General features: G+C 37.1%; 1 protein-coding gene and 1 non-coding gene across 5 annotated transcripts; both read left to right on the forward strand.

Moving 5' to 3' along the window:
- The first annotated feature begins 1027 nt into the window (after positions 1-1027).
- Positions 1028-178452, forward strand: STXBP5 (syntaxin binding protein 5). Of its 4 annotated transcripts, XM_011282577.4 has the most exons (28): positions 1028-1330; positions 2654-2751; positions 28037-28118; positions 31923-32023; positions 54893-55027; positions 57443-57506; positions 62187-62270; positions 65888-66011; positions 76811-76889; positions 93679-93833; positions 95013-95085; positions 98114-98261; positions 98466-98533; positions 98853-98893; positions 99775-99995; positions 100494-100672; positions 106190-106315; positions 107966-108117; positions 114668-114733; positions 119463-119522; positions 119622-119669; positions 131966-132016; positions 137414-137653; positions 139081-139450; positions 140430-140595; positions 149854-149965; positions 170742-170962; positions 172715-178452. In XM_011282577.4, the coding sequence occupies exons 1-28, from the start codon at positions 1178-1180 to the stop codon at positions 172754-172756; spliced, it is 3459 nt and encodes a 1152-aa protein (XP_011280879.1). In that variant the 5' UTR covers positions 1028-1177; the 3' UTR covers positions 172757-178452. The 4 variants fall into 4 exon arrangements, with proteins under 4 accessions (XP_011280879.1, XP_019686928.1, XP_011280880.1 ...); XM_019831369.3 differs by lacking the exon at positions 119622-119669; XM_011282578.4 differs by lacking the exons at positions 119463-119522; positions 119622-119669.
- LOC111560654 lies at positions 128157-128265 on the forward strand. Its single transcript, XR_002742655.1, has one exon. It is a non-coding gene; the product is annotated as a U6 spliceosomal RNA (small nuclear RNA).
- Positions 178453-249201: the final 70749 nt, after the last annotated feature.

The following is a 249201-nucleotide window of genomic DNA, read 5'->3' on the forward strand; positions in this document are numbered from 1 at the left end:
TAGAGCAATATTGCAGCCAGCAGCCAGGAGCGTGTACCTCATTAAAGGGTGAGAGCATAAACCCCCGAATTTAAAATAAAGGCTTCCTGCTGCTCCTTAGTCGTCCACGTTTTTACTATCTCAGCTGCAGGAGAAGCAGCTGCATACTCTGGCCGGGCGATTGGGGTGGGAAAAATTTAACCATGGTCTGGGATTTTCGCAGAAGGTAATTTAAGCCCCAGCTCCACTCCCGTGGAGGGGGCGTAGGGGGGGGGGGGTGGTGGTAGCGAGCGGGAGGGGGGAATGCGGTGCGCGTGCGCATGCTCAGCAGCCCCGCTCCGCGGAGGCCCAGCTGCCGCCACCACCGCGGCCGGCGCTGTAACCGCGGCTGCCGCTGCTGCTCTGGGCGGGCGTTGGTGTCGTGTGCCGAGGTGCCCTGTCAGGCGAGAGGGAGCGGCGGGGCGAGAGCCTGGGCGGCGGCGGCGACGGCGCCTGAGGAAGGCAGCGGGGGCTCTGAAGGAGCGAGGGCGGGCCGGTCCAGCGGCGGAGGAGCGGAGCGGAGAGCGCGGGGACCCACCCCGGGCGCCCTGCGTGCGATGCTGGGCGGGCAGCGGCGCTGAGAGGCGGGGAGGCCGAGCGGCGGCGGCCGCCGGAGGGCCGGCGACCCCCGGGAGGAGGAGGAGAGGAGGAAGCGCAGCAGCGGGAGGAAGCGCCGAGGGACTGCGGGGCCGGGGCGGGCGAGGAGCGGCGGGGCCGCGGGCCATGGACGCGGCGGCGGCGGCGGCGGGGGCGAGCCGGGGCGGCGGCGCGGCGCAGAGTCAGCCCGCGGCCAGGTGAGGCTGGGCAGCGCGGGCTCCGGGCGCCGCCGCCACTGCTGTGCCGCCGGGCCGCGGAGCGAGGCGGCGGCGGCGGCGGCTGAAGCGGCGCCACAGCAGCCGCGGTGAGCGGCGGCGGCGGCCTCGGAAGAAGAGGGGTCGCCGCCCGGGGTTCTGGTGGCCGCTGCTCTCTCGTCGTCGCCGTATTTCCTGTTTGGATTATCTTGCGCTTCTCCTCGGCCGCCTCCTTCCCCTCGCGCCCCCGCTCTGCCCCACTCCTCCGTGTCCTCGGTCGACGCTGCCCTCGGCCCGGGCTCGTTTCCCGCGCCGGGGGACGCCTCTTGCCTCCCCTTGCCGGGCTGCGGGGGAGCCCCGCCGAGACCATGAGGAAATTCAACATCAGGAAGGTGCTGGACGGCCTGACCGCCGGCTCGTCCTCGGCCTCGCAGCAGCAGCAGCAACAGCAGCACCCGGCTGGGAACCGGGAGCCCGAGATCCAGGAAACGCTCCAGTCCGAGCACTTTCAGCTCTGCAAGGTGAGCGGAGCGCGCAGCCCCGCGAAAATTGGGGGGTCGTTTTCCGGGGGGCACCTCGGGCTTTTCCCGGGAATGCCAGGGAATAGAACGCCAGTATTAATTATACCTCGGATGGAGGGCTCGCTCCTGCCCAAGGAAGCATTGGCTTAGTGGGTTATTTTGGAGATTGACATCATCTTACTCCTTTTGGTTTTTCGTTTTGGGGTTCCCCCCCCCCCTCCTTTTCACATGCAGCAGTCATTTCAAGGTTGCTTCTAACGTATTTCACCGACCTTTAATTTGTATTGTCAATAACCTTATAGCCTTTACATTCACGCATTTTAATGTAATTCACCAACTTCGAAGTTTCCTTTGGAAACAGTTTCGAATGAATATTGTTCATCAAAAAACCAGACCTGTTCAACTGGATATTTGCTTATCACCTTTCCCTTAAAATGTGGCCGGAAGCTTAAAATACGAAATCACAGGGTCCTTTCAGCATTCTGTTTGATTAAAAAGTTGGTACCGAGATTTTTGCCTGTTAATGGCACAATTGCCATAGCGGTCTGTAATTGGGAAAGAATGATGCAGCGAATTAGTTCACTGGCTGCTCAGTGAGATATACAAACTTGTCTCGATGTTAATACCTGCCTTATGAATACCGTGCTTTCATATGTCAGTTTCTTAAAAATGGCTGCATGCACATTTTTGCCCCAATGCCCTGAAATTCGGGGTTTAACAGCAAAATTCAAAAATAATATGTTGCACTTTATTTTCATTCTGTTACAATTGCAAAATTTGGGGATCGAGGTTTGATAATTGCTTTCCTGAATCCTTGACGAAAGTAATTGTGTGACAGCTTTTCTTTAGCAGTACTTGCATTTAGGATCCAAATAAAGTAACGATGAAGTTATCACACTTGAAATAAAACACGAACTGCATTTTTACATTAATTTACAGATCTCTTTTACTACCGCAAACTTTGGTATTTTGGTCTGAGACTTGATAGTATAGAGTGTTAAGAAATTTTCCTCCGTAGAATCCCAGTATTATGGAAGGGCAGAAATGAAAGTGTCACATTGGGAGGTATTTGTGTATGTGTGTGTGGTGTGATCTACACACACACGTACACACACTCACTTCTTTTGGTTTCAGGTTCTGTGTGCATAAGTTTTGTTGATGTACGTTTTGTACTTTTTTTTTTTTTTTTAAGGCAGTGAGTGCATGTGTATGTGTTCTGCATCAGTTATAATTGGTTCTAGATTCTAATGCCTCTACTGACTTTTCTGTTTTTAAATTCTGCTTGCTGCCTTGGTTGCTGTGATGTCATTTGCCCATCCCTAGACTGTTCGCCATGGATTTCCCTATCAACCTTCAGCTCTGGCCTTTGATCCTGTACAGAAGATCCTGGCCGTCGGAACTCAGACTGGTGCTTTAAGGCTGTATCCTTTCATTGAAAGTTTTTTTCCACATTTGCTGTATCTCCCCAGTCCTTCTGTGCTGCTGAGTAGTTGCTTTTTCTGTTTAAATTCCAAAAAATGGTATGATCAAGTATATAATATTTGTGAAATCATGTGGTGTTCGCTTTTCTCTTAATTCTACATCTATTCAGGCTATAGGTTGCTGGGGTGTTTCTCATCTCTCTGTTTATGGTAGCTAAATACGTATCCACATAGAGTTCTAAAGTTTTGCTATAGTAACTACTGTCTTTGCAAGGAGCTAGAAGTTTCTAAGGGGAAATCTCTTTGCTTATACTAGGTATATTGAATGCAATATGGTTTGGAATGAGATTTAAAGACAATAACATAGGATGCACCTTAACTGCTTTGGTAGATAGTGAATTTATGACCTATTGTTCTAATGAATTAGAGGTTGAATTTCATTTGGTTGTTTGACTTGCCCTTTGGAAAAAGAAATTAGAAAATAAATTGTGTAAATTAATTTTATATAAACAGTTAAGAAGGGTTGATATTTCTAGAAGTTTTAGATCATTTTGTTAGTATAATGCAAATGGATAAGTGTATTCTCTTGGTGTTTTCCCTTTCGTAGTCACATTTGTTATGTACACGTACTCTGAACTATTAATATAAGGAGAATTATTTTTCCTGACTATGCATGAACTATAATAGTCTTGTCATAGCATAGCATAGTTTTTCTGAATACCTACTCATTCTTCGGAATCATTTTTGTTTTTAATTCTGAACAGTGGAAAATACCTCTCACTTTTATACTATTTAACTTGAAATAAAATTGTTTTTATCATGAAATTTAACCATATTTAACTAAAATACACTTATTTTTAAATATTAAAATTTTTAAAAGCAAATGCTTTATTCATCTTTAGGATATCTCTTTATACATATTAAAGTAACGTGTTGGTAGTAAGAAAAAAAATCACAAGGCGATCACAAAAGAATTACTATTGTCAAAAAAGAAAAAAAAAAAAAGGAGGGAGCTTTACCTTTCAGATTGTATCTGGCTCCTGAGAAGAGCGGAGGAAACTTGCTAAGTTAGTTAAACATGTGCTTTGCATTTTCCTTATAATCTTTTAAAATCTTTATTTCAAAGCAGTCCTGTATATAGTATCAGGATATGCTTCAAGTTTCATTTGTGATTAGTGTGTTATCTTTCAAAAAACTTAAAAAGTTTTCAGATGGGCCATTAATATGTACTATTGAGTGAAATCTACTTTCATAGTAAATACCAGTCGTGCACACATTCCTGTTGAAATGGTAAAATCTGACCAGGCTAGGTCTGAATCTGAATTTCCAAGAGTATGTCTCAAGGGCTCTTGCCCAAATGTCTAGATAGTTGAGACTAGAATTATTTTTGGCTACAAATGTTTATATGTTTTTATTCCTAAACCCAGCGATCATTACCTTCTAGTTTAGGGTTCCTGTTTTAGTCTTTTGAAGATGGGACTAAAATTTAATTTTGTCAGTATGGGTTCAAACTATTCAGCAAAACTCCATGTAGTGACAAGAATAGTGCATTGTTGGATCTAGATGGACTGTTTGGAACTAAAAGCAGACATTTTTTGTTCCCAACAGAAGAATATCATCACTGGATTAAAAGAAAAAAAAATAAAGTTAAATCAGTTATTTTTAGATTTTGCTTTTCTTTTAAATGGATTCAGCTTTTACTGTTTCTCAATGTAGTCTCAACTTTTTTTTTCTTTTAACAGCCAGTCTGCCCCTTGTACTTTTAACGTTTATTTATTTTTGAGACAGAGACAGAGCATGAACAGGGGAAGGCAGAGAGAGAGAGAGACACAGAATCTGAAACAGGCTCCGAGCTCTGAGCTGTCAGCACAAAGCCTGACGCGGGGCTCGAACTCACGGACCGTGAGATCATGACCTGAGCCGAAGTCGGACGCTTAACCAATCAAGCCACCCAGGCGCCCCTGCCCCTTGTACTTTTAATGAGTACCACCAGCAAGTCCAATTTTATAAAACCAAGTATTTTTCTTTAGGCAACACTGTTACCTTTAATGCATTTGAGTAATGAACAAGTTGACACAAAGGAGTTAAAATATAGGCCTAATTCTAATTGCCAAATAAAAGCAAAGATTGGGTGTCCCAGATCCTCACTTGTATGTGACTTGCTAATACATTCTAATAGCTGAACACTATATGAAGGTGAACACATAATTATAAGTTTACAGCTATAATTTTTTTTTAATTTTAGAATCTTTCTTACTGTATTTAGAATGAAGTCAGGAAGACTCTTTACCAAACATGTTTTTACTTTTTAATGAGATGCATAATGAATATTCCAGAATAACAGATTGGTTTGCCTTCTTTCATTTCACTGTGGAGGAGAAAGTAGGAAATGTTTTCCGAAGTAGGATTGAGCTATTAGAATTTGTAATACATATCTAATTAAAAAAAATATATATATATATGTTTATTTTTGAGAGAGAGAGACAGTGTGTGAGTAGGAGAGGGGAAGAGAGAGAGGGAGACATAGAACCTGAAGCACACTCCAGGCTCTGAGCTGTCAGCACAGAGCCTGATGCAGGGCTTGAACCCATGAACCAAATGAACCATGAGATCATGACCTGAGCCGAAGTTGGAAGCTCAGCTGACTGAGTCACCCAGGCGCCCCAATGCACGTGTAATTTGACTAATAGAATGTCTTCTTAAATGTTGGACTATATGAAATTAATCTACTTTGAGGTTTTAAAAAAACTAGATGAGAAAGTTACATCTGATATCTAATGCTTACAAGAAATAGGGAAAATCTGAATTTTTAAATTTCTAACCAAAAATGAGGCAAGATGAATTTAATGTATTTCCTGCATTAGTCTATAGCAAGTGAATGATATTATAAACATGCTTTATGTTTGAACTTCTTGGCTTCTAGAAAGAATGTGAGGTTGGCATATACTTACTGATGGGAAGCAGGAAAGCGTAATTTTATATAATACATCATATATAGCAGTGACATGATTTAATTATTTTAATTCTCTTTTTGCCATGCAGAAGTAGGTATGATTTGGTTCTTAGGATTAATCTAGGGATGAAAACTATTGGGATAGAATAATCTAATTATTTTCGTATCAACATCTAGAAAGGGAAAAAAGGTTTGCGTTTCTAGTAATGCTGCTGTTGTCCTTATCTAGATTCCTGGTTTACTAGTATAATTTTGAATTACTATAACCATGGGCTACTCTGATCTTTGTAAGCTATTTTTTTCGAAATGAAGTCATTTTATGTGTGACTCTTTCAAGGACTAAGCAGAAAACTGACATCTCAAGTTTATTGAATTTTTTAATAAAAATGTGTGAGTTTTTGTTATAATTATCAAAATTATTTAAAAATCTCATTTATTGTTTTCTTGACTTGTGGAAGATACAGTAAAATAAGCAATCTCTGATAAAGCATGGATTGTCTTTTAAACTACAGTGTAATTTTGCTGAATGCCAACTTACAAGGTGATTTTTGTACCTTGGAGTTCATTTAACCAACACTTACTAAGCGTTAACATTAGATTATAAAAACTGTGGCCTGAATTCTGGTTCTTTTCTTTCTGTTAAAGAATTAGGTGTCTTTTAATTTTTTATTCTTTTAAAATGAACATGCTGTATTAGATGATTTCCTTGAGAAATAATTCTGTAATTCCAAGTGGCAATGTATTGTTTTACGGGAGTATTCAAAAGAAATGAAAAATGTGATTCTTCATATAGTTTCCAGTCCTAACTAAAAGACTAGAACTTGTTAAACAATTGAATTTAGAGAATTATTTAGAAGTCTACTGACATTCTGTAAAGTCAGATTATAGGCAAAGTCATTGCACTTGATGATGTTGCTACACATTAGTAGATAAGGATTCAGAGTAGCATGAAGGACTAGGAAAATTATTCTAGGCAAGCAATATGGGCAAAAGTAGAGAAAAGCAAATTATGATAGTTAAGAGGAGTACCAAAGAGAGGTTGGAACAGTGATCCTAATTGAGTTGGAGACAGAAATAGGAGCCAGTTGGTGGAAAGCCATGAATGTTCACCTGAGTTATCTGGTTGTTATTTGGTTAGGATTCATTATAGTTACGTATTCTTGATCAGTATCTCTCAATAGTGGTAGCATTTTGGGCTGGATAATTCTGTGGGTTTATCCAGCATGTAGCAGGCTACTGTATATCCCTGGCTTCCACCTAGTAAATGGTAGGGTGCCCCTGCTGTTAGTATATGGCAGCCTTAACTCGTACAGTTCTGTGTGCTCCACTGAACTATGCCCAAGTTGTTCAGTTAAATAGGATAATAATCCTACTTGGGTCATACAGTTAGCATCACAATTAAATGCAGTAATGTCTATGTATAGCTTTTAAGACCATGCAGAGACTGTTTTGGTGAATATTCAGTATACGATATTGTGAGAGTTTTTCTGTAGTTTCAATTTTCAGGTCCTTCATTAGTTTATTTCAGCAAATACTTGTTGAAAGGCAACTAGTGCCAGACACTCTTTAGGAAGGCCTTATTTTCATTTATTTTTGTTGCTAGTACAGTCCTAAAAAAATCTTGTAAGAGTACTGTTTTTGCTTTTTTTCTTTAAGAGTCATGGAACTGGCTCTTCTTAATCATAAGGCTGCAAAATTGCTATTGAGATGTGAAAGTTTCTTGCACATAGTAGGCATTAAATGATTATTTAGTGACTTTGCACTTGTAAGATAGTATTAGAATGCTTGACTTGCTGCTTATTTTGTAAAACATAATTACAGTCCTGAAAAATTTAGAAATGATTTTTGTTCAGAGTAGTTAAAAGGGAAACAGTGTAGCTAGAATTAAGCCCCATTTTTATCTCCTCTTCTCCCCTGCCATCCTTTTTGTCTATGGAAGAATTCTAGTCATTTGGAATTCTAGCTCCAGAGGAGAAACAAGGACTTTGAAATACTTTTACTTCTCAACTCTTAGTTCTTTATTAAAGAGGACTTTGTATAAAAGGAAGAACGAGTACTGTGTCAGCAGTAGGTTGTGATTCTCAGCATGAACTACTGCAGCAGGAGGAATAGGCACTTTTACTTTAGAAACAACTAGAAATGGTGCCTGCTTGGAAGCAGTTACTTTGCAATGAATTTCTTTTCGAGAGAAACAAGGTGTGATAGAATCTGAATGGAACTGAAAAGGGATAAGTTAATTAGTACGGAGTCAAGTCTGCTTAGGAAACCTTTCTGCCTTAAGTTAGATAGGTTTTTATTCCATATTCTTTGTTTTCCATTTGTTTTTTAGTATTTTTTACTTTTAAAATTATAACCTGACTTTGCCATCCTAGAGGAAAAGGGTAAAGGAATTTTGGAAGGGTGACTTTATCGTTAGAAGTGTTCTAGTCTTCAGACTAATTTTGGTTAAGCCAGCTGAAATGGGTTTCAGTCTCCTTTCCTGTAAAATGGGGAAATTGGGGGTGTGATATCTGGAGTCCCTCCATCTTTAGGATCTTAGAATTTCATTTTCTGTAGAGGATTGGGAATGTTCTGAACCATTTCTGTCTAATGGGCTGCTTCGAGGACGTGTAAAAGAGGATGAAGTATTGGACTCCATCCCATTGTGGGCCCCTTTACTTTGTGTCCATTGATTACATTCAAAATCCAAGTCAGTAGATGCACAGATGTAAACCTTTGTTTACAAAATGGAGTGGGAAGGAACCTATGGAAAACATGCACTTTTTTTGTTGTTGAAAACTCACGTTGAATACTTAAGATACTAGGTTGTTGCATTTTTATTCTATAACAGATAAGATCTCGTTATGACAAACTGGGGCGTTTAAAAAAAATTAAGTGTACTTTCCTTTCTTGGGTGTAAATAGTAAGGATAAAAAAATAAAATGAAATTACATAAAATTACTACTGGGTTTTGTTAACCTTAAAAGTAAAACTGTAAGTTTTTTAATAGGAACAGATGGGTTTATTAGAGAATAAAAGAGAATTGCAATCCAGGACAAACAAGCTGCTAAAAACGGTAGGCAAGGGGTGCCTGGGTGGCTCAGTCGGTTGAGTGTCTGACTCCAACGATGTCAAGAATTCATGGTTCGTGAGTTCGAGCCATGAGCCTGTCAGCACGAAACATGCTTCAGGTCTTCTGTCCCCTTCTCTCTCTGCCCCTCCCCCACTTACTCTCACTCTCTCTCTCTCTCTCAAAAAAAAAAAAAATATATATATATATATACACACACACACACACACACATAAAACGATAGGCAAGTGCAGGTAAACAAAGGACAGACACCCTTTTTTAAGCAGAAAAGGACGTTGGGAAGGCAGTTAGGATCTACCAGTCCATTGGAGTAAAACAGGAATTCAAATTGTGGGACTTCTCATTGGTGGAGCTGTTGCCTGGGGGGGGGATGAGAAAAGTTGTCACCTCCAGCTGGAGTAGTGGAATAGAGGGGACTGCAAGGTCAAGTCCATCTCTTCCTGTTAGGTCTGCAGTTGATGATGAGTGGTAGGATATGAGCTCCCCCTGCCAAAACCTCCCAAATCCATTTTAGTGAGGGTTCCCATTACTAATTTTCACAGTTCCTAATCACGTGATTTTATTAATTTTTATATAAGAGATTGAATATAGAGACTATTGAATTGTTGGTATGTAATTTGGGTGTTAAATATGGTAATCATATGGTTACTTGGGGTAGTAGTAACTAGTGATATACATGTAAATAATTGGACGATGGGGTAGTTTTGCTAAAAGGTAAGCTTTGGTTGTTTGTCTTTGGTTTTAACTTCATGCATTGAAAGTGACACATTATTTACAAGACGAAAATTAATAACGAGTGTCAGTATTGTTTTGTTTTATAATGTTTAAATGAGAATTTTTCTTCAGTGATTTGGCATATTATGATCATAAGAAGGTATACTCAGTATCTTAGGATTACAGATTAATGAAATGTTTTTGGTTTGAGCTACACAAATCTGTCTAGAATATAAGAGAATAATATAGAAAAAGGGTATTTTACTATATCGCCACCTTATTTGTGTTCAAATATTATGTATTTAAATATACTGCCATATTTGAATAGTATAGATTTTAAGATAGATTTTAAACATGATACAGTGCTACAGAATTCCTTAGGAAGTAAAACAAGGTGATTTTTGCCTTGATTTATGTGCAATAAACTAAGAGTTGATGAAAGACTACCAGAAGGTACTCGATAGACCTCTCTTCCTTTAGTCACGTATGACATAAATCATTCCAAGAAATAGCACCTTCTGATTTACTCAGAATTCTTCGTAGGTAGAAAGATGTTTATGTTTATAATTTAATTAACTTATGCTTTAATTTGAACCACAGTATATCTAATTTTTGTCTGCAACAGAAGAAAGATAAGTTGGTTATCTTCCCTATATTGTATAATTTTTAACATTTTTGGTGAATTTAAATGCCTAGTAGTTCCCCACTTTTCGATTTAGTAATCCCAGTCGTTTTAATCTTTCACTCTTGTGTTTCATTTTAAAGAAATTTTGGACATGAGTTTACTGCATAACTTTTTTTTTTTTTTTCCTTTTTTGGCTGTGGAGGTAAGTAGGGGAAAGAATTGTTGACACAGGTTACTTGTTACTACTCACTCTTTCACAAAGGGCCATGTGTTCAGCAATTCCTTAAGTCTAGAATATATTTTATCCTGTTAGAATAATGCTTATCTTTAAAGCTCAGTTCCTTTGTCTTTGTGATGTATATTTGATTTAGTTTCATCCCCAGTTCCACCCATCTAGCCATCTTCTTAATTTAATGTTTAAAATCTAAATTTCTACATTACCATTCTTTATATTTTAAATGGCTAAAATTAGACCTTGTGAAATTATAACATTGAGTGGTATTTTCTTTTAAAACAAACTGTCAGAAACAGTATAGCATATGAAAATATGCGGTGGAGTCTAAAGCAATGCAAATCAGAATTAACCAGTATCCTCTGTTTTATCAAGAGTCCAGAAACTGGAAAGCAGTTGGTACGCAATTCTAAAACAGAAGAAATACAGATTCTTTTTTTTTTTTTTTATGTTTGTTTATTTTTGAGAGAGAGAGAGAGAGACAGAGCATACGTTGGGGAGGAGCAGAGAGGGAGACACAGAATCCAAAGCAGGCTCCAGTCTCTGAGCTGCCGTCACAGAGCCCGATGCAGGGCTTGAACTCACAGAACTGCGAGATCATGATCTGAGCCGAAGTCGGACACCCAACCAACTGAGCCACCCAGACACCCCAGAAATACAGATTCTTAAATAATCAACCTCATAGGTTGTCTACGAAAGATTCTACTATGAGATGGGTGTGTTTGTATGCTCTCATGTCTTTAAAATAACGAGGATCTAAATCTAAATCTTTAGTTCAGGAGTCAGCAGACTTCCTGTAAAGGGCTAGATAGTAAGTATAATAGCTTTTTTACCAGTCTAGCACAAAAGCATCCACAGACATGGGGAGGAAGGAGTATAGATCTGTTTTAATAAAACTTTAGTTCTAAAAACGGGGGACTGGATTTCTCCCACAAGCTGAAGTTTGCCAATCCCTGTTTTAATTCATCAGGCTGCCTTGCTTTTAAATCATTAGTGGAGAGGAATGCTAAGGAAGGAACTACTACCGACATCTTTATAGTAAAGTTTCAAAAATTATACTTGCAGTATCAGTTTAAATTTAATCTTTTAGTCATAAATAGAAAATAGTTTAAGAAAAAGTAATTCTTAATGATACATAGTACTTCTGTATGCTAAGTTAAATTACTTTCACAAATATTTGATCCTGTGGAAGAGGCCTTTTGTGTGTGTGTGGTGTGTGTGTGTGTGTGTGTGTGTGTGTGTGTGTGTGTGTGTGTGAATTATAATTAATATGATAATGAGATGCTTAGTTGGGCATCTTTTGGGGGCAGTTCAGTCATCAATTCTATTGAAGTATTCAGCTCGTTTGAACCCTTACTACCTAATTTTAATTAAAAATGTTTGCATTTGTAGCTTTTTCTTATATTTTCATTAATATTATACACAGATGTGGAAATATTTATATTTAGATTTTAAAAGATAAAAGTGAAAGTAAGCATTTTATTAAAATATTGCAATTTTGTAGATGTCTGCAAATTTTGAATAAAAAAAATTAGTAGAAGAAAACAACCTAAAAAATAACATATAAAAAAAAAACTCATAAAACCCCTAGAAGCAAATTCGGGTGCATGGTTACCTTCTTTAGAGTTAAATACATTGCATGTCCCTTGGGAAGAATGTGTGATACTTTAATTGAAAACTGAAATTAGATCCCACTTTTCGAAAATGTCTTATAGTTGCTCACTGGATCATTGTCAAGTAGCACTAAGTGTAGATATCATTTTATTCAGTAAATAAAGCTAATACCTACTTGATTACATTTCTCCAACTGGTGTTAGTCCTTTTGGAGGTTGTTATATAAGACAAATAAATGAATTGATGACATGCTGAACATATTTCCTTTTATTTTTCTGAGAGAGCACGCAGGAGGGGGAGGGTGGAGTGAGGGGGGGAGAGAGGGAAAGAGAGAAAGAGAATCTTAAGCATGCCCAGCGTGCAGCCCAATGCGGGCTTGATCCCACAACCCTGCGATCTTGACCTGAGCCAAATAGTCACATGCTCAACCCACTGAGCCACCCTGGTGCCCCATGAGTGTTCTTCTTTATTGGTGCTATGATTTAAAAATGAATGTTGATCAAGAGTAACTTACATTCCCTTACAGTGGAAAATACAGGGTTTTTAACTAAAAACTCGCTGATATTTTTGGTTTTATAATTCTTCATTTGAAAATTAAGGTTTGCTTAGCACATGGAATTTATAAAATATATAGTCTTAGAAATTATATGGTAGTTACTCTTAAAATGATAAGATTTTTTATTTTAAATTAGGGTTTTTTTTTGTTTTTGTTTTTTTTTTTTTTAATATCCCTGGTTTGTTTTGTTTGTTTCCCTTTCAGTAAATGCCATCTAGAATTTTTGAAGTTTTCCTGGTGAGGTTGTCTGTTGGAGAGTGATTAATCCTACCCTTTCTTGAAAGTATGTAATCTTTTCTTGTAATAGCGGTACCTCTGCTTTTTCACGGCAGTGCTCTGCCAAAGGTGACTATAAATCCAGTGGCATCAGCTATTGCAGTACTTTCTGCTAAATTGCTTTCCTTTTGTGTACTTTTTCTCTTTGTCTTTTGAAAAGGAGAAAAAGTGTTGGAGCAGATTTTTCCATCTATTCAGTCTTTGTACTATATTTTTCATAATGGGCTGTATTTTTCTTTAAAATTCACTTTGCCGTACTTGAGAAAAGAACTTAGCCATTAAGCATCTGAGAATGGGTGCCGGGATGAAAGATGGTTTTTACTTGATATGTCAGAATACACATTCTTTTTTGTTTCTCTAACCCAGACCACTATTTATGACTGTATTTCTTGTAGACTGAACAAGTGGTTCGTTTAAGAGTGTATTTATATACCAAAAGCTATTCTACGTAATTTCCTGTGAAAATAAATATTCATTTTGACCCCTTTGTAGACCATCCTGATTCCAAAGCAGGACATAATAAGAATGAATATTTTTCAACAACCTTAATTTGCTTACAAATAATAAAAAATTCTTACCAAAATAATGGTGGAAGAGATAACTAGAGGTCTCTTTTAACCTGGTGAATACTCTAATTGTAAGTTAGTGTGGATGCTACAATTTGTTTTTTGTTTTGATCTTCCTTTGATTCACATGAAAAGAAAGCAATTAACTGACATAATTTTTCAAATATTGTTGGGCATTTATTGCAAAATATTACAATTGTGTTGAATAAAGGAAGTTTTAAATGTTGATCTATATATCTTTCACAGTTAATTGTAGCATTTTATTAAATTTTTACTGCAGAAATAGTGCACATTATAGTTTTGCTTAAATAGCAGATTAGCAGGATGTTAACATTGTGAGTGAGCAGTAAAATTAAGTATGTCCACCCTTATTATCATGAGAATGTGGCTAACTTCATTTATTAATATATTGATTTTTAATAGGCTATTTTTTTGAACAGTTTTGGGGTTTTGTTAATATATTAATTATTTAATAGACTTTTTTGAGCAGGTTTTGGGTTCAGCAGAAGGCAATAGAGATTTCCCACATATCCCTATCTGCACTCAGCATAGCCTCCTTTATTATTCACATCCCCCACCAGAGTGGTACATTTGTTACAATTGATGAGCCTACACAGACACATAATCATCCAAAGTCCACAGTTTACATTAGGGTTCACTCTTGCTGTTTGTTGTATATGCTATGGGTTTTGGCAAATGCATGACATGTATCCACGATTGAATATCGTACGGAGTAGTTTCATTGCCTAAAAATCTGTGCTCCACCTATTCGTCTCTCTCTCTCCCCTAACTCCTGGAAACCAGTGATCTTTTTATTGTCTCCATAATTTTGCCTTTTCCAGAATGTCCCTATAGTTGGAATCATATAGTATGTATAGCCTTTTCAGATTGGCTTCTTTCACTTTTAACATCTAAGTTTCCTCTGTGTCTGTTCATGGCTGATAGTTCATTTCTTTAGCGCTGAATAATACTCCATTGTTTGGATGTACTACAGTTCAGTTAGCTCTCCGCCTACTAAAGGGCGTATTGGCTCCTTCCAAGTTTGGTAGTTGTGAATAAAGCAGCTATAAATATCCTTATGCAGGTTTTGTGTGGCTATAAGCTTTCAGCTCCCTTGGGTAAATACCAACAAGCGTCATTACTAGATTGTACGTATGGTAAGAGTAGGTTTGGTATTCTAAGAAGCTACCAAACTGTCATCTAAAACAGCCATACCATTTTGTTCTCTGACCAGTAATGAACAGGAGTTCTGCTGATCTACATTGTTACCAGCATTTGATGTTGTCATTCTAGATTTGGGCTGTTTTGATAAGTTTGTAGCAGTATATCCTTGTTTTAGTTTGCAGTTATTTCTCTGGAGACATATGATGTGGAGCATCTTTTTATATACTTATTTGCTACCTGTATGTCTTTGTGTGAGGTATCTATTAAGGTCTTTGGCCCATTTTTCAATTGGGTTGGTTGTTCATTTTCTTATTGTTAAGTTTTAAGAGTTCTTTGTATATTTTGGATAACAGTCCTTTGTATATTTTGGATGTCTTTTGCAAATATTTTCTCCAAGTTTATGGCTTATGTTCTAATTGTCTTGACCTTGTATTTTACAGAGCACAAGTTTTGAAATTTAAAGACATCCAGATTATCAATTATGTTTTCATGGATGGTGCCTGTGGCTTGGTACCTAAAGTGTCATCGTCATACCCAGGACCACCTAAGTTTTCTCATATGTTATCTTGTGGGAGTTTTATAGTTTTGCATTTTGGTCTGTGATCCATTTTGAGTTAATTTTTGTGAAGAGTGTGGGGTCTATATCTAGATTCATTTTTGGTGGTAAGATGTGAAGGTCTTAGTCTTTTAGTGAGCCTCTGCTTCTGGATTGTGGACTTCACAAGTGAATCTCAGGTGACCCAGGTAAGTTAGGGTGGCTAGAGTGGGTTCGAGTTGGGTCTTTCCCTTCTACCTGGTCAGTTCAGTTCTTTTTCTTTTTCTTTTTAATTTAATTTTTTAAAATTTAAATTCAAGTTACTTAACACACAGTGTAGTATTGAGTTTCAGGAGTAGAATCCAGTGATTCATTACTTCCGTATAACAACCAGTGCTCACCCCAACAAGTGCCCTCCTTAATACCCATCACCCAGTTAGCCCATCCCCTGTGCACGTCCCCTCCAGCAACCCTCTGTTTGTTCTCTGTATTTATGAGTCTCTTATGGTTTGCTTCCCTCTCTGTTTTTATTTTATTTTTCCTTCCCTTCCCCTATGTTTATCTGTTGTGTTTCTTAAATTCCACATATGAGTGAAATCATATTTGTTTTTCTCTCACTGACTTATTTCACTTAGCGTTAATACCTTCTAGTTCCATCCCCATTGTTGCAAATGTCAAGATTTCATTCTTTTTGATCGCAAGTGATGTTCCTGTATACACACACACACACACACACACACACACTCACACTCACACTCACACACACTCACACACCACGTCTTCTTTATCCATTTGTCAGTCTATGGACATTTGGGCTCTTTCCATAATTTGGCTATTGTTCATAGCACTGTTCTGATAAACCCCTAGCAGTTTAGGCTTCTGGTTTGTATCTTCAGAGGGCAGATCTTGTGAAGAACAGAGTGCTCCAGTGTATTTAAAAAATGGTTGCTTTTCCCCCCACCCATTGCTGGAAGCAGGAGGGAATTTTTTTCTCAGATATTTGCTGTGGGAACTTGGTGGAGCTCTTTGAGGTAAAACTCACGAAAGTATAAGGATTCCCCCCCACTTCCTTCATGACTGGGTGCCCAGGGATTTGTGACTTTCAGACTTCTCTACTTTAAGATCCCAGCATTTCATCGACTATAGTTTGGATTTTCCTACCCTGGCACTGTTTCCTGTGGAGGTGTCTTACTGGCTGGTTCGTTTTGGTGAGTTGTGATTCATGGTGTTGGCCTGTCTTTGCAGTTTTGGGGGCAGCGTTTTGCCCTGTGACCTCACTTGTCCTAGGGATCTAAGAAGAGTTGTTGATTTTTAGTCTGTTCAGCTTTTCCCTTGTTGTTAGGATGGAGTGGCAGATTTCAAATTTCTTACGTGTTGGACTGGAAACTGAAAGTCTGTATTAATTTTTATAGGTGAAAAAATACATGATCTTCTAAAAGAGGGTTTAAATTTGATGTTTGTCAAGTAGGTGAAAGTAAAGAATAGGGGTACTTTACTATAACAGTGTGAATAATTGTTATTTGACAAAGGTTTTGTTTGTACTGCAAATACGTTAATAGTTCTAAAAAATACCAAATGAAATGTTCTTCACTGTGTTAAACTTTGGTAAAGATATACTAAGTTCTTGCATTGACCACATTCCTATCAAGTTGATTAGAAGCTAGTTCAGATAAAAGTAGCAAATTATTAGAAGTTTGGAAAATATACTTCTGATCAGATATTAAGGGGATTCATGACTATTCCATTTGAAGAAAGGAAGTCTGAGAAATTACTTACTGAATCATTCATATATAAATTTATTTTTATGGAAGACAATGCTTAATTCTATTTATGCTCATAGGGTTTTCCAGTTGTTGTTGTTGTTGTTTTTCAACCATGGCTATCTGTTAGAATATCTTGTGGAGCTGAAAAAGATAAAATATACAAACAATGCCCAGACATTTACTTGGATTTCTTCTGTAGATATTCTCATTGAGTGAATCTGGCGTGGGGCTTGACATCTATGCATGTTTATGTGAAATCTCTGTGGATGCTTATAATGTAGAGCCAGAATTGAGAAATACTGGCCAAATGTTCGACAGATAGGGTAGCGGTATTCTTAGTGAGGCAGATGGTAGATAAGAAACATGTTCTGGGCAGTGTGTGTAAGCTGACACTTTGCTATACCATTGCCTTTGGAGACAGAGCTGTGAAGCTGGTAGGACATATTTATGAAGGTGGGAACGAACTGGAGTCGCAGGATTGAATTACAGTGTTTCCCCATCCTAGCCTTATGTCACTGGACATGGGGACTAGCAATAAAAAAAGTCCATGTAATCTTAATAGAAAGTTGAAAAAGTTTAGTCTTGCAGGTGATTATCACGCTGATCAGGTGGAGGAGGCAGGTGAGGCGTTCACTGACGAGAAAACTAGCACACATAGGTTGCCTTTTATATCACAGCTCATCTGACGTATTTCCATTTTTTGAGGAGGATACACGTATGATGTACTGCTTTTATCTGTTGACTTTCATTCATTCCTCATAACAGTGTGGAACAAAGAAATGAAATCTCTCAGCTGCTAAGTGATTGTTGTTTATTTTTACACTACCTGGTAGAGTTGGTCTGATGTTAAAGCTCCTTCTCTTCATTTTTAGAATGCTTTCATCAATATTCTTTGACTACATTATGGTGGTGTTTAGATTTTAACTTTGTTATAATCACATTATGGTTAAGTTTCTTCAAGACTTAAGCCATTACAAATAAAAATCATCCACTGAGCTTTTATTCAGAATGTTAAGCCAGTTGAGAGTAGCAACACCTTGAAGGCTTACTAGAGGCGTGAATTACTCTGTTTGCTGAAAGTACACGAATGTGCTAAAAGAAATGGCAACAGAGGTTAGTGGAAATCGTCAGAGTTTGTGATGGATTAAAATATCCTCTTGGGTTTATTTTACTGTGGCAGGGATGAACAGTTTACACTTTAAAGACTGTTTTTGGTTTGTCAGCAGAATATGTGTTCAATGGAAGTTACTTTCACACAATAATATATAATTAAATGTATAATACTGCAGGATAATTTATTAGTCACTTAAGGGTTCATAGAAAGTTTAATTATCCGTATTCTCATCTTTAAACTTTGCAGAATATAAATGTATTTTCAGAAACTGCACAGCATATCAGAGTTCTCCAGTTGTTTTCCACCATTTTGTATGTTTTCCAGTCTTCCAGTTGTAGGTTGGAAAAGTGAATGTGTCACTCCTGTAGAGGTTGGAATAATGCCAGTACTTTCTTTCCTTTTTTTTTTTCCAAAGACAGGAATTGATGAACAGATTCTCTGAGAAGATATATAATCTTGAAAGATCTTAATAATTTACTAAGTATATACCAGTCTTGGTATTTTCACATTCTTCATAAAAAGTAGAGGTTGTCAAAATATGTGTATAATACACAGCAATAGTGAGAGCAGTGAAAACTTGCCTAGGAGCTGTCCTCTAAGAATTTAACCACCGGCTACGGTCCCATTGCCTGCTTCTTTGACTATTTTTTTATTCGGCTTTGCTGATAGCACAGTAGAAATCCCAGGAGGAAGACTAAAGTAAGAGAAATTTTTGTTGTGATGGTGATACCAGCCTCACAAATGATCGAAAGATAAAATGGATAAGCTGACCTTACAGATTCATGGAATTTTAAAAGCTTATAGAGGGTTTTCTTGTTGTTTCTCATCCATTAAATACTTTCTGTGTTTAAATCTTGAATGCAATAAAAATGTTTGAAAATTGAGTGCAGGACAGAAGGAAATGAGCTTAATTGCAAAAATGCTAAACTGTAGTGTGATTTTATTTTTCCTTTTTTTATGCTGCATTTCAGTTAGGTCGCTGAATAGTGAAATTCATTCATTGCTTCTAAAAGATATTTTTAAATCCTAGTTAAAGGGAAGACTGGATTCTTAAAACATTAAGAATATAATGTTCTGGGGCGCCTGGGTGGCTCAGTCAGTTAAGCGACCGACTTCGGCTCAGGTCACGATCTCACAGTTTGTGGGTTCGAGCCCCGCATTGGCCTCTGTGCTGACAGCTCGGAGCCTGGAGCCTGTGTTCTGTGTCTTGCTCTCTTCTCTCTCTGCCACTCCCCTGCTCACGCTCTGTCTCTCTCTGTCTCAAAAATAAATAAAACATTAAAAAAAAAAGAATATAATGTTTTAACTTGTTCCATTAATAATTGCAATCATTTCCTGCCTTAAATTCTGTCTTTTGTTTTTGCCTATTTGTATTATCATTTATCATTCATACAAGCTGATTGTTTCTTTTGTATAACAGCTTTATGGAGTTATTTTTACATACCATATAATTCACCCTTTTAAAGTATATCGTTCAGGACTTCTCATTATATCCACTGAGTATGCAATCATTGGCATTTCTTTTTTTTTTAAATTTTTTTTTCAACGTTTTTATTTATTTTTGGGACAGAGAGAGACAGAGCATGAACGGGGGAGGGGCAGAGAGAGAGGGAGACACAGAATCGGAAACAGGCTCCAGGCTCTGAGCCATCAGCCCAGAGCCTGACGCGGGGCTCGAACTCCCGGACCGCGAGATCGTGACCTGGCTGAAGTCGGACGCTTAACCGACTGCGCCACCCAGGCGCCCCAATCATTGGCATTTCTTAACTTCAGAACATTTTCTTTACGCCAGTAAGAAACCCCATACCTAGTATCAGTTGTCCTGCCTTACCCTCTTCACCCAGTCCTTCACAACCACTCACCTACTCTCTATTTCTATGGATTTATTCTGGACATATCATATAAATAGAATCATGTAATATGTAGTCTTTTATGATTGGCTTCTTTTACTTAGCATAATGTTTCTGAGGTTTATCCATATTGTGGCATGTGTTAGTGGTTCCTTTCTTTTTATGGCTGAATATCTCATAGTATAAATACACTGCTTATTATATAATAATCAGTTGATGGACATTTGGATTTTCCTCTTTTTTGACTCTTAGGAATAATGCTGTGAACATTTGTGTAGAAGTCTTGTGTGTATGTATATTTTCATCTCTCTTGTTTATATTCCTGAAGGAGAATTGCAGAGTCATATGGTAACTCTGTGTTTAATGTAGAGGAATTGCCAATTATTTTCCAAAGTTGGTTGCACCATCTAACCGTAGTCCTACCAATAGTAATCAAGGATTCTCATTTCTCCACGTCCTCACAAACTCTTGTAGTTGTCTTTTATAATCATATTAGAGGAGGTGGAGCCGTATTTTATTGTGGCTTTGATTCACACTTCTCAAATGACTAATGATGTTGAGCATCTATTTATATTTTGGCTCTTTGTGTATCTTCTTTTCAGAAATATCTATTCATATCCTTTCTCCATTTTTATTTTTTAAATGTTGGTTTATTTTGAGAGAGAGAGAGAGAGAGAGAGTTTGCAGGGGAGTGGCAGAAAGAGAGAGAGGGAAGATGAGAATCCCAAGCAGGGTATATGCACTGTCAGTGCAGAGCCTGACACAGGGCCTGACTCCACGAACTGTGAGATCATGACCTGAGCTGAAACCAAGAGTTGGACGTTCAGCTGACTGGGGCACTCAGGAGTCCCTCCTTTTTCCATTTTTAAATTTTATTTTTTTTTTGTTATTCAATTGTAAAAGCCCTTTATATTCTGCATATTAAATCCTTAATCAGGTACGTGATTTATAAATTCTCCTATTCTGTGGGGTTTTTTTTCATTGTCTTGATGGTGTCTTTTGAAACACACAATGTTTTTAATGTTGATGAAGTCCAGTTTATCTATTTTTTCTTTTGTGGCTTATGCTTTTGGTATTGTATCTAAGAAACCACAACCTTATCTGAGGTCACAAAGATGTATGTTTTCTTTTAGGTGTTTTATAATGTTAGCTCTTACATTTAGGTCTCCATTTTGAGCTAGTATTTTTTATATAGTGTGAGATAGGGGTCCAAATACATTTTTTTCATGTGAATATACAGTTGTCCTAAGGCCATTTATTGAAAAGAGTATTCTTTTTCTATTGAGTTGTCTTGACATCCTTGTCAAAGGCAATTGATCATAAATGTTTATTTCTCGGTTGTCTGTTTATTCTATTGATCTAGCCATACGGTAGCTAATTATACTAATACCACACTGTCTTGATTATTGTAATATTGTATTAAGTTTTGAAATTGGGGAAATGTGAGTATTCCAACTTTGTTCTTCTTTCTAAAGATTGTTTTGGCTGTTCTGGGTCCCTTTCCACATTAATTTTAATCTCATTTTAGGCTCAACTTGTCAATTTCTGCAAATAGCTAGGATTCTGACAGACTGTTAATTTTATAGATCAGTTTGATGAATATTATTCTGTTCCATGAATATGGGATGTTTTTTCACTTTGCTCTTGTTTCAACAATGTTTTGTTGCTTTCAATGTTTTGTAGCATACAAAGTTTTGTAGCATACAAAGTTTCAATGTTTTGTAGCGTACAAACAAAAAAACAACAATGTTTTGTAGCTTTCAATGTTTTGTAGCGTACAAGTCTTGCATTTTGTTGAATAAATTTGTTCCTAAGTATTTTATTCTTTGAGATACTGTAAATGGAATTGTTTTCTTCATTTCACTTCTCAGATTGTTTATTGCCAATGTATAGAAGTACAATTGATTTTTGTATATTGATCTTGTGTTGTGTAGTCTTGTATTGTGCAATCACAACCTTTATTTGTTCAGTTGGTTTTTTTGTTGTTGTTGTTTGTTTGTTTTAGGGAATTCCTTAGAATTTTCCATATACAAGATCATGTCTTCTATGAGTAGAATAGTTTTAGTTTACTTCTTCCTTTTCCAGTCTGGACACTTTGTATTTCTTTTCCTTGCCTGTTTTCCCCAGCCAGAACATCCTGCATATGTTGAATGGAAATGGTGAGCACTAGTGGACATTGTCTTTTTCCTGAGCTTAACAGGAAAGTATACATTTTAATCTTTCAGCATTAAGTATGATGTGAGCTGTGGGTTTTTCATACATGCCCTTTGTCAGGCTGAGGAAGTTCCATTTTCCTTGAGTGTTTTATCATGAAAGGGGGATGGATTTAGTTAAAGGCTTCTTCTGTGTCCACTGAGATGATCATGTGATTTTTGTCCTTTATTCTACTAATACAAGTCTGTGATTCTATGGGCTTTTGAAGGATAGGGTTGTTTACTCATTTTAATATCTCGCGTAATTTGGTAAGAACAGTTCCTCTCATGTAGCTTCAGTCTCTAAAATGTTTGTAGGCTGATCATTTTACACATGAAAACTTTTGTAAGGAGGCAGTCTCAAAATTTTGACTATAATTAGAATAGAGAACTCCGCTTTTTGCTAATTCTGCTTGGCTATAGTGTTCTACTATTAAAATTAGTAGGTATTTGTTACCGTGAACTAACATGAGGAATGAGTCTGAAAAAAAATTTTTTTAGTGTTTATTATTTTGAGAGAGGGAGAAAGTACATGAGCTGGGGATAGGCACAGAGACAGGGAGAGAGAGAATCCCAAGCAATCTCCATGCTGTCAGTGCGGAGCCCCACGCTAGGGTTCAATCCCAGGACAGTAAGATCATGACTTGAGTGGAAATCAAGAGTCAGGTGCTTAAAGGACTGAGCCACCCAGGTTGTCCCTGGAAAACATTTTTTGATTGGTGTGTTGCTTTTGCCCAGTTGCCTTTATAATGTTTACTTGCTACTAAAAGTTGCATTTGGTCTAAATTTATGGTTTTAGACCAGTCTGACTTTATTTTGTACTCAGGTAAAAAAATATTATAGATGTTTCTTCTGTTTTCATTCCCTGGTTTTAAAATGAGTGAAAGCAAGTCGGGAAGTGACATTTACATTCTAACCAAGGCCCATGGATACAAAAGCACCTGGCTGTTGGGAGTCCCAGACAGACCAGGTCCGACCACTCTCTTCTGACAAAATCAAAGCAGAGAGACGAGCGGTGGTGAAACAGGAAAGGAATTTATTTCCATGAGGCTACCACAGGGAATACAGCAGGCTGGAGTCTCAGACTGTCTTCAGTGTGCTTAAAATACTTCAGGAAAATGTGGGACAAACCTCAGTGGGTACACGCAGGTGGGCAGTAAAGGTCAGGTTGATCATTGTCTCAGGGTCAATTCTGTGAGCTCTTGCTGGTGTTGGGGCAGTCCCTGTTGCTTGAGGGGTAGTTTTGGTTCCATCATGGGATGCTTTGCCCAGTGGGTCCTTTGCTTGAGTTAGAAGATAAGCTGGAAGGAAGAACTTAACAGAAAGTACTGATTAAGGTCAAAATGGAGATAAAGTCCTCGTTTAATATGTGAAAATTGGCTCTTTTTTGGTGAATTAAGCCTTGGTGATTTATGTATAAATATTTGTATGCATATATGTGTGTGTGGGTACTGGATTTAGCTTGCCAGGGTTCAAACCCAGCTTCTTTATTAAGTAGCTGGATGGCCTTAAGTAACCTTGTTGTATCTCAGTTTCCTCTTTTGTAAACAACAGAGCCTATAGTAGAGGTACTCTTGTAAGCTAATACATATATAGTACTTGATACATATTAAGTGTTTAATAAATGTTAATTACTGTGATGATGTACTTAAAGGCTCCCCAATTCCTCCTTTCTTCCTCCTGTTCCAAAATACAAAACAAAAAAACCCATTTAGACAGTTGAATGAATGTTTATTTTGAATTTGAAATTTGATTATATAATGTTATAGAAGGTTTAACTGGTTTTGGTCTCTTTTTCTGTTTATCTTTCCAATTACCTCTTTTTGATTATTCTTCAGTAATTGCTAGTTTCATCATGTTTTGTTTTGTTTTGTTTTGTTTTTCATTAAGTATTTCTTTTCTCCCTGTTGCTTACTTAGAGGTTCATACCTAAATTCAAAGACTTTGATTTCAACCTGTTTTAGTCTTGTCTTCTGCAGCTCTTATTCAGGAGTTATGATGGTGCTTGTTTGGACAAAACCCATAAGTAGTTGCGCACGCAGTTTGTGGCCTGTGTCATGGGCCATGTAAATGAATTGGTTTACTCCCGAGGCAAAGATGACAGTAGGATTAAGTAGATACCCTAGCTCTTGATAGGCGAGCGGTAAAAAAAACAAAAAAACAAAACAACAAAAAAGAAGAGACTAAAGGTATCCATTATAGGAAGATAAGACCATTTTAAAAAGAGTACACTGGAGTTCAGAATTATAAGGTAAGCTATATTGACACCAAGAAATACTCAATGTAGCCTTACAGTTTGCCTTTGTCTTATAATTGATTGCTGCATATAGAAAGCAGACACCATTATAATTATAGGTATAACTATATTAGGAATCTAATGTAGTCAAAGTTGTTTTTTTCTTACATTATGATATGTCAGCTGTAGGGTATCTTTAATTCTTGTTAAAGTAGTGAATATACCAGTTAAATAATGATAATGGCTACCATTTGGGGAGTACACTCTCAGTGGTTTTAATTCTCATCATAGTTCTGCAAGTTAGGCTAGATAGGTATCTGCATCTTATAGATAAGAAAGTGGAGCGTTGGAATAATTCTCAGGTCACAGCGAGTACTGGTGGAGCCGGCATATGAACCGACTTGAAAGTAGGTGTCTTAATTAATTCTCACTGTGCCTCAGATGTTCCTGTGGCACATCAACAACAACAAAATGAAAAAGGATACCTAATTAGGCTACTTCTCAGGCAATTTGGGTTTAGTAAATTTGCAGTAGAGCTGTGATTCTGACACACTGCCAGGATTGAAAACTACTTGCTTTGGAACTTACAGTCTTTCAAACTAATATTTTTTGATTATATGTAAGTAATTTCCATTCCTTAAAATTTTATTTTAAGCTTTTTGTTACAATGAAGTAATGACTTAGGATTTTTTCCCCAACACATGGGACTTTTATAGTATCAGGAGCCTTCAGGGCTGGCTGCAGCATAGTACTACCTTATCCAAAGGAAAAAGGAAAGAAATCAGTAGTAACCTTGAGAAAAAGCACTTATCTGAGCCTCAGAATTATCATTTGTAAAATATGGATAATAACTACCTTTCAGAGTTACCGTGAAGATTAAGTACAGTTATGTATTTAAGATACAGAGCCTAAAACTTAGTAGATAGTAAGTGCTTCTTGTTTATTAAAGTATATTTATCATCTTAGGTGTGACTATGTTAATATTAATGTCATAAAAAAGTGCAGTTTTTCTGGCCATACATAGAGTAAGAACAGACCTTTCTTGACCTCCATGTAACCGACTTCCTGGACTTACAGATACTTTCCAGTCTCTATGAATAAAATATTGATTGATGCTCACAGCATGCTGAAGTTTTCAAACCATTGGGCCCTAATTAGCATAGCTGTTTGCTTATACTTTACTTAACCAAGAATTGGTTCTGTGTATTCCCACATCTGTTTGTGCCTGTTATATTTGATGTTATAATCAAGTAATTAGTTCACTTTAAGAATATATAAACTGATGAAATGTGAATACAAAATGGAGGTTTTTTTTTTTAAGTTTATTTATTTGAGAGAGAGAGAGAGAGAACATGAGCAGGGGAGGGGCAGAGAGAGAGAGAGAGAGAGAGAGAGAGAATCTGAAGCTGACTCCATGCTGTCAGTGCAGAGCCTGGCATGGGGCTTAATCCCACGGACCGTGACATCATGACCTGAGCCAAAGTCAAGAGTCCACTGTTTAACCAACTGAGTCACCCAGGCGCCCCAGAGGGTTGGACTTCATGAAGGTCAGTCACCTAAAATTTCTCTGATGCTGTGTGTATAAGATAACAGTAAATGATCAGAAAAAAAATAGATTCTATGTGAATGCTACACTTAGAATGCATTGCCAGTATCTTTAAAGTTCCATTTAAAATATTAAACTACAAATCCTATACCGGGGTAGTTATAGCTATGTTTTATTTAAGAAAAACAATTCTGAACTCTAGTATTCAGTTAAAGAATACTTTAGGGGTGCCTGGGTGGCTCAGTCAGTTGAGTGTCTGACTTCAGCTCAGGTCATGATCTCGCGGTTTGTGAGTTCGAGCCCCGCGTCGGGCTCTGTGCTGACAGCTCAGAGCCTGGAGCCTGCTTCGGATTCTGTGTCTCCCTCTCTCTCTGCCCCTCTCCTGCTCACGCCCTGTCTCTCAAAAACAAGGAAACATTAAACACTTAAAAAATATATATAGAAGTGTTTGGATAATATCACAAGATATGCAAAATTATATATGATTTCTGAAAAATATGATGAGTAAATAGAATTTGTATGATTTTTCATAATAGCTCACATTTTTCATTAACTTCTCAGCTGATAATAGGAGAAGTTTTACTCCATGTAAAATGAGAATTTTAGAATATGCTGATTGGTGCCAGCAAGACTAATTTAGCTGGATGGATTAGAATTAGACTCACTCTGCTAGCTAAAAAGGCAGAGTCTGTGCTGTCATCCTGACAAAAGAAATGGATGAACAGAGATGTAGGTTCTTCGGCCAAACAGGTGTGATTTGGTACCGTGCCAGGAGAGCCATTGAAATCTAGCTTCCTGTAGATGCTTTTGGGCAATTGCTGTAGTGAAAGTAGTACTATTAATACTGATGACGATGGTGGTGATGGTAAAAGTTTAAAGATGCTTAAAGAGTAGGGTAGTATAAGCTAAACATGCATGATTAGTCTATTCGTTTATGAAATATTAGAACAATTAATTGCTGGCAATAAAATGAACAAAATCCCTGGAAAATAAATATCTCCTAGAAAAACTTCTAGAACTCGGAAGGCAAAGGTGCATAGAAAATAAGAATTTAACTTTTAGTGTGATTATTTTTACTTAAGAACCCTAGGGGGCATGTATTAATAGAATATAGGAAATAGTCTGTATACCTGAATATGGCATTGTATAAAGAGAGCTACAGTTTTATTAAATCCCATCATATCTTGGTTTTAGATGTAAATTTTTATTTTCAGTTAATATTTACTAACAATTTTATTAAATCCCATCATATCTTAGTTTTAGATATAAATTTTTATTTTCAGTTAATATTTATTAACTAGTGAAAAGTAGATTAGCAGCATGTTAAAATGGCTAATTTCTTATTTCAAGTTTATGAAAATAAAAAGCCTGTAACAATGTCTGGCACATAGTAAGTTGTATAAGTGTTTGGATTTTTTGTTTTGTTGTTAGCATACCTTAGTATTCAGAGTATAGACTCGGGAGCCAGATTGCTTATTCAGATCGCTCCTCTGCTGCTTTCTAGTCGTGTGACTTACAAGTTACTTGATTCCTCTGTGCTTCAGTTTCTTATTGTTCATAGGGGAGAAACTATATATTCTTCATAGATTATGAGGATTAAATGAGTTAATATATATGACATGTTTAGTATAATGCCTGACACAGAAAATGTGTGTTTATTTTTATTATCATGGGGAAATTAATAGAAGTTTGCATATTTTGTATTCAAGCCTGTTGTAAAAGATTGATATGTTCATTGGTAATATAACATGCCACAATTGCAAACATAGTTACATGGTTATATTAACTTACGCTATTGAAAAATAACACTATAGGTGTGAACGATGCCACTAAAAAGATTGGCTCCAAAAGCATTATTCTAAAATGACATGTCTCTGCTTTTCAGATTTGTTTGCTGTCTTGGGCAAAATTGGATGTTCTGCAGATCAACTATCTTTTCTCTTTTTATTTTAAGGGAAAGAAAAAAAAAAATACCTGAGCCAGAGTAAAGTGTATTAGATATATTTTGTGTTCTGTATATTGTTGTTTTTGATAGTTCTTTTGTTTTCTAGAAAGAACAGCTACTTATTTCTTCTAGACCTATAATCTCTGAGACTTCTGATTATGAGCAGAAGCTAGCTGATTTGATTGATGTGTAATAAATGTAACTCTGACTCTCAATCTCAGTAAAAAGCCTGAATTGAATATCAGGTCATTGGAATGTTGGTCTATTATATAACTTAGCAATTGCTGTAAAAAGCCCACGCATACCATAGACTCCTTAATGAAATTAATCACAGCTTTGGTCGTCCAGGAGTAGAATGTTATTGTCAACATGACAGTGGAGCTGCAGTAATCCAGCTTCAGTTCCTGATTAATGAGGTTAGTGAATTGCTTTAATCTGTCCTACTTATATATGAAATAGGGGCACATCTGGTCTTTCAGATTTCTTGCATGCATTCATATTTAAATATTTGTACAAAAGTGAATTTCTTAAAGATCAGAGCTAATAGCAGTTCACTTTATGGCATCATGGGAAGTTACATAAATAATGTAAGATGTTTCTCAAGACAGTGTTGCAAATAGAATGCAATAAGGTGCTACATTTAAGTTTTATTTCATGGATATTGAAAGTTATGTAACGTTAAAATCTGTATTAAAAAACTGTTTTTAGAGATTGAGTTTATTATAAACGACAAAATGTACTTCTCTAATAAATTGTTTGAAATATAACCAGGAAACGAAAATCCATTAGAAACTGGTTATTGTCTAAAATTCTTGTTTTGTCACTTACTGGTTCAAGTAATTGATGATGCCTTTCTTTTTGATGGAGTATAAAGTTAGGAAGGAGCTCAGGAAACAAATACTATTTTATCAGCAGTGTAGACAGCATGCTTGCAGGTTTTAAAAAAAGTTTTTGCCATGACATGGAGCTGGAGAGTATAATGCTAAGTGAACTAAGTCAGAGAAAGAGAAATAACATATGATTTCACTCATATATGGAATTTAAGAAACAAATGAGCAAAAGGAATAGAAAGAGACAAATCAAGAAACAGACTCTTAATTATAGAGAACAAAGTGATGGTTATCAGAGGGGAGAAGGGTGTGTAGGGATGGGGGATAGGTGATGGGCATTAAGGAGCGCACTTGTCCTGATGAGCACCAGGTGAGGTATGGGAGTGTTGAATCACTATGTTGCACACCTAAAACTAATATAACACTGTATGTTAACTGGAATTTAAAAGAGAATAATAAAAAGTTAAAAAATTAAAAATATGAGCAACACTGATAATGATGTTTATTGTATGCAGTGATGGGCAGGAAAAGCTGGTCATAAGAAATTACTCCAGAAAAGTCTCTTCTATCTTCAGATGTGGTGATAGTTTGTGGACATTCTTTTTGCCCTCATGTCCTTAGGTTCCGTGGAATGAATTCTTAAATATATATGAGTGGAAAAAAACAATACTTGATACCTCTAACCTTATGTAAAATGTTTTTATTTATATCAGAATATTAATATGCAATTGTTTAGGCTTTTCAGGGTCAGAAGTGTAATTTAAAAACTTCAGTGTTCTGTGTAGAATTGTGTAATAGGTATTGTAAAATGTTAAAGTACAAAAGAAATCATAATATAGAAAGTTGTGGAACCTGTTAGGAGGACTCAAGATTAGTTTCCTGTTTTTAAAACACTTTTGTTATGAAATAATTCTATTAGCAGTTAGTTTCAAAATAAAGAGGTCCTGTGTGTACTCCACCCAGCTTCCCCCAATAGTAACATTATGCATAACAGTAGTAAGATCTCAAACCAGCAAAATAACGTCCATATACTACTATTAGCTAGACTATAGACCTTATTTAGATTTCACCACCAGGTTTCTACATGCACTCGTGTGTGTGTGTGTGTGTGTGTGTGTGTGTGTGTGTGTGGTTCTGTGCAGTTTTATGACACATAGAGATTTGTGTAATGACCACCTTGAACAAGATACAGATCAGTTTCATCATCATAAAGAAATTCCCTAAGGCTACCCTTTTATAATTGTGCCCCTTCCTGCTCTCAGTCCCTAATCCCTGGCAACCAGTAACCTGTTCTCCATCTTTATACTTGTGTTAAGATTATTTCTTAAGGCTGTACATGAACCAGGGCACCTGGGTGGCTCAGTTTAGTGTCTTAATTTCGGCTCAGGTCATGATCTCACTGTGAGTTTGAGACCTGTGTCAGGCTCTGTGCAGACAGCACGAAGCCTGCTTGAGATTCTCTCTCTCCCTCTCTCTCTCTGCCCCTCCCCTGTCACTTGCTTTCTCTCTCTCTCAAAAGAAATAAACATTAAAAAAAGAAGCTGTACATGAACCAATGTAAATAACATATTGCAGATTACCTATACACCTAAATTTTAGAAATCTTAAGTAGTTTATGTTGTCATTTGTATTACAGGGTTCTTTTTTAATAGGAGTCATCATTGAGTTCTTGGATGTGACTTTTTATTTTACATGCTCGAATGTTACTTTTTGAGTACTTGAAGGTGATGTTACTGTTTTAAAAATGCTTTTCAAAATATGAATATTTAAATGAGGTTAGATATGGAAATCTGATCATTGAGAGTAGGCATTTGCTTTTGTTTTTAGTAAACCATATGTGTAGGTAAAGGAGCCATCAGAGGAGGTAGTCAAGCTGTTATTGCCATTCTGGCTCTACATCTCTTCTTGAGATTTCAAAACGGTGTGTACATCATGAGAGACAAGTTGACATGCTGTGAAACGGTGGTGGAAATAAGAATGAAGAGTACAGATCTTTGATACTCTGAATCCTTTGAGTTTCACTGCTTCAAAATGATGTATTTTTTATATATTTTTGTTTATCTTTTTTTTTTTTTTTTTTTTTTTTTTTTTTTTAGGGAGAGAGAGAGAAAGCGTGAGTGGGAGAGAGGAACAGAGGGAAAGAGAGAGAGAATCCTGAGCAGTTCCGTGCCCAGTGTGGTATCTGACACAGGGCTTGATCCTACTACCCTGGGATCATGATCTGAGCTGAAATCAAGAGTCGGGTACTCACCCAGCTGAGCCACTAGGCATCCCTGCTTCAAAGTGATATTAGATAAGACGATGCTTTCTAGTGAAAGGGAGAGTATGTGGACTTTATTTCTGCTTACTGGTAGTCATGTAGCAGTAGGAATTACACAATAGAGTAGCCTCCATAGAATTGCGAAAGGGGAAAGGCCTTGGAGAAATGATTTAATGTAAATTTTGCCTTTAGAGCTATTTTAATCCTCTCTGATAAATGAGAAACTCTTAGGTTGAAAAAGGAGATTTTAAAATTTCTCATAATAACCTAAATGATTAGAACTGCAAATCCTTTTTGAAATTAACATAAATTCTTCATATTACATTTTTTAAAATTTATTCTGTCAGTAGAGATGAAAAGTATTGACTCTTTTGAGGAAAACATGCGCATGTCTTAATAAATCAGCCTCAGTCCAGAGATTCTTAATCCTGTTCACACATCCGAATCGCCTCTGAAGATTTTTATAAATACACAGAGGTCCTTGCTCTGAAAATTCTGGTTTGTCAGGTCATGGGTGAGACTGAGCTTCCTGTGTGATTCTCACCTAGGACCAGAGATTTTCTTCTCCATGCTTAACAGGATTTAATACTATCAGATATTTTAACTTTCTAAATTGGTTGATTGTTCAACCCTTTAAATATTGAAGTTAGAGTGTGCTAAATGCTATCTTTATTTTCTGTATCATTCTAGTAGTAGAATTAGGATCTAGGCATAGTACATTCAGAAGAATTTGTCTTAAGCCAAATAAAATGCGAAGGTTCCTTCATGTTGTATTTTTCTTTTACCCAAGGAAGATGTACGGTAGTGGTCAAGCCACCCAAATAGTCTGACCTCTAATTTTATATAGCTAGTTATCAACCTTAATATCCAACTAGATTCTAGTATGCTTGTAGTGTATAAGATACTAAATTATACTTTATTGAAGTTAAAATATTTCTTACACATACATATACATGTAACATACCGTTTTACACCTGCTGTTTAGAATTTGGGTGAGGCAAATATTTCTCTAAACTAAACCTATTGGCAGAAAGTTTTGAAGTCTGGGAAGATTTTTTTGGCAGCTCTTTAGTAGCTTTAGTGTTTGCAAAATATATTCTGTGTAAAATGTATTACATTTTATTTTTAAGGGAGCTCTCGTGAGTGCCTTGGCTGATGACACCTTACATTTATGGAATTTACGTCAAAAGAGACCTGCCATATTACATTCACTTAAATTTTGCAGAGAAAGGTAAGAATTCTTTGTTATCCTATATATAAGATATTTGTTATTCTATTTTGAAATGTTTTCTTTGAATTTTATTCTTTGATTTTATTTTTTTGTGATAGACTTTATGCACAATCTAAAAAATGATTCAAAAACTTCAAAGGATATACAAAAAAAGCAAGTTTCCTTCCTTTCCAGACCCATTTCCCTCTCCAGAGACACCACATAAATTTGTTTTGTGTCCTTCTAGAAATACTTAGTCTGTGCATGTAGACAAAAATCTCTGTATATAGCTCCTTTTTTTTTTTTTGCATAAAAGGGAAGGCATTATATATTCATTCTATAATTTGTGTTCACTCAATAATATATCTGATTGTTAACTATTGGACACAGGCCAGCCTTCCTTTGTTATTTTCACAACAGCATGATATTCCATTGTATGGAAGTACCCTAATTTAGTCAGTCTTCATCAATGGACATTTATATCCTTTTCGGTCTGCTGTTCGTTTCCTCTGCTGTGTTGTGATGTTATGTTACATATATGTCTTCATCCATTTATTCAAGTCTATCTGTAAGGTAAATTCATAGAAATATAACAGTTTGGTCACAGAAATCTCGTATATGACTTGTGAGCTTTGTGCTATGATTAGTAAGACCTTGTTTTTTACTTTCTTAATTCCAGTATAATGAACACACAGTGTTATGTTAGTTTTCAGGGTACAATATGGTGATTCAACACTTACGTACATTATTCAGCACTCATCATAAGGATACTCTTAATCCTCTTTCACTTACTTTACCCATTCCCTCACCCACCTCCCCTCTGGTAACCATCAGTTCTCTATAGTTAAGAGTCTGGTTTTTTGGTCTTTTGTTCATTTGTTTTGTTTCTTAAATTTCACATGTAAGTGAAATCATATGGTATTTGTCTTTCTCTGACTTATTTCACTTAGCATTATACCTTCTAGATCCATCCATGTCATTGCAAGTGGCAAGATTTCATTCCTTTTTATGGCCCAGTAATATTCTGTATATTAGACCTTTTCCACCCTAATTTGATTAAACATTCTCCCATATTTTATTTTTTTTTTAATTTGTAAAATTTATTTAGTTTGAGAGGAATAGAGAGAACACGTGTGAGTGGGGGAAAGGGAGAGACAGAATCCCAAGCAGGCTCCATGCTGTCAGTGCAGAGCCAACTTGGGGCTTAATTCCATGAACTGTGAGATCATGACATGAGCCAAAATCAAGAGTTAGACGCTTAACCGACTGAGCCACCCAGGAGCCCCTCCCATATTTTCTTATAATGCTCTTAAAGTTGCATTTTTGTGCTAAATCTTTATTTCGTCTAGAACTTACTTCGGCATGAAATAAGAGTAAAAAATATAGCCCCCCCCATTGCTTATGAGATATATTTTTCGATGTATATATAAAAATGTGTGTGTGTGTGCACGCACTCATAAGCAGGAGCAGATGTGAATATATATGTATATGTGCCAAAGTTAAGAAATCTGGGTCTATGTAGTATCTAAATGCAGTGAGGTTAGTGTCTTTAGGCCCTGTTTTCTGTGAAAGCCAGGCATCAGACTGCCCAATGCATATCCAAGGATCAGACCATTTGATAAATGTTGATCTGTTCAGGTTATATAAATAGGTCAATTTGTAAATCTGGGTTTTTGCCCACGGTGGCCCTCCAAAGTAGGCAAGCTAAAAAGGCTGGTGAGAATATAGCAGTTCAGCCTTCTTTAGCCAACACCAAGACCTGTTTACACCGCGTGGTGTTCAGAGACCAGAGTTGGCCGGGATCAGTAGCAAAATTTGCTGTTGGGCTACATCTTGCTTGGGAAAATAGATCATCTTAGTAACTTGGAGTCATGGTTCTGCTTCTTCCAGGAGAGGGACAGAAGTGAAGGAGGAGTTAATGGAAGGAGGGAGGGTGACATAGGGCAGGAAAAGCCAATAGTTAACGTTCAGTTCTTTTCTACCTGCTAGGAATAGGGCCAGCCTCAACTTGCCAGGCAGAATTCCTTAGTCTCCTTGCCACCTGGATCGCAGGGGGAGTCCTACATCAACTTCAGATGCCATCAAGCAGGTGGAGATACTGATAGACATCTTAGTGCTAGTGCACATCTTGTCAGTCTCATAGCACCTGCTGGAAATGGAAGTATAGGTCTAGCAGAGTTGCTGTTTTCCTGGTGTGATTTTACCCCCTCCCCCCCCCCCAGGGCATTCGACAATGTCTATAGACCTGTTTTGTCACAGTTAGAGGAGGGAGGGGTGAGCAGTGCTACTCGCTTCTAGTAGATAAAGGCCAGGGATGCTGCCAAATATCTTACAGTGACAAAACAGTCAGTCCCTCATAACAAAGAGTTTATCTGGTCCAAAATGTCAAGAGTGTCAAAGTTAGGAAACTGGACTCTAGCACATCACAGTGATTTCATTTGGTCCATGTAGTGTTGTGATCTGCTACCCACTGGAAGGATGCTGATGCTACCAGGATGTAGAATTCCAACAGAAGAATGCCTGTGATACCTCAGTGCCAGTGGCCTGTCCATATTTCTCACCGGGACACAGGAATGTAGCAGTATGTGGTCCAAAATCACAAACATATACTGTAGGTTATTATGGTATATCTTCATGCAGAAAGGTCTGAAGTTCAACGGGTTGCAGAATAGTCACAGTCCTATGATGGTCAGGGATGAAGTAAGTCTCTTCAGTAGTGCTTCCAGGGATGGTCTCCAAGAAATTCTGGTAAAAGTGGGTAAAGAATGGCGAGTTTGTCTATAAGGTGCCTGTAGGCACAATCTTGACAAACAGAAGGCACCTTTGTGTGAAGTACAAAAAAGGAACCTGTCTTCTTGGTGAATGCAGCCTCACAGAGTCCACCACTACCTTCCTGGTTCGGGTGCTATTATGCAGGGCATATTCTGCACAGTTGTATGCGATGGTCCTAAAAGTTACAAATGAAATAAACTGATAGAGTTCCCAGTTTTGAGTTTTGTAATAGTCGTTACCCACCTGACCAGCAGAAATTAGTTAGTCCTGTTCAAAGTTCAACTTCCCCTTGGACTTCATTAGGGCAATATTTGTTCTTTGAATATCCCCTTAGCATGAGATCCTCTAGGATAGCTAGACTTGTATGGCAGCCATTGGACCTAAAATGTTAAGGAATGGGCTTGATGTCTCATGGATGAAGCTACTTATATTCTCTCAAGGCTGAAGTTCAGATTTCTTCAAGGGGCGGGAAGGAGAGAGGTAGCAATTGGGAGGAGCCTCACTTTCTTCCGTACTTAGCTACAGATGGGGAGAGGAAGGCACAGTAGAGGTTTCCTCCAGCTCTAGGAACATACCCTTGGTGGCAAGACTTAGCTGCTGCCCATCAGCCTGAGCTCTCTTTCAGGACTGTAATCTGTACCTGGATGGAAACCTTCTGTTAGAGCACCTATCTCTAGGTAGGGGAAGGGACAAAATCTTGCCATGCCCTCCTAGTCCTTCCATCTCCCACATTTGTAGGAATCTATCCTTTTTTTTTTTAATTTTTTTTTTAATTACTTTGCATTCAGTTTTTATATCTGTGTCCATCAGGATAGTCTGTCTGGGTTATGCTATAATCTTAATGACTCAAGTCTTAATGACTTAATACAGCAACAATTTATTTTTGCTTATACTATACATCCTCTGTGGGTTTGCTGGAACTCTGTTCCTTTTCATTACCACTATTCCAGAACCTGGCTAAGGAACAGCCGGTCTTTACAACATTGCCAGTCACTATAGGAGGGAGAAAGAGACTGTGGTGACGCATGTGTTGGCTCTTAAAGTTTCTGCCTGGAAATGACACATCTCTTTCACTCTTATTTCATGGGCTGTGGGAATAAGTATCATGGCCATCTCTCATTTTACTCTCATCACCAACAATTTTAAAAAGCAGGAAATCTTGTGAATATTTTTAATGACTACCCGAGTGCTTATTTTTATTCTTGACCTCAAAGTACAGTAACGAGTTGCCTAGTTGGTTTTCTCCTTATTTCACAGTGGATTCGGCCAACTTAATAGTAAATTACTCCATTTCATTTTTATGCCATTTACGTTTTTACTTTTGAGACTAGGAAAGGTAGAAAACTATGAAAATTTTTATTTAATTTAAATAACTTTTCATTTCATTTCATTACATTTGTTAAATAATGTAAACTTTTTATCATAATATTTTATTTTTGTAAGTAAATATTCTTAATGTAGTAGAAATTTGTGAATATAATGGAAACTATATGTAGTGATTTAAATTATATTTTTTCATAATATGGATTTTTCCAGTTTTGACTTAGAAATTGTGCTAAAATACATGTAAAATTGATTATCGCAACCATTTTTGAGTGTACAGTTCAGTAGTGTTAAGTACACTCACATCTTGTACAACTATGTAATGTGGGTATTTGGATAGAATTTCACTTTTTGGTATTGAGGAAAATACCAAAAGAAATACCAAAAGAAAAAGAAATTGAGAGTCTCAAGACTTAGTTTTAACTATATGAAATTGGGCAGGTTACTTTATTGCTTTGTGTGTTGGTTTAATGATTTGCAGAAATTTTTCCTCTTTGATCCATGTAATTCTTTATCATTTCTTTTCTCTCATATGTTAAAACAACTTCCTCTTATCCCAATTTATTCTATAGGTAATTATAGAATATTCGCCTGTTATGTGCCAGCTTAATGCTAGCTGCTGAGTGTGCTTTGGTAAACAAGACAGACTTGGGCTTTGCCATTAGGATCTTGGTCAAAGTTAAGATGAGCTTAGCTTCCCAGATAGGCCTGTTAAAATGACATTTGTTCATAGTAAATAAATATGTATCTCAATTCCCGTAAATGATTTTGAGTTGGGGGATAACATAAACTTATAAATATCTCCTCCTTGGTTAGCAACCTACGTATGCTGATTGTTAGGTTTAGTTCTTACCGTACGTGGTTACTTAGCTTCAGATACGATTTTCTCTATCATTGAAAAGCATTGTACCATATTGGTTAAGAGTTTAGACTTTGGGCCAAACTGCCTATGTAGAATCTTAGTGCATAGCTCAGTCACCTATTAACTGTATGAGTTTTGTGATCTGTAAAATGGATAATTATTGTCTCACAAAAGCCCCAAGGTGCATATTATAAAGTTAATACATATAAAATAAGTAATATGTACAAAGCATTTGGAACAGTGCCTTAGAAATCACCTATATAGTTTTTTTTTAAGGTATTGTATTTACTTAAAGTAATAATTTTGTAACTTGAAGTATCTGCATCAGCTGTACCAGAGATTTGACTTATTAGACAGTCTTTATAGAAACAACTAATTTACATTGGAAAATCATTAGAGCCGATGATATTGGCTCTACATGGCTTTATACATGTAACAGAGAGATTCTTTGGCTTTGGTGGAAAATGAGAATTTGACAAGTAAAATTCTGTCTGGTAGGTTTTTTTGTTTTAATTAGAGTATGTTCCATTTAGCTTCTCTGTTTGTTTATTTATTTATTTTAAGGAAGTTTAATTGGGAGGAGTTCATGGATTTATAAGCAACTACAACTATCTGTTCTGCTAGTTTTTTATCGCCTTGAACATGACCAGTATTCTCAACCATGTTAGAGCAGTTAAAAATATATGAAACATTTTAAGACTGAAGACTAAATTATAGATCTGGGATTTCCTCTTTAAAACCTTCTATTGTCTAATTATTATATCTCTAATAATTATCTCTAATAATTCTGTGTTGTTCATAAAACACTTTCACATAAATGTTATTTAGTCTCTGGGGTCAAGAAAAATTTCCCCAAGTGAAATTTCAAAGAGTAGAATTTTTCTCCATAAATATGTTAGACACCTGAATAGCTGAGTCTTTAATACTGAAATTAATGTATTTCTTTTAAGATATATTTCTTTTATCCTGACACATTTATATCTATTCATTTGTTATTAGATACAAGTACTGGTTTAGAGACTAAAAAAAGCATGCATGCATTCTAATGGTTAGCAAAATGCAATATTCTGTGGAATACATTAGTAATAAAAAATCTCATCCTAACAGTTATCAATGGTGCATCAGTGCCCAAAGTCCTTAAGAAAAGAAAATATTTCAGAGATGGAGTAATTTATTCAGATACTAGGACCGCAGTGGAGGAGTTGATGCCTGTAAGGTACTTCAGGAAGTGACTGCTGCTGTAGCATTAGATTTTCTTAGTAGCAAAAAATAAATTATTGTAGAAACAAAAACTGATTTATCCCATTATACTCTTAATTAAAATATTACTTAAATTTGTGCTTTGCATATTCATGAGGCTTATAATTTGCTCAGTATAAACATGAACAGGGCATAGCTGTAAAAGAATCTTTGGCTAGCTACCAGCCCTTAAAATATCTGTACAGGTCTTCCAAAGATTTTGAATTAATTCACTGCACATACTGAATAAGAAAAAAAAAATAATCATAATATTGCAACAAATTAGAAATCTAGAATTATAGTTTTTGTAGTAATTGTGTCATATTGGCAAAATGTTTCTCTTTTAAGTAGCTTAATGAAAAGTGTACAAGCATTAGAAATAAGATTTTGTGTGATGAAATTGAGGACTAGAACACAGTAATGGAATGGAATGCAGGCTGTTAGGAAGCCTGACAGAGGGTCTGCTATTCTGGACCTAATTCTAATCCAGGAAAGAGAATTGCTTGGAGTTCTGTGGAAGTGATGAGTCATCTCCGGGATTATTAGAGAACCATGTCCTGAGACAAAATTTAAAAAGAAAAAAGGAAACTGTCAGTGTTTATTTAGAGGGAAGATGATTGTGATTTGATGACCTTGAGACTGTAAAAGGAAAGATGGTCAGGAAGTGTTGGATAGCTTCCTAGAAGAAAATTATCCATAACAAAGAAATTCTGACAAGGAAGTTCGGAGAGACATCCAAAGAGACTGGTCTAGTTACATAAGGGCCTTATGTATTCAGGTATAAAAAGATTGTATGGAAGGAGGGGGACACATAATCAAAGGTGAATATAAAAATAATTTATCTCCCTTAATGGGCAAAATGACCTAAGGCTTGTGAAAAATAACAAAGACAAAATAATGAATGAAAACAGTTTACTTTTTATGTTGAGGGCAAGAAAGCTAGGTAGATTAATGATTGGTACAGTCGGGGCATGCATTATTCCTCTAACTGTATTCATGCAATACTGGCTCAGACAAATTATGTCTTAGACTGCTAAAAAGGGTTGGCTCCTGTGCCATTATTGATGGGCCTAGGAGGAATATAGAGTGGGAACAGTGCTTTAAATTTGGAAATGAAAAAAAAATACACTTTAGAAGGTGAATGATGTTCAGTTCAGCAAACATTGGGTGCATTCTGTGTGCTAGGTATTGGGATAAGAAAGATGAATAAAAGGCTTGAATAGCTTACATCAGAGCCCAGACATATAATAAGTATGACATAATGTGGATAAATGTCATTTTAGAAGTTTATGTTAAAAACCTAGGATAGAATAACTAATTCAGTCTTTCAACTTAAAGATATACTGACTTCTTTTAAGACAGAAGTCAGTCATCAGGACAATGCAGACTAAAACCAACCAGATTATCACTACACATCCATCAGAAGGGCTAAAACGTTGGCTTGGATGAGACACTATCGGAACTTTGCATATTCTGCTGGGAGTGTTAAGTTTTAGTCACTTCAGAAAAATGTTTTGCAGTATTCACAAATTCCATAGCCCAACAGTTCCTGTCCTAAACATATATGTGGGGTAGACAGAATTTTAAAATGGGTTGCAAGATTTCTGTTCCCTCATGTCCACACACCAACTCCTAGTTATTTATACAAACACTACTTAACTCTAGCTGAAGGTTTTTTTGTAGATGTCATTGAGGTCCCAATTAATTGACCTTATGATAGGGCAGTTATTCTCAGCAAACCTGATTTAGTTAACTGAGCCTTTAAAAAGGACTAGATTCTTCCTGGCACAGGGTTCAGGGCATGACAGGGATTCAGTGCAAGGGATATTGAGTCCTACAACCACATGAGACTGATTTCTACTAGCAACCTGTTAGAGCTTCAGAGCGGATTCTTCCCAGAACCTCCAGAAGGGGACACAGGAATGTCTCCTGGCTGATGTTTGGATTTCAGCCTTCTGAGTCTGAATAGAGGCTATGAGTCATGCAGTGCCTGGACATCTGACCTATAGAAACAGAGAATAAATGAGTGTTTTCTTAGGTATTAATTTTGTGGTAATTTGTTACACAGCAATAAAAAAAAAAAAAAAACTAATACAGATTTTGGTACCTAGAAGTGAGGTGCTGCTGTAGCACATACCTAAAAATGTGGAAATTGCTTTGGAACTGGGCAGTGAATAGAGGTTGAAAAAAATTGAGGAATGTGATAGAAGTCTAAATTGCATTGAGTAGGCTGTAGGGCTCTAGACTTGGAGACTACTGCCAATGAGGACATAGAAGGGAGAGAGGAACATCTTTTTGGAAACTGGATGAAGTGGTTCCTTGTTATTTAGCGGTGGTGGGAAGCTTGACAGAAGTGTCTCCTGCGTAATGTGTAAGTGATTAACTTGGATATTTACCTAATGAGATTTCCAAGGAAAGGGTTGACGGTGTCACCTGATTTTTTTTTTTTTGCTGCTTTATAGTAAAATGCAAGAGGAGAAAAATAAATTGAAAAAAGAATTATTAAAGGAACCAGGATTTGATGATTTAGGAAATTCTTACCCTGATCCAGTTGGTAAAAAAAAATATTTCTCAGTATGGCATAGAGAAAAAACATTCAGGTGTGGCTGAACAACATTTTACTAAAAATCTAATGACTAAAGGTCCAAGTATTTAGTCACACAAAGAGCTCTTTTAAGAGATTGCAAATCTTTTTAATAAAACCAGAGAACCTCTAGAATGCTTTAAGATGCACAGTTTGAGAAAATTGTATAGCAGAATATTGCCAGCTTGGCCTGAAAGAGATAGTACAAAATGAAAGGAGGCTGCCAGCCAGAAGCAGTCTGATAAAACTACCTACTCCAGGCAAGTGCTGTCTTGGATGAAAAAGGAAGGATGGTTAAGAGGGTGGAGCTGAGAGCTACAGAGGATTATTCCCAGACCTTGAAACCTAATTAAGAAAATCCCAACGTTTGATTTCAAAACTGTTAAGGACCAGTGACTCCTTTTTAACTTCCTCTTTTCCCAATTTTGAACAGGAATTTCTGTAACGGTTATCCTATGCTTCTCCCACCATTGAATGCTGAGAGTACTGGGGACAGATAATTTGTGTCTTTAGTTTCATAGGTCCACAGATGGACTGTAATTGTGCCCAAGAGCTAGATCTAATGGATTCCAGTTGGGATTCTCATATGCAGCAAGTTTAGATGATGAGATTTGGGATTTTTTAGCTGATGATAATTTAAGGGGATTTTGGACTTGATAATGTAATTGGTTGAGACTTTGGAGATGTAGGGATCAAGTGAATGTTTTTTGTATTTGGGAGGAATGTGAATCTTCAGAGGTTAAAGGGCAGACTTAGAGCCAGGATTCTAACATGGTTCCCCAAGGTATACATACACCTTCTCCTAATTATTCAACCAATGCTAATCAAAGTGATGCTGTGAAGGGATTTTTACAAATGTAATTGAGATCCTAAAGAAGTTGACCAGTCACACATGGAGTATATCTAACTGGTTTTAACTTTGGATTACCTGACTTAAAATGGCAGCAAGTGAGCGGAATTACACTGGTTGGTTTGGCTCACCTCTGGAAGTCAGCCTCCAAAGGTATATGGGTATCTTGAGGAAGACATGGGTACTCTAATGAATATCTGAATAATGTTAGGAAGGAGTGGAGTGAGGAATGGATGTTAGGTAGATAAATAACCAATATCCATTATATTTAACTGCTTTCAAAATGAAGTTGATACACTTAAATACTTAGCATCCCCTAAAAGGTATTATAAGGTCTATGATTCTACTTATTACCATAATTCATTTTGCTATGCTTCTCCCTTTCATTATGCATTATAATATAGTCTCCTTGACCTCATTTTTAAAAAAAACTTTTTAATGTTCTATTTATTTTTGGGAGGGGGGGGTAGAGAGCGCACACGTGAGTAAGAGGGCGAGGGGCAGAGAGAGAGGGGGACAGAGGATCTAATGTGGGCTCTGCACTGACAGCAGTGAGCCTGATGCAGGGCTTGAACTCAAGAACCATGAAATCCTGACCTGAGCCGAAGTCAGACACTCAATTGGCTGAGCCACCCATGCACCTCATGACTTTTAATATTTTTTTTAATGAATGATCCTCTCTCCTACCTGTTTGTATGAGCTAATCTCCCTGCTTAGAACACACTTAAGTTCTCTTTCCGTGGTTAACTTGTCTTGGTCATTTCTTTTACAGATTTTTCTGTAAATTCTCTAGCGTGGGTTTTGTGCCGGTTTTGTATTATGGCATAGTATGATGCATTTTCCCTAAAATAGCACATACCGTGCTTACTGTAATTGCCTTGGTTCCTTGATTGTCTTATAGATTAGAATGTAAACTATATGTTTTTTTTAATTATTATTCTGTTTCCAGCAGTAATCTGGAATTGTAATGCCTGACATCTGGTAAATGCTCAAAAAATTGGGGATTGGTTGTTAACTCATTGTCTTTGCAGAAACAGGGGAATCTCTTCTTCTGTAAAAGGCATGGTGCTCCACAGACTGTGTTCCTTACCTGGGAGATAGGTTTAAGAAGTAAAGTCTTCAAACAGAAAAACATGAGAGTATTTGCTTTCTGTATAATCTTTATTCCTCCACTAATAGATCCCAAACTGGTTAGGTTGTTTGATTATCTTTGGAGTGCTATTTGGTCCTTGGCCCACAGCAAGGCTTTTAAATTTTTTTCTTTTTTGGTAAAAAGAGTGAGATGGGAGAATAAAGAGCTTTGAGCAGTAGCTTTCTTTTTACTGAACCAGCATGCCTGGGAGGTATAGCAGACTTCCATCTGGAATAGTTTGACAGTGATTTTTAAGATGAAGGTTTTATTTTTCTTTTTTTCCCTTACTGTATTAACACAAATTCTTAGAACAGTGTTCAATGATATTTTTGATAGCAAGTATATTTTTCTTGGTGATAATTTTAATAATACTGCCTTTAGGGCTTTACTACTAAGCATAACATAGGATGTTGGTTTAAGATTGAACCTTTTTTTCCTTTAAGAGTTGGCTGTCAATAATGGAAATTAAATTTTAATTGGATGCCTTTTTAGCCCCTTTTTAGATTGTCGTGTGATTTCTCACCTTCCTTTTTTTCTGGATGGCATTAATAGATTTCCCAATACTAAGCATTCTTGTATGCTTGTGAAAATTTTGGAATAGTACTGATAGTTCTTTTATTATATTGTTAAATATGGTTCTTAATATTTTCTTAGAACTTTTACTTTTGTTCAAAAGTGAGATTAGAATATAACTTTTTTTCTGTAACTATCAGTTTTGGGATCAGGGCAGATACTTCCTTCATACAATGAATTGAGTAACTTTTGTGTCTTTCTCCTTTTCTTCTTTCTTTTTCTTTCTTTCTTTCTTTCTTTCTTTCTTTCTTTCTTTCTTTCTTTCTTTCTTTCTTTCTTTCTTCCTGTTCTAGAACAGATAGAGAAATTAATAGAGGAATTACATGTTTGCAGAATGTTTTCAGAGTATACTTAAACTTTTTAGAACTGGATTTTTTTTGTATATAATTCTTAGATACATCAATTTCATCTGTGGTTATTGATCCTTTATGTTTTTCTTGAAATTTTTTTATGATTCAGAATATCATCAATTTCATTAAGATTAGAGGCTGTATCTTACTGTATTCTTGTGTGCTTATATTAATTTTTATACTCTTCATATCATCTTTCTCTATTTTATCATATAAGTATTAACTATAATTTGTCAGAGGCTTTTGTATTTAATTGTCTTTTAAATGTAGTCATTTGTGGATTTGTTTTATTTTTATCTTTTATTGATATCTAACTTATTTTTATCTTTATTCTCTCTCCTATTTTGTTTTTAATCTCTTGACTTAAAAGTAAAACTTATTTATTTTAACTTGCTTAAAAATTAAAACACTTTAGGGCATGACAGTTATAAGATAAAGTCAGAGGATGGAGATTTGGACCTAAGAATTGTAGGGATTTTGGTGATGAAGACAGGAGAAAGCAGAACAATGGAGAGAAAAGTAGTGATCAAAGGTATAAAGAAATTTGTGGAGCTAAAATATCTTGATTTATTTTTTATTTTTATTTATTTTGAGAGAGAGATAGACAGCAAGCCAGGGAGGGGCAGAGAGAGAGGGACACAGAATCCCAAGCAGGCTCCAAGCTGTCAGCGCAGAGCCCAACATGAGGCTTGAACTCACGAACTGTGAGATCATGACCTGAACCGAAGCTGGATGCTTAAGCGACTGAGCCACCCAGCTACTGCCCCTAGCTAAAATATCTTTAGATTGTTAGAGCCAATGAATGCTCCAAAAACTGCTGACATACTGGAATTAAAAATACCTTAAAAATTATATTCTGACATTGTCAACTGTGAAAGAACTCAAAAAATACAGTAATCATCTGAAATTCCTCCTCTTCCCCAAATAATCATTCTTTCAGACCTTGTTAGAAAGCAACGATGTTGAATGTGTCTTAGTGTAAGGATAACTACTAGAAGGATACAAAATACATACTATTAAACTTTTAGAGGAAGAAAAAAGGAAATGAAAATGGAGATCAGGAAAAGCGAAAATAATAGAAAAAATATGGCTAAAGATGGAAAAAATAGTTCAGCTATATCAGTAATCAAAATCATTGTAAGTATATTAAATTCACTTGTTAAAATTTTGAAATTTTTGATTCAGTTAAAAAAATGCAGTTACTAAACTTTTTATAAAAGATATACCTCAAGCTTAATTACATAAAATTTGAAAGTATGTGGAAGGAAAAAGGGGAAAAAGCACACATCTTATGACAAAATTTACAGTGTTCTTAGAAGTAACACTAGCAAAAATGTATAAGATCTATGTGGGGAAAATATTAAAACTAGTGAAGGAATCAAAGAAGACTTAGGCAAATGGAGAGCTTCAGAAAAAGGAATATTCAAGTTTTAAAATGTCACTTCTTTCCAAATTAACCTTATAAATTCAGTGCTATTCTAATTAAAATATTAACAGCGTTGTTCATATAAGTTAATAAGCTGATCCTAAAATTTATATGGGAAAAAAAAAGGCGCAGAATAACTGAGACATGTTTGAAAAAGAAATATAAGATGGTAGGTCTTATTTTATTGGATATCAAAAAATATTGGAAAGCTGTAGAAATTAAAATGGTCTGGTAATAACAACAAAGGGAAGACCAGGGCGCCTGGGTGGCTCAGTCGGTTGAGTGTCCCACTTCGGCTCAGGTCATGATCTCATGGTTCCTGGTTCCAGCCCCGCATAGGGCTTTGAGCTGACAGCTCGGAGCCTGGAACCTACTTCAGATTCTGTGTCTCCCTCTCTCTCTGCCACTCCCCTGCTCGTGCTCTGTGTGTGTGTCTCTCTCTCTTTCTCTCAAAAATAAATAAACATTAAAGAACAAAAAGAAACCCAAAAAACAAACAAACAAAAACAAAGGGAAGACAAATAGATCAAAACACAGTGAGCAAACTGACACACACACACACACACGCACACACACTTTTGATATATGACAGAGGCAGCTTTGCAAACAAAAAAATGATGCAGCAAATAAAAAAGGATGCAGTAAATTAAAAAAGGTGCAGTAAATAAAAAATACTGGGAGAACTCTTATCTAAATGGGAAAAGTGCTTCATAACAAAATAAATTGCAAACCAGTTAAAGACTTAAATGTAAAATGACCACAGAAAACTTAAAACAGGGAGGAGGATCTGTAAGATCCAGGCAGGTTGTGCTTAAACAACATACATGGAAAAGCACAAAGTGTATTGGAAAGGATTAAAGGTTCTGTATAACACATTTACCATAAAGTTAAAAGGCAAACCCCATCTACCAGGTACTGCTGGATAAGAACACAAAAATCAGAATAATTTGCACAATATTCTTTTTAAAAATAGCGACTCCCTCCCCTCCCCAAATTCCTCATGACTTATGCATTTTATGAACATTGAGAAAAAATAGGAAAGGATATGTTGACCAGTCTATTAATTTGATTTATAGAGAGTATATTTTGGAGGAGAGGCACACAATCATGATAAAACTAATTAAAAAATCATTTGAAGGGCCAACTGTCTGACTTATTAATGAGTGGAGTATGCGACTCTTGTTCTCGGGGTTGTAGGTTCAAGCTCCATGTTGGGTATACAGATTACTTAAAAAGAAAATCTTTAGAAAATTATTTGAGATAGTAAGTTTGTATAAATGTATAAATAAGGTCATATTTGTGTATATGTGTTATTCTGCCTATATACAATAGAGAGAGAGAGAGAGAGAGAGAGAGAGAGAGAGAGAGAGAGAGAGAGAGAAACTTCTTTAATAATTAAAAAGACATAGCCATAGACTGGAAGATATTTAGAGTACACCTATCCATACAACAAAGGACAGTCTAATATAAAAATGTAAAAGAGGTGTAGTTAACAGTTGCCGATGGCTATCAGCAGCTTTTGTTTATTATAACATTCGTTATGTAAAACACTCTGGCATTTTCATTCCTCAAGGTAAGATCATTAAAAACAGAACTTTAAGCAATCCCCCATGTAATAGGGACAGTTTTTTCAGATGTTGTTGTTGGTGCTGTAGTTTTACTTACTGATATTCAGTTGATACTCGGTTTTTTCCATAGTCGTTGATGATGTTAAGGTGTCATTTTACAGGAAAGGTTAATATTTATTTGGACATCTTTCCAAAAGTTTTATAAAAACTGAAATGTAAGAAATAAAACAGTAAATCAATACAAACATAAAATGACCTTCAAAAACCTCTGAAGCTTATTTTTTGGAAAACATTTGTTACATTGTACTGCTGGGATATAGATATGATGATTTTTCTAAAGTGGCCATGACAGTTTATCCAGAAAGATAAGAGACTGCAAATAGAAAGGAAATCCTTTGAACAGATTTATAAATTGCTTTCAGCTGACCCTGCTGTTATCTTTAATACATTTCTGTATCCATTAATGCAAACTTAAGTTTTCTTCTATTAACCGGTACAGTTAATTTAAGAAAAATATCAAATATGTTCTTTTTTGTTTTCTTGTGTATTAATTCATTTCATAAACATTGATTGAGATTCTGGTCCATGCAAATACTGTGATAAATTCTGTAGAGACATGGAAGTTATACCTGCCTAAGGGAGATGAAATGGCAAATCATAATGTAATAGGAAATGTGATATAATATGTAGTGAAATTTTCTTACGAAATTTTAAAGATTAACCAGCAAAACAGTGTATCACCATGTTTTGAGAATTTTAGGTAAAGCATTACCAAAGAGCCCATGTGAACAGATTGGTAGGATTGGTGGGAATTCCCTACATTGACAAAGGGCAAAGGGACTTTCCACTATTTCAGATGCACAGTCATGAAGAAATTTCATGTTAGGGCACAGCATCTGTTAAACATGGCTAGGTATGTGGTCCAGAGAGGTTAACTTTAGAAAGATAGAAAAGGTCTATTCATGAAAGTCCTTTTATGGAAACATAAGAAATTTATATTCTCAATCTTTATTCAACTTTAAATCATTAAATGAATAACATATGAACAAGATACATTATAAGTGGGTATTGCAGATTGGTACATATCTTGGTTAGTGAATAAGGGTTCAGTGGAGGAATAGAAACCATTGTAGGCATTAAGCATATAAAGGGATTCATTTCAGGGATGTAGCAGTTTATAAAACTTTGAGAAGGGTTCTAGAACTGTTGTGTTAAAAAATTACTGCCCTACACCTGCCTCTTAGCACGGACAATACTGTGGCTGGTCCCCACTGCTGCCATAAGTACCTCTTGCCATTCAGGTTTCCTTGAATATCCTTGTCGGCAGAAAGAGCAACAGAAATATGGTCTCTGCCTCACTTCTACCTGCAAATCTCAAGTTTGTAGAAACTTAGTCTCATCTATAACTCTAGCCATGGAAGAGTCTGGGAAATAGAAATTTTAGCTTTCTAGCATCTGTGGTACAGGAAGGCATATAGGAGAATGTGGAAGAGGCTGCCGAGTGCTAGTTGACCAAATCCCCACTGTAACTCTACACCGTTTTCCCAGATACATGTACCACCAAGTGCCACTAAATATTGTTTAGGAAGCATTATGGTAGAAGATAGGAAGCTGTTACAGTCTTCTAAGTAAGATAATGATAGGATTTCTCTTGTCTTTGAAAAGATAACTCTCGAGGCAGCTAGAAATTGATTCGACAGTCAGTAATAATGGTTTAATTAGGTCTAAGTCATGAGGATAGAAAGGGAGCAACTCAGGAATATTTGATTATTTTATTAACATAATAAATTCTCACATTTTATGTAGTTAATTTGTTTATTTAATGAATTAAGTACTTATTTAGTAAAAGATTTGCTGAGAATATAGAAGTGATGATGTATTTCCTGTCACGTTGGGCTGATTTTATGGTGATACAGGCATGTAGATGAGCTTATTGGTTCATATGTCTTTATGGCTTAAATACAAATTTGTGTTTATACACTTACTTATAGATGATTGATTTTAACATTACTTAGACTGTGTTCTTCTGTTAAGATTGGTAATAGTTAAATCTTCCAGATTGGGTGCTTGTTAACTATATAACACTTGACAGACTGCTGCCAAAGCTAAATAGTGAATAGGATGTATGTATTACTTCCTGCCACTTAATATGTTACACGTTGTTTAAGTCCCTTAAGTATATACAGAAATTACTGTGTTCCTAGTAACACTTTGTATAGAATAAGTGTATCTGTGTTTAAGTGCTGTGTAGGGAATTAGAATACAACTCTACTTAGTGACGTTCTGAGGGAGTTCAACTTGAACATCGGTATGTCTCGAATACATTTGTTTCAGTCATGCTTTTTTTTTTTTGGCTCCATATTATTTATTTTAAGGTACATTTTCAGGCTCAATTTAATATACCACTCTTCATAATATCTGACCTTACTGTTTACTGAGTTTTAATGTTTTTCACATGAGTCTCAACTATGTCATTTTAGTTATCTTCACTATAACATTATGCTTTAATATGTCAGCACATAAAGTTTACTTGCTCTCCTGGTATCAGTAAAAACTGAAGTCACTGTCATCTATTATGATCTATATCACCTTAAAATAAATATCTTTATAATAAGGGGTGCCTGGGTGGCTCAATCAGTTAAATGCCCAACTCTTGATTTCAGCTCAGGTCACGATCTCATCATGGGTTTGTGAAGTAGAGTGTTGCATCGGCCTCTGTGCCGACAGCACAGACACCGCTTGGGATTCTCTCTCTCCCTCTCTTTGCCTGTCTCCCATGTGCTCATGTGCATGTTCTCTCTGTCCTTCAAAATAAAGAAATAAACATTGAAAAAAAATCTTGGGACGCCTGGGTGGCTCAGTCTGTTAAGCGTCCAACTTCGGCTCAGGTCATGATCTCACCGTTTGTGAGTTCAAGTCCTGCACTGGGCTCTCTGCTGTCAGTACAGAGCCTGCTTCAGATCCTCTGTCTCCCAGTCTCTCTCTGCCCTTCCCCTGCTCATACTCTCCCTCTCTCTCTTTCAAAAGTAAAATAAACACTTGGGGCTCCTGGAAGGCTCAGTTGATTGAGCATCCAACTTTGGCTCGGGTCATAATCAACATCTTGCGGGTTCGAGCCCTGCATCTGGTTCTGTGCTGACAGCTCAGAGCCTGGAGCCTGCTTCAGATTCTGTGTCTCCCTTTCTCTCTGCCCCTCCCCCGTTCACATTCTGTCTCTCTCTGTCTCTCAAAACAGAATAAAAGTTAAACATTTAAAAAAAATTTTTTAAAAATCTTTATAATAAAAGTGTATGAACAACAATAGTTAGGAATTTAATTTCAGTCAAAGGTAATGTTTGAGCTTCATGATAAATGCACTGTTGGCATTCTTAAAATTTTCCTGGGGTCTTTTTAATTTAATTCTAGAAATAGGAGAATTTGTTTTCCTCTATGTTTTTATAGCTTTTCAAGTAAAAAGATTTTATTTGAGTGGATTGTACTAAATAACAGGTCACTTATCTATTGCTGCATATCAAAACATCCCAAAACTTGAGAAGCTAAAATAACAGCCATTTTGTTTGCTCATAATTTTGTGGGTCAGCACTTGGGTCGAGCTTAGCAGAAGCAGTCTTTCCCTGTAGTCACTTATACAACCACAGTTATCTGGCTGCTCTACTGGGTTGGGTGATCTAGCTTGCCTTACATGTCTGGTGGTTGGTGCTGGCAGTGGGCTGGGCCAGATTCTCCCAACAGGTTACACTGGGCTTCATCATACGGCACCTGGGTTCTAAAAGCACAAGAAACAGGTCAAGGCCGAATGTGCAAGTGCTTTTCAAATTCCTGCTTGTGGCACAGCTGCCCGTGTCTCAGTGGCCAATGGAAGTCACAAGATCCTAGAGTCAGTGTTGGGAGAGACCATACAAGGGGCGGGATACAGGGAGAGAGAGAAGATCTCTTGAGGGACATTACTATAGTAATGTAGTGATACTTAGTTCATTGAGGAAACTTTCCTGTTTTCAGTGTTTCTTTGTGTCTGTTGATCTGGACTCTTTAAATTTGAAATCTGTTTGTCTGAAAGCTATTCAGTGCCATTTGTTTCATGACTACTTTACTGAAAAATAGTAGATTTCTATCATGGACCACTTTCTTAGAAAGATTAACAACAAATCTCTCTCTTCTCTCTATATATGTATATACACACATACACACATGTACATATGTACACACACATAATATGTATATATAGTTTTAAGTGCTCCAGTTGGCCTTTCCCTAAATCAGTGGCATGGTATTTTATTTGGTTGCATGGAATTTTAGTTTTCTCACTGTTCCTATTCCCACATATTCAGAGCTGTTAAAATTTGCTAATTAAGAAACTGTCAGTTTAATTGTGATAAAAACGACTTGACTTTCTTCCTTCTCAAATGAGTCAAATAACGAGGGTAGTTATGGTACAGAGTAATTTTTAAATTTGGTACATTGTACAAATACACTCCCATTATTTCTATATAAGACTCATTCTAGGGTCCATATTAAAGCCTTGGTGCCAGATCATTAAGTGAACATTTTAATTAAGTCCCTTCTTAAAATGTTAAGTAGTAGTTTCCACTTCTGAAAACAAAGATGCTTAAAGTTTTTCAGCAGTGTCCGTTGGTTTTATAATTGAGAAAAAGCTTATGATGGTAGCTAATACTGAAAAGGTGAGTCTAGGGAAAAGTTCTAGATTTTTTGCTGAACATTGAAGAATTTATTCCTTTTTTAAAAAAATTTTTTAACAATTATTTTTGAGAGAGAGAGACAGAGCATAAGCAGGGGAGGGGCAGAGAGAGAGAGAGAGAGAGAGAGAGAGAGAGAGCGCGCGCGCGAGAGAGAATCCAAAGCAGGCTCCAGGCTCTGAGCTGTCAGCACAGAGCCCAATGTGGAGCTGGAACCCATGAACTGTGAGATCATGATCTGAGCCAAAGTCGTATGCTTAACCAACTGAGCCACCCAGGTGGCTTATTTATTCTTTTTTATTTATTCTTAATTATTTATTCTTATTCTTTAAATTTATACTTATTTCTTTAAATACTTAAGAAACAGTATGCTGTTGCACTGGGAACAGAAAATATTGTATGAATACATCACAAATCTCTGGCCTTAAGATAAGTTTAAATTTCTTAAGCATATTATTTAAACAATTTTGTTAGTATTAAAATCAAAGATGGGTCATGTCATTGTATTAGCAATGTCATTAGTTACTGCTTTTCTAGAGTGAAGAATAAAGGAGAATTGCATAATAGTGGAAAAGACGGGAAGTTAGATATTTCTGATTTTTTTTTTTTTTTTTGTGAGCCAATCATTATTTTGGCTTATTTATTTTGAAATTGTTGAATTTTCAAAACATTTAGCTCTATTCATGTTTTAGTTTATAACACATTTCAAATGAAGTGGTTGTTTTTATGATGTTTATTGCATCGTTCATTTTATATTTGGCTTGTTGTTGGTACTTTTATGTAGCTTAAGTAGTTAAAATTTGCCTATAACTTCTAGTTGGTAGACTATCACGTGATAATTAGCTAACATTTATTGAACACTTCTCTGCTTCAGGCCCCATTTTAAGCATATACCATGCTTTGTCTTATTGGAGACTCATGGGAACACTGTCAGGTAGATGTCCTTTACTGCTTAGAAACTGAGGTTCTGAGAGATTAAGTGGTTTACCAGAAGTCTCATACTTGATAAGTAACAGAGCTGGAAATTAAATACAGGCAGTCTAATTCCAGAGCTTGTGCCTATGTATTATCAGAATCACAATCTATATGCATAATCGCCAAATCCATAAATCTCTGAAAACACAAAATTTTAAAACCGTTTTATTTAGGGTATAATAAACATATAATACGCTCCACATAAAGTGTACAGTTTGATAAATTGACACAATCATACGCGGATGAAACTGTCACCATAATCAAGATAACTAACATACACGTCACCCCAAAATATTTCCTTGTCCTCATCCCTCCCCTCTTCTATTTCTAGCCTCCGCTCCTGCAATCTGCAGGTAACCACTAATCTGCTTTCCATTACAATAGTTTAGTTTGCCTTTCGTATTGCATATAAGTTGCATATAAATGGAATCGTACAATATGTCTTTTTATCTGGTTTCTTTCCCTCATGATAGGATTTTGATATTCATCAATGCTGTTGCATGTATGAGTAGTTTATTCCTTTTTACTACTGAATAGTATTCTGTTATGAGTATATACCACTTACCTGTTGATGGACATTTGGATTGTTTCCAGTTTTTGGCTGTTACAAAGCTGTTTTGTAACACGTGTACAAGTTTTGTATAGATTTTTTTTTTTCTTTCTCTTGGGTAAATACCTAAATACAGTAGGTATATGTTTAACTTTTTAAGAAACTGCCAGTGACTATAGTTAATAATACTTTTTATATATTTGAAGCTTGCTTGGAGAGTAGGAGATCTTAAAAGTTCTAAACTAAGAAAAAAATATTTCTAACTATATGTGTGGTGATGAATATTTCAGCTAGACTTGCTGTGATCATCTTACAATATACACACATATCGACTCATTGTATATATTTGAAACTAATATAATATTACATGTGAATTATATCTCAGTTAAAAAAACTGCCAAAAATCATACCTTAAAAATATTTAATGTGTTTGTGAGATACTGCCATTTTAGGTGATCTACAAAATTTGCATTGTATATTTTTTTGAAATCCAGAAAATTCAGAATTCTGAAACCTATATGGCCCTGGAGTTTTCAGAAAGGTACTGTGGACTGCTTAGTATTTTGTGAAGTCATATGGGACTATAAAACGTTTTTTTGATGCAACAGACATTTTTGTGCTTTGTTTAATATAGAAAATCCCTTAGAAATATGACGTGTTATTATATAAAACCCTCAACAAGAAATACAGACGATGAACCTTAAATAATTATTTAAATGAACATTCCCTCTGGGAGGTAGACCATGAGTCGCATGTACATTTATTTGATAAGTATTTTCATCTTGAAAATTTTCTGTAATGAAATCGTGTTCATGGGAATAACAATGTTGTGTATGCTATATCTTGCTTAAAACCTAGTACCAGTATTGATGGTCTAGTACTAATTATTACTGTATGTTATTTGAAGTGCTGTTCTATTGAAAATTTGAATATATTTTGAGAGGCACAATAAATAGTCTAAAAAAATGAGCATTATATGATTTCATAACATACTAATTTTGGGGGGCTAAAAATAAGTGCTAAAAAAGGACAAGATAGTTTCCATTCTTTATCTTGAAGTCAAATGATCTAAGAATAGAAAGTGTTTGAAATTACTGGAATGATAATAAACCTTAATACGTGCATGTAAATTATAATTTGTTAATGAAGTCCTGTCATATCATTATGACATAGGAGAAGAGCATTGTCTAAGTGTGAGTATAGAGGATCTCTGCACTCCCTGAGGCTTACAAGTTACTGAAGAAGGTAGACCTTAACTGTCTTAACAAGGCAAGCCTGATAGAGATAAAAATTATTGGGCTATCAATTTGAATAAAGGTGTGTTTGAACTGAATCTTGAATAGAAGAAAAATATGAACGGGAAGAGCCTTTTGCCTGGAAGGAATGGTAAGCACAGGTACTGAGATAGATGAGTGTGTTTAATAACTCCTGAGGAATGTAATAATACCTAGGGTCATGTGGGTATTAATGGTTTGTGGTTTAATGGTTAAATATGTGATGCGCCTGAAGTAACACAGTGGATGACATAGCCAGGTTTGAAACACATGGTAACTTTAAAACCCATCTTCTTTCTGTCAAGCCATCATGTCTATTTACTATAAGGCCTTCTGTTTGACATATAAGTTGAATTTGTATGTCGAATATTAATCACAGGGACACCTGAGTGGCTCAGTCAGTTAAGCATCTGACTCTTGATTTCAGCTCAGGTCATGATCTCAGATCGAGTCCTGTGTCAGGCTGTCCACTGACAACACAGAGCCTGCTTGGGATTCTGTCTTTTCCTCTCTCTGCCCCTCTCCCACTCATGTTCTCTAAATAAATAAATTTAAAAAAATAAATTAAAAAAAATGTTAACCACAATGAGTAGAGAAATCTGGTTTCATATCATTTTTGCCTTTCCTAAATTAGACATCGTGATTAACCCTCTAATACAATTAACAAAAGTTACAGACGTTTTTCTAATTTCCTTTTTGGTTATATTTTCTCTTGCAGGGTTACATTTTGCCATCTGCCTTTCCAGAGTAAGTGGCTCTATGTGGGCACTGAACGAGGTAATATACATATTGTCAATGTGGAGTCCTTCACACTCTCAGGCTACGTCATTATGTGGAATAAAGCCATTGAACTGTGAGTTTGAGCAAATATTCCATATCTGAAAGTATCAGGACCATGTATGATATCTTTATATAATAGCTAATGAGTAAATCCGTGTGGAATTAAATATGTCAGACATTCTTGATATTAAACACAGATTTATTAGCCTTTTCTAAACATTATACTATTAACAGTTTGTACATTTAAATGTTCTGTATATATATAGACAGATATGTGATCATATGTATATATAAACCTGTGTATGTATGTACCAATTGTAGCACAAGTTTAATGAAACAATTATTAGGTGAAAAACACTCCCAGTTTTTTTTTTCTGTACTTTTATCTTCTGTTTATTTTTCTTTCAGATGTTAGTCATACCCCACTAAGTTGATTTCATGACCCACTAATGGGTTGCCACCAGTGTTTAGAAAACATTGATCTAAACCAGTACTTGATATGTTTAAATAACTGACAAATATAATGTAAATGTTTACAATATTGCAGAATTTGACAATTTGTTAATTTTGATATAATGATGATTGTTTTCATTTAACAATAGCAATAAAAACAGGGTTCAGCTGTAAGGCCTTAAGGATCTTTAGCACTAACTTTGCACTACTTTGTTTTAGAATCTTATTTTTATATCTTTTTTAATTTTTTTTTAACATTTATTTATTTTTGAGACAGAGAGAGACAGAGCATGAACGGGGGAGGGCCAGAGAGAGAGGGAGGCACAGAATCTGATACAGGCTCCAGGCTCTGAGCTGTCAGCACAGAGCCTGACGCAGGGCTCGAACTCACAGACCGTGAGATCATGACCTGAGCCAAAGTCAGATGCTCAACTGACTGAGCCCCCCAGCCCCCCCAACTCTTATCTTTATATCTTATCTCAGGTTTTTTCTCATATTATTTAGACACAAAAATAAAAATGTATGGACATTGACAAAATTCATTTTCAATGTTTCGTTTGTTTTTAAAAAATTTTTTAACGTTTATTTTTGAGAGACAGAGAGACAGAGCATGAGTGGGGGAGGGACAGAGAGAGAGGAAAACACAGAATCCGAACTAGGCTCCAGGCTCTGAGCTGTCAGCACAGAGCCCAATGAGGGGCTCAAACTCACAAACCGTGAGATCATGATCCGAAGTCGGATGCTTAACCTGCTGAGTCACCCGGGTGCCCCATCTTTTGTTTGTTTTTAAGCAAATAGTTCTGTATTATTGCATTCCACAGAATTTGACATAAGGATAAATTTGTGGCATCACTCTTAAGCAACGTCTTGGTCAACTATTATAATGTACCAAGCCTGGTTTTTCTTCCTGTGGCAGTAATGTTATCATATCTCAGTGCCTTGGTCCAAGGTGTGGGTTTTTGTGGTTGTTCTCTGAGTTGATCACAACACCCACTAGGTTGGCCTGGTGCAGATAGATGTCTGTATGGTTTCACAAAGGTCTCATGAAGTGGGCTGGTGTCTCAACCCTTGGAATTTATGAATAGGGAGGTGCTCATTCCTACTTATGGGCATAAATTCAGCTCCATTCTTATCTATATGACTTCTTTTTCTCTGAGCGTGTACAGTGGCATTAGTTTTGTTGTTGTTGTGTTAAAAACCATAATAGAGGGGCGCCTGGGTGGCTTGGTCGGTTAAGCGTCCGACTTCGACTCAGGTCATGATCTCACGGTCCGTGGGTTCGAGCCCCGTGTCGGGCTCTGTGCTGACAGCTCAGAGCCTGGAGCCTGTTTCAGATTCTGTGTCTCCCTCTCTCTCTGCTCCTCCCCTGTTCATGCTCTGCCTCTCTCTGTCTCAAAAATAAATAAACGTTAAAAGAAAAAATTAAAAAAAAAAAAAACATAATAGAATTTTTCCTATTTTTTTGTGGGTGAACTATGGAACTATGGATGCCCCAGTTGGAGGCTAGAGTTGAGTAAAATAAGATAGCAATATTTTAGATGATGCTTACTTAAAAATATTAATTCTGAGAATTCTACCATGAGAATAGATTTTTTTGTGTGTGCTAAAATACTAAATTGAATATTCCTATACAGAAAGTGTACTTGTAAATTTTGTGGATTTGTATCAATGTCACTATTTTTCCTCTGATTGCTATGTTTTCTTTTAGTTCTTATTTAAATTCCAGTTACTTAACATACAGTGTAATATTAGTTTCAGCTACACAGTATAGTGATTGGGCACTTCCAGTGCTCATCACAAGTGGCCCTTCAGTCCCCATCACCTATTTAACTCATCCCCCACCCAAATTTTCCTCTGATTGCTATTTTGATCCATATTAAGAACTATACATTTCTTACCGATTACTTACTGAATTGTTCTCACCCTTTATAAATACATCGTTATCGTCCATTCATTGGTTTCATTATAATGAATATATATTTGTATTGAAATTTTTAATTGAGAAAAAAAAGTCTTGCTAACTTTTCTTTTTTAGGTCATCTAAATCTCACCCAGGACCGGTTGTCCATATAAGTGATAACCCAATGGATGAAGGAAAGGTAGAGTTTTTTCCTAAAAAATGACTTATTACTTAAATGCATGGATCTTGGTATATTTTAAAAAAATATGCAAACTGTTCTAGTGCCACATGTATTTACCTTGCAAAGTTGACATTTCTAACAAATGTTGTCCATCATAGACTGTTACTGGTTTATTTAAATATTATGTAGAACAAGAATTTGAATCACTTATAATTTTAAAGAACACAAAAAAACCCTAAGACAAATAAAATGTAATAAGTACAATTCAAAGTTATTTTTGGCATATTAAGATTTTGTGGAAATCTGGCAAAAACTGTTTTCTTTTGCTTTAGAATTATTTTTAACACTTTAATTATACAAATTTTGTAGCATTTATCACATAATGCCTTATGTTAGAGGTGTCTCTGTACTCCTCACTCTTCAATTTTTCTTCATAGATAGCTTAGATTAATAATGTAGAGATTTTTTAAAATATTACTTCACTTTTTATACTCAAAACCAGTTTCATATAGTCAGTATCTAGCTATTGTTTAGATTTGTTAATACATTTAAAAATAAAAATTCCTTTTCCATGAATCTCTTACTTAAATAATTTTATGATATTATCCTACATAAATGCCAGGAAGTTTATCACTATCAAAAGTCAGTGAAATGAAACTTCTAGATTTTGTGAAGGTTTTTCCTTTCCTCAACTAATGGGAGTGGTCTAGCCTGTGTGTTGTATAACACTATTCTTTTATTTGCTACTGGGAAAACAAAGGCATAGCTCTACTGTTTGGAGTTAGCTTGTAATCATACAAATGTATGCTTTGAGAGAAACTTCACAGGAAGCAAGTTACAGTAACCTATATCTACACTTTATTTTCTTTGATACACGGTACTTGTTTAGAAGCCTTTAGGTGGGAGGCATGGCAAGAGAATTGAAAACTTCCCTCCCTTCTTTCTGGATTCAGTCACTAAGTCATTTCAATCATTTCTTTGCAGTGTCTGTTTTTTATTCAGCCTCATTACGGCCACTGTAGTTCAAGCGTTCCAACCCATTCATGAGTCGTTTCCAGATCAGTCTTCCTAGAATGCTGTTTTAATGTTATTGCTCTCCTTGTTGAAAAGCTTTCAGTGGTTCTGCAGTATCTAACAAGATACAGTTTCCTTAAAACATAGCTCCTAGGTTCCACTGTCTTCCATAACACCTTCACCTGAATGCTCTGCTGAAGCAAATAGTTATTGTTCCCCAGATGTGAGCTGTTCTTTGCTGCCTACCTGCCTCCTGTATGGGAGTCCCTTTGTATGCAATGCTTTTCCACTGAATGCTGTCTGCTGAATTCGTACCCACATTTTGAGGCTTAGATTAAATATATATCTTTCATGATATCTTTGCTGTTAATCCTGACTAAAAATGCTTTCTCTCACTTTCAAATCCATTAGCACCTTAGTTGTGCAAGTTTTACAGTACTTGTCACATATTGCCATGTATTAGAAATATGTGCATATCTCACGTCCCCTGCACTCGAGAGACCCCTTGAGCATAGAGAGATTTACAAAGGTTTATGTTTCCCATAGCACCTGACATGGAAATAGTAATTCCTCAGTACATACTTAATTTATTGTATAAATAAATTACGTATAGCTGCTTGTATCATCCTCACTTTTTGAAACCTGGCATTATGTTATTCTCCTTAGTTTCCAGAGTTAATCTCATCTAAACGTTGTTGAAATATTAAGGTACTAGACTAGTTTATATTGTCTAACCTTTGATTTCTAATAGAAAAGCCCACTTTGTATCAGTGACTCTCTTCTGCTGTTTCCAAAGATCTTTGTAACATTGTGTCACTAAAGAAAGGCCACGGGGCAGATTCCTTCAAAGCTAACCTTATAGGAGATGCCACCACAGTAAGCAAAGGCCTTGGCTAGGGAAGGTTAGGCGTTAGTGTAAACTTACTTAGGATAGTAACAGTAATGACTGCCACTTACTGAATTGTGCTTTATTTGGGGCACCGTGCTTTCTACTTTATATGCACTATTTTATTCAATCCTCTTAACAATTTGTAAGTTCGTTGTCTTCCCGAATTTACAGATGCTGAGGCAGACACTTGGTGTGATTATGTGTTCCAGAGGTACAAAGCTAGATAGCGATAGAGCTGGAATTTTGAATACTGATCGTTCTGATTCCATCCCCAGAGTTATTGATGTTGCAGAGAGTCCCATTCATATTGAGTGTACCCACTAATTTTTTTAGGAGAGAAGAAAATAAAAGGAAACTGCTCAACAGTATGTAAATTAACATCTCTGAGAAAAGATTCTAGTGGGAATTAATATTGAAAGAATTTTCCATGTTTAAATACCATATCTTTTAAGTTAGCTCTTCTATTTTTATAATATTTAGGAGATTATGGGGATTAAGGTCTAACCTGTTGACACAGATTTCTAACATTCTTAGGATGTTAGAGCAGGCTAGAGATGTTAAAACTTACTATAACCCTCTTATGTTATTAACATCTGGATGGATAAAATTACTTCCTTAATGTTAAATGGCTACTAAGTAACAAATCTAAGACGAGAGCTTAAGTGACCTATGTCCTGAGCAATCCTGTGCTGTTTACACTGTATATCAACTCTTAAGTTTTATCCTTTTCCATCTCTTATTCCTGAAGTTTCTCTATTACTTCCCCCTCAGAAAATGCCATGTTACATGTCTTAAGGTATTTAGAGGGACTAGGAGAAGGTAAAGGAAACAAATACAGTTTTTCCAGAAGGAGTATGTATCTCACATTGTCTAGAAAAGAACAGTTTGTATTAGCAAAATTAACTATACTTCCTGACAAGGTGGGGGAAAGTTTGTTAGCTTCAGTGATTGTCCTTCCAGATACTCCTGAAGTCTGAAACCCACAAAATTGCTATTTCATTAAAATTATTGGGACTGCCCCAGACTTTGTTCATATCCCCAGATTACATTACAACTATTAGCTACCTACTAGTCATTTATGTGTTTATTAAACAAATATTTATTGTCTTCTGTGTACTAGGCAATATAATAGATATTAGAGACATATAGATGCAAATGCATGTGTTGGCATAGGAGAAGGAAAATCTTAGTCTATCTAGAGAAATGGGGGGTTGTCTTACCCAAGGGAGCATCACTAAATTGAGACTTAAAAATGAATAGAAGATCACTCAGAGAATAAAAGAGAAGGAGGTTTCAAGCAAAGGGAATACTGAGATTTGAAAAAGTCAAGTTCGGGGGTTGTGGGCAGAAGAGGTTTGATAGACAGTGGACAGTCTGTAAAGCAAGAACATGCATTCCATTCTGGAATTTATTTATTCCCTCCCAAAATATATTAAGTACCTACAACATATCAGTCAGGCTCAGTGTCTTACGGTGGTGGTGAACAAGATAAGACCAGTCCTTGCCTAAATAGACTAGTATTATAGTCAGAAAATTCAGCTAAGGAAAAGGCCACTATTGTGTAGCAATCCTTCAGATTAAAAAAATGTACAGAGTGCTGTTGGAGGACATAGGAATGGGATTGACTTACATTTGGTAGGTCAAGGAACGCTTCCCAGAGGAAGTAATAGCTAAAACAACATCTAGATGTTAGTAGGATTGGTCAGGCAAAGAGGGAGACATTGAAATGTGGCCCAGGTGGGAAGGCAGCAGAGGTAAGAGAGCATGAACGGAGAGATGTGCTGGAGTGTATTGGGTAAGAGGGATGTGACAAGGGACGAAGCTGGAGAGGTAAGCAGCAGTCACACCATAGTAAATCTTATAGGCCATATTACTCAGTTTGGACTTTATCCTAAAAGTAATGGTAAGACAATAAAAAAGTTTAAATAAAAGCATGCATTTCCATAATCAGGTTTGCGTTTTAGAACTGTTAAAACACTAGCTACAATAGGGAATGAGTTTAAAAAGGAGCAAAACTGGGGTCGGGAGACTGGGGAGACCAGAAAAAAGACGTTTGTGTCTTGAACCAGGAGAGAGGTATTGGAGGTGGGGGAAAGTGGAGAGATAATAGAACGTAATTTTAAAATCACCGGATGATTTTCCCTGATGAGGGAGACTAGAGTTAGGGATGATCCTCCAAGTGTTTGTTAGAGCAACTTAATGAACATTAAGACAGGAAATAGAGAGAGAGACACAGTGTAGGGGGAAAATAACAAATTCACTTTTGGACACGTTTACTTTGAGGCTCTTACGGAGTTAGAAAAGGGAGCCGTGACCACTGGAATTATGAGTCTGCATCTCATGAGAAGGATCTAGGCTGGATATAACTTGGAACTTATCAATAGATAGATGAGTGAGATTATCTAAAATGTGTTGAATTAGGAGAGTTTGTAAACTCTAAAGCACCTACAAATGTTAATTTTTAGTTAGTAATTTATTATGTTATATTAATTAATGAAAATGTACACACCGGACTTCAAAATGGTACTGTTTTCTTTCTCAATAACTAGTTATATATGTTGAGTCACTAATCATCAAACATATATGTATGTAATATATAATATTAATATATATATATAATATATAATATACTGCAGTGCAGTATCCTCATCATTCATATGATTAGCAAAGAAGATGTTTAATTATAATTTTATACTTAAAACGTGAATGATAATATTTATCTTTATTGCCACCAAATAAATGTTTCACATAATTAATACCATTCCTAGGTCATGTGGCATTTTCTTTTATTACAGCTTTTGATTGGCTTCGAATCTGGAACAGTGGTGTTATGGGACCTCAAATCAAAGAAAGCTGACTACAGATACACGTATGATGAGGTAATAACATTAGTTTTGCTACTCAAACGTTATTTTTGTCATTTTTCTAGTTCAGAACAGCTTCTCTAAGAACTTAATTGGTGATTTTAGTTGAGGCAACCTTTGTAACGCTTTTTAAATATATAAAACAGATAGTCACATAGCTTAAAAGATTTAAAAAACAAAAAAATCTCTTCTCCACCCCTGTCTTTTGGCCTTCTAATCCCTTTACGCCTGGGACTAGTGTCAGCCGTTTATCTCGTTGGTTCTCCTAGAAGTATTCTGTCATTTACCAGCAAATTAATAAATGTATCCTATTTTTTTTTATTATATACAAGTCATAGTAAACTGTAGACAAGTATAGTTTCACTTGTTTTAAGATCCAAAGAAAGGGGCTCCTGGGTGGCTCAGTCGGTTAAGTGGCCGACTTCGGCTCAGGTCACGATGTCGCTGTCCGTGAGTTCGAGCCCCGTGTCAGGCTCTGGGCTGATGGCTCAGAGCCTGGAGCCTGTTTCAGATTCTGTGTCTCCCTCTCTCTCTGACCCTCCCCCGTTCATGCTCTGTCTCTCTCTGTCTCAAAAATAAATAAACATTAAAAAAAAAAAATTAAAAAAAAAGATCCAAATAAAGATTGATTGTGGTTGACCAATGTCTTTTAAGTCTCACAAACTGTAGGCCTCTCCTCACCTTTTGCCTTCCCTCCTTACTGCATTCCTTCTTTTTTTTTTTTTTTTTAATTTTTTTTTAACATTTATTTATTTTTGAGACAGAGACAGGGCATGAACAAGGGAGGGGCAGAGAGAGAGGGAGACACAGAATCTGAAACAGGCTCCAGGCTCTGAGCTGTCAGCCCAGAGCCCGACGCAGGGTTCGAACTCACGGACCGCGAGATCATGACCTGAGCCGAAGTCGGACACCCAACCAACTGAGCCACCCAGGCGCCCCTGCATTCCTTCTTTATGGCCATTTATTTGTTAAAGGTAGAGTCTCCCAAAGACTAGATTTTTCTGGCTCCGTCCCTCTTGTGTTTAACTTTTTTTTTTTTTTTTTTTTTGCCCTTAGATTTCCTATAAAATGGATAGTATGCTGAGGCTTGATCGAATTCAGATTCATTTTTCGTTTTTAGCGAGACTTCTTCATAAATGATGCTGATGCTTTTCTGTTAGGTGGAGTGTTAGTATCTGTGAGGTGAGCAGGCAGTGTTGTTCAAGGCCTAGATTTATTAATGGATAGAGGTTGCAAAACGAAGGTGTAATTCTGTAATTCCTCCTCTACTTATTAACTCAGACACTTGAGTGTAAAGAGAAACTTCTTCTCATCTACTATTCGGTTAATAGTAGTACAGTTCTTTTTTTTTTATTTTTTATTTTTTTAATTTTTTTTTTCAACGTTTATTTATTTTTGGGACAGAGAGAGACAGAGCATGAACGGGGGAGGGGCAGAGAGAGAGGGAGACACAGAATCGGAAACAGGCTCCAGGCTCTGAGCCATCAGCCCAGAGCCTGACACGGGGCTCGAACTCACGGACCGCGAGATCGTGACCTGGCTGAAGTCGGACACTTAACCGACTGCGCCACCCAGGCGCCCCAATAGTAGTACAGTTCTTAAGAAAAGCATCAATGATTCTCTCATTTTACTTCGATATTTACTCTAAAGGGGTTGTTCTCTAATAATCTCAATGATGACCAATTTGTTCTTGCTTCTAGTTTCACTATGTACTTAAGGATTTAAACATGTTTGCTCTCCTTTGACGTGTTGAAGCTACTATTCTTACTGATTTTCAGATTGTTCCATTTTTGGTCAGTGAACCTCCTCCTTTTGGTTCCTGAATTCTTTGGTGATAATAGTCATGGATAGCTTCCCTGCCATTATTAACAAAGTGTAACTATTAATTTTGCATATTTTTGTTTCAAACTTAGGATTTTTTTCTTCTGAAATGTGGCTCAGTCAGTGTGGAATGGTATCCAGTAACTGTAATCTGGGGATTAGTAAGGGTCATGATTTCTAATTCAATGACTAGAGCTAGGAGGTGTATAAGTGGTTTTTCTTGTTTTTAAGATAAAATATGTCATGTCTTCGTATTGATGCTTTCAGTTACTTAAATAGCAGATGACATTGAGAAACTATAGTAATACTTGGAATACTTTATTAATATTTGCATGATATCTTTGTAAGCAGAACTAAAAGAATTTCCTTTGTTTTCATAGCAGCATACTTTGTGTCTATTTTTTCATAGTTTTTTAAGTTTTTATTTATAAGCAGCGTGTGGCCCAATAATCAAGATCTTGTTGAAAGTATAAAAAATATTTTTAATAGAAGGTTCCTATAATTTCATTGAAAGTTTTGACCTATAAATCTATTTTCTACATTAAAGTCAGAGCAGATTTTAAAAACTAAATTGAACGAGATGATAGTAAACGTTGATAGTTTAAAATAGTTCAAGATTAAATCGAATGAGATAATAGTAAACGTTGACCTGTATATGAGTGGAGCTCTTAAGTTTCAGTTATGTGGTTTTGTGCTGCACTCAGCAGTTCTGCCATATTCCAGTAGGGCAGCTTTTAAAGTCAATTGACCATTAAGAACTAGGAGTGTTATCAACTTGAGTTGAGTGTTATCAACTTGAGTTATCAACTTGAGAAGTTATTTAAAGAGGACCTAGGAGAGTGATTTTATTTTATTTTATTTTATTTTATTTTATTTTATTTTATTTTATTTTATTTTATTTTATTTTATTTTATTTTTTTTTGCAGGCAGAATAATATTAGAACAAAAGTTGAAAGGTTACATACTTTGGTCATATAAAAATATTTCTCAGATTGTTTTTAAGTGGCTCACAGGTATAAAATAACTTTCTAATCAAAAAAGGGTCTCTTCAGATTTTAAAAATCACCTCATTACTGTGAGAGATGGGTAACATGTTGGAGCTCAGTCTGAGGTTTTTTTTTTTTTTTTTAGTTGATCTTAGTTCCAAATCTGTGTTTCTGTCTTAGAGTTTTAGTTGATTTAAAAAATCTGTTCTAGGGGTGCCTGGGTGGCTCAGTCGGTTAAGCGGCCAACTTTGGCTCAGGTCACGATCTCGCGGTCCGTGAGTTCGAGCCCCGTGTCGGGCTCTGGGCTGACAGCTCAGAGCCTGGAGCCTGTTTCAGATTCTGTGTCTCCCTCTCTCTCTGACCCTCCCCCATTCATGCTCTGTCTCTCTCCGTCTCAAAAATAAATAAAAAACGTTAAAAATTTAAAAAAAAAAAGAATCTGCTTAAAAAAAAATCTGTTTTTATCAATGCAACTAGTTTTTTTCTGATGGGATATTGATTGTAACTACTTGATAATTTAAGTTTAGCTATAGTTTTTCTGAGAAACTGTAAGAATACATTGTTTTCATGAATGTGTTGCTAATACATATATCACTATTATATCATCTTCATGCTGGCTTAAGGAATAAAAAGACTTAAAACAGTGTCAATACTGTATTAAATTTCATTTGCATTATAAGAGGGCTAATGGGAATGTAAAGGTTGTAACATGTTGACTTTAACTTGGAAAATAGGAAAAGGTTAAAGTTGAAAATTATAATATTGATTGTGTATAGCTTGGTGTTGAGATTTTGTTTCTAAAAATGGAATTCTTCACTCCTATAGGCTATTCACTCTGTTGCTTGGCATCATGAGGGAAAACAGTTTATTTGCAGTCATTCAGACGGCACCTTGACTATATGGAATGTGAGGTCCCCAGCTAAACCTGTACAGACAATCACTCCACATGGTAAGAATGTATCCCTTTGAACGCTACAAAAATTGTGTACATTAAACTGTTTTGAATTTGGATTTTTTGTTTTGTTTTTGAGGATAAGGATGAGGGTTTTTTTAAGGAAATTAAAAATATATATGCATATGGAAATAACATGTAACAACCAGCTAATAAACTCTCTAAGTGTATTTACAGTTGATACTTCAAATTTGAACTTTGAGAAAATGAATGGCACCTTGTCTTCTGAATATTGTTTGTCCAGTAGTCCAAAAAGTGAATAATTTTGTGAAAGATATAGGACTTACTTTAAGCCTTTCTCATCTTAAAGTTATCACTTGCAAGTTGCATGCAGCTTGTGTGTGTGTGTGTGTGTGTGTGTGTGTGTGTGTGTGTGTGTACGTACTGAAACACTTTGAACTCTACATAAGGTAATTTTATGCATTGAAGAATTATGTCAAAGGTTCCCAAGGTCACCCCAAGTTTGATGATTTACTAGTGAGACTCCCAGGACTCAGCAAAGTCCTGGGATGAAGAGTAAAATCAACAAAGGGAAAAGGTACATGAGGTAAAGTCTGGTGGAAGCTTCCAATAGCCCTCTCCCAGTGAAGTGACACAGGGCATGTTTACTTGCTCTAGCAATGAGTTGTTACCAGATATGTGGAAATGTTGTCTAACATGGAACCTCATATGAGTCCAGGGGTTCAGAGTTTTTATTGGAGTCTCTCCACCAACACTTTCTGCTTTAGCGCATACCAAAATTTCAGATGCCCAGAAAGAAAGCATAGATCGTCATAAATTGTTTTGTTCATACAGACAGCTTAGGCACACTGTGTCACCCTTATCAGAATCGGAATTGTGGAAACCATCTCAAAAGCCAGTTACCAGATGCCAACCAAGAGCTAACCCTGCAAGCCAACCTTTCTAGGGATAGCAGTCTCAAGCTTGCTGTGTTAATTCTTTTCTGCGCAAGCTCTATTGACAGAACCTCTTAAGAAGGTTTTATTAGGGTGTTTATGAAGAGATTATGAAGGCCTTCTTTGAGTTTAGAATGAAGTTTAGGAATTTGTATTTCTTTATTAATCTGCATTCTCCAACCACCCTAAGAATTCTTAACCAGTGAATTTAGGGAGATTAAAGGAATTGTTCTTTTTTGGTAGTATATTGAAGAATATCCTGTAGTATTGCTAATAGTTTATTGTTTGCTTCAAAATGATCAGTTCCTACTTAAAAAAAATATTAATCTAAATTATTGCAACATAGAAATTAAAGAAACAGTAAAATTAATGGTTTATCTACCTGTGTCAGGATGGGTTTTTAGAGTTGTTTTCTAGAAAAAAATAGTAATTCTTAAAGCCACACATTGTGATATACTTTACCATTGCTTTGTGGTAGCAGTCTTCCAGGAAAACTATTTTAAATTTGCAACAGGTCTATTTATGTGTGCATCCAGAGGATAGCCCTTAATGATTAAGGTTCCAGTTTTTCTTAATATATTTTCGTTTTTTATTAGTGCCTAGTTCTCTAGTCTTGGTGATACTCCTAGGAATTCCCTTAAATTTTAGGATCTCCTAAGACCTCTACATCCTAAGAATCCTGAAAACCAAAAAGTAGATGATTAGTTTCAAACCTTTCATTTCAAATCCAGGAGAAAATGAAACTAGTATCAAAGATGATAGAAATATACGACATTGGTTTTGCAGTTTTAAGTTTATCTAAATTTTTATCTTTTTATGTAAGAATGGTACTTTTTTTCTTTTTAACTGTTTGAGAGTAAGTTGTTGACATACTGCTCAGTCACCCCCAAATATTCCAGTATCTATTTCTTACAAATAAGAACATTCTCCTGTATCACCACCTTTTGCCTTTTATCAAAAGGGTCTATATGCAGATTACATTCAGTTGTCATGTTTCTTCAGTGTCTTTCCCACTGGAACAGTTCTTGAGCCTTTTCTTGATTTTCATAACTGACAAATTTTGAATATTGTAGATTTAGCTATTTTATAGAATATGCCTGCATTTAGTTTTGTCTGATGTTTCTTCATGCTTAGATTCAGATTGCACTCTCTCAAAAGGTTTGCTTTCTTTTTGCTGCCTTCCAAGTGGAACTTGTGTTTGATTTGTCCACATTGATGGTATCTTATACCTTGGTCCCTTGATCAAACTTCTGTTAGAGCTCTCTATTACAGCATTCGTTTTCCCTTTGAAATTGATAACTATTTTAACTTGTATTTGTAATCAGTAAATATTTTGATTTGAAGGCAGTACTTTGAGACTGTATCAACATACTGTTCCTCCTCAAAATTATACCCTCTGTTTTTAGCACCCATTGTTGTTTCTTGGCTGGATTAACTTTACTGTGATAATTGCCAAATGTTGACTTTCTTGTTTAATCTTGATCCCTTCTTATGCCAAAATCTTAGCTCTTTGAGAGCCGATTTTCAGAAGTGGCATAAAGTTTCTATATCTTAGCAAAGTCACTAGCTAAAATTATTTTTAAATGAATAAGACAGAATGTTTGTAGTAATATGTTCTTTTCAAAATTAGAATCCAAATAAAGTGTAAATAAGTTTTTTCTGTGGCAGGTGTGAAAAAGTAGGATGGCATTTATTGCATATAATAGCAGTCTAAAAATGTATATGATCAGAAGTACTCTTAATAAAATATGAATTATTTTCAATAGTAATAATGTTTACTGCTTATTGCTAAGGGTAGGTAACCTGCCAGAGTTAAGTTTGTGTTAATAACTGATTTCAGTGACAAAACTAAGTACATTTTTATACATTAAACTAGAAAAATGTGTTTTTCATGCCATAACAAGGTGTCATATATTCCATATATAGCCATACTTGTGGTGTATAATTTGGGTGTACTAAATGTCTGCTTTGATGGATTGAAATTTAGGGTTATTTTCTCATTAGTGTCTTCTGTTGTGGTCTCTTGCTTTTACTTTCTAACAGTTATGGTAAATTACTTTAAATATACTAGACTTAAAATTTTGTCCATTTTGATTTTTTTTATATTTAAACCCATTTAATGGTTGGGTATCTTCTTCTTAAAAAGCATTTGTAAGCATTACCTTGATAGTCAGGAAATGATTGTACTTTAAGACTTCTGCCAGTACTTTTATTACATGATGTTCAAGGTAAGGAATAGCTTGAGATGTCCTTGAAGAATTTGTTCAGAAGACGTAATCAACCTAACATGGGGTTTTAAAGTCAGAAGATTTGTGGTCAAGCCCTGGTTCCCTAGTTTCTAGGTCTGTGGCCTTTGGGAAGTCAGTTAATATTTCTGAACCTCAACATCCTCAATTATAAATGGGGATAATAAATGAATTTAGCCTTCTGACATGGTTGTTGTGGGGATTATTTTTACTTAAATTCAGCAAATATTGGGGCTACCATGTGATAGGCACTGTTCTATATCCTGGATCAAATAAACAAAATGTAAGTGAAAGTACCTGAAAACTGTGATGTGCTATACATATGTGATTATAATAATTATAAATCTGGGTCTGGTATTATTTGATAGGATAGTACCAAAAGATTTTTAGATTAGAGTATTGTTCCCCAAAATATATTTCACGATACAAATTTTTCTTACGTTAATGAATTTTTTGGTGAAAAAGCATGTTATAGTTGAAGATTAGGAAATGCTGAATTAAAATTGAGCATTTTCTTCACTGTAATACTTCATAACCTTTAACGTGTGCTATGAATTTCTAAGAGTATATATGTATATACACGTACACACATATAGGTACATCCCTATATATATTATTTATACGGTTTACAAATGCATTTATTTTATGTGGCTTTTCACAAACTTATTTGACTTTAGTATCTTTTATTTGGAGGACATCTTGTGGTTCTCTAGTGTTCTATGAAATACACTTTGGGGAATGATGGGCTTGAACTATAACTGAATCGTAAGATAGTTCTCCAGATGTGTTAGCTATTATGTTCCAGTTACCCTTGGATGATATCTTTCATAGCTAAAGTTGTTTGCTGGACTCTTCTTCTGAGGGGCACAGCAGTTATCTAGATAGTAACGATCAGATGTCCAGTAAAGGAAAATAATTTGAATTCATTTAAGATAATTTTTTGATATAATGTTGGATAACTTTACAATGCATATAAAGATGGTTGATAGTTACATTTTTTCAGAAAGTTTTCATTCGTGTGTCTGAAATACTTAACAGGTGATTTTTGACTAAAACAGTGATAGCTCCCTTTAATCTAGTTTTTATGAATTGCAGAGAATGTTTCTTTGGCAATCAGACAACCTGGAATGTAACTCTAGCTTTGCTATGTGTGAAATAACTTTGTGGAGGTAATTACTATTCTCTGGGACTTAGTGTCATCTAAGGTGAACAAGGTGATTTTTAAGGTGTAAAGTTTTGTGAATCTGTGGAAATAAAGCAGTATTTGTTCCATCTACTGACTGCAAAGTCATTTCATCTTGGTGGGCTATAAATGCTGTATTTCATATGGTAGGCCTAAGGGTGAGTTCCGCTTTTCTCTTTTTACCTGTTTGTCTCCTAGGACAGACAAGCTTTCATAATTTAGGAGGGAAGAACTTGATAGTCCTGGAATGGCTCACATATTTACCCTGAAGCAGTCATAATGATTCTATGATTTGCTGGTTCAGGGCACCACGGGATCTCCCCTCTAATCCTGGGTATGTGTGTGTCAGTCAGAGTGAGATTTTTCTGATTGTCACCTTCATCAAAATCAGATGATTCTCAAAGGAGATAGACGTGATAGATGGTTAAAATCAATAGATGTCCATTAAAGGACATGGTATTTTAAAATTTATTTCCTAAAGCTTATTAATTGGTACAGTCTAATCTACTTATTAAGAAATAAACCAAGGTTGGGAAACTTTAATTCTGTTAAGTGTCACTGAAGAGAAAATAAAATCTTACATAAGTAAAAGTCAATACAGTATCTTAAAGATATGACATGGAAAAAATTGTATTAGTCTACCTTTAAGATTCACCTGAAGGATAAAACATTCAATAAATAATAAAACCATACTGCAGTTCTTTATATAGTTCATTACAAAGTTTTGCTCAGTTTATGAATTTGAAAGGACTTACCAGACTCCACAGAGCATATGCAAATAAAGCTTTTATTTCAAGGCAGAGGATATCATCCTGCAGCAGGAGAAACATAATGCAGGTAAGCATTCTGAGAGACGTCCCATATCCAAGCTCCCACAGGCACTTACATGTACGCAAGGATCGTGCTGAGTCTCCCTCCAACCACCATCTGACTTCTGAGGAACTCAATTTACCCTTTCAGTGATCAAGCCAGTCTTGCCAAACCAATTAGGCCCATTGCCAGCCATCAGTAAAACTGTTACACTCGGGATTACCAGGGGAGTTTTGGGGCGTTTTGGAACTTGAACAAGCGTATCATAACTCCCATTGCCCTTGGCCAAGAGTCAAAAACTACGTATTCAGATATCTCCAGTTCAGCTGGGGTGTCTTCACACTCATTAAAGAAAGAACACCCGCCCCGTTTCAGACTAGTATTGTTAACGGTGTGATTCTCCAGTTGGAATCATTTTATTTTCTAGAACATCACCGTCCAATAGAAATGTAATGCAAACTGCATGTGTAGTTTTAAATTTATTAGTAACTATACCAGTAACTGTTGAAAAAGGTCAAATTAGTTTTAGTAATGTTTGAGATATTTCACATTCTTTTTTTTATACTCTTTGAAATATATATACTTTACAATTATACCACATCTTGGACTAGCCACATTTTAGGTGTTCAGTAGCCGTGTATGAGTGGTGGCTACCACGGTGGACTTTGTGATGGAGACCTAAATGATTTTACAATGAGAAACAAAATCTATATTTTGGAAATACTACTTTGATGGTAGTGCATCAGTTGAGCTGGCGGCAGAAGAGGGAGACCAATTAAGAAGCTTTTATAAACAATAAATAATGAAGATTTCAATTGTGACAACAAATGGGAAGAAATGGACATACGTGAATACAATTCTGGAATTTAATCTACAGGGCTTAGACCAATTCTTTGTGGCTGGGTGGTTTACAGGAATGGGGAGCAGGGCATAGTAAGAGATAAGAAATCAGATGTGACAAGGAGGTTTATATGATTTATTAAGTTGTTTTATAATTAACCAGCTCTTTTCAACAACTTATCAAGGCAGTTCACAGGTATTTGAACAAGCACAAGCTGAATAAGCACAGATTTTTGCTGCTCAGGTGACACAGCAAGTAAGAAGTAAAATGACACCTAGTGGTGAAATCAGGTGATCCTCTAAACATCCTGTATATGTGCTGTATTAAATCTTATGTCTTGTTACTTACTTGATTTAGAAAATGGTTAATCTAGGATTACAGATGAATAAATTTTTCTGTAATGAAGCAATGATTGGTGACATAATTTTAAAAATCTGAGTTGGAAAAAAAAAAACAGACTATGCTGATCAAAAGGACTCATTAATGTCCACACAAGATTAATGAAGAAAGGTAACTATAAAAACTGCAACATTTTTGACTTACGGAGATAATGAAACTACTCTGTAGCATCCTTATAGGGGGTGGGAAAAAAAGTTTACTTATAAAGAAATAAAAATCAGACTGGCTTTAAACTTCATTATAAGTTTAAATGCTGGACATGGTGGAACAACATGGAAGACTATTGAGCAAGACAAAAGCTAAGACTTTTGTACCTAGCCATGTTTTGTGCATGACATATAAAAGCTCCAACTTGTAAGGATTCAGTAGATACACCACCCAATGTCCTTCTTTAAAACTCATCCTAGCCACTGAAAGAGTGGTGGTGAATATTGAAATAAGTTAAATTGAGTTACAGTTGAATAATTGTTTACTTCATGAAGCAAAATGTACACAAAAGTAACCTTTGAGAAAATAAATATAAAATTTATGTCCGCATTCTCAAGTTTTATCAGTCTGACACTTTCATTAGAACTTTGGGGGGTAGAAGGAGAATAAAGGCCTGATGCTGGCTGTCAGAGCAGACATTTAACTTACTGAAAGGCCCTATATTTCTGAACATACTGAAATAGTGGTTAAAATTCTGTGTTCCTGGTACAGTGTGAGGGACTAATTTTCGGATTTAGGTGTCCTTTTTTTCTACCTTTCTCTTTTTTCTCCATTCCCCTTCCCCACTCAGTAAGCCAGTCTTCTCTCCTAGCAGTCCTTTCCGGTCCCTCGGTCTGGTGTTCTGCTTACTTTGTCACTGGCCACTTGGTTTTTGTAAATTAGGATGCCAGAGGTTCAAGTTTCATTACATTGTCATTTCATACAAAGAGGGGAAGAGATGATTCCCCGGGATCTTGAGGCAGGATTAGATGCTCTAATACCAGTTGGCAGGTGTGTATTTATAAAAATTTAATGTAATAAAGGTGACATTTTGAATCCGTGGGAAAGCTATGATGGTTCAATAAACAGTGCTGGTAGGTGCATACCTCTATCACAACTCTTCGAATTGTACACTTTAAATCTGTGCACTTTGCTGTCTGGCAATTACAGCTCAATAGAACTATAAAAATAGCTCTGAAATTGTTAGAGGAAAATTACTTTCCCTGTGCCAAAATAAACTTCAGAAAATAATGAAATGTAATGAGTGAGACTGTAAAGCAATTATAAGATACTGCAAAAAGAAATTTAAATGATGTGGGGGCAGGGAAGAACTTCCTAATAAGCATGAAACCAAGGAAGGGAAACCAAGGATCCCATAAATGTGATCGTATCTTGCCAGTCCCTTCTCCCTCAGCCTTTCCCCATGTTAGCAGCCCGGTCCCCTTTCCTGTCCTACTAGGCACACTGTCAAAAATCTTACAGGTGTTCTTCCAAAATAAATATACTTCTAAAATTATATATATTAGTACATGTATATATGTAAATATGAGGGTTTGGGCATTGTTTTGCAAAAAACAGAATTATATTAGTCTTTTTTGTATGTTTTCTGAATCCAGCGTACTTGAGGAAAGTCTCTTCGTGTCATCTGGCATAGTTCTAATTCCTTCATCTTAGTAGTCATGTAATAGCCAATTGTTTGTGTCCCAGTTTTTCCCAGTGTTCAGCCATTCCAAAATAATGGACGTTCACTTTATTTTCAGTTCTTGAAAATACACTACAAGTTATGTTGTTATTACCATCTTGTACATATTTGGTGGGTATTGGTCCTTTTGTTTTTATGGAATAAATGCTTAGGAGTAGAATTGCTGTTCCTAAGGGTTAGAGTTTTAAGTATTTTTTAAAAAAAATTTGAATGTTTATTTTTGAAAGAGAGAGAGGGAGAGAGACAGAGCATGAGTCGGGGAGGGCAGAGAGAGAGGGAGACACAGAATCGGAAGCAGGCTCCAGGCTCTGAGCTGTCAGCACAGAGCCCGATGTGGGTCTCAAACTCCCTAACCGCGAGGTCATGACCTGAGCTGAAGTCAGCCGCTTAACCAACTGAGCCACCCAGGCGCCCTATAAGTATTTCTACTTTTAATTAATGTTCTCAGGCTGCCTTTCAAAGAGACTATATCCATTACACATTTCCTTCAGCCATGTATGAGTACTTCTTTTACAACATTCCTGCTAACAGTAGACATTATAGCCCATTTTACTTCTGCATTTTCCTTTTTTTTTTTTTAACTTCCTCTTTGCTCAAGGTTTCAAAATCAAAGAGTGACTTCCTTCTTTCCTAGGTATTTTCTGAGCATACACATGACCTTGCACCTGTATACAACCTTTTAGTCCTAGCATATGTCTAGTTTTTCAGGATTTTCTTTAAATTCTTGCCCAGGCTCTTACTTGACACACCTGAAACCACAGCCTTAGGCAACTGTGATACCACCAGCAAATTGTTATTATATCTGTGCTGCCCTGCAGGTATGAGACCTTCTGTCTCCCTAAGCTGACCTTCTGTGTCAAATGAAATTGCCATGATATCTTGGGAATAGTTTCCAGGGAGCTGTGAGTTGGGACAAAATATCAATGATTGTGGTCTAACAAAGCTGGTTTTGATGGAATTGCGAAATTTCAACCCTCTGTGATGGCATGTATTACTGCTTTTTCCTGTTTGCCCAGTCACTGAGCTGGGGAGTGAAGAGGATGGGAATAGCCTTTCATCAGAACATCCCCCCCCCCCCCCCCCCCCGCCCCGAGGTTCCATCATTCTGTTGGGTAGACAATGTTCCACTTGTTTTGTGACTTCACAGTTCTGAAGTGGTTAACTTTAGTTGCTAGTATTTCAATTTTTGTGGGAGAGCGAGTTCACAGAGGTCCTTACTTTGTCATTCTGGAAGTCACCTTCCTTTCTTAGTTTTCCTTAGCTTATTCATAGGTAGTGAGCCGACCATGTGAACTTTAAGGTCATTTTGTGCAAATCCAAGAAAAGCTGTTGGGATTCTAATTACATTAAATTTGTGAATTAATTTTGGAAGAATTGGCATTTTAAGATTTTTAGTTTTCTTAACTGGACACATGATTAAGACTGATAGACTTGATTATTTAAATGTATACTTTTGTGCAGTTTTTTAAATTTTCTAAGAATTCAGTCGTAAATGCGTCTAGGAAAAATACCTGTAATATATGATGGATATAGTGTTAATGACCTTTGATTAGCATTTTTAAATGTAAAGAGGGTAAGATATAAGCATAGGTAAAGGACATAGGTATTTTTCAAAGAAGATATACAGATGACCAGAAAGGCAAAGAATACCCAGTTAGAGATTAAAACAACACAAATTAAAATGAGATACCCTTTCCACTTAACAAAAACAAAACAAAACATTGTTTGCGAAGAGTGTGGCAAACTATGTTCTTACACTGCTGTTGGATGTATGAATTGGTATAACCTGTTTGGAATACAGTTTGACCCACATATCCCTTTTCCTAAGAATTAATCCTTAGGAAAAATCATCAATTTACACACTCATTAAATAGTAACTGAGTGCCCACTTTATGCCAAATAATGTTTGTCACCAGGAATACATCAACAGAAACACATACACACTTAAAACCTTTGCCTTCATGGCATTTACATTCTTGTCGGTGAGGCAAACAAGAATAAAATTTAAACAAAGTTTATTAGAATGAGCAGGTGTGCCAAGAGGCAGGGGGAAGGTGGGAGAGAAGTATGGGGTAGAGGCATGTGTTTGGGATCTCCCAAGAATATTACAATAATGTTGAGAATGATTAATCTCTAAGAAGGGGAATATGTTTTATTTGCTTTATATTTTTCTGTGTTGTTTCTACAATGAATATGTAGAAATAGCAGAAATAAAACTTTTTTTAAAATAATAAAATTCTTTCACAGTATGAGTTTCTGACATTTTATAGAGCTTGGTTTATTTTAGCAGTCTCTTCAGACATTACAGTGGATGGATCCTACTTTAGAATAAATATAAATGAAGTTATTAGCATAGGGTTTAATTTTGCAACCTGTCACCCTTGGGTAAAATATGGCTTAATTTATTTTTTTAAATCTAGCTATTTTAAAACTTGAATTCATTTACAAAATTGAAATTCCGTTTGCTTATCTGTAATTAAGAACATTGGAAAGGCTGTCAATGTCTCTTTTCAAGAATTTTGTCACATAAATGTACTAAGTTACTCATTTACTTTGCGGCACAGAATTTCAAACAGTAAAAATTACTTGATCATTTTAAATATTTTATATTGAAAACTTCTTTCAAAATTGTTTAAAAATGTTTCATGGTTGATTTCATTATCCTTTACTTTCATTTTATATATTAACTATCAATTTAAGAATTTAGAGTAATTTAGAATTTTAGAATTTAATGCAGGAAAATATATTTTAGGAAAACAGTTAAAGGATGGGAAGAAGCCAGAACCATGCAAACCTATCCTCAAGGTGGAATTCAAAACGACTAGATCTGGGTAAGATTTTACTTCATTGCCAATATTCATTGTATATAATTACTAAAATAGCACTAAAGGCCATTTTATCATTATGTTTTAAAGCCTACTTTAGAATGTTCTAGCCCAGTCTTAAATTTTATGCATGCTTTATTTAATGAAATAACTAAAATTGGTAAATTTAGGATAAAGTATTTCTTTGTATTCTCTTTGTCTTTGGTAGTTTTGTAATGTATCTTGGAAAGTTTGAATAATCTTTCTTGTTAAACATTATACATTCAGTTCAGTTACTCTTTAGCAACAATGGTTGTTACTATTCACTACTATTCACAGTAGTATTCACTACTGAAAAGTGGAACAAGCAGTGAAAAAATATTTAAAACTTAACCTATTTATACTATATATGTTAATTATGAAAGTTATGTGTGTTTTTCACAAATCTCATCATGAGAATATTTGGCAAATACAAAAACACATACGGTTTAAATATTAAAGGAAGTTTGTCAGTTGTATTTTGTATTTCTTATATGTACCAGATGTTTAAATGTATAATAAAGGGAAAAATTATAAATGTTTGCTAGAAAATTCCACCTCATTAACCCCTGAAAGAAGCCTTTTATTTATGTTCTAGTTCCCCAGGAAGAGTGTGTGCTTTTATTTATCATAGCTACGTAAGGGAGTGAATTTATGTAGTGTATACAGAGCATTGGTTCTCAAATCGTGGTCCTTGGAAAAGCAGTATTAGCTGAGAACTTGTTAGAAATGCAAATTCTCAGACTCTTCCCCACACCTTCTGGATCAGAAACTATCTGTGGGTGGAGCCAACCAATCTGTATTTTAATTAGACTGAGAGGAGATTCTGATGCATGGAAATTTAGAACCCTGGCATATGTTTTCTTTTTTAAGTTTATGTATTTTGAGAGAGAGAAAGAGCACACAGGGGTAGGGGCAGAGAGAAAGAGAGACAGAATCCCAAGCAGGCTCTGCACCATCAGCACAGAGTCCAGTGTGGGGCTTGATCTCACAAACCGTGACATCATGACCTGAGCCGAGATCATGACCTGAGCCGAGATCAAGAGTTGGTTGCTTAACTGCCTACGCCACCCCGGCGCCCCAGTTTTTAAATACCAGCTTATAACCACTGGTTATTATAACTGTGGTCCACTTACCTCGATTTACTCGTCTTCTAATCGTATTCATTTTAGCCCTATTCTCATTTGAGAAAGACGGTGGCTGAAAAATCATAAGGTTGCTGTTACTTGTCCTTGATACTCATCAGCCTTCCTGTGGGATTCGGAAGATATACTGGTTCCAACAAGAGGTTGAATGAACTCCAAAAGGAATGGCATCTGTTTAATTGACTGTGGCATCCCTCACCGTGTGACCTTTGGCATAGAGTTTTTTGACTTCTTGGAACTTCAGTTTTCTCATTTATTACATGAATATGATAATAGGTCAGAAGGTGGTTGTGATGAATTAAGTGAGAGACAGTCATGTATTGAAAGCATTTCACAGAGTGCCTGGTACATAACAAACTTCCTGTGAATAGTTGCTCTTATTGTTACTAGAAAACTTCCTACTACCAACTGTCCTACTGCCTACTACCTACTTCCTACTACCAAATTGTTTGCATAATTTGTCCTATGGCAAAGGAATGTAAGGAAAGGCAATGACAGCGAAAACAAAAACAAAGTGTGTGGGGTGAACCAGAAAAAAACCTGTGTTTATAGTTTACAATACAACATCAAATGAATTGTCTACACATTTAAATTAACCATGCCTGTTGTCTACTGATTGGAAACAAAGGTGAATGTCCAGGGAGGATTTTTTTTTTTCTATTTGTGCTTTACTGTTTTCAATTTTTTTTAAGCTTATCTATTTTGAGAGAGAGAGAGAAGAGGGAGGGAGGGAGGGAGGGAGAGAGAGAGAGAGAGAGAGAGAGAGAGAGAACACAAACGGGAGGGGCAGAAAGAGTGGTAGGGAGAGAATCCCAAGCAGGTTTCACATCGTCAGCAAGGAGCCCGATGTGGGGCTCGAACTCACAAACTGTGAGATCATTACCTGAGCCAAAATCAAGAGTCAGACGTTTAACCAACTGAGCCACCCAGGTGCCCCACCTGTTTTCAATTCTTTTATAATGATAATGTTTATGTTTCCAGTTTCTTCAGGATGGCAGCCATACTTTTTCTTAAGATCAGAAATGAAAAAAAAAAAAAGTCTCATTCCTTTGTATGCATTTGTAGATACCTGTAAATTGATCAATAGGATCACCCTCTGATAATGATCTTCACTAGCTTTGCAGTTTCTTTTTTCACCTGGCATAGGACATTGGGTAAATTAAACAGGTTCTTTTTTTCACAGTGCATGGCCTCTTTGGAAACTTGAGATAGTTCCTTAGAATTCCAGTGTGCAACCAGCATTGAGAACTGCACCCCTATTCCACCTACAGCAGAATCACCCTCCTTTAAGTAAGCCAGTCAGCTCTCCCCTTTTCCTGTTCCTAGCAAGTGTCTTGAGCAGGTACTACCTGAAGTTGTTTGTCAGGTTGGCAACAAGTAATATTGGCAAATTACCAGATTTTATTAGAAGAGTCATCCTTCCTTCCTCAAGATCTGCATTTTCTTCTTTTTGCCTAGAAATCATTTGAGGAGAAAGATTCTCTTTCATCCGTTATAACTCAACAATAATATCACTGCTTTGTGGATGTCTTGGCCATGTTGCCTAGATTAGGACCGCAGTAATATATTCTCAAAGCATGCTATATTTTTCCCTTCTAGAATTTTTACTTGTCATTAATGATGAAATTATTAGTTTAATGCTTGTGTTCCCTCTTACATATTCAGCTCAGTGAAAGCATGGGACATACCTGTCTCAGTTCTAATTGCCCTAGCATAGTGTTACTGAATATGAGGAAGAAGAACATAGGCCAGTGTTTCGAAAAGTGTATCCGTGAAGAATTAACTGTTATAGATCAGTAATAACATATAATTTGTTTCTGAAGCAAAGGTACACTCTGACAAAAAATGGAATCACGATGTTGTATCTGACTTTTGTTTCCTAGTAAAATAAAAGCATATGTTGCACCAGGAGAGAGCAGATTTTTCCCCTAACATAGTGAATGGTGACAGTATAATTAATAGAACATTTTAATAGCACTTTTATTAAAAATATGGAACTATTCTTTACATGGCCAGTTCTTAATCCAAAGTTAAATGTGAAGTCAATTCTGTTGAAGTTGGTTTTTTGAAACACTGACGTGACCCAGGTGTGGAGTGCTACAGCAGATGGTGCTCGAGCAAAGCGATTAAGGGTGTGAGCTCTGGAGCCGGCCCGCCTGGGTCCACTGCTTCCTCAGAGCCCTGCCATCTTGGGCACATCAGCTAAGCTCCCTGTGCTTGTATCTTCATCTGTAAGGCAGGAACAATAATAGTATCTGCCTTATAGAGTTGTTACGAAGATTAAATATATGAAGCACTTGGAACATACCCTTTCTTTTTTTAATTTTTTTTTTGAACGTTTATTTATTTTTGAGACAGAGAGAGACAGACCATGAACGGGGGAGGGACAGAGAGAGAGGGAGACACAGAATCGGAAACAGGCTCCAGGCTCCGAGCTGTCAGCGCAGAGCCTGACGCGGGGCTCGAACTCACGGACCGTGAGATCATGACCTGAGCCGAAGTTGGCCGCTTAACCGACTGAGCCACCCAGGCACCCCGGAACATACCCTTTCAACCGGTCGTCTCGCATACCTCTTGTCTCAGAACAGCATTCGATAAGCCCTGACGGGCATCTCTGATTTTGCTTTCTCAGAGCAGATGTACAAGTTGTAAGGTTGGCAAAACTATAATAAGTAAGGAGCCTCACTGATACTCTTCCCTGGATTGAGAATTCCACTCTGAGAAACATTATGACATTACATTATTTGTTTGTTTGTTTGTTTGACACACAATATTACATTAGTTTTGGTTGTAGTGATTCAACAACTCTGTGCATTATGCTGTGCTGGCCACAAGGGCAGCTACCGTCTGTCACCGTACAACACTATGACAGTACCATTGACTGTTCCATATGCAGTAACTTGCATCCCTGCAACCTCTTCATTCTGTAACTGGAAACCTGTATCTCCCATTCCCCTTCACCCATTTTGCCCATCCCCCCTCACCCCTGATTTTTTTTGTTTTTAAATATTAGATAAGGGTGATCTACTAGTGGGTTACGACAATACTTTTGTTGGTTGTGACATCAATTTTTAACTTATGGACTAGAATAAGATATAGAGTGCACTGCAGGTTTCAGGTTAAGTATTGGTTCACATGAAACTTGTTCAACTGTATGTACTTAGGTATCTGTATACTGTATCGTGAAGTAAAATGCACTTCGTACTGTGACTCAAAATCATCATGTTTGAGAGCCCCTGATTTAGGGGAAATAACTGAGGCTTCGGATTTTTAGACTTAGGTTCCAAGCCCAGTTCTGCCACTCAAGTGACAGTATAATCTTTGGCAAGTTGCTTAACATCACTGAACCTCTGTCCTTACCTTGGTAAAATAGGGACAGTAATTCCCACTTCATAAAAGTGCTGTAGAGACCTGAAAGAAATACTATGTGTTTGGCCCCTGGTACATGTTTGGTAAATTGTAGTTCCTTTTCTCCTTTACTTCTGCATTTTTTGTTTTGCTAACAGACTGCATAACAAGTTACAGGCAGGGCCAAATTTTCAACAACAGTGAACTCTGGATAGGTTCAAGTTTTCAAACAGGTTTATTTATTTTTGAGAGACAGAGTGCAAGCTGTGGAGGGGCAGAGAGAGAGGGAGACACAGAATCAGAAGCAGGCTCCAGGCTCCGAGCTGTCAGCACAGAGCCCGAAGCGGAGCCTGAACTCATGAACCGTGAGACCGTGACCTGAGCCGAAGTCAGATGTTTAACCGGCTGAGCCACCCAGGCACTGCAGGAGTTAGTGTCTTTTAAGGAATATGCTACCACTCAGAGAATCACCAGCTTGGGGGAGAAGCATCTCTGTTCAGTATCCTAGAAGTGAATGTTACCATAGTTAAAAATGGCAGTTTAGTCACATTTGGAGAACCACATCTAAGAGATTAATTTACTTCCTTTCCTCTAACACGTACTATGGCAAACCCTTTGTGTATAGGGCCAGAGAGAATATTTTAGGCTTTGCAAGCTGGATAGGTCTCAACTGGCAGCTATCCAGCTCTGCTGTTGTAGCCCAAAAGCAGCCATAGACAACTCATAAATGAATGAATGCAGCTGTGTTCCATAAAACTTTACGTACAGACACTGACATTTACATTTCCTTTAATTTTCATGTGTCATGATATATTCTTTTGTGTATTTGTTTCCAACTATTTAAGAATGTTAAAATCATTTTTAGTTTGTAGGCCATACAAAAACAGACAAGAGGTTATAGTTTGCTAACTCCCTTGATATATACACATGTACATACATATAACGTATTTAAGTTTGTCTATAAGCAAATGTTGCCCCCACCCAGTGGTGCCTGAATTTGTTTTCAAGTAGCTTAGTAGATGATTTCTTTAATTTGTTTTTATTTTGGGGTCAGTCAGTTAAGCATCCGGCTTCAGCTCAGGTCATGGTCTCGTGGTTTGTTAGTTGGAGCCCCCATGGGGCTCTTTGCTCTCAGCGCAGAGCCCACTTCAGGTCCTCTGTCTCCCTTGCTCTCTACCCCGCCTTCCCTCCCTCACGCTCTCTGTCAAAAATAAACATTTTTAATTTTTTAATTTTCTAAATTTATTTATTTTGAATGAGAAAGAGAGCGCTATTGGGGAAGGGGCAGAGAGAGAGGGAGAGAGAGAGAGAATCCTAAGCAGGTTCCACACTGTCTGGCTATCAGCACAGAGCCTGACACAAGGCTTGATCTCAGGAACCGTTAGCTCATGACCTGAGCCTAGATCAAGAGCCAGGTGTTTAACCAATTGAGCTACCCAGTAGCCCTGATGATTTCTGTAATTAAAAAAAAAAAAAAAAAGTGGTGGGGGGCACCTGGGTGGCCCAGTCAGTTGAGCATTTGACTCTTGCTTTTGGCTTAGGGCATGATCAGAGGGTTGTGAGATCCCCCATGTCCAACTCCATGCTGAGCGTGGAGCCTGCTTGGAATTGTCTCTCTCTCCCTCTCCCCACTTGTGCTTGTGTGCTTTCTCTCTCTTAAAAAAGAATTTTTTTTTTTTATATGTGCACTAAAAGTTGTAGGTTGATTGCCTGTGTGGGAATATGAAAAAAACACAGATTGTAATAAAAACTCAGGGTACATTTGTGATATTCTGGTCCTGAAAATATCTAAAAGTCTATTTCAGTAACACCCACAACTTGCTACCACTGAGTTTCCCCCACAGCTGCTAGAACTGTATCCAATGAGAGAATCCCAGCTCTCTGAAGCCCCAAAACAAACTCCCTCGTGCAAAAAGATTGTTATCCCCAGAGCACAGGCTCACTCTGGTATGTTTTTTCCTTCTCAACTGTAGATTGTTTTTAAATAACTATATATAAATTATCCATAATCACATGCTGTGCTTACTGTGGCCAGACATTGTTCTAAGTGCTTTACACATATTTTCTTTAATTTTAGCAACCACTTTATGAGGCAGGTATGACAGATGAGGAGACTGTTACAGAGAGGTTGAGTAACTTGCCCAAAGTCATACAAATCATAAGCAGAAGACCCCAGATTTAATGAAGTCTGTACTCTTAACCACACTGCATTTCCTTTTTAATTAAACCTACTCTCTATTCACATTAACCACAGTCCCCAAGATTATAGCTCTACCTGCAGATCTGCCAGCAACAATTGCTTGGCTAAACTACCTTGAAAAAACTGAGATGAAAAAAATTTTTGGCCACAGAGCCAAAAGTCTTAGGATTAAAATAAGTTTGGAGTCCTGAAATAGACCACTGAAATCGGCAAAGTAGAAAGCCAGGATCAAAAGCAAAGTAGTAGAGAGGGGTATGCCGGGCAAAGACCAGTGAGTCTGGAAGGATCAAATGATGGGAGACTCTTTGGCCCCTCCTGCAGGGAGCAGCGCGGTTAAGCACTTGGTAAATGCTTGCTGAGTGGATGAATCATAATAATATTCTAACTTAATTTGTGTAGTTACTCTTGAGTGGCCTATGAGCAGAAAATTCTTCAGCATAAGCTACGTTTTATAGTACTTTAATACAAAGTGTAGTGACAGATAACAGAAATGCCATGAAAAATCGATAAAATATTTTTATGGTATTTCATAGGAAAAGTGCAGTTTTTTTAAAAAAGTATAATTGGTCACAATTGTTATATTAATTTCATTTTTTTTAAGATTTTATTTTTAAGTAATCTCTACACCCAACATGGTGCTCAAACTCACAACCCCGAGATCAGGAGTCAACATGCATTTCCGACTGAGCCATCCAGGCACCTGTATTAGTTTCATTTTTAACCACTATTACTATCTTCTTCTCTGAAGTGTTTTTGGAAGTACCTAATTATAACATTAAATAAAATCTTCACAAAAGAAGCATATTAACCTATAATTCCACTATTCTAAAACAATTTTTTTTCTTTTCATTTTCCTTCAATCTTTTTTCAGATACATTCCCTAATTGTATTCTTAGAGCATATTCAGTCTGATATTTTTTTTTTCTACTTAACATGTCTAAAGTCTTAACTGGTTTTTATCAGTTTTTTTTAATAATTCATTGTAAAGGCTATGCACTTCACTCAGACTAATGTCCCTTTTACTGAACATTTAGTTTTTGATATTATAATCAGGCTCTTCATAATAGAAGTAAAAATATAGTAGTGAACAGATTCTCTTTTTTGATGTTGTAGATAACTCAACAGAGTTTTTACTGTTGTACTATTTCTTTACAACAAATTTCCAGTGGTGAAATTTTGAAGATAAAAGATTTTTATGAATCTTGATAAATTCCCACATGGCTTCTTGGAAGTATCTGTGTATCCTTTTAAAGAACTGAGTATAAAGTATAGCAGTGCCACCAGTCTCATTAATGTGAGATGTTTTTCTGTTATTAGTTTCCTACCTTAAAAGGAAGCATTTATGCTTTTGAATCATCTTAAATACTATAACCACAAATGTGAACTCCTAAATGAGTGCTGTTATGACAGAAAAGGCAACCTGCTGTGATAATAGGGACCTGAAGTTAAATTTGTTTTCATCTGCATACAAAGTGATGTTTCATAAAAACTTTATAATTTTTTGCAAGCAGTCATCCAGCTGAGCTTTTATGTTTTGGCAGGGACCAAAATTATTTATATGCTTACCATGCCCCTTTATCTAGAAACTATCTGATAAATTTAACAAAGTTAGTATATTAGTGGTTGATATTCATTTGGTAACAGTTCTTCCATTTCTGAAATCCTAAAGTAGAATTTAAAATCTTGTACTTTTTTTTTTTAACCTTGTAGTTTGTGATGTGTTTATTTGTAAAAAAAAAAAAAAAAAAAAAAAAAAGGCACAGTTTCATTTCACACCTAATTGTTTTCAAAATTGTTACTTGTTGGGGCTATTCAGATATTTCTTTCTTATACTGCCTCTAGTTTATTGATCCTACTTTTTTTACTGCTGAAGTTCATTCTGAGCTTTCTAGAGTTTTTTTCTTTTAGAGCTGTCCCTTCTTCATCATCTAAATTGATTCTCTGTTAATCCTTAAAGCTTTATGGCTTGTTCGAATTAATCTAAGGATAGATTTTCCATCGTTATTCATCCTAATGTATGTTGTTTTTTTTCCATCTCTAAAATGTTTCCATTTCTGATGTGTACATAGATTAAATGTCTTATCTTAGTGATGGTTCACTGATTGTTCTGGTACTTTTACTTGACTGCTTATACACCGATGACAGCTTATATGCTTTGATTATGTTTTTCTAGAGGACAGAGATCAAATCCATTTAAGACCTTGTCTGCAGTAAATGATTTTGAAAACTTTGCAGTGTTCTTTCATAGATAAGCTTAGAAATCATACTTGTAACACTATGAACTTCATATATAGTTTATTTAATCACAAAAATCACATGACAAAGATTGCATTGAAGGTTTTAGATTTCTTGTTTGAAAATAATGCCTGTTACATAAATTCTTTCATTTGTATTGGTACTAGGAAAAAAAAAAAAGTAAGGGCTAGTATGAGTTGCTGTGGGACCTTATAGTTAATCCTCTGTATCCTAACTAGCTTGCATTATGAAACTATAATACGCTGAAATCCCAAAGCATAATTTTTCTGAAATTTGTATGGCTAAGATAGGTCTTAAATAACTTTCTTTCTAAAAATGCATCCTAGCGGAATTGTTTATTTTGGAAATTTCTTTCAAGTTGAGTATAAAAGACTACAGCTGGAGTCTCATATCTGCTTCTACAGTCTTTTGTGATATGTTCTTTTAATGAGGCATATGGAGAAAATTCAGTTTTGCACAAATATGTAGTTTGACTTTTTTAAAATAGATTTTTAAAAAATGTTTATAATTTATTTTGAGAGAGAGAATATGCAGTCAGGGGAGAGAGGTAGAGAAAGAAGGAAACCAGGAATCCAGGCAGGCTCTGTGCCGTTAGCATGGAGCTCGATGCGTGGGGCTCAAACTCATGAACCATGAGATCATGACCCGAGCCAGAAGCAAGAGTCTGACTGAGACTTAACTGACTGAGCCACCCAGGCACCCTTGTAGTTTGACTTTTAAAATAATGATAAATATTCCTTGATACTATACCAAAACTTACCAAGTGGTAGATTCAGCAGTGTGAGAGCTGAATCCCTTTTCAGAAAAGCGTTCCTGTTCTGTTTTCTTGAAAATCCTTTGGTGTGTCAGCACTTTCAGTGTCTCTTTTCCTCTTGCATGCTTTTATAACATCATGACACTGGTAAATTGGAAAACATTGACTGAGTGAGTCATTTGTATCTTGTAATGCTGACACATTTCATTATATATTTTCAAATCACTGATACCACCACTGATGTCATCAGGAAAGTTTTCAAGTATTGGGAAACTGTGAAATCCAGGATGGCAGATAGAAGTTCCCAAACTCTTGATTTTCACTTGAAAGGTCAGATTTTATCATTGTAAACAAATATTGTCAGTTGTTTTTCTTAAAGTAACAGATTCATTCATTTTTGAGAAAATGACTCAGTTACCTCAGCCTAAATTATAACTTGTTAGTCATCCTTTCAGCAAAAGTAATAGCAAATAGTTTAGCTCGCAATTCAAACAATCGTACAAGTGGTTTTCTGGAAATAAATGTCCATTTCAGTATACAGAAGTGCTTTGTGTATGCTTTTTATTTTCTTAACGCAACATTAAAAAGACATATTGGGGCACCTGCGTGACTCAGTTGGTTGAGCGTCTGACTTCGACTCAGGTCACGCTCTCACAGTTTGTGGCTTTGAGCCCTGCATCAGGCTCTGTGCTGACAGCTCAGAGTCTGGAGCCTGCTTGGGATTCTGTGTCTCCCTGTCTTTCTGCCCCTCCCCCACTTGTGCTCGCTCGCTCGCGCTCTCTCTCTCTCTCTCTCTCTCAAAAATAAATACATTTTAAAATTTTTTTTAAAAAAGACATATTAAGGGTCAAGACTTAAAGTTAGTCATTTTATTGCTTCAACAAAGACATGAAGTGGCAGGAGAAAAATTCTTTTCATGTATGGAAATGAGGACTAAAATGAATAGGCCCGGTTTGGCGCCACTGCTTCAATTCATGCTGAGATGCCAGGAGTTTAATCCACCTACTATTACCTTGTGCCATCGGTGCAAATATCAGCACAGTGTAAGGCAAATAATGTCTTAATATCATGATGAAAATGGCTTTATCTTCACAGTAAAGGATCCTGAAAACCCCTAGGGGTTCACAGACCACCCTCTGAGTATCACTGTTGTATACTGTAAGGCAATTTATGGAAATGTTTTGAGATTCCACATTTTTGATAACTAAAAGGATATGTATTAAGTCTGATTACTATAACAACTTTACATAAAAATTATATCAATAAAAATAACCAAATTATATTAAAATCTTAACACTTTACTCAAATACTGTGATATGCAAACCTACTCTACTAAAGCTGTATCATTGTTACCTTGATCATTAAGTGAACAGGAACTTGTCTAAATATATTATGCTCCTTTATTTTTCCCCAAACTTCTATCTTTCCTTGTTAGCAAAAGAGAGTATTAGGGTTAGTCACTAGTGAAATATGGTCTGGAGATGGCTACTCTGATTCTCAGAAAGTCGTCTTAAAATTGGCAAAGGTAATATCTGAACTAGAAAGGCACTGGAATATCACCATCATGATGCTAAAGTAATAGTCACTTTCTGAGAATGTATTTTGTACCAGGCACTGTAATAAGCAACGTGTATATTGTGTTACTTAATCTTTACAATAACTCTGTGAGGTGTCTATTACAGAAGACAAAACTGAGGCTCAGATAATCAAAATTGAAGTAAGTTGTTCAGTCCTTATAGATACAAAGTAATAGAGTTAGGATTTGAACATAGATGTCTTCTTCCAAAACTTGGGTTATGACCCATTATGCATCTCTGTATACCCTTCAGTATCATAATGAGTTATTGTTAGGCTACCATATTATCTTCCTGTTTACTCTAAAAGGTCCCTGGTGAAAACTTGTTATAACTAAGCAGTAGTTCTCTTATTAAAGAGTTGTTTTGGAGATCTGCCTCTCTACTCAGACATGCCCCACTAAAGAGTTCTGTGGTTTCTGATTTAACTTTAGAGTGTCAGGGGGTATGTATGGGGCCTTGAAGTGAGATCTTCAATGACATCTTCACATTTCCCCCTGATGATGATAGGGTAGGTTAAATGGTATCCTTAGATGGCTCAACTTTTTGTCTTCTAGACTAGTGCTACTCAAAGTATGATGCATGAATGGTTCCAGTGTGCTAACTCTCTGAGACAAAATATGTACAGAAATCAAGAGTATGGAAATTTGAATATCATTTGACATTACTACAACATCTGTGTACACATTTAATTGTTTTTCTTACAAAAGCACAGATTTTCAATGACTTGAAAACTTTTTTAATTAGTTCTTGACCATAGATAGTTCAAGAAGTGTTGTTTGAAACTAACATTAAAAGATTAGAAGGGTACTTTTAATTCAACTCCCTATGTTTTAAATTTTATATTCTTTTTATTTCCCAGCCCTTCAGCATTTAAGTTTTTCAAACCCTTGTTCTTGATTATTCCATTTTGATTTGATAGCTCAAAAAACTTAGTAGAACTAAGAACTCATTATTACTTTTTGAGTGTGCTTCACAGTTTGTTTTCCACTCTAACCATGTATGCAGATGAACCTATTATAATAATTAGCACATAATCAGCAAAATCTAAACTTTAAGCTTTTATGTGAAAAGTCAACAATTTGACACCAAATATGAGATCCAAGTTATATAGGTTGCTATTAAACTATTCAAATTAGATAATTAGAATTTACATTTGAAATTTGAACTGAGAATCTTAGAAATTTGATGTAGGGGTCTCATGAAAATCATATGTTCATGGGACACTTGGGTACCTTAGTCAGTTGAGCATCCAACTTCGGTTCAGGTCACGATTTCACGGCTTGTGGGTTCAGGCCCCTCATTGAGCTCTGTGCTGACAGCTCAGAGCCTGGAGCCTGCTTTGGATTCTGTATCTCCCTCTCTCTCTGCCCCTCCCCTGCCCACACTCTGTCTCTTTCTCTCCCTCTCTCTCTCTCAAATAAGTAAACATATATTTTTTTTTTTTAATCGTGTTCATTCAACAGAAAATTAAGCACTGGGGTTAGAGTGGTAAAGATAAGGTATTAGTTAGCTTTCAAGAGCTAAGGTATAATTCTGCTTACCAAATATATAGTTAATTGTTTTCTCTGAAATAGAATGGCATATCTCCATTTGAAAAAAGTTGGAGAAATCGATAAGGTTAGTAATGTACAATTACATATGGGATAAGTTAGAGCTTAAATTTCAATTGTAAAAATATATTTAGTAGTGAATAATACAATTGGTAGTACTAATTATATAGAAAGATTATCAGAATAGCATAACAGTTAAATTTCAAACTTCTTTAGACAGCGTTTATTACCGTATCCGGCCATGGGCTCCTCCTATAGCATTTCTCATTGTTAAGTCCTAGGACTGGTGATCAACTGAGCAATAGATTTCGTGGTATTTAAATATGTATTTGGCAGTCACTTTTTGGTCTAGATAGGGCCTGGGAATGCAGAGGTAAATTATACACTATGTGTCCTGAAGGAGCTTAGATAAATAAACATAATGACAATTCCGTGTGGTAAGTGCTGAAGGGAAGTAGGCGCAGGATGCTTAGGAACACAGGAAAGGCACCCAGCTCAATCAGGGTGAGTGGGTCAGGGAAGGTTTTTCTGAGGAGATGATGATGCAAAATTATAAAATGTCCAGACACCTTTCTCTTGTGGAGGTCTTCAAAAATGATGGTCTTGCAGAGCACCCAACATCATTGAAAGAAATTCTACTCAAATTTAAAAATTTTTAGAGTCAACAGAAAGTTAGGGGAAGTATATCTCAGGCAATAAACAAGTGCAAATGCTATTGTAATAATTTCAGCTATAGGTTACTAGGGTCAGAACAAAAGTAATTATGGGGATGAAATGGAGGAGACAAGTTCTTGAGATCCTAATAGAGAAAACAGGATGTGTTGTACAAGGTTTGGAGTCATGTCCTCTATTACCATGGATTGCTTTACTCTGCTGTGGCCCCACTGGCCATTTGTTTCCTCAGGTATACCAACCTCATTCCTGACCCGAGGTCTTTGCAATGGTCATTCCTACTGCCTGGAATGTACATCCTTTCCCCCAACCCCAGGCTCTTTGAGTGGCTGGCTCTTCACTGTTCTGGCCCCGCTCATCTGTCTACTTAGGGATCTTTTCTGACCACTCTTACAGTAACTGCCCTATCCCCTTCCTCACAGCCAGCCCACCATTTCACTTTGTTTTCTTTTCTTTGGAACATTGTCGCAGTGTGCTTGTTCATGTAGACTGGATGTGAGAGCACAGGAATACAGGTGCTCAAAGAAAATGGGGAATGTTATAGAACTGAGATGAGCAAACTAGTTATACAAATGGAGTTTTAGTTAGAAATACCTCCTTAAATAAAGCATGGTTCATATGGAAACCAACTTGAGCCAAACCCTTTGTCAAGGCCAGCCTGGGGGAGGTTAATCAGAAGGATAAAGGAGTTAGAAGTGTCTAGGCTCTTAAAATTTTCAATCAAAATTATAAAATGTCCAGACACCTTTCAAATGTGCATGTGTTCAAAAATGGTCTTGAAGAGAACCCAACATCATTGAAAGAAATTCTACTCAAATTCAAATCTTAAAGTTATGAGATAAAAATTATATTATCTCCAAGCCTTATTATAACATCAAAAAAGCTAACCTTTTGTTTAAAAACAACAGTATTCTCCACCTCCATAATTCTTACTTTACCTAGAAATAATATAGATTTGTAGAAGTTTTTATGTAATTCCAAATGCCAACAAGACTCTGTATTTATATAATTTTCACTATCTTGTGTTAAAATATTTAACCTGTTTTATCATTGTATTTATGACTACTTTCTTATAAAACATTCATCTCATTAATATTTATTCTTCAAAGTTTGGTTCATTATAATGGAAAAAAATATAACCTGCAAACTTAGATGATTTTTTTAAACAGCACATAAAATAGAAAAGGAAAAATACATCTTTAAATATATATATATATATATGCGCATTTATTGTTAGACTTGGGAAACTTTTATTATTATGAAAAAGAATATTACCTTGGTATGTCTTTGAAACTATTTCTTACTCATATTTTTTTGTTCATATGTTTTTATTCTTATTTTTTTCATTGTATATTTTTTCTCCTAAGTTTAGAAAATAAGTACAGACAACTGACAAGGCCATTGAATACACACTTAGTTGCCTTTGAGGATAAACCTACCTAGTTGCCATGGTGTTATTTAATGCCATATTAACAGTTTATCTAATAAACTGGTGATTTACCTGGTCATTAATGGAAACCTAGCCAGGTTTCCATGGAAATTTAATTCTGTAATGTAGCGGAGCATCTCCCTTTTTCCTGGTTCTTATGTTATTAATACTGTTTTTTTTAATATTTTTATATTTAGGTATATTTAGTATATTTACTAAATTACTATATTACTATATACTAGTATATTTATATATTTAATATATATATTTATATATATTTAGTTATATTTTATTTTTTTATATTTAGTTATAGATTACACACTTGTGCTACTACTCTATTAGTGGTTTATTCTTGTTTTGATAAAAATAAATATAATTTAGAAATTTTAATGTTTCTTTGCACATATCAAAAGAAGGAAAACTTTCACAATGGATGATAATGGTAATTTGATGATAATAGTAATAATAATGGATAACTGTTACTAGTAATAATAATACATAACTGTTACCAAAGGTGTACTGTGTTACAGACATTGACCCCAGTGCTTTGTGTGTATCATTTCAGTAATTGAGGGTAGATACTTACCACTCAGACTCCATCTTATAGATGCAAAAGCTAGGCACAAAGAGGTTAAGCATCTTGTCCAACATCACACAGAAAGTAAAGCCAGAGCTGAGATTTAATTTAAACTCAGGTAGTTTAGTTCCAGAACTAGCACTTTTTTGTTTTAAGTAATAAAATATTGCTTAATCTTATTGTCTCATTATTCGCACCCATGTAACAACAAACAGGCTTCAAGTTGAATACAGGAACTAGCACTTTTAACAACTACGTGTTATTATATACTGTTTATACCAGATGTAAAGAGGAGGAAGATAGATCTACTGACCTTAGAGGAAACATTCAGAAACTACCTAAAAATCATACATGAAAAGATTCAAGAAAATCTTGTATCAAATTTTTGAAATCCTCTGTTAATGTAAATAACTTCCCCACCTATAAATGGTGAGACATGTGGCAGATCAAGAGCTAATCCCTTAGAATGCAAGGAACTCTTAGTAAACCATTAGAAGAGGATTACTAATCCAATGAAAACATGGACAAAAAACATGAATAAGCAAGACAAAGATAAATACACACAGGTCAAAACATACAAAAAGATGTTTTGTGTTTTGCATATTTAGGAGTTTTAAAAAGTGGGTCTAGATAAATCATGAAGTAATGACTGATAGGGAGACAGAGTTGTAGAGCTGATTAGGAGTGGCAGGCTGACAGCTGGTGATGCACACGGGCACTGTGGTTTGAGAGCATACCAGCCAAAATTCCAGAAGTGAGCCCTACAGAAAATGATTTTGAGTGACTGTTTTCTCAAGGGTGACTTATAGCTAGTATATTCCTGATACATCAATGAGAAGTTAATTCATTACATACAGTGGATGCCATGGCTCATTAACATTCTCTTTTAGACCTTCTGTTGAGAAGGCCTGGTTATCAGGATTGAAAATAAAAGCAGTGCATTCAAGACACTTAACCAATAGAAACCCAGAGAGAATTTTTTGGCAATTATATAAAGAAGGTAAAGGAAAAATTTTTAGGGATCAAGGGGAGATATGAGAGCGTCATATATGGTCAATGTTCATTCTTACTGTAGGTTAATTTTCATGAATTCACCTGGGTCTTACCTAATGCAATTAAAAAACCCACCTGTGATTCTTCAATTAAATCACACATAAAAATGTTAGAATTTAAGATTTCATTATGTCACTAAGTAAAAAATGTATAACACAGCAAGAAAGTAGTCTTCATTATGGTGTTTATAATCCCACCTATGTATTTTACTTCCAGGGAACCTTTTATTATTTTATCAGGAGGTTTGTCCTATGATACTGTAGGAAGAAGACCCTGCTTAACAGTTATGCATGGGAAAAGTACTGCTGTGCTGGAAATGGACTATTCAATTGTGGATTTTCTAACGCTATGTGAAACACCATACCCAAATGGTAATAAGCTTTGCATCTTTAAAACGTATTCTCTGTGGATATCTGCTATTCAGAACAAAGACCTGTTTGTTTTCTAAATAGTTTCCTTATCCTAGTATGCTGTCACTCTTCTGGGGGAGAGATTCTGTCTTCATGACTTTGTAAGTCTTATTTCAGAAGTTAATTTTGTTTAATAAGCTTTATCTGTTTAATATGACATAGTAGTAGTTAGTGCTACTGAAGGATAAACAGAACTGCCCACATTAAGCAACATTTTAAAACTCTATAAAACTCTAGTATATTAATTAATCAAGGTTCTCCAGAGAAACAGAACTGATAGCACATAAGGAGAGGAGAGAGAAATAAGGAATTTATTTTAAGAAATTGGTTCACACAATTGAGGGTGATGAATCAAATTGATCAAGCACCATGGCAGGCTGAAAATTTGGGAGTTGATGTTGCTGTCTTGAGGCAGAATTGCTTCCTTTTTAGAAAGCCTGTCTTCTCTCTTCAGGCCTTCAACTGATTGGATGAATCCCACCCACATTATACCTGATAATCTCCTTTACTGGGAGTCTGCTAATTTAAACGTTTATCACATCTAAAAAATACCTTCCCAGCAACATCTAAATTGGTGTTTAACACCAAGTTAACAAGTGGGCACCAAATCAGAGACTAGTGACACATAAAATTAACCATAACAGCTAGCGTGTGTCCTTTCAAGAGGAATTTAAATCTGGATCTTTTTTGTTTCATTTGAAGCTAATTGAAATGTAAAGCTATAACACATTTTATAATTAACAAGTGCATATAAAATATCTAAGAAAGAGATTATAATATTGTAGTGATACTCTACTGAGTTCCTATAAGAGACAAGAATAAGAATTGTTCTTATGGATATTCAGATTTAAATTTTGGGTTTGTTGCCCATGTCCTGCCTTGGATTTTGCAATACCATAGAAGTTACTGTGAACTTCTTGTTTTATTCGTCTTTACAAAATTGAAGTAATTTTGTATGAGTTATATAGATTTATCTCATTTAAAACCAAGTAGTCTTAAATTACATGAAGTGCAAGATCAGATTGTTACATACTTGAGAGAATGGAACAAAAATTTTTAAAAAAGCAAATGTGTATTATCTAATTTGCTGTCTTATTCCATATTTAAAACTGTTATTTATGCATTGTTTTCCTATTCCAGATTTTCAGGAACCATATGCTGTGGTGGTTCTTCTGGAAAAGGATTTAGTACTTATAGACCTTGCACAAAATGGGTAAGAATAAAATTTGGTGAGAGATTATTTTAGTATATGGTAGAAAAGACTCTTTTTAGCATAGGGTTGGCTATTTCTTTTTTTTTTTTTTTTGAAAACTCTATATTTATATCCATAATGTTGGCCTCTTTTAGAGTTTCAGACACACATTTCTAATTACCTGCCAGATTTCGCTAGTATGTTGCTCACACAGAATTTCTATTTTTTAAGTCAGAATTTCTTGAATTTCTGAAATTTCATATAATTCAACCTAATACTTGGACACTCTGGGGGCACACAAAATAAATACGTGCAGAATTCATCCCATCACAGTTTACCTCCAGATAAGCTCTGTGGCCTCCCCACCCACATGCACTCTCTGTGGCACTGTCATGAATACCGTTGTCAGAGTAATTTTACATGCAGCACCCAGCTTGTCACTCTCCTCTTTCAAGGGTCCCATACTCTACTGACTGAGCCAACCGGTGCCCTGTTAGTCTCCTCTTTAAACCACTATGATCTCTACTGTTTTATTATTTGAAAGCACCTTCTCAGCCTGCTTCTCCACACAGTAGGAATTGAGGATACCTTTCTGACTTGATTTCTCACTGTCTTCCTACAGGTGCCTTATTCCCTAGAAAAACTGAACTGTGTATTAAACAAACATCATACTTCAGTGTCTTTTCTTATATAGTTCCCAATGGCTGCAAACTCCACTTGCTTCACTGCCATCAAAACTCCATATAACTTTCAAAGTCAGTCCTCTTTTCCTCGTTCAACTTCCTCTTCTAGGGGCCCCTGGGTGGCTCAGTCGGTTGCGTGTCTGACTTCGGCTCAGGTCATGATCTCGTGGTTTGTGGGTTTGAGCCCATGTGGGCTCTGTGCTGACAGCTCAGAACCTGGAGCCTGCTTCAGATTCTGTGTCTCCCTCTTTCTCTGCCCCTCTCCTGCTTGTGCTCTTGCTCTCTCTCTCTCAAAATTAAATAAACATTTAAACTTTTTCTCCTCTCTCTTAACCAGATATATCATACCTGGTGTATAAATTGCCACCATAGCTCCTTTGCAACTTTTTGTGGTATTTGCCATATTCTCCTTTTTTCCAACATAGATGATAAATTCTTTGAATGCAAGAATATTACATTATTTATTTGTGTCTCTTGAAATAATCATGAAAATTTAATTGTGTTTACCCATTTAGGATCTCAGTGTTTCTCAATTATGAGCAATTCCCCCCCCCGCCCAGAAGATACTTGATTGTATCTGTGTAAACATCTTTTCTAGATGATATTGGCATCTAGTGATGGACAGGGTTGCTGCTAAACATCCACAATGAACAGGACAGTCCCTTATAATAAAGAATTATCTGATCCAAAATGTGAATAGTACCTGGATTGGGAAACCCGGAAGTATAAGTCAACAGTATTATTTACCTTGTTTTAAGGTACTACTAGATTCGTATCACCTTAATATGTACTACCTGTAATAATCATTTTTTTTTCCTTTTTGAAAATTACAAGACTATAGTGGAAAGGAATTTGAAAACAGTATTTCTAAAGGGCAGTCTTGGAATAACTTATTCTTAATATGATTTTATTTTTGGGGGCGCCTGGGGTGGCTCAGTCCGTTAGGCTCCCAAGTTTGGCTTAGGTCATGATCTCATGGTCTGTGGGCTTGAGCTGTCAGCACAAAGCCTGGAGCCTGCTTCCGATTCTGTGTCTCCCTCTTTCTCTCTGCCCCTCCCTCGCTTATGCTCTGTCTCTGTCTCTGTCTCTCTCTCTCAAAAATAAATAACATTAAAAAATTTTGTTTTAAATATGACTTTTTTTTCATTAGCTAAGTTTTCAAATAGTGGGACTTTTTGCCTGTGGTCTATACTGATGTGTATTTAAGTTAAAGAAAATATTGTCCAAATAACCTGTGACTAGGCATTTTATTTAGCAAACGTATCAGTTAAATGTATGGTGATAGTAGAGTCATTGTGCCTAAGGATTATAAAGTATGTTTATAAAGAGAAAAAAGTTACCTGCCATTTTTTTTAATTCATGTTTTTGTTTGAATTTTTCTTCTGTGTTTTTATGTGTGTTCGAGGAAGGAGTGATGACAGTTTGCTTCATTTTGAAATCTAGAAAGGGCTTTTCTGAATTTATTCTTTTCTAGTTTTTAAATTATTGTCAGTGGTAGACTGATGAATACATACAATTTTTGCAGATGAGCCACTCTAAACTTCTGAGACTTTTTAGGGCCAGTTGCTGGTTTTCTAGATATTTTTAAATAACCATTCTCAAGGAATTCAAACCAGAAAAGAAATATCATTGTACATTTAGTTAGGGTTTTACTTTAAGATTTTTGAAAGCATTTTTTGCTTTATTTAATGAAATAATTTCCTATCTAGGAAACCTTTCAGGTAGACTTTTATTTAGATTATCACTAAAACAAGAGAGCATCTCTAGATTAAATATTGCACTAGGCATTACATTGATGGAGAAGAGAACTGAAAATTTGTGTTATTTGACATAAAAATGAGGAATCTGTTGATTGAGAACTTTACAGTTAAGAGCATAGTTTAAATTTGGCTTCTCCTTGCCGGCTGGCATGCCTTTGGCACATTACTCTAAGTTTTCGTTCCTCCATAAAATTTCTACATCGTGAGTGTGGTGTGAGAAGTAAAGAAGATACATGTCTATACAAAGCACTTAGTCCAGTGTGTGCCACATGGTATGTATTTCCAGCTGCAGCTTTTCTCTTTACTAGTCTAACTGAGCAACTTGCATTATAGAAGATGTCATTTTTTACATATTTGCATAAATTAAATCTATTAAATCTCTGTGACAGAATGTATGTAATTTCCAAAAATATGGAGAAGAGCACTGTATTCCAAAATTTAAAATATAAATTTAGATAATATGTTATATGGGCCTTCAGAGAATGTTATCTTTAATCAAATTTTAAATACTGTTTTTGTTCCAAAGATGTAAATAATTTTAAAAGTTTTCATTGTTGTGTTAATTTTATTAAATACATAAATATTTTTCTTTTCCTATTGTTAAAGATATCCTATATTTGAAAATCCCTACCCTTTGAGTATACACGAATCCCCTGTCACATGTTGCGAATATTTTGCTGATTGTCCTGTGGACCTCATTCCTGCACTTTATTCTGTTGGAGCTAGACAGAAACGTCAAGGTTACAGCAAAAAGGTATTGAACATGAGTTTTAGTATTTAATGTTGCATTTCAGTATTTTATATTTATCACCTTGGAATATTTGATAACGTATACCTTTTCTAGAGAAAATATATAGAAAATCCTTTTTTGGAGCAAAATACGTTGTTTACTGTTATCATAGAAATATATATATGAAGATGCTTGAAAGTTGCTTTATACTATAATCTTTTCTTATAGGAATGGCCCATTAATGGAGGTAATTGGGGCTTAGGTGTTCAAAGTTACCCAGAAATAATTATTACAGGGTAAGTAAAAGCCTGTTTTCACCACTAAACCAATAATGGCTAAATACAAAGACTACATGGACGTTAATTAATTGGGCAGGTAGTGCTTTCCTTTATACTGTAGCGTATTAAAAAATGTTATTGTCTGGAACCTGCCAACTTACCCTGAATTTTTTACCTTTCCTCGTTTGGTGGCTAACTTTTCAAATAACAGTATACTTCATCGCTTCTCGGCCTTTGGCTAAGATCATGTGCAAATAACAGTATACTTCAAAGAAAGAAAAAATGTAATATTTTTTCCTTTGTATCATCACAGTTTTAACTCATTTCTTTTTCATAGGCATGCTGATGGATCAGTTAAGTTCTGGGATGCTTCTGCAAGTAAGTATTTCGAATATTATTTGTTATATGTTTGTTATATAATCATTGCTTTTATATAACCTGTTTTATAATAGTTGCATAATCAACATTTAGTATAAAATTTGGAAGCTATCGATTTAATAACTGATTTATCAAGTATATGAGTTTAGAATTCTTGATAGACGTTAAGATATTTTTAAGGATACTGTCTAGTCAGTCAAGAAAAATTCTCAGCAGAAGTAATCAGATCCTTTCTTCAAAATTTCTTCAAACCTTCTCTTTTTAACTCAGAATTAGGAAAAGTGAGAATGTGTTTCAAATCAACAGAGATTTGTAGAATAATGCCTGATGCTCGGCTAACAGTAATTTGTATTTTCTTTGCGGAATATACATGTTGGTTACACAATAGCAAAAAAGGAAAGAATGCTTTGAATCATCAATGTTTGCAAAATACACATAGCAAGCAGTGAGACTCCAGTTAACTCAGGATATTTTGTGTTTCATCATATAGAAATATGAGATGTACTAGCACCGTTTGTAGTGAAAGTAAGTAGAAAATCATTTTAGAAAGCAAAAATGTTCTTTATTTTCATTATATTTATACTCTTTTCTTTTCACAAAATATTTTTGTCATTGATTTTTTTTCAGGTTATCTAAATTCATCATCATGATGAGTTTTTTTTGTTTTTGTTTTTAATGAATACAGGTACACCTTTCTTTTGGTCAATAGGTCCAATGAATGCATTATCTAAAAGAATAATAGAGAAATGTAGACCTGGGAATAAAAATATGGTTCAAATAAATATTGGCTATTTTCCTTAGATAATATGAGTGATTAAATATTACTTTAGATTTGTTCTTTTTATATTAAAATGTTTAACATATATTATCTTTTTTTCTAGTAACTCTGCAAGTATTATATAAACTAAAGACATCTAAAGTATTTGAAAAGTCAAGAAATAAAGATGACAGGCCAAACACAGATATTGTAGATGAAGATCCATATGCCATTCAGATCATCTCCTGGTGTCCGGAAAGTAGAATGCTGTGCATAGCTGGAGTTTCAGCTCATGTCATTATTTATAGATTCAGCAAACAAGAAGTGATTACAGAAGTCATTCCGGTAATAGTCTCTTAATTATTTTCAGTGTCAGATGTCTAACATTTAATTTTTTTTTAATTATTTAGGAGATTATTTGCAGTCGTTTTTTTCTAGAATTTTTAAAAACACTTAAGTGTTTACATTGCCATCTGTCTTTTGTGGAAAATAGTGTATTTTAATCTATATCTTTTTAGTGAGCATTTAAATCCTTATGTATATTATGTGTTTCATTGAAGGAAAGTTAATATGAATATGAGCATACTCTAATTTGGTACTAACAGGCATGCTGTGAATTCTAAAATCATCGTGTGTTCTTGCACACACACACACAAAAAATCATTTTTGAAACGCTGAGTCAGAAACATTTTTTTTTCTTTCCTAAATCTTTACCTTTAGAAATCGTGGCTAAATTTTTACCCTTACAACATGTTTCCACTGAAGTGTATGTGTGTATGAGTGTGAATCGTAATAAAGTGAATAATTATTAGTAGTAGGTGAACTGTCTTTCTTTTACAACAGATGCTTGAAGTTCGATTGTTATATGAGATAAGTGATGTGGAATCCCCCGAGGGTGAACAGGCACCACCTTTGCCGACACCTGTAGGGGGCGCCACTCCTCAGCCCATTCCTCCTCAGTCTCATCCTTCTACCAGTAGCAGTTCATCAGACGGACTTCGTGATAATGTCCCTTGTTTAAAGTAAGTTATAAAAAAATGCAGATGTTTTGGAAACTATTTTTTCGTTTAAGTAAATTATAAACATTACTAGAATAATATTTTCCTGTGATAGAGAAAAATGACATAACCTTTCTTTGTTTTGCTGTGGTTAATCCAATTTGTTTTTCTGTGGCAACAAGAGGAATATGATTGAATTCTAAGTGCTAAGATTTGATCTGTAAACAATACTGGTAGGACAGCATGGATCTTTCCTGTGTATGCAGCTCAATCCTCCAAATCCTTGGATGTTTTCTAGTTTGGATTCATAGATGGATCAAATGTATATTTAAAAAAAATTTTTTTAATGCTTATTTATTTTTGAGAGAGAGAGAGACAGTATGAGTGGGGGAGGGGCAGAAAGTGAGGGAGACACAGAATCTGCAGTAGGCTCCAGGCTCTGGGCTGTCAGCACAGAGCCTGATGTGGGGCTTGAACTCAAGAACTGCGAGATCATGACCTGAGCTGAAGTCGGACGCTTAACCGACTGAGCCATCCAGGCGCCCCTCAAATGTGTATTTAGAGTGCTTTCCACCACTCTGAAAATTCTGTTTTTTTGATATTTAGAGATTCAGTTTTTTTGTGATCATTTTCTTGTATTTCTGAATCTTGTCTAGCACAACAGTATCATTATTTAAATGCCTTTATTGTGGCATTCCATATTTGAATACATTTTGCTTTTATATAGGAATAAGATAAAACATTCTTTTCTTCTATCTAATTTATATTGCTGAGTATTAACTTTTTCAAGGGTATGGGCCTTAAATATGGCAGAGAAATAAAACAATGAGGAAAGAGTTAAGACCACTGAAAAATTTTATGAAGACTATGATTAATTACATTTACAGAGAAGTCAGTTAGGGTAATGACTGTCGTTGTGGAAAATGTAAACAAAAATTCAGTGTAAGAGTTGAGCAAAAGCCCAGATTAGTAAATTCAAGGTAGAGATGGCTGCTGAGAGATAATCGACGTCAGTTGAAAGAACCAGGTTTGTCCTGGTTTTGTTTTAGATCTGCCAGCGTCTCCTCGCTTCGTGAAGGAATTACTATGGAGAAGGTCTTGGTACCCAAAAATGCGCTCACCCCAAACATAAGGCAGATTTTTTTTATATCATCATCATTTAAAATGTATAGACTTTTTAAACATTATACCTTTATGTGTTTATATAAATTTTAGATTATGTGTTTTGTGTTAATGATCCTCAAAAGGGATGATTTTGCTCCTCTGCACGCATTTGGCAATATCCGGAGCCGTTATTACTTGTCACAACAGTAGGAACAGGGTGCTGTTGCATCTAGTGCATGCAGGCCAGGGGTGATGCTCAAGTGCGCAGAACAGTGCCCCCAACAAAGAACTTTCCAGCTCAGAAGGCTGCTGATGCCAGCAATGAGAAATGCTGATCTGATCGAAAACATACAAGCATCGAGGTTAAGCAACTGCATTTCTTAGAAAGGCCTCACGTTTTTTCTTTCTCACGTACATACATGCACACAATTCCTTTTTGCTGCGGTTCTAGCACATGTTTAACTAGAATGAGACTTGGAAATACAGAATTCTACATTCTTCCCTTTTACTTTTTCAGTACTATTTTGCTTTAAACTTAAACTTGTAAAATTTCTGTCAATGCTCTTCTGATTTTAATGTGTATTTCTCCAGCCTTTTATTAAATGTAAGTCTTATAAGCCTGTATAGTACAATTTGTCTTTGACGTTTATTTTGGTAACCTTTTTGGTGGCAGAGTTTTGAGATTTTTGTCTAAAATCGACATATTCACTAGTGCTTTTGGAGGCAATTTGAGTTATACCTCATTTTTTCTTTTTAATAGTTTTCTGGTAACTTCACGCTGTTTTAGTCCATAGTCCCCAAATTCGGTTTTTAAATGTCAGAGATCTAACTAAACTGATACTAAAATAACTAATACTGAGTTTCGTTTTGCTTTTTAAAGTTTATTTATTTTTGAGAAAGAGAGCATGAGAGAGAGAGAGAGAGAGAGTGAGTGAGTCCCAAGCAGGCTCCACACTGTCAGCACAGAGCCCCAGGCAGGACTTGAACTCACAACTGTGAGATCATGACCCAAGCTGAAACCAAGAGTTGGACACTTAACCCACTGAGCTATCCTGAGCCTACTCAGGTGCCCCGAGTTTTTTGTTTGTCTTTTATACAAAATGTTTTTGTATGTACTTGTTCCTTTGAAGAATCGTTTTAAAAGCTATTTGATTTATTCCCTTTACCAATAAAATTTATGTTTTTAGTATTTTAATTGTGCTTTTGCGGTTTATTTGTCAAAGCAGATAAACAATTGAAACTGCAAAGCCTCCAAACATTATTTTGACATTTAAAATACATTTGTACAAATTATGGAGCTTTTCACAAAGGTTCAACCCCTTGTCTTTAAAAAGTAAACCTTAATTTACATATATTAAAATCATTAAAATAACTTGCATGTAATCATAGACATAAAATGTTACACCCACCCATCCCCATTTTGCATTTTTTTCCCTCATTTTGAATTTTTTTTTAATGTTTGTTTATTTTTGAGAGAGAGACAGAGCGTGAGTGGGGGAGGAGCAGAGAGAGAGGGAGACACAGAATCCGAAGCAGGCTCCAGGCTCTGAGCTGTCAGCACAGAGCCCAAAGTGGGGCTCAAACCCACGAACCGTGAGATCATGACCTGAGCTGAAGTCGGACGCTTAACCAACTGAGCCACCCAGGCACCCCTCATTTTGCATTTTTAAATCTAACCTATCCTGTCATTACTTGATCCAATTTCCAATTTTTTACCAATTAGGGATTTTGTAGCAGGCTTGCGTGGCTTATTTTTGCTTAATAACTTTTTTTTTTTTTGGTCTCTTGTAAGTAATTTAAGAATTCCATGAATTCTATGTGTCTTTATCACTGAAGTTTTAAATGTGCCCACATACGCACTTGTAATATTATCCGTGAATGCTTGCTATGCTCTTGGGGTTCTAATTTAATGTGCATATTAAATATGCCGGCATGAGGTAATTAGGTTCGACTTCTTTGAAGCTTACCTAATTCATATAAGGAGAAAATAACACACTCAGAATCTTCTATTCAGAAAAATACTCTGTCTTCATTTCTATCTCGAGATGGATGGCTGCCACTGATTAGGGGATACGTCCCTGAGAAAAGCCAGAACTTCTGCCTCGGCCAGCATACGGTTCCGAGTGTATTGCCTTACAGACTTTGCATAGGGAAAAGCAACTGTAACTTGGTTCATATTTGGAGGACCCTCAGTGATTCATGTTTACCCTAAAATTTGGCTAACACACCCTAAAGACCGGGGGTGACGGTCTTCTTCACTACACGTATCAACTAAATGACTCAAAGGCATCCTTCCCTCTGAGATTGGTATTAGGAGATTTAACATTGCGTAGTTTTCTTTCTGCCCTTCTTTCTTCCATGAGACTGTCCCTCCAAGGCAGAAGCCTCAAATATTGCTGAAGTAACCAGGCTTTGCTTAAGTTTCACAAGAGCAGTTATTGGAGGAGTCTTAGCAATCAAAAAATGTTCTCACCTTAAAGTCAAAGTAGGTTTTTTTTTAAATAGTAATCACCCACAAAAATAAATTACTTACATTAAAGGAAAAAAAAATGTTATCTTCCAAATCCACTTGAAGTTTCCTGGTACGCGTATTAAAGGTATGGTATTTAAGTAACTGTATGCCTTAGAAAGTCTCCGACTCATAAACCACTCCCTCACTCCCCCTGACATGTGTGTAACAAGTACTGTAAAAAATTTTGTATGAATTTACTCAATAAAGTGAGGCTTGGGAATACATTTGTTTTTTTACTAGTAGTTCACTTGAAAATCCTACCATCACCTCAAACTTACTGCACATTCCTGTAAAACTAGCTCTTCATTCTGACATTTTATTTTCTTTCTCTTTCTTTTCTTTTTCTTCTCTCCTCTTCTTTCCTTCCTTCTTTCCTTCATGCCTTCCTTCCTTTCCTTAACTTACAGTCACTCTGTATTCTTTTTCTCCCGTGATCTACCTCTGATGAACCTTCAGCTCATTCATTCATTCAGTAAATATTGAGTGCCTCTTCTGTGCTAGTGTTAAAAGTAACTGCAGGGTTTTTGCCTTCATGGAGTTTAGAAGCATTTTTCAATTCTTACTTCATAGTATGTTCCAAATCTACCTTTTTCTGACTGTTTTACTTCAGAATTACAGGTACTTCCTAATTGTTCTCCGATCCTACTTCATCTTGTAAATCTCCACAAATTAATCTTCCCAAAGTATTTCTTAGAAACCTTCATTTGGCTTTTAATTCCTTAAAATAATAAAAATATATTACTTTTGTGTAATTTGACCATTGACAGCTCTTTCATAGCCACTCAAAATGTCTCCGTACTGTGATTAGGTAGTAATATTCCCACTTTCTAGATAAGAAGATAGTTGGAAAATGGCAGAGCCAGGACTTAAATGCTAGCTCTTCAAAAGCCCTCAGTTCTTTCTACCAATATCAGACTTTTGCCGTGAGGCGCTGAAGACCCTCTAACTTCTCACCCTGGCCTATCCTGCTGTACTGATTTCTCACTGTTACTACACACACTTCCACTGTGGACAAACTTCCACACTTGTTAATCTTTGACTAAGGGTTTCCTCCTTGTTTGTATATGTTTGCAAAAGCAATATATTTTGAACACCTATTCAGTAACTATTGGGGAAAGAGTCTGCAATCAAAACTCAAAGAGTACATTTTTTTTTAATTGTTAATGTGTCATGCACACAAAAATAAATTTCTCACAATTTTTTTTTTTTTACTCATTTAACTTATTTTGTTTTGGCCACTTTTAATTAAGCCATATGTTTACAGCTTGATTTTATGTTTGTTTAAGTGTTTATTTATTTTGAGAGAGAGAAAGCACACAAGGGAGGGGCAGAGAGAGAGAGGGAGAGAGAGAATCCCAAGCAGGTTCCCTGCTGTCAGTGCAGAGCTTGATTTAGGGCTTAATCCCACAAACTGTGAAATCATAACCTGAGCTGAAATCAAGAGTCAGACGCTTAACCAACTGTGCCACCCAGGTGCCCTATATATTTAAGTCTACTTTTACTCCCCCCCCCACCCCCGTTTTTTTAGGTACTTTTCTAACTTCCATTTTTTTTTTCTAACTGGGTTTTTTCCCCCTCTTGTTAATTCTTGGGCTTCTCGTTCTCCTCATTCTTCTCCCCATTTCTCCTTCCCCTTCCTACTCATTCTTGTTTTCTCCCTCCCCACTTCTAAGCCCTGAATTTATAATGGGAACTTACATATGATTTCTTATTTTTGTTTTCACATACGGGTTTTGTTTCTAACCACATTAAATGCCTCTAGAGAACAGGATTTGTTTGTTTTGTTTTTTTTTTTCATGTGTTTAGTACAATTTCATATATAAAGTTATGTTTTGTATAGTTATTTATGCATGACTTTATAGCTACATGAGCTAGTAAGATACTTGAAGATGGGTTAAAAGGTAATATATTATCCTTTATTACAGAGTTAAAAATTCACCACTTAAACAGTCTCCAGGTTATCAGACAGAACTAGTTATTCAGTTGGTGTGGGTGAGTGGAGAACCACCACAACAAATAACCAGCCTGGCAGTCAATTCTTCCTATGGATTGTGAGTATAATTTATGTGTTTCTCATACATTCTTTTATTTTTAAAAATAGAAAAGATGATCTTCATTATAGCATCAATTAAAAAGTTGTATAACTTTAATTTCAGATCAAATTCAGCATTTGTTTGGAATATAATTCTGTTTCAGATAATTTACTCTGAGTATGCTTATACTGCTTCCTAATGAATTGGGATAAAGGTTTGAAGTCAATATACCATCTCCTGGCTCTACTCTCAGAAATGATTTCCTTATTAATACTCAGTATAATGGAGGTCTAACAACATGAACTCAGAAGACTTTGTGCTAAGCTGATTCTGTAAATGTTGAATCAAACCTATATAATGTCTTCTTGCTACTTTCAAAGTTCACTTGTATAAATTGTAAAAGCATCGTAATAATTTATTGAAGTATTTATACTGCAGGTGTATTATCAATTCATGCCTTCAAGTATTTAGTATTAATTAGACTCACTTTTTACTATAATTTGGTAGACTCATAGAGTATTTTTGTTTTTTTAAAAATCAGCACTGTGGTATCAGAGAAGCCACACACTCACTGTGCAGTCCCAGGGCCATTTACTGGTATGTGGGTCTCCTTGATGTAGTTCTAGGGACTCATTGATCTTTCTTCTTCCTCCTCTGTCATCACTCAGTCTGTCTCTTGCGGATGTATACCTAGCTAAAATTGGCTATAGTCTGAGCTGGTTTTCTCTCATGTCTTTGGTTTGCTGCCCCACAATATAAGAACACAAACCTCTTCTTGTTAATATTTCACTGCCCACAACCATAAAGGAAGGAGGGAATAAGAAAAATAACTAGTAGGAAGTTTTAAAGGAAGTTGCACATCAGTTGATCACAGGCTCATTGGGCTCACAGTTAACATTGCATTTAGCCCTTTTTTGTATATTTTTGACATTTGAACTACTTGCCAAGATAATTTACTATGCAATCCATATTTAGAACTTCAACTGAAAAACCTGATCATCTGGCCCATGTCTCCATTCCTCCTTAACAGTCGTCAGCAGAAATGGAGTTGAAGCTTTTTCTCTTTAGATGGGTCATACACTCTCCAGTTCACTCCATCCCTTGTCTGGCCCGTTCATATTACTTACAGAGCCCCTCCCTCTATACATTTCAGTTTTCAACTCCTGGTTTAAGACATCTTAAAAGAGTAAAATTTCTTTACTCATAATTGTTTGGTTTGTAGCTCCTGACTTATAATTGGGAAGGTATTTGGAATACTCCAAAGGGAGACCTCCAAGATTTAATGCTTTCTAGTTTTATTCTTGACTGTAGGGATTACCACAACTTTTGAGCTGCTCAAAATGCCCTTAAGTCAAAAAAAAAAAAAAAAAAATGCATGTCACATTTCCTAGGATAGGGATTTATGACTATGCTCATGTTTCACTTCCTATGCCAACTTCTTTTTTAATGATATTGATTTGTAATCATTAATGTCTGCAGAAGATCTGTACAGTTCCATGAGAAGGCATACGTAATGTGTAACCTGTGTTTCCATGCCTCTGATAGTCTGCAGTTTCAGAGAGGAATTTTGTGAAAAACCCATCCTTCTTCTTTTTCAGCCTTCAAGACTACAAGTACGTATCCTTATACTTGTTTATGCTAAAGTATTTGCTCTTTTCCTATTCCCAGGGTAGTTTTTGGCAATTGTAATGGCATTGCTATGGTAGACTACCTCCAGAAAGCAGTACTCCTCAACCTGGGCACTATTGAATTGTATGGCTCCAATGATCCTTATCGGAGAGAACCCCGGTCTCCTCGTAAATCTCGACAACCTTCAGGAGGTATAAAGAAAAAGTCCTGAGTTTTAGGATTTCTATAAATACTAAAGCTACTTCTGTGAATATAAGTACTTCAGTGAGATAAATAGCTTGTCTGACTTAGTCTATATATATAAACTGTCAAAAACTAGTAAAAGTTTAGAGCCTTCTTTGTTTTGTATTATGAGATTTTGCTTTTGTTTTAGGATTTTAATTAATGTTGGGAAAGAACCACATCTAAATTATGAGATGAAAATTTGTCTCATTATTGTGAAACAAAAGTTAATTTCAAAGTTTTGCCCCTTTTGTTACTTGGTATTGTGAGACCAAAAATTCATTGTTCCAACTATTTAATTTAGAGGGAGCATTTCCTATGTGAAAAAAATGTAAATGCAAAAGTGAATTTGAATTCTTTGAAAATACAGTGTTTTAGGTAGCCTTGATTCAATGCAAACCCAAACCCATTAAGAATTCTCTTTGTAGGACTCTTGTGTTTTCTGCATAAGTAGTCTAATTTTAAATGTTTTCATATGTCTGGTTGGTTATCTATACCAGTACTCCTCACCCCCCCCCCACTTTTTTTTACCCCCATAGTATTGGATCTCTGGCACTTGGGGTATATTAGTGAGGCCTGCAGCAATTACTGGCCTACAGGTTCCAGTCTCCTCAGGACCTGTTCCACTGGGCCAGGGATTAAGGGGAGCCGTATGTATCTCTGGCTGACTTAGCCCGTTTGCAGAATGCCAGTGTGCAGTGGAACCCTGGGAAGCTCACGTATATACTTAAAACTCAGCCTCTCCGAATTAAAATTCTCCCTGAGATTCATTTCTCATTTGCTCTCATGACATAATCAGCTAATGCTACCTTTATCACAGTTCGTGACAGAAGAAGAAAAAGGTGGTGGGATATAGACCTTACTGTCACTTTAGCTTGATGGTTGAACTTTCTTTTCCATTTTTTGTGTGTGATCATTTTGTCTCACGTTATCTTCAGAAATTTTCCCAACCATACCATTCTAGTATCTTTGTCTCCTTTTTTTTTTCTTCTTCGCTTTTCGTTGCTTCACTAAGGTGGGCTGATTGTGACTTCTTGCATGTGCGGCCTTTCTAGCTTATATTCTGAATCTGTGAAAAAACTCCGTTCTTCCTTAAGTAAGTTATTTATTCCATATCAGTTAAGTCACAGCATGTTTGTTTGTTGTATGTAAAATCATTTTTTCTCATTTATTTTTAAAAGAGCTTTTAACAGCATTATATTTCTAAATTACATATCTAAATGTTTGTCCTCGTTACTTGAATTCATCTATAATATGTATGTGAAAATAGCCGTTGAAATGTTTGCATCCGAATCCAGTTTTTTTAATAAAGCAAAAGAAACTAATATTTAGTTTAGACTAATATATATTTATAATGTTAGAAAGTTAAAACATTGTCATGGTAGAGAAGACAAGTACTTTTGGCAGTTTTACCACAGAGCAAGTAAAAACTTGCTCCTAAAATTCATTTATCTTATTCCTGATACCTCATCATAGTTTCATAAAATTTCCAGAAATTAAATACCTAAACTAATCCAAGGATAGAAACCAGTTTTACCGTCTGATTTCAAAAATATTTCTTTCTTAAATTCTGTGGCATCTTATTTTATTCTAGAGTAAATCTTGTAATATTATTTATATTATTATTTGATGTTTAGGAACAGGAGAACAATTTGAATTTTTCTTTTGTCATGTTAAGATACTTATGCTCAGCAGTAATAACATTTAGGATTATGTATTAAATAAAATTAAAAGAAAGTTATTTTAAAATGTGATTTAACATTTTAAGGATATTTATGCCTTAATTCTAAAATACTGTAATTATTTATATTTCAAATAAAATTAAATGTGAGATAATTGATACTAAAATTCTTTAATTGCATTGATAAAATTATATTCTTGCAAAAAAGGTGTGTTTTATAATATATTCTGGAAGTATAGCCCAAATACCACCAGGTTCTTCTATTTTTTTTAAAGATTAGTTTGGAAAAATGTTTTAATACTAGTAGATTCTAATCCGTTTTCATAACAAGTAAGGTGTCACTGATGAAATTATTTTATAGGCATTACTGTCTAAGGGTTTTACAGCTGTATTAAAATATAGTTGAAGCCATAACTAAAATATGTACAGTGTTTTCATAATAAAAATTATGAGGCTGTTACAGGGGCAAGCAGGGATAAAGTATTTCAACCACCTGTGTATATCTGCTGAAAGTCTTAATTATAACAAAAGTGAAACAGGCTAGTATGTGTCATGTTTTGCTGACCACTTTTTGACTTCGTGAAGGATACAAAAGGGAAATTTCTGTTCTGAATATAATTGTAAACCCTAACAAGATCTGCATAGTGATGTGAACATGATAGACCCATGAGAAATAAGTTACTTAGTCTTGGAAGTTGATAATTATAAAGAAGGGAATTAGAGGGATGAAGCTGTTCCTGACTTTAGGAAACATATTTTCAAAAGTTTTGGAGAAGTGTCTCTGAAAATGAAGATTTGGGCTACAAAGTTGTAGTTAATTTCAAGTCTTCAATATTCCCAGTAGGATAGAAAAAGAGAAATAGCTATGGAGCCTAGTAATACTAGTTGATATTTTTGTGCATGTGTGTGTTGTAAGAAACAAAACACTATATAAGAAATGAGGGATATAATCAAGGATGCATAATAAGTGTTGCATAAATCAGTAACTACTATGTTGAATATAGGCAGGTTTTCAAAAAATGGGAAATAGCAAAATGTTTGGTTTCAATGAAAATATAATTAAGGAAGGATTAGGACTCCAGGGATCAGTTGAAATGATAGTTGAAAAGCAGAATGTAGAGCTAAATAACTTTGTTTCTCAACACTCTCTTAATGAGAAATTATTTATGTTTCTGGAAAGTGAAACATAATGAAGAGAAATGAAAATCTAAGCTACATTATGTTTGCAAGACAGACCTTGGTAATAAACAGTAATAAGGTAATAAAAAGATCTCAAGAGAATTTGTGAAGAAAATTTGTAAACAGTTTCCAAGTTTTCAAAGGTCAGATATTTTATAAGTCATTAAATTTGATGTACAAATCAGTCAGAATTCTCAAATGATTTGTGTGCATATTGAAATGCCTTGTGTGCATATTGAAAATAGAACTGTCAATTGAAATCAACAGGAATTCACTAACAGTACGAAAAATCAGTGTTACTTTTTTAATCTCATAACTATGTTAATGGTTTATGGCAGCCTGTTGACCTAATGTTTCCTGAAGTTAATCAGATATTTGATAAAGAATTCCATGTATATTTTTTATGAACCGAGCAGATGGAAGCAACCTAGTTCAGTTTGACAATTGCAAGATTGATTAAACCAGAGTCAGCAAACTATGGCCCATGGGCCAAATCTCTTCCACTGCTATTTTTGCTAATTAGAACATCATCCTTGCTTAGCTGGCCCTAAGACCAATCTAGGCCTTCACATGTGCCAATCCATGGACTAAACCGTGGTATCTATTTAGTGGGTCAATTTATAGCCTACTACTAATTTCTATGGTGTGCCTCAGTAGATATAGAATGCTGAATAACATGATTATGCTTGTTGTCCTTAAAGGATAGCTACTACATCTGATAGCAGAGTAAATACCCATAAAGATATTGGTAGGTAGAAATCATAAACCTAAATGATATACCATAGTCACATAGTATATGCCATAGGATCACATATATCAATTAATGTAGGGTTGGACTTTGACTTTTACCCTAAGCCAGATGGAATGGAAGGCTTAAAATTTCAAAATTGATTATTTTTATTCAGTATTAGGCTCACTGTAGTGCTAGAGTATATTAGAGTTTACTATCACCACTATTTATTATTGAGGTAAAATTGGCACATAACATGATTTTAGTTTCAGGCATGCAACATACCAATTTGATATTTGTATGCATTGCAGAATGATCACAGTAAGTCTAGTTAACATTCATCACCTTGCATAGTTACAAAATATTTTTTCCCTTGTAATGAGGACTTTTAAGATCTACTCTTTTTTTTTAAATTTTGTTTAATGTTTATTTTTGAGAGAGAGAGAGAGACAGATCATGAGTGGGGGAGGAACAGAGAGAGAGGGAGACACAGAATCTGAAGCAGGTTCCAGGCTCAGCTGTCAGCAAAGAGCCCGGCTCAGGGCTCGAACCCACAGAACTGTGAGATCATGACCTGAGCTAAAGTCGGACGCTTAACCGACTAAGCCACCCAGGGGCCCCTAAGATCTACTCTTAAGCAGCATTCAGATATCCAATATAGTGTCACTAACTATAGTTATGCTGTATATTACATCTCTTATTTATTCTATAACTGCAAGTTTGTACCTTTGACCGCCTTTACCGATTTCTCCCACCCTCCATACGCTGCTTCTGGCAATCACCAGTCTCTTCTCTGTATATATAGGCTTGTTTTTTATTGTTATTTTGGGGGATTTTGGGGGGCTGCAGGATTAGATTCCACTATATCATACAAGTGATATCATACAGTAGTTTTGTTTTTCTGTCTTATTTAACATAATATCCTTGACATCCATCCATGTCACAAATGGCAAAATTTTATTTTATGACTGAATATATCTATTGTGTGTGCAAATGTATATGTGTGTGTGTGTGTGTGTGTGTGTGTGTCCCCCACATTTTTATAAAGCCTATATTTTCTTTATCCATTCATCCATAGATGGACACTTAGATTGTTTCTGTATATCACTACTATTTAAAGACCTACTGTTTTAGTGTTTATCAAAAAGAGTTCATTCAGGCTCTGTGCTCACAGCTCAGAACCTGGGGCCTGCTTCAGATTCTGTGTTTCCTTCTTTCTCCACCCCTCCCCCCACTTATACTCTCTTTCTCTCTCTCTCTCTCTCAAAAATAAATAAAACATTTAAAATTTTTTGAAAAGTGCTGCCTAGGTGGCTCAGTTGTTTAAGCGTCCAACTTCGGCTCAGGTCATGATCTCGTGGTTCGTGACTTCAAACCCCACATAGGGCTCTGTGCTGACAGCTCAGAGCCTCAAGCCTGCTTCAGATTTCGTGTCCCCATAAATATTAAAAACATTTTTAAAGGAGTTCATTTATATAAACAAATATTTTGTCAAAGATTAAATTCATACCTATTACATCCATCATCTTTGAAGTATAAAAACTAGTTTTGGGTTTTTGTTTGTTTTGTTTTGTTTTTCCAGAACAATTAGTGTAATAAGTGTAAAAAGAAAAAAAAACTGGTTATCATTCAAAAAGTTCCTACTTAATGAAGAAAAATATATAATTCAAAATAGCAAACATTTTTATAAACCCAATTCAGTACTCCGTGTTCTCTGCAAATGTTACTGTAAAAGGTTTCTTAGTGACTGGATTGTGACATTATGTCTTTTACCAAAAGACTGGCCAAGTAGATACTGGCCACACATGTACATATGTTGACATGATACCTGATTTCTGAGGTCTAGATATGTAGCCCCTTGTGTGTTGCCCAGCCGTCCCAAACTCTTGACGTGTGTTTGTTTGTAATTTTCAAAGAATTTTCAGAAATTCTTTTCATTCCAATCACTAAACAACTTACTGTCCATACTGATTGTTTACTCTGCATGTTACCGTGTCTTTTAATTCTTGTCCACAGCATAAAATACCTTGTTACAGTTTCTCCTAAGAATTTAGGCCATCCCCTAAGATAAGTTCCATGTAATTCATATACATCTATGAAAAGAAAATATTTCTTTAGAGCTCCTTTTAAAAATGTATGGTTTAATTATTAAGAGGTATAGTCCTATAAGAGGAGTAATGTACAATATTTTAAATATTGTAAATGTGGAGGTACAAAATATTTTCTTAATTATTCATAAATATTCAAGGCATGTGTTTGAGACATACTGAGGGGAAACCACTTTGAAGTTTGAGTTGAGAGTTCCTATGATGTAAAAAATTACCAAATTTATTACCAAGTACTTATTTTCCCTCAAGCGAAGTCCAATAAGTCCATCATATACTCTCAAATTAGTTTTTTTTGTTTTAATTTTTTTTTTAATGTGGGATTTATTTTTGAAGGAGAGAGAGAGACAGAGCATGAGCGGGGGAGGAGCAGAGAGAGAGGGAGACACAGAATGAGAAGCAGGCTCCAGGCTCTAAGCTGTCAGCCCAGAGCCTGATGCGGGGCTCGAGCTCATGAACTGTGAGATCATGACCTGAACCAAAGTCGGACGCTTAACCGACTGAGCCACCCAGGTGCCCCTCAAATTACTGTTTTTCAACAAAGTTCTACTTTATGTCTAATGTCCTTGAAGAATAGCAAATTATATCTTGGAAGTTTTCTTTTTGCTTAACTGATGACTACTGTATTATTTTGAGGTGATTTAATATCAAATGTTCCTATTTCCTGTCTCAAGATTAACAGGCACAATGGTATCAAGGCCAGTACGCTCCAGTCATCTGCTTTTTTAAAAATGGTCAGTCGTTAAATGTGTGCTGTAAATAGGGATGAAACTGCTCTTACATAAATTTGTATTGTGATTTGGGTTTTGGTTTTGTTTTTTTAGCAGGTCTGTGTGATATTAGTGAAGGGACTGCAGTCCCAGAGGATCGCTGCAAATCTCCAACTTCTGGTAATTTGTTTTTCTATTTTATTAAGAATTATAATCTACAGAAACCATTGTAGTGTATCAAAATTCCTTTTACAGATAAGTATTTAAAATAACACCTATAAGAAACTTTTGTGTTACATATTCTAAAAATCATAACTTTTCTTTGCATTCTCATTAAGTGAAAAGAAATGCACTAGACAAAAATCCACAGCTCTTACCTGCTAAGAGTCCTAGCTGTTCACTGGCTTTCTAATATTTACACTTTTTTAGAGAAAATATGTTTTACTCCTCACCATTGGAGCAGATGGGTTAGTTAATCTGCAACCTTGTCTCTGCTCTAGCCATGCCTGGTATCATCTGGTAGAATAGTGCCCTAATTCTTGAAAAATGTCCACTTAAATATTACCAAAGATTTTTAACATTTATAATTCAGTGGTGACTGTAGACAAAATAATTGTAGGCCATATGTGTTTTTGGTTTTGGTCAAAGTGATATTTGATATAATTTTATAGCTATATTATAGCTTTTTGTCCATATTATGTAGGTTTTTATGTGATCTATGTATATATAAATATTTCAGTGCAACATAATTTTTGGTACCGTTTCAGTCTCCTTAAGATTAAGAGGATCCTGAATTATTATTATTTTCAGTGGGTAGAAACTTTGCCAGTCTTTACTAAGATCAACTTCACAATTTTAACTACCATATTAAATCATTATGGCTGGGAATATTTGTCAGCTTTGTACTGGAAAGATTGTTCTTAGCATAAAGTAACACAGTTCTTAGATAGATTTGGATCCTTCCATAGCTGGTTCTCCTACATCAGAAATCATTTTAAGCATGGGAAATATTGAGAAGTGCATTTTACTTCACTCCCTCATGTTTCAGTTTAGCATTTTATTAGACCTAGAACTGTAAAAGTTTTGTGATAATTTTCTTTTTGAAATTCCTTTTCCTAATACTACATAAGTTATAGCTTTTCTTAAGATATATCCACCTTCTGGTTTTCTTAATCTTTAAATTTCATAATTAAATTCACTCATTATTGAAACATGGAGCCATCAGAATTACATAGTTAGCACCTACTGTTAAGTCTGGACATTGGTACAGTAAATTTTGAATGATATGGAGCAAGTAATTCTATTTCTGATCTGACAGACCTAGAGTGATTTCTGAATTTGGAATTTAGAATTACAATATCTTTTCATTATTGCTGCTCTGTGACCATCTACCTACAATACTGTTCTGGTCTTCTCACCTCTCTCTCCAAAGACCATATGAATGCCATTGTCAATGTGTTAAGGCTGTAAGCCAAATTGGATGATTTGGACATGTAATATAGAACCCAAGTAAACTAATATTCCTCATTATCCTAAGCCAAATTTTCAACAGGTGTACAGGTGTGTGTGTGTGTGTGTGTGTGTGTGTGTGTGTGTGTGTGTATATATATATATATATCTATATATATATATATCTCAGTTTGGAATAACCAAAAAGAGGTATTTATAAGTAAGTATTTAAGTATATTAAAATCTCATAAGTATATAAATATAAAAAGTGCATAAAAGTAAAAACTCTCCAAATAGCTCCTTTTGTACCTGAGGAACTCAAACATTGTTGAACATTTTCAAATATATTATGCTTTTTTGTCCATGTGAAAGGACAGTATAGTTTTAACATACAGATGATATGATACTGGGTATTGTTTCGAGTGAGTTTGAACTGCAAAGTAAACATGACTGAAAAAATCATTGATAAATCACAAATTCTTATCTTAGATATAAAACTTAATTTATTTAGTTTAGTCTTTGACTATGCTCTGAAAGATATAAGAATTTCTGAAGAATTATATCCATTCCTGCATATGAGGAAAGACTGCTTTCACAAAAAAAAACATATCAAATTTTAGTAGATAGTAGTTGTGCCTGAAACGTGTTTCATGGAGCAGGAAATAGATCTCCCTCATGCATACATACTAAAACATACAGTAGAAACTAGAATAAAATTCTGGAAAACTAACCCTTTGACACTTTTTCTTACAGCTGTGTCTTTCACTACTTGTCCATTTTAAAATAGCTAATAGTAATTTTTGCTACCCATGTTGGGCCAGTGGTCTTATTCTTCGCACATTTGTAACTTTTTTGCCTTCATTGCTTTTAGAACCCCAATAAAGGAATAATTTAGTATCCTTCCTCTCCCCAGTACATGAAAATTCTTTTAGTTTAGAATGGTCAAAAAAGAAAAAATGGTTGGGGTAAGTTTGAGGTGAATCAGAGGAACCACAAGGCAATCGTGTTATTAAAACCATGGAAAGTAGTAATTAAATTACTAGCCTCAAATACTTTCTGCATTGTGATAGGATATCTATCTGTGTGTGTATCTATCTATCTATCTATCTATCTATCTATAGTTAAGTGATACAATATAGGCTATTAAAACCAATATAGTTAATAGAAAACAGTGTATCTATGAGAGAAAAAGAAATGCATGAAAGTGGGTTGGAAGTTAGTGAGTCTCTCATAAATACTAGGAGAACCACTATTATAGAAGTGAAAAGTAGCCATATGTCCTTTATCAAAATCAGTGTGTTTACTCAAAATAATAATATAGATGAAGAAAAACTTTTTTGAAAAACATTTCAATCCATGATCAAAATTGGTGATCCCAACAATTTGGCTGGTCAATATCAAAGCTCTATTCAAAAAGCATACTGAGAATATCCAAGTTATGAATATAGTTTGCCTTTTCCACTTATTTTTAAATAAACCAGGAGTCTCTCTGAAGTAGAATATTAATTCTGTCATCTTGAATTAACATAAGAAATCACTTCTTCCATTTCCATTTGATCTCTATTTCAAAGAACTCAGATTTCTTTACTGAGCACTTTAATAATGGAATTTTGTTTTAGTACTGCATCAAAAGAGTGTGTGTGTGTGTGTGTGTGTGTGTGGGTGTGTGTGTGTGTGTGTGGTGTGTCTACACATATGTGAAAATGATAAAAACATCTGTTAGGTTATTTCAGGTTGAAGAAGGCTCAGGGCCACATTAACCATGATATAAACAGTTCCTTCAGGAGTTTCCATGTACCCTAAAAAAAAAAAAAAAAAAAAAAAAAAAAAAAAAAAAAAAAAAAAAAAAAAAAGCTGTAGATAAGTTCGGTGTTTATTTTATCACAGTTATTTGGTAAATATATTCAAGTGAGATATGCTGAAAACATTTTTGGAACTTTGACAAAAATTCTGACAACCAATGATAGGCATTTTCAGTTAGGGGAAAAATAAATCCGTTTGCTTTACATTTATGGCTTCTGTTGCCTATTACGTTGGAAATAACTAAAAAACATTTTTATGATTTGATATTCATGTTTGATATGTTACCTAGCTATTGCTCTAAAATGAAATATATCACATAAAATGAGTATTAATAATTTTTTTTACATTCCTGTGGCTAACCTCTTATAACCATTATCTTCTTTGAAAAACAAGTATATCCATCTCTACTCCTGAAAATGTTCCATCAAGTTCAGTGTTACTTATGTGATATTTTTTGATATAGGATTTATAAGGATCCATAAGTGCTATTTAACAAAAATAACATGGTTTTTAAGAATAATCTTTTAAGACTATTATAGAAGTAATTGGATCCTGCAATGTTGACAGGTTTTACTTGGTCCTTGGAGAGACTTCAAAGATATTTTCCACTTGGCCAAAGAAAGCATCAGTTTGACCTTATTTATTAAGGTTCAGTACTTTCACTGGGATAAAAAAGAAAAAAAAGTAAAGAAAAACGGCCCGGTGTTTTAGAAGTGCAGTGCAGTGGGAAAAAGACGTGTGTGTGAACTTAAAATATGAGGTATTAAGTGAAGTACACATCATAGGTGAAGTATACAAAGGGTTGTTGAAATTCAAAAGGGGGGAAGTGATTTATATCGAGGAGACTGAAAATTTATGGATATCATTTGAAATGTGCTATTATGAAGAATAGATCATTTAATAATAGAAGCTGTCAACTAGAGTGCTACTTAGTAGTACATTTATAAATGAAACATTAATGTCAGAAATCAAATATAAAAGGTTAGAAACACTTTTAAGGAAAAGGCAAATAAAATCTTAACTGTAAAAATATTAGATAAACTTATATTAGAAGTCGCAGCTGGAATAAAATTAACTATTTCTTACCTCATTAAACATAAGTATTTGAACATACCTAAAATTATAAGTATGATCCTCAGTTTTTAAAAGATCTCTATGGTAATAGTAGAATTTATATATGATTTTAACATTGGTATCTGGAAAGCTAACTCTGAAGTAAATTTTGTCAGTATACTTCTTGCCCGAGATTCTTAGTTCTAGATGAACCTTATTCAGTTAACTAATATCGAAGAAGTTTTGCATTTTCGTTCAGAAACTGTTTATTGCTGCTTATATTGTTCTTTACCTGTTCTCTAACGTATAATGTATACCAAGATTTTTCCAAATGGTTGTAATTTATGGAGAAATCATTATAGAGTTAATATTTATATATATTAAGGAATTCTCTAACATGAAATATAATGAACTACTGATTACTTTTCTTACTTTAATATTATGAGAATTGTTATTGATTATATGCATGACATCTCCTCGTGGCTAATAGTATGGAAACTTACCTTAGAGGTTACCAGATTATTTTGGTTGTACTTTTCCCTGTGACAACTCGTGTTTGTGACTGACTATGTGCTTGTTCCTTCCATTGTCTTGATTCGTGTAGGTTCTTCATCACCACACAATTCAGATGATGAACAAAAAATGAATAATTTTATAGAAAAGGGTATAGTATCTTTATTTTAAAGCATTTTCTTTTAATTATGTTTAATTTTAGTTTACTTTGAATAGATTTTGACATTTTATATCAAAATATTGTTTTCAGTGAAGACCAAAAGCAGAAAGTTTTCCAAGATGGTAGCCAGTGATATAGGTAGGAAATAGAAATTTCTCTTTTGTTTCTAATCCTTGCTATATGCAGTGTTACTCAACACCAGAAAATGATCTAATGCATTGCGTTTTGTATATATTAATTTGTTATTTCTATGCTAAGCAATAATCTCTTGGGCTGTTTCTTCTAAACTCATTGGGGCAATAATTATTGAAAATCAGTTAAATTGGTGTTGCAGTTTTTCCTGACTTACAATGTGAATTATTCTGTTTTTATTTTGGCTTTATTTAAAATAAAGCAGGGTTCAATTTATGTCATAAATAGTACAGTTTTATACCAAATTTTGAGATTTTTCCTTTATAGTTTTTATTTGTAATTTCTCCTACCTTTTCCCCATCCTTCTCAAATTTTTACAATCCCCAATTTCAATGGCTCTCTAAAATATTGACTCTGTAATCTGCACTGCCCTGGAGGTAAATGGGAATTTTCTTAAGACTCTCCCCCCAACCCCCACAAGTAAAACTAAGTGATGGAGAGTATTTTATATTAATCTCTTTGGCTGTTTTTATGAGTATACTTTGAATTGAATTACCCAGTCTAAGGTTTTCAAAGTTTAAAATTAGAAAACCAAATACATAATCAAACTTTGGGGATATAATCAAACTCTAGGATTTTTAGTTTGTCATAAAAATTTGAGTATTCTCTGAAGATTTTTAAAGGCTTGAGAAGTACTGTTTTACAAAAAGAATAAATTTAATCTTCGATTTAAACCCACAATTTTTATTATACTGTTTTTTGTTATTTATTTCCTCTGAAATGCCTATCACATGTTCCTTGAATTATATTAAATGAGGAGCATTTCTAGGCAGCTGAAATAGATTTACCTTTGGTCAACTGATAAAGTTTAATATATAGTAAAAATAAATTGCCAAAATTCTCAGAAGTAGCATCTATATTGTCTGCATATTGTAAATTGAACCCTGTTTAGTCATGTTAATGTTGGCTGACTGTTAGCACGTCTGGTCATTTTTAAATAAGATGGTTTATTCTTGGGCAAAGGGCTCTTCATATATGGGGAATTGATTATCTCTTTGTGGTTTTATAGTGAATCAGTTGGTAATAGTTAAATCGCTTTAATTATGTACTAGCACTATCGCATAATACTTTTCAACCAAATTTTTTATAGTATATTTTGTCTTAATAGTACTTACTGTCATATAATGTAAAAAGTTATAAGAGACCTTCCTACATACACTTTTGCAAAGAACTTTTATGATCTATCAATTATCTAGGAATTTTACCTTACATAAAAGGAACTTTGTATCTGATTACATTTTTTTTTAATAATTTCTCTGTCTGATTTTTGATCCTGTATTTGCTTTGTTAACTATGTGTTGACTAGCTCCTCTGTTTTTTTCTGTTGTGAATAGAACACATAACATGGAATATCTGAGTTTGAATATTTGAAAGTTTTCAATTAACAAATTTCTTAGGATTAAGAACATTACTAGAAGGATAGTTCTTTGGTAATGTTCTTGCTTTTTATGTTGTTGGCAAGTTTTTGTTTTTGTCATGCCAGTTTTTATATTTTTGGGGAAACACATTAACTTTATTCACCATTTCAAAGGTTAGGTTAGTTACAGTTATACATAATTGTTTTACATCTTCAGAAACTACTGCTCCTATTTTATATGTAATTTTGTTTGGTAATCTTCCAATATAGGTTTTAATCCCAACATATTTACAAGAAAAGCTCTCTTCTCAATTTTTCCTTTGTTCAAATGGAGACTGCTCCATTTTAGACTGTAAAGTTTTTACAGTTAAAAAAAAAAAGGAGTTTATCTTCCTACATTAGTGTCTAGTTTTGTAATAAGAGTTAACATAAAATATGCTATTGAAAGCACACTAAAATGTCAGTGAAACATTGCGGGGGGGGGGGGGTTGGAGAAACTCCTACAATCTCCTGAAGACCTCTCTGTCAAGACATATTTTCTGCGTAAAGTTTATGGTGTCAAAAGTGCTAGGATTCCTTGAGCATTCTGAGCTCACTGTGTTCCCTATCATGCAGTGCCGTACTTGCTCTGAAGTTCCCTGGGCCTCATCAAATTACCACCTCTTTCTTCCTCAGTCTACAGACATTTATAGCTTCAACTTTAGGAAGTTATGAAGTGGCCTCATAAAGGAAGGCATTAAGAATTAAGTCTAGACCCCTAAGATTGACACTGGTAAAAAACAAAACAAAACAAAACAAACAAACAAACAAAAAACCCTCCTTGCATGGGAGACTGACTGAATGTCTTGGCTCTGATACTTTGTTTCTGAAGCTTTACCTTTTCTTTGAAAGTAACTGCTGCCGACATTGGAGGAGTAGGGAGCAAAATGTCATTCTTAAACAATCTAACCCAAGCTTGGAAAATCAACCCCCTTTTTTTTTTTTTTTTTTACTGCCCAATAGAACAGCAGAGTTAGCTGAGATGATAACAGTATTTTACATATGTATGTGTGTGTGTGTGTGTGTGTGTGTGTATATATATATATATATATATATATATATATATATATACTTAAAATTACAATTTTTCTGACACTGTGCCAGCCCTTTATAAATAATATTTCTTATTTAACCCATTCAATGTAACTGCATTGAGCTACTTACTATTTCCCTGTTTCACAGAAGGGGAAACTGAGAGGTAGAGTGTAAGTAATGTATCTGTTGGTTACATATCTAGTGAATGATGGGGCCAGGGTTTACACCCAGGTAGTCTGACTTCACTGTTTGTCCTTTCAACACTGTACTGTATTACCTCTTAAGACAATTTACTGGAGTCTGGAAGGATTCAAAAACAGATCTGTTATGTGGTTTGTAACTAGATATTCTGGTTATGACCCTGTTCTATCCACATAGTAACCTAGAAAAAAGGATGACTCATGCTAACTTATGCCCTCGTACCAGATCACGGTTGTCATCTTGGTGCCTCTCACCCAAACGTAATATACCGTGGCTGGAAGTTTACCTTTCTCAAAACTCAGACTCAAGGAGAGTAACTACAGCAAACAATAGAGTCTCCTAACCCATCTACCCAATGCCCAGCTTCTTTGTTTCCTGGCTGACAGCTAACTCAGGTAAATGATACTGACAGTGACTTCCTTATTCATGCATAAGAACAGCAGCCTAAAAAGGCATAACTTTAGCCTTAGGAGTTCAACAGCAAAAATACAGCAGAATATAATACAATTGCAGCATCCCCAAAGAAAGGTACATGTATGTAATACACAGATAGTGATTTGTTTTGCCTGTTCATACTTGATGATTAATTTTTGTTAGTAAAATCTTAATGATCAGTATTTCCAAAACCAGTCTTTCCTGTAGTGGTAACCATTTCTGTAAGTCATTTAGAAAATAAGAGTGGTTATCAATTTATTATTTGCTTATTATTTATATTTTACAAAGCTTTGGAAATGCAAAATTCTGTAAAACTTTTTGTTATCTTACGTTTGTATAAAAAGTCCTAAAATGTATGTCTTTGTTAAAATGTTAATGAAATTTTTCGTGGTACCTTATGAATAAAATATGGTCCAGATGCTAGCATGGTTTGGTAGATTTTGAAACTATATGATCAACCTTTTCTAAAGATTATTAGTTCTATTTCATTATGATTCTCTTTCATTGTGAAAGATAGATTTCTAGCTGGATCCTGTCCATGTTCCCTATTATTATTAATTTTCATACAGAAGGAATGATTACATGAAACTGTGAGGGGGAAATAATAACTAGAGATTAAAATATAAAGATCCAAAAGTATAGTGACTTAATGAGTGCTGTGCCAAAACAGATAGAAATCAAAGCTCCATTTAATGAGCACCAGTTTCAGACACTATAGATATTTTTCAGGTTGTATTTGTTAACCTAGGGAGGATTGTACCTCTTTTTAATCTCTCAGATTCTAGGTTAGCAGTTTTTTGGGTAATGAATGATTTTCTTTTTTTTTTTTTTTAATTTTTTTTTAATGTTTATTTATTTTTGAGACAGAGAGAGACAGAGCATGAACAGGGGAGGGTCAGAGAGAGGGAGACACAGAATCCGAAACAGGCTCCAGGCTCTGAGTGGTTAGCACAGAGCCCGATGCGGGGCTCGAACTCACGGACAGCGAGATCATGACCTGAGCCGAAGTCGGATGCTCAACCGACTGAGCCACGCAGGCGCCCCTGAATGATTTTCTTTTTTAGCAAAAACTAATTTTTGAAGTCAATTGATCAATGAAAATAATGATCATTAGTCCAAGTATTGTTTTCATTAGTTCTCTTTTACATGAGTCCCAGTGATTCCTTCTTTAAAGTGTTCTAACCCAACTTAAATGGATTCATAATCATTATATTCTAAATCACTAACTCATTAAATTCTATAATTTTAAATCTGCTCAAGCTCCCTTATTTTTCAAGAAGAGAGATTGAGCCTCAAAGAAGTTAAGTTGCATATCCAAAGTCATGTCCCATAGTAATGACCTAGTCAGGACCAGAATCCAGGTCTCTCGAACTCTTGTTTTACCTATAGCGTGTCTTCACTCTCATGCTTTCTGGCCTCTTTTTCTTGTGCTATTTTCCGAATTCTTTTATATTTACATTGAAAAATAAATTCTCAGAGGCCCATTTGGAGTTTGCCATGTGAATACGAAGGTATGCACCAACTTAATGAAGTAGAATTTTAAGTTATAAAATTATTCTAATTCATGATAAAACTCAAATTAGTACTGATAGTTCTACATTATATTCCCCAATATTCAATCTCAAATGTGTGGCTGTTACTTCTGTAGAAGTTCAACTTTATATTTAATCCCTCATGTGGCTTTTAGAAGACTAGAAGCTCATCTTGAAAGAGAAGATGAAAGACGAGTCAAGTGTGCAGGTAAGATTACTCTTCCTCAGTTTGTGAAGAACTAAATTGTTTACAGTTAGGTACTTTGAAACTATTATACATGTCTGAGTTTTTCTAATGAGTTCTTTTTCTTTTTCAGGATGACTAAAATCTGAAGAGTATGGCATAGTGTGTATTGGGTTTTCATTTTGTTTCCGAATGTATTTTCTGTCAAACTTCATAATAAAATCTCAGCAAAGTCTGGTTGTCTTTTCTCTGTCAGTATTTCCTGTGTATGCATTTCTTTCTCCATAGAACTGTCTTTTCCTTACATTGGAAGAATGTAAAATGATCTTCTAGAAGTAACTTCCTGTTTGGTTCATAACATAAAATCAGTCCAAGCTAAAGTTAAATTAGTGAAACAATTTCAAACGTCATCTTTTTGATGAATAGGCCCGTGTTTAATTTGCGCTCTTTTTCTCTTTATTTCATTTGTGAGAAAATTCTGCTGCTTTCTGTAGAAGTAAAATTCCAGTGACAGTTTGTTTATTCATTTATTTACTCATTCATCACCATGTTCATTGACCAAACATTAAGTGCTATACACATACACAGACACAGTATTTTGCAAGATAGATTTTATTTCCAGACTCATGGAATTTAGATTTCAACATGGGAGATAGACATTGATATTATCAGGTCTGTTGGCTATTAAAATAATGTGTGATAAGTGGTGAGAATTTCTACTTCTTGGTTCTCCTTTTCCCTTGGCTTCTTTGCCATATCCTATAAGTTGAGTTTTAGTTTCTTTATTGTTACGGGTTTTTTTTATTTAATATGCATACATTTCAACATTTTGCTTGAAAAGAGTGGTTTCCACTCATAGGAGAGCAGAGACTCCGGTTTATAGCCTGCCAAGACACAGCTCTGATACCAGTCTTCTTCAGATTGAAGAAACTTTATTGTCATTCCTATCATTTCTTCTGTGGACAAAAGTATAGAAAAAGAGATCTGGTTTATACTCTCCAGTGACAAAAGATTTCAAAGCAAGGAAGATATTGGGTATAAAGAGCAAGAGTTGAAGAATGCACAGTTGAACATGAGAGGAACAGACAACTTGTCTTCCAAGAACTCATTCAAATTATGTCTTCAGTTTGAAAGCTGCGATGGAAGTTCAGTAACTTCAAAGCATGCGTGGAAGTTTCTGTATACACGCAGTGAAATCAGCTGACAAGGTAACTGGGTTGGCAAGTGCTTCTGAGACTCTTGAGAAGTAAAAATGTGATCATCAAAAAATCCTGGATAGTCTGTGACTGCTTCATCCACAGAATGATCCCAGGGTACAGAGTGTCGGCCAAGTGGCCTGACTAGAGGTTCTCCGGATTGGATCTGCTGCTTGTGGACCTGCCATCAAGGAGGTTGACTAAACAGACCTGAAAACAAGTATATTTCCCAGAAGTCACAAAAATTCAAAGATAAAAACATTTGGCCTAAATTTCAACATTAGACCTTAGGTTTGGGACTTCGCCTTCCACAACTGTAAAACTAGTCAGACTGGATGATGAGCTCTTCTTTCTAGGCATTGAGCAATAGGCAGCATAGGGCTGCCATCCTTGAAAGAAGGGGAAGTATGAAGCGAGCCCCACAACCTCTCCAGGTTTCTGCCGTGGAACACTTTCCTGTTGCAGTGCAGGGTGGGTAGAATTCAGGCGAAGGTGCAGTCCCATCCAGCTAGGGAGGCAGAGGTTAGAGTTCTGGGCTGCTAACATGGCTGCAGTGTGTGAGTTAGTGTGCTAGAGAGGAAGGAACCGCACAGAGGGAGACTCCTAGAAGTCTGTGTGCAGGTTCGCCTCCAGTTCAGCTCCAGGCTAACACTGTACCTGAGCTAGACCGTACGTCACAAGGCCTAGCACCAGCCACCTGCTCTAAGGCTGAGAGCAGACAGGGATACCAGCAGTCACCCAGTTCTGGGAGTTGTTGACATTAGACCCTGCTGAGCACCTTGGTGATTCTCTTGATATCCCAGCGAGGCCCTCTGTAAGAGTAAGGATCACTTCTTAGCATAAAAGCCATATCCTAGAACTAAGTTCAAACTGAAATAGACCTGCTTTAACAAAGAATAAAGTGAAGCCTGATCAAACCAAAGGATTCTCCAGTAGTTTAATGGCAAGGTGTAGAGCAAAGCTCACCACATGTGAAGATGGATGACATAATACAGACTCCCTTCAACATATTTTCCACTCTGTCCAGCATTCAATCAATGAGAAGTTCCTGGGCATGTGAAATAAAGATTCAAAGTCAAAAGTAGGAAAATGTGACCCATAATAAGGAAGTTGGGGCATCTGGGTGGCTCTGTTAGTTGCACACCCGACTCTTGATTTTGGCTCAGGTGATGATTTCATGTTTCATGCATTCAAGCCCTACAAGACCTCCGCTCTGACAGCATGGAGCCTTTGGATTCTCTCTTGCCCTCTCTGTCTCTGTCCCTCCCCTGCTCTCTCAAAAACGGAAAGAAAGAAAGAAAGAGAGAGAGAGAGGAACAAAGGAAGGAAGAAAGAAAGCAAAGAAGAAATTAGAAACAGACTTCAAGATGAACTAGATGCACAAATTAGCCGCTATGGATTTTTAAAGCAGCTGCTAAAGTATGTTTTAATATTGAGAAGAAAAAAAATGTCCATAAAGAGTGAACAGAGAGAATATCAGCAGAGAAAATAACAACTTTATAATGAATAAAATGAAGTCTAGTACTGAAAAGTTCGATATCTGATACATAAAATTACCTGGATGAGTTCAGTATCACTGGATAGAGAGTGTAGAAGAAAGGGCTATGGAACCTGACGACAAATACAAACACAGTGTGCAATCCTGAAGATTTAAATCCCCTTCCCCCTCCTTTTGCTCTTCCCCTTGCCAAAAGATAGACAAGTTACATTAAAAGGTAGGCGATAATCTGGCTTTAGATTTCTTAGCTATGTAGCTACATGCAAAGCTGTAAGAAAATGGAGCAACTTGAGTTTTGAGGAGGTAGAGTTGTGAACTGGGATTTTCTCTGATTCATGTTTTTTTTTAACAAGTTTGTAAAAGATTATGTTTATATGCCTTTCTTTTAAACTTAAAAAAAAGCTGCTACTTAAAGACATACTTTAGAAGACCTTGGGATGTGGGGACAGTTGTACTAGAAATGATTGTCCTTTATGGAACTCTCTTCTAAGGAAATAATCAAAATATGTGCAAATATTTTTGTACATTTTTTGTTGCCATATGTATTGGAAAATACCTTATTGTTGAGTAAGTGTTCATATAAGTAAATATGCAACCATTAAAATATACAAACAACTGATGTAAGGAAATGCTTTTTTTAATAGTGAGGAAAAAAGCAAGATACAGATTTGTATACTAAATAAAAATTTATATTAAGTGGCAGGAAATACGGAAAATTTTGTCTCCTGATTATGGGAATTCATGATGGCCTTATTTTTCTGTTTGTATATTTTCCAGAATTTCTGTAAAGAACACATAATTCAAACCTTAAAAAATTAGATCCGTGTGTATAGGGGGACAGTTAGAAGAGATTAATCTGATAATGCCTGTGAATCTATTAATTGAGACTTTTTCATCTAAAATTTCTAATTATAAACATGGAAGAAAGAATGTAACCTTTAAAATATTTTGGGAAGGTGCTCACTTTAGCACCACATGTTACTAAAATTGGAGCGACACAGAGAAGATAAGCACGGCCCCCTGCACAGGGATGACACACAAATTTGTGAAGCTTCCATGTTTTAAAAAATAATAACAGAATATTTTGGGGAAAGATAAAAAAACATTGTCCCAAGTGAAAGATGACTTACACGAGAGTTTATGCCATGATATCATGCATATGAAATTCTAGAATAGGCAAAACTGATCAGTGGTGGGGAAAACACGTCAGAGCAATGGTTATTTCTAGGGACAAGGACAGGAATTGATTGGGAAGAATATGCACGGTCTTTCTTGGATCATGATGAATTTCTATATCTTGTTAAGGATTTGAGTTATGTAGGTGTGTACATTGTCAAAACTCAATATATATTTAAGATCTATTCATTTGTATGTAAATTTTACATACAAAGAAAAATACTGCCAACAAAAAGGTGGGGAACAAATAGTTTTGTGAAAATGTACAAAGCCTACTCCTTGCTGGCTTTATCCTCATATCCTATGGTCTTAGATAAGTATTCCAGAGTAATAAGATAGTTAGAAATTCAATGTACTCTAGTTAGCACCTTGTGCTTGCTTCTCTTAATACTTGCTACATTGCACTGGACTTATTTCATACCTCGAATGGACTGTGAACTCTTGGAGGGCAGGAAATCCCTGCCTTCTGGCACATAGCTGGCGTGTGCCCAGTAAATATTTAATAGGTTAATAAGTAAGTATCCCTTGGCCCTTGTTCCCACCTCTTACCTGTAACAAAAATGTTTCTCTATTCATTACAATTATTAGTTCTGTATCTTTTTTTTATAATATTAATTGGTAAGTGGAATTAACAAAATAGCAAAGTTAATCCTTTAACATTTGTTATTTCAAGTTGTTTGTTCAAGGGGCTTGCTTAAAATTGTATCAAAATGTTACAGTAGTGTGGCTTAAATATCTGTCTTTGAAAACTATGATTGAGTTTGTGGTCAGGTTGTGGGTCTCCAGTTGCAAAGTGTTTTAGGAGGAAATATTAGACACTATAATTAAATCATTTTGTGACATTTATAGTAAAGTTACTCCAGTAAAAAAAAAAAAAAAAAAAAAAAAAAAAAAAGCTGCCTTGTCATTATTGTGTGGTTCTAACCTCAACAAAATGTCAAAGTTAGACCAACGGAAGATTTATTTGAAAGTTGGTTAGTTATATTCAGAGATTTTTTTTTACATGATAAATTAATGCTAGACAAAAAAATACTGTATTTTATGGGAAAGAGTAACTTAAGTTTTTAAATATTTGAGAATTTTATATAAAAGGATTTCTAGTAGAAAATCCTGAGGGAGATTGAAAACATACACTTAAGAAATTCAGAAAGAAATTTCATGCTAGTGAAATTTTTTGGCAGAAATATGTATATGGTTATTGAGTGAAAACTTCAACAGATACATTTCTAATTGACAAAATAGTTACTTAATACATTTTAATTTAATGAGGACGAATGATATAGCTTGTAAATTATTCAAGTCACTTATCTTTGTTATGCTTAGCTATATATTGAATTTAGTTTTTGAAACAAACTTAAAAGATGTTGAAATTCAGTGGTGCATTACTGTTCCATACTTATGTCCTAAAGTGTTTTTTTTTTGTTGTTTTTTTTTGTTTTTTTCTTCCATTTTGTTGTTTTAGTTACTCGGAACATTATCACAGAATTAGACTAAAGGAATGTTGGGTAGTTTACAAGTATATCAGTAGCCCATTAGGATAGCATTTTACAATTTATTTAGAAATCATTGCATTTGTTTATTATTAATAACTAGCATTTATCAAATCCGTATTGTGTGTCAGGTGTCACGCACAGCGCTTTGCTTACATCATCTTGTATAATCTTCACAGCTATGAAATTGGCATTATTATCTATCATTTTTTAACAAATGAGGAAATTTCAGGTTTAGAGAGGCAAAGTAATCGGCCTAAGGTCACACACACTTGGTAGTTGGATGAAGTGGCTTCCATCTCAGGTTTGATCTGATGCCTAATCAAGTCCTAACCACTACATTTTACAAACTAAGTATTGAAGCTTGTCCTGGGAATGTTTACAGTGAACTAACATATACATATGCATACTGGGTTTGCTCAATTAGTTTTGGTTCCTCTCCTGAAGTTTCTTTTGGTCTAGGGATCTGGTTCCTCAAAGTGTGGTTCATAGACCAGAAGCATTGGCATTTCCTGGGAACTTGCTGGAAGTGTAAGATCTCAGGCCCTAGTCCAAGAGTATAGAATCCAAATCTGACTTAACAAGTTTGCCAGGTGATTGGTGTGTACATTCAAGTTTTGCATAAGCACTGGCCTGAAAGAATAACTAGGTCAGAGTAGAGTAGTGGAGTCTAGAGAGGCATCGGCATCATCTGAGTCATATCTTTATACTCTACCAGACTGATTTTTTGAATACTTCAGATAACATGTATATTATACAGATGTTATTTATCAGTCTATGTACATTGTACCTATGATATTTGGTGAAAACCTTTGAATTCTTTTGAAAGTATTAATACTATATTCTAGAAGACGGTTTTGGGAGTATAATATCTTCTAATTTTCAGGAATTGGATATTAAATACAACAGCAACCATTTATATAAAATCAACCAACCGTAGGTTTCACTGGCTAGTTTTGTGATACATTTTATCTTTTAACTGACATTGATTACATCTGAGTGAAAATGGGATAGGACTGATTTTATATTTGACTCATTTTTATTTTTTAAAAGATGATGATTAATGAAACTTGGAAATGAAAACTTGATTTCCCCCACCCCTTCCCAGTTTGCCTAATGCCTCTTGCCTAATACTGGATTTGTCATTTTTTTAGATGTGGAAGTTATATACTATGACTGGATTTCTCTTTGTTTACATGGCGCCCTTATGGACTAGCAGGGTCTGTGCTTTAAGTATCTCTTAACGGCCCAAAATTTAACCCAATATATGCATTCATGTATTAACAAGTGCTTTTTCAGTATTTTACATAGGAAGCACTATTCTGTTATGCATGCATTGCCACTAACACAATAGATATAAAGAACTCCTAACTTTAAGTCACTTCCTAGATTAAGGCAATAACTGACTTTGAGGATGGAAAGTGAATTCCATTAAGTTTATAATAGGCTTTTTTATTATTCTGATGCTAAATTAGAAATTGACATACACAGAGTTTATATTTTTGTAAATACCATAATTTTAGATTGAGCATGACTTTCGTCTTTCACTGACATGTAAATAGCGGTGTTAATGTATATCCAGAATAGGTGAACCCAGATAGTTTTATGATGTAGTCAAACACTTAAATTTAATCTTAGATAGAGGTTGTCCTATGTTCTAAAGATTAACTTAAAAAATAATGAGCTCAGTGGCTATGAAGATGAGCTGGAAAGGTTTTATTATATCGATTACGCAAACTCAGTCTTCTGCCTCTGTTGTCCTTATCTGCATCTTCCTACTAAGAAATGACTTTGCTTCTCTTAGAAAAGCCTAACCCTTTCCTGTGAGCCTGAGAAATAATTAACAGTTAGAATTTAAAAAGCTTTCTTGAAGTAAGAGCTTCACGCACACAAAGATAGTGTACCAAGTAAGTACAAACTTCTTAAAAAATTGAAAATAAGATTTACTTTCCACCCATAATATTATTAATCATATTTTAATTATCTTAGCATCTAGATGTAGTAATAAAAGTATTCACTTCTATCTGGAAGAGCAGTTGGTATTAATAAATATGAATCATATACTCTTCAGAACTTTAAAAATGCGTTTTATTTTTCAGCAAAGATGTCAAGGAAGTTAAGCTTGCCTACTGACCTAAAGCCTGACTTAGGTAAGTAAAATAAATAAATGAATAAAATCCATAGTAGTTAAACTCCCTTCAAGGGGAAGACCAGGAAATCAGATTTAAAATTATGATAGACTAGATTTTTATCAGAAATCAAGTTTAAAAGGAGTAAGAAGTTTAAGGATTAATAGCCTCTAGAATGTCATCTGTAAATTATAAAAGATTATAATTTCAAGCAAACCAAAATAATATATTTTCTCAGTTCTCATACTTTATTCTAAACAAAATTTAGTATAAGATTGAAATTTGTGCAATTTCAGATTAAGTTCTATTAAAAGTTATTATGTCCCATTTAACTATCTGAAAACTTATTTGAACTTTATAAACTTACAACATTTTCACAGTAAATTAGTTTTCTGTATTACATTGAATTTCTCGTATCAAGAATCATTATTACTTTTGGTGATAATAAATTGGGAAGTATTCCTTTTTCTATAGCACTTTCTTTACAACTAATGCACTAGGTAAACAGAATGAATTCATTCACACATTCCTTTTGCTTTATACCAGCTCAAAAACAGCTCCCTGATATCACAGAATAGGGACAAATGACATTCCAATAAAAATAAAAATAAACTTGCAACATTTCTTTTTAAATAACTCACCTTTTTTTTTAATTTCAGAAATTGCAATTATTTTTAATAAAAAGTAGACTGGCTGAAGATGATTTCACCCATCTTTGTCATAGAAATAACTAGATTTCCTCCCTTGCATTTGCTCACACCCATTATCTTTTCACTATTTATTCCTTAGATTCCTTGACTGTCTTTTTAAGTAATACAAACTTAGATATTGGCCCATTTCACCATTCTAATTTTAGCATTTCCACGTCATAGTCTTATCTCAGTTGTACTGATAGCATGTGATTATTAGTGAGAAGGCATAATATCTTCCGTTGTCAGAGTACAAGGTTCCATTCCTGAACATAAGGAAAAACAGTTTAGTAGAATCCTGTACTAACACTGATGTTAAGGGAACCAGAATTAATTCTAGAGTGTAGGATAACATATGTTTTGAGAAGGGAATAGTTCCCTTCACTATATAAATGACAGATGTAATTTGAAACCAAGTGTATCTGAGAGGCAGAGTTTTCATCAGACTCTCTAAGAGACCCGTAATTTCATTAACACTAAATACTATGACTTAAAATGCTTTTGTCTCTTCTAGTATCTTAAAAATATGAGACGACACATATAGAAGTACTTTTAAAATTCATAAAAAGAGCATAATTATTTTTAAAAAGAATATTCACACTTATAAATTATGTAAGTAATGTAATCAGCAGGTATACTCCATACTTATTTGTAGATCATCTTTATGAAGTTCATGTTTTAGCTTATATGCCCATGTATTTCACTGCCCTAAGCCAATAACTGATTGCTACATACCTTGGAACAGTCTCTGTGCTGCCTAAGTAATTTCCCTTCGTGTCATTGTGCTGCTAAACTATTTTTAGAGATTCTTAGCTGGTAATTGTTTTATATTGGCTGGGGAGTCAATGGGGAACAACAACTCTATTGATAGGCTCAAACTGTCAAATGTTCCCAAAGCAGCTGAAGCTGTTGGGACTATTCCTGCAGCTCTGGAACCTTCTGTGACTAGAATTCACTTTGGCTTATAAGGAAATTGTGCAACATTGCACTTGTACTATATCTTCACCATCCTATATTCTATGGCCCAGTCTCAGGAACCATGGGTGATATTGTTAGACCTCTGATGTTACTTTTCAAGTGTCAACCACCAGAGGGGGGAAAAAAAATTAGACTTTTATACCTTGATGTGAATTAGTTTTATGTCCTAAAATTTACCCTGACCAAACTCATCTCTTGGCATTATGTTTTGACAGAGGGAATAAAATATTACATAAAGCTCTATGTGGGAAGGAGAGGGGAATATACATGGGTAGAATGTTCTAAGCATCCAGAGTAACATGAAAGCAATGATTTTGTGACATGCTTATAACACCTACAGTTGGATGGCATTAATGACAAATGTTATCTGAGTTTAGATCTTCCAGAAACACCCCATGTTCAAATATATTTTTTGTATTTAAAGACTGAACTTTAATTCTCAATAATAATCCAAACCCTCCCTTTGTATATTGGTGGTATGACTAATCCCTTGTTTATATGGAGTTGCCTAAGAAAGTTTTGGACTTGGACATGACTCAAGTCCTGACTCCTACTAATTAGCTTTGTCATCCTGGGAAAGTTATTTAACCTAAGTGTCTGTTTTATTATTTGTTATATTGTGGTCATAAAACTTTTCACAGTTGTTAAGTGGATTCAATAGAATGATAAATGTAAAGTGTTAATGAGAGTATGTATCCTATGGTAGGCCTTGCTTAGCGATAGCTATTTTCATTTCTGCTCTTAATAAAATTTCTATTCCGTTTGTTTAGCTTGCCCAATTTCTAAGATTCAAGCCACAAAGATCGACAACATGTGATTTAACAATAGTATAAATTATAATTCATGAACTGCTAAGAATTCTAACTGGTTTTCAAACAGGTCTGGGCATATAGAATTTTGTAAGTTCAGGGATGCCTGGGGGGCTCAGTAGGTTAAGCATCCAACTCTTAATTTCGGCTCAGGTCAAGATCTTGCACTTTGTGAATTGGAGCCCAGTATTGACTCTGAACTGACCATGTGTGGCCTGCTTGGGATTCTCTCTCTCTCTCTCTCTCTCTCTCTCTCTCTCTCTCTCTCTCTCTCTCTCTCTCTCTCTCTCTTTCTCTCCCTCCCTCCCTCCCTCCTCTGTCTGCCCCTCCCCCACTTTCTTGTGCCCCTGCACTCTTCTCTCTCTCAAAATAAATAACCTTGAAAAAAAGGATTTTGTAAGTTAAATATTGATTCTGATTCAGTTCATTTTCAGAGTTTCTTTGGTGATCTAATTTTTATAGAGAAGTCATAATACAAATGCAGTTGTAGCTTATGAATTTTATATAGTTAAATTATTCCATTAAATTAAAACACTGTTTATTTGTCCTGTAATTAACATTTGAAGTATAGATATGTTGTGAATCACCTATTGTAATTTTAACAGTGGATAACAGTAAGAAATTTTACACAGATTAATTTATAATGAAATTTATATTATCAAATTTTCTTATCAAATGTATATTTATATTAGATTTTCTTATATTATCAAATTTTTAAGGATTTCTGTCTTTACACTAGGTCACAACTGAAAATATATGTCCAATCACCTTGCATGTGTATGTTTCGTTAAATATTTTATTTATTGATTGATTTTTATTTAAATTTTAGTTAACACACAGTGCAATATTGATTTCAGGAGTAGAATTCAGATTCATCACTTAAATTCAACACCCAGTGCTCATCACAAGTGCCCTCTTTAATATCTATCAGCCATCTACTAAATTTAAATTTTCTACTATTTGGGGCACCTGGCTGGCTCAGTTGGTAGAGCATGGGACTCTTGATCTCGGAGTTATAAGTCTGGGCCCCACATTGGATGTAGCAGTCACTTAAAATTTAAATAAAATAATTAAATTTCTATTATTTTACTAAAATAACTTTGAAAACTTCAGAGTTAACATTTGGAATCAATTTATATATTTAACATTACCACACTCATCCAGTAATGAGCTTTTGCTTATGGAAAGTTGTTACATTTACAGGAAGTAGTTCTTTTTTACTGTGTCAAACAGGGTATACAGGTAAAAGAGACATATTTAGGAACTATAGTTAGAGATTGCCCATCCTGTTGCCATAACTAGTAGCTTTATTATTTTCAGAGGCCAGTGATAATCAAAATTCTGTTGTATATAATTACCATTTTGGGAAATATTGGCAATGTATGAATCTAAATTTGATTACAAACGCTTTTAGAGGAGGTACAGTTAGGATTCATTTATACGTTTTTTATTGAATAAAATACATTTTAAAAGACTTGAATGTGTTTTTATTTTTCATGACATATGAAGTCATTTCTTTCATGATAGCACTGAAACTATGTGATTGGAGGAAATATTTATTAGATATGAACAGTAGAAAGTACTAGAAGTTTTAATATCCCAAAGTTGTTGCACCAGCACATACCATTTTAGATACTTTCACCTACAGATCTGTCTTCAGCAAGTATTTGTTGGATATTAGTATATGCCAGACATGCTAAATCCTATAGGGCATCAAAATGACACAGCACCTGTACTCAAGAAACTCAGAGTCACTTGAGAGTGAGGCCTAAGACAAGCCCAAAAGAACTACAGAACAAATGTATTCTTAGTGCCATGGGAGAGAAAAAGCTATCGAGATTCAAAAAAGAGAAAAACCATATACAATTTTCGGGGTCAAGATAAACTTCACGAAGATGACAGTACCTGAGATAGCAAATAAGCACGATCTTGATAGGTAGAGAAAAGAGTGAGACGCAGGAACCAGTCAGAAAGAAATCACAAGCAAAAGTCTAAAGTAGGTGAGTGCAAGGTAGGTCTGGAGAACAACGAATGACTCATTTTGTTCTCTCAAGGTTCTGAAAGCAGGGTAGCATTGGAAGATAGGGCCACCAAGGAGAGTTGGAAATATTTTGTGGAGAGTCTTAAAAACCTGAGTAAAATATTAAGCATGCTCAAATAAAGAGGAGCCACCGAAGAGTTTTTAAATAGAAGTGATAGAATTATGACTGTACCTTGTAAAAGTCAATTGAGTTATGTTAGAGCAGTGACAGAGTGCGAGTGGGGAGACTACTTGGGAATTGTGCGGTAGTCTATGAATGGTAATGAAAGCCTGAATGAAGGGTGATGGAAGTCGATTGGTAATGGAAAGAAGGGAACAACACTGGGGTAAAATAACTTAGGATTTGGCATCCCACCAGATGTGTGTAGTAGGTAAAGTGAAAGGGAGTAACCAAAATGAAACGCGTCTTAAGCGTTGCTCCCTAGAACAGGATTTATAATTTCGATTATAAATAGTTGAAAGTAACCATGCTTTTCTAGTTCTGCCAAACCATGACACTGTATCACCAAAGGAAGAAACAGCATCAAGAGAAAAGATGGTGCTGGTAAGGGCCAAGATTCGAAAAACAACCAGGATACCAACAAAGCACAGCACCAAAACCCGTACAGATCACACATCCACAAATTCACTGGACTGCACCCAGCTCGCTTCTAAGAAGTGTGAATTTATCTGTTTGTATTTTATATTTCAGCAAAGGAAAATAATTATTAGCATAGAAGTGAATTGTTTTTCTTTTTAATTAAAAGAGACTAATTAAATAATTAATTATTAATTAAATTAATTAAAACATGCGATAGGTTTTGTCTTTTTGCAGATTAACTCTTTGGCCAAATTTATACCAAATAAAAAAATGGGATACTTTATAACTTGGACAATCTCACAACATTTTAAATCATTTCAGATATAAAAGATAATTCCTTCAGCCGATCACGGAGTTCTAGCGTAACCAGCATTGATAAAGAATCCCGAGAAGCCATCTCTGCTCTTCATTTCTGTGAAACTTTTACTCGAAAGGCAGACTCATCTCCTTCCCCGTGTTTATGGGTCGGTACTACTCTGGGAACAGTGCTTGTCATTGCACTGAACCTTCCACCCGGAGGAGAGCAAAGACTTCTTCAGCCAGTCATCGTGTCTCCAAGTGGTACGTATGCTTTCACGCCGTGTTTACGTGAAAGATCGGACTTTTAGTAGAAGCCCTTGTTCTTCGTTTTGGGATTGATCTAAGAATTCTAAGTGGAGAAATTTAGTCTTGTGTTTTTAGCGACAGAATACATGGAATAAAGTTCCAGAAAATCATGTATTTATACAGCCATTCTGGTCTTGCTGCTTTTTTTTTTTCCCCTTAAGTCTAGAATCATGTCTATAATGATTACTATGTAAGAAAATGAAAAACAAAACAAAACAAAAAAAAAAACCGTTCTTCTAATGCATTGTAGGATACCTTAAAATACTGTGTTCTATAAGCAAAAGGATGGTACCGTAGTTAGGAGAAAAAGCAAAAAGCATTTTCTAAAACATCATACAGTTGGCTATTTTTAATCTCTAAATGTGAACTCTTAAAATAGGTTATTTTTCTCCTTTGAGCTATTAGGAAAAGCTGACTTAATAGCAAATTTTAAGAAGAAAATATTTATGATCTTCATATGTTGAAAATGAGATTGAATTTCATCAAATGTATGTGGAATCTGAAAGACCTGGAAATAACCGAGAAACCTGGTTTTCATTACTAATTTATGCTGATTTAGATAGAAAAAAACATGATTGAGCTCATTAGTGTATCCCTTGTTTATACAGTGGACTTTAACATTACTTGAAATTTAAAATATAATTTTGATTTTAATGATAATTTGTAAAATACCAAAGAAATAGTTTGATTTACTCATTCAACTCAATAAATATTTGAGTATATTCTCTATGCTTCACTGCTAGAAAAGGTTCCATAATGATAATCTTCTCACTAATCTTGTTTCTTATTAGTAAACAACAAATATCTGTATAGGAAGAAAACCTGGAAAGAGAAACCACTTAAAGAATTTTAAGTACTCTAGTAGTCATATTAAAAATGTTTAAAAAAATGAAATTAATTTTCATAACACTTTATTTAGCCTCATGTATCCAAAATGCTATCATTTCAACGTGTAATCAGTATTTTTAAGTTGTTAAGGTATTTTACTTTTAACTTTTTTTGTACTAAGTCTTCAGAACCGGCACGTGTGTGTTTGATTCTCAGAGTGTGCCACCGTGTGGACAGGCCGCATTTCAAGGACTTTGTAGCCACGGTGTCTGCCATAGTAATGCAGCTCTAGGTGTCACCTACCTGCTCTCACACTTGCCAGATAGGAGAGAAGACATAGCTCCAGACACACCGTGTGTCTGTTCGGGGCATGTAGTTCTGATATCATTTTCCAGATTCAGCTACATGCTTGAAGATTGAATCCCTTCGGGAAGCCGGTGTACAATTCCAGTCTAATGTCCATTCCGTGTGTTTTTGAGTGTCTCCTGTGTGTCAGAGTTGGAGTAAATACATTTGCTGTGGCGATTCAAGTAGTTGTTACTTACGTGTTTTAGGTACTATATTGAGGTTGAAAGGAGCGATCCTGAGAATGGCATTCCTGGATACCACAGGCTGCTTAGTACCACCTGCATATGAATCCTGGAGAGAACACAATGTTCCTGAAGAAAAAGATGAAAAGGAGAAATCAAAGAAACGACGGCCTGTCTCCGTATCCCCCTCCTCTTCTCAGGAAATTTGTGAAAACCAGTACGCAGTGATATGTTCTGAAAAGCAAGCAAAAGTCATCTCACTGCCATCTCAGAACTGCGCTTACAAGCAAAACATTACAGAGACCTCGTTTGTGCTTCGTGGAGACATCGTAGCATTGAATAACAGTATCTGCCTTGCCTGTTTCTGCGCCAACGGACATATTATGACTTTCAGGTGAGTTACGCATTTTCCTAAAACACAAATAGAGCATATACACCCTTAAAACATAACATTACAGAGTTATATTCCGTTGAAATGAAACGCTTTTGTTTACGGTCTTATACACTGAGAATTTATTGTTATTCACTTAATTGTGAACAACTTTATGAGGAATACAAATCAATTTTACCTCCCTCTCAAGTATACTAAATCATCAGGTTTGCAGGATCCTGCCATTTTTGTCTTCTATAATACTCTGTTCAAGTCGAAAACCTACTCTGTTATTTTTTTGAATTCCAGTTAGTGAACGTACAGTGTTCTGTTAGTTTCAGGTGTGCACCCTGGTAGTTCAACACTTCCATACGTTACCTGATACTCCTCATGACTAGTGTACTTCTTCATCACCGTCACCTATTTCACCCTTCCCCTGACCCCACTCCCATCTGGTAACCATCAGTTTGTTCTCTGTAACTAAGAGTCTGTTTCTTGATTGGTCTCTCTCATTCTTATTTTTTCCTATTGCTTGTTTGTTTTGTTTCTTAAATTCCACACGAGAGTGAAATCATATGGTATTTGTCTTTCTCTGACTTATTTCACTTAGCATTGTACTCTCTAGTTCTGTCCATGTCCTTGCAAATGACAAGTCTTGATTCTTTTTTAAGGCTGAATAATATGTGTGTGTGTGTGTGTGTGTGTGTGTGTGTGTGTGTGTGTGTAGAATATATGGAAGAAGATGTGGATCTTCTTTATTCCATTCATCAGTCAATAGACACTTGGGCCGCCTCCATATCTTGCTGCTGTAAATAATGCTACTGTAAACATAGGGGTGCACGTATCCCTTTGAATTGGTGTTCTCCTATTCTTTGGGTAAATACCCAGTTGTGCAGTTGCTGGATCATAAGGTAGTTCTAGTTTAACCTTTTGAGGACCCTCCATATTATTTTCCAAAACCTACCTTGTTTCTTATTAATGACTTTTCAATATTTTTCTCAAGTTTGCCTAGTTTAAGACCTCTACTGGATGTGTATTACTTGCCCCTCACCAACATGCGGATAGCCAGAACATTCTGCTTCACCAACAATGGACAAGCATTATATCTTGTTTCACCTACAGAGATCCAGAGACTGACTTACAGTCAAGAGACCTGTGAAAATCTTCAGGTAAATAACAAAAATATTGCTATAATCTCTTCAGAGGTGAAATACTCTGTAAGGTCCCTTATTTTTGTTCATCTCTTACACTCTCAGGAGTATACAAATGAACCTGCATAGGAAAATTCAAAGCCTGACTTTCAGACCATATGCTTTGACACTTGTTATAAAGTATCTTCATCAGACTCTTGTTACAAGAGGGACTTCTCTCATTGATCCGTATTTTTTCTCTCCAGTGATGGCAAAGAAATATGAAATGTTATATACATTTTATACACACTCTCCACGTATAATAAATATCTATTATACACACAGGAAAATCTTTTTGAAGGAAGTAGGTTCATGTGACAATAATTATGTCTGTTTTATGGCTAATCGTGTCATCCCTTCTTATATACTCTATTCACGAGGATATATATACGTAAAAGAAAAAATAAGGTTTTATAGTTTTTCTCTGAATATTTTGGTTGATCTGACATTGTTTAAATACAAAACGGTTTCTTGTTTTAATATTCAAGTGCCTTATGTGCTTGCATATACAGTTGACCCTTGAACAAGGTGTGTTTGAACCACACAGGTCCACTTAAATACACAGATTTTTTCGATAAATACAGTATAGTAGTGCAAATGTATTTTCTTTGCCTCATGGTTTTAACATTTTCTTTCCTCTAGCTTACTTCAGTGTAAGGATATAGTATGTAATATAATACGTAAAATATGTGCTAACCCACTGTTGATGTTGTCAGTAAAGCTTCTGGTCCACAGTACACTATTAGCAAAGTTTTGGGGGATTCAAAAGTTATACGTGGATTTTTGACTGTACGTGGCAGTTGGCAGTTGATCCTTCACACTGTTCAGGGGTCAACTGTATATTAGAAATAACCAGTCTAGAGGCGCCTGGGGGACTTAGATGGTTAAGTGTCCAACTTGTGATTTGAGCTCAGGTCATGACGTCATTGTTCATGAGACCGAGCCCCACATCTGGCTCTGCACTGACAGCACAGAGCCTTTTTTGGGATTCTCTCTCTCCCTCTCTGTCCCTCCCCTATTTGTGCACACTCATGGGTGCACTCTCTCAAACATTTTTAAAAATGATCCATCTAGTTTCACATTTTAAAATAAAAATGCTATTGAAATACTGAGCTAAAATATTATTTGATATTTAGAGGAAACCCTTATATAAGGGAACTTTTCTTTTTAAGGGAACTTTATAATGTAAGATTTTACAATTAATTAGCCCTGTTTTATTTATTTGTAAGTTTAAATTTGTGGCTTTTTTCGAATATGAGCTTTAGAGTCAAGACTGAATTTAAGTCCCATTCTTGATAATAATTACACAATTATATGACCTTGGACAGGTTACTTACTGCCTCTAAGACTCATCATCTTTAAAAATAGGATTACAGGGGCGCCTGGATGGCTCAGTTGGTGAAGCGTGTGACTTCGGCTCAGGTCATGATCTCGCGGTTTGTGAGTTCAAGCCCCATGTCGGGCTCTGTGCCGACAGCTCAGAACCTGAAGCCTGCTTCGGATTCTGTGTCTCCCTCTCTCTCTGTCCCTCCCCTAGGGGCTCATGCTCTGTCTCTGTCTCAAAAATAAATAAAACATCAAAAAAAATTTTTAATAGGATTACAAAGAATATGGGGTGAGTTAAAGAAGACAGTGCACATAAAGGGCTTAGCATTGTGCTTGATAAAGAGTTGGTGCTGTCAGATGTTAGTATTTTTCAGTAAGCTAGACTGTCCTGGAAATGTCCTTCTAATGATATTATAAACCTTGAGAGTGAAATAGAATTACATATATGACATTTTAGATATAAATTTCCATTTACATTTGGGTGGAGTTGTTTTTACAAAGATTTCTCGGTTTCTGAACTAAACTCTTGCTTTTCCTGGGAAAGGTAACATTTTTCTTTAGTTTTCTTTCACTAGTAAAATTGTTACAGTATTAAGTACAATATTAATTCAATGGACAATTGAATATATTCCTAATTCATTTTTATCTGAAGTGTGGCCTTAATTCAACTATTCAAAATTTTAAACTTCATCACTTTTTGGGAATCAAATCTATTCTTTGGTCAGTGTTTTATTTCAGTAAAAATCAGTAACAGCTGCAGTAAACTTTACCCATTTACTTTTTAATGAAATGGTCATTTAGTAGTACACTCAATTTATTTTAATAACTATCTGCTGTCTGCCTTCATGATATAAATGAAATAAATGAACTCTAAGCAGTTTGTGATAGAATGTTCTCTTTGGACATTATTGACATTTTATTTACTTCTGTGTTTTCAGTGCTTAAAAATAATGCTTTGGTAAAAGTCTGATTTAAATACCATGAACTTTATAAACACTAATCCTTGGTTTCCAGAATGCCCTAATACATTGTGCATTCATTTTTCTTTAACCAAAAAAATAAAGAAGATGCCTACAAACATTAATGGAGTTTCCAGCCCACAGGGAATAATAGGGACCAGAGTAATAACCCTCCTGCCTAAAGCCACCCAAAAAGAGCAGACATAAATATGAAACAACAGTTTTCACAATCCTGGGCATTAAGCAGTGGAGGAAAGTAATCCCCGAGAAACAAGAAACAAAGAAGTGCCCCAGCTTTAATGCCTTGATAGAGGTTTCAGAGCATGGCATAGAGGGAAGGTACTGAGGCGGAGTCTGAACAACTTCCCATGTAGAGGAGACAGAACCAAGAGTCTGGGAAGACCAAGTAAGTTAAGAGTTCTTAGAAGACAGTACCAGAGAGGAGAGAGCTGTATGTAGAGAGAACCCTGGTCCACTGAGAGTACTCAGTAGAGTATTATCGAGCACATGCACGTGGATAAACTCTCCGGCCTGGGAAAGAACCATCTGAAAGGAGGGGAGAATTAGAGGGAATTGTGCCTGGTCCCAGGGCCAGAAACAAGTGCCCGTTCTCAACAGCCAAGCTATAAAAGTTTATAATTCATGAATGTGTTAGTTTCCCGGAGCTGCTATAACAAATCACCACAAACTTGGTGGCCAAAAACAACATAAATTTATTCTCTCACACTTTGGGAAGTCAGAAATCTGAAATAATTTTCACTAAGCCAACATCAAGGTGTAGAGAGGGTCATTTTTCTTTTGAGTGTTGGACTCTTTTTTATTTTTTTAATTTTGTTTAATGTTTATTTTATTTTTTGAGAGAGAGAGACATAGTGTGCTAGCAGGTGAGGGGCAGAGAGAGAGAGACACACACAGAATTTGAAACAGGCTCCAGGTTCTGAGTTGTCAGGACAGAGCCCAACATGGGGCTTGAGCTCACAAACTGAGAGATCTTGACCTGAGCCAAAGTCAGACACTTAACATACTCAGCCACCGCGGTGCCCCTAGGATTAGAACCTGATATTTTAGATGGCCGTTATATTCAGACTACTTCAGTGAGCAATTAGGTAGAGTACTCAGGACAGTCCAGGCTCATTATTTGAAGAATAATTAGCCTTAAAATAATCACTGCTTGAGACCTGCCCAACAAATCATAAAAGGAAAACCCAAAAGGATCGAAATGTTTCCTAGTATCCCAGAATGAAGCTGAAGATGACTTAGAGAAATGAAAGATATCTAGTACTTAACAAGATAAAAATCAAAAGGTCTGGCATCCAGTCAAATCAATAAGAAAATATCCATAATGAGAAGAATCGATCTTTAAAAGAAACCAAACCAGAACTGACACAAACATTAGAATTAGTACAGAAGGGCATCAAACCAGTTATAATATTTCACATATTCAAAAAGTTAAGTGGAAACATGGAAGGTACAGAAGACCAAAATCAATCTTCTAGAGATGAAAACTGTAGTTTTTGAGATGAAAAAATATACTGGTTGGGATTAACAACAGGTTAGACAATGCAGAAGAAAAGATTAAGTAACTTGAAAACATAGCAGCAGAAAAAACAACTGAGTGTTTAATTTTTTTTTTACATTTATTTATTTTTGAGAGACAGAGTAAGTGCGCGAGCAGGGGAGGGGAAGAGAGAGAAGGAGACACAGAATCCGAAGCAACCTCCAGCCTTTGAGCAAGCGGTCAGCACAGAGCCCGACGCCGGGCTCAAACCCACAAACCATGAGATCATGACCTGAGCCGAAGTCACACACTTAATCGACTGAGCCACCCAGGTGCCCCAAAGCAACTGAGTGTTTAAACTTGACAAATTTGTAGCACTAAACCACTTATATTAAAAAAAAAAAAAAAAAAAAAAAGAAAACAAAAACAAAAACAAAAAAACTCATCAAATTAGTGACCTCAGTTTCCACTATAAGAAACTGGAAAGGAAAAGCAACTTAAACCCAAAGTAAGCACAAGAAAGAAAATAATAAATATCCAAGTGGAGAATAGTAAACAGAAATAGAAACAAGGAAACAGTAGAAAAACATCAGTAAAACTAAAACTTGATCTCTAAAACCAATAAAATTGATCTCAGGCCAGTCGATTATTAAGAGAGAAGTTACAAATTACCAGTGTCAAGAATGAGAGAAGTGGCATTACTATATTCTACAAATATTAAAATGGGTAATAAATATTATGAACAGCTTTATGCCAATTAACTCAAAAGCTTAGATGAAACGGACAAATTCCTGGAGAGACACAAATTACCAAAGATCACTAAAAAAAAAAAAAAAAAAAATAGATAACCTGAAGAATATCTATTGGAATAATTGAGAAGAAAATTGCAGGCCCAGATGGCTTCGCTAGTGATTTCTGTCAACATTTTTAGGAGGAAAAAATACCAGTTCTACACAAAACTCAAAACTCAAAGTGGAAAAATCCTTCCATACTCATTCTAGAAGCTACAATTAACATGATATGAAAAATAGATATACATTACAAGAAAATTCTATATAGACCAATATACTTCACAAATACAGGTTTAAAAATTCTAAACAAAATTTTAACAAACTGAATCCAACAGTATTTCGAAGGATAATTCTGGTCATAATTCATCATGACCAAGTGGGATTTATCCCAGGAATGTAAAATTGTCTTTAACATTTGTAAATCAATCAGTGTAATTTCATCATATTAGTAAGCTAGCAGCAATTGACAAAATCCAACATCCATGTCTTAATTAAAAGAAGAAAAACCTCAGCAAAGAAGGAATAAAAGGGAGCTTAAAGGACGTCTAGGGAAAATCTACAGCTAACATTATATTTAGTGATGAGATACTGAATTTTTTTTTTCTTAAAATCAGGAGCTAGAAAAGGATGCTCACTCTCAAAACTTCTACTCATTGTTGTATTTAAGGTTCTAGCCAGTGCATTCAGGCCAGAAAAAGGAAGAAAAGGCATCTCAGTTGGAAAGGAAAAGTAAGCCTGCTGTTACTCATAGATGACATGATCATCTATCTAGGAAATCTATCCAAAAGCCTACTAGAAATAATGAGTGAGTTTGACAGGGATGCAGGGTATGAGATCAATATGCAAAAAAAAAAAAAAAAAAAATTCTATACTAACAATGGGCATTGGGAAATTGACATTTGAAAAGCACCATCTATAATAGCAACAAAAAATATGAACTACACTGGGATAAATCTGACAAAAAATATCAAAGACCTGTACATTGAAGATCACAAAACACTGAAAGAAATTTTTAATGACATGAATAAATTGAAATATGTACTTTGTTCATAGGTCAGAAAATTCAATAGTGTTAAAATACCAGTTTTCCCAAAATTGATCTATACTGAGGCAATCTCAAACAAAATACCAGTAGGATTTTTTTATAAGAATTGATAAGTTTATTCTAAAATTCCTATAGAGATTCATGGGACCTAGAATAGGCAAAACAACTCTGAAAAAGAATAAAGTTGAAGGACTTACACCACCTGGTTTTAGGAGTTATAATGCTACGGTGATAAAAAGAACATGATACTGACATCAAATTAGATAAGTGGATCAATGTAACAGAATATAGAGTTCAGAAATAAACCCTCATATATATGGACAATTGATTTTTGATGAAGGCAATACACCTGAGAAAGGAGTGCCTTTCCAACAAATTATGCTGGAAAAATTGGAAATTAAAATTAAAAAAAAGAACTTTAATTCGTGCCTCACAATATATACAGCATTTGATTCAAAATGAATCATAGACTTACATGTAAATCCTAAAACTATACAACTTTTAGAAGGAATATAAGAGAAGATTTTTGTTAACTTGGGTTAGGCAAAGATTTCTTAGCTACAACACCAGACTCAACTGCCCATAAAAGAACAAATTGACAACTTGAACAAAATGTAAAACTTCTGCTCTTCAATGACATTTAAGAAATAGAAAGATAAGCCACAAGCTGGAAGAAAGCCTTGACAAAACATATATCCATAAGGGACTTAAATCCAGAATATGTAAAAGATTCTGTAAAAGTCCTCAGAAAGCAGATAAAACAACCCAATAAAAACATGGGCAAAGTATTTGAACAGATGCTTCACCATGAAAAGATGTTCAATATTCTTAGGCCTTACAGAACTGCAAATTATAACCACAATGAGACACCATTAAACACTTACTAGAAAGGCTGTAAAAAGAATACCATGCCATGGTCTCACAAGGATGTAAAAGGTCTACACTGCTTCAGTACACCCACTTTGGAAGGCAGCTTAGAAGTTTCTTAAAAAGTTAAACATTCATAAACCAAAGACCCAGCCATTCTACTCTTAGTTTTTTAACTCAAGAGAAAAGGAAATTATATTCATAGCTATTTTATTTGTACTAGCCAAAAAACCAGAAACTACCCAAGTGTCCATCAACAGATAAATGAAAAATCAACTTATATCCATACAGTAGAATACAACTCCACAATAAAAAAAAAAGTAAACTGTTGATAACACTATTATGAATGAATCTAACAATAGTTAATTTACTGTTACTAGATGTAGAAAGATATCATAGGAAATACAAACCTAATTTAGATTTCACCAGCATCACTAGAAATTAAAATTAATCATTCTAAATAGTAAATTTAATCATAGGTAAATCCTTACTTTTTTTAATAATTGTTTTTAAGTTCATTTATTTATTTTGAGAGAGACAGAACATGAGCAGGGGAGGAGCAGAGAGAGAGAGAAACAGAGAGAATCTCAAGCAGGCTCTGCAGGGTCAGCATGGAGACTGACAAGGGGCCTTGAACTCACAAAACTGAGATCATGACCTGACCTAAGCCAAAATCAAGAGTCAGAAGTTCAACCGACTGAACCACCCAGCTTCCCCAGTAAAATCCTTATTTAAGCACAAGCAAAAAATCTACAGATACTATTTAATAGTTTTGTAATATATACTTTTTTAATATCAGTGTTTCTCCCCAAATCTTAATACTGAGACTGCAGACTCTAAGAAATCCCTATTAACCTTCCTTTAAAGATAATCTATTCATATTGTTGATCTCTTGATAAGTAATTTCTGTATTTTATAATTTGTTTCATCTTTAATTGTGTGAAAGGAGTTTTTTCTCTAATTTTAGTGTTTATATCATTGAGTGTCTACTCTTGGCCCTTTATATGTTGTTCATTGTCTTTAATCTTGATAACATTCCTGAGGGTAAGTGTTATTATCTTTTCTTTGAAAGTTGAGGAAACCAGTTCTTTGAGAGATTGATTTGCATAAGATTCCTCTGTGAGTAAAAGGCAGAGATGAGAATCAAACCCAAGTCTATGTGGTTCCAAAGTTTATACTGGTTCCAGTCATTTCTCCACTATAAGTGACTCTTCATTTATAGCTATAATCTGATGTTTTTTTATATTTCTTACTTTATATTTATCAAATTGTAAGCTTATTAAACACCAAATAAATTCACAATTCTAAACCATAATTTTAAAATAAACTTTAAAATGCATATCTTTATACTGTCACTCATTTTATGTCATATTACTCTTGATTTAGCATAAAAGACACTCAAATGGTAGCTGTTTGCCATTTTTTGTTGTATCAATTTAATAAATATAGTTTAAATGGGAATCTGTATAGCACAGTATAAAAATGATTGGAAATCACCTTTGTTATATCATCTAATATAAATTTGAATTAAATAATCATTATCAGTTTCTACGGTGAGTTTTAACAAGTTTGTTTTATTGACTAAAGGAAATTTTACATTCCAGTTGTACTCCACTTTGTAGAAATTTGGAGGAAAGAAAACTAAAATGTATAGGTTTCAATCCACTTCAACATTGTAGGTGAAACTGTGTTATATAGTGTTAACAATTCTCTCTTCCGTTTATAATCTGGTTGGAGAGACGATATTAATATGAATATGTTTAAAAGTAAAGTCTTTGGACATTCATTGTTAACTTTCTTAGCCCAGCCCTAAGGAAATAAAAAAATACATATTTCATTTTCAACTATAATAGTGTAAAATCAGATACAGCAGAACTCCTACCTGGAACCAATAATGTACTTGTCTTTTTTATCATAACTTGTCTTTTTTATCATAGCTACTTCTCATCAGTGGGCAGAAGTGCAGCCTCCAAAGTTCACTATAGTTTTATTTTGCTTCTAAAGCTTCCCGGAGCTGCCTTATAATGTCGCTGCTTTCCTTCTTTTATAGAACTTCCTCTTCCCTCTCTATTTATCTACAAAATCATTAATATGTCAGCAACCTTTCTTGTCTCCTGAGGTAGTTTTACCATTTCTGTGCTCTGAAGAGTAGTGACAGTAATTTCAGACAAGGCAGAAAGAAGCCTTTCAGTCTCCCTACCAGAATTCTGGAGTTCCAGGTGTATGTTGGGATAATTCTTTTCCTGGGCTATATTTATGAAAACAGAAGTTGATGTGTCTTTCTAAGTTATTAATTTTCTGACTCAGCTGAAAGTGATAATTCCAAAATCATGTATCATCATTACACTAAACTTCTCATCTTACTAGTAGCTTTTCTTCTTTCTAATGTAGGAAGACCTAATTATTAATCCAGTTATCAATTCTTGATATTAAGAATTAAGGGATAGTGTTGTCATAAAGATTGGAATCCTCTTACAGTTTAAGCAGGAATATCATCTTTGCTTGAAGTGTGATGAAAATAAACTAGACAAAGTAGCAAACAGCAAGTTCATTTTAGTCAATTTAGTCTTAACTGTTTGATTAAGTCAGTATGTACTAGATCTGATCGCTTGAAATATGCTCATTAATTGTTTCTGAATCTCAACAGGTAATGTTATAAGCTTAAGTTGAAGAATTTGCAGTGATGGTTTTGTGAATTATAGTTTAGTCTCCCTGTAACTTTACCAATTACAATTTGTTTTGATTTTAAAGGAGATGTTGGGCGAACTCTTCACTCCTGTAGAAACACCTGAAGCACCAAACAGGGGATTCTTTAAAGGCTTATTCGGAGGTGGTGCACAATCTCTTGATAGAGAAGAACTGTGTAAGTTGACTGATTTAATTTGGATATTGTATCTGTAAAACTGAAGCATTCAAGCCATGTAGGCTTTTCTTACATGCATAAATTATGCTCACCTTTTTCTCTTTGTCACAACAATTAATATATCCATATTTTTAGCAAAAGGACATTTTTTTTTTTTTTTGGTCATTCTAACCAGTATGAAGGGAATATATTGCTCAGGGAACCAAGATCAGAATAGGTTCGGGTGGTTAAAAATGAGTATTCACAACTTAATGAATAATTTAGAAAGTATTTTCTTTATTTTCATTAAATATGATCTTTTATTATTTCAATTTTATTATTAACTTTATTTGGTGACCTTAACTTTGAAAAAGTGTTTTACCTAAACATTTATCTTAGGAAACCTCTAGTACTATTCTCACTGCAGTAAAAAGTTACTTAAAATAGCAAAATCTCGTTCATTTACTACCTTCCACATAATTGGCACAGAATAGAAATTGGTCCTTGAATGAGCTAATGAATCCTTGAATGCTTGACCTTTCTTTCAAATAGCTGTTATCTATCCTTATTTTTTTTCCTTTTATTCTCTTTCTGTTTTGCAAAGATACATTAGAATTTTCCTTTTGTGCTTGCTTGACTAATTAGAAAAACTATAAGATTAAATATCATTAAGTTGCAGTGCAGTGCAATTTAACTTTCAGGACTTCTCCAGATGATTGATCAATCATCTTGGTGCTGGGAATCAGTCAGTTTTAGTTCATTGTGAAAAATGAAGACTGTTCTTCAAGCTATGGGCAGCTGATAATTTGGAATAACAGTCTCACCAAGGATAATTGATAGAGTAACACAAAATTTTAAAAATGTATTTTTTTTAATTCTTTAAAATATCAAAGAGCTAATGGTATAGTAAAGAACACTATTCATAGGGAAGGATGGGAACCCAGAGTGCTGAGCCTAAAAAACTGAAGCCAGTCTTCCTCTGGAGTGCTTTGCTAATCTGAAGCAGGAGGCTGAGATACTAAACTGTGTTCATATGAGCTAGGCAGGCTCCTAGAACAGGCAAGGATGGGATCTTTTTTTTTTTTCCCCTTTTTTTACAGTTTTTACTTTCAATTTTTTTTTAATTCAAATTTTAGTTAGTATATAGTGCAATATTGGTTTCAGAAGTAGAATTCAGTGGGTGCCTGGGTGGCTCAGTCAGTAGAGAGTCTGATTCTTGATTTCAGCTCCAAGTCATGCTCTCACAGTTTCGTGGGTTCAAGCCCCACATCGAGTTCTGCACTGGCAGCACAAAGCCTGCTTGAGTTGCTCCCTCACTCTCTCCCCTCCCCTGCTCACAGTCTCTCTGTCTCCCTCAAAATAAATAAATTTTTAAAAAATAAAAAATAAAAGAATTCAGTGATTCATCACTTACATACAACACCCTCTGCTCATCACAACAAGTGTCTTCCTTAATACCCATCACCCATCTAGCCCATCTCCCACCCATGTCCCTCCATCAACTCTCAGTTTGTTTTCTGTCCTTAAGAGTCCCTTGTGGGTTTTTTTTTCCCTTTCTTCTCTTCCCCTCTTTCCCGTATGTTCAGCTGTTTTGTTTCACATCAGTAAAAATTATATATTTGTCTTTCTCTGAAAGATTTATTTCACTTAGTATAATACATTCTAGTTCCATCCAAATCATTGCAAATGGCAAGATTTCATTCTTTTTGATGACTGGGTAATATAACATTATATATATATATACATACATACATATGTGTGTATATATATATATATATATACACACATATATATGTATACACACACACACACACACACACACACACACACCATGTCTTCTTTATCCATTCATCAGTCAATGGACATTTGGGCTGTCTCCATAGTTTGGCTATTGTTGATAATGCTGCTGTATAAACATTGGGGTTCATGTGCCCCTTCAAATCTGTATTTTTGTATCCTTTGGGTAAATACATAATAGTGCAATTGCTAGATTGTAGAGTAGTTCTATTTTTAGTTTTTTTGAGGAACCTCTACACTGTTCTCCAGAGTGGTTGCACCAGTTTGTATTCCCACCAGCAGTGCAAGAGGATGAGGATGTGGAGAAAGGGGGATCAACACCTGTTGCTTCTTGTGCATTTTAGTCATTCTGACAGATGTGAGGTGGTATCTCATCATGGTTTTGGTTTCTGTTTCTCTGATTATGAGTGATATTGAGCATCTTTTCATGTGTCTGTTAGCCATCTGGATGTCTTCTTTGGAAAAGTGTCTATTCATGTCTTCTGCCCATGTCTTAACTGGGTTACTTGTTTTTTGGTTGTTGATTTTGATAAGTTCTTTATAGATTTTGGATACTAATACTTCATAGATACATTGTTTGCAAACATTTCCTGTTCTGTAGGCTGCCTTTTAGTTTTGTTGATTGTTTCTTCACTGTGCAGAAGCTTTTTATCTTGATGAAGTCCTCATAGTTCATGTTTGCTTTCATTTCCCTTGCCTTCAGCAACGTGTCTAGTAAAAAGTGCTACGGCCTAGGTGAAAGAGGTTGCTGCCTGTGTTACTCTCTAGATTTTGATTGTTTCCTGGCTTACATTTAGGTCTTTCATCCATTTTAAATTTATTTTTGTGTATGTAAGAGAAAGTGATCTAGTTTCATTCTTCTGCATGTTGCTGTCCAGTGTTCTCAGCACCATTTGTTGAAGAGACTATCTTTTTTCCATTGGATATTCTTTCCTGCTTTGTCAAAGATGAGTTGATTATATAGTTGTGGGTCCATTTGTGGGTTTTCTTTTCTGTTGCATTGATCTATGTGTCTGTTTTTGTGCTAGTACCATATTGTCTTGATGACTACAGCTTAGTAACATAGCTTGAAATCTGGAATTGTGATGCCTCCAGTTTTGTTTTTCTTTTTGAGGATTGCTTTGATTATTTGGGGTCTTTTTGGTTCCATACAAATTCTAGGATTGTTTGATCTAGCGCTGCAATAAATGCTGGTGGTATTTTGATAGGGATTGCTTTAAATGTGTAGATTGATTTGAGTAGTATAGACATTTTAACAGTGTTCTTCCAATCCATGAGCATGGAATGCTTTTTCATTTCTTTGTGTTCTTTTCAGTTTCTTTCATAAGTTTTCTATAGTTTTCAGAGTACAGATCTTTTACCTCTTTAGTTAGGTTTATTCCTAGGTATCTTGCTGTTTTTGTGCAATTGTAAATGGAATTGATTCCTTTATTTCTTTTTCTGTTGTTTCATTATTGGTGTACAGAAATGCAACAGATTACTGCACATTGATTTTACATCCTGCAACTTTGCTGAATTCATGTACTAGTTCTAGCAATTTTTTGGTGGAGTCTTTTGGGATTTCTACATAGAGTGTCATGTCATCTGTAAATAGGGAAAGTTTAACTTCTTCCTTGCCAGTTTTTATGCCCTTTATTTCTTTTTATTGTCTGATTACTGAGACTAAGACTTTCAATACTATGTTAAATAAATAGTAATGGTGAGAGTGCGCATCCTTGTCTTGTTCCTGTCTATAGGGGAAAGGCTCTTAGTTTTTCCCCATTGAGGATGATATTAGCTATGGGTATTTCATATATGGCATTTGTGATGTTGAGGTATGTTCCATCAGTTCCTACTTTGTTGAGAGTTTTTATCAAGAATTGATGCTGTATTTTGTCAAACACTTTCTGCATCTATTGGCAGGATTATATGGCTCTTATCCTTTCTTTTATTAATGTGGTATATCAAATTGATTGATTTGTGAATATTGAACCAACCCTGCAGCCCAGGAGTAAATCCCTTTTGATCACAATGAATTAGTCTTTTAACGTACTGTTGAATTTGATTTGCTAATACCTTGTTGAGAATCTTTGCATCCAGTTTCATCAGGGATATTGGCCTGTAATTTTCCTTTTTAATGGAATCTGGTTTTGGAATCAAAATAATTCTGGCTTCATAGAATGAGTTTGGAAGCTTTCCTTCCATTTCTATTTTTTGGAACAGTTTAAGAAGAATAGGTATTAACTCTTCTTTAAATGTCTGGTAGAATTCCCTTGGGAAGACCACCTGGCTCAGGATTCTTGTTTATTGGGAGATTTTTTTTTTATATATATATATATGAAATTTATTGACAAATTCGTTTCCATACAACACCCAGTGCTCATCCCAAAAGGTGCCCTCCTCAATACCCATCACCCACCCTCTCCTCCCTCCCACCCCCCATCAACCCTCAGTTTGTTCTCAGTTTTTAACAGTCTCTTATGCTTTGGCTCTCTCCCACTCTAACCTGTTTTTTTTTTTTTCCTTCCCCTCCCCCATGGGTTCCTGTTAAGTTTCTCAGGATCCACATAAGAGTGAAACCATATGGTATCTGTCTTTCTCTATATGGCTTATTTCACTTAGCATCACACTCTCCAGTTCCATCCACGTTGCTACAAAAGGCCCTATTTCATTTTTTCTCATTGCCACGTAGAATTTCATTGTGTATATAAACCACAATTTCTTTATCCATTCATCAGTTGGTGGACATTTAGGCTCTTTCCATAATTTGGCTATTGTTGAGAGTGCTGCTATGAACATAGGGGTACAAGTGGCCCTATGCATCAGTACTCCTGTATCCCTTGGATAAATCCCTAGCAGTGCCATTGCTGGGTCATAGGGTAGGTCTATTTTTAATTTTCTGAGGAACCTCCACACTGCTTTCCAGAGCGGCTGCACCAATTTGCATTCCCACCAACAGTGCAAGAGGGTTCCTGTTTCTCCACATCCTCTCCAGCATCTATAGTCTCCTGATTTGTTCATTTTGGCCACTCTGACTGGCGTGAGGTGATACCTGAGTGTGGTTTTGATTTGTATTTCCCTGATAAGGAGCGACGCTGAACATCTTTTCATGTGCCTGCTGGCCATCCGGATGTCTTCTTTAGAGAAGTGTCTATTCATGTTTTCTGCCCATTTCTTCACTGGGTTATTTGTTTTTCGGGTGTGGAGTTTGGTGAGCTCTTTATAGATTTTGGATACTAGCCCTTTGTCCGATATGTCATTTGCGAATATCTTTTCCCATTCCGTTGGTTGCCTTTTAGTTTTGTTGGTTGTTTCCTTTGCTGTGCAGAAGCTTTTTATCTTCCTAAGGTCCCAGTAATTCACTTTTGCTTTTAATTCCCTTTCCTTTGGGGATGTGTCGAGTAAGAGATTGCTACGGCTGAGGTCAGAGAGGTCTTTTCCTGCTTTCTCCTCTAAGGTTTTGATGGTTTCCTGTCTCACATTTAGGTCCTTTATCCATTTGGAGTTTATTTTTGTGAATGGTGTGAGAAAGTGGTCTAGTTTCAACCTTCTGCATGTTGCTGTCCAGTTCTCCCAGCACCATTTGTTAAAGAGGCTGTCTTTTTTCCATTGGATGTTCTTTCCTGCTTTGTCAAAGATGAGTTGGCCATACGTTTGTGGGTCTAGTTCTGGGGTTTCTATTCTATTCCATTGGTCTATGTGTCTGTTTTTGTGCCAATACCATGCTGTCTTGATGATGACAGCTTTGTAGTAGAGGCTAAAGTCTGGGATTGTGATGCCTCCTGCTTTGGTCTTCTTCTTCAAAATTCCTTTGGCTATTCGGGGCCTTTTGTGGTTCCATATGAATTTTAGGATTGCTTGTTCTAGTTTCGAGAAGAATGCTGGTGCAATTTTGATTGGGATTGCATTGAATGTGTAGATAGCTTTGGGTAGTATTGACATTTTGACAATATTTATTTTTCCAATCCATGAGCAGGGAATGTCTTTCCATTTCTTTAAATCTTCTTCAATTTCCTTCATAAGCTTTCTATAGTTTTCAGCATACAGATCCTTTACATCTTTGGTTAGATTTATTCCTAGGTATTTTATGCTTCTTGGTGCAATTGTGAATGGGATCAGTTTCTTTATTTGTCTTTCTGTTGCTTCATTGTTAGTGTATAAGAATGCAACTGATTTCTGTACATTGATTTTGTATCCTGCAACTTTGCTGAATTCCTGTATCAGTTCTAGCAGACTTTTGGTGGAGTCTATCGGATTTTCCATGTATAATACCATGTCATCTGCAAAAAGCGAAAGCTTGACTTCATCTTCGCCAATTTTGATGCCTTTGATTTCCTTTTGTTGTCTGATTGCTGATGCTAGAACTTCCAGCACTATGTTAAACAGCAGCGGTGAGAGTGGGCATCCTTGTCGTGTTCCTGATCTCGGGGAAAAAGCTCTCAGTTTTTCCCCGTTGAGGATGATGTTAGCTGTGGGCTTTTCATAAATGGCTTTTATGATCTTTAAGTATGTTCCTTCTATCCCGACTTTCTCAAGGGTTTTTATTAAGAAAGGGTGCTGGATTTTGTCAAAGGCCTTTTGTGCATCGATTGACAGGATCATATGGTTCTTCTCTTTTTTTTTGTTAATGTGATGTATCACGTTGATTGATTTGCGAATGTTGAACCAGCCCTGCATGCCAGGAATGAATCCCACTTGATCATGGTGAATAATTCTTTTTATATGCCGTTGAATTCGATTTGCTAGTATCTTATTGAGAATTTTTGCATCCATATTCATCAGGGATATTGGCCTGTAGTTCTCTTTTTTGACTGGGTCTCTGTCTGGTTTAGGAATCAAAGTAATACTGGCTTCATAGAATGAGTCTGGAAGTTTTCCTTCCCTTTCTATTTCTTGGAATAGCTTGAGAAGGATAGGTATTATCTCTGCTTTAAATGTCTGGTAGAACTCCCCTGGGAAGCCATCTGGTCCTGGACTCTTATTTGTTGGGAGATTTTTGATAACCGATTCAATTTCTTCGCTGGTTATGGGTCTGTTCAAGCTTTCTATTTCCTCCTGATTGAGTTTTGGAAGAGTGTGGGTGTTCAGGAATTTGTCCATTTCTTCCAGGTTGTCCAATTTGTTGGCATATAATTTTTCATAGTATTCCCTGATAATTGTTTGTATCTCTGAGGGATTGGTTGTAATAATTCCATTTTCATTCATGATTTTATCTCTTTGGGTCATCTCCCTTTTCTTTTTGAGAAGCCTGGCTAGAGGTTTGTCAATTTTGTTTATTTTTTCAAAAAACCAACTCTTGGTTTTGTTGATCTGCTCTACAGTTTTTTTAGATTCTATATTGTTTATTTCTGTTCTGATCTTTATTTCTCTTCTTCTGCTGGGTTTAGGCTGCCTTTGCTGTTCTGCTTCTAGTTCCTTTAGGTGTGCTGTTAGATTTTGTATTTGGGATTTTTCTTGTTTCTTGAGATAGGCCTGGATTGCAATGTATTTTCCTCTCAGGACTGCCTTTGCTGCGTCCCAAAGCGTTTGGATTGTTGTATTTTCATTTTCGTTTGTTTCCAAATATTTTTAAATTTCTTCTCTAATTGCCTGGTTGACCCACTCATTCGTTAGTAGGGTGTTCTTTAACCTCCATGCTTTTGGAGGTTTTCCAGACTTTTTTCTGTGGTTGATTTCAAGCTTCATAGCATTGTGGTCTGAAAGTAAGCATGGTATAATTTCAATTCTTGTAAACTTATGAAGGGCTGTTTTGTGACCCAGTATATGATCTATCTTGGAGAATGTTCCATGTGCACTCGAGAAGAAAGTATATTCTGTTGCTTTGGGATGCAGATTTCTAAATACATCTGTCAAGTCCATCTGATCCAATGTCTCATTCAGGGCCCTTCTTTATTGACCGTGTGTCTAGATGATCTATCCATTTCTGTAAGTGGGGTGTTAAAGTCCCCTGCAATTACCACATTCTTATCAATAAGGTTGCTTATGTTTATGAGTAATTGTTTTATATATTTGGGGGCTCCAGTATTCGGCGCATAGACATTTATAATTGTTAGCTCTTCCTGATGGATAGACCCTGTAACTATTATATAATGTCCTTCTTCATCTCTTGTTACAGCCTTTAATTTAAAGTCTAGTTTGTCTGATATAAGTATGGCTACTCCAGCTTTCTTTTGGCTTCCAGTCACATGATAAATAGTTCTCCATCCCCTCACTCTCAATCTAAAGGTGTCCTCAGGTCTAAAATGAGTCTCTTGTAGACAGCAAATGGATGGGTCTTGTTTTTTTATCCATTCTGATACCCTATGTCTTTTGGTTGGCGCATTTAATCCATTTACATTCAGTGTTATTATAGAAAGATACGGGTTTAGAGTCATTGTGATGTCTGTATGTTTTATGCTTGTAGTGATGTCTCTGGGACTTTGTCTCACAGGGTCCCCCTTAGGATCTCTTGTAGGGCTGGTTTAGTGGTGACAAATTCCTTCAGTTTTTGTTTGTTTGGGAAGACCTTTATCTCTCCTTCTATTCTAAATGACAGACTTGCTGGATAAAGGATTCTCGGCTGCGTATTTTTTCTGTCTAGCACCCTGAAAATCTCGTGCCAATTCTTTCTGGCCTGCCAAGTTTCAAAAGAGAGATTAGTCACGAGTCTTATAGGTCTCCCTTTATATGTGAGGGCACGTTTACCCCTTGCTGCTTTCAGAATTTTCTCTTTATCCTTGTATTTTGCCAGTTTCACTATGATATGTCGTGCAGAAGATCGATTCAAGTTACGTCTGAAGGGAGTTCTCTGTGCCTCTTGGATTTCAATGCCTTTTTCCTTCCCCAGTTCAGGGAAGTTCTCAGCTATTATTTCTTCAAGTACCCCTTCAGCACCTTTCCCTCTCTCTTCCTCCTCTGGGATACCAATTATGCGTATATTATTTCTCTTTAGTGTATCACATAGTTCTCTAATTTTCCCCTCATACTCCTGGATTTTTTTATCTCTCTTTTTCTCAGCCTCCTCTTTTTCCATAACTTTATCTTCTAGTTCACCTATTCTCTCCTCTGCCTCTTCAAGCCGAGCTGTGGTGGTTTCCATTTTGTTATGCATTTCGTTTAAAGCGTTTTTCAGCTCCTCGTGACTGTTCCTTAGTCCCTTGATCTCTGTAGCAAGAGATTCTCTGCTGTCCTGTATACTGTTTTCAAGCCCAGCGATTAATTTTATGACTATTATTCTAAATTCACTTTCTCTTATATTATTTAAATCCTTTTTGATCAGCTCATTAGCTGTTGTTATTTCCTGGAGATTCTTCTGAGGGGAATTCTTCCGCTTGGTCATTTTGGATAGTCCCTGTCGTGGTGAGGACCTGCAGGGCACTTCCCCTGTGCTGTGGTGTATAACTGGAGTTGGTGGGCGGGGCCGCAGTCAGACCTGATGTCTGCCCCCAGCCCACCGCTGGGGCCACAGTCAGACTGGTGTGTGCCTTCTCTTCCCCTCTCCTAGGGGCGGGATTCACTGTGGGGTGGTGTGGCCCGTCTGGGCGACTTGCACACTGCCAGGCTTGTGATGCTGGGGATCTGGCGTATTAGCTGGGGTGGGTAGGCAAGGTGCACGGGGGCAGGAGGGGCAGGCTTAGATCGCTTCTCCTTAGGTGATCCACTTCAGGAGGGGCCCTGTGGCAGCGGGAGGGAGTCAGATCCGCTGCCGGAGGTTTGGCTCCACAGAAGCGCAGAGTTGGGTGTTTGCGCGGAGGGAGCAAGTTCCCTGGCAGGAACTGGTTCTCTTTGGGATTTTGGCTGGGGGATGGGCGGGGGAGATGGCGCTGGCGAGCGCCTTTGTTCCCCACCAAACTGAGCTCTGTCGTCAGGGGGCTCAGCAGCTCTCCCTCCCTTTGTCCTCCAGCCTTCCCACTTTCCGAGCAGAGCTGCTAACTTATGACCTCCCAGACGCTAAGTCGCACTTGCTGTCGGAACACAGTCCTTCAGGCCCCTCCGCTTTTGCAAGCCAGACTCGGGGGCTCTGCTTGGCCGGCGAGCCGCCCCTCCGCCCCGGCTCCCTCCCGCCAGTCCGTGGAGCGCGCACCGCCTCGCCGCCCTTCCTACCCTCTTCCGTGGGCCTCTCGTCTGCGCTTGGCTCCGGCGACTCCGTTCTGCTAATCCTCTGGCGGTTTTCTGGGTTATTTAGGCAGGTGTAGGTGGAATCTAAGTGATCAGCAGGACGCGCGGTGAGCCCAGCGTCCTCCTAAGCCGCCATCTTGCAAACCTCTCTGTTGGGAGATTTTTGATGACTGATTCAATTTCTTTGCTGGTTATGGGTCTGTTCAACTTTTCTATTTCTTCCTGTTTCAGTTTTGGTTATTTGTGAGTTTCCAAATTCCAAAAAAAAAAAAGGAATTTGTCCATTTTTTCCCAGATTGCACAGTTTGTTGGAATATAATTTTTCATAGTATTCCCTTACTATAATTGTTTATATTTCTGTGGTGTTGGTTGTGATCTCTTTTCATCCATGATTTTATCTACTTGGGTCCTTTCTCTTTTCTTTTTGATAAGTCTGGCTAGGGGGTTATCAATTTTGTTTATTCTTTCAAAGAACCAACTCTTAAGTTTCTTTGATCTGTTTTACTGGTTTTGTTTCTGTCATTCATTTCTGCTGTAATTTTGTTTGTTTCCCTTCTGCTGGCTTTCGGCTTCATTTGCTGTTTCTTTTCTGTCTCCTCTAGGTGTAAGGTTAGATTGTGTATTTGGGACCTTTCTTGCTTCTTGAGATAGGCCTGAATTGCAGTATAGTTTTCTCTTAAGACTGCCTTTGCTTCATCCCAGAGGATTTGAACTGTCGTGTTTTCATTTTCATTTGCTTCCATGTATATTTTTATTTCTTCTTTAATTTCCTGGTTAACCCAATCATTCATTCTTTAGTAGGATGTTCTTTAACCTCTATGTATGTGAAGACAGTCCAAATTTTTTTTGGTGGTCGATTCCACGTTTCATAGCATTGTGATCTGAAAATATGCATGGTATGATCACGATCTTTTTGTACCTGTTGAGGGCTTATTTGTGACCCAGTATGTGATCTATTCTGGAGAATGTTCCTTGTGCACTCGAGAAGAATGTGTATTCTGCTGCTTTAGGATGAAATGTCTGAATCTATCTGTTCAGTCTATCTGGTTTAATCTTGTTACAGTCTTTATTTTAAAATCTAGTTTGTCTGATACAAGGATGGCTACTCTGACTTTCTTTTGACATTCATTAGCATGATAGATGAGTCTCCTGTAACCAGCATATAGATGGATCTTGTTTTGTTTTGTTTTTCCATTCTAATACCTATGTCTTTTAATTAGAGCACTTAGTCCATTTACATTCAAAGTAATTATTGAAAGATATGAATTTAGTGCCATTATGTTGCCTGTAGAGTTGATGTTTCTGGTGATTTCTCTGGTCATTTGTAGCCTTTGTTGCTTTGGGTTTTTTTTTTTTTTTCTCCACTCTAAGAGTACCCCTTAAAATTTCTTGCAGGGCTGGTTTAGTGGTCACAAACTCCTTTAGTTTTGTCTGGGAAAGTATCTCTCCTTCTATTCTAAATGACAGCCTTGCTAGATAAAGGATTCTTGGCTGCATATTTTTCCTATTCAGCACATTGAATATTTCCTGCCACTCCCTTCTGGCCTGCAAAGTTTCAAGGGACAGGTTTGTTTCTGGCCTTATGTGTCCACCCTTGTAGGTTAAGGACCTTTTGTCCCTAGCTGCTGTCAGAATTCCCTCTGTATCTTTGTATTTTGCAGGTTTCACTGTGATATGTCATGGTGTTGACCTGTTGTTCTGTTTTGTTTTGTTTAAGGTGAGTCGTCTGTGCCTCTTGGACTTGGATGTCTGTTTCCTTCCCTAGATTAGGGAAGTTCTCAGCTAAGATTTGTTCAAATAAACCTGCCCTTTTTCTCGCTCTTCTTCTTCTGGGACTCCTATAATACAAATACTGTTTCACTCTGTGGAATAACTAAGTTCCCTAAGTCTCCCCTTGTGATCTAATAGTTTTATTTCTCTCTTCCTTTCAGTATCATTATTTTCCATAATTTTATTACCTATCCTCTCCTCTGCTTCTTCAGTCCTCATCATGACTCTATCGAGTAGGTTTTGCGTCTCAGTTACAGCATTTTTCTTTCAGCCTGACTAGCTTTTAGGTCTTTGATCTCTGTAGCAAGGATTTCTCTTGTGTCTTCTGTGCTTTTTTCAAGCCCACTAGTAGTGTTATGACTGTTGTTCTAAATTCTTGTTCAGATATATTGCTTATCTCTGTTTTGAGTAAGTCCCTGGCTGTGATTTCTTCTCAACATTTCTTTTGGGAAGAATTTCTCCATCTTGTCATTTTGGCTTAGTTTCTGTCTTTTGCATGTTTTGAAAGTATGTTATGTTACCTGTATCTGAGAGTAATGCTGTATTATAAAGGGGTCATATACTGTCCAGGGCCTAGCACTTCAGGAAGTTTTTCTGGTATATGCTGTGTGCACTCTGCTGTTGTGTTTTGGCTGCTCTTTCCCACTGGTCAGTCCTCTATAGGAGTCCTCCTTACCTGCAGTGGGGAGTACTTGGGCCTTTAACTAGGTGTGCTTTGATTTGTTTGTTAAAATAAGCCTGAAAAATAAGGGGGGAAAAGCCTGATCCCAAAAAGGAAAGGAAGAGGAATGGGGAAAAAAAAACAGATAATGAAAAAATTACAAGCCTGATTCCAAAGAAAAAGAAGTGAAAAAAGGAAGAAAAAGAAAAAAAAAAAAAGAAGACTGATCCAATTAAAAAAGAGAAAAGGAAATGGAAAAAAGCAAACAAAAAACTATAAGCCTGATTCCAAAAGAAGAAAAAAGAAGAAAAAAAAAAAAAAGTAAGCCTGGTCCTGTTTTCATCAGATCTGCAGGTGTTGTATTGAAGCACCTCATTTTCAGTGCACTTGGTGCATGGGGGTGCTGTCTGTGCTGGTCTCCTGGAGGAGAGGCCTGCTGCATTGATTGGCTCAGAATCACTGTCTTGCCCTAGTAAATGAACAGTGGCCAGGCACAGGGGGTTGGGGTCTGGTGTAAACTGGTCCCACCTCCACTGGTGGCCACTGTGTTGCTCTCTGATGTCCCACTGCGTTGGTGTTTTGGGGATAATGACACCACCCAGTCTCTTGTCCCCAGATGGGGGATCTCACACTCACTGCTGTTCAGGCAACCTTCACAGAATAGCAAGGGCAGTCAGCTCGCCCTGCACCACAGCTGTCCTGCGTTTTTCTTTGGCACACACCTGGGATTCAAAACTCAAAATCCTAAAGGATCTGGCACCGCAGCCTCTCCATGCTGCATCTGATGTCCCTTGTCTCCGAAAGACAACCCCATGCCTGCACAGTGCACGGAATCTATGGTGCAGCACCACTAAAAGTAGCAACAAGGTTATATGCCCTCTGGGTGTACCTCTGTCCCCTGCTGATGAAAAGGCCTTTTGCTGGTGCCTACAGGTCTTTTGTCCTGGGAGAAGCAATATAACCTCTTCCAAAAGTAGTCCAAGAAGGGGACTGTTCTCTCCCAGTGCGCCCCAGCTCAGGAGATCCCTACACCACGCTGTGTACTCGGGGGCCAGCTCCCTCCTTCTCCCCAGGAACGTGCACCTCAACTCTGCTCTGGAGAAAGTTGCACACTTCAGAAACCTCAGAGTGTGAGCTCCGTGTGCTGTTTGCAAAAACAAACAAACAACAACCTGTGACACTCCTTCCCCAGTCCATGGTCCAGAATGGTTTTCCTCTTGTGCAAACCCAGTGTCACACTGTCTCAACCCCTCTCTCTTTCTCTCCCTTTTGTCTTCCATGGAAAGGATTCCTCCATGCACCACCATTTTTCTCTCCCCTGATTCACTTCCACACACCTGCCACACTGTCTCCCTCCAACCATGGAGATCCTTCTGCCAGTTCATAGACCAATTTCCTGGGTATTCCAGGGGATCTGACTCAGTACAGCTGTGTTTGAGGGACAAGGAAAGCTCAGGGTGCCCCTGCTTCTCTGCCATCTTCACTCCTTTCAAGACTGGGGAATCTTATTAAACAACTTCTCTTTGCAAGGAACCAAAAGGCCACAGCTTAAGACTAAAGGTGATCTGGAAATAAATTAGCCCTCCTACACACAGACAGATTCGCTTTAAATTATCTGAGTGTACCAGAAAACTTTCAACCTTATTTAAGTATTTTTGCAGACTACTCAAGTGCTCAACATCTGGCAAAAGCAAATGAAAATGTTCTCTAATGGAAGGTTACATATTGCAAATCCTCAAATTATTTCTAGAAATAATTTTCAAATATGTCATCCAAGTTAACCAGCAACACTAATGACCAACACCATGAACAATGAAACAGAAAAAGCAGAAACAGAATCACAGGTACTTCAAATATTATAATTATCAGACACAAACTATAAAATAGTTATGTATATTATGTTTGTAAGCATAAGTACCATGCCTGAACATTTTATCAGATAACTGAAAGTTATAAAAATCAACACAACAAATGTATAAACTAAAATGAAATTCTAGAACTGAAAGATTCAAAAACAGAAATTAAAAGCTGAGTAGATAAATTTAACCACAAGTTTTACACAACTGAAGAGAGAATTAGATAGCTTGAAAATAGGCAAAATAAATGATCCAGAATGTAGCACAGAGAAACCAAAAAGATGTAAAATACAAAGAAGATAAAAGAAATAGAAGTTGCAGTGAGAAGTTCTAACAAGTGTTTAGACTTCTCAAGAAAGAGGAAAGAATGTGAAGAAGCAATATGTGAAGACATATGGTTGGAAATCTCTCATAATTGATAGACGATACCAATTCACACAGTCAAAAAACCTAATGAATTCCAAGGATATTTTTTAAAAAATTCACAGCTATATATGTCACATGAAAATAGAGTGTATCAAAGACAAGAAAGAAGATATTTGAGGTGGCTGGAAGAAAATGAGGTATCCTTTCACAAGGTATATACTGATTTCTCAACAGCCAAAGATAATGGGATGATCTTCTGTATGTTGACAGAAGACAGTACTTAATGTAGATTTCTATACTCAAAGAAAATAGCCTTCAGGAATGAGACATTTTTAGGCGAATAAATGAATAAGACTTGCCGCCACACTACAGGAAACTCTAAAGGCTGTACTAATCCTCCATGGAATGTCAGAGGTGCAGGAAACAATGTTTTGGAAAGAAAGTAATAAGTTCATGCATAAATATAATGAATATAATCTTTACAACTGTAAAGCAAAGTCTTATGGTATGTGTATACAATATACAAACACAAAGAAAAATAATACACTCATAAAAAATACATAAATACACCAAAAAAATCATATAAAATCAAGAGAGTCACAAAGAGTAATTGAATTTAAGGTGATCTGAGATGACGCATTTTTAAAGAGATTTTTTAAGAGTAACAGTTTTTAATAAGCTAAGGATGCATGTTATAATTTCTTTTTTTAATATTTATTTTGAAAGAGAGAGTATGTGTGTGTACAAGCAGGGGAGAGACAGAGATAGAGGGAGAGAAAGAATCCCAAGCAGGCTCCATGCCATCAGCACAGAGCCTGACACATCTTATGAACTGTGAAGTCATGACTTGAGCCAAGGTCAAGAGTCAGATGCTCAACCAAGTGAGCCACACAGGCACCCCAATCTTTGCCTTTTAAATTAAGGGCATAATTACTATGGTTATTCATATTTAAGTCTGCCATCCTTTATGTGTTTTCTATTTATCCCATCTGTTTTGTGCATTCATTGAGTGCACCTTATATATTTCTTTTAATATTTATTTATTTTTGAGAGACAGAGCATGAGTAGGGGAGGGGCAGAGACAGAGGGAGACATAGAATCTGAAACAGGCTCCAGGCTCCAAGCTGTCAGCACAGAGCCCGACGCGGGGTTTGAACTCATGGACAGCAAGATCATGACCCAAGCCGAAGTTGGACACTCAACCGACTGAGCCACCCAGGTGCCCCATAACTTATAATTTCACTAAAAAATGTATTTAAAAAAATTCATATAACTATTAGAAGAGAGAGACCATTTCCCAATCATAGTGGGAACTGCTAATATGCCTATTGATTGAGATACAAAAGCAGACAGCAGTAAAGTCAGTAAAGGATATAGAAGGCATGAACAAAACAATTAATGAAATTAAAACTAATGAAGAGATACAGAACATTGCAGAATACATTATTTTTAAGCACAGACAGAATGGTCATAAAATGTATTTGTAGAGAAATTACAGATGTATGCTGAATTATTTTGAGTAAAATGTCATAATGTCTATAATGAATTTTAAATATTCAAAAATTTTACATATGGACACTCATATGTCAAAAAATGTTACCTATTACCAAAATTAGATAATGAGTATATGGATGTTTATTATACAGTTCTTGTACTTTCCTTTATGTTTGAAACTTACATTTTAAAAACTTGGTTTTTTTTTTTTTAAGTTGACCATGTGTTAGACAGTTTTTTAAAAATTAAATTTCAAAGGATTAAAGTTAATTGTTTGTGATCTAATCACAATGCAGTTATGCTTATAATTAGTAATAAAGCTAATTTTAAATGCCATGTTTGAAAATTAATACAGTTTTGAATAACCCATGTGTCAATTCATAATCATTGGTAAGCATCTAAAGCAATATTGATATTTATAGGGGCTCCTGGGTGGCTCTGTCAGTTAATTGTCCGACTTCAGCTCAGGTCATGATCTCGCAGTTCATGAGTTCAAGCCCCATGTCAAGCTCTGTGCTGATAGCTCAGAGCTTCGAGCCTGATTCAGATTCTGTGTCTCCTTCTCTCTCTGCCCCTCCCCTGCTTGTATTCTCTCCCTTTCAAAAAATAAATAAACACTTAAAATGTATATATTGATTAGTATATATACAATATTATTAGGAAAAGAAAGCATAAAAGTGAGTGAACTGAACAGCCGTCTCAAAAAGATAAAAAACACAGCATTTAATAAACCAAAGAAAATAGAGGATAATAAGACAGTAATGACTTAGTAAATAAATACACAGTAGAAAAAAATCAACCAAACCAAAAGTTGATTCTTTAAAAATCTGATAAAATTGATAAATTTCTGGTGAAACTGAGCAAGAAAAAAGGAAGGCACAAGTAAACACTATCAGAAATAAAAATAAAAAAGAAAAGAAAAAAAAAGAAGATAACAAAAGATAAGAGGATGTAATTGCCCTAAAGGATCAAAGATAGCAACTTTGTTGCATCTATTTTTCTGAAGCCACATCTCTCTCTCTGCCCATAGCTAGGAAGAGCTCTTTGCTTGTGATTACATTGGGTTTACCTGGATAATCTATTTCTAGGTCCTTAACTTAATCATATCAACAAACTTCCTTTTCCTATGTAAGGTAACAATCACAGGTTCCAGGAATTAGATTATGGTCATCTTTGAGAGGAGTGGTGGACATTATTCTACCTACCACAATCATATTTAAAAAAAAAAAAAAAAAAAAGGTCAAATACTTAGATATACATCTTAACAGAAAATGTTTAGGACCTCTATAGGGAAAATAGAAAATTATAGAAGTTTGTTGAAAGAAGTTAAAGACCCAAATAAAAGGAGAAATATACTATGTTCATGCATTAAAAGATTCTTGGGGCGCCTGAGTGGCTCAGTCGGTTGAGCATCCAACTTTGGCTGAGGTCATGATCTCACGGTTCGTGGGTTTGAGCCCCGCATCAGGCTCTGTGCTGACAGCTCAGAGCCTGGAGCCTGTTTCAGATTCTGTGTCTCCCTCTGTCTCTGCCCCTCCCCCACTCACACTCTGTCTCCCTGTCTCAAAAATAAATATTAAAAAAAAAAAAAAGATTCAGTAAAAGGCATCAATTCTCCCAAAACTGATGTATGTATACACACACAAATATACACTTAATGAAGTCCTTATCAACACCCCCCCCCCAAATTTTGTAACTGATACTAAACTTTAGATGGAAATTCAAAGGGTTTTAGCTCTTCTTTTTAGCCTTGTACTAAAAGCTTTAACCAGGACAATTAGGTAAGAAAAGGAACTAAAGGGCATGCATATTGGAATGGAAGAAGCAAAAGTCTGTATTTGTAGATGACTAATCTTACAAATAGAGAATTTTAAGGAATCCATATATATATACACATATATATCTGTGTATGTTATATGCATTTATGTATATGTTATATATATATTTTATATGTGTATGTTTTATATTTTTATATATATGTTATATATGTATATAAATTATAAACAAGTTCAGCAAGATTGCAAGGTACAAGATCAATGTAAATAATCAGTTGCTTTTCTTCATATACTAGCAGTGAAGAAACTGCAAATTTAATACAGTTCCATTTCTGATAATATCAAAAAGATAAAGTACTTAGGAATAATTTAACAAAAGAAGTGTAAAATGCACTAAAAACTTAAAAACATCATTTAAAGAAATTAAATCATAGATAAGTGGATTGACATCCTATGTTCATGGATTGGAAGATTTAATATTGGGAAGATGGCCATGCTCCTCAAGTTGATCTGTGCATTCAACACAATCCCTGTCAAAATCACAACTGTTTTTTTTTTGAAGAAAGAAAGAAACTGTTCCTAACATTTACATGGAAATGGAAAGGATCCAAAACAGCCACATATACACAAAAATTGTTCAAAGAAGAAAAAAGATGGAGGACTCACACGTTTCAATTTGTAAATTTACTACAAAGCTATAATCATCAAGATAGTGCAGTAGTGGCATAAGGACAGGTAATATAGATCAATGGAATGGAATTGAGAATCCAGAAATAAATCCATACATGTATGGTTAATTGGTTTTCTACAAGAATGCCAAGAAAATCCAAAGGTGAAAGAATGGTCTGTTCAACAGATGGTGGGGACAACTGGATATCCACATGCAAAAGAATAAAGTTGTTTCCCCACCTCATACCATACATAACTCAAAATGGATCAGTGACCTTAATGTATGAGCTAAAACTGTAAAAGTGATAGAAAAAAGCATCGGTATAAATCTCTGTGACCTTAGATTAGCCAGTGGTTTCTTAGATGTGACATCTAAATCACAAGCAACCAAAGAAAAAAATAAATTGGATTTCATTAAAATTAAAAATCAAAGAATGCGGTCAAGAAAATGAAAAGACAACCCACAGATAGTAATAAAATACTACAAATCCTATATGTGACATATCTGGAATCTGGTAAGAGTCTAATATTTAAAATATATAAAGAATTCTCACAACTTAACAGTAAAAAGAAAAATAGCCCAGTTTTTAAATGGGTTTGAATAGACTTTTCTCCAGACAAAATATACAAATGGCCAATAAACATGAAAAGATATACATCATCACTTGTCATTAGGGAAGTGGAAATCAGATAAATGCCACTTCACACTAGAATGGCTGTCATTGAAAATCTGTTCCATAATAAATGTTTGCAAGGGGGGTGGGAGCTAGGTGGCTCAGTCCATTAGCTGTCTGACTTTGGCTCAGGTCATGATCTCGCAGTTCACGAATCCCAGCCCGACGTCGTCGGGCTCTCCAATGACAGCTCAGAGCCTGAAGCCTGCTTCCGATTCTGTCTCCCTCTCTCTCTGCCCCTCCCCCGCTTGTATCTGCTTGCTCTCTCTCTCAAAAATAAATAAAACATTAAGAAATTTAAAATAAATGTTTGCAAGAATGTGGAGAAATTGAAAATCTCCTACATTGCTGGTAGAAATATAAAAATGCTGTAATCTCTCTGGAGAGCTGAAAGTCCCTCAAAAAGTTAAAACATGACTCAACAATTCCACTCCTTGGTGTACACCCAAGAGAATTGAAAATATATGTTCACACAAAAACTTGTACAAATGTTCATTAACAGCTATTCGTAATAGCCAAAAAGTAGAAACAACTCAAAGGTCCATCAACTGATGAACTGATAAAATGTCATATATCCATTCAATCGAATATTATTCAGTCATTAGGAGGGATGAAGTACCAATGTGTGCTACAACATGTTGGGCCTTGACAACATTATTTTAAGTGAAAGAAGCTGGATACAAAGACCACATATTGTATGAATCCATTTATATGAATGTTCAGAATAGTAAAATTTATAAGGACTGAGTAGATTGTTGATTGCCAAGGACTGAGAAGAAGCAGGAATGGAAAGTGACTCCTAATAAGGATGGGGTTGTTTTTTGGTTTTGGTTTTTTTGTTTTATTTATTTTTTTGAAGTCATGAAAATGTTAGGAATTAGATAGTGATGGTGGTTAAACAACCTTCTAAATAAACTAAAAGTTACTGAATTATTCAGGGGCAAATTTTATGGTATGTGAATTATATTTCCAGCGAAAGAAATGTATGCTGAGGGAAGAGGGGAAATCTGACCTCAGTCTTTAACATAATGTAAGACTTTTACAGTAACCTAGATATTAGGGAATCAAGGTCTGGATTATGGAGGGAAAGGAAGCAGTGAATTCCTGAGAACTTTTGAAGGGAAAAAAATTGGTCTGTTTGTAAGTGACAAGATAAATGGAGAGAAAGAAAGAGATTCAGCGTATCTACACTTTTGGAGACTAAAGTAGAATAATAAATGAATTCTGCATTTTCCTCTACTTCTAAACCTAAGCACAGTATTTAAAGGATGAGAAAGCATGGAAGAAACTAAATGAAATCTGTATGTTTAATTTATCTTTAATTTTTTGCACACCTAAGTAATTTTTACTGTTATGTAAACTAGTATCAGTATACCTATTATTCATTGCAAGAAAGAATTATTAATACCTTTTTACACAAGTTTTGTGACATAAACTACTATAGAGGACACTATTAATGTACATTCTGTTTTTACATGTTTAAAAAACTAAAAAATTATTAAAATCATTATAATGAAAAGCATAAAGTGAATATATACATATTTCAATTTATTGTCAATGTCAACCTGAAAATTGTTTTAATGTTATGTATACTAATATCATATATATTAATAAAATTTTCATTTCTTGAGTTACTCTTTCATTTATCAAATCATTCAGTTGGAGAATCGTCTTCAGGAAAGGCTTCAAGGAGTCTTGCACAGCATATCCCTGGCCCAGGTGGCATCGAAGGTGTGAAAGGGGCAGCATCTGGAGTCGTCGGTGAATTAGCACGAGCCAGGTTGGCCCTAGATGAAAGAGGGCAGAAGCTTGGTGATCTGGAAGAAAGAACCGCAGCTATGTTGTCTAGTGCAGATTCGTTTTCTAAACATGCTCATGAGGTATGTCTAGCAGACAAATATTTAAACAAAATAATCTAGGTGAAGCAAGTATGAAAATTGGTTTTTTTTTCTTTTAATAGCTATTATATTTCTACAGGAAAACTTTCATTTATTCTCTGTACAATCAAGTTCCTGATTCTTGCCACCAGAGGGAACCACGACAAGGATATGTCTCAGTAGCCTTTGTTCTCTTACTGAAGTTTATAAATTTTGAAGGAACCTGCTCACCTTCAGGCTTTTTGTAAATTTTGTAAATAAAACCAATGGCTTTGCAACTGTTTTTAGAGTATGCAGAAGGCTCAGATGTTACTACTAATTTCTAGAAAAGGAAATGATTTGCCTCTCTTGATTCTTTAGATCTAAATAACTAAAATTGGCAACCATTTTTATTCAAGTAGACAATACTAAATCTGTGTAGACCAATTCATCCAGAGGGCTAATGAGATGGATTTTTACAATGAATTCATCTTGATGAATTCAGAAATCATGGTGGATCTTAGATACTTTAAGAAGGGACCCCTAGCTGGCCTTCTTACAAATATGCTTTATTGGCCAGCATAAGAACACTTAAAAAATTGGATTTAAAGGCCCCTTCGGTAGACTCTACATCTTCATTTTGACACATAGTCTGCCAGTCCTTGATGCTTTCCACTGGGCTGCTGTACACATTGAGTTCCTAGCCTAGCCCTTGAGGACGTTTTTAGTTTGTTACCTGAAGAAACCTTATTAAAATTATTTTTATATTTGAATAACCAATCTATCAGCAGTAGCTCTTTAAATTTTTCATTCAAAAGTCATCTTTTCCTTGCTCAAGAATGCTGACATCTGGAATGCGTGAAAGAGGTAACTTGACCTGGGAGAGATTTGTCCAGGGCTTCAAAGAGATTTGGAGATGCTTTCACAGTGCTGACACACACCTCAGATACAGGCTCGTGACCTTCAACCTAGGTCAAGAATTTTGTTGGCATAACCCTGCATCTGACTGCGATCTCTAATGCATATAACACTTGAGCTGATTTCACAATATCCACACTCTAAATATTTAGCCAAGAGCTTTGTCTCAAACTGTTAGCTTTTCCCTTGTACCAAATGTTGTTTGTGAGCCGTATTTAAGAGTCTGTGAAGACAATACATTGAGGTGGTTAAGCTCATGGGTTCTTGTATAAGACTATGTGTGCTGAGATACCAGTTTCACTTTTGTGTTACCTTGGGTAACCCATATGAGCCTCATTTTCTTCCTTTATAAGATGAGGAAAATAATAATCTCTAACCCATAAAGTTGTGAGAACCAAATGAAGTCGTGTCGGGAAAGACTGCTGTATAGTGCCTAGCTCAAGACTATGGGCTCAGGAAATTTCGGATGGGAGCAAGAGTAGTGTTTCCAACCTCTCATTCCCCAGGTTCTTTAACCTCATTTTGAGTTCAAACCAGAGAACTGAAAATTACCTTATTTGTAAGGTATTACCTTAGGTCACCAAAGAATCTACTGAGCCAAAGTTGAATTATGTCCCATCTCTAAGAAATAAGAGGACCTTCTGGGCTACAGTTCTTAATGGTTACGGTCTATTTTTTCCCTCTAAATGGAACAGTTCTTACTGCTTTCTATATAAAATTATTTGAAGTAAGCAACACAGTAACACTGTAGAATCCTTCCGAATGATATATTTTGGAAAAACATAGCAATGATTTATAACATAAATGTTGTCATTCTGGCATTTTTTTAAAATGTTTTTCGTGTTTTCTCCCCTCTAGATGATGTTGAAATACAAAGACAAGAAGTGGTACCAGTTCTGACAGCTAGAAATCCAACTAAGTACAACGTCAGCCAGAAGGAAAAAGAATTTTCCTTTTTTATTTTCTCGATTTCACTTTAGGAAAGTTAACATTAAAGGGATGTTCGTCACTGGACACTGCTCTTTCCTAGCACAATCACGCACTGTTTTCCCTCAGTCATGTGGCTTTAACTGAGGAGGAGTGTCCACAGACACTCAAAGTGGAGTCTATGGTGTGTGCCAGCTCTGAGGTGACGGTTTGGGAACTAAGCAGGTCACGTGTTACAGACGAAGAAACAAAGGGGGATGTCGAGGAGACCTGGCAGGGACTATTCCTGGATCATTCCTGTATTAAACTTGCATATGCCAAAAGAGTTTGTGCTGTCGTATCTGCCTTCAGTGTTTGACCTCTTTGAGGGAGAGGCAATAAGTCAGAGGTCCTGAAGCTGAAATAGTTACGTTTGTGTCACTGACTGAATTATGAACAGCTGTCTTGGACTTTCCCTTCCTTAAACAGACTGGTCATCAGTATCATTAGTGAAAAAGAAACAAACTGTTTGTCACCATATCTTTAGACAGATAAGCTGAATGGTGGGCTTTAAATAATAAAAACATACACATAGTTGACTTGTGTATGGGCTACTCTTGGATTCTTGTTATTGTATATTTGTGTTTAGTCCATATTTTGTCAAAAGCAAAACAAGGTGATACATCACTTTTCATTGAAAAGAAAAGTGTAGAGCATGACTGAACTGCTCATCATTCTGGGAGTTTCCATGTAGTGGCTATACAGTGTGGAAAGTGAGAAAAACCTCCATTGTGGTGAGGAGAATACTTCAATGTCCCTTGTCCTTGTTCTCATTAATTCAGCTAAAGGTGGATTTGACCAAAATAGTTACTGGTTACCTTTGTAGAAATGTTGAAATTGGCTAAATTTTTAATTTTGCTTGAATTTTTATAAAATGTTTAACCAAATGTACCTTTGCATTATTTAATTAAAATTGCTTAAAAAAAAGTTTCTTTATTTCACTAAAATGCTCAGCTCCCTTTTTAAAATGCCCTTTATTTGCTAACAGTTCCAGTACACTCAGGTGATGAGCCAATTAAATCTTAGTGCACATGCTGTCGCATGGAAAATTACAAGCATCTCTTGTCAATAATTATCTAATATAAGAGTCTAGTCTGATGACCTACAAAATATTTTCTGTAGAAATATACTATAAATCTGTACATGTCCTTTCAAGGTTTTAAAAAGCCAAAAGGAAAGGAAAATATGTGCATTTTGGTAACTAAATTATTTCTGTATTGGAGTATAATACAAATGAGACCATCAGTGGACAATAAATGGTTGGTTCCTAGAAGAGCATTGCAGACAGGAACGAGATGGCTTGGAAGGAAGTAATCTCATAATGCAGGCTCATCTGAGATTATTACCGATTGTTCTTAAGGCAACAAAGGAGGAGCAATAGAAGCATTACACTTACTGTTAATGAAATTTAAATATTTTCTTCTATAAAAAATTGCTTAAAACAGTTTTCCTTTTTTCTGTAAGAGAGAATCCGAGCACAAATTGATAGCAAACTTGATGGTTGTTTTGCTATCCCATAGGATCGTTAAAGGTGTATGTAGAACACCTTAATTTCGCACAGTCTGTTAGGCGTTTTTTCCTCTTGGTTATTTTCATTAATAAAGCTTTTATGTTTACATTTTTATAATGTGCACTATGGGATACAAAAGTTTACATTAAAATTTATTTTAAATATCATTATGGAGGGACTAAATATATGTGATAGAGATAATTGATCAAGCCAAAACATTTCAGAAGTCATTTTCAAAAGTTTTTGAATTTGTAGAAAATACCTACAGAAAACATATTTCTGTTTAGTTAATGTCAGCAATATGATGAACATTCAGGAGTTTACAGATGGCTTAATTTGTATCCTGTATTATCTAATAAACCCGTTGTTCCATGATCTGTCACAGGAAGTATTAGGCCCTTTTTAAAGGTACAGTTTTAAGAGTGTCCTCAATTATATCAACAGTGAAAGGATTTGAAGTTGAGAAGCGTTAAGTAAAGTAATAAACTGACGATTCCCCATTTCGTAGAAGGGCATATTAGCTCCAACTGTTTAATTTGCTGTTATTTTGTGTTAATTGTACATCAACTTTATTTTTACTGTCATTTTTCCTGTTGTATATAAAATGAGCTAATCCTGTAATTATTTTCAAATAGAGAAGTAGATACATTTATCGGAGAGGGACTTTATAAGAAAATGTTAAATCAATATTTTGAGTTATTTTATTTCATTTTTAAATCTACAGATTATGCACAGCAAACTAGAAACTCACTTAGGATTAGAAGGCTTGAAGTATTTTTGAGAATAGGAAATAGCTTCTCTGAGTTATACTTGATTCAGTCTGTAGATAAGAGACAGTCTGCAGTAATAACTAACCCAGGGAATTTATTGTAATTTGAGAGAGAACATCTCTGTTTTTTTTTTCTTTTTAAGCGCAAAAAGTAACAGTCACCAGCAAGCCAGGATTTCAGGAAAATAAACCAAAAAAAAAAAAAAAAAAAGTCAAAAATATTAGAAAAGTGAAAGATGTGTGTGTGCTTCCTCCATACCTCCATATCCTCATTTGAGGACATTATTCTTTGTTTCATGTGTCGTTGGCTCTAAAGTCATTGAAGTATTCATTGATTAGCAGTTTGTCAATAGGAAGTTGTTTGCCTATATGTGCCATATACCCAGTTCACTCTTCAAGCTAAAATTCATATGTATTTGCTTCAAAAGTTATTTGAAATCTTACACTCTGACAAATTCTGTGTATTACATCCATTTGAAGTTTTGCATCATCTTAATCCCCTGGGTTTGCATTTCATTTGTACGGAGCGTTTCCAAAAATGGTTATTGATCTGAGCTGTTATTAACTTCTTAATTCAATTTTCTTTATGGATGTGAAAAAATGCTGCTACCTGTCTATGTTATGTGTGGTATATCCCAGTTTAAATACAGTACTTTCTAGTAAAGAAAGAAGCTTTTCTTTTGCTTAGAACTTCTTAATTGTAGGTTTCTCTGAAGTTATTCCTGTAGATTTGTGAGTGTTTTAAACAAGTCTGAAAGTGTTACACATTTTTAGGTTACAGGGGGTGGTGGGGAGACAGCTGAGGGAATGGAAAACACGTGGTAGACCCCACGGAGTACAAAGTTTTACCCTGAGTTCCATATTCCATATATGTTTTGCTTAAGGCATTTTCTCATATGACATTAGAAAAGCTATATCCAAAGGTAAATTTTTTGTGGCAAAGATTTATTTTACATTTTAACTTTGGGGATTTCGTTTATTTGTTTTTGCAAAATAAAGAGCACTGAACTTTAAACTTGAATTTTTTCTGCACTTTTTTAGGTAATGAAAACTTTTTATTATCAGTTAATCCACATTTCTCAGTTAAAATCAAGTGATACATATGTATAAAACATACCAAAATCATGACTATGCTGCTAGCTGCACCTTAAATAATTAAACTGATCATAGTCTTAAAACCTTTAATAGGGCTTTATATAGTTTTCAATTATAAAAAAATAGTAAGATCATTTGCTGTACGTTTCAGTGTTCTAGGTCTTAAATATTGCAACACTTTCAGATTTGTTTTAAGATCATACAGTAACATGTTATATTTATACATATGGCTAGAGAATATACTTTTAATTTTAAAATAAAATTTTTATAAATGTACTCTTTAATTTTAAAAATGGTGAACTTGTTAAGTTTAAGTCGAAGTACTTAAAAAGTATGTATATTATCCATACAAAAAGTTATGTTTTACGCTTATAATAAGAAATATTGGTATCTCATATCGAGATACAATTAATTTTAAAGAATCATACATTATTCAGACGTCTTCACACATGGACAGGAAAGAAAATCATTACTATGGTTTAAAAAAAAAACCCTCTATTGAGCATTTTCAAATATTAATTTTATTTTGGGGAAAATGCCCACAACAATAATTGCAAGATCTTTCTCACTAGCTGCAGCTTGCTGTTGGATGCCTACCTTAACTATTGTTTTAAAATATATATATATTTAAAATAGTTTTCCAGGTATTTTCTTCTACCTTTTTTAAAAATAAATTTCCAAAAATGAAAACAGAGTTTATGTATTTTTGTCAATGAAGGTTTTTATTTTGTAGTTTATAGAATTTGTTCCTTATCAGTTTGATACTTGATCAATATTCCTAGACTTTTTAATCTGTATTTACTTTGAAAAAGAGCACTTCTCTATCTTAAGTGTCCTCCTTTTTTTCTTTTCCCTTTTAGAGTGTTTGTTCTCTTGGATTGAAATTTATGCCCATAAGTGATTTTTTTTTCATTTGCAAATGAATGTGAAGATACTGTTTACAGCTTTTGTTAATTACACTTTTCATCACGGATCAATTTCTTGTAAAGTGCTATGGGGATTATTTTTCCTGTGAATATTAGTGATCTTACTGCCACAGGAGTTTTAAAGGTTCTGTGGACAGAAAATGGTTGTAACAACAACAACAACAAAAAGTAAAGGGAAAACTTTAGTTTACCTTTCTCAGCTGAATTAAATGGTTTTAATAACTTCCCAATTATCAGGATTTTCACATGGCTTTCTTCAGTTAATGGTACAGTCTTAAATTACTAGGCACAATTCATTTACAAATTGAGTACAGTCCAGGACTACATGTGATTGCTCTTTTTATTGCACTCTTTACATCAGAAAAATCATGAATGTCAGTTTTGCCAGTATTTTCAATGAGGATCATAGTTATTAACATTTTTATAGTGTATGAGATGTAAATAAGTCAGTATTCATTTATTGAAGGTTGTTTGGTTCAGGCATTTAAAATGGACATAGGCTAATGGCAATGGAATCCAATTTGTTCGGGAATTTCATTTTTTTAAATATACTTTTGCTAAGTATTTCATGTTGTTTGAACTTTGCTTCAACTGAAGACAATGTGAGGAGTTAAACATAGACTCAACATGTCAGTAGAAAGCAATGCAAAGAGGGTAAATCATGTTTTAAATTTTTTATTTATTTTTTTTTTTTGTAAATAAACGGTACTGTGATACTTTAGGTGTGACCTCTGCTTAATATGATAGTTAGAACCAGAAAAACATTTCTTTCTAGGTATACTATTGGTTCATTGTAAATGCATCACCACAACAATATTAAAAAGAGCAAGGATAAGTTTTTCTAACACTGTCCACTTCGGGGGCAAGCATGCTTGGTATAGAGCTCTAGCTTGTGTATACCTTAAACCGTGCCCGCAGGCACTTTTCAGTTTGCTGCACTTTTTATTTTATTTTTTTTAGTTTTGCTCAGTCCAGTAACTATCTCAAAGGTAATTGCTGGAGTATGAATTTTAAATACGGTAAAAAAAAAAAAAAAATCTCTGTGTACTGTTTCATTTTAAACAAAAACAAAAAAGCACTATTGCAAACACTAAAAAATGTGTTAAACTTTGTAGTTATTTTGCATTCCTGTACTTTACAAAATGTCATCACAGCAAAAGGTTTAAAATTAGGTAATGAAATATTTTTGTAAATAAATACCGATAAGCTGGTATTTTAAAAAAATGTATTATAATGTTTCTGGAAAATGTTCATATATATGTATATGAATGTCTCTTTATGCTGAAGGGCTCTGATTGGGCAAAATAAAATACTCTAATCTCTCCTGAAACTAAACAAGCCCTTTTTTCTGGAAAATCTGTTTTAATTTTTTTCTCTGAATTGTGGAATTAATCCATTTGTTAAACCTAAGCAAATGGTAGATAAAATAGATTTCTACATTTGCAAAGGTAAAGTTAATCAAGCACTTCAAGTAAGACAAACTGTATTTTTCTTAACTAAGTGAGCTTTTTGGTAAAAGTCGCCTTCCCTTCACAGGGTGAGGGTGCTTGTAGGGGGTGAGAGTGGAGGAGGTAGGTACTGAGCTGTACATGAACACTGCTTGGCCTGTAGTGTGTATGGAATCCCCTGGGCATCTTGTTAAAATACAGATTTGGATTCAGGGCATCTGAGATGGGGTCAACTGCATCTCTGACAAGCTCCCAGGTAATACAGATGCTGCTGGTCTGCAGAACATAGTTGGAGCAACAAGGCTGTAGATAATTTCCATAACTGGCATTCTGTTAAGTAGTGTCCAACGACTTGTACCAAGAATGGACATCACATTAATGGATCTAGAATAATATAACTCAAGACCAAACAGGACTTCCTTATCATATCCATTGTATTTCCAAGTAAAGAATATAGTAAGTAATTCTCTTGATAAAGGTTTATTTAGTTTTGCAATCTAATTATACTGCCCACATGGTGGCAGTCGTGCGTCACCTTACTGTCTGAGCCTTTAACCAAAGCTTAGTAGCATGTAACAAGGGAAAACCACAGATGTTGCAAAGATTAATTTTCATTATAATTAATTTTTATCTGGAGAATTATTAAAGTCTTGGATATGGGACAGACAAAATGTCTTCCTAACCTATCTGTTATGAAGTGATATAGAATATTTGGTAGAACAATCTGGTTTATTATCAAAACTTTTAGTGTTTTTCCAGAAAATCTAGGTATAAAGTGATAAAAATTTTAGAAACTAAAGACAGATTGTCTTCATATCTCTGTGCATGGTCTTTTTAAAGAAACGCAATTAGGGTGTGTCCTGTGTAAATGGTACAGTGCCATCCACTGTTTAGATGGAAGGATACTTGTCAGTGTAACTCTTCATAGGAATCTGTAGGAAGATTCTGGTTATTTTTCATCACTTTAAAGTTAATATGATTGCTACGTCATCATTCTTTTGTCAGTTCTTCTTAAGATACCTCTCTAAGTCATTTTACTTTTCAAATTTTATCTGTTTAAAATCAATACTCTATATTCTATTGACTCAAAACTTACATAAATATTCCAACCCTTAGTTTTAGTCATATTACCTAATTTTATACTATTTTAAGAAGCAAAGCACTATAGCCTTTCATAACAGTTTTTTAAGCCAACATAATACACATTTCATTAATAAAAACAAAGTTGCAGATAATACAGAATATGTTGTTACTAGCAAACTAAAAAAAAATCTCAAGTTCTTCATTGTCATGTCTGTTGCAATTTTCTGCCATCCATGGAAGACCTAAAGTTCTGCTTAACAGATATTGAGGGACAATTAACCACCATCTTTATAATTTCAAAATGAGTGTGTGTCTTCCCAAACAGAAGACCGTTTTGTGCATCTCTCCCTGACAGAGTCTATCTTTGAATCTTCTCTCCTCCCTCCCTCCCTCCCTACCTCCTCCAGTTCAGTTCTGTCCCTAACCCCAGTGCCTGTCACCCCAAATCCCTTTCCTCTTTGGTGTTTCTTTTAACCAAGCACTTTTGTCAATTTAGGGGGAAATACTATAATTCTTTACAGTTTTCAGAGGATTCCCCCCCCCCAAATACTGGGTGGATTTGTAAATAATTTTTATAAAAAATAACGCTATCTCTATTCCTTGCTGTAACCTGCAGACACTCAATGGGTGGGTGTGGGTGTGTATGTGTGTGTATGTGTATGTGTGTGTGTGTGTGTATATATATATATATATATATATATATATGCATGGATATAGAAGAAGACCACATTTTAGAAAATGTTACCACAGATACCATTCATCTAAGCAGGGGTTCTCAAACCTGAGCATCAGAATCTCCCAGAAACCCTGTTAAAACACAGATTGCTGGGCCACATCCCCAGAGTTTCTTAGTAAGTCTGGAGTAGGACCCAAGAATCTGTATTTTTAACAAGTTCCCAGCTGGTACTGGTGCTGGTGTTCCACAAACCACACTTTGAAAACCCTGATCTAGAGCAATTCTGTAGAGCCAGTTTTCCCTTCATAGCACAGATATTTTGGATGTTTCCTTTACTATTCTCTAATGAAGCTCCTAGATAATAATATAACTTGCCTATACCGGTAAATTTTTTTAATTGGTATGTCCTAATACACCAGTATGAAATGAATGTCGTTAATAATTTTAAAAATGGATTTCAGTATGTAAATCCCAAGGTTACACATTAGAAGAACAACAGAGTTCCCACAAATTTCCAAAACACGCCCAGTAGGAGTGACCTCCCTCCCCTCCTAGTACTGCCTCCCACCCTTTACCGTGTGAACTGTTGGCCCAGAGCATGAGACCAGCAGTAAGACACATCCTTTTTCATATCTTCACATCCAGGGGGGCTGTTGAGAAAATGTTCATAAATGCTATGCCATAATGTTTATAAGAAAGTCTAGAAAGAAGACTTACATGCTAGTTTGGATTTTTCATGTATCTGCTTGAAGTCCTCTAGTAAATTCACATTCCCTTTCATTTAACCCATGCTTTTGAACGGGTCAGAATGGATGAGAGAACAGGACTTTTCTTTGTACGTTTGTGTCTGAAACGCACTAATCTTAATAGCTGGTGTGGTGTCGTTCTCCTAACAAAAACTCCTCTTGATAAAATAGTGAATCCATGTATAAGATTCTATTACTTAACCTTACCTTACTAATGGTAAGATGTAATAATATATAACCTCTGAAACTCATTAGAAGACAAATTAGCCCACAAACACAAGGCTTTATGATCTAAAGAATATCAGTCCCTTGGAAGCTTTGTGAATCAGAAATCTATTTGAGTAGGAAAAAACAAGTAACAGATCCTGTACAGGATCAGCAAATCAGGGAGTATTAAAAGTGCTAGAATGAAGATAAAACCCAGATACATTGTCTTTAATAAAGTAATTAATGGACATCAGTGAATTTAAAATGTGAATTCCATAACCTGTAGTTTCAGCTGAATTTCATCTTTGTGGTCTATTATTTCAGGATGATTTATTGCCAACAATCATCAAGATATAAGATCTTATTAAAATTAATATGCAGTTGTCTTTCAAAATAGAACAACCGTAATCCCAGTGCCTGGCAATTTAAAAAATAATGATAATAAATACATGCAAAATTATAAATGTTAATTTTTTCTCTCTGGTATAGAAAGTAAATACTTTTTGGTGTTTAGTCATAGTATAGTTGACATTTTTCAAAGGTCAGTGATAGACTCTCTCTAAATAAATATAAAAGTTGTCTGAATTTAGCATGTTGCTTTCCTGTTCTTTTACAGAGCAGATTACCTTTAAAAGACTTTGTTTCTAGTTAGCCAGGAAAAGACTGGATCAGGCCAAGGTCCAAGCCCTTTACTTAGCTGATTACCACCAGTATGACCCTAAGTTACTTAACCTTTTTTAAACACTTCCCTCAGATATTAAACTGAAATAAAGCAGTACCAATTTTATAAGAGTGTTTTAAGGATACCATGAAACTCAGCCGAGGGACCCTGCTATAATATGGGTGCCCGCTGCACTCTACCCTGAACGACAGCATGGTGTCCAGAGAGCAGGAGCTCTGAGGGAAGACTGCTTTAAATCCCTGCTCCGTGATATTCACGTTACTCAACTTCAGCGGGTGATTAACCACTCCGTGCCTCAGTTTCCTTGTCTGCCAAATGGTAGTGATTATTAAGTTAGTACATCTAAAATGCTCAAGACAGTGTCTGATTCATATGGCACTTCTTAAGCTAAGATGTCACCGATAGTAACACATACCATTATTGGTGTCACTAACAAAAATGCTGAGAATTATAAAACACATCCTGATTTTCAAGATGTAAACTGCATGAAAATTGGTCTAAGAATTGATGAAATGTCATGGTAAGCACTCAAAATGTTTACCATTTTTAGGAAAACCAGGAAATGAGACCCCCTCTGCCTACTTTCAACCACATGTAATCCTAGATTAATGACCTTGAAGGACAGAACTTCTAAAACTCCTTCTCTCCAGTATTTTCCCAGGCACAGGTCTTGTCAATGTGAAGCTACTGAAGCTAGAACCCACACGGCTCCATCATAGGTAAGGTGGTGTTTCGGGAAGCGTAATACAACATAATACAATACAATACAATATAATACAACAAGATGAAAATTAATTTTAGAAGAATCTCATTCTTTATTCAACTCTCTCAGAAGATGCTAAAAGGAACTCAGTTTGTAGCCCCCAAACACACTCATATCCATTCAATCTTTTGAAGTTTTAATCGCCTCATACTCTCTGAGACTTTCAGATGCCAAAACCTTCAGTATGCTCTCTCCCTCTCTTCCCTTAGACTCGGCTCGAAGAATGACCTAAGTCCTCTCTCCCCATCCTGAGTCTCAGGTAAGATGCTCTCCTGTGTCAGTCCGGGCTGCTGGACACTTGGGGAGCTCTCTCAGTCCCTCTGCCTAGCCATGCCACCTGGGCATCTCTGCCATCATGCCGTCGTGAGGGGGCAACTTCTTTGAATTCCACAGGGAAATGGAACCTTCGTCCTCCCGACTCTTAGACCCTCAAACTTTTCAGGGAGTTCCATTACTCCTCTATCCTCCTTGGAGCTGATCCCTGATGGGTGTGTGGCTCAGGGTCCTGTTGTCTTCCTCCACTCCAGCCTGTAGGATTAATGTCCTGTCTGGACAGACAAGAGAAAGTCATTCTGCATGCTTCTTCTTTGGACCAGTCCTCAGCTCTTATGCCCAAGCTGTCATTTACTCAAAATCTTTATTCTTTTTTTGCCTCAAAGCTAGTATCTATACCATGAGCTCAAAATTCCATTTTAGGGTACTTGGGTGGCTCCATTTGCTAAGCGTCCCACTTAGGTCATGATCTCATGGTCTGAGGTCGAGCTCTACTTTGGGCTCCGCACTGAGTGTGGAGCCTCCTTAAGATTCTTTCTCTCTCTCTCTCTCTCTCTCTCTCTCTCTCTCTCTCTCTCCCTCTCCCTCCCTCTGCTTCTCTCCCTAGCTCGTACTCACTCACTCTCTCTTTCCCTCTCCCTCTGTCCCTCCCGTGGGTATGAGCGTGCTCTCTCTGTCTCTCTAAAATAATCAAACAAAACAAACAAAATAAAACAACCTCCTTTCTGTTTTTGCTTCAAAGCTATTATCTGTACCATGAACTCAAAAATTCCATTTTGAAATTCATATACAGACTTAAAAAAAAAAAAAACCTCAACAGATATTAATTAGACACCAAGACGTGTCAGATTCTGTTTTCAAATATTGGAAATAGAAAAGCAAACAAAACTGAGATGCTGCCCTGGAGTTTACATCCAGTGACAGTGACATTTTCCTTTCTGTCTGTTTCCTCAGTAATGGTCCTGACTTGAGGACAAGGAAGTTGAAAGGCCTTTGCCACCTGAGCAAGTGAAAATAGGAATTTATATGCGGGGTGAGGAAATATATCATTTAAAACATTGCAACATTCTCCCACCATAAATATTCATTAAGCACCTAATCTTCTCCCTTCGTCAACACCCACATCTAACCTGTCACCCATGTGTCCTTATTACCTCACAAATTATTCTCCAACATGGCCTCTTTCTTTCCTCCCTCCTCAGGGGCAGCCTCTGCTTCAGCTTCCTGGTGCTGATTATCCTCCTAACTCCACACCCTTTTAAGGCTCCTCCCTCTCTAGTATGTCCCAGCTCAAATTAAGCGAAACTTTTCAAAGGCTCCTCTAACCACCTACCGTGAATTGCAATGTTTTAATATGGCAATATGGCTGCTTACCAGTCTAACCAATATATGCCGTAATTCTGGTACCATTTACCATTCCAAACCCATTTCCTGCAATTACCTCTTGCCCTAACAACGCGTGCTGTCACCTCTGTGTACTCTTGTTCATGCGTCCTTTCTTTCTTAGCCTGGAAAAATCATACTAATCCTTTACGGCCAAGCTGCAATGTCATTTTCTCTTGGAAGACTTCCATGCCCCCAGGAATGATTGATTAGTCTCTTCTGTCTGCTACAATAACCATTCCTCATACCACTGGTTGGGTCCTTATCACAACGGGGTCCAGTTACTTGTTCACGCATCTATCTCTTTAGATTAGGAGCTCCTTGAGAAAAGAGACTGTCTTATCTATCTTTGTAACTCCGGTATCTGGCATTCTACCTGTTAAGTAGGAGATGTTAATTAATACCTGTTACTAAATGGACAAAACTCAAGCACTTATGTATACCTATATACGTATATTTATACATATGCATAAGCGTTCATATAAACCTCACATTCACATATATTTTATATATCTCCTATCTTATCTAAGTTTTAGTATGTCTGTACTGCCACAAATGTTTCATCGCTGCTATTTCTTTTGAAATTTCCCTGTAAATATAAAATTGCCTTTATTTCAAATGCACTAATATTCTATTTGAAGGCTTTTATAGTTTTGACAGTTTGGGTTTCTGACTGGTTTCTGACAGCTTATTATTAATTCTATAATACTTTATATTCTGTACTGTGTATCTATATTTAATACTCTGTTTAACTTAAATAAGATTTCCTACATGGTTAATAAGACACAAGTCAAATATGTGAGTCAGAGGCAGGAATCTACACGATGTCTAGTCAAGTGATATGACAATTTGAAGTAAGCAATCAGACACTCATTTTGCTTCATGATCACTAATTCTCAGAGAAGAACATTTAAATTTAGCTTTTTAGATGAAAAATTAGAATAGTATAATAATCCACAGGAGAATCATTTTAGTCTTATTGTATTTTTTTTCATTAATCTGTGAAGTAGTTTCATGTGGAAACACTCGAGATCTCATTTGAGACTACAGTCTAAAGAAAGGGAGAAATGTAATAAACTAGTAAAAAGTGGGTATCATGTGCTAGGTTAAAGATACCTCCCTTTTAACAAATCACAACTTCCCAAGTGACTAAATTCAGCTCTATTCGCTGGGTTGGCACTGGGGGGGTCATAATATAAGGTAACTTTGGCAGACTAGAAAAATTTTCCATAATCCAGGTGTCTGAAAATCTAAGTAGTAACACAGTTCCTTAAGAAATTAATGTTTTGGGGCACGTGGCTGACTCAGCCAGAAGAGCACGTGACTCTTGATCTCAGGGTTGTGAGTTCGAGCCCCACATTGGGTGGAGGGATTACAAAATAAATAAATAAATAAATAAATAAATAAATAAATAAATAAAAGAAATTCATCTCCCTTTCTCTCTGCCCCTCTCCCACTCATGCTCTTCTTTCTCTCTCTAAAAAATAAACATTAAAAAATTTTTTTAAAAGGGGGCGGGGTTACCTGGGTGACTCAGTCAGTTAAGCATCCCACTTCAGCTCAGGTCACGATCTCATGGTTCATGGAGTTCAAGCCCCATGTCCGGCTCTGTGCTGACAGCTCAGAGCCTGGAGCCTGCTTTGGATTCTGTGTCTCCCTTTCTCTGCCCCTCTCCTATTCACACTCTTTCTCTCTCTAAAAAATAAATAAACATTAAAAACATTTTTTAAAAAAGAAATTCATGCTTTGATGGTTTCTCTCCATACCTAAGACTGACTTGTTATTATGATTATAATTAATACTAACCTAATTTTTTAAACCATAACTTAGATGTCATTACAACTAATTCAAGGAGAACGAAAATCACTCTGCAGCTGTGTAAACGTAGGATTCCAAACCTCACACTCAGAAAAATCTGATGTCAAAAGAATTCTGAGTAATATGCCCAGAGCCACAGGGCTAGTTGGTGGCAGAGTTAAGATTAGGATTTCTCAGACCCAAACTCCCCGCGGCAGACAAGGCTTTCCAGACCAGCCTCTTCTGGTTCCAATACCCCTTGCTCTTCATGCTAAACTCAATCCACTTCAGCGCTCCTGAACCTGCTGTTCCTTCACCCAGAACATTCTTTTCCTGTCTTTTCACAGGGCTGGCCCTTTCTCATCTTTCAGGTCTTGGTTTAAATATCACCTCCCCAAACAGGTTCTTTCTTGAATTCTGTGTCTGAACTTGAGATTCTAAAATAACCTCACCATGCACCGCCCTCCCTCACCTTATCAAGTCAACCCTCTATGAGGGAACCTATTCAATTTCTTCTAACAGCACAGAAGCCCCATGGCTGCGGGAGTTTGGGCTATATTGTTCCTTGCTTCATTCCTAAACCCAGAATGCGGCCATGTACACAAGTCAGTCCTACTCACTGATGAACTTAGATCTCTTTGATTCAGTTTAACTGGGAGAGGGAAGGAGTGTTGGGCTTAGAATTAGAAGAAGAAACTTTGTGTTCTGAGCAAGTCACAAATGGTGAGTTGCTGTTCTCACTTTTGGAACAGAGACAACAATGCCTCCTATTACAGGGCTGCTGAGGGGAAAAAAAAAGCAAATAATGTGTGTAAAATTGCTTTAAACAGAAACATATCCATAAGTGACCCTGAGCAAACTCGTCTCTATGTCTCCATTTCCCCATCTATAAAATTAAAGGTTTGAATTCATATAGAGCTCTAATTGATCTTCTAGTTATAAAACTTTTGTTTCATTTATGGAAAAATCCTGAAAAACTCTCCCCTTACTTTATGTGTCACCTAAATGGAACCATGACTTTGAGAGCATGTTAAAAAGTGATGTCTCCCTTTTCCTATTTTCTTAGCTAATCGGCACCTCTGCTTAACTCCTACATTGAATCAGAAGGCATGCAGACATAAAAGAGGTAAGAATGCATTCAATATGTAGCGAAGAGACGTGAGTGTGTCTTAAACCATATTCAAAATAAGTGCAACTGGGAGGGTAGGTCATCATCCTGTTGGGACTGGCACCAGCCCAATCCAGATCAGAAGCCAGTCATAAACACCTCCAACAGCGGCACCAAGGTTCACAGCCACACTTTCTTCAATGTTCAAATGATAGTAACCCTAAATTTTCCATTTGCCCTGATTATAAGGAATTCAGTCTTTTCTAGAGCTTAGCTTGCCAAATATACCCAAGGGTCTCCTAAAATTGCTTATCTGTCCAAAGATCACGCCTATCTGCCTGCTGCTGCACAGATCACCTGTGTTTCAGGAGTTCAGGTGTTCAGGGGCGCCCCTACCGGCAGAACTCGCCCACTGCAGCTGCCCAGTGAATTCAATATAGGAGAAAATAAAAGCTACTCTGGCATCGGTATGAAATTCTAGCCTATTTTATAGGCTGTGTGTAAAATGTGGATTTCACTAAGAATGTGGGAAACTGGAAAGAGTGTGTCCCACCCTAATAATAAAAGAAGACACATAATCTACAAAACCGTAACTTTTCTTGAACCCATCAAAGCTAAGATTATAGGGCAACCAACTAGTCTGAAATCTGAGTAAACACAGTAACTTTCAAGGAGAGACAGGAGTCAGACCCCAACTTCCCTGGGGCAGAATGTGGAAGAAAGATAGGGCTGACATGCATGTGGGCAAGAAGTGTGGAAGGGTCACCAAATCCTGATCAGGGCATAGATGAAAACCCACTGCATCTGGGAGAAGGAAACAGATAAAGCAAGAAATCATTTTGGGCCATTTGGTGTTCTCTATAGCTTCAGGAGAAGCAGGATCACTAGGAAATTTCTACCCCAGACACTTAGAGACACAAAGCCTACCAACTACTGAGGTTGAACCAGTACAAGAGAGAATAACAACCACTCCCACAACACCACCATCAAGTAAAAACTAACAGCAGTCCACTACTGGGAGAGAAGCAAGAACATGGAGAGAAACACTCATCTGATGAAGACTTGGAAGCAACTGTTATACAAATGCTCCAACAAAAAATCATGAACACTCTTAAAACTAAAAGAAAGTTTAAAAAGTTCAACAAAAAGATATAAAGCATAAAGAACTGACAGTTAAGGAACTAAAGAATTTAACAGCAGAAAACTCATCGGGATGATTAGGAGAGAATTATAATAATAAAAGAAAGAATCAATGAAGGTGGACATAGAGCAATAGAAATAATCCAGGACAGTTGGTAAGTGCATTTGTGGTGAACATAGCATAATGTATAAACCTGTGAAATCACTTAGGTGTATACCTGAAACTAATGTAACATTGTGTGATAACTCTACTAAAATTTTCAGAAGTAATACATTTTTTAAAGTAGAAGTAATCCAATTTTTACAATAAAGAATTCAGTCTAGATTTCAATATCTAGGAAAAATATCTTTCAGGACTGAACATGAAATAAAAAAAAACATTTTCAAATGTTTCAAATGAAGTATAGCATTTCAAGTAACTATAGCATATACCAGAAGGTCTCCTCTCAAAGAATTGCTGAAGGTAAAGGAAAATAAGGCAGAAGAAAACCTGGAACATCAGGAATAAAAGAAGAGCAATAGAAATGTAAATATTTGGGCAAATACGATAGACTATTCTTCTCCTATTGTGTTCTTTAAAATATGGTTGATGGTTGAAAATAGAAATTAGAACATTTCCTAAGAGTTGTGTCAACAGATGTAGATATAATATATAAAACAATGATAACATGAATGGAAAGAAAAAAGATCTATAGGTGGTAATATTTCTACATTACACTTGAAATGGTAAAATATTAATTCTAGTATGTTGATAAAAGTAAGGTATGTACATTGTAATTCCTAGAGCTATGACTAAATACAAAGAAACAATAGTCAAAGTCACAATACATAAAGCAGAATACTAAAGTTTATTTAAAATATCCCCAAAAAGGCAGCAAAGACAATAGGGAAGGAAAAACTTGGTAAACAAATAAAAACAATTAATAAAACAATTGTCCTAAACCCAAACATATCGATAATTACATTAAATGTAAATGGTCTAAAAAAGTAAAATAGATATAAATAGTCTAACCACCATTTAGAGAAAATTTAGAGAGAAACTGTCAGGACGGATAAAAACATGACTCAACAACATGTTCATAAGACACGTCAGATTAATGATAAGGTAAGTTTAAAAGTAAAACATGAGTCAAAAAGAAAAACAGAATGGCTATATTAATATCAGATAAAATAGGTTTCAAAGCAGAAAAATAAATCATTAAGGGTTAAGAGGGACATTCCATAATCATAAAAGAGTTGATTCTCCAATAAGACATCATAATCCTAAATGGACATGCACCTAACAACAGAGCTTCAAAATGCATAAAGAAAACTGACAAAACTGAAAGAAGAAATAGATATATCTATAATGATTATTGGACATTTCAACATGCTTGTCTCAGTAATAGAACTAATAGAAAATCAGCAACAAAGTAGAAGAATGAAAAATACCACGAATGACTTGGATATAACCGACATTTGTAGAGCACTCTACCCAGGAACAGCAAAATACATTTTCTCCTCAAGAGTATATGGAACATTCGTTAAGATAGACTGTATCCTTGATTTTAAAACAAATCCTAATAAATTTGAAAGAACTGAACTTATTCAAAATGTGTTCCCTAACCCTAATGTAATTAGACGAGAAATCAATTAGAGCAAGATACAAGAAAAATCTCCAAACCTTTGGAAATTAAACCACACGCTGATTCCAAAACCAATGATATTAAAAGAAAACTATAGACAATTATCTCTCATGAACACAGACACAAGTTAAAAGGTTGTAAAGAACAATCTGGCAGCTGTTTTCAATGTTCCCTGAAGGACCAAAAACTCATCAAAGAAGAGGTCATTTGTGTGGGCAATCCACTGTTTCCACTTACAGAAGAAAGAAAACTGAAGTAGATCCCCATACTTCCATCTACGCTGTCTCCCTTAATCTCACTTAATCGGGGGAATGTCCAAGAGGACCACAGAAGATTGCCACTTAATTTAAAACCTAGAAGAAAATGGACAGTGAAGAGACTATTTCTGAGAAATGCAGTCTTGTTCAATACAGATCTTTTTACTTGAGGAAATCACCAGTCTGAGGAGTAATGAGTGAACTTACCTGTATCCTTGATCATCTGCCCTGTCAGTGCTTTTCATCTCTGGGCAGCTTTAAGCAAGGATAGTGGTGAAGGCTTTAGGATTATGCCATAACTGTTAATATTTATTCAGTACTTATTATGTGCCAAGCAGTGAGCTAAGCACTTCAAATACACAATTTTACTTAACTGTTCACAATAACACCGCAGGATAGGTAATATGAGTATTCCCATCTCAGAGACAAAGAAATTGAGGCTTATAATATTTAAGTCAGAAAGGTGTTGACTTATAAATTATTTCCTTCCATAGATTCTAGAACTGGAATTGGTGAGTAAAATAGACAAGTGAAACTTTTTTAAGATTCAAATATATTTTGCCTTTATTGTTCTGAGTAAGGGTGCCTATGTAAATTGTATAAACTCCCACCACCAGTGGGGGGGGGGGGAATGTGCCTATCTCTCTCATGATATTCGCATCCAGGCTACTTATTAGGGTTAAAAACTTAGTTTCCAGTTTGATGTGCCAGAAATGGCACTTCGTTGTTGCTTTAGTTTGTTTTCTGTTAAAATTAGTGAAAATATACATTTAAAGTTTTTGGTAAATGGCAATTTACATGTTTTCATCGAAAAATTATTTCTTTCCTTTGATATTTCTCTTTATTAAGTTTCTCTTCCTTTTTTTGTTTTTAAATAAAAAAGATGCCCGTTATAAAAATTAAAAATAACAAAGAAAGGTGTCTACTCCAGATCCTCCAGTAGCTTAACTCTGAGAGCCACTAATTGTTTTCTTGTCCAGCCCCCCAAAACTAAATGACACCCTTTACTATTTGCTTTAATGAGATGAAATTCTGACTACCCTTACAAATCTTAGTTAACAAAAACACAATTCTTCTTTCGTCCTCAGACTGTCTATAGCTTTTGTCTGAATCAAGAGGAAAATTCAACTTCTTTTCATGGCTCTTTTTCCAAGGGTGGTCATTTCTGTTCATTGGCAACAAATTACTATGGACTTAGCTTAGGGACTAAAGTTGCATTCAGTATGAATTTTGATCAGTAAATAAATGTTTCAAGCATTATGATGTCTTTGGCATGGACCACGAGACCAGGGTTCCAAAAGAAAATATAGTTTCAAACCAAAACAGGACAAAATTTAAAAATAAATAAACCTCACTGAAACTTGCCTCTGACCACTGTTTTGGGACGTCCCCAGGCCCCTGTAAAATGGACTCTTCCTCTCCCGGGTTATCTCTTGAACTATCCAGTGGTATCTCAAAAGCAAGTCACGAGACTTCCTTCCAGCACCTGTTATTTTCTTTCCTTCCAACTTGGGTCAATTTGATAACACGTGGAACCAACCGTCCAAAAACTGCACCGTAGGCCCCAATGGTAGCGCCCCCTAGAGTCTGTACAGCGGTCTGCTTCTCGCTCTGCCTCTTTTGCACAAGATGCTGGAATGAGGCCACATACTGCCTGCGGGTGCCCCAAAGTCTTACAGAATTTGTAGTAGCAATGGCTCCTTTCTTTTCTATTCTCAACCCTGGAGCGCAGGTTCAGACACAGTCCCGTGGGCTTGGGAGAAGGCCATTCCTTGAATTTGACATCTCACCGGCCTGCTTGCCTTCTCTCAACACGCCCTTCCCTTCCTCTGGGGAAATCTTCTTCTTGCCTGTTATCCACCTGCGCCAGAGTTTCACCATCAACCGTTTGACAGGAGGCTCATGCTTTGTTTTGAAGCTACCCTACATAAGAGCGTACGTCGTGACGCTTTCCTTGGGGTCTGAGACCCAGAATGGAGAGAGAATGTCCCGGCTGCCCCACTATGTGCGTGAGAAGGGAAGAGACAGGTTATCCGAGTGGGCCAGTCATCTTTCCCTTCAAGCAGTCTTTCTCTGAAAGGCACATGACTGCAGCTTGTGTCTTCCCGCCAAGAATCTCCTGGTAGAGCGCACTGTGGAGACAGACCCCTGGGCGTCGGCAAGACACTGAAGCCTGGTCACTCGGCGGGTCCTGTTCCTAGTTCTGGCACTTAATTCCCGGACAGCTGGGAGAAGACTCTGTCCCGGTGGCTTCCACAGTGCTCATCCTGTGCGTTCCGGGGCGCGACGTGTGCGGGTCAGGATGCTGTGCAGTCCCGCTCTGCTTCAGGCCTCACGACTGTGGGCTGGGAGTAAACCTCCCCCCGACCTGCACTCGTGTTCCAACTCCCCAGCTGTGACAACAGCTTAACTACCCTGCCATGCCGACTGGGAAAAATCCAAGAGCGATAGTGATCAGCTTTGCCTGTCAGCTTTGAAGATAAACAAGAAATCATATTCCAGTCCCAATATTCAGATCAGTTACTACTATTTTCCCTGGGCTCAGACATCATGAATTCAGTGGATCATAGCAATTCCCCTGGAACCACCTAGAGTCCCCTTGCCTTCCCCGGGTCTGGCCGTGGAGCCGTGTGTCTTCAAACACAGTCGGGAGTCCTGCTCTCCTAATTCTGCCCGCCTGGCAGGGGTCACTCTGACTTTGACCTTAAGCGTGTCTTCTCATCAGACCTCCCTTTCTCGCTTCGGTCGCTCCAGTCTTAATGTCTTGTATGGGTCCCATTTCAATTTCACTTTCCCAAATGAATGGCTATGGTTTGAATTATATGTGTATGTTTAGCTTCCTCTGCACAATTACCTCTTCAGTGCCTCTTCTTTCATGCTTCCCTGGGCCCATTACTCATCCTCCAACCTCTGTCCTGCCAGCAGCCCTGATAGCGCCCCTTCCCCCCTTCTACGCTCATTTCAGAACATTCCAGAAGCTTTTTCGGAGACAAGTTACTCCTGTATGGTTCGTTCTTCCTTTCTTTCTTTCCTTCCTGTCTTTACAAATCCCTTCCAACTTCCACATTCGGAACAGAGTAGAGAAACCAACTTACCTTCATTACGTGCCAACTTACCTTCATTACGTGCCAGATGTGTTCCAAGGTCCCGCTTTAGTGCTCTAGACTATTCTCCAAGAAATAAATCATTGAACACACGAGGAGGCTTCGGCTTTAAGAAAAGAGATTTAGTAACTTGTCCAGGGTTGTAGAGCCGAGGACAAGATGCAGATTTAGGCACAGAACCTATAGGATTCCAAAACTCCGCTAGTCTTTCCTTCATGTGACGCTGCCTCCATAACATTTCTTTCTAGTAACAAAACTGAAGTTTACATAAAAGCGTCCAAACACACTGATGTGTTCAAATTCTACTGGTTGTCCTCTAGAAGACTCGGTGCAGTGTTTCAAACCACACATAGGCGATCCCTTGATGGACAATTTCTTAAAGTCTAGAATTCCAGAGCTGGAAAGCACCTGAGAGAGTATGGAATCTCCCTGTATGTGAGGAACCCACAGCCCTTGGAGGCTGCGTGTCCTGTCCGTGAGCTCCTGCAGGGAGCTTCCTTCAGTGGCCCCATGCCTGAAGTGAGTGGAGCCAGTGGTCTGTCTTCCCGAGACGCTCTCAGGGCGAATCCTTCACTCCAGCATTTTGCCTCTGTTGCCACGTGATGACAGAGCCAGACCTCCATCATCACCGGGGTTCTTTGTCCACGCTTCTTCCCCCATTCCTGTCACAGGTACCCCCGTCCCCAAGCACATACCTTCCCAAGCCTTTCCTCGTGTCCCCTAAAAGTCAGAGTCTTTAGCAGATGTCCCTACTCTTCCAAGTGTTCAGAACATTCACTTTGTTGCCCTAACTCTCTCTGTCCTGATGACACTTCTCACTGCAGATCTCTAAGCAGAAGCTACATTTTCCCCTCCTGTTCCAAGTCCCTACGGGTCTAGAAATGGAGCAACCATCCTGCTTGCTCTCCTTCCTTAATAAGAAACAATTAGGGGCGCCTGGGTGGCTCAGTCAGTTGAGCGTCCGACTTCGCTCAGGTCACGATCTCACGGTCCGTGGGTTTGAGCCCCACATCAGGCTCTGTGCTGACAGCTCAGCGCCTGGAGCCTGCTTCAGATTCTGTGTCTCCCTCTCTCTCTGGCCCTCCCCCCGTTCATGCTCTGTCTCTCTCTGTCTCAAAAATAAATAAATGTTAAAAAAATTTAAAAAAAAAGAAACAATTAGATGAGCGTTTCTGCATTATCCCACACAAACTTTACCAGCCTACGGGCATCTCGCTCAGATTCCCTGCCATCCCGTGTCTCGGTAGGAGAATTCAGGGGCCACCCTCCCCATCTTGTGCCCTGTATTTCATCACTTCCCCATCCTCAAGGATTTGCCTCCAATTTCCCCCTCCCCTCCCTGTATCAATTTGTCTCTTGCTTCTGGATCATTATCATCAGCACGTAAACATACTCTAGTATCTCTCACATCTGAAACAGACACTCCTTGACCCCCATGTCACACCTTTCCAGTTACGTCCCCAATAATCAGCAAAGTGATCAGTTATCTGTACTCAGTCTCCTCACCTCATTTGTCTTTAACTCTCCTTGGTCAAGCTTCTCTCACTAAAGGTTGCCTAATCCTGCCAGGGTCACAGTGACTTCCATGTGCCAAATCCAATGGAGTCTTATCTGCTCTCAGCAACATTCCATGTACTTTCTTCTCTTGGCTTCTGGAACGCTGCTCTCTCCCAACTTTCCTTCTTCTACAAAGTACACTTTTCCTCAGTTTTCTTTGTTAGTTCCCTCTCTCCGATGAGACAGAGGACACCTTCCCTACTCACAATCCCTCCCTAAGTGATCTCGTTTAGGTCCCATGGCTTGAATCCCATGACTCCAAAGTTTGTGTCTTCAGCCAAGATCTCTCCGTGAACAACAGAATCACATATGGAATCATCCATTTGACATCACAAAGTTAACATGTTCAGAAAAGAACTTTTATATTTTGGAACTAGGTTCAGGTGGTGGCTGTACAACATTGGATGTACTGTAAGTCCCTAAATTGTTGACTTTGAAAGAGTTAATTTTATGTGGTGGGGATTTGACCTCAATTTAAAAAAAATCAGAAGGCCCGCAACTTTTGATTTCATTCTACACCAAAATTTAGTCCTCCCCAGAATTCCCTGTCTTAATTAATGCACCCCTCCCTTCTTCACCGTCCCACTCCCCTGACATCCAAATCATCAGCAAATATTGTCACTTCTACCTCCAAAGTTTTTCTCTAATCAGTTTACTTCTTTCCATCTCCCCTGAGGCCACCCTCACGGGAGCCTCAACCACCTGTCCCTACAATTATGATTAGTCTCCCTGCCTCTACTCTTGCGTCTTTATAGTGCTTTCTCCATATAGCCATCAACTTGATGTCCTAAACCTGTAGATCAAACTATAATACACCCCCACTAAAGCATCTAATGGATTCTCATAATACCCAAAGAAGAAGAAGAAGAAGAAGAAGAAGAAGAAGAAGAAGAAGAAGAAGAAAAGAGGCCTGTAAGACTCTCCATGAAGACCCCGTTCTGGATTGGAGACTGCCTACTTTTCATTGGGTCCTCACATGGCAGAAGGGGCTAGGGAGCGATGTAGAGTCTCTTTTGTAAGGCACTAATCCCATTCATGAGGCTCCACCCTCATGACCGAAGCACCTCCCAAAGGCCCCACCTCCCAATACCATCACATTGGCCATTAGGATTTTAACACGAATTTTGTGGGAACACAAACATTCAGACCACAGCAGTAAACTATTGAAGCAGGGACTTCATCCATCTTGTGTAGACCCATATCTCCAGTAACTCAAAAGTCCCAGACACATAGTAGTTGCTAAATAAATTGTGTTAAATTGGGTTTTCAGCCACTAAGATTATCGGTGGTTTGTCAGCAGAACAGGGACGAACTGCTGCTACCATTAAGTAAAGTAACCTGGTGACACTACTAAAATGAAAAACATAATACCCCTCCAATTAGAAATACCACTCTTTGGAATCTATCCTGGGGAAACAAAAGCACCCGTGTACGGATATATGAACAGGCATATTGATTACAGTATTTAAACAGTATTTGTTGCAGTATTAAAAAACAAAACAAAACAAAACAAAACCCCCGGGAATAGAGGCCCATCACTAGAGAAATATCGAATGTATTAGAATATGTTGAAAAGGATGAGAGTTTTACCATTTTTCTTAGAGGGATTTCTACAAAGTAAAAGAGAAAGGAGAAGTACAGACACGATTGTGTTTTTAATAAAGCAAACAAAGAGAGGAAAGGCTGTCAAATATATGAATGCATACCATATTTCCTTAAGGCTAGGATCGCAAGACCTGTCACAATTTCCAGATATGTTAAAACGTGGAAAAGCTTTGCCACTCAGCTCTGATGCCATACGGCTTGTGCACGTGGCACATAGCTGAGTGAAAGTGCAAAGAAACCCAACAGTTTGTTGATGCAGCCCAGAGGCCTTGTGTTTGGAGGAAAGGGTGAGGAAAGGGGTAGGTAGACATGCACACAAAAAAAATCAAATCAGGTCAAATTTAAAAAGGACACATAACATTCCATTTATATAAAATATGTATGTTCACAAAGAAACTAACTTGTAGGAATGCCCATGAAACATTGTCAAAGAAAAGAAGCAAACGCAGAGAGTGACGGACACAGTAGGACTCTATTTTGGCAAAAACCCAGATCTGCCGGTCCTCGCAGGTCTACGGGCATAGGGAAGGGGACAGAGACCTCAGACTGGACGTGATTGTTCTTCGTATTGTTCCACTTGCGGCAAGCATGATTATTTTGTTTTTTAAAACTACACAGAATGAAAAGGGACAAAAATCGAGGGGGAAACGTACGTCATGTCGCCGTACAGCTAAAACTAAAGGGGGGGCTTTCCTTTACATTTCGAGCATCCTTGTTAATAACCACCATCATCATCTCTGGGTCACCAGAAGGGAGCAGGTGACCTTCTGGTTCCTCCAAGGTGGATTACAAAATTTAGCCAAGCAGTTGGACAGTTGGGGTGTCTTAGTCTATTCTCAACCCTCTTGTTACCATAACTACTTAGTTCATGCATGTAAAAAACCTTTAAAAATGTTTTTTGCATTGATTATGCAAAAATTAAAGGCCTTATGTCTATCTTAACACTGAAAAAAATGAATGTCATGTTACCATTAAGCAGAGATAAAGTAAAGCTAAATCTGTCTCCAAGTGTAACTTAATTCCCCACCCCCCCCCCCCACCCTTGAAAGGTAACTAAAACACCACCGGAACTAAGGGCTACAGTGGAGATGATGTGGGTCTGAATCTTAGTCGTAGGTCTAGCTATGCATGCCCAGGAACAAATCATTCCCTCTTTCTCTTTTTTTAAGTTTATTTATTTATTTTGAGAGAGAGTGAGAGAGCACGCAAGCAGGGGAGGGGCAGAGAGAGGGGGAGAGAGAGGGGGAGATCCCAAGCAGGCTCTGCACTGTCCGTGCACAGCCTGATGCGGGCCTCGAACTCACAAACCTTGAGATCATGACCTGAGTTGAAGTCAGACGCTCAGCCTAGGAGCCAGCCCCGGCGGGGGAGGGGGGGAGGGGGGAGGGGGGAGGGGGGAGGGGCCCAAATCATTCCTCTTCTGGATGCCGGTTTGTTCATTTGTAAAAGGAGGATGAAAATCCTAATTCCACTGATTTCCAGAATTGTCATGAAGACCAAATGAGAAAAGCGTGTGTGAAAGCATCTAGTTTGTCTGCCAAGTGAGAGTTTTTGCTAGACTCCAAGGGTCTTATTAAAGATACAGTAGAGGGGTGCCTGGGTGGCTCAGTTGGTAAACGCGACCGACTTCAGCTCAGGTCATGATCTCAGGTTCATGAGTTCGAGGCCCACATCGTGTTCTGTGCTGACGGCTCAGAGCCTGGAGCCTGCTTCGGATTCTGTGTCTCCCTCTCTCTGCTCCTCCCCCGCTCACACTCTGTCTCTCTCTCAAAAATAAATAAACATTAAAAAAAAATTTAAAGATACAGTAGAAAGAGAAAAGGAGTCAGAATCAGAGACCAAGGGTTCTCTGTCACTGTCCAGCTGGGAGACTATCACCATTCCAGGTCACCAGTCCTGGGCCTAATTTTTCTAAATTCATTAATACGTATTTCTTTTTGGGAAAAGAGAAATTCCCCAATCCTTCAACTATCCCCATAAAGCTAAATGTTATTTGAATCCAATGTACTTCACGCACATTGAGGCACCAAACCTGTTTCTTTAGCACCAAATGATAATGGAAAAGTATTTCACTAAAGTCCAGATAACAAATGAAGACAAATGTTTTCTCTAATCCTCTTTCTATAAAAGTACACAATCTTCATTTATCTTCAGGGATGACATCCGTCCCTTTAAGAATAGTTCCTTTATGAGATGCATTTCATTGTCTGAGCCTCTTGACAATCCTTACATCTTCTACCGTGAACTGTTGAGCCCTCCAACGTCTCGCGGAGTCTCGGTTCTGCTGACGTCCTGCGTTCCGCCTGCTGATTGATGGGGCTTCTTCCTAATGGAGCTGCCAGAGAGCAAATTGCACAAATTGTACTTTGCCCCTCGTATGACTATAGTCCCACCCAATTCTTGTCACATACTGTATCTCACTTCTGCTCAATAGCATGCATGATTTCTTTTGTTATTAATAGTGTGTTTTTAAATGAATTTAAAGTACCATTGCATTCAAGCTAACTTTTCAGCTTTTTGTTTTTAACTGATTCAATATCTTTCTTGACACAGGATTCCCTATATCGCTCAGCTCCCCCAAATATCCAGTGGTTTCGATCAGATGCCTCTTTTTTTCTTTAAGTTTATTTGTTTTGAGAGAGAGAGAGGGAGGAAGAGAGAGAGCATGAGTGGGGGGGATGCAGAGAGAGAGAGAGAGAGAGAGAGAGAGAGAGAGAATCCCAAGCAGGCTCCAAGCTGGCAGCACAGAGCCCCATGCAGGGCTCGTGTCAGTAGACAGAGGGAAGCAGATCGGCCTTCCCCTGCGTGGGGGGGCCAGAGATCCAATAGACACCTGACCTGAACAAAGGCTGAGTGGGAAGGAATTTTGCCTATTTGTTTGAACTGAGAAGTCGGTCTTCTGCCCTCAGACGGGAAGTTAAACCATCAGCTCTCCTGGTTCTGCTTCGGGACTTGGATTAGAACTTACCCCATCGATTATCCTCTTGGGTTTCAGGTGTTCTCACGTGGACCAGAACACCACCACCAGCGCTCTGGGGTCTCCAGCTCGCCAACGTCGTTCAGATATCTCATAGGACTTCTCAGCCTCCATAATCCCGTGAGCCAACTCCTTACAGTGAATCTCTTCATATATGTTTATATGTATTTCTGCAAAACGTATCCTATTGGGTCTGTTTCTCTGGAGAACCCTGACAGGTACAACCTCCATCTAGCCTTCAAAGTCTTCCTTAATTTGACCCCAACCGCATATCCAGACTCATTTCAAAAGAATAGTATTATATTACTGTAACAGTTAACATCATAGCATGCCAGCCGCATGCTAAGGGCTTTAGGTGCATTACCTCAATTCATCTTCATAATGATGCCTTGGGGTAGGCTATTTTATTTCCATTTCATAAGAAAAAAAAAGGACACTTATATTTAGAGTAATTCTGGGATTTGAAAACATTTTTCTTTTTTGTTAAGTACACTGTATCCCCACCGTGGGGCTCAAACTCAAGATCCCGAGATCAAGAGTCACACGCTCTGCTGAGTGAGCCAGGGGCCCCTGATTCTAGGACTTAAGCCGAAGTCTCTCTGACTCCTAAATCCATATTTTTAGACTCGCTTGATGCTACCTCCACAACTCGCTAAACAAGCCCTTGTAGAATGAGGCCAAATCTTTCCATCCATTTTGACCTCGGCGTCTTAGAAAGAGAATCGCCTCTAAACCTTGATGAATAACAGAATCACCGGGAAAGTTTTTCAAAGTCTGAGTCATTCAGCTCTAACCTTCAGAGCTGCAGAGTCTCTATGGTGTGGTTCAGGAATCTGCCTTTCATGGTTTCCAGGTGAGTCTAGTAGGTCAAACCACAGGCCCCAGTATTTGGGAATAAGGGCCTTAGGTTAAGCCAGTGGCTCTCAAATGTTAGCCTACCTCCGAACCACTGGGAAGGCATGTTAAAACACAGACCGCTGGGCCCCATCCCCAGTGTTTCTAACTCAGTAGATTTGGGGTAGAGTCCAGCCATCTGCATTTCGAACAAGTTCCCAGGTGGTGCTTCTGCGGCTGGCACAGGGACCACATTCTGAGCACTACAGGGTTCCGCTGTTCTTGCTTTGAATAGTCTCCTTTGTACCTGCCTCTAGTCCAAATTTCCACCTGTTCTTCAAAGCCACCTTCTTCACAACACCTGTCTGCTTCAGTGCTTAGCCTCCTGCTTCTGCTTGCAGGGTCAGCTGGCTTCACAGGTCCTGGCAGACTCCGCTGAACTCTGGGATAAGAAAAGAACATTCTTTGTCTCTGTTCTTTCCCGTAGCGGTAGGACTTCCCACCCCCTTTTTAAACAGCCCGACAGAAAAATAAAAAATAAAAATAAATAAATAAAAATAAAAAGCCCAATAGATGTGTTTAAGGGTTGCCAAGGATAGCCCCTTGTGCACCTGCTCTGAGCCACTGGCCACACCCCTCCTGGCCTTCCCCTCCCCTCCCCATTCATGGAGCCATTCATGGGCTCCAGTTCCCTTTGAGGACGTTTACTGAGGCGACTCCCCTGAGAAGCTGCCCACGGAAGGCTCAGGGAGCTGCTGGGAAGTTATTAGAGTTCCTGCAGCTGCCCTCGCAGGCCTGCTCCACCTGCCGGCTCCACCTAGCACTTGGCACCTCTCAGAAGTTTGGATAAGACTGCCCTCAGCTGTCCTCCCATCCTTTCATCCCCTCGCTCTGCCCCAGGCCCCTTGCCCCAGGCCCCAGCTGTGAATGCCAGTCACCATCACTTGTGTAACAGAAAGTTGTGTAGACTGACCCCAGCCCCCGAGTTCTTAGGCTGTGACTGATGCTTCTCTCAGGATGAGTTCACTCTTACAAGGCACCTGGTCCCTTTTGCTAAAAGAACCCCCCCTCCCCCTAAAGCTGCACCACTCACCCTCCCAAACACACCTAGAGGGCAAGTCTGGAGTTTAGGATGGAGGGCAGCTGAAATTCGTGGTGGGATTCAAGCCACAGGTTTAATACTTACTAGCATTTTATAACAAAGAAAAAACTCCTTGAAGTCAGGGATTATTCCTTAAAGTGTAAATGTTTTGCTACTTCTATTTGGCCCACAATGCCTAGAACAGTGTTAAAATACATGCGGTCACCTCTTACATCCCTGACATATGCAAAGCAACCTCGCCCGGCACCTGCCTCGCCTGTCCCTCCTCCCTGCCCCAAACACACTGTGCATTTCTGCCCCTTCTCTTCCCAGGCCCGCTCAAATGCTGTTCCTTTACGAACGTGTCCCCTTCCCCACTCCACTCACTATAGTTTTCCCTTGCTCATTGGTAGTGAATTTCTCTCTCTCTCTAACACCCAGAATTGCCAGAGAGGAGTTGAGGAGCCTCTTCGGGCACCTGGAGCCCACCCACTCCAATCAACCATCCCCCTCCCCCCACCAGCTATCACCCCCTAAGGCCCCAACTGGGAGCAGGCCTCACCTGTGCTGCCGCTTCCCTGTCCCTCCACCTGAGGAAGGCAGCTCAAGGCTGGTCAGCTCAGGGACACCTCTGCCCCTCCTCTCCAGTCCTCCTGGACTGAGCCTGGATCCCAGAGACTCCAGAGTGTGGTTGGAGGATGGAAAACCAGGAGGACTGCTCTCACTTTACCATTACGTCAGGAACTCTCTCTGGCTCCCCCGGCATGTTGGCAGCCCGCAGGGGCAGAGCTTTCACTCTGGATCCGATAGATATTTCGCCATGCATACATTCTGTAGAACTTCTTCGGTCCTGTGACTACTGAGACTAATTTCTCTTCCATCAGGACCCCAAAGCCCTCAAACCCAGGTTCAGCTCTACCAGCTTTCTGTTCCTCACCACTGACTTGGAAAGCACTTTTATAACTTCCATTTCATTTCATAATCAAGGAAATTGGAAATAGTTTTGCACCAATCTTACCAGATTCTCCGTGCGTATACATACGACACATCCATAGACATTTATGTCTATGGATATCCAATAGCCAAGGGTTCAGTGCCTTGGTTATTTGTAGTAGCGGGAGACAGAGTAGGGTCATTCTTTTTTTCAAATAGAATTCGATTTTCTTAGCCTGTGAACATCCCTCCTTTACGTCATCTTTCTTGGCATAACTGTTAACATTTTGTTCCCCGGCTAGTAATTGTATCCAGTCATTAGAATTAAGTTGTATACTTTTCTGTCGCCTTTCCTGCCTGATTATCAAGTGTGGTTTTCTCTTCAGATTGTAGATTTCTGTTTGTGCTGTAACCATATTTACTTCGGCTCCATTATTCGCACTCATCCTGTTTGGGCCTCTGAACTTGTACCCTAACACTTACCAAAAAAAGCATAAAAAGACACCCAGGTGGGGCGCCTGGGTGGCTTGGTCGGTTAAGCGTCTGACTTTGGCTCAGGTCATGGTCTCACGGTCCGTGGGTTCGAGCCCCGTGTCGGGCTCTGTGCTGACCGCTCAGAGCCTGCAGCCTGTTTCAGATTCTGTGTCTCCTTCTCTCTCTGCCCCTCCCCTGTTCATGCTCTGTCTCTCTCTGTCTCAAAAATAAATATACGTTAGGGGCGCCTGGGTGGCGCAGTCGGTTAAGCATCCGACTTCAGCCAGGTCACGATCTCGCGGTCTGTGAGTTCGAGCCCCGCGTCAGGCTCTGGGCTGATGGCTCGGAGCCTGGAGCCTGTTTCCGATTCTGTGTCTCCCTCTCTCTCTGCCCCTCCCCCGTTCATGCTCTGTCTCTCTCTGTCCTAAAAATAAACAAACATTGAATAAATAAATAAATAAATATACGTTAAAAAAAATTAAAAAAAAAAAGACACCCAGGAGTTTCTTTGTTTTTCTTTACCTTCTTTTCACTTGTCTGTATCAGAGATGGGAAGAATGACCATGGATCTCTCACAAAGCGGACTAGAAATTCCGAGACTGTGAATTCCGGCTATGGCTCTGCCATTCACGTATTTATAACCCCAGGGAATTTACTGAAGCTTTTTCTCTGGTCTATGACATACTTGTCAAATCATGTAGGATTTATGATCAATGTCATGTGTGATCTATGATCTATGCTGAAAACGAAATACGGGCTCGTCTCTTTAGCCGGATATAATAATTAGCAAATCCATTCATTACAGGAGTAATTTCCAAACCCTACAGATCTACAGAATCGCCTTTTTGAGTTAAAAAAAAAAAAAACAAAAAACACAGATCACTGGGGTCCATCCAATCCTGCTGCATCTGATTTTTAAGTAATTCGTTGATGTGGAGGCAGGCTCGAAGAACCCTAGAATTGCAGGCCAGGCTTCCGAACTGCTTCTGTAGTGGGCACTCATTTTGGAGAAACTGGTTCAAAATTTTGTCCTCCTGCCTAATTTATCAGTAACGAATGAAAGATGACCTTGTTTGAATGATTGCAGACGTGCCAAATGTTGAACTCGTACTGTTCACAGCAAGATCGAAGCTGTCAGGATGCTCACGCACATTTTCGTGCAACCAGACATGGGCTTGTACTTAAACCAATTAAAGATTAGTCTTTATTTCAAATTAAAAAAAATAAGTAAATGGAAAGAGGAGGATGGAGTCAGTGTTTCCCACTGCATAAGCTTCTGTTGTATATTGCAACAATATACAATATTCAATATATTGAACTCAATATATTGAGTTCAATATATTGAATATTGTATATTGTTGCCTATTGGATTAAGGGACATTCAGCCTCATTATTACACCACCCAAAAGGAGAGTCTTTAAAGAAGAATCTCAGATGTGGAAATGTGCCTTTTGGGAGTAAGATAAAATGAGTCTCCTCAGCAAATTTGCCACCTCTTGGATAACTTTATCACCCCAAAAGCAAAATTTTTCCGCAAAAAGATGTGTTACATTTTTAGTCCAAAAAGTATTCCATTCTCCCCAATCCTACCCTTTTGTACACATTCTCTTTCTGCCATTTCAAAATCATACTCTGAGTTAGTGGCTTAAAAGGCATTAGGATTTGTATCTCTTCTAATACAATAGACTCTCGTGGGTTGTAAAGAATACTTATGACACATAAGTCAAGCCAAGTCAAGTCTCTTAATTTGCCTAACCCACTCTCCCCCTCCCCGTCCAATTCCAAATCAAGGACTTCTCTTTCGGAAGCTGTGCTCTTCTTCTAACTATCAGTTAAAACTGGGACTTCCTCTCTCTCTTGGCCCACGGGCAGAACAGTTTCTTAGAGTCACGAGAATCTTAACTGCAGTGTTTCTTTGGGTTCTGCTTCAAGGGTTACTTCCCAAAGCCCTTCATCTCTTTTCCCAAAGTACCTCCTTTGCTTCAGACACTCAACCTCGGTTATTTCAACAGCTCTCTATTATGCCACTGTTATCTCTAGGCCATTCTGTATGGAACAGCTAAAGTGTTCTATGCTCCCCGCAAAGCCAGCTGGGTAGTCCCCACTTAAAATCATCTTAAATGAGGTCCTAACACACCTAAAGTAAGGCGTGTGCCCTTGCTGATAAGGGTGGCACATTTCAGTGATAAGAATCAGAATGATGTGCCCACCTCCAAGGCAGAGCAGGTAGGGTTTGAGGAGCCACACCTCATCTCAAGAATTTGGAACATGGCCCCTGTTATTCCATCTGGTACTCATTATCTTCTCTTCCCGGTAGCCGTACCCCCTCACCAAGGGGTAACTACACATTCAGCATTTACAGAGGACTTCCTGGCAAAAGGCAGGCCCTTGCACACCTCTGTGCTACAGTTCTTGAAGGGCATTCTGTTCCACGGAACACCCTCTGGGGCTCTGTGATCAATGGCATAAAGTACAATCTGCCTGCTGTCCCCAGACAGACGCTCCATGTCACAGCCCCCCTTCCCTGTCCTCCATGGGGTATATTTAGCCACTGAGTTCTGACAGATTTCAGGCGCTGGGGATGAAGCCTGCTGCTATACGGGGCTTTGTGGGAACAGCGACTTGGGTTTGCATCTGGGAATCCTTCAGATAGAGACTCCTTTAAGGTCAACAGATGGAGTTGGACGATTTGTTTGGGGATCTGGGTAGGGTGTCGGTGGAGCTAACTGACAGGTGACGGGAAGAAGGACATATAGGCTGGATTTGGAAATTGTTCTTTTCATACCAACTTGTCATTAAAATAAAGGATTTAAAAATAAGATAAAATACTAAAATGAAAAATGAAAGTGAAGCACATACAGCAACAGGATACAAAAGAGAAAAGAGTTTATACATCAAATGATTTGTGTGTAAGTCTATGTATAAGAGATCGTGTCAAGCAATGTCCTTGAGCTGATTTAAATAGCGTAAAGCTCCCAACAAGTGGGGGTGCCTGGCTGGCTCAATTGGTAGGGCATGTGACTCCTGATCTTGGGGTTGTAAGTTCAAGCCCCATATGTGGTGTAGAAATAAAAGCTTAAAAAAAAAAGTCACTGACAATTGCTCTGAGGAACACAGCTTTCTGAGCTGGGTGGTTATTTTCAAGGGAGAGGTTGTTAGTCTAGAAAGTGGGTGCTGCTCGTTCTTTGGGGTTTCTTAATACTTGGTGTTGCCGTTAGGCATCTGCATTTGACTAGTATAGGCAGCCAACCTGGCTCGTTCTGTGTTGGAGCTAGAACACATGACTGCTAGAATCACCCTGGCTTCTCCTTCTTTCCAGCTCACTTAGACACAACATTTGGAAATGAGGACAGCACCCTTTGAAAAGAATGGAAGCAGGTAGACAGCAGGAAGCGGAGAGCCATTTTAACTTATTGAGTTAAATGAGAGTGACTGATTCCAAACTTTAGCCTAAAGCTATGAGCTATGTGTGGGGCTTGTGAAAGCTGATGTCAATCATCCCAATTCTTTGCATCTATAAACTGAGAGCCTTTACTTGTATATTGAAACAAAGAGCACAGAAGACAGAACCCTAAATAGATATGTGCTATGATCCTGATGGCTGCCCGCCATATTACTGTTAAAATCTGGACAACAGACTCAAAATGGAGTCACTTATGCTAAGCCCCATGTCACCAAACCAAGACTTGATTAAAAATGCAGCTCTCCCAAAAATGGAATCTTGAACCAGACAATCAAGAATCACCTGATAGGCACAGTTAGGTTATCTGCCTGATAGGCACATGCCTTCCCCTAAAAGAAAGGAACCTTGTAATAACCAGCCGGCTGTTTTGACTAGCACACCTTCCTTGCTCCAGCTCCCTTCTGCCTATAAAGGTCTGTTACTCTGTACAGCTCCTCAGAGCGCCTTTCTATCTGCTACTTTGAACACTGCCCAATTCATTAATTGTTGAATGAAGCCAAAAAGATCTTTAAAATTTACCCAGTTGCGTTTCGGTTTTTTGACATTGTAGATTCTCATCTGTTAATAACGCACTCAAGGAAACTATTTTGCAGCAATACAACCACGGATTGCTATCAGATTACCATCTCACAAGCAGAGAAGACAGCAGAGGCATTTCTGCTTCTATCCCTAAACCGACACTCAGCATTTCAACACTGCAAACCTGAAGACTCTTCAGTTGATACGTATATCGTAGTATCGTGCTGTTTACAGAGCTCATGACAATATACCCCAATGACACATCTCCTGCCAGAAACAAACTTAATGCCTTAAGTCAAAGAAGGACCCTATCCAGTGAGACTTCCTTCCTTAAAATCTTAAACATCAGAACTACATATTATTTTTATTCTTTTTAATTTTTTTTTGTTTGTTTTTAAGTAGGCTGCACGCCCAGTGCAGAGCCCAATGTGGGGCTTGAACCCAGGACCCTGAGATGGACACCTAAGCTGGGATCAAGAGACAGATGCTTAAATGACTGAGCCACCCAGGTGCCCCCAGAACTACATTTTAAAAATAAATTCTGGGGTGCCTGGGTGGCTCAGTCGGTTGAATGTCTGACCTTGGCTCACGTCATGATCTCACAGTTCATAGGTTGGAGCCCCGTGTTGGGCTCTGTGCTGACAGTTCAGAGCCAGGAGCCTGCTTTGGATTCTGTGTCTCCCTCTCTCTTGGCTCTTCCCCCATTTGTACTCTGTCTCTCTGTCTTTCAAAAAATAAAATGTTAAAAAAAAGATGAAAATTAAATAAAAAACAAAAATAAATTCTTCCCCACAATTCTCATGCTGAAAGCATTCACCAGGGAGACAGCAGAATCAAAAAAGCGTACATCGATGAGAGCTTGAGAAAAATTCCCCTTTAGACAAGACTACCCCCTCCCGTTATATTGGAAATATAACTGTGGGTTGGCTTTTAGCAGATCTTTTTTAGAGAACTGGTGGCTGTTAAAGAAAAGAATGTCCCGACACTTGAGAAAGTCAGAAAGAAAGACCTTATTAGAGGAAAGACTACTGCAAGGGGATTTTTCTGCAGGGGAGAGACTGGGCAAGATAGGGCTCAACTCTGAATACAACAGGGACAAGTGGGTATTAGCCAAGGGGGGGGGGGGCAGTGGATGGAAGATTGCTGAGGAAACTTCAAGGAAAGGTAGATTCTTGTTGAAGGCAGGCCAAGGTGATAAGATTTGGAAGGTGAGGGATTTTCACTAAACCAGTCCAGCAGGATCTTGCTGCAACTGGACTGATTGGCCCAAGGACTGAGCACAAGGTCAGGGCTTAGTTGCGAAGAGGGCTCAGAGGACCCTGACTCCTACGGGTCAAGCAGAAAGTGTCGTGGTTTACCAGTTGCATATAACACGGTTTCTGGTGTGGGATCGCTCTTGAAGAGAACAGACACACGCCCGGCTGGTCTCATGAAAGGGAAGGTTCAGTGGGTGGCTGTTCCCTCTCTCTCCCCTCCTCGGAGAAGCCTGAGGGAGCAGCATGAGCACTGGTCCACACTGTGGCTGCTCCTGGGAGCCGGTGGAAGGAATGCTGACCTAGACCAGACTCACAGAACCTCAACTTCTTGGGCCTCACATGCTCCTGGCGGGACCCCTGTGTCACCACTGTCAGTGTGTGCCATACTGGCCTGAGTGGTGAGGAAGGAAGCCTTGGCTCTCCCCCACGGCCTCCCCCCTCCCCCACCCCACCCCTGCCTCCCAGACCTAGGGAGGAGGAGAGGCACCCTTCAAGGTCACTCTTGGTTTTGCCTATGCCTTGTGAGTCAACATTCTCTTGTAAAGGCCCACTGTTTGTGATTTAAAAAAAGAAGTCTGTGCCTGGTTCCACTTTTAGAAGTGGATAGTTTATCTTTAATCAGGATGAAAATAAAGGTGCGAGGTCTGAGGCTACAGAAGCTTGCTCACGGTAGTCACAAGGAGGCCATATTTTCACATGGAATTGATTGAACTAGACCAAAATGTAAAAAAAAAAAAAAATCAGAATCATCTGGAATCTTACAGCATTCTTCGAGGCCTGAAAAAGGCCTGGGTTGGCTTGTATTTGTGTGACTTTCTTGTAGTTCCTCTCTTGGTCTTTGATATGCAAAATGGGATCTTAAAGGGCACGAGGTGGGAAGTCAAGACTGACCTGGCAGTTGAGTGTGGGAGGACCAGAGTCTGCAGGAAAAGACCAAGTAAATACCTGGAGTTTTGCCTTTAGACCTTTCTGGTTAACATCATGAGGGAAGGAGCTGGGGGGATGCGGAGGGAATTGGAACAGTTTCCTTCTCGCTGTGTAAATGTTCTGTTCCTCATCAAACTTCACCCTGCCATTGTAAATATCCCCTCGTGCTTTTTTACCCAAATCCATTTTGACGATGGTGATGCCAAATGGTGAACTTCAGACTTCTTGACAACATTTACTGGAAAGCATAAAGATCTAAAGGAAAGAAAGGGTGGTCCAGGAATATCATAAGTAGTCAACTTATCAGGAAGGCAAAAAACAGTAGATGTCCCTAAATGTGAAAGAGGTCTGGAAATATGGTTTCTATGGGCTCTCCATAAAAACCAGAGCAAAACAACACAACAAACAAAAACAGGCAAAAACATAACAAACAAAAGCAAAAAACACCATGTAAGAATCAAAACTAGCCAAACAAACAAACAAACAAACAAACAGTGCCAGTGGCACCGACTACTTTTGTCCTGAACTATCTTTTCAGGGAGGTTTGTATAGCAAATAGTCTTGGAATGTAGAAATCGCGTCTCCCAAGGACAGCCACGCTTTAGGATGTGGTTTCAAAAGTAAGAAAATGTGGGAAGACCACCAGAACCAGGACACACGTGTCCCATCCACCTGTGGGCATTGAGAAAACCTGCACACACACCTCTTCCTCCCAATGAGCGATGTGTACATCCTTCCAGATGTCTATCCATATCCATATCCACCCCTGGACCAATGTCAAAAAGGCATCGGAGGTGACAGTCTCCAAAACGCGGCGTCTGCTCCCCCAGGAAACAGAACAATGAGGGGAAAGCAAGAGGAAAACACAAGGTAAGCTGTGTGCATTTGTTTTTAAACGTTCTCTTTTTGTGATATTTATAAATTTGTAGATATACTTTCACATAGGTTTGGGTACTCGAAAACTCTTTTTTTTTTTTTAATTAAAAAAAAATTGAGAAACAGAGTGAGACAGCGTGAGCAGGGGAGGAGCAGAGAGAGAGGGAGACACGATGCAAAGCAGGCTCCGGGCTCTGAGCTGTCAGCACAGAGCCCGACGTGGGGCTCGAACCCACGAACCGTAAGATCACTACCTGAGCCGAAGTCGGACGCTCAACCAGCACCCCCGAAAACTCTTTCTTAATAAACATGAAAGATGATGAGGTTTAGAGCTAATGACTCTAAAGACATTCAAATTAATAAGATGTGCTTGCAATTTCAAAAGCCTGACCACATTCCACTTATTTATACTTTCAGACTCCTGCCCTTTGGGGGTTTCTGGGCTGTCTGTTGCCCTCCACATGAACCCCCAGCACCCGCTTCCCCCCTCCCTCCTCCCCCAGATGCATCCAGTAGACCAGGCCCTGAGGAACAGAAGCTGCTGGAAGGCACTGACACAGCCTCATGGTTTCAGGATCATTAAGAAATCATTAGTGAGGAGGGATTGCTGGTTTAAATTAGAATGACACTGATAGACCTATAATTAGTAGAAATGAAAATTGTTAATTAAAAGTGTATCTTATTTCCCCCTGGTGTGATCTCTATTTGCCACTTGGTTTTAACAAAAATGAAACCCTATGATAGATTTCGTCAACCCAAGACAAACATTAAAAAGAACATAGAAAAAAATTTTGTAAAGCCTAATGAACTTTCTAAGGCTCGAACTACGTCCGCTCAGGGCTCATGTTTAAATGAGATTGCAGTGCGCTGATTCTGAAAACAATTTTTAAAACATTTTGTTGCCAATTGTCATGGGCTGGATTGTGTCCACTCAAAATCCATAAAGGGCCAGGAAACTGGAGTGTAAAAAAACCACAGTTGGCATAAGGAAAGCTCAGCAAATTGCATTTATCACAGCAGCCAGGGCGCCTGGGTAGCTGAAGTTAAGCGTCTGACGTCAGCTCAGGTCACCATCTCACGGTTCATGGGTTCGGGCCCCGCATCTGGCTCCATGCTATCAGCTCGGAGACTGATTGGGATTCTCTCTCTCTCCCTCTCTTTCTCCTCCCCTTCCCTCACTCTCTCTCTCTCTCCGTCTCTCTCAAAATAAATAAAAAACTTGAAAAATATAAAATATTCGCAGCAGGCAAAGGATACTCACAATCCAACTGGATCTCTCACTGAAGTGACCTATAATTTATTGCAAAATTTCTTCTGATATAGCAAGGGGTCCAGTTACTAATTACTCTAGGAAAGAGGTGGAACTTGTGGGGGCTCCATCCATCACCACCCCTGTCCCGAGCACCCCCTCATATGCACCCACATCTGTTCTTGAATCTCTTGCTCTTTTCACTTGATCTGAACCTTTGCACCCTCCCACGTGGAGATTGAAATTGGGTGCTGTAGCACTAGAACGCTTATATATATTTTTTGTAGTTAATTCTATGGTGAATTGTTAAGAGTTGTCTGAATGAATCATAGACCGAAGGCTCTTCTCTCAATAATAAAAATGCTGGTCAGACAATATATTCAATGAGAGCCATAAAAAGCTTCATAAAATGAAGACATTCTGAGGTCAAATAGAAATTGTGTTCTCCAGAATAAGCACTTAGAAATCTCTGCACTGAGATTCAGGCTTTCTGACAAAGGTGACTGGGATGTAGAACCATCCATTAAACTCATTATATTAAGCACAAGCCTTTTTGGCTCGATGGGAATGCATGGCTTTGTTTGATTGCTTTTCAGAAACTCTTGGCACTCATTCAGTAATATAATAAGTGTGATTTTTTTGGGGGGGTGCCTTTGGTATTGCTTTCCAGAGAAATTTTCAATTTTTTTTCCCCAAACAACAGCAAAAGCCCTTTTCTTGAGGGTTCCCATTTTATTTATTCTCGTTTCCTGTCTAAAATCTCCAGTATATGTGGAGCAAAATCACTCTTCTCACAGGTTCCAGAACTTGTGATTCCAAGTTTCATAGAAGGAAATAGAATCTAATTATTTCATCTGGGGTAAACTGCAAATTACTTCATATAAATAATGACTTCCTAATTTTGATAAACCTTCAATTTTACAATGGAAATTTGCGTGTGTCATCTCACTTAATTTTTTTATAACAAACCCACAGTATGAGTCACTTTTATGCCATTCTAGGGCAGAGAAAAACGAAGCTCAGACAGGTTGGGGGATTTGCCCTAGATTGGAGAGTCTGCAAATGTCAGAGGTAGCCCTGTACCCAGTGGATTTGTACCCATTCCTCTTCCACAATGTCACCACTGCCTCCTGATATTTCATCTCAAGACAAATTACAACACCTGAATTCAGAATGAGCGGATCCACCTTGACTCCCACAATGGAAATCTTTCTAATGTCTGGATTAGGCTCAAACTAAACCAACTGTCTTCTAATTCCTTGGTCTCCTCCCTCCTTTGAATCATGTAATTTTTTTTCCTTTGGCATTTTCATGACTATTCCTGCTTTTCGTCTCATTTCCACAGCAATGTAAAAGAGTTACTTCTGGATCTTATCAAACAGAGCCATGGGCTGAGCCTAGGACACACATCTAGTTTGTGGAAGCCCTTATAGAAGATCAAACAAGGTAGGAAAAATCTACTTAGGAAATCTTTTCTCTAACCAACCTTTTCCTCTGAACTCCTTTTCAGAAAGAATTTAGACTTAAAGTTCCTTGCATAAAAGTTTGTTTTTGATTGTCTTTTTTTCTCCAAAGGAAACAGTGAAATGGCACCCGTGGCCCTTCAGCAATACAAGTCAGCGTGTAGTATTATTAACCTTGATACTTTAGGGTATTTCAAACAGATCATCTGCAGCAGAACGATGTGGAATATTTGTTTAATGTGAAATTCTTGGGTTCAGTTCAAGGCTTACAAAATCAAAATATCTGGCCGAGCAGCTGTGGGATCTGTACCGTAAACAGCGACCTGGGTGATTCTCTGGTGAAAATCTGAGTACCACGGTCAGAAGGAACCAAGGCCACCCGGATACATGGGGTAGCCCCCTGCATGGTCCTTGAGCTTGTAAATCACAGCACTGAGATTCAGACCTTCTGAGAAAGGCGCCTGGGATGCTGGGCCATCCATTAAACTCAGGACAGCTGGACAGACCTTGGTGGGATTACAGTTCAAACCCACAAGGCAGAGAAGGAAACTGAAGCCCAGGCAGAATAAGTGATTAAGGAAAAGTCCTTCTGAATATTATTCACAGTTGCAAGAAAACAACGAATGAGCTGTGTCTGTTGTTTTTAAATCTCTGTGAGCTCTAGGTACTCTTCCAAGGAGGTCTCCCTGGAGCTCATATTGTATATCACTTGCAACTTTACAAGTGTTGGGCTTAGATACAGATGGTCTGTTGACATATTTTATATCTTTACTTAGTCAAACATTTGTTAGCATTAATTACTTTGATTTAGAAGGTCTCCTTCAAAATATGAAGTCGCCCTCTTTTTAAAAAAACCACAAACAGTTCATCGTATCCAGAAAAGTTCATAGGCCCCAGACACAATGGATTAAAGAGCTCCGGCACTCAATATGACCTCGAAGACCAATGGGTTGGTGCAGTGTGCCTGGCTGTCAGGCGTGTCTTATAGACGAGTTCTCAAATTTTCAGGTTTTGAAACGGCTTAATCCATTCACCGAGAAGTGTTCAGGTAAACATTACTGACAAGAAATGAAATGGTTAAACTGGAACTATCGTGGAATAATTAACATACAGCACAATAATCAAGAATTCCCAATGTTCGGGTCATTGTTGTAGCATGGAATCGTCTCCGGGTGGACGCTGACTCAACTACATTAACTTGGGAAGTCAGCCTACAGGTCCTTCCTGCACAGCTGAGACCGAAGCCCTTCTTGGCTACCTGTTTTGACTCAGGAGCATCCGGCTCTTTGATTGGATATTTGTGTACGTCATCCAGAACAGTGCTCTCCAACATTTCATTTGGCACTTTTGGGTTGTATAGTAAGTGTATGTTTAATGTAAAACACACACACACACACACACACACACACACACACACACGAACAACTTACCAACTTCTTTTCCACAGTGGCCGCAAAATTTCACATTGTTCTCAGCAATGTATGAGAATTCCAGTTGTTCCACATCCTTGTCAACACGTGGTGTTGTCAGCTATCTTCAATGATAGTCATTCTAGTAGGTGTGTGGTGGGATCTCATTGTTATTTTTATTTGCATGTCCCTAATCACGAATGAGGTTGAATATCTTTTTGTGTGCTTGTTTGCCATTTGTATCTTCTATGGTGAAATCATATTTACCCAGTGTTTTGTGGTGTTCAGCTCACAGATTCGGTGTCAGAATCTGACCCAAAATTTTGCTAGATCTATAGCTAAATTTTTCTGTTTTGCTGTTGTAAATGGTACTGTAAAGTTTTCAGCATGTTGCTAGTATATAGAAATATGATTCAGTTGTGTGTGTTCATCTTGTATCCTATCCTGTGACTTGCTGATCTCCCATATTTGTATTAGAAGTGTTTTGGTACATTCATTGGGATTTTTTTAAATATAGATAATCATGATTTCTGCAAATAGGGATGGTTTCATTACTTCATTTCTAATCAGTATTGTATGTATGTATGCATGTATGCCTCTACCCATCTATCTATCTACCTACCTACCTACCTACCTACCTATCTACCCATGCATCCATCCATGCATCCATCCATCCATTCATTTATCCATCCATATCTTGCCTTATTGAACTGGCTAAGACTTCCAGTACCATGGTCAATAGGAATGACAAGAGTGGACATCCTTGCCTTGTTCCTGATCATAGTTCTTTTTTCAGTTAAAAAATTTCAGCTTGTGGCACAAAAACAGACACTCAGATCAATGGAACAGAATAGAAAACCCAGAAATGGACCCACAAACGTATGGCCAACTCATCTTTGACAGAGCAGGAAAGAATATCTGATGGAATAAAGACAGTCTCTTCAGCAAGTGGTGTTGGGAAAAATGGACAGTGACATGCAGAAGAAAGAACCTGGACCACTTTCTTACACCAGACACAAAAATAAACTCAAAATGAATGAAAGACATCAATGTAAGAGAGGAAGCCATGAAAATCCTCAAGGAGAAAGCAGACAAAAACCCCTTTGATCTTGGCTGCAGCAACTTCTTACTCAACACGTCCCCAGAGGCAAGGGAAACAAAAGCAAAAATGAACTATTGGGACCTCATCAAAATAAAAACCTTCTGCACAGCAAAGGAAACAGTCAGCAAAACTAAAAGGCAACCTACAGAATGGGAGAAGATATTTGCAAATGAATATCAGATAAAGGGTTAGTATCCAAAATCTGTAAAGAACTTATCAAACTCAACACCCAAAAAACAAATAATCCAGTGAAGAAATGGGCAATAGATATGAATAGACACTTCTCCAAAGAAGACATCCAGATGGCCAACCGACACATGAAAAAATGCTCAACATCACTCATCATCAGGGAAATACAAATCAACACCACAGTGAGATATAACCTCACACCTGTCAGAATGGCTGACATTAACAACTCAGGCAACAACAGATGTTGGCGAGGATGCAGAGAAAGAGGGTCTCTTTTGCACTGCTGGTGGGAATGTAAACTGGTGCAGTCACTCTGGAAAACAGTATGGAGGTTCCTCAAAAAATTGAAAATAGAACTACCCTATGACCCAGCAATTGCACTACTAGGTATTTATCCAAGGGATACAGGTGTGCTGTTTTGAAGGGACACCTGCACCCCCATGTTTATAGCAGCACCGTCAACAATAGCCAAAATATGGAAAGAGCCCAAATGTCCATCAATGGATGAATGGATAAAATGGAAAGATGTGGTATATATATATAATGGAGTATTACTCGGCAATCAAAAAGAATGAAATCTTGCCATTTGCAACTACGTGGATGGAACTAGAGGGTATTATGCTAAGCGAAATTAGTCAGAGAAAGACAAATATCATATGACTTCATTCATATGAGGACTTTAAGACACAGAACAGATGAACATAAGGGAAGGGAAGCAAAAATAATATAAAAACAGGGAGGGGGACAAAACATAAGAGACTCTTTGTACCCTCCCTCCAGTAACAGTGGGTTACTGGAGGTGTTGTGGGAAGGCAGATGGGCTGAATGGGTAAGGGGCATTAAGGAATCTACTCCTGAAATCATTGTTGCATTATATGCTAACTAATTTGGATGTAAATTTTTAAAAAAATGAAGAAAATGAAAATAATTTGGAGGTATCAAACCAAAGAGATTTTAATTAAATGTGGATTTCCCTCAGAAAAAATAAATAAATGAATAAAAATTTCAGCTTGATTCTTCTTTGTATCTTCTGTTTCTTTGCTGAGGCTATTTTTCCATTTATTTCCAGAATGTTCTTAATTACTACTTGGATATTTGCTTAGTAGCTGCTCAAGTCCCCGTCACATCCGTCCAACATCCGTGTCGTCTCAGGATTGGCACCTGCTGATTGTCCTTTCCTGTGGAGGTTGAAATTGTCTTGGTTCTTTATATCCTGAGCAATTTTAGGTCTGGAATTTGGGTCCCATTCAAATCCTATGGAGAAAGCTGACATTTTTTATTTTAGTAGACAATTGACCTGGTTAGGTTCAGGCCACAAGGTGCAACCTGCCTCCTGAGGGTGCATTCCAACCAGCTCTGCTTTCCAAGATTTTGCAGTTCTCTTCAAATCAATCCCATATGTGTGCCACCTGACCGTCAGCTTGGGTGTGAGCGCAGCTGAATGAAGTGAACCAAAAGAAATAAATATTTCTGTACTTCCTCTGCTCCTCAAGACGGAAGTACGCGGTTTCTCCTGAAGTTCTCCGTCTGAGCCGCAGTTCCTAATTCTATGTTTCATGCTGCACTGTATTCAGCATGGAAGATACCAGAGGAAAACAGTTTCAAACTGTCAGTTTGGTAGCACCTTGAATTCTGGTCGTTTTCTCCAATCTTCCTGGTACTATTTGCTTCTTGGGGTCCTCAAATCGAGCCTTCATGCATTGGTCCACTTGTTTTAGTTTTAAACAACTTTATTGATAAATAAGTTGCATACCATCAAATTCGCCTACTTAAAGTATCGAGTTCCATGGTTTTTGTATATTCAGAGTGTGCAACCACCACCACAATGAATTTTGCAATATTTGTACCCTCCCAAAGTAATCCCATACCCATTAGCCATCATCTCCTATCTCCCCCTATTCTTCCATCCCTAGTCCTAGGCAACCATTAATCTACTTTCTGTGTGTGTAAATGTTCCTATTCTAAACATTTCATAGAAATGGAATCCTGCAACATGGTCTTTTGTCATTGGTTTCTTTCAGTTAGCATACTGTTCCATGTCATAGCCTGTATTAATATGTCATCTTCTTATTGCTGAGTAATTTTCCATTGTATGGATAGGACCCATTTTCTTTATTCATTCATCACTGATGGACATGTGAGTTGTTTCCTCTTATTGGCTATAATGAATAACGCTGCTATGAACGTTCTTGTGCAATTTTTGGTGTGAAGGTGTTTTCATTTCTCTTGGTTATATACCTATGAGTGGAACTGTTAGGTTGTATGGTAACTGTACATTTGTATTTGAAGGAACTTCTAAACTCATTTCCAAAGCAAATGCATTATTTTACCATCTCATCAGTACCGTATAAGTGTTTAAATTTCTCCACATTCTCACCAACACTTGTTATTTAAATATATATATATATATATATATATATATATATAGCCATTCCCATGATGGCTAATGTTTTTTGTTGGGGCTCTTTTCACACACTTATTGGCCATCATATACCATCTTTTGAAGGAATGTCTATTTAGATCTTCGGCCCCATTGTCTTTTGTCTTTTTATTATTGAATTATGAGTGTTCTTAATATATTCTAGATACAAGTCCCTTATCAGACATGTGATTAGCAAACATATTTTTCCCTCTCTTTAGATTATCTTTTCAGTTTTGTGGTATCCTTGGAGGCACAAAAAAATTGATTTTGATGACCTTCTGTATTTTTTCCAACTTATCCAACTTATTTATTATTTGCTTTGGTTACTAATACTTTGAATGTCATACCTAAAAAACCATTACCTAAATTCAGGTCATGAAGCATTTACACCTATGTTTCATTCTAAGACTTTTATAGTTTTAGCTTTTACATTAAGGGCTTTAAGCTCTTTTGAGTTAATTTTTGTATGTGATATAATATCTATATTTTTAAATACATTTTTTATTTTAATAGCAGTTAGTTAACATAATACAGTATTGTATTAGTTTCAGATGTACAATATACTGACTCAGTGCTTCCATACATCATCCTGTGCTCATTATTACAAGTGCACTCCTTAATCTCCATCACCTATTTAACCCATCCCCCCACTCTGGTAACCATCAGTTTGTTCTCTATAATTAAGAGTCTATTTCTTGATTTGTCTTCCTCTCTTCCCCCCCGCCCCAACTTTGCTCATTTGTTCCTTAAATTCCACATATGAATGAAATCATACGGTATTTGTCTTTCTCCGACTAATTTATTTCACTTAACAGTATACTCTCTAACTCCATCCATGTTGTCGCAAATGGCAAGATTTCATTCTTTTTTATGGCTGAGTCATATTCCATTCATATATACCACTTCTTTATCCATTCATCAATCGATGTACACTTAGGGCTGCTTCCATAATTTGGCTATTGTAAATAATGCTGCAGTAAACACAGGTGCACATGTCCCTTTGAATTAGTGCTTTTGTGTTCTTTGGGTAAATACCCAGTAGTGTGATTGCTGGATCATAGGGTGGGTCCATTTTTAACTTTTTGAGGAAACTCCATACTATTTTACACAATGGCTACGTCAGTTTACATTCCCACCAATAGTACATGAGTGTTCCTTTTTTTCCACATCCTTGCCAACACCTGTTGTTTATTGTGTTGTTGGTGTTAGCCATTCTGACAGGTGTGCAATACGTTTTTTTGACACAATATATGATCAGATCCAGAACTTGCTCTGTATCCAGTTATTTCAATAGCTGAAGTCTCCAGGGTATGTGTTTTTCCCCCTTGTTCTCTTCTATGTCTTTTCCACCAAGATTTCTTTCTTCTTTTGCTTAGTTCTTTGGCACTTCACTTACAGGAATGCTGTAGGGCTTAGATTGAAGATGGTCAGAGAGCATGTGGGTTTGCTTCTGCCAGATCCCATGATCACTTGGAACTGAATTTTCAGGTGGAGTTTCACCACACAGGAAATATACATTCGTGTTTCAAATGTATCTGAGTGTTCAGAATCTTCTGGAGGACACTTGTGTTTTCTCTACCACTCAGCCAAATTGGAGATAAGTTTGCTGACTCTCTCCCTTCATGTGGAGATAGTTTTTTATTTTACCCCATTACTGAGGTTATCATCCTTTTTTTTTTTTAGTGTTTATTTATTTTTGAGAGAGAGAGAGAAAGAGCACGGGGAGGGGCAGAGAGAGAGAGAGACACAGAATCTGAAGCAGGTTCCAGGCTCTGAGCTGTTAGCACAGAGCCCGACAGGGGGCTCAAACCCACGAATAGCAAGCTCATGACTTGAGCAGAAGTTGGATGCTTAACCCACTGAGTCACCCAGGCGCCCCAGAGTTATTGTCCTTTGCAAGCTGCCACTTTCTATGGGGGTCAGCTGTCCAAATCCCCACTCTACTCAGGCTTCAGATTTTGTATGTATATCTTTAAATCTTTAAAAGCTCTTAGCCTCCAGGGATGTCAAATACAGGGCAAACACCTCTCCCCAAGTTACATACCACTTTAAATCTGTACTTTCTTACCATTTTTGCGCATTATTTGTACTTTTCTTCCAGCTCAACCATGCGTTATAAAATACTTCAAACAAAATTATACAGTGATTTTCCTTTCTTCTGAACATTTAATCTGCAATATTGCTTGCGATGGAAACTAATTAATGTCTTCTTAATTTTACTCCAATTGAAGTTAGAAGGTGTGGAATCTGATCCCGGCTCTAGCAGCGTGACCTTTGGTAAGTCTTTCATTTTCTCTGGGCTTTAGTGACTCCATTGGTGAAAAATGAGGAGATCGGACTAAATTATTTTTATGGACCTTTTCAGCTGTAAATGTCCATGACTCTTATGTGCAATAATTCCTAATTGTACAGGAGCTTCAATAGTTATTAATCACATTCAGGGAGTTATTTTATATCAGCGAGGATGAGATCGAGAGTTCTACTGAAAACTGTAGTTCTGCTCTGACCTGAGTGGCTTATTCATTTTCTCTCAGATAGTGGGAGTTCTTATAGTGGGGCCTGTATACCTGATTGATTACTATCATAATTCCATTTTAAAATATTGTAGGAATTAGATAAAATGTACCAAAGTAAAACTTTGTTATGTTTCTTCACATGGATTTTTAGTAGTACCCAGGAAAGTTAAAATAATAATGTTGTCTCCTTGAAAGTAAGAGATTTAAAAAATACCATCCATTTTTGTTGTTGTTGTTTATTTTGTTTTTAAGGTACGGTTTGGATTTCTTTAAAATAGCTCCTGGTCACATAAATTCTCCAACAATTTCTTTTTTTCAACGTTCATTTATTTTGGGACAGAGAGAGACAGAGCATGAATGGGGGAGGGGCAGAGAGAGAGGGAGACACAGAATCGGAAACAGGCTCCAGGCTCTGAGCCATCAGCCAAGAGCCTGACGCGGGGCTCGAACTCATGGACCGTGAGATCGTGACCTGGCTGAAGTCGGACGCTTAACCGACTGCGCCACCCAGGCGCCCCAGCAATTTCTGATAAAATTCAAAGATAGCTAGGTTTTTAGCAGATTCAAAATTGTCAAAGCCCTTCAAAAAACAAACTGTAAATTGGCAGAAGGTGTTGAAAAGGAAAAATCCTCTGAAGCAAACACCGTTTACTGCTGAGAACCCATGAATCATAGAGAACACCATAACCCAAAAGTATGTTTTCCTTCTGATATTCAAAGTTGCAGGAGCAAATCTGTGGCCTTAAAGTAATGAAATGCACTGAGATTGTACAAAAATACATTATTCAGTTGCTTGCTACATAATGTGATTTAAATTGTTTTTGTCCCATTATCCTCGGCTCTTGAGCACTTAAGTTGAGGCAGATTTATGAGTGTTTCATAATTAACAAGTGTTCCTCTCTGACAGAGAAAATAGCCTAATTTGGGCGAAGGTGGGAGTCTTTGCTCTTGTCCCTGCGAAGCCTCTCTCCTTCAACACCTTTGTTTCCTACTCTACTGAGATGCCATTAACTTTAGACACAAATTAGAATCTAACTTCTATAACTGTTCTCACTTTACTCAAATCAAAAGGCATTTAATTAGTTTGCTTCTAGGATATATTAGTGCCATCACAGCATCTAATATAAATGGCATAATACGATGATCTAATACTACAAAGTTTCAGTGAAAGATTTTAAAACTGAATTACAGCCAATGCCCCAGGGACATCCTGGACGAAGTCTGTCACTCTATCCTACATTTGTAAGCTTGTCACCCATATATAAAGCCTTAAAAGGGGCTCCTGGGTGGCTCAGTCGGTTAAGCGTCCAACTCTTGATTTCAGCTCAGGTCTTGATCTCACAGTTGTGGGATCGAGCCCCGCATGTGGCTCTGAAATGACAGTGAGGAGCCTTCTTGGGATTCTCTCTCTCTCCCCCTCTCTCTGCCCCCTCCCCTGCTTGTGCTTTCTCTCTCGCTTAAGATAAATAAATAAACTTAAAAAAAAAAAAGGCTTAAAGATCCATTTCCCCATGTTGGGGTGGTAATGAGTCCCTTGACAAGAGTAAAAGTTTGAAAGTTCTTTTCTCCAATGTAGTCTTAGCAGAACCTGTCTATTCTCACCAGTGTGAGGGGCTCTGGAAGTAAAGTGATTTATCTCCTTTTCCTGCCCTGCCTCCAACACGCCCAGCACTGCAGGCCTTGAGGACCCCTCGCTGCTGCTGGCAAAGCCATGCGCTGGTCCACTCAGGTACCCAAGAGCTGTCGCAGCCTTCAGAATGCGATGTTGATGAGCTCTGTTCCTACATCCTGTGATCCCTCCAGGGGAAGCGACATGGGCATGTCTTAAATTGCATCCCTCTTTGCCCAGATTTGGAAAGCATCCTATACTTCCTGCTGTGTCCTTCCCCGGATGACTTAGTGGTACAGACACCAAGAAAAGAAAGTACAGTTCACCCTTGAACAACACAGGTTTGAACTACTATGGGTTCACTAATATGCGGATTTCTTTCAATAAATACACAACAGTACTAGACATGTATTTTCTCCTCCTTAAGATTTTCTTAAGCCTTTGGATTTAACGGTGAAAGTCATCGGTGACCATTCAAAAAAAAGAGAGAGAAAAGTAGTTTGACGGCCAGGAGCTGAGGAAAGATGAAGAAGAGGAGATCATGTGTAAAGATAAACGGTAAGTTTGATGTAAATAAAGAACAGTAGGAAATAGCAAGGTGCCTAGAGAGGGCCATGGGGTCACAGAAGTGTTCTTAAGAAGGAAAATCTCAGACAGGGTGCCTGGGTGGCTCAGTCGGTTAAGTGTCCGACTTCGGCTCAGGTCATGATCTCACGGCTCCCGAGTTCGAGCCCCGCGTGGGGCTCTGTGCTGACAGCGCGGAGCCTGGAGCCCGCTTCGGATTCTGGGTCTCCCTCTCTCTCCGCCCCTCCCCCACTCACGCTCTGTCTCTTTCTCAAAAATAAATAAACATAAAAAAAACTAAGAAGGAAAATATCAGAGAGGTGTGTGTGCAGATGAGAAGAATCCAGGGAAGATGGGGAAACTGATGCAGGAGAGGGAAGAGAAAATTGAGGATCAGTCACGGCGAAAGTGGAAGACAGGGATGCCATTGCTCGCTTGGAAAGGTGGGTGGAGCTCCGGGCATGACTACTTCTCCCACTGAAATAGGGGGACAGCTAGGGGGTTGGATATGTTTTATTACATGGGGAGGTTCTCAGCTAATTGTATCTATTTTCACAAGGAATCAATGGGAACAAGAAAGGCACCTACACTATTCTAAGCTTTAGTTTTTGAGGCTTATAAGAGAAAAAGCAGCTTCTACTTAAGGAGAAATTAATTTATATTATTATATATTAATATATTATCATATATTAATATTATATAATATTAAGTAATATGCTTACTATAATTGACAAGAATTCATTTTCTAATGGCAAATGATTAGGGGCAAATAAATGAATGAACTTGAGATAAAGTAGTAAGATAAATTAAATAGTGTTTAAGGGCTAATATTTTAGAGAGATCAGTTTTGCTGACAGCAGAGAAAAGCTGCAAGATGGTAAAATTGACTCATTCCAGAAATTTTAGGGAGTCATGTGAAAAATATATTAAAATATTACTGAAAATGACTAAAGGAAAAAGTGAGATAGAGATTCTATTGCTGAATTACAAGACTGAATTGCGGCAACGATACTCAGAAATCTTACTTCTTAAAGGAACTGAAAAAAATGATTATAAAATGCATTGGGAAGAATAGATAGGCTTGGTTAAAATTTTTATTCCAAGAAAGAGGCCAGGGATGCCCAGGTGGCTCAGTTGGTTGAGCGTCCAATTCTTGATTTCAACTCAAATTATGATCCCAGGGTTGTGGGACCAACACCTGTGTGTGACTCCTTGCTGAGCATAGAGCCTGCTTGAGATTCTGTCTTCCTCTGCCCCTCTCCCCAGCTCATGCTCTTTCTCTCTCAAAAAAAAAAAAAAAAAAAGAGAGAGAGAGAGAGAGAGAAAGAAAAAGAAAAAAAAGCAGGCCAGATTCCAAACATCTTGAAAGATTAGGAAAATCGAACTCTTAAAAACTGAGAACAAGCTGAGGGTTGATGGGGGGGGGAGGGAGGGGAGGGTGGGTGATGGGTATTGAGGGCACCTGTTGGGATGAGCACTGGGTGTTGTATGGAAACCAATATGACAATAAATGTTGTATTAAAAAAAAGATTAGGAAAATTGAGTTAGGGTGATATTGTCATAGGAAAAGATAAACTGATGGAACAAAAAAGAGTGTAGAAACAGACCCCCAGCTTTGGAAATGTTGGCATTACACACTACTGGAGAAGGATTATTCAATATATGAGATAAGAAACTGTCTAGTTATTATTTTTTTATGAAAGTCATATTCCCACTTAATAACATACTATAAATAAAGATGAATTAAAGACTCAGATATAAAAAAATCAAACCATACAGAAATGGAAAGAGATTTTTTTTTTTATCTGATTAGCTCATCTTTGATTAGGGGATGACTTCCTGGGATGCCGGGGTAGCTCAGTTGGTTAAGCGTCTGACTCTTGATCTCGGCTCAGGTCGTGATCTCATGGTTCATGATATTGAGACTCACATGGGGCTCTGTGCTGACAGCACGAAGCCTGCCTGGGATTCTCTCTTTCACTCTCTCTGCCCCTCCCTTGCTTGCATGTGCTTTCTCTAAATAAGTAAACAAACTAACAAACAAACGTTAAAAAAAAAAGGGGAAAGGATTTCCTAATCTTAAAGCAAAGGAGAACCAGGAATTTATCCAAAGCATACAGGAGTGCTGATGCATAGGGGATATGCACCCCAATGTTTATAGCAGCACTTTCAACAATAGCCAAAGTACAGAAAAAGCCCAAATGTCCATCAACTGATGAGTAGATAAAGAAGATGTGGTTTATATATGCAATGGAATCTTGGCCATGAATGAAATCTTGCTATTTGCAACAACATGGATGGAACTGGAGGGTATTATGCTAAGTGAAATAAGTCAGTCAGAGAAAGACAGATATCACATGTTTTCACTCATGTGTGGAATTTGAGGGGCTTAACAGAAGACCATCGGGGAAGGGAAGGGGAAAAAATAGTTTCAAACAGAGAGGGAGGCAAACCGTAACAGACTCTTAAATACAGAGAACAAACTGAGGGTTAATGTAGGGGGTGTGGGGGGGAGGGGAAAATGGGTGATGGACATTGAGGAGCACACTTGTTAGGATGAGCACTGAGTATTGTATATAAGCAATGAATCATGGGAATCTACTCCCAAAACCGAGAACACACTGTATATATACACTGTATGTTAGCTAACTTGACAATAAATTATATTTAGAAAAAAAACAACAAAAACAAAGAAGGAGACCAAAAGATTTGACAACATAAAATGTGAAATATTCTGTTAAAAAAATTAGAAACAAAATTAATAGAAGGACACTATTATGCATAAATAAAGCTCTCACTAAAATCAGTAAGAATATATTAAGTCCCAATAGGTAAATGAACCAAGTATGAACAGATAGTTTACCCTGAAAAAATATAAATTATTACCAAATATCTGAAAAAACATAATTTCTTTCATAATTAAAGAGATGAAAATGTATATAGTACTGATATGCTAATTTCAGTCATCAAAATAGAAAACAAATATTTATATTACATAGAACTTGGTAAAACATATATGCCTTTAGTGGAGGGGAAGTTGGTAGAATCTTCGTGGAAAGTAATTACAGAAGTACATATCGACTGCTTTGGCAATGTATTGCCTCTTCCTGGAACTTAACCTAACAAAAGGCGAACAAAGAGGAAGGTGCAAAAATGTTCATTGTATGTCTGTTTACACTAGTGAAAAAATGTTATATGTACATATAAAAGTGGGAAGGAAATGTGACAAAATGTTCACAGCTGTTATCCACGGCTGATCAGATTAAGAATAAGTACTATTTTCTTCATTATCTAATTTTCTAAAATTTCACTGTGAATATATATTTCTCCCCAAATTAAGAAAAATACTTTCTTTTTAAACAGGTGAATGTGTCAAAAGCCACCTCAAACATGTGAAGATATTGTTTCTCATGATTGTCATCTCCCAGAGGCAGTTTGGTTAAGGAAATTGATATTCTTATTTGTGGTCAAAAGCCCAGGATAGCCAGAACAGACATATGTGTGTAGGATTTTCTATTTTTTCGATTCACCATTAAGACAAGGATACTTACTCTCAAACCTAGTATATATAATCCTAAAAATTCTCCAATAAAATTTACAGGCCATATTTATTGTTTTTTTAAAAAAAAGAACTGCTTACCTTTCTACTAAATCTACAAGCGTTGGCTATGAACACACAATTCAATCAAATGGATTTATGGACATTTACAAAAATTACATTAGCCATATGAGTTACGATCAAGAAAGATGCCTTGGGGTAAGTTAAGTGTGTAAGCCAAATGTTCAAGAATACCTCTTTTAATTCATTAAGTGCACTAGTTCTGCCAGATGTAGGCTGTCCAGCTTAAACCTCATAATTAGAATCTAGTCAGGCAGGTGACATAATAGATGCCTAGAATACAAATGTGCAATTTATCCTTGTATATGATTAATTTATGATTCCTCTGTTTTGAAAATTTTGAAATAAGCTTCTGTATATCCCCAAAGCTTATTTCTATCATAAATGCTTTCATCAACAGCACAATGATTTTGTATTTAATTTAATTTTCATTATTATCACCTAGAACCACTGTTTTTCCCCTGAAATATTAAAGAAGAAAGATGTTGTATTGGGCCTATAACTTACTACAACGGCAGGATCTGCTCCTTTATTTTTTTATAAGATATGTATTGTCTTGTATTTTTAAAAATTCACAAGACATCAATTCATGAATGAAATATTTTCCCATCTTCAAAGCCCTGCTTAGCTTTTTTAAATCTGGTTATGTCCCAATTTATAATGTGTCCATTATTTTTCTGAACGTTGATTTCAAACATGCTAGCCAAAAGCCAAGCAAAAATCTTTGTAATGTTAAAAAGTATCTGAAATATTTTATAAGACTGCTATAAAGAAATAGCACCATAGATTGTGACATTAGTAAGACTGCTTACCAGCCAACCTTGCGAGGGTCCCACTGAACTGTAAGCTCTCTCTCCCTTTCTTTCTTTTTTTTTCCTTTAATGTTTATTTATTTTTAAGAGAGAGAGAGAGAGAGAGAGAGAGAGAGAGTAAGTGGGGGAGGAACAGAGAGACAGGGAAACACAGAATCTGAAGCAGACTCTCTCTGAGCTGTCAGCACAGAGCCAGATGCGGGCCTCGAACTCAAGAACCATGAGATCATGACCTGAGCTGAAGTCGGACGCTTAACCCACTGAGCCACCCAGGTGTCCCACCCCCATCAGTTTCTGAGCGTTCATGAGGTTCCTCAGTCCAGGTGCCCCCCCTGTTCACAGCTGCTCCCCAGAAATGTTCACAGCACAGAGAGAGGACATTGATTGCACTATCAACATCTTTGTGTCTTTGTGTCACCTCGTTTTTACTTTATTTTGACATTTCTTTTGATGGACAATGACCACTAGTTTACTTTCTGCCTCTGAACCTCTTTCTTTAATTAAAATAATTATGGAAGACCGAATCTGGGCAAAGTTTTATGCCATTTTCGACAGGGATGCCTCAGGGATGTTTTTAAACATCTGTTTATTTCAGGTACTTTGATCATTTTTGATCAAGGACCAATTAGTATGTTCACCTGATTCAGTGAAAAGAACATATAATTTAGAGCTGTGAGACATGGGGTTGATAATCCTTTGTTGCCTAATAGTTATGTGACTATAAATGACCCACAACCTCTCCGAGCCCCGGTTTCTACGTCCTTAAAGCGATAAAAATACTCATTTCAAGGCTTATAGTGAATGAAGCACACAAAAGATAAAGTTCTCAAAGTGCTCTGTTCGGTGAAATACTAACATTACTATTTTAAGACTCTAATGTTTCTGACTTTGTCTTCCTTTTCCTCCTAGTGTCTCTGAGGCTTTCCCCATCTATAATTGAATCTGCTATTTTCTCTTTGTTAATATTCTAAGTTTATGCAAAAACCTAAATGCAACCATGCTCTAAAGCCCACACATGAGTAGCTCATTCTTTCCCAGTTTATCTGGAAGGTACAGGCACTGTTCTAGGCAGACGAGCGTGTGATGTAGCACATTAAACTTTAAACAATGGAAGGACAGAGATAAATTAGAAAAGTGTTAGGAAGAGCTAGTAAAGATAAGACCAATTTTCATTTTACTGTGAACTTGTGGCTGCTATAATCACTCTGCTATAAATCTGTAAACACGATAGACACTGAATGTTTTAAAATGAAATAATCCAGAGGAACAGTCCAAGAGAGCCAGGTAACTTAGAGGCCTTTGCAAATCCTAACAGTGTCTTTGAATTCCACCAGGCATGTGTTTCCAAATTATTGGAGTAATGTATATGATTCTAATTAGGCACATGATGAAAGGATTTTCTTTGCCAAAAACTGGCACAAATGAGGCCAGCTCTTCAAGAAAAGTTGTTAGGTCCAGAGGTGCCTTGTGGATTATTCTACCAGGCATGTCTTTACAGATAAATATTTTTTAATGTTTATTTATTTATTTTGAGGGAGAGAGCACGTGCGAGTAAGTGGGGAAGGGGAAGAGAGAGGGGGAGAGAGAGAATCCCAACCAGGGTCCATGATAGTGTAGAGCTTGGCCTGGGGCTTGAACTCATAAACTGTGAGCTCGTGACCTGAGCTAAGATCAAGAGCCAGACGCTTAACCAACTAAGCCAGCCAGGCATCCCTTTACTGATCTTTTTAAGAACATCCTAAGAATTCCAAGCTCCGTGTTGACAGCACGCAGGGCTTGATCTCATAAACCATGAGATCATGACCTGAGCCAAAAGCAAGAGTTGGACGCTTAGCCGACTGAGCCACCCAGACACCCCTGGTGGTATAGATATTTTAACAATTATTCTTCCAATCCATGAGCATAGAGTGTCTTTCCATTTCTTTGTGTCGTCTTCAATTTCCTTCATCAGTGTTTTACAGTTTTCAGAGTACAGGTGTTTCACCTCTTTGGTTAGGTTTATTCCTAGGTATCTTATTAATTTTGGTGCAGTTGTAAATGGGATTATTTTCTTATCTTTCTGCTGCTTCATTATTCATGTATAGAAATGCAACGGATTTCTGTACATTGATTTTGTATCCTACAACTGGACTGAATTCATTTATGAGTTCCAGCAGTTTTGGGGAGTCTTTCGAGTTTTCTCTACGTAGTATCATGTCATCTGCAAATAGTAAAAGTTCTACTTCCTCCTTTCCAATTTGGATGGCTTTTATTTCTTTTTGTTTTCTGAATCCGTGGCTAGGACTTCCAGTACCATGTTGAATAAAAGTGATGAGAATGGACCACTTGTTCCTAACCTTAGGGGAAAAGCTCTCCGTTTTCTGCCATTGACTGTGATGGTTGCTGTGGGTTTTTCATATATGGCCTTTATTATGTTGAGGTATGTTCCCTCTAAATCTACTTTGTTGATGTTTTTTTTTTTTTTTTATCATGAATGGGTGTTGTACTTTGTCAAATGCTTTGTCTGATTCTATTGAAATGACCATGTGGTTCTTATCCTTTCCCTTACTGATGTGATGTATTGTGTTGATTAATTTGTGACATTGAACCACTCTTGCAACCCAGGAATAAATCCCACTGGACTGTGATGAATATTGGATTTAATTTTCTAGTATTTTGTTGAGGATTTTTGCATCTATATTCATAGAGATATTGGACTATAGTTCTCTTTTCTTGTGGTGTCTTCATTGATTTTGGTATCAGGGTAATGCTGGCCTCATAGAATGAATTTGTAAGTTTTCCTGCCTTTTCTATTTTTTGGAATAGTTTGAGAATAGGTATTGACTCTTTAAATGTTCCGTAGAATTCACAGGACATCCAGTTCTGGACTTTTGTTTTTTGGGAGTTTTTTGATTACTGATTCAATTCCTTTATTGGTTATTGGTCTGTTCAAACATTCTATTTCTTCCTGTTTCAGTTTTGGTAGTTCATATGTTTCTAGGAATTTATTCATTTCTTCTAGGTGGTCCAATTTGTTGGCATATGGTTTTTCATAATATTGTTGTATAATTGTTTATGTTTCTGTGGTATTGGTTGTTATTTCTCCTCTTGTTTGTGATTTTATTTATTTGAATCTTTTCTTTTTTTTCTTGATAAATCTGGCTAGAAGTTTATCAACTGTATTGATTTTTTTTTTTTTTGAAGAACCAGCTCCTGGTTTCATTAATCTGTTCTATTGTTTTTTTAGTTTCTATATAGTTTATTTCTACTCTAATCTTTATGATTTCCTTCCTTCTGGTAGTTTTTAAGTTTTGTTCGTTGCTCTTTTTCTAGATCCTTTAGGTATAAAGTTATGTTTTTTATTTGAGTTTTTTTCCTTGTTTCTTGAGGTAGGCCTGTACTGCTATAAACTTCCGTCTTAGAACTACATTTGATGCATCCCAAAGGTTTTGGACTGTTGTGTTTTCATTCATTTCCATGTACTTTTAATTTCTTCTTTTATTCCTGGTTGACCCATTCATTGTTTAGTAGCATGTTATTTAACCTCCAGGTATCTATGGTCTTTCCAGATTTTTTCTTGTGGTTGACTTCTAGTTTCATAGGATTGTGGTCTGAAAAGAGGCACGATATGACTTAGACCTTTTTTGAACTGTTGATGCTTGCTTTATGACCCTAAAATGTGATCTATTCTGTGGGGATTAAGCTTAGGAATTCCCTGAGCCTGTAGTGATGGATTAACAAGGCATAATGAATTAGAAAGCCATGGGATGAACACACCCAAGTTTGGGTAAACAAGATTAGGTAAATAAGATTAGGTAAACGGGGCAAAGGCTCCCAATATAGGACAAAGGGGGCAAAGGCCCCCAATATAGAACAAGTGGGGCAAAGGCCCGCCGTATAGGACAAAGGTATAGGAATAGGGAATCTCAGGATGAAAACATCCAAGATGAGGTAAACAAGATTAGATATTCAGGGTGGAAATGCCCCCCAACTTAGTATAATAGCAGAAAGTTGCTTTCATAGGAAGGAAGGACCAAATTAGGTAAACAGGTAAATAGGGCTATGGACTGCAGCTGGCACATTTGCCCAGAGCAGAGCTAATTAGCAAAAGAAAGATGCCTTGCTGACCCTGAGGTAGCATGCTCAGTCTTTCTTGTCCCCTAGACCAGTTTAGGTAAACAGAGGTGGCACCTCACATCTGCTGTAAACAACCTTTGCCCAGTGCCAGCATTTTGTCTTGTATTAACCCAAACCCCTAACACCGCATATCTTCAAAACCCCCTTTCCCTCATGCCCATGAGTTAATGATCATGATTTCATTGTCTCTTTGTGCACGTATATCACCACAATTGTAAGCCTTCTGATCCTAATAAAAATGGAGCAAGGACCCTTACTCGGGGCTCTTGTCTCCTCCCAGACATTAGCCTCTCTCACATTTTTGATCCTGCATCCCTCTCTCTTACTGGACAAGAGAGAATTCCAGACCAAGTCTACGACACTATTCTGGAGAATGTTCCATGTGCACTTGAAAAGAATGTGTATTCTGCTGGTTTAGAATGCAGTGTTCTGAATATATCTGTTAAATCCATCTGGTCCAGAGTGTCAGTCAAAGCCACTGTTTCCTTGTCAATTTTCTGTTTAGCTGATCTGTCCATTGATGTAAGTGGGATTTTAAAGCCCCCTACTATTGTAGTATTATCGATTAGTTCCTTTATGTTTATTATTCACTGTTTTATGTATTTTGTTAATTACTTAAATTTCTTAACCCAATCTAAGTTTCTGCTTTCAGTACTTCCATTGTAGAGAGAAAAGATAGGATAATTTATTGTGATAAGTAATAGCTTTTAGTTCAATGTCTGCCCTTTTGCTTATAGATTGGTAGTGTTTTCTTTCTGTTTAAATTTTTTTGTAGGAAAAAAACTTGCTTTGTACATGGAAAGAAACAATACAAATTCAAAACTTACAGATAAGGATTAGCACTATCACTCACCTGTTTAAAAAGTTTATACGAATACCCAGTCAAAACCAACAGGGTATCTCCCTTGAAATGTTATCTATATGAACTTCCAAGTAGACCACAGGACCATATACTATCTTGGAATGTCCTCAGAAGGCTCTGTCATTGATCAGGTATCTGTTGCAATTTTCAAAACTTACCTTTTCTCAGGTGTAGTTTATATCTAGTGACATTCACTCATCAGAATTGTACCGTTCTGTGAATTTCATTATACATGTACCATCCTGAAACCTGCATGACGATTAAGATGTAGAACATTTCTCTCACTCCAAAATGTTCCTCCTTCTCACTTTGCTCTCCAGCCCTGGATCTGTCCCAGCCCACCAATGAAGTGCTCTATAATCATGGTATAGATTATGCCTTTGGTAGGATTCCATATAAATGGCTTGCGAGAGCAAGGGAAAAATGTTGGTTCCCTGTTTTTATTGTGGTTGATGGGTGAGGTTGTTGTGAGAATTCTTGCGGATGGGCAGGTGTTTGTGGTCTAAATCTTGAGCTAGATCCAAAGGAGGGAGCACCTCCTCTTTCTTCCCAGCTTACCAAGATGTGGTACACAAAGGAAGGAGAGGTGAGGCTTAAAGCTGTGGGCAGACATCAAAACTGAAGCCTGATTCTTTATCATAGTCACAAATTCAGTTTTAGAGGAGTAGGGTCCTCTTAAGGTTTGGAAGCTTTCCTGGAAAAGGTAATGTCAGAGACAACATGATTATTCAGAAAGGAATATTTTGGGGTGCCTGGGTGGCTCCGTCAGTTAAGCATCCAATTCTTGGTTTCAGTTCAGGTCACTGTCTCGTGGTTCTTGGGATCGAGCCCCGCATCAGGCTTTGTACTAATAGCGTGGAGCCTGCTTGGGATTCTCTCTCTCCCTCTCTCTCTGCCCCTGCTTTCTCTGTCTCTCTCAAAAGAAATAAACATTTAAAAAAAAAAGATTTTCTTTATTCATTTATTATTTATTTTTTTATCGGCTGATAAATATATTGTAATTGCAAAAAGTTGAAAAAATACAGAAAAGTATAAGTTCACTCATAACCTCATCATCCTACAATAATCCTGGTTAACAGGTTAACACTTTTGCAGTCGTTTTCCACATGGATTATTTTGATAATTAGAAAAGGTGAAACATGAATTTTTTTTTCTGATGTGCTTTTAAGTACTTTCACCTTTTTCTCATCAAAGTCTCGGTAAAGTTGTTGTTTTCAACCTTTGTAATAGAAAAGTTAACGTTTATGTTCAATTTTACTGTCTCTGGGGATGCTTTTATCCTATTTTCCTGTTTTTTATCAATGTGGCAGAATGGAACCTGCTGCATTTTTTAAGAGTTTACAAATCTATGTTTCTTTGTTAGAAAAGTGTTATTTTTACCACATCTATTTCATTTTGCTGCCAGGAGACCGCTAGGATTCCAACTTGAACTTTCCCATTCAGCACCTCTACTGGCGCTCAGAATCCCAAAGAACCAACAGTTCTGCACGGCACCACGAAGAATACACCTGACATTTGGATATCCACCTTCTATAACCACCTTCATCTTTCAGGTGTGTAAAGAACTTGTCGAGTCCAAAGGGAGAACTGCAAACGTTCATGTTTCAAAGATTTTGAGGAGGTTTGGTGATGTTTCTTTTTTTTTTTTTTTTTTTTTTTAACATTTATTTTTGAGACAGAGAGAGACAGAGCATTAACAGGGGAGGGGCAGAGAGAGAGGGAGACACAGAATCTGAAACAGACTCCAGGCTCTGAGCTGTCAGCACAGAGCCCGACGCGGGGCTTGAACTCACGAACTGCGAGATCATGACCTGAGCTGAAGTCCGACGCTTAACCGACCAAGCCACCCAGGCACCCCGGTGATGTTTCTAATGATTGACTGAGTGGCTCTGTTTATTCCTATAATTCTTGCCTTTTCAAATCCCTTCCTGGTATTCCTCAAATTACTTTCATTGCCACCACTCAGGGACAAATAAGAAAAAGAATTCTCTGTCACATCTTGCCTGTCACTTATCCTTTCTTGGCCATATCTATTTTGCTGTATTTTATTTAGTGAACATCAGGCCACATAGTTCAACTGTAAAATGAATGAAGGTAGCTCTATCATAGGGCAAAAGCAGGCATGGCATGGGATTTTGCAAAAAAAAAAAAAAAAAAGAAAAGAAAAGAAAAGAAACAAGAAACAAAAAACAAAAAACAAACAAAAAAAACCTCATCAAATGTGAAAGGACCTTGGTTGTTAAGGTAAAATCCTCTTGTGACTTGTCCAAAGAAGGTTGACTGTGGATCATGGAAACATGTGACATGTTGCCCCTTCATATACATCAGAGACTTTTGTCTAAAGTATACAGAAAAAAAAAAAATGCATGAAAACTGACGGTTCTTTTTTAAGGGGAGGATTTGTGGACTTTGTGGAATCATTGAGCAGAGTGTTTCTGGATATTTGTGTAGAACATAAAGCCTAAAACATTTACTCTGGGCCCTTTACAGAAAAAGCTTGTCAATTCCTGCCCCAGTCATCCATGATCACATAGAGAGAACTGTTTATGCCAAAATGCATTGAAATCAGTGGTTACTAGTAACATAAATAACATGGATTAATTCAAAAGTAAATTTTTATCGGTTACTGACTTAGAAGATAATAAGATTAGACCCATCGCAAAAATGTATAGGAATGGGAAATATTCCAAGACAGGACATTGAAATTACCCATGGTACAAAAAAACCAAAGCAAGTGACTTTGGAACAAGGGGAACTGTGTTTAACTTTTTTTTTTTTTTAAGATTTTATTTATTTATTTATTTATTTATTTATTTATTTATTTATTTTGAGAGAGAGAGAGAGAGAGAGATTCAGGGTCAGGACATGAAACCAGGCAGTGTAACTAAAACCTCAGGGACTTAACCATTCTGTATACCACTTTACCCAAAGATTCCAGTCCCGGGTGGCAGGTGCTCAGATCAGGGATCCATAATAAAACACTGTGGGGAGTGTGGAGTTTGGAAAGACAGGGATTTGGTGGTAGTCAGAAAACACATGTCAACCTTCCCGAGTAATTCTTAGCTTCAGACACCAATGAACTTTGGGCCACAGACTTACATTTACCTAGCCTCTGAACAAATCCTGTTCAAACTGGAGGGTAAATTAGGAGCAGAGCACCCTGCCTCTCCCACTCCTTCCGTCCTCAGCCCTTGTTAGAGACACCAAACTGAAATTTCCTCTCCCTCCCCCCCCCAATTCTCACGTGTGCCTTCCATTCTGAAAGACAGGGCTGCACCCCCACTTTCTTGTTTCGTATCTCCATTATATGCAGTACACCCACCATATTTTTACCTTTCCCCCCTCCCAGTGATGAACAACAGGTTGCCCCCCTGTCCCTATCTTCACAAATAACATTGCAATGAACATCCTTAGAGACCATTGTGAGAGTCTGGGGGGCTATATATAGCAGAATGGAACCGTTGAATCTTTGAACCAATCTGTGCGCCCCCCCTCCCCTGCAAGGCATGAAGACTTCTATATACCAATTAATAGCAATATATAGTATAGGTATCATACTTGACATTTTATTTACTTGGAGGAATAATACTCGGCATTTTCCAGCTGATCCTTCACAGCGTCGTCCACGTATCCAGCCTAAAACCTCCAATCAGATAGCTCATCATTACCTGTGGCTCATTGCGCCACTTGGAGCCGGCAAGGCACCTGTAGCTCTTCATACTTATAATCAGCCGAGAACTTACTTATTGTGTTAACGTCCGTGTTTAGGCCTCTGTGCTTACCACTGTGCACCAGGGCCCCCAGGGTGGCGAGCCAGTGTCTTTTCTGTCCAGAGGGCTTTTCACCACGCCTGGCACGAGGGCACTCAGCACACGGTTATGCATTCAAGCAAACGGAGAACAGAAGACCTATAACTTGCCAAGAAAGATGATTCGATTTGCAGCAGGTGGGATGAAAAGATCAATGTCATTGGTAGGGAGACATTCGCGCGCACGTGTCCTTCAGGGAAGATCTAGGACTTTGGATTTGGAGCAAAAGAGATAGTTTGGGGACAGAGCCGAGGATCAGCGAATTGCATGGATGGAAGTATATTGAGCGGGCGAGAGACCACAAGTGTCTTCAGCAATACAGGGAAGGGTGGTGTTGGCCCAATCGGGGCCACGGGGGAGGCTCAGTGAGACAGGATCAGCAAGGGGAAGGGAATCAGTGCAGTGCTATCAAAGCCACGGGAGGTGTGGATGACCGAAGGGACCACTGTCTCATACAGCAGGGCGGTAGACTCAAAATGAGAGTACGCAGGGGCTGCTGGGTCTGAAAATTCGTATTTCACTGGCATCTTTTGATAAAGCTCATTAATTTGTACTAATAAGAAGACGTGTATGACATTTTTTTCTACTTATCTACAGAGAACATTTTGAACTTCCTTTTGTCTTAACTATTGTATGACCCTTGAAACATCTCTATAAAAGGGAAATTTAGAATGTAATATTATTACAGGAAAATGGAATTTTGCTAAAAGAAGTCATGTTAAAATACTTGGCTTATAGATTACTTGCATTCGGTGAGGCGCCTTTTAAAAAAAAACCCATTAACCATTTCCCTTGTTTCATGATAGCAATTAAGAGCTCCTTTGAAAGTGTAGGAGCCCTGCATATTTTTTTTAATTTATTTTTAATGTTTACTTATTTTTTGAGAGACAGAGCACGAGCAGAGGAAGGACAGAGAGAGAAAGAGAGAGAGAGAAAGGGAGACACAGAATCCGAAGCAGACTCCAGGCTCCAAGCTGTCAGCACAGAGCCCGACATGGGGCTCGAACCCACAGAGGACCGTGAGATAATGATCTGAGCTAAAGTCAGAAGTTTAACCAACTGAGCCACCCAGGCACCCCTCTTCATGTTTTAAAGAAAGGCACAACCCGGTCTTTCTTTTTTTTTTTTTTTTTCAACGTTTATTTATTTTTGGGACAGAGAGAGACAGAGCATGAACGGGGGAGGGGCAGAGAGAGAGGGAGACACAGAATCGGAAACAGGCTCCAGGCTCTGAGCCATCAGCCCAGAGTCTGACACGGGGCTCGAACTCACGGACCGCGAGATCGTGACCTGGCTGAAGTCGGACGCCCAACCGACTGCGCCACCCAGGCGCCCCTCTTCATGTTTTAAAGAAAGGCACAACCCGGTCTTTCTAACACACAGTAACATTGACACTACTGGCTTCAAAGAAATCTTTTACCTGAAATTCCATAGGAACAAGAAGATACATGGACCTAACTTCCTGTAAGTTTACATAATTTATTGTTGCATTCTTATTTATCATTTAGTATTTTCCTCATAGACTTTCCATTTTTTAATGGACACACTAGGATTTTTGTCAAAAAAATTTTTTAACATCTTCTCCATTAATCTCATAGAACTTGCTGGAGAATATAGATTTTTCCAAGATCCTAAATTTTGATGTCTTTGGAAAAAGTCTGCTTGATAGCTTTTATATTTTATAAAGCTTTCATGGTATTTTTTGTAAGTTATTCTCCTTCTCCCGATCAAAAGCGTAATCTTCCAGAATTTTCTGGAAAGAAAAAAAAATTGCCTGAAGTCATTTTCACTGCTTCTAGGTATAGAATTAAATTAATGCAATAAAAGTTAAAGAAGAAACTCTTCCTTTCCTATAGGTGTTGTGCTCATTTATTTCCTTTGTGCCTGAAATTTATGTCTCTGTGTGCTCACAGTGACTTGTAAATCGTCTTTACCCGTCTACACCAGTAATCTCAGGCCCTGGAAAAAGATTTCTGAGTCCTGTGATTTCCTTTCCTGTAGCATTTTCAGGGTGGTACGTTATATTAAGGGATTTCAATCAGAATGTTAAGGTGGGTTGTCTGGAATTCTATCAAGTATAATCATCATTTCCTTGTCTCTCTAACATCAAGACTAGTACTTCTTTTAAAGTACAGTAATTGATGCTCATAATTATAACCCCAAGCAACCACACTGCCTTCTGAATCAGAAAGGTTGCCAGTATGGTTTTGAGTAGGCATTTTATTTATACGAATCCATTAAAAATGTATAATCCCATATAACAAAGTTTTTGATTGTATCGTTTGATTAACTAGATCAATTCTTCTGCTTTCTCCCAGGTAACAGAAAGACTGACTGTTAAACCTCTAACTTTGTTTGATTATTCCACCTTCTCATTCCTTGTATGTAAAGCCAGTCTTGTATTGTACTCCGTGTTATTTCTTTAAGTCCAAATGTGGTCAAAGCAAACCCTCCGTCAGCTCTGCACCTACACCTGAGCATCCTGTCACAGCTGAAGGAGGACACACAGTCCCGCTGACTGGTCTCATTAAATTTATGACCGTCAGCCTCCAATATGACCCCAGGATGGCTGGCGTCCCTGCTCTATTTTTCCAGTCAACTCACGCTCCCATGCTCTAGCAGGACTGAGTCTATCCCATCTCTTATCTCCCTTCCCTTCCTCCTCTCTCTCATCAGGTGACCTTGCCTTGGGTCATCAATCAGAATAGAACTTCCACATTCTCTCATTACCAAGTCTACTCACCTCCCTGCATCTGTCCCCACAGACACTGCTTTCCCACCTATAACAAATAAAGCGAACCAGCTGGGCTCCTGCCCAAGGCCAGACCCTCCGCTCATGCCCTGGAGTCCTTCCCCTCCCGGCCACCCAAGGCCTCTGTTCCTGCATCACCTGCTTCCCCGCTTCCTGGATCATTTTCTCTAGAGCCCCACATAAGGCAATTTCTCCCAACCCTCAACAAGACCTTCCTTCACCACTCTCCTTCCCTAGGCGCAGCCCCATTTGTCAGATCCCTTCTAGCTACGCCCCTGAACCAAGTGGGGTTTTTTTTTGCCACGCCCACTTTCTTCCCTCCGTCTCTCCTGAGCCCACTCTGACCGAGACTGTTCCCCACGAGGCCAGACACTGGTCTCCCTATTGCCCCATTGGAAGTCAGTTTTGGTTCCCGCATCTCTGAATCCCTCTGCAGCAGTGACCACAGTCATTGTTCGTTCCCCTCTTGCAGTGGCCTGGTTCACATCTCCCAGATCCCCACCTCACTGGCTTCTTCTTCTGCTTCTCTCCTGTGGCTCGTCAGAGTCCCATCCAGATTCTCCACGTTGCGGTGCCCTGAAGTTTCATCCTTTGCTTTCCTTCATCCAGTCTTAGTTCATCTTATGACTTTAAATAGCAACCGCCTCTGAAACGGCCCTTTGCATTTCTTCCCAACGGCTCTCCCCTCACTACAAGCTCCCCTCCATGGCTCCACTTAGATGCATCAGGCGCCTGAAACTCCCTGTGTCCAATGAAGACCTTTGCTTCCTCTCCGCCCCCACTCCCCAACTCACTCTTCTGTCTGCTCTGTTTCGGGATGTGGCGACTCGTACCCCCATTCGCTCGTGCCAACAATTTAGGGGTCTCCACAGGTTCCTCCCTTTTCAACAGTCCACACCCAACAAGTACCACTAGCATATCACACATTCTGAACACGTCTCATCCTGTTTGCCATGGTAGTGGTCTAGTCCAAGGCCTTGCTGGGCCCACTGAAGTAGCTTCTTGTGAGGTCTCACCTCGTCTGCGCTTGGTCCCTGCGGTTTCTACTCCATGGAGCAGCCAGAGTAGCCCTGTTAAACTATAAATCAGCTCAAGGTCCCCTGCTCAGAACCCTCCCGCGGCTCTCCATCACATTTGAAACAAGCTCCGGGGGCACCCAGCGTCTGGCTTCGGCTCAGGTCATTATCTCGCAGTTCTTGAGTTCGAGCCCCACGTTGGGCTCGCAGCTGTCAGCACGGAGCCCGCTTTGGATCCTCTGTCCCCCTCTGTCTGACCCTCCCCCGTGCATGTGCACCCTCTCTCTCAAAAATAAATATTAAAAATAAAAAAAGAAGAAGAAAGAAGCTCCAATGCCCTTGTGGTGATTTGGTCCTGCCTCCCTCTCTACTCCGACTGCTACCACTCTCCCCCACTTTCACTTTGCTCTGGTACACAGACCTTCTCCCCAAACGCACGATGCTTGATGCTGCCTCAGTGCCTTTGCATTTGCGGTTCCCTCTACCCTGCACATTTCTTCCTCCAGGTGTTTCAGGATATTCTTTCTTCCTTTCTATATTCTTCTTCATATTTTTTATCTTCACCTGAAATACAGTTATTGATGCAAGCCTCATGAGAACGGAGACTGTCTCTCTCTGGCACTGCTGTGTCTCCACGCTTAGAACAGCACTTGATATTAAAAATTAAAACAAAAAAAAAAACCCAAAACAAAAACAAAAACAAAAAGGAGCACCTGGGCGGCTCCGTCGGTTAAGCCTCCAACTTGAGGCTCAGGTCATGATCTCGCGGTCCGTGAGTTCGAGTCCCACATGGAGCTCTGTGCTGACAGTTCGGATCCTGGAGCCTGCTTCAGATTCTGTGCCTCCCTCTCTCTCCCTTACCCCACTCATGCTCTCTATCTCTCTCAAGAATAAATCAAAATTAAAACAAAAAAAAAAAAGAAGGGCACCTGGGGGGCTCAGTCCATTAAGCTTCGACTTCAGGCTCAGGTCATGATCTCACAGTTTGTGGGTTTGAGCCCCGCATGGGGCTCTGTGCTGACAGCTCGGAGCCTAGAGCCTGCTTCAGATCCTGTGTCCCCCTCTCTCTGTGCCACTCCACTGCTCGCATGCTCTCTTTCTCTCTCTCAAACATAAATAAACATTAAAAAATTAAAAAAAAAAAAAAGAACAGTGCTTGATACATGACAGGCACTTAAGAAATATTAAATGACAAAAGAAATAATGTCATAAAGTATTTTTCCCATTTTTAAATTCTAGTTCCACCCTACTGGTGCACCGAACATAGATTGTATGTAAACCTCCTTTCAACCCTTCTGGTTCTGACCCCCTGCAACTCTGACCTCCACATAGTATCTCTGATCTCTGTCGTTGTCAATCTCCCCCTCTGAGAGGCGGTAAGCAGTGTGTTTTAATTACAATAGACCATCTAGTGTCTGTCCGCAGGGTTGTAGGTCGGCCCACAGGACAATGTGGAATTTGCATCCCCTATGTATTTGTTTAACTTGTTACCCTGGACATTTGAAAACACGTAAAAAAGTAAAGAAAATAATATAATGAGCCAGATTTAGTATCTCCCAGCATCAACAATGAACTCATGGCTAATCTCGTTTCACGTATTATCACCTCTTGCCTCTCCAGGTTATTGTGAACCAAATCCCAGGCTTTATATCATTTTGCCTCTAAAATTTTCATCTCTATAGAACGTCTCCATTAAAAAAAAAAGGGAAGCACACATAGCTATGGTACTATTATCACACCCAAAAATTATCAGTAGTTTCCTAATATCAACAAATTTTTAGTCAGCGTTCACATCTTTCACATTTTCTTATAGCAATATTCAACAGTGCTGTTTGAATCAGGTTCCAGAAAAAAAAAAAAAGTCCATATTTTAAAACTGGTTGATCTGCTTGTTATTTCTCTTGTCAAAGCCTCCTCTCCCTCTCTCTCTCTCTCTCTCTCTCTCTCTCTCTCTCTTTCTCTCCCCACCCAACCCTACCCCGCCATTTTTGTTTAAGGAAACCAGTTGGTTTTTTTCTCCAGAGTCTCCCTCAGTCTGAATCTTGCTGACTGCATCTTCCACAATTTCAAGAAATTGGTAGATGTAGAGCTTGGAACAGAATCAGGCTCGGTATCACTTTTGGCAAGACTACTTTATAGGTAGTGTCTATTTCCAATAGGAAGTAATAACGAGTAATAACAATGTCTGAATGTCACTCTTTTGGTGATGTTGTCAGCCATTGACATTATTTAGATCAGCATTTATCAAACCTTTTGTTTTATGAGTACATTATACTCTTAAAAGTTATTGAGGATCCACAGAACTTCTGTTTATGTGGACTTTATCTACTGTTATCACATTAGAAATTAAAACTAAGAAAACTTTAAGTGATTTTCTTCTTCTTTCTTCTTTTTTTAAATGTTTATTTTTGAGAGAGACAGAGTGTGAGTGGGGAAGGGGCAGAGAGAGAGAGGGAGACACAGAATCTGAAACAGGCTCCAGCTCTGAGCTGTCAGCACAGAGCCCTACGCGGGGCTTGAACCCATGAACCGTGAGATCGTGACCTGAGCTGAAGTCAGACACTTAACCGACTGAGCCACCCAGGCACCCCAAAACTAAGGAAACTTTAAAACATTTATTTGTTTAAAGTAACAATAATAAACCCCTACATGTTAACACAAATACCATAATTTCATGGGAAATAACCATATTTTCTAAAATAGAAAGTTCACAAGAAAGGAAGCATTGTTTTACATTTTTATAAATATATATTTTAATTTTTAATGTTTATTTATTTTTGAGAGAGAGACAGAGAGTGAGCGTTTTTGTATCATTTTGTATCAGTTGCTGGGTCATAGGGTCAGCCTACTACTTTTCAAAGATTCTTGAAAAGCTCCTCTCTATGTAGTTATGCCACTACCAAACAATTATATTTCTTTTGTTTTATTTCTAGTTTGGGGAGGTTACCTTTTAAAATTTAATTTTATAATTACCTTTCAGGGCTTCACAGTCAAATCTACAAAGCGAAGTTATTTAAAGTCCCATCCCCGTCCCTTCCATCCTTTCCATATATCTCTTTTTGGGTAACCATTTCTGAAATTATAGGGCATATATCCATACTTCCTCTTCATTGAATAGAGAGTAGCATGTTATAAGTACTTTCCCCCATCTTGAGTTTTTGTTTTGTTTTCTTTTGTTTTTGTTTCAAATGGTAATATGTCCTGGTATTTCAAATAGTAATATGTCTAGTGTATGGAGATAGTCCTGATTCCTTTAACAGTTGCCGCCTACTTCATTGTGCTGACTTATTCCGTAGCCTACTCCATCAGTCCCTTATTGATGGGCATTTGGTTCTAATAGTTAGCTAATACAAACAGTACTGGGATAAATAGTTTTACGCATACTTAATTTTTAGAAACTTTGCTAGTATTTTTGGGAAAGATTTGTAGAAGTGGGATTGCTAAATTGAAGGGTAAATGAACATGATGTTTGGAGGAATGTTGCCAAATCCTCCTCCATCGGTGTGGTGCGGGTTATTTTTTCTCATCTCTCAGATCCACCATTTTATCCTCCACTTAAAGCCGCTGACACCTAAACTCAGCACACCACATTTCTGCTGTACCGGCGGGCTCCCTGTTGAGTTTTGGTAAAAGTGTGCTGGAGGCAGAATGCAAATCAGGAAAACGGACAAGTGATTTACTGCCTTCTGCTTTGTTGCCTCCAGTAAGGGGAGGATATGGTTTCTGATTTTCTACACTCCTAGAACCCACTGTTAGGTTTCTGCCCCAGGCAGTCAGTAACCTACCCTAGAAACCTCTGCTCTGTGGGGCTTCCTTTGAACTCTTGGGGTTCGTGCCCAGTGAGATGGTACCCTTTCTTCAAAGGTCCGATCCTAGCTCACGGGGTCTTTTCTCCTAACCAGTCAGGTGGCCTTTCTCTTAACCAGTCAGGCAGTGCGACTTTCTCAGGATTCTGGGTTCCAGCTCAGCAGGGATCCTTCTCCAAGTGTCTGTATTCGAATCCCAACCTGTTTCCTTGGTTTCCTCAACTTCTAGGGAAAAAAGCTTCTTCCTGGAATTACTATATTGTGAGACTGCAGGGTTTACTTTTGGTCTTTTAGGTTGAATACCTGGTTAACAGTTCTCTTTTAATTAAATTAGATAATGTGAATTTTACTTCTCTGAGTCTGACCAATGTGTAGGTTTTGTCATCTTGCATTTATTTACCCTCAATCTGTGAAAATGTTCATTTCTCTACGGCCTCGGCAACAGAGTTTGTTGCTAAACTTTTGGATTTTTGCTAATCTGTTAGGTAAGCCATGGCTTCTCAGTAGAGTTTGAATGTGTTTTTCTTTTATTTGGGGAAGGTGGAGAATCGCTCAAATGAATATCCATTTGTATTATTGCTTGTAACTATCTGGCCCATTTCCCCATAGGTCTTCTGCCTGTTTCCTTCTCTATTTTTAGATGCTTTATTTTTCTTTCTTTGCTTTTTTTTTTTTTTTTTGGTATTAACTATATCAGTCCTTGATTGTCATACAAATCTGAACATTTTCCCACAGTGTGTCATTTACCTTTTTACTTTGCTAGTGACAGTTGATTTTTTTTTAGTTTTTATTTGTTTGCCATGCATGCATTTTTTTATATTTATGTAATCAAATGTTAGCAATTTTTTTCCCATTCTTTCTGGAAATTGAAGCAAAATTAAGAAAATCTTCCCCATATACTTATATTTTCTTTTAATAAGTATATCATTTTATCTTTATCTTTAGGCTTCTGATCCATTTGGAATTTATCCTGGTGTACAATATAAAGAATGAATCGTTTATGTTTTTCTGGGCAGGTTCCCTGAAGACCCCCTTTCTTGGCCACTAGCAAGTTCTCTGAGGTCAGAACACCCTGGCTGAGAGCATGTATTCAAGACCATGACTGTGGTCCAAGGGGGTCTGGGCTCACTCAGACAAGACAGCTGAACAACCCTAAAAGAGAGTCTGAAATTTGGTTTTGATGAAACTGTTAAACTGAAAAGTTTTAAAGGTGTAGCCAAAACATCTGCTATTCCCGTATTTGTCAACCATCCTTTTAGGAACAGGGCTCTGCTGGCCTAAGGATCTGATGTTGCACTCATGTTTTATGTTGCCACATCCATAAATAAGGTCTAAGATGTCATATATATATCACAAGTGACCCCAAAGTTTAGCGTTTTGAAACTGCAATGCACACTACCTGTCTCCAAAGCTGGAAAGACCTCAGGCTTCCACAGAAGTTCTAATTATGTGCCAGTCTCCTACAAGTCAAGGATTCAAGAGTTTTAGCCTACATATTCCAATAGCAAAAATTTTCTTAGAAGATTTTATTTTATTTTTTTAATTTGAGAGAGACAAAGAGAGAGAGAGAGAGAGAGGGAGAGAATATTAAGCAGGCTCCACTCAGTATAAAGCCTAACATGGGGCTCGATCCCACGACCCTGGGATCAGGACCTGAGCCAAAATCGAGTCAGGTACGCAACCCACTGAGCCATCCAGGTGTCGCTAAAAGACTTTATTTTTAAGTAATCTCTACACCCAATGTGGGGCTTGAACTCACAACCCCATGATCAAGAGTTGCATGGTCTACCAACTGAGCCAGTTAGGCACCCCCCAATAGCAAATTTAAGTCAAATAAGAAGGAATAGATTTTAAAACAAACCTATGAAATGACTTTGCTTCAAAAAAGACAACCTACAACCTCCCAGTCATCTGGAGCCAGGTAGATCTCAAGAAGTAGCCTCCATCGAATTCTTTGTCCTAACTCCAGAATGGAAGTCACTGTTAGATGGGAACAGCTAATATTTATTTGATTTGGACACCTGGTTATCAATTGAGTGATTGCAATGTTGTGGTTACATAAATAACTTTCACTTTTCTGAAATAGCTTTGAAAAAAAAAGTTTATTTATTTGTTTTTTGAGAGAAAGGAAGAGAGAGAGCATGCGCACGTGCGCGCCTGTGTTTGTGGAGGAGGGGAGTGGGCAGAGAGAAAGGGAGACAGAGACTCCAAAGCAGGCTCTAGGCTCCGAACTGTCAGTGCAGAGCCCGACTTAGGGTTCAAACTCTCGAACCGTGAGTTCGTGACCTGAGCTGAAATCAAGAGTCCATCGCTTAACTGACTGAGCCATCCAGGAGTCCTGACATAGCTTTTCTCGATATCATTTCATTCATAGGAGATTATACAACCTAACTTTTAGGTTCATTTTTGCTGACTTAGACTGGAAAAAAAAAAAAAAAAAGGAAGTTCCAAGAGCTGCTTATGGTTATTTAACGAAATATTCCACTATCATTTTACCTTAGAAAACACTGGACTAATACTTTTGCCCTCTTTGTGGGTGCATTTAAAAATAATAGAAGGTTTGGGGAGTACCAGAGATGCGAGGATACGAATGTAAAAAAATGGATCTCATTTTATTGTCTATCACTATCCTCTTCTCGCTGGGCTATCTTTCTGTTAGTGACCTCCCGGTCTTTGACTTCTTGCACATTTTTCTTTTCACCTTTTGTTCCCTCCTTAAAGAAAGAAAGGCATGTTATAATAGAAATGAATAATCTAATGGTATCCTGCTGTGACTCCCTACTGTTTCTTGTCTCTCCTTCTTGCATATATGTGTTGTCACACGAGTATAATGTATACAGATCAGACATCTTACCAGACGCCTCCGCCCAGGCTTCCCCTAATGTAGTTGCCTCACCCCCAGCCACCAGAGAACAGATTGCCCGTTACATCACTCAAGTGTATTGTTCTCATTTCTCCCTATGGCATATGTTCCTTCTAGATGCTTTTTAGCTCATGGTTAAGGAGAGGCAAAACATATTCTGCATTTTAAGATTAATATTATATATACTTGACTTTTACAAGGCTAGACGCCCTGGGGACTGACGTTTAACAGATGTTAATGGAATTTAATTTTTACGCACCCTGTGTGAGAACATTTATCTTTGGGATAAAATGCTATGAAACCTGTGTGGCACCAAGCAAATTTCATAATAAATGATTTTTCACTCTATATCCTTAAATCAAGTTACAGAGTCTGAGCAAAGTGGAAAAGCTGTTTCCTGATATTTAGAATTTAAAACCTGAATATGATTATCATTAATTTATTACACTGAGAGTATCAATAGGCATTTTGCCAGAGTTATCACCAGTGCAAAACGATTCTAAAATGGTGCCTCTAAAGAAACTTTTTTCACAACCTATTTTTCCATTGATTTTCATTAGGTAAGAAGTTCTTTCTGAAAAAAAGAAAAAAAATCTGGCCCCAAACATATTAAATAATAAACAGCATGATAAGTGTTCTGAAAATTTTCATGTAAAAAAAAAAAAAACTCTAATAAAGCAATACCACTCAGAAGTACTTGTAAAATTATAGGCACTTGACAATGTATGTTGAGTAAATTAATTTGCTGTTCTAAGGCTATGCCTAGGAACATAATAGCCACTTGTGTTTTTTTGGTTTTTTTTTTAAGTACATTTTTGTGTGGATGTGAACTACAGTTTAATTTCCGATTTCGGCTAATGTTACGATTCATAGAATTTGGATTATCAATTCAAGCTTTTAGAAAATAGAACTTTTGTAATCTTCCTGATTAATGAACTAATATATATTAAAAGAAACTTTCCGTTTATTCTGTACATGTTAAAAATTCTGAGACCTCTCCAGTTCCATTTAATGAAGAAAACTCTTCTCTTTTTAGTTCAGTGACTGGCCCTGGGATGTCTACTTAATACACATTTGATGAGTAAATGAATGATTGTGACAGGAGCCAGGCACTTACAGAAAAATGAGGTCATGTAGCAATTGTGATGAGCATTCGAGGAAATCGAGATGGTTGCTGGTCTGGTTCTATCCTGAGCTAGCTGTGTGATCTCAGGTAAGTCCACTGTCCTTCCTGAGCCTTGACTTCCTCCATGCAAACGCGGATGTTTCAGACAATCTCGAATGGCCTCCTACCTCCCAAACCCTAGTTCTAAATCTTAATATTAACCAGTCATTCTTTCCAGTTTTGCTTTGGACGGTAGCCATGGGTAGAGACACATTTAGGCTATAAACCCTCTGCATTTGAAATTACACGTAGTGGCCTCTAGAACTAAATCTCTTTAGGCTTGTATGCTAAGGCAAGCAGTCGAAAGATAGAAGCCTTGAGGGTTCACACATAAAAGAGGTGAGCCAGTGGAGGAGACCAGAGAAGGAGAAGGATATCTAGAAAAAGCGCCCCTGTAGTTCAGAAGTCTCCAGACACCAGGTTTTCTCTAGAGGTAACAGTAAGTTTTATTTATGACTGATTAACAACTGATTAATTTATAAAAGGCTTCCCTTCCAAAGGGAGCACCAGGATACTTTATTTCCTAATTGGATGGTGACTTTGCACATAAATAAAAGAGAATCACTGCTGCCTGTTGGGGTGACAGTTTGACAAGGCAGGTTTATTCTTGTCTCCCTCCTGATTTACTATATGACCTTGGGCCAGTCATTTATCTTCCCCCAAACCAGTTTCGCTAATTATAAAATGGAAATAAAAATACTTGCTGCCTTCACAGAGGATTAATGAGATAAGGTGAATGTCTTTAAGCTCCCGGAGGGGAAAAGGCTGTATACAAGTAAGCAAAGAACTAGTAAGAAGCTGCTGGACTTTTCGCACGACTTGGGAAAGAAATCCCCAGTGATAGAACCCCAGAGCTTTAAGTTCTCTAGTCTAAAAGAAAGGGGGGTGGTGTGGACTCCTATCTTACAACCAGCCCAAGTTTTCCTCCAGCATACATTGGAGACTGGAATGGATAGCAGCTGGCAGGCAAGCCTGAATTTATTCCTCCAGGGTTCTAGCTCTTGCTCCGTCCTGAACGGCGACATCTTGGGGAGGGGTCAAATTAGTGTTCTGCTTCCTCAATTTCTTCTTCTGTAAGATACTGAATGTAATACTACATAGTCAGATACGTGGAGATACATGTATAGATTCCTGACATATAGTGAGTTCCAAGTAAGTATCTTCTATAACTTATGTCTTTAGCAGCAAAATTCAAACTGCTGGAATGTTTTCCTCCTACAGATCAAAGGTCCTTAGGAAAGAGCGTTGGGGTACAAAGGTAAACGTGATGTAAAAATTCTTCATTTAAAAGGTGGGGCAGGGAACTAATACAAAGATTGATTCGGCTCACTCTCTTACACTGAATAAAGCGTGTTTGGACAACGCCTTAAAATTCGCCTGCGCGACCGCAAGGGGGCACTGTGAGTCTGCTTTGGCGCGGGAGAGGCGACAGCAGCGCTGGGCCGCGAGGACTGGATCCCGGCGTCCGGGAGAAACGCCCCGCCCCAGCTCGGGCTCCGGAAGGAGTGGCCTTGATCACAGCAGGAGCGAGGGGCTACAGGTAGCCCGACAGCTCTTCGAGCTCGTTCTCCTCCCACCCTGCAACAGGTCCCTTCCTGGCAGGTTCTTCCTGGCGGCTCTTCATTACGGGGGATCCGCTCGCTAGTGCCTGAGCTCAGAAACCCGGACACCCTAGCCCCGGGACCCCCCCCTCCCCGAACTGTGGGGAACATTTTGGGTGCGCCTAGGTGGGGTGCTTTTCCGGGCAAAAGGGTCAAAGCTGCCGTTTGCTTCTTTAAGGGCTCTGTGTCCCTTAAGGGGTTAAGCTTTTCTGATTTAGGGAAAGAGGACTCTCCCCTCCCCCACCCCCCCAAAGCCAAATGCGCAATTCTGGAAACGACTCTGAAATCATCAGTAGTCTGTCTCCAAGGTCCAGGTTAGCGGATGGCACTCCCCACCGGGA

The sequence above is a fragment of the Felis catus genome, chromosome B2 (assembly GCF_018350175.1).
Source record: "Felis catus isolate Fca126 chromosome B2, F.catus_Fca126_mat1.0, whole genome shotgun sequence".
Classification (NCBI taxonomy): Eukaryota; Metazoa; Chordata; class Mammalia; order Carnivora; family Felidae; genus Felis; species Felis catus.

Bases quoted from the DNA above. Each gene is read 5' to 3' on its own strand.
- STXBP5 (XM_011282577.4), top strand. From the start codon at position 1,178: ATGAGGAAATTCAACATCAGGAAGGTGCTGGACGGCCTGACCGCCGGC. The intron at 32,024-54,892 runs GTAAGAATTCTT...TTTCTCTTGCAG, and splicing joins CTTAAATTTTGCAGAGAAAG to GGTTACATTTTGCCATCTGC. The intron at 66,012-76,810 runs GTAAGAATGTAT...AATATATTTTAG, and splicing joins ACAGACAATCACTCCACATG to GAAAACAGTTAAAGGATGGG.